General features: G+C 40.1%; 4 protein-coding genes across 12 annotated transcripts; 3 read left to right on the forward strand and 1 right to left on the reverse strand.

The window, feature by feature from the left end:
• Positions 1 to 12475: 12475 nt before the first annotated feature.
• On the forward strand, positions 12476 to 20848 carry rpl6 (ribosomal protein L6). Of its 2 annotated transcripts, none has more exons than XM_069932779.1 (7): positions 12476 to 12498; positions 13700 to 13894; positions 15249 to 15347; positions 15803 to 15946; positions 16143 to 16191; positions 17318 to 17502; positions 20652 to 20848. In XM_069932779.1, the coding sequence occupies exons 2-7, from the start codon at positions 13700 to 13702 to the stop codon at positions 20802 to 20804; spliced, it is 825 nt and encodes a 274-aa protein (XP_069788880.1). In that variant the 5' UTR covers positions 12476 to 12498; the 3' UTR covers positions 20805 to 20848. The 2 variants fall into 2 exon arrangements, with proteins under 2 accessions (XP_069788880.1, XP_069788879.1); XM_069932778.1 differs by having other exon boundaries at positions 12494 to 12559.
• Positions 20849 to 49582: 28734 nt separating this feature from the next.
• LOC138761128 (transmembrane protein 248-like) lies at positions 49583 to 74709 on the forward strand. 3 transcript variants are annotated; one of them, XM_069932780.1, is made up of 8 exons: positions 49583 to 49691; positions 60825 to 61000; positions 63224 to 63527; positions 64831 to 64978; positions 71274 to 71439; positions 71985 to 72122; positions 73442 to 73531; positions 74080 to 74709. In XM_069932780.1, the coding sequence occupies exons 2-8, from the start codon at positions 60842 to 60844 to the stop codon at positions 74098 to 74100; spliced, it is 1026 nt and encodes a 341-aa protein (XP_069788881.1). In that variant the 5' UTR covers positions 49583 to 49691; positions 60825 to 60841; the 3' UTR covers positions 74101 to 74709. The 3 variants fall into 3 exon arrangements, with proteins under 3 accessions (XP_069788881.1, XP_069788883.1, XP_069788882.1); XM_069932781.1 differs by lacking the exon at positions 49583 to 49691 and adding an exon at positions 53492 to 53656; XM_069932782.1 differs by lacking the exon at positions 73442 to 73531.
• Positions 74710 to 89255: 14546 nt separating this feature from the next.
• morc2 (MORC family CW-type zinc finger 2) lies at positions 89256 to 178079 on the forward strand. 4 transcript variants are annotated; one of them, XR_011356132.1, is made up of 27 exons: positions 89256 to 89599; positions 117757 to 117810; positions 125751 to 125785; positions 126472 to 126540; positions 131193 to 131283; positions 133690 to 133798; positions 134648 to 134807; positions 138361 to 138472; positions 139377 to 139502; positions 140257 to 140336; positions 141929 to 142011; positions 145929 to 146014; positions 148279 to 148419; positions 149794 to 149948; positions 151582 to 151710; positions 154252 to 154357; positions 154751 to 154862; positions 156839 to 156913; positions 158448 to 158819; positions 159892 to 160035; positions 161048 to 161102; positions 161402 to 161543; positions 162575 to 162769; positions 163382 to 163475; positions 164882 to 165070; positions 170882 to 171016; positions 177966 to 178079. XR_011356132.1 is itself a non-coding variant. In XM_069932783.1 (26 exons), exons 1-26 carry the CDS (start codon positions 89532 to 89534, stop codon positions 170948 to 170950), a joined length of 3051 nt encoding a protein of 1016 aa, XP_069788884.1. In that variant the 5' UTR covers positions 89256 to 89531; the 3' UTR covers positions 170951 to 171134. The 4 variants fall into 4 exon arrangements, 3 of the variants coding, with proteins under 3 accessions (XP_069788884.1, XP_069788885.1, XP_069788886.1); XM_069932783.1 differs by lacking the exon at positions 177966 to 178079 and having other exon boundaries at positions 170882 to 171134; XM_069932784.1 differs by lacking the exons at positions 89256 to 89599; positions 117757 to 117810; positions 177966 to 178079 and adding an exon at positions 125024 to 125115 and having other exon boundaries at positions 170882 to 171134.
• Positions 172379 to 214090, reverse strand: LOC138761130 (rab5 GDP/GTP exchange factor-like). Of its 3 annotated transcripts, none has more exons than XM_069932786.1 (10): positions 213394 to 214090; positions 211567 to 211734; positions 192854 to 193008; positions 190887 to 191038; positions 189948 to 190017; positions 188649 to 188784; positions 187132 to 187223; positions 180255 to 180511; positions 177713 to 178040; positions 172379 to 175368 (listed from the first exon to the last, which is right to left on the reverse strand). In XM_069932786.1, exons 2-9 carry the CDS (start codon positions 211731 to 211733, stop codon positions 177714 to 177716), a joined length of 1356 nt encoding a protein of 451 aa, XP_069788887.1. In that variant the 5' UTR covers position 211734; positions 213394 to 214090; the 3' UTR covers positions 172379 to 175368; position 177713. The 3 variants fall into 3 exon arrangements, with proteins under 3 accessions (XP_069788887.1, XP_069788888.1, XP_069788889.1); XM_069932787.1 differs by having other exon boundaries at positions 177701 to 178040; XM_069932788.1 differs by lacking the exon at positions 213394 to 214090 and adding an exon at positions 212798 to 212904 and having other exon boundaries at positions 172379 to 178040.
• Between the last annotated feature and the right edge of the window lie 28163 nt (positions 214091 to 242253).

The following is a 242253-nucleotide window of genomic DNA, read 5'->3' on the forward strand; positions in this document are numbered from 1 at the left end:
TATTTGAAAAATTTAAAGGTACTGTTGGTGAGATAGAGTATTCACTGTCTGTGTGTACTGATTACATATTTTCAATGCAAAATAGAATTAAAATTCTTACCACCAACACGATAAAATTGGAAAATAGATGTGAAGTCTTGGAATCAAGGTTTTGGCACAATAACTTCAGGATCATGGGAGTTCCCGAAGGACCCAATAATGTGAATACTGATGCATTTTCAGCTTTATTGAAAAAGGCGTTTGGCCTTGATAAAGAGCCACTATTGGACTGGGTACACCACACACTACAGCCAATACCAAGGCCAAAGTGGCCAGGTTCCACTACTACATTGACTGTGTGGATGGCTACACTGTGCTAGAGAATGGCATGAAGGTCAAATTGAAAGGGATGTCTATTTCACCATTCCCTGATCTTACTGTGAAAATGGTCCAAGGCCAGGTGGTGTTCAACGACATCAAACGGAAAGTGCAAATCATGTAGGAGATTTGATGCAGCTTACTGTACCCAACCCAACTACAGATCACCTGTGGCAGCAAGGTGAAGAATTTCCACTCAACAGACATGAAGACATTGAAAAACAACTGATTAATGTGGGAGTGCATTGGGTCGCAGTTACTTGCAATGCATTTTAATCTTGTAGCTATTAAACTTAAGGCTGTTGAAGTGAAATTTCAAGATTTATATAGTATTACCACATCACTGTTAAATTTATATTTGGATTCGTAGGACAGAATGACGCAGAGTTGGCGTAAGTGCCTCACAATGTGCCTGTGAATCTAATTCAAAGTTTGCAGGAGGGATAGTTATGTTTATTTTCTGTTTAGCTCAGTCTCCAAATCCATAGCATTTAGGTGTGAGGATGTTTAGACCACATAGATGTTATGTATTGTTCCAATCACTTTGCTTTAATATGGGGACAAGCGTATTAAGTATGTGGATGTGTCTGCAGTTTTGTTTGTGTATGTTGAGAGGGCGGGGGAGGTTGGGCGGGACCACCTTGGCGCTCAAACTCAGTTATGGTGTTACAGATCACATTGTTTAACAATGAATTCTGGCACTCCTGGTGGGGTGACACTTGTCAGATTTCTTAGGACTTCCCATTCCTCTAACATTCCAATTATAAAAAGATCAAAGGTTTTCTCTCATCTGAAGCATGCATTTAAAATCTGATATAGTATTCTTACAGGAGATTCATCTTTGCATTAAAGAGCACTTAAGGCTATGATGTCCATGGGTACATCAGGTTTTCCATTCTAATTTAAATTCTAAATCAAGGGATCCCTATTTTAATAAATAAAAATATCCAATTTGTACCATCTAATGTGATAGCAGATAGAAATGGTAGATATATTATAGAGGCAGGTAAGCTTTTGCAAAAACAGGTGCCACTGGTTAATGTTTATGCACCCAACTTCAATGACGTCACATTTGTTAATACACTATTAAGTAATCTTTCCTTTTTAAATACCCACACATTAATTTTTGGAGGGGATTTAAATGTGTTTTGGTCTCATTCCTGAACTGATCAAATCCCTATAGTACTTCCCACTCAACCATGGTTAGGTTGTTTTCTGATTTTATGTTACAGAATGGTTTGATTGTCTCAACTAAAAAAAAATTCTTTTTACAAAGTTCATAATTCATAGCCTAGGATTGATTATTTCTTTTTGGATGGCTCTCTTAATCCATGTGTCATCTTTTCATATTATTCCAGTATTATGATTTCTGATCAAGCATCAGTATTACTAGATCTTCAACTATCCAATCACTCTATTAATCCACTGTGCTGGAGATTTAATTCTCTCTAGCAGACAAAAAATTTTGTGAATTTATATCAGACTCTATCATTCTCCCAGCTTTGAGAATCACTTAAATGTTATTTGAGGGGTCAGAGAAATGGATCAGTGCTATTCAGTTTGTTCATCTCCAGAATTATACAAGCAACATCTTGACTTATGAGTGGAGTTTGATCTTGTATCAACCACATGGGCAATGTGTTTATTATTGCAAACTCATGGTTCATATTAGAAACACGGTGACAAGGAGAGTTGCCTATTGGCCCTCCAGTTAAAGTGACAGGTTGCATCAGGCTGACACCCCAAATTAGAGACTCCTTTAATAACATGACATCAGACCCCAAGGAAATTAATGCTACTTTTAAATCTGATTATGTTTCTGACAACACCAAAAATAAGCCAGTTTCTTAACAATCTCACAACACTGGTCATTGACTCAAACTTAGCTAAGGAATTGGTCCCACCACTCATGCAAAAAGAGATTATGTTATCGATTAAAGCAGTGCAATCTCATTGCTCAGAGCTGTAGGCTCTGCTGGATTTCCAATGGAGTTATTATAATCAGTGTTTAATGAAGCACTGGAGCAAGGTGTTTTACCAACTACTTTACCAAGCATCAATAATTTTCCTCCTGAAGAAAGATAAGGATCCCACGTCATGCTTAATGTGTTAGTCAAGTTTATACATAGCATCTAGACTAGTTACCAAAGATCATATCTGAAGTGCAGAACAGTTTCATTAAACAGTGTCACTTGTCATTTAACATTTGTACACTTCTCAACATTATTTAGTCTAAACACCTAATAAAGTCTCCGGAAGTTGTAATTTCGCTAGATGCTGAAAAAGCCTTTGATTGGGTAGATTGGAAGTATCTTTTTGCAGTGTTAAATATATTTGGATTTGGTAGCAAGTTATCTCCTGGATTCACCTGTACACCACACCACAAGCATTGGTACACACTAATGTGTATACAGTACCTGACAAGGGTGGCCCCTATCTCATTTTATTTTTGCTACTGTAATGAAAACATTATCAATTATGTTACAGTCTTCCCCTACCTCTAAAGGGATTGTCTGAAATGGACTTGAAAAGAAAGTTTCATTGTACGTTTCATTTGTGTGTATTGTTTGTGTGAACCAATGCTTGTGGTGTGGTGTATAGAAGGTGAATCCAGGAGATAACTTGACTCCCTCCCTTCTATCCATTCTGGAGGAGTTTGGTTCTTTTTCAGGTTATAAATTGAATCTTCAAAAGAGTGAATGTTACCCCATCAACAGACCAGCTCTGCAACTTAGCCAATCAGTCCTGCCTTTTCAGTTTATCAGGTTTCAAGCAATGGTGCCAAGGTGGTCAGGAAGTTTGGGAGGGGGGGGGGAGTGTCAGGCTGTGGGTATGGGTGAATAGTCATGTATATGTGTTGATTTTTCTGCAAAAAAACAGGGGGAGTGGAAACTATGTACATCTATATAAGGTGAATAAAGTTTGATTTGCAAAAAAAACCTTTGGGAAAAAAATGGGGAGTACATGATTTCAAGATGATGGCTTGACAAAGTTGTGAAAAAGTTATAAGTACGAGTTGGTTACTTTATAATTTAGTTGATTTAACAAGATTGCTTAATCACTGGGTAAGACCTACTAATCTTTTTTCCCTGTTGTGACCATCGCAAAGTTGTTGCAAATCAGTATACTTTTTTTGTAAGATTAAAATATAATTAATTAGGTGTTGGATATTTTCAATGTATTTATGTCTCTGTTTGTTGATTGACTTGAAGGCATTAATGGCCTGCTGATTTGCTTTCCACGGTCACCTCTGATAGCCACACAAAGGAACAAAGAATAAAAGTTCAATTACTGTAAAATATCTTCAGATGTAAATAATTTTACATCTTAGTATATTTTTACTTAAAGGAATATATTGGAGCTACTTGGGAAATAGGAATCAATGCTCATATTTATAGGTGACAAAATATCATATGGACATAGACAAGTCAGGTTTATTTTCATCTGATTATACAAGTACAGTCCAATGAAACAGCATTCTCCGGTCCTCGGTGCAAAACACAACCAGACATAACACACATGCAGATAAATAATACATATGCAGGACAAGTATTATATCTATAAAAATAAATAAATAAATGTTGTTTGATGACAATGAGAGTCTCCGATGGTTAGTGTGAGCAGTTCCTTTGGTCAGTTCAGCATTCTCACTGCCCATGGGAAGAAGCTGTTCCTCCGTCTGATACTCCTGTATCTCTTCCCCATCGGGAGCAGCTGAAAGATGCTGTGTGCAGGATGAAAGGGGTCTTCAATGATCTTGTGTGCCCTCTTCAGACAACGATCCTGATAGATCATATTGATGGGGGAGAGGGATCCTCTGTACCACTCTAATGGTCTTGTAGATTGACCTCCGAAGAGATAAATCTAAATCGGAATTTATTGTCGTGAACATGTCATGAAATTCATTGTTTTGCAGCAGCATCGCAGGTGCAGATATTGTTTAAAATGACGTTAAATAAATTAGTGCACAAGAAGAGAAAGTGAGGTAGTGTCTGCAGTTCATTGTCCATTCAGAAATCTATTGACAGAGAGGAAGAAGCTTTTTATACCATTGGGGTTGGTCTTCAGGTACCTGTATTTCCTTCCCAATGGCAGCAGTGAAGAGGGCATGGCCTGGATTGTGAGGGGCCTTGAGGATAAAGACTGCTTTCTTAAGACACCACCTCTTGCAGATGTCCTCGATGGAATGAAGACTGATGTCCATGATGGTGCTGGTCAAGTTCACAACTCTCTTAAGTGTTTTCCTGTCCTGTGCATTGGCACCTCCATACCAGAGTGATGCGACTAGTCAGAATGCTCTCCACGGTTCCAAACTTTCTCAAGTCGCTGGTGAACTTTATTCATGATTGCATCAACATGGAGGCCCCAAGATAGATCTTCAGAGATGATGACACCAGGAATTTGAAGTTCTTAACCCTTTCCACTGCAGACCCCCTCGATGAGGACTGGTTTGTGTTCTCCTGATTTCCTCCTGAAGTCCACAATCAGTTCCTTAGTTTTGCTAATAATGAGAGCAAGGTTACTTTTTTGACACTAGCTGATTGGGGAGTCACATGATGGAGTAGTGGCTGGACGGAGAACTCCAGCCCTCTCCAGAAAAGTCGGGAAAAACAAGAGAAAATACAAAGGCACAGAAATAAAAGTTAAAGAAAAGTGAGTATAAAGGTGGAAAGAAGATGGAGACAAAAGAAGAAAAATCAAAATCAACAGTAAGAAGAGAGGAAGAGAAGACAACGGAGGAAAAAGGTGAAGGCCTTACCTGTCCGAAGAGGCCCGCTGTGGAGAGAGGAGCCCGCTTCCTCAGGACGGTAGAAAAAGAACTACAACAATGGCTCGCAGAGCCGAGTAAAAGTGCGCAACCGCGCATGCACGACTCCTCGCGCATGCGCGATGCGCATGAAAAAAAACACACCGACGGGAGGGGGGACCAGCTGGGGAGTCGATCTCCACAGCCGGCAACGACAGCTGCAGAACACCTGCAGCAAGAAGAGACCACAGAAGAAAATAGAAACAAGAAAGAAGAGAAGGAAAGGGCAACAAAGAAACAACAGATGGCCAACCCAGAGGAAGAAAAAGAGGAAGAATACAGTGAAATAGATGAAGGGAAAGGCAAGGTAAAGGATATACTTTCTCTTGTTAGAAGATACATGGAGTCATTTAAAGAGTGGCAAACACAGGAATTCAATGATTTAAGAAGAATAAACAACACAGAAGAGAAAGTGAATAAAATAGATATGACCTTAACAGAAATGGGGAAAAAAATGGACAAGATGGAAGAACGGGCAGTAGCAGCAGAAATGGAGGTAGAAGACTTAAAAAAGAAATTGGAGGAATCTAATAAAAAAACTAAAGAGACACAAGAACTACTAGCTCAAAAAATAGATACAATGGAAAATTATAACAGAAGAAATAACATAAAGATAGTGGGCCTTAAGGAAGATGAAGAAGGCAAGAATATGAGGGAGTTTATGAAAGAGTGGATCCCCTAGACCCTAGGATGTCCAGAACTACAGCAAGAAATGGAAATAGAAAGGGCACATAGAGCATTGGCCTCTAAACCACAACCACAACAAAAACCAAGATCTATTGTAGTAAAATTCCTAAGATATACTACAAGAGAAAAGGTACTGGAGAAGACAATGGAAAAAGTAAGAGAGGGCAACAAACCACTGGAGTATAAAGGGCAAAAAATCTTCATTTATCCAGATATAAGTTTTGAACTCCTAAAGAAGAGAAAAGAGTTCAATACAGCAAAGGCGATTTTATACTGAAGCATCCTGCGGTATTGAAAATATTTATTCCAGGACAACAAAACAGACTATTCTCGGATCCAGAAGAAGCACGAAAATTTGCAGAACAATTACAAAAATAGACTGAGGGATGAAGATGGGTAATGAGAGTAAAAATGATCACGATTGATATGTATGTGGGTAAAGACAAAAATAGACTGAGGGATGAAGACGGGTAATGAGGGTAAAAATGACCACGATTGATATGTATGCGGGTAAAGAGGTATAAGAGTGAATAGAGACAATGTGCATACGTGAATGTATCTGTAATTAGAGGAAAACATAGATAGTATAGACAAGAATTAATAAGGGAAGGTAATGGAATAGAGAGAATAAGGAGGGAATTAAAAGAGTGACCTTTGTGACATATGAAAAGTGAAATCTTTTCTGGGGGGGGCTGGGTGGGGGAAAATAGCGGTCACTGCAAAATCAGTTGACGCTTGCGAGTGGATTCGCAAATCCAAATGGAGAGGGGAGATGTGGTTGTCCGACAAGGGATAAAGGACAACTCAGGAGGGGAAGGGGAGATTGGGGATAAAGAAGATAGAAATAGGAGAATAAGGAAAATGTTGGATGTTGTAGGAATGTTGTCTTGTAAAGAGTTGAAAATAAGAAAACAGAAATGGAAAAGGAGGAAAGGTAATGATGGAAAAACGGAAAGAGAAGATAAACAAAATATAAAATGGCTACGCTGAACTATATGACTTTAAATATTAATGGAATACATAACCAAATTAAAAGGAAGAAACTACTAAATTTACTGAAAAAGGAAAAAATAGATATAGCATTTGTCCAAGAAACACACTTAACTGAATTGGAGCACAAGAAATTAAAGAGAGATTGGGTAGGACATGTGACACTAGCTGATTTATCTTATTCCTATACACTTCCTCATTGCCATCTGTGATTCAGCTGAGAACTGGTGTCTTTGGCAAATTTGTAGATGGCATTTGAATTGTGCCTAGCCACATAGTCATGGGTGTAGAGCGAATAGAACAGTGGGCTAAGCACGCATCCTTGAGGTGTGCCAGGTTTTGGAGCTTGTTGACCATTACTAAGGGTTGATGGTGTTCAAAGCTGAGCTGTCATCAATGAAGAGTAGCCTGATGTATATGTTACTCTTGTCTCGGTGATCCAGAGCTGAGTGGAGAGCCAGTGAGACTGGAGCAATTGTGGCGGTAGGTGAATTGAAACCCCTTTTCAGCTTGATGTCCAGAAGGGTCAAAGAGGTCACCTGGACAGAGGAGGCAGCGGTGGCTTTTGAACAAGCCAAGAATGCACTAGCAAACACCACTCTCTTGGTCCATCCCCAGGTTGATGTCCCCACTGCTATCACTGTGGATGCTTCCAACACAGCAGTTGGTGGTGTGCTCAAGCAGCTAATCGAAGGCCTGTGGAAGCCATTCACTTTCTTCAGCCAGTACCAACAACGCCTGGAACTTAAGTACAGCACTTTTGACAGGAAGCTGCTGGCTCTGTACCTTGCCATCCAGCACTTCAGGTATTTCCTGGAAGGGAGAGAGTTCACAGACCACAGGCCCCTCACTTTCATGTTTTCCAAAGTGTTGGACCTGTGGTCAGCCCACCAAAAACACCACCTGTCGTACATCTCAAGAGTTTAACATCATAATCAAGCATATCTCCAGGAAGAACAACATGGTGGCTGGCGTGCTGTCACACACCTCCATCCAATCAGTGCACTCTCTGTCTCTGGGAGTGGATTATGCAACGTTAGCTGAGGTGCAATGATTGGACAACGAGATGCTGGCATACCAAACCGTAATCTCAGGACTCTGCCTCAAAGACATATCCATTGGACTCAAAGGCAACAAGCTCCTTTGTGATGTGTTCACCGGGCAACCTCAGCCCATTGTCTCGACTGCTTGGAGGCACCGAGTCTTCAACGCCTTACACAATTTAATCCACCTTTCCATCCAGACAAGCATCCACATGATTGCAGATAGGTTCATGTGGTATAGCCTAGTCAAGCAGGTTGGGCACTGGGCCAGGATGTGCACCCACTGTCAAACCACCCAAAATCCAGAAGCGCGTGAAGGCCCCACTGCAACCCTTCCAGCCAACACTTGGGAAGTTTGAACATGTGCACGTGGACATCATCAGCTCACTGTTTCGAGAGGAGCAAGATATCTGTTCACCAAAGTGGAGAGGTTCATGAGATGGTCGGAAGCTGTTCCAATTGCTGACATGGTCACAGAGCCCTGATTACCACCTAGGGGGCCGGTTTGGACTCCCAGCCCACGTCACTTCAGACAGATGTGCGCAGTTCACCTTGACTTTGTGGTCTGCCCTGGCACAACTTCTCTGAACCCAGCTCCACCAAATGACTGCTTACCACCCGCAGTCCAATTGCCTGGTGGTTGAAGTCAGATTTGATGGCATGCCTCAGAGGGCTAGACTGGGTGGACGAATTCCTGCTGCATCATCGGCCAAATTGGTTTACTGTGCCCTGCTCACAATTCCTGGTGAGTTTGTGCCAGCACCCTGTGGCCAGGAGGACACACCTACAACAGTCCTAACTAAACTCTGGGAGTGGCTTGGAACACCTGCCCCAGTCCCGATGTCAACCTCATTGACTGATCAAGACAGAGTAGAATGGGGAGCATGCAGGACTATGCTTCTGTTATTCTCTACCAAACACTGTTTTTGTTCATTATGAAAAGTTCGGGTTATAAACAATTCTCAGGAACAGAACCCTGTTGAAAACTGGGGAATTCCTGTACAGTATTACTGGCATACAGGACAACTAAAACAAGATGGTGGGGGGGGGGGGGGGGGGGAATCTGCCATCGTTCTTACCATTTAGTTTGAACTGGACTTCAGAGGCATCTGTTAGACTCTGGGTGCTTCTAGTCAAAGAGATGGAAGTGAATGGTAAGAACTGAAGTCATTCAGAAGAAGGATGTGCTTAAAGCTTCCTTGAGAAACTGATCACTGGATAATGAACATTCAAAGTGTAGAAGAAACATTCAAAATTTGAAAACCATATACACAAACCTGGTGTAAAAGGTAGAAAGAATGGACCATCTCACATATTACCCACCCACTGCCCTGTCATCTAACTGCCTCATCTTTAGGAATATGTTCCCCTTGCTGGCCAACTCGAAACCCACAAAACTGGATCGAATTAAAACTCAAAGCTGGAGAAATTCAGCTGGTCAAACAGTGTACTTTAAATAGCAAAGATAAAGATACATAATTAATATTTTAGGCTTGAGGTCTTCATCAAGGTATGAAGCCCGAAACGTTGGTTGTCCTGCTGAGTTTCTTCAGCATTGTGCTTTAATTCGACCACGATGTCTGCAGAGTTTCATGTTTTATTTCTGGAAGCAAGTAATGTCCAGTTCAGAAGAACTTCCTCCGAAATGCCTTAGACAGATGAACAGGTAAGGCACAGAAGAAGATAAACAAGAAAGTCTGCAAAAACTGTGATTGTCATGCGACACATAGGAGTACTGGAGAAACTTGTATACCTGGGCAGCACGGTTGGCACCAGTGATAGGGACGTGGGTTCGAATCCCACACTGTTTTTAAGGAGTTTGTACATTCTCCCCGTGGATGCATGGGTTTCTTCCGGAGACTCTGGTTTCCTCCCACCATTCAAAATGTACCAGGGGTATGTTTAGGTTAATTGGGTGTAAATTGAGGGGCATGGACTTGTGGGCCAAATGACCTGTTACCATGCTGTATGTCTAAATTTGTTTCCTATGGACGCTGCATGACCTGCTGAGTTTCTCTAGCACATTTGTATGTTACAGTGTACAGAGAAATACTGGTTACTTGCAGACAGATTGGATGAGTGCAGATTCATTGGCATCAAGTTCAGTGTAAACATGGTAGCCTGAATTTCGTGACTCCAGGGTGGCAAACGTCATCGTGGAGGGACTGGAGACTGGCGCACATCCCCTGGAATAGGGCATCTGGGGGAAGAGGGTCATTGAGCTTGCTGAGCCAGTATAGGATGTCATAGTTGTAGATGGAGAACTCAATTCTCCACTTCAGGATTTTGTCATTTTTGATCATACCCTGCAATTTGGTATTGAACATGAATGCAACAGCTCGTTGGTCTGGTCACAGGGTAAATCTCTTACCACCCAGGTAATGACACCAATGGCGTAACGCCTCAATGATGGCCTGCACCTCCTCCACAGAGGAGAGCTGTGTCTCAGGTTCATAAATGGTATGGGAAAAAAAGGCTATTGGCCTGCCTGCCTGGTTTAGAGTGGTGGCCAGTGCGAAGTCAGAGGCTTCGCTTTCCACCTGAAATGGGATGGATTCATCCACGGCATGCATCGTGGCTTTGGCGATGTCTCCCTTTATCCGGGTGAAGGATGCCTGGGCTTCTGCTGATAAGGGGAAGGTTGTGGCTCTTACCAGCGGGTAGGCTTTATTGGCATAGTTTGGCACCCATTGGGCATTGTAGGAAAAGAACCCCAGGCACCTTTTTAGCACCTTGAGGTTGTGCGGGATCGGAAGCTCCATAAAGGGACACATGAGGTTGGGGTCGGTGAAAATGACACCATGTGCCATGATACAAGTGCCAAACACACATTTGTTCTTGTGGAGGATCAGATTGAAGGATTGAGCAATGTGGAGGAATTTGGAAAGGTTCACATGCTCCTGCTGGTCGTAGCCACAGATGGTAACATTATCTAGATAGGGGAACATGGCCATCAGTTTGTGCTTGTCCACGATCCGATCCATTTCCCTCTGAAATACGGAGACACTCTTGGTGACTCCAAAGGGTATCTGAAGGAAGTGGTACAGCCTGTCATCCACTTTGAACGCGGTATACTGGCAGTCCCCTGGGCGAAGTGGAAGTTGGTGGAGAACACCCTGTACTGGGCGATCTTGTTGACCATGTCACCGATCCAGGAAGGGGTTATTTGTCCAGCTGATTGATCGTTTGGCTGGAAGTGATTTCATCGCTGTGGGAGGAAATGAAATCTGGGTCGATTTCATTACCCCCCAGGGGTACATGCGGTGCTGCTCGGTAGGGAAGGCTTCGACTGACACACTCGTCGTGTCCTCTCTTCCCGCATCCCGAGCAGGTGGCTTCTTTCACCGGGCAGCGTCGCCGAGGGTGCTTCTGTTACCCGCAGAAGTAGCACTTCGGGTGCTCAGCTGTGGAAGCAGCAGTGGGGTCGGGGGTCTTCCTGGATGTAGGTGGTCTGTGACGCTGTGTCCCAAAATGGCTACACCCGTGGCCTGCACGTGGAGGGCCCTTTGATGGCAGCCAAGGATTCTGGGCTGAATCTAAAGTCAGAGTGAACTGGAGGGCTCTCTGCAATGGCAGCCTGTCTTCCTCTAGCAGTCGCTGGCAGATGTAATCAGATCTCACTCCAGCCACACAGGAGTCCTGGATCAGCTCTTCCACGTACTGCTCCGCCGATACCAGGGCAGGGATATTCCCCTGCATTCTCGCCCCAGATCGTGCAGGACCCCAAATATATCATCCGGAGTCTCACCGGATTGCTGTTTTCTCGAGGCCAGGAGGTGGCATGAGTAGACTTTGTTTACTTGTGGTATGTCGAGGTGGCGGAGGTCTGGAGTAAATCGTGCAGCCCCTGATCGCCAGGTTTGCACGGCGGCTGACCCTTGCCTGCATTTACTTGAGTTTCTTCTTGTCAGAATCCATGAGGTCCTCAGAAGCCTCCAGAAAGTCTGTGAAGCTCTCAATCCACTGCTCGTACAGGCATCTGGGTCGAGTTCTAGTCTGTCGAGTTGCAGCAGTTGGCAGTGTGGAAATTTAAAGCGTAATAAATTGATAGGCTCCAGCAATTACTCCAAAGCCGCAGTGAGGAACGATAGACTTTATTATACTTTAGACTCGTAGCTGGCCCGATTCCAAGTGCTTGACTGAGGACAGGGAGAGGGAGGTCGACCTTTATTCCAGGGTCACCAGGGAGTAAATCACCGGCCAGCCATCCATCGGCAGTTACATATTCGTGTCACCACAATGTCTAAATTTGCTTCCAATGGACGCTGCATGACCTACTGAATTTCTCCAGCACATTTGTATGTTGCAGTGTCCAGAGGGATACCGGTTACTTGCAGTCAGATGGAATGAGTGCAGGTTCATTGGCATCAAGAACAGCGCAAACACGATGGCCTGAAGGATCTGTTACTTCATCGTTCCAACATGTTAATAACAAACTTGAAAACTAAACTGTTCTACAGTAATAGTTCCAGATCCAAATTAACTACGGTAAACAAGACCCAACAGGGATTTGACTACAACTCCCAGAATGCTTTGCCGTTTCTTCCGGATTGTCGTGTGCCCACGGACGTTCGACAGTGGCCCGGATGTTAGGCCTTTCCTTTTTGATTCAAGGTAAGAATGGAGGGGATCGTGAAGAAGAAGGTCGATGAATATCGGGCGCCATCCGGTCTGGGTATCTTCATTAACAACAAATAACGCACGAAAAGCACAACCTGGGGAGTGATCTGTCAAGACCGGCCGATATTTCTTGTTGAGGCGGATTTTAAATTGCTGTTCGTGAGGCTTTTGCTTGGAGGCAGCCGGCGGGACCGGGACGGAAAGCCGAGTAATGCTGGTTCAGGGCTTGGCATTGAGCTGGAAAATGCCGAGGGGCAGTTGAAATGAGCTCGTTCGTCCATAGAGGGTAGGAAGGGGCTTGGCCGAGAGTAGGAGCCTGGCATCTCGGGGCACGGGCTGAAACTGACTGAGCTTGGGCCTGGCTTTCGTGTTGATTCTCCCTGAGAACAGCAGATACCAGCTTTCCTGCTCAACTCCACGTTTCTGGTCCTTTATATAGTTTTTCAACAGCTGTAAATTCAGTTTATTCAAATAAATTCCATTTAATAGGATTTTATTACTTGGTGGTGGTGACTTTTGTATAGTTCCAGTTTCTTCGGTGAATAATAATTATTGACCTTATAATTTTTACATTGGTGGATTACCCATTTAGTGAATAAGCACATCTCGCTGCTTGTTTAAATCATCATGTTCTCCAGACGTGCAACTTGAATGTTATTTGGTGTTCTATAAGGAGTAAAATAGTTTGGCTAACAATTTGTTTGGTGATCTGTTTCTTGGGACTTTTGAAGTGAGCAAAGAGTCCATCCAGTACGTTAGCAGTCTATTGTTTCAGATAATATTTTAAATCTGGTTGTCTGGCAAGCAGCAACTAGATGTTCAGTTGTACTTGTGGATTGTAATGTCCTTAATGTTGGATGTTCAGGGGCTTTTGTCATTTTGGTCTTCAGACAATTTTAATGAATTTGGGCTGGAACTTGCGTTTTGGAATTTAATTTCCATCATCACCCTGGTTCTGGAGATGCAAAAAAAACCTGCAGATTTTGGGATATGAGGCAAAAAAAAAACATTCAGATTAAGGGCCAACAATTCCATTTATCACCCTCATCCTCTGATGTTGATCAACCTGCTGAGTTGTTTCAACAGATTTTTTTTTGTGCCACCTTAATTTACTGCTAGGGTGTTAGCCCACATTCATTTCATGTCATTATGTGCACTTGCCTACATATTAATAAGCCTGATATCTTTTTGGTAGATGGCAGGGGAAACGAAGGAACCTGCGCCGGTGGAGAAAAAGGAACCCGTGGCAGGAGAAAAAAACCAGAAGAAGCCACGGCACCATTGTAGCCGCAACCCTGTACTGGTCCGGGGCATTGGCAAATATTCCCGCTCTGCCATGTATGCAAGAAGAGCCATGTATAAACGCAAATATACAGCTCCTGAAACCAAGGTGAGTAGAAAGAACATTGGTATGCTTCCTTTGCACCTCAATAATTGGATCAGCTGGGAAAGTGGGCCAAGGAGAGGCAAATGGAACTTGGAACCCTCTCTTCAACAAACTCAGTTAAAGTCTCTTACTTTCCACATTATTTATTACTGATTTTTTTCTTTATTCCAGTCAGTTTGTTACATTTCTCCATTTTATATACGTATCTTTTTTGCTCTACTGATAAGTAGAAATTCTGCCTAGCCTGCAAGGAAAAAATTCTCAGGGTTGTATGTGTATTGGCAATAAATCTGAACATTGAAGCACGAAGTTTTGGGGAACAGGTAGAAATAACACAGTAACTGGCATGGCCCTGGAGTGACCAAGGGACCAAGTACAGTGATGACAGAGATTGGCAGGGTGGCTAAGGTCTTTGACAAGCATCCTTTTGTCAAGATGATATTGGAGTTGGGATGTCACCTTACAACTGTACAAGCTGTTGGTGAGACTATGTTTAGAGTATTATTTGCAGTTCTAGTTTCCTAGCTGCAGGAAGGAAGACATTACACCAGAAGAGTGAAGGCAAGATTCACAGATATAACTGGGATTGGAGGACTAGGGTAGCACTGTTAGTGTAGTGATTAGTGCAATGCTATTACAGCACCAGCAATCAGGCCTGGGATTTGAATCCCGCACTGTCAGTAAGGATTTTGTACATTCTCCCCGTGTCTGCGTGGGTTTTCCTCGGGAGCTCCTGTTTCCTCCCACCATTCGAAACGTACCGGGGTTGTAGGTTAATTGGGTGTAAATTGGGCAGCATGGGCTTGTGGGTTGAAAGGGCCTGTTACCATGCTGTATGTTTAAATTTAAAATTTACAGATTAGCTGTCCCTGAAGAATAGAATGCTGAGTGGTGACTTTGTAGTGGTATGTAAAACAATAAGGGGCATTGATAAGGTGAATGTTTGTGATTTTGTTTTGCAGGGTAGGGGAATCTAAAATTAAAAGGCATAGATTAAGGTGCAAGATTTAAAAGGGAAGTGAAAGGCACCCCCCCCCCCCCTCCACCCCACCCCACAAAAAAGGTGATGAATAAGCTGCCAGAAAAAACGGGAAAGGCTGGTACAATTAGATTGCTTAAAAGATATTTCAACAGGTACATGGTTGGTAAAGGGTCACAGGAATTTGGGCCAAGTGCAAGCAACCTGGTCTAGGCTAGTTCAGCAGTTTGGCCAGTGTAGACCAATTGGGCCAAAGGTCCCGCATCCACGCTGCATAACTGACCAAGTTGTGGAATCTAATTTTTGCATACAGGTATGTGTACCTTTAAAAGTTTTTTGTGATTTTAAAATTAAAGGCTTGTTGTGTTCCTTTTTCAGATTGAGAAAAAGCTGAAGGAAAAGAAGTCCTTTACCATTACCAAGCCTGTTGGGGGAGACAAGAATGGTGGTACACGTGTTGTCAAAGTTCGCAAAATGGTAATGGAAGATCTTCTGTTTTGAGAATTCTAAAAATATTTTTGGACATTGGAGCAGGAGGGCTATCACATTGTTCATTTTATTTCAAGCCATGTGAAATTGAGATATTTATGATGCTGAGAATTTTTGCAAGGCCAAAGTGGTTTTCTTTTCTCTAAGGGAGTATTGTAATTATCCAGTGTTAAAATTGCTCAATTTCTTAAGAGTTATTCTTTAAAATGGTGGTTATGCTTCTTCCTCAGCATTGCAATAATTGGATGTTTATCAGTTGAATGGGTCTCTCAATTTTATTAATCCCCCTAAACCCATTTATGGCAATGGTTGTAAGCATTTCACTGTCCTTTTTGGCTAGCTATCAGGGCAGATAAAATTGGAGTTGGGTGCTATGAAGAGTTTTTGTGAGACAAAATCTGTCCAGTCACTTACAAATTCTCTGTTTGTCTTGTATTTTCCAGCCACGGTATTACCCCACTGAAGATGTTCCCCGTAAAAGGCTTAGCCATGGTAAAAAGCCATTCAGCCAACATAAAAGACGTCTGCGAAAATCCATCACCCCAGGAACAGTCCTTATCCTGCTGACTGGTCGGCACAGGTGTAAGGTAGAGGCTGTGAATATTACCATTCAACAAAAGTAGTTATGGTCTTGCTGGACTCTGAAGCACTAGAGTAGAAACTAGCTGGAAAACACTGCATTTTGTAGACAAATTAATATTTTTAACTATTTGGCATCAGTGGGGGGGATTTTTAAATTTAGTTTCTGGGCAGTGATTTTAAGAGATTTTTTTTACTTTGCAGCGTGTGGTTTTCTTGAGGCAGCTCAGTAGTGGTCTGCTGTTGGTCTCTGGTGAGTACAATTCCTTCTTTAGCATTTTCACTTGAGTTTTATTTTTGTTGGATTATTGAATGAAGGTAATACATTCATCTAACTGCAAATTTAACTTTTGTGTCCATAGCAAAGCATAAATTTAGGAAGGATTTCTTGAGTATCAGTTTTGTCCTTAAAGTCATTGTAACGTGTAAATATTTCAGTGAATTGTATTTTGCACCATTTTTCTATACTGCTTTACACATGAAGTGATGCAAAAATACCAAATTACTCAACAAAATTTGCACTATTTATAACTTCTAGTTTCTCATTTGCCGTGCTGATTCTTTAAAATTCCATACAAAGTAGGCTGACATTTTCTTCAATGAAAAATTGTAAACACTGTATTTTGTTCCCTAGCCATCAGCTGCATTCCTTTTCTTGGCCCTCAGTGATTTTATGACCATATTTTCAAGCCAACTTCAATGTCTGTGCCTTAGTCACTGAAATGCTCATCTTAATTGCTTATTCACCTGGCTGACCTCCTTTTCCTCCAAACAATGCACTGCCACCCATCGTGCCCATGTTAGTTAGTTTACATTGGATCACAGCAAATGCATGCTATCTTGTCTTTTTTATAATGCATCCTTCTTGAGGTTATGCTCCTCTGCATCTATAACAACTTTAATCAACTGCCTTCAGATAACTGTTTTTGAATTCTAGCCTCTGTGCCACAGATTTATTTGCCGGCCATACATTTCGTTAAGCTTCCAGCCCCTAGAATTCCCTCTCTAAACGTCCTCTGACCATCTTCCTTTAAGATCCAGATTTTGGGCATCTCTCTTCTGAGGCAGGTCAAATTTTGTTTGATAATGTTTCTATAAGAAACCTTGAGTCATTTACTGTATTGTAGACATTGCAAGAATATGCCAGTTAGTGCCACTTTTTTTAGCTGGTATTATGTGGGCCACTTCTTTTGGTGCACAGAACTTGTGGGGAAATGAGGAACCTGATTAGATACCCATTTATTGAAAGAACATTTTGGGACAACATTTAGGCACATTGAAACATTTTTGAAAAATTTTAATTCTTTAGTTGTGCTAATATTAAACAGCATTTAATGTCTTCATGTTTACTTGTTTCTGATTCCAAATGTTTGTGTTAGGCCCTCTGGTTGTAAACCGTGTTCCACTGCGAAGGGTTCACCAGAAATTTGTAATTGCAACATCTACAAAGATCGATGTGTCCACTGTGAAAATTCCCAAGCACCTGACTGATTCCTACTTCAAGAAGAAGAGGTTCCGCAGACCCAAACACCAAGAAGGGGAGATCTTTGATACAGAGAAAGAGGTAACAATTACACCATATTCTGGTACTTCTGCTCGCTAGCTCAAACTGCCATCATAACACATGATGGCAGTTCCTCAAGTTTGCTCAATGCCTTCTGCTTCCTGCATGACAAATCTGTTAGAGAAAATAGGTTGGTTTTGCAACTGCCCTGTTGATGGTGCCCCAGTTTTCCTCCTTGCCTGTTTAGTTGGATATGATTAAATAACCAGTAACTCTGTTGAGTGCAGTTTGTGGCTTGCCCTCCATTTCTTCAATTTGGAACATATCCCAAATCCTGTGAATGTAATGTTGCTCCTATGAGCTTAGGGTACAGTCTTGTTGTATTCTATCATATTGCATTCATTACTGGACTATAATTTCCAATAACTATTAGAGTTGAGGACCAAAGGCTGGGGAATGGGTGGACATGGACATTACATTGATCTGCTGTTTGGGGTTTCACCTGCAGTTATGTAGCACTTTTTTAGAATTTACATAACTACATTATCAGTGATGCCTTGTGTTAAAGGTATGAGCTTTAACCTTGCTCCAGAAACAGGCACAAATATTAGGCTAATATTTCAGTGCAGTACCTAGGTCCTAGGAAGTGCTGCCTTGCACCATTACTTAAATATATGGTGACTCATCCAGGTGTCCTGGTGTTAATATTATTTAACCTCATGTGCTATTCAAAGGCTGGCAAAATATTGCCATGCTCTGGTGCCATTTTGCAGAATAAAAGTTCCGTCAGAGATCACACTGTCTCCTCTAATTGTAGTTGCCCCAAATGCTGAGCTGAAGGCCCTGTTTCCAGCTGTCTGCTCTCCATCGTTGCACCTAGATCCTTGGTTCTAAATGCCATATTTCAGAACTTCTTAATTGGCTGTAGCATGTTAGACTTTATAGTGCTTTTTCTAAAGTGGGGACAAGTGTTTAGGTGGGGTACAGACTTTGCTTATTGTCATTCTGTACTTTAGAATCATCCTAGACTTTAGTTAAAATTATTTTTGTAATTAATAGGTCATCTCCCTTTTGTGTTGCAAGCTACACTCTGTGTCAAAAGTTGACTACAACGATGATTTGACACAATTTCTGCTTGCAATAGCAACTACTGTCTTAACCCATTCAGTGGTCTATTTTCCATGAGACTCACTGTAGTATTATAGACAGACAAAGATTAATCTCGGGATGTAAGAAAGATAAATCTGAAACATTTTGCAAAATGAGGATTTCACTTTGTTATAATTCTGGACAAATGGTGATTGAGAGGAATCCCGCTGAACGTGAGCAGCCTTGAATAATACAAAATTGGAGCAGAGTTTAATGTATTTTTTGCAGATGTACATTATATAATTTCCTTGATATCATGTTGTCTCTAGGAGGAAGTTATTTAGTCATGTTCCAGAGTCATTAGCACAAAATTGAACTGGCACTCCAGAAGAATGCTATTTGAACTGTAAAAGCTTTACTTTGTGTGATTTCATATATCCCATCACTATTTGATTTTTATTTATTTCTATTTCTCAGCTGTTTTAAATCGATACCACTTTTTAATGGATTGCCTGTTCAGTGCAGACATTAACTACTCTTTTCCCACATTATGACACTAATCAGAGTTCATTAAGTATTTAAATAACATTCCAGGATGTTCTTTGGGACCACACAAAGTCCATTAGCACATTTTGGTGAACTTTTAAGTTGAGGTTTTTTTTTGCTGATGAGGAATTTCAGAATGGTAATTGGTATACGGTAAAATTCCCACTCTCTGGCACTCAGACACTCAGAAATTTGAAATAACTGCCTAAAAATAAAACCAAGGAAATAACTAAATGGATAGTTTTTAAAAATAAATAAGAATAAAATTTTGAATTAAAGTTTAAATAAAAGTTTTAAATTATAAAAGTAAATGTTCTCAGAGCCAACACACACCTCTTGGTGAAGATGGGAAGAAAGCAGCAGAGCACCCTGATCGTGTCCTGTCTGCACCAGCTGCTTTAATAAAATTTCAATAATGTTGTGTTCGAATGAAATGGCAACGCCCAGGATGAATTGCTGGCTGGTGCCACTTGCTGCCAGATGCGGCTCTCCCAAAATGTCTCCCTATCCCTACCTAATAAGAGTCTTTATTAGTAAGGCTTTATTTGTAAACTTGGAGGAGGGGGTTAATTATGATGACGGCATGGTTAGTGTAGTGACTAGCGTTTCAGCGCCAGCCACCAAGGTTCGAATTTTAAGGAAATTAAAATGTGCCGAGGACCTGACTGGGGCACTTGTGTGGAGGTGAACCAGGTTGTTAGCACGAGAGGAGGGGTTTAATTATGACAGTGAAACAGTTAGCTCAGTGATGTTATAATGTCAGTGACTTGGGTTCAAATTTAAATTTTGAATTAGCTGATTAAAGTAAACTTTACATAATTAAAGACTATAATACTAAGTTTTTTTCAAATTACATTTTGCACTGTCTTGTCTTTTAAATGGTATATTCTTAATGCGGGTGCATTAGTTAGGCATTGGAAGAGTGAGTCTCAGTCAACTGGAAAAGTCGCATATCGGACATACACAATCCCCATAGGTGCTAGATAATGGGGATTTTACTGTATTTAAATTTTTCCAGGATCTGAGCATTAAAAATTGCTTAACAATCTGCATTATGATGTTATGGGAAACAGGTTTCCGTTTATCTCACTGCCACCTTTTTAAAAATAAAAATTTCAAGGCTCTGTTTAGTATGTAGGATGCAGAAATGTGTCTGATTACCCTTAAAATCATTACTACTGCTTAATTGTTGTTGGATAGAATGTTTTGGAAACTTAAAAAATCTAATTGCTGATTATTTTGACATTCTTACAATATGAGCTTCATAGTGAACATTTTCAAGCATCTTGCTAAGAGAAATAATTTGTTGTGGTTGTTAAATGCACAGATCTGCAGATTACACTTGATTCTGTGCTTTTTGTCGTATGAAAGTAGTTTCATCTCGATTCTGATTGGAAACGGCCTGATGTACTTTTAGGGTGTTTAAAATCAGTAACTAACATTAAATTTATCATCACGTATTTAACATGTGAAATGACTGGGCTTTGTTCTTGTTCAGAGTTTGATTATATTATATATTTACTGTACCCTGACTATTTTTGCCCTGCCTCATCTTTGTCCTCTTTTCTTCACAGAAATATCAGGTATCAGAACAGCGGAAAAAAGACCAAAAGGCTGTGGATTCCCAACTCATGGCCATTATTAAAAAGGTCCCACAGCTCCGGTGTTACCTCCGCTCCATGTTCTGTTTGTCTAAGGGGGTTTACCCACATAAATTAGTCTTCTAAGTAAGCTATAAAAGTTGGCCTTTATTAAAACATGTTTCAATTAACATCTGTTTTGTTTCGGATTATGTTATTCAGACATTTCAGATTTTTATTTAGACTTTTATGTTCAGTTTCACTTTATTCTTTTTGGAAGTACTAAGGGCATAATTTACTTTTCTACAGTGCATTTTCATTATAACCTTGTTAGAACTTGCCAACATACAGTTGGGAGCAAGAATAGGTTACATGATCCTTCATTGAACATTTCAAGTTTATTGTCATCTGACCATACATATACAACCTGAGTTCCAAATATCTGCAATGCTTAGGAGTAAAAATGTTGACGAGATGGTCTTGAATAGGTGATCTGGATCCAAATTCGGCCACAGTAAGAAACATCATTATGAGATTGCAGAGCTTACAGATATCCTACAGTTTTGTATTTTAATTGCCTCTTCCAAGCTCTCAATAAGCCTAACTTTTTTTTTCTATTGTGAAGAAAATTTATTTTTAAATACATTACAAAGGTATCTGGCACCTATGGGGATTGCAAGACGCCGGATAAATGTGTATCCGGTTGCTTGAGTCTTACTTTTACAACGCCTAACTAATACACCTGCATTAAGAATAAACAGTTTTAAAGACAAAAATACTGTACTTACACTGAACAAACTTCATAAACCTTAAGACATTTTACTTTATTTTCATTCACAATCTTTGAAAATATTTAACCATTGCTGCATCAGTAAGTTCCTCCCCCTCCATGAAGCTGCCCGAAAGACATTATGGATAATTAACTCCTCTCCCCCAAGATTACAGACTAATCCTCTGACCGGGGCAACCCTTACTAAGCAGGGATAAGGAGACACTTTAAGAGACTCACCCCAACAGTGAGCGGTATCATCAACCAGCTCTTCATCCTGGGCGACGCCATTTTATTCAAACACAACTTTATTCAAACAGCTGCCACAGCCAAGGCTCTCTGCTGGCTGAATATTTGCTCCCATCTTCACCAAAGGTTTATGTGTTACTTCTTTTTTTTCATGTCAGACTCTAAATTTTTTATTTTTCACACCATAAAACACGTTAGCCATGATATACACTTTTTCATTTTCACACATATACAGTGACTTTTTCTCCCCCCCCCCCCCCCTCCTCCCAAGCCACCCCCCCACCCCCCCCTCTCATCCATTTTAGGTATACAATCTAGGTTGCATTAAGCCAGTCAGACAATGTTGTCATTCAACAAAAATACACCAGTAATTCTACTGAGTCCATTCTTTTCTTTTCTTCTCCTTCCATCAACTTAGGTAATGTTTGTTCCCGGTAGGTTTTCGCTTCAATAAGCCTAACCTGACGAACCTTTTCCTGTTCCAGATAAACAAACTGTTTCCAATGAATTAACATTCTTCCCTAAATGAAGCCATCGATTATTATGCTACACTTTGGTCTCTCAGTCAGCAATGTCTTGTGTACTGAGGTATATTCTCCCTAGTTGGTGCATCTGCTAACCTTTTCTGAATTGGGTACGTGGATATTGTGCTGATCTATATAAACCTACTTAATATCAATGTAATTGTTCTCAACCTCCCAACCCATAGCCCTCTTTCTCTCCACCTCCACCCCCAAAAATGCATTACAGGCACCCATAACTTTTTAAAAATAAAGTACTTATAATATCATCCCTAATCTACCCCATATATACCCCTTATTTGCCCTCTGGTATTTTTCCTGGGGAAAAAATGTTACTGTCCAGCTAACTATACCTTGTGGTCATGTATACTTAAAAGTCGCTTCTTTTTTGATATATAATCACAGATCCTTCTGCATCTCAGGGCTCTGCAATCTCACAATATGTTTTTTCAGCCAAAATGGGAAAATGACATTCTTCCATATACTCTGCTTGCCTGGTCTCTGCTATTTCACTTAATTGTGTCCTTCACAATTTGCTTTCCTGTCAAGTTTTGTATTGGGGGGGGGTGGGGTGGTGATGGAGAAGGGACTGATCCAGTGAAACCAGCCCTCCAGAAGAAGTGGGGAAAAAAGTGATAGAAAAACAAAGTTTTGATTCACAAAATTTAAAAAAAAGTTAAACAGTGGAGGAAAAACTTGAGGACAGCGCCAAAGAAGGAAAGACTCAACAACAAGCAAAGAAGTTGTTGGAAAACAGAGGAAATCCTTACTAGAGTTCAGGATCTGGGAACTCATCTGAAGAAGGCAGCCCAAACTATGAGGCCAGTAGGTGAACAGCTCAGAGATGACGTTGCGCAGGGTGGACTCCAGAGGTGGCTGGGGGAGCCAGGGAGAGAAGTGCCAATACGCATGCGTGACTCCTCGCACTTTCGCAGAACACATTTCAGACAAGGCACCAGTTAGTGTGGAAGTCAGCAGCAGATTTGCAAACACAATGGAAAGAAATATTAGAGGAAACACTCATCAGCAAGTGAAGATATGGATCAAGAGAAGGAAGCTGTGGAAGAAATGAGATACCGAAGAAAATGAAAGGTTAAAGCCAAAATCCAATGGTAGATAAAGAAGTATTTTGATTATCAGATGAGAATATTGATGTTAAGAGTTTAAAGCTATTAAAAACTACAGGAAACGAATGTAAAAATTCAATGAATAGAAAATGTAATGATAAATGAAAAAGCAATGTGAAGACGTAGAAGAAAGTAGCAGGCATGGAAATAAAAAAAATAAAAAATGGAAGCTAGAGATAAAAAATATTATGAAGTCCCAGGACTTATTGGCCAAGAAAATTGACATTCTAGAGAATTTTAGCAAATAATATAAAAATAGTGGGTCTGAAAGGAGGTGAGGAAGATACAGATATAAAAGGATTTTTAAAACAATGGATCCTGCAAATGTTAGGAACAGAAGAACTTCAAGAAGAAATTGAAAGCCCACAGGTCTTTGGCACCGAAACTGCAATTGCAGCAAAAACCGTGCTCCATATTGGAAAAGTTACTTTGATATGCAACAAAAAAAATATTAGACCTGGCTGTTAGAAAAATAAAGGAAGTCAAGGGACCATTGGAATACAAGGAAAAATTTTTTTTTTAATTCTATCCAGATATAAGCTTCAAACTTTTAAAGAAGTGCAAGGAGTTTAATTCATCAAAAGCTTTATTCTGGAGAAATGACTACAACTTTGTCTTGTGTCCTCCAGCAGTTTTGAAGATATTTATTCCAGGCGGACAAAATAGGCTGTTTTCTGACCCAGGAAAAGCTCATTAATTTGCCGAACAATTGCCAAATAGCCAGCAAGAAGAATAAAAAATATAACAAAAAGAAAAAGTATTGTTTTTATGTATACACATACATATAATATATATGTATATATACATATTTGAGTTTTGTGTGCCCGATGGAGATGTGGGGGGGCTGGTAGTCATGGTGGGGAGCTGGCTGATGGAGGACCTCAGTTTTCTTCAGGCTGACTTCCAGGCCAAACATTTTGGCAGTTTCCGCAAAGCAGGACGTCAAGCGCTGAAGAGCTGGCTCTGAATGGGCAACTAAAGCGGCATCGTCTGCAAAGAGTAGTTCACGGACAAGTTTCTCTTGTGTCTTGGTGTGAGCTTGCAGGCGCCTCAGATTGAAGAGACTGCCATCCGTGCGGTACCGGATGTAAACAGCGTCTTCATTGTTGGGGTCTTTCATGGCTTGGTTCAGCATCATGCTGAAGAAGATTGAAAAGAGGGTTGGTGCGAGAACACAGCCTTGCTTCACGCCATTGTTAATGGAGAAGGGTTCAGAGAGCTCATTGCATCGGGCACACAAAACTCAAAACGGTCAACCAGTTTACCTATCTCGGCTGCACCATTTCATCAGATGCAAGGATCGACAATGAGATAGACAACAGACTCGCCAAGGCAAATAGCGCCTTTGGAAGACTACACAAAAGAGTCTGGAAAAACAACCAACTGAAAAACCTCACAAAGATAAGCGTATACAGAGCCGTTGTCATACCCACACTCCTGTTCGGCTCCGAATCATGGGTCCTCTACCGGCACCACCTACGGCTCCTAGAACGCTTCCACCAGCATTGTCTCCGCTCCATCCTCAACATCCATTGGAGCGCTTACACCCCTAACGTCGAAGTACTCGAGATGGCAGAGGTCGACAGCATCGAGTCCACGCTGCTGAAGATCCAGCTGCGCTGGATGGGTCACGTCTCCAGAATGGAGGACCATCGCCTTCCCAAGATCGTGTTATATGGCGAGCTCTCCACTGGCCACCGTGACAGAGGTGCACCAAAGAAAAGGTACAAGGACTGCCTAAAGAAATCTCTTGGTGCCTGCCACATTGACCACCGCCAGTGGGCTGATAACGCCTCAAACCGTGCATCTTGGCGCCTCACAGTTTGGCGGGCAGCAACCTCCTTTGAAGAAGACCGCAGAGCCCACCTCACTGACAAAAGGCAAAGGAGGAAAAACCCAACACCCAACCCCAACCAACCAATTTTCCCTTGCAACCGCTGCAATCGTGTCTGCCTGTCCCGCATCGGACTTGTCAGCCACAAACGAGCCTGCAGCTGACGTGGACTTTTTACCCCCTCCATAAATCTTCGTCCGCGAAGCCAACCCAAAGAAAGATATATACATATTTATATGTGTGTGTAGGTGCATATAAATGTGTGTGAGTGGGTATAAATATGTGTGTTGGAAATTTAATAACTTGAATATATGAAAGCCTTGTGTAATTGTGAGTTTAAAAAAATATATATATAGTAAATTGTGGATGGGGAGGGACGGTCTGCTGCAAAATCGGTTGACAATTGTATATACAACAGGAAATTAAATCAAAAAGTAACTTCTGAAATCAATTAGCAAATTAAGCAGTGGTCACGTGATGGAGTAGTGGCTGGTTAGGGAAAACCAGCCCTCAACAGAGAAAGTTGGAAAAAAAGCAGAAAAACAAAGCTGAGAAGTAAAACATTTTTAAAAAGTTGGAAAATAAGCAATATAAGAAGAACCTGAAGATGGCTTCAAAGAAAGAAAAGACAATGACAAGAAGAGTTGAAGAAATACAAGTAAAAAAAAGAGGAAGGCCTTACCGGAGTCCTTGAACAGGGAGCTCTCCTGAAGAGGATGGCTCAAGCTGCGAAACCAGTAAGTGGGCAGCTCGGGGGTGTCTGGAACGCTGGCTGGCGGAGCCAGAAAAAGAAATGCCAGCGCACGTGTGGTACGTATACCAAATAGGGCGCCCGAGGGAACTCTGACAGAGTATATAGATATGTTTTTGGGAGATAAATTCCGAAAGATTTGTTAGAGTAGGTTACATACACATTTGAAATACTGGATCTCTTCTAATGCTAGACATATCGGGGCCTCACATGTTTTGCAAGAGCTTTGAAGAGTGCTTTAGAGACTTCACTAATGGATTGTTGTTTACAAAAGGCAACAGATAAAAGATCTTGCTGGAGCAGCTGATTGTCTGGAAGAGAACGTCTTGTTCTAAGAGGGTCATGCGGTTTTGCAAGCAGAGGGAGTCAAGCAGGCTTTCTTTCAGAGAGACACACACAGACATCACTTGCAGCTGGGACTGGAACAGGATAAGCTGACAAGCTTGTGGAGAGCCCTATTTTGAAAGATAGTCTGATCAAAACCCTTGTGGTTCATGCAAGAGGAGATGACTGGCTGTTTAATGTTTCACTTGGAATAAGAAACAAAAAGGAATTCTGTTGTGACCTGACAGAAAGAGGTTATCATCTGGAGAATCCTGAAGGAGCAAGTTTGTCAGCAAGACACTGGAGTGACTGATGGAAGTACATCAGTTGTGGATGTCTTGGACCAACAAATCTCTCTCTGAAAATCGACAAGAACCTTCCTGAGTGGAAACCATTTACCTTTCAAGCACCAAAGCCTGGTGAACTTTATAAATGTTAAATTCTGTGCACAGTATAAGAATTGGCTGCAAACAGTGAACTTGGAGGAATGAGAAGTGAGATTGGACTGTGAACCATGGAAATTTTCTGAACTTACATACACATGTGCTTAGAATTAGAAGGGGGTTAAGTTAGGTTAAGTAAGTTAGTGATAAGCTAAAGTTTTTTAAAACTTTATTTAGAATTTTAAAATACATAAAGAATAATACTTAAGGGGCGTGTCAAGATGGCGTAGAAGAAAGATGTGTGTTCCACCTTTCCCCAGCTAGATTATTAAATACCTGACTTTAAAAAGGTTAAAAATAATATTTGTAGTTCTTTGAATAACAGTGATTCATCATGGCTACTAATGTGAAGAAATCTAAAACTCTACTTCAGAAGAAATTACCATATAAAAGTATAGACGATCTGAGGCCTACCTGCACAACTGAATCCACGGAGTCGTTGTTGGGAGTCTCCAAACCCCAGAGGATTCCTGCCCGCTCAAGTTTGATTTTGGCGTTGATCCTGCAGTTGCAAGATGGCACAGACACTTCGGTGAGTTCGGCCGTAGCCAACCCGCGTGCACGTGAAGCTGTGCACATGGACTGCCCAACCGACAAAGGGGCTCATGAGCCCGCGATATTGCTGGGTGTCCCGGGGACGCACAGTGTAACGTTGGAAGACGCCCCTGCGCGTCCGGCAGTTCTGCTAGGCATGCGCAGAGCATCCCAGGTCCGGGTCCTTTTGGAAAAAGTGGGCTGTCGGGTGTCCAGACCCGCACCCGCACAGTCAGAGGACCTATGGTGACTGAAGGTTAAGAGGAACTTACCTTACTGGGATTTGCCCAGGAGGAAGAGCCTGTACTTATAGAAGGTAGACCTCAAAAAGTGGTTATGGAATCTGGATTGGACTCAGTGTTTACTGTTTTGGAAGGGATTGCTTTTCAAATGGATAATATGTCAAAACAAATGTCAACTCAAATAACCCAAGGATTTATGAATATGAAAATAAAAATGAATATTTTGTGTGAAGAAATGTCAATTATGAAACAAGAAATGACTAGGTAAGAGTGATATTAACAGATGTATACAATCTGTTGATATTGTACAAGGTAATTTTTTTAAAATTGAAACCGCTTTTTCTGAATGTCAAAATCAAGTGGATGGAACACAATAAAGAAAAAATGGAAAAAGTGGAAGGTTCTTTTGTAGCTTGGGGGATTTAAAGAAGGGATTTATTTATTTTTTATTTATTTTTTTTTTTAATTTTTTTATTTTTCACACCATAAATCACATTAGCCATGATATACACTTTCTTTTTCACACATATACAGTGACCTTTTTCTCCTCCCTCCTCCCAAGCCACCCCCCCCCCACCCCCCCCCTCATCCATTTTAGGTATACAATCTAGGTTGCATTAAACCAGTCAGACAATGTTGTCATTCAACAAAAATACACCAGAAATTCTACTGAGTCCATTCTTTTCTTTCCTTCTCCTTCCATCAACTTAGGTAATGTTTGTCCCCGGTAGGTTTTCGCTATTGTATTTAATGTAAGGCTCCCATACTTGTTCGAATATTTCAATATTATTTCTTAAACTATATGTTATTTTTTCTAATGGAATACATTTATTAATTTCCATATACCATTGTTGTATTTTCAAATTATCTTCCAATTTCCAGGTTGACATAATACATTTTTTTGCTACGGCTAGGGCTATCTTAACAAATCTTTTTTGTGCATCCTCCAAATCAATTCCAAATTCTTTGTTTTTTATGTTACTTAGGAGAAAGATCTCTGGATTCTTTGGTATATTGTTTTCTGTTATTTTATTTAATATCTGATTGAGATAATCCCAAAATTTTTCTACTCTCTCACATGTCCAGATTGCATGAATTGTTGTTCCCATTTCTTTTTTACATCGAAAACATCTATCAGATACTGTTGGGTCCCATTTATTTAACTTTTGCGGTGTAATGTATAGTCTGTGTAACCAATTATATTGTATCATACGTAGCCTCGTATTTATTGTATTTCTCATCGTTCCAGAACATAATTTCTCCCATGTTTCCTTTTTTATCTTTATATTTAAATCTTGTTCCCATTTTTGTTTAGTTTTACCATTTGTTTCCTCATTCTCCTTTTCTTGCAGTTTAATATACATATTTGTTATAAATCTTTTGATTAACATTGTATCTGTAATCACATATTCAAGGTTACTTCCCTCTGGTAAACTCAAATTGCTTCCTAATTTATCTTTCAAGTAGGATCTCAGTTGGTAATATGCCAGCGCTGTATCTCCAGTTATATTGTACTTATCTCTCATTTGTTCAAAGGATAAGAATCTACTTGCTGAAAAACAATTTTCTATTCTTTTAATCCCTTTTTTTTCCCATTCTCTAAAGGAAATGTTATCTATTGTAAAAGGGAGTAGCTTATTTTGCGTCAATATTAGTTTTGGTAATTGATAATTTGTTTTATTTCTTTCTACATGAATCTTCTTCCAAATATTGAGGAGATGATGTAATACTGGAGAAGTTCTATGTTGTACCAATTTTTCGTCCCATTTATATAATATGTGTTCAGATATCTTTACCCCTATTTTATCTAATTCTAATCTCGTCCAGTCTGGTTTTTCCCTTGTTTGATAAAAATCTGATAGGTATCTTAATTGTGCGGCTCTATAATAATTTTTGAAGTTTGGCAATTGTAAGCCTCCTTGTTTATACCATTCTGTTAATTTATCTAGTGCTATCCTCGGTTTCCCCCCTCTCCATAAAAATTTCCTTATTATTTTCTTTAACTCTTTGAAGACTTTTTCTGTCAGTTGTATTGGCAATGCCTGAAATAAGTATAATATCCTTGGAAAAATGTTCATTTTAATACAGTTTATCCTTCCTATCAGTGTTAGTGGTAGATCTTTCCAATGCTCTAAATCGTCCTGTAATTTTTTCATTAGTGGATTGTAATTGAGTTTATATAATTGGCCTAGATTTTTGTTTATTTGTACACCTAGGTATCTTATTGCCTGCATTTGCCATCTGAATGGAGATTCCTTCTTAAATTTTGAGAAATCCGCATTATTCATAGGCATTGCTTCACTTTTATTTACGTTTATCTTGTAACCCGACACTTCTCCATATTCCTTCAAGTTCTTATATAATTCTTTTATTGATAGTTCTGGTTCTGTTAAGTACACTATAACATCATCCGCAAATAGACTGATTTTATATTCCCTGTCTTTTATTTTTATTCCTTTTATATTATTATCTATTCTTATCAATTCTGCTAGTGGTTCTATAGCTAGCGCAAACAATAAAGGTGATAGTGGGCATCCCTGCCGCGTTGACCTGCTTAAGTTAAATTGCTTTGATACATGTCCATTTACTGTCACTTTCGCTAACGGTCCCTTATATAATGCTTTAATCCAATTAATATACTTCTCCGGTAAACTGAATTTTTGCAATACTTTGAACAAATAATTCCATTCTACTCTGTCGAAGGCCTTCTCTGCGTCTAAAGCAACTGCTACTGTAGGTGCTTTATTTCCTTCTACTGCATGAATTAAGTTAATAAATTTACAAATATTGTCTGTTGTGCGTCTTTTTTTGATAAATCCAGTTTGGTCTAAATTTACCATTTTCGGTACCTGTTCTGCTAATCTGTTTGCTAATAGTTTAGCTATTATCTTATAATCTGTGTTTAGCAAAGATATTGGTCTATATGACGCTGGTGAGAGTGGATCTTTCCCTTGTTTTCTTTCTTTGGCTTGGCTTCGCGGACGAAGATTTATGGAGGGGGTAAAAAGTCCACGTCAGCTGCAGGCTCGTTTGTGGCTGACAAGTCCGATGCGGGACAGGCAGACACGATTGCAGCGGTTGCAATGGAAAATTGGTTGGTTGGGGTTGGGTGTTGGGTTTTTCCTCCTTTGCCTTTTGTCAGTGAGGTGGGCTCTGCGGTCTTCTTCAAAGGAGGCTGCTGCCCGCCAAACTGTGAGGCGCCAAGATGCACGGTTTGAGGCGTTATCAGCCCACTGGCGGTGGTCAATGTGGCAGGCACCAAGAGATTTCTTTAGGCAGTCCTTGTACCTTTTCTTTGGTGCACCTCTGTCACGGTGGCCAGTGGAGAGCTCGCCATATAATACGATCTTGGGAAGGCGATGGTCTTCCATTCTGGAGACGTGACCCATCCAGCGCAGCTGGATCTTCAGCAGCGTGGACTCGATGCTGTCGACCTCTGCCATCTCGAGTACCTCGACGTTAGGGGTGTGAGCGCTCCAATGGATGTTGAGGATGGAGCGGAGACAACGCTGGTGGAAGCGTTCTAGGAGCCGTAGGTGGTGCCGGTAGAGGACCCATGATTCGTAGCCGAACAGGAGTGTGGGTATGACAACGGCTCTGTATACGCTTATCTTTGTGAGGTTTTTCAGTTGGTTGTTTTTCCAGACTCTTTTGTGTAGTCTTCCAAAGGCGCTATTTGCCTTGGCGAGTCTGTTGTCTATCTCATTGTCGATCCTTGCATCTGATGAAATGGTGCAGCCGAGATAGGTAAACTGGTTGACCGTTTTGAGTTTTGTGTGCCCGATGGAGATGTGGGGGGGCTGGTAGTCATGGTGGGGAGCTGGCTGATGGAGGACCTCAGTTTTCTTCAGGCTGACTTCCAGGCCAAACATTTTGGCAGTTTCCGCAAAGCAGGACGTCAAGCGCTGAAGAGCTGGCTCTGAATTGCCCATTCAGTTGTTCCCTTGTTTTAGTATTACTGTAATTATTGCTGTTTTACATGAATCTGGTAAGTTTTGTGTCTCATCAATCTGGTTGATTACATCCAGGAGGGGCAGTATTAATAAGTCTTTAAATGTAGAATTCTATTGGAAATCCATCCTCTCCTGGTGTCTTATTATTTGGTAATTTTTTTATTATCTCTACTGTTCCAAATGGTTCTGTTAATTTATTTTGTTCCTCTATTTGTAGTTTTGGTAGTTCAATTTTAGTCAAAAATTCATCTATTTTCCCTTCTTTCCCTTCGTTTTCAGTTCGGTATAATTGTTCATAGAATTCTCTAAAGTTTTCCTTAATTTCTTTTGGATTATATGTAATTTGTTTGTCTTTTTTCCTTGATGCCAATACCATTTTCTTAGCTTGCTCTGTCTTAAGCTGCCATGCTAGGATTTTGTGCGTTTTTTCACCTAGTTCATAATATTTCTGTTTTGTCTTCATTATATTCTTCTCTACCTTATATGTTTGTAATGTTTCATATTTTATTTTTTTATCCGCCAATTCTCTTCTTTTAGTTGTATCTTCCTTCATTGCTAATTTTTTTTCTATGTTTACTATTTCCCTTTCCAACTTCTCTGTTTCCTGATTGTAGTCCTTCTTCATCTTGGTTACATAACTTATTATTTGCCCTCTAATGAATGCTTTCATTGCGTCCCATAGTATAAACTTATCTTCCACTGATTCCGTATTTACTTCAAAATACATTTTTAATTGTTTTTCAATAAATTCTGTAAAATCCTGTCTTTTAAGTAGCATGGGGTTTAATCTCCATCTATACATTCTTGGAGGGATGTCCTCTAGTTTTACTGTCAATATTAAGGGTGAATGGTCCGATAGCATTCTCGCTTTATATTCTGTTTTTCTTACTCTATCCTGCATACTAGCTGATAACAAAAATAGGTCTATTCTTGAGTATGTTTTATGTCTAGCCGAGTAGTATGAGTATTCCTTTTCTTTTGGGTTTTGTTTCCTCCATATATCCAAAAGTTTCATTTCTTGCATTGATTTAATTATAAATTTGGTTACTTTGTTCTTCCTGTTAATTTTTTTCCCCGTTTTATCCATATTTGGATCCAAATTCAGGTTGAAATCCCCTCCTATTAGTATGTTCCCTTGCGTATTAGCTACCTTCAAAAATATATCTTGCATAAACTTTTGATCTTCTTCGTTAGGTGAATATACATTAAGTAGATTCCAAAACTCCGAATATATCTGACATTTTATCATAACATATCTCCCTGCTGGATCTATTATTTCCTCTTCTATTTTAAATGGCACATTTTTACTAATTAATATCGCCACTCCTCTTGCTTTTGAATTATACGATGCTGCTGTTACATGTCCTACCCAATCTCTCTTTAATTTCTTGTGCTCCAATTCAGTTAAGTGTGTTTCTTGGACAAATGCTATATCAATTTTTTCCTTTTTCAGTAAATTTAGTAGTTTCTTCCTTTTAATTTGGTTATGTATTCCATTAATATTTAAAGTCATATAGTTCAGCGTAGCCATTTTATATTTTGTTTATCTTCTCTTTCCGTTTTTCCATCATTACCTTTCCTCCTTTTCCATTTCTGTTTTCTTATTTTCAACTCTTTATAAGACAACATTCCTACAACATCCAACATTTTCCTTATTCTCCTATTTCTATCTTCTTTATCCCCAATCTCCCCTTCCCCTCCTGAGTTGTCCTTTATCCCTTGTCGGACAACCACATCTCCCCTCTCCATTTGGGCTTGCGAATCCACTCGCAAGCGTCAACTGATTTTGCAGTGACTGCTATTTCCCCCCACCCAGCCCCCTCCCAAAAAAGATTTCACTTTTCATGTCACAAAGGTCACTCTTTTAATTCCCTCCTTATTCTCTCTATTCCATTACCTTCCCTTATTAATTCTTGTCTATACTATCTATATTTTCCTCTAAGTACAGATACATTCACGTATGCACATTGTCTCTATTCACTCTTATACCACTTTACCCGCATACATATCAATCGTGATCATTTTTACTCTCATTACCCGTCTTCATCCCTCAGTCTATTTTTGTCTTTACCCACATACATATCAATCGTGATCATTTTTACTCTCATTACCCGTCTTCATCCCTCAGTCTATTTTTGTAATTGTTCTGCAAATTTTCGTGCTTCTTCTGGATCCGAGAATAGTCTGTTTTGTTGTCCTGGAATAAATATTTTCAATACCGCTGGATGCTTTAGTATAAATTTATACCCTTTCTTCCATAAAATCGCCTTTGCTGTATTGAACTCTTTTCTCTTCTTTAGGAGTTCAAAACTTATATCTGGATAAATGAAGATTTTTTGCCCTTTATACTCCAGTGGTTTGTTGCCCTCTCTTACTTTTTCCATTGTCTTCTCCAGTACCTTTTCTCTTGTAGTATATCTTAGGAATTTTACTAAAATAGATCTTGGTTTTTGTTGTGGTTGTGGTTTAGAGGCCAATGCTCTATGTGCCCTTTCTATTTCCATTTCTTGCTGTAGTTCTGGACATCCTAGGGTCTTAGGGATCCAATCTTTTATAAACTCCCTCATATTCTTGCCTTCTTCATCTTCCTTAAGGCCCACTATCTTTATGTTATTTCTTCTGTTATAATTTTCCATTATATCTATTTTTTGAGCTAGTAGTTCTTGTGTCTCTTTAGTTTTTTTATTAGATTCCTCCAATTTCTTTTTTAAGTCTTCTACCTCCATTTCTGCTGCTACTGCCCGCTCTTCCATCTTGTCCATTTTCTTTCCCATTTCTGTTAAGGTTATATCTATTTTATTCACTTTCTCTTCTGTGTTGTTTATTCTTCTTCTTAAATCATTAAATTCCTGTGTTTGCCATTCTTTAAATGACTCCATGTATCCTCTAACAAGAGAAAGTATATCCTTTACCTTGTTTTTCCCTTCTTCTATTTCACTGTACTCTTCCTCTTCTTCCTCTGGGTTGGCCATCTGTTGTTTCTTTGTTGCCCTTTTCTTCTCTTCTTTCTTGTTTTCGTTGTCTTCTGTGGTCTCTTCTTGCTGCAGGTGTTCTGCAGCTGTCGTTGCCGGCTGTGGAGATCGACTCCCCAGCTGGTCCCCCCTCCCGTCGGTGTGTTTTTTTTCATGCGCGGTTGCGCACTTTTACTCGGCTCTGCGAGCCATTTTTGTAGTCCTATTTCTACCGACCCGAGGAAGCGGGCTTCTCTCTCCACAGCGGGCCTCTTCGGACAGGTAAGGCCTTCTCCTTCTTCCTCCGTTGTCTTCTCTTCCTCTCTTCTTACCGTTGATTTTGATTTTTCTTTTTTTGTCACCATCTTCTTTCCACCTTTATACTCACTTTTCTTTAACTTTTATTTCTGTGCCTTTGTATTTTCTCTTGTTTTTCCCGACTTTTCTGGAGAGGGCTGGAGTTCACCGTCCGGCCACTACTCCATCACGTGACTCCTCCCCTAGAAGGGATTTATTGAAGAAGATTGTTTCTTTGGAAAATCAAAGCCGGAGAAATAATGTGAAAATAGTTGGTCTTCCAGAGGACTTTGAAGGTTCTGACCCAATAAAATTTTTTAAACATTGGATCCCAGAGGTATTGGATAAAGAGATTTTTCCTGAAGGTTTGGAAGTGGATCGGGCCCATAGAGCGTTGAGGAAAAAACCACTTCCTGGACAAACACCAAGGGCGTTCTTGATTCGTTGTTTGAAGTATCAAGATAGAGAAATTGTTTTACAAATGGCGGTACAGAAAGCATGGCAGAGTCAATCCCCGCCGAAGATTCAAAACAGAGTGTTTTTTATGCCGATTTGAGTCAAGAGGTTATTAGAAAACGACAGGAATTTAATTTGGCTAAAGATGTCTTATGGTGAAAAGGCTATAAGTTTGCTTTTCGTTATCTTGCAATTTTGAAGGTTTTTTTTATGGAAACTTTCAATCTCAATTTTTTGAGAACAATCACAATGCCTTGGTTTTTGCTAATTCATTGCCAGAATTGCGAAGAAATGGGCGGTCTTCACCATTGTCTCCTAAGAGGAGAGGAAATGGAAATGGGAATGGGTTTGGAAAGAATGGAAAGGAAGAAGAGCTGACACGAAGTCTTCTTGACATTGAAAATCCAGAACAATCATTGGGTTTGGAATCATTGGGTTGAATATATTTACTATATTTGATTGTTTTTAATTACATAATGAATATGCATCTGGCTGGTGGGGTGGATGATTCTGAAAGCTTTGACTGTCATTTACCACTAGTGGGTTTTCCACACCCAGATTTTTAGGGTGTTACTACCTTTTGGGTGGTTTTTATTTTTGGGGTTTTTTTTAATTTTTAATTTTTTTTTGTTTATTGAGGGGTGGATTTTGTGTTTTTTTTGGTGTTTTTGAAGAATTATAAAGGGGAGCATTATTTTATAAAATGTAAATATCTTCTTTTCTTTGGCTTGGCTTCGCGGACGAAGATTTATGGAGGAGGTAAAAAGTCCACGTCAGCTGCAGGCTCGTTTGTGGCTGACAAGTCCGATGCGGGACAGGCAGACACGATTGCAGCGGTTGCAGGGGAAAATTGGTTGGTTGGGGTTGGGTGTTGGGTTTTTCCTCCTTTGCCTTTTGTCAGTGAGGTGGGCTCTGCGGTCTTCTTCAAAGGAGGTTGCTGCCCGCCAAACTGTGAGGCGCCAAGATGCACGGTTTGAGGCGTTATCAGCCCACTGGCGGTGGTTAATGTGGCAGGCACCAAGAGATTTTTTTAGGCAGTCCTTGTACCTTTTCTTTGGTGCACCTCTCTCACGGTGGCCAGTGGAGAGCTCGCCATATAACACGATCTTGGGAAGGCGATGGTCCTCCATTCTGGAGACGTGACCCATGAAGCTCAGCTGGATCTTCAGCAGCGTGGACTCGATGCTGTCGACCTCTGCCATCTCGAGTACTTCGACGTTAGGGATGTAAGCGCTCCAATGGATGTTGAGGATGGAGCGGAGACAACGCTGGTGGAAGCGTTCTAGGAGCCGTAGGTGGTGCCGGTAGAGGACCCATGATTCGGAGCCGAACAGGAGTGTGGGTATGACAACGGCTCTGTATACGCTTATCTTTGTGAGGTTTTTCAGTTGGTTGTTTTTCCAGACTCTTTTGTGTAGTCTTCCAAAGGCGCTATTTGCCTTGGCGAGTCTGTTGTCTATCTCATTGTCGATCCTTGCATCTGATGAAATGGTGCAGCCGAGATAGGTAAACTGGTTGACCGTTTTGAGTTTTGTGTGCCCGATGGAGATGTGGGGGGGCTGGTAATCATGGTGGGGAGCTGGCTGATGGAGGACCTCAGTTTTCTTCAGGCTGACTTCCAGGCCAAACATTTTGGCAGTTTCCGCAAAGCAGGACGTCAAGCGCTGAAGAGCTGGCTCTGAATGGGCAACTAAAGCGGCATCGTCTGCAAAGAGTAGTTCACGGACAAGTTTCTCTTGTGTCTTGGTGTGAGCTTGCAGGCGCCTCAGATTGAAGAGACTGCCATCCGTGCGGTACCGGATGTAAACAGCGTCTTCATTGTTGGGGTCTTTCATGGCTTGGTTCAGCATCATGCTGAAGAAAATTGAAAAGAGGGTTGGTGCGAGAACACAGCCTTGCTTCACGCCATTGTTAACGGAGAAGGGTTCAGAGAGCTCATTGCTGTATCTGACCCGACCTTGTTGGTTTTCGTGCAGTTGGATAATCATGTTGAGGAACTTTGGGGGACATCCGATGCGCTCTAGTATTTGCCAAAGCCCTTTCCTGCTCACGGTGTCGAAGGCTTTGGTGAGGTCAACAAAGGTGATGTAGAGTCCTTTGTTTTTTTCTCTGCACTTTTCTTGGAGCTGTCTGAGGGCAAAGACCATGTCAGTAGTTCCTCTGTTTGCGCGAAAGCCGCACTGTGATTCTGGGAGAATATTCTCGGTGACACTAGGTATTATTCTATTTAGTAGAATCCTAGCGAAGATTTTGCCTGCAATGGAGAGCAATGTGATTCCCCTGTAGTTTGAGCAGTCTGATTTCTCGCCTTTGTTTTTGTACAGGGTGATGATGGTGGCATCACGAAGATCCTGAGGCAGTTTACCTTGGTCCCAACAAAGCTTGAAAAACTCATGCAGTTTGGCATGCAGAGTTTTGCCGCCAGCCTTCCAGACTTCTGGGGGGATTCCATCCATACCTGCTGCTTTGCCACTTTTCAGTTGTTCGATTGCCTTATATGTCTCATCCAGGGTGGGAACCTCATCCAGCTCTAGCCTTAGGGGCTGTTGAGGGAGCTGGAGCAGGGCGGAATCTTGGACTGAGCAGTTGGCACTGAAAAGAGATTGGAAGTGTTCTGACCATCGGTTGAGGATGGAGATCTTGTCGCTGAGGATGACTTTGCCGTCTGAGCTGCGCAGCGGGCTTTGGACTTGGGGTGAGGGGCCGTACACAGCCTTTAGAGCCTCGTAGAAACCCCTGAAGTCGCCAATGTCTGCGCTGAGCTGGGTTCGTTTGGCGAGGCTAGTCCACCACTCATTTTGGATCTCCCGGAGTTTGCGCTGAAGATGGCTGCATGCGCGACGGAAGGCTTGTTTCTTCTCTGGACAGGACGGCTTTGTAAGGTGAGCCTGGTGGGCAGCTCGCTTCTTTGCCAGCAGCTCCTGGATTTCCTGGCTGTTTTCGTCAAACCAGTCCTTGTTTTTCCTGGAGGAGAAGCCCAGTACCTCTTCAGTGGATTGCAGTATGGTAGTCTTCAACTGATCCCAGAGGGTTTCAGGGGACGGGTCCGTGAGGCGGGTTGCATCGTCGAGCTTTGCTTTGAGGTTTGCCTGGAAGTTTCCTCTCGCTTCGTCTGACTGCAGGTTTCCAACATTGAACCTCTTTCTGGGGCTTTATTGTTCCTGGGCTTTGGCTTGAAGTGAAGGTTGAGCTTGCAGCGAACCAGCCGGTGGTCAGTGTGGCATTCCGCGCTAGGCATGACCCTGGTGTGGAGCACATCTCGTTTGTCACTTTCTCGCACCAGGATGTAGTCCAGGAGGTGCCAGTGTTTGGATCGGGGATGCATCCAGGTGGTCTTAAGGCTGTCCCTCTGCTGAAAAAGGGTGTTTGTAATGACAAGCCGCTGTTCTGCGCAGAGCTCCAACAGGAGGCGCCCATTGTCGTTGCACTTGCCGACTCCATGCTTGCCCAGGATTCCTGGCCAGGTTTCTGAGTCTTTGCCGACACGAGCGTTGAAGTCGCCCAGGATGACAACCTTGTCGGCTGTAGGGGTGCGTTGGATGAGGTTGCGCAGGTCGGTGTAGAACTTGTCCTTTTCTGCTGGTTCCGCCTGGAGGGTTGGAGCATAGACACTGATGAGGGTGATGTGACGCTTGTTTTGAAGGGGGAGTCGCATGGACATGATTCGGTCCGAGAGGCCTGTCGGAAGGTTTTCGAGTTTGGAGGCAATGAAGCTCTTGACCATGAATCCTACACCAGATAGGCGTCGTTCATCCGAAGGCTTGCCAGACCAGTAGAGTGTGTAGCCCGCGCCGCGTTCTTGGAGGCTGCCTACATCTGCCAGGCGGACTTCACTGAGAGCGGCTATGTCGATGTCAAGTCTGAGGAGTTCATGTGCAATGAGGGCAGACCGACGTTCAGGTCGGTGGCTGTTAGCCTTGTCTAGCATGGTTCTGATGTTCCAGCATGCTAGCTTGAGTTTGTGAGCATCTTTTGAGGGGGAGGACGTGGAGGGGGAGGACGTGGAGGGGGAGGACGTGGAGGGGGAGGACGTGGAGGGGGAGGACGTGGAGGGGGAGGACGTGGAGGGGGAGGACGTGGAGGGGGAGGACGTGGAGGGGGAGGACGTGGAGGGGGAGGACGTGGAGGGGGAGGACGTGGAGGGGGAGGACGTGGAGGGGGAGGACGTGGAGGGGGAGGACGTGGACCTGTCCTCGGGCCTGCGCAAAGGAGCTTTTAGGTGGAGTGCAGTGCGCGCAGTACTGGCCCCACCCTTTACACCCATGGTTCGTGTGCCGTGGCCAAGCAAGCTGGGACGTGGCAGCGAGGTCCTTGGGTCGTAGGTTTTATATCGGAGTGGCCTTTTCCTATGCAGGTTTCTTACCCGGGCTGGAGGTGCCTGCCTCCCCTCCTAGGTCAGTCCATACTGCCCGGACCGGGGCCGAGGCCGCCGCAGCTCACCCTGTGCCCGGACCGGGGCCGCCGCCTCCCACTCCCTGCCCGGATGTAAATATATTAGTAAAAATGTCTACTTTGAATTTTGCATCTTTTAATGTTCAGGGATTAAATAATCCAATTAAGCGATAGAGGGTAGTGGCTTACTTTAAAAAAATGAAAATTGATATTGCTTTTTTTACAAGAAACACATTTGACCGAAAAGGAACATCTGAAATTGAAAAGAGATTGGGTTGGTCATGTGTTTTTTTTTTCTTCTTTTAATTCTAAGGCAAGAGGGGTGGCGATTTTGATACATAAAAAAATTATCATTTGAATTGGAATCTTCAGAGGGAAATGTCGGTAGAATTTTACAGGTAAATTGTAAAATCTTTGCTGAATCCTGGACTTTGCTTAATCTTTATGCACCTCATGTCGATGATGAGCAGTTTATTTCAGAAGCTTTTTTATTGTTAACTCAAGCTAATGAAAATATTTTAGTTGGGGAGATTTTAATTGTGTTTTGGACCCTTTATTGGATAGAAACCCAAAGAGTATAAGGAAATCAAAGACAGCAATACAAATCAAAGCGTTGATGAAGGATTTAAATCTGGTAGATATTTGGAGAAAGGTTAATCCTACAGAGAAAGATTTTTCTTTTTATTCATCATGACATGATTCATTTTCTAGGATTGATTTTTTTTTGGTATCAGCACACCTACAGGGTAAAGTATTGCAAGTTGAATATAAAAGTAGAGTTCTATCTGTGAAAGTTCAGAAGTGGTACGTTTATCGTATAGATGGAGGTTTAATGCAATGTTATTAAAAAACCCCAGAGTTTGTTACTTTTGTTAAAGACTATATCTCTTTATTTTTGATTGAGAATATTAATTCTGTGGATAGTCATTTTGTAGTATGGGATGCGTTTAAAGCTTATTTGAGCGGATGGTTATTAGTTATTCTACAAAAGTTAAGAAACAATTTATGGCAGAAAGTTTAATGTTGGAAAATCAGATTGCTGAGCTAGAGAAAGACTTTCAGAAGGATGTGACTGAAGATTAAAAAAAGCCACATTAGCGTTATAATACTTTACAAACTTATCAGTTTGAGTGTTTAATTAATTGAACTAAACAACATTATTATGAGTTGGGTGAAAGAGCTCCTAAGGTACTTGCTTGGCAATTGAAAGCTGAAGAGGGATCTCGGACTATTAACACCATTAAAAAGAATTCAATAATTACCTTTAAGCCTCAGGAAATTAATGACCAGTTTTATTCATTTTATCAAAAATTATATACTTCTGAGGAGAAGTGGGATAATGGTTCTATTGAATCTTATTTATCTAAATTTAAGTTACCGGTATTAGATGAGAAAAATGTCCAGGAATTGGAATCTATGTTTACTGATTTTGAAATTAAGGAAGCTATACAGGAAATGCCAAATGAAAAGTCCCCAGGGGATGATGGATTTCCTGTGGAATTTTATAAATTTTTTTATGATGATTTATCTAGTGTATTTGGAGATGTGTTAAAACAAGTTACTGAAGAACAGAAGTTGCCGAATCTTGTTCAAGTGCTTTTATAACTGTTCTTCCAAAAAAAAGATAGTGATCCATTAAAAGTGTCTTCATATAGACCTATTTCTCTATTAAATGTAGGTTATATAATTATAGCCAAGGTACTAGCTAATAGACTTGCTACGTACTTACCTAAGTTGATACATACTGATCAAACAGGTTTTATTAAGAATAGAAATGCATCTGATAATATTCTTCAATTAATTACTTTGGTCAATGCATTCCAGAAGCAGCCTAACCATCCTAGATGCAGAAAAGGCTTTTGATAGGGTTGAATTTGATTTTTTTTATTTCAGGTGTTAGAAAAGTTTAAATTCTGCCCTTTTTATTGGTTGGGTTAAAGCTTTATATATGAACCCGATTGCTAGGGTGGTAACAAATGATCAGATTTCTTTATCATTTAGGTTGACTCGTTCAACTCAGCAGGGCTGCCCATTATCACCTGCCTTATTTGCATTGGCTATTGAACCATTAGCTCAGACTATTAGGCAAACTATTGAAATTAGAGGGATGAAGGCAATGAATGAAGAATATAAGATGAATTTATTTGCAGATGATGTATTGATATATTTGATGGATCCGGAACAGTTGTTGAAGCAGTTACAAGAGTATTTGTCGAAATTTGGAGAATTGTCAGGATATAAAGTTAATTGGGATAAAAGTAAAATTTTACCAATTGGGATAGGAGATTATTCAGAATTTAAAATTATTACAAAATTAAAGTTTTTTGAGAGTTGGACTTTAATGAATGTTTATGCACCAAATGAAGATGATGAAGCTTTTATTTCAGAGGCATTTTTAAATTTGAATCAGTCAAATGGGAATGTATTGGTAGGAGAGGACTTTAATTGTTGTTTGGATCCACTGTTGGACAAATCTCCAAAAATTGTCAGAAGGTCTAAAATGGCAAAAAGATTGCTTGAAATTATGAAGGATTTGAATTTAGTGGAAATTTGAAGGAAATTAAATCCAACAGAAAAAGATTATTCCTTTTATTCAACTCGACATAATTCTTTTTCTAGAATAGATCTATTTTTGATTTCTGCACATTTACAAGGTAGATTTAACTTTGCAGAATATGAAAGTAGATTATTGTCAGATCATTCATTATTGTTAATTAGATGTTAAGGTACTGAACTAGTTGAGACAGCTTATCAATGGAGGTTTAATGAAATGTTATTGAAGAGACCATATTTTGTTAAATATATGAGAGATGAAATTAATTTTTATTTACAAATGAATCAAAATTCAGTTCAAAGTAAGTTTGTTTTGTGGGATGCTTTAAAAGCATATTTGAGAGGATTAATTATTAGTTATACAACAAAGATTTAAAAAAACAGTATCAATCAGAAAGTTCAAATTTGGAGAAAGAAATTGAAGGTTTGGAGAAAAAGTTACAGAAAAATGTACAGAGGATGATAAGATACAATTATCTAAATTGAAATTACGTTATAATAATTTACAAACATATAAGTATGAGAAAATGATACTGAGGTCAAAGCAACATTACTATGAATTGGGAGAAAGAGCACATAAGATTTTGGCATGGCAACTTAAAACTGGGCAAGTATCAAGGACAATTAATGCTATTAGGAAAAAATGGAGAAATTACTTATAAATGAAAAGATATTAATGATGATTTTTTAAAACGTTATGAAAATATATATACATCAGAAGGCAGTCAAGATATTGATCAAATTGATTTATTCTTAGATAATTTAAATTTACAAATGTTGAATGAAGTAGAAATAAATAATTTAGATATTTCATTAACTGAATTAGAATTGAAGGTAGCTTTACAATCGATGCCTAATGAGAAATCTCCTGGAGAAGATGGTTTTATGGTGTTCTATAAAGAGTTTCTTTTCTTTCTTTCTTTGGCTTGGCTTCGCGGACGAAGATTTATGGAGGGGGTAAAAAGTCCACGTCAGCTGCAGACTCGTTTGTGGCTGACAAGTCCGATGCGGGACAGGCAGACACGATTGCAACGGTTGCAGGGGAAAATTGGTTGGTTGGGGATGGGTGTTGGGTTTTTCCTCCTTTGCCTTTTGTCAGTGAGGTAGGCTCTGCGGTCTTCTTCAAAGGAGGTTGCTGCCCGCCAAACTGTGAGGCGCCAAGATGCACGGTTTGAGGCGATATCAGCCCACTGGCGGTGGTCAATGTGGCAGGCACCAAGAGATTTCTTTAGGCAGTCCTTGTACCTTTTCTTTGGTGCACCTCTGTCACGGTGGCCAGTGGAGAGCTCGCCATATAACACGATCTTGGGAAGGCGATGGTCCTCCATTCTGGAGACGTGACCCATCCAGAGCAGCTGGATCTTCAGCAGCGTGGACTCGATGCTGTCGACCTCTGTCATCTCGAGTACTTGTCCGTGAACTACTCTTTGCAGACGATGCCGCTTTAGTTGCCCATTCAGAGCCAGCTCTTCAGCGCTTGACGTCCTGCTTTGCGGAAACTGCCAAAATGTTTGGCCTGGAAGTCAGCCTGAAGAAAACTGAGGTCCTCCATCAGCCAGCTCCCCACCATGATTACCAGCCCCCCCACATCTCCATCGGGCACACAAAACTCAAAACGGTCAACCAGTTTACCTATCTCGGCTGCACCATTTCATCAGATGCAAGGATCGACAATGAGATAGACAACAGACTCGCCAAGGCAAATAGCGCCTTTGGAAGACTACACAAAAGAGTCTGGAAAAACAACCAACTGAAAAACCTCACAAAGATAAGCGTATACAGAGCCGTTGTCATACCCACACTCCTGTTCGGCTCCGAATCATGGGTCCTCTACCGGCACCACCTACGGCTCCTAGAACGCTTCCACCAGCGTTGTCTCCGCTCTATCCTCAACATCCATTGGAGCGCTTACATAAAGAGTTTAATGATTTATTATTTCCATTATATAATGTTTTGAAACAAGCAACTGAAACAGGTGTATTTCCAGAATCTTTCTTAAGAGCATTGATTACAGTTATACCAAAAAAAATAGAGACCCTTTAAAAGTATCATCATATAGACCAATATCATTATTAAATATTGATTATAAATTAGTGGCGAAAGTTTTGGCTAATAGGTTAGCAAATTATTTACCAAAACTGGATCATATTGATCAGGTAGGTTTTGTTGAAGGTAGGTATTCTGCAGACAATATAGTTAAGTTGATTTCATTAATTAATGTGGCAAAACAACAAAATAATCAACCAATGGTTGTATCTTTAGATGGTGTGATAGTACAGATCTATCACCAATGTACAGAGTGTATATAGTTACTGTATCTAGACTGTGCTTACAGCGATTGGCTGAGAGCTAAGCCACGCCTATTGTCTGGGCCTTAAAGGGTTGTGACCCTAGCCAGGTTGGATCATTCCGGACTGGTCGGCCACCTGTGAAGAGCTCCTGTCTTTTGCTAATAAAAGCCTCGGTTTGGATCAACAAGTCTTTGGTTCTTTCGACGAGTTTGACAGATGGTGAGAAGGTGTTGAATGGAAATTTTAATTTAGAGTATTGGAAAAATTTAATTTTGGCCCACTTTTTAGAGGTTGTGTTAAGGCTTTCTATGTGGGATCGACAGCAAGGGTGTTAATGAATGGTCAGATTTCAAAATCCTTTAATTTATCTTGTTCTACAAGTTAAGGTTGCCCTCTTTAATCTGCTTTATTTGCTTTAGTGATTGAACCTTTAGCTCAGGTGGTTTGACAAGATTTAGGTATTAGGGGGAATTAGAGTGATGGAAAATGAATGTAAAATTAATCTTTTTGCAGATGATGTTTTGATATACTTAACTAATCCAAAGGTTTCATTAAAGTCATTACAGGATTTATTGAATAAATATGGTAAATTATTGGGATATAAGGTTAATTGGGAAAAGAGTGAGATTTTACCAATAGTGGAGGAAGATTATAAAGATTGTAGACAAATTACTAAATTAAGATGGTCAAATAAAATTAATATTTAGGAGCAGTTGTAAATAAAAATTATCATGATTTGTTTAATTTAAATTATGTACCTTTATTAAATAAGATTAAAATTGATCTAGACAAATGGAAAGATTTACCATTGATGTTAATTGGAAGAGTGAATTGTATAAAGATGAATATTTATCCTGGCGTACAGTATTTTTTTCAATCTATTCCATGTAAGGTACCAAAAAGGTTTTTAAGGAAATAAATAAGGCAATTAGGTTATTTTTATGGAAGGGTAAATTATCAATAGTTTATTTACAAAAATTGACTTGGAGTTGACTTGAATTCAGCAGCATGCAATTACCTTGTTTTTATAATTATTATGAAGTGGCACAATTGAAATGTATTAATAGATTATTTGATACTGAACAATCTCCTAGGTGGGCAAAGATAGAGATGGATAAGATTTTGGAAGCCAATATTAAGCATTTTATTTATAAATAGAATCCTTTATTGTTACAAGAATTCGAATTGCCTATTTTACGACATATAATGAATATTTGGTATAATCGTAATTTAATTATAGGGTTTAAAGAAATTATTTCGATAAGATCACCAATATATCAGAATAAATTAATTATTTTTTCATTGAGTAGTCCTTATTTAAAAGATTGAAAAAATAAAGGAATAATTAATGTTATAGATTGTTTTGAAGCAGGAAAGTTTTGTTCATTTAATAGATTACAAGAGAAATATGGTATTGCGTCAAATTCTCTGTTTGCTTATTATCAACTTCAAGATTTTTTCAAGAAAAGTTATGGTAAGGAAATAAATTTGCCAGGTCAAACGAAATTATTGATTGAAGATAAAAGTGAAAAAGGTTTTATTTCTGATATGTATAGATTGTTGTAGGAAAAAGTTGAAAAACTAGATATGTATAAAATTAAAGAGAAATGGGAAAAAGATTTAAATATTGTTTTGGCAGGGACGAATGGTCACATGTGTGTTGATACTGTTACAAAATTAATTAATGTGAGATATAATATGGTTAATTATAAATTACTGCAGCAATTATATTTAACTCCTGAGAAATTGAAAAGATATGGATTTAATATAACAGATTTATGTTTTAGATGTAGAGAGCAGAACGGTACTTTTGTACATTCAGTTTGTTTGTGTAAGAAAATTAAATATTTTTGTGAGGAAATTATAAAATTTTTGAGATATGTTTAAAATGGATATTCAATTAGATCCAAAGTTATGTTTATTGGGTTATGATATGGTCCCACTTGTTGATTTAAGAATGCCTAATCCATATTTAGCTTTTTTAAAGTTAGCATTAGCCGTAGCAAGAAAATGCATAGCTGTTACATGGAAGAATTATGTACAATTAAATTTGCGGTGATGGCATAATGAATTGCAGTCTTGTTTGTATTTAGAAAAATTAACATACAATGTGAAAAATAATAATTTTTTTTATTGATATGTGGGGATTATATTTGAAATACATGACTATAGAAATTAAATAACTAATAAATTTGGCACAACAATCAGGGAATATTGGTTTTTGTTGTAAGTTTTTTGGGGGAGGGGGGGATTGGGGTTTTTTTTTAAAGGGTCTTTTTATGTTATGGGGGAGGGGGAGGGTTTAAATTTTAATTTAATTTGTGTGTAATTTGAAAAGTTAAATAAATTTTTTTAAAAACAAATGCTATTTCTGTAACAGACAAATTTATATTATGGGATACAAATGAAGGCCTTTATTAGGGACCTTACACAACCTTGAAAAGGTTTTAACCAGACTACAACAGGCTAGTATACGATTACGAAAGGGCAAATGTGTCTTCGTGCGCCCCTCAGTAACATATCTTAGGTTACAATCGACAACGAGGGGGTGCGAATGAATCCAGCAGGAACAGAAGCCATTCGCAAGGCCTCATACCCAACCAACAAATCAGAATTACAGTCCTTCCTAGGTCTTGTTAATCACTACTGAAAACATATCCCTAATATGTCCACACGAAGCAACCCGCTGAACCAATTACTCAAGAAAGATCAAACATGATATTGGAACACAAACTAAAATCAGTCGATCAACTAAAGGAAATACTAATGACAACAAATAAGGTGCTGATCCACTTTGCCCCTAGTAAAGAAGTTACACTAGCCTTGGATGCTTCACCAGTGGGGCTAGGAGTGGTACTATCCCAAATCACAGAAAAAGGTGAGCAACCAGTAGTGTATGCTTCGTGAACATTAACCACAAGCGAATGCAATTACGCCCAACTAGAAAAAAGATTGTTTTAAAAAAACTCCTCCAATATCTTTATAGAGAAAAAAATTCACCCTGATCACAGACAAGCCTCTTAGTTTAATCCTGGGGCCACACAAAGGTATACCAGTATTAGCTGTGGCCAGAATTCAAAGATGGGCTGGACCATGTTACTAGCGGCGTATAACTATGATATAAAACATAAAACAGGAACACTCAACAGCCATGTAGATGCCTTATCACGCATCCCACTACCTGAGATAAAACAACGAGAAGAAATTATGAAATGGACAGCAGAGGCAGCATCCATCAACCAAGAACAACTTCAACAACTGCCAATTACAGCCCAGATGATCACAAAAGAAACCCAAAAAGGCAACTTTAAGCAAGATCCTATACTTCACCTTTAATGGGTGGCCTGAATCTGAAGTCATTCCAGAAGATCTAAAACCTTACCATACATCTGGCATGAACTATCAGTTGAAGAAGGATGTTTACTTTGGGGTACCCATACAATTATTCCAGCCAAATGGCAAACTACCATGTTATCAGAACTACACAACTATCTGGGAATTGTCTGAATGAAAGCACTGGCCCGGATGCATGTCTGGTGGCCCTCCATAGAAAGAGACATTGAAACAATGGTAAGAGAATGCAAAGTATGTCAGTCAATGCAGCCAAAAATGCCGCAATCTGAAGCTAACCCATGGAAATGGCCATCCAAACCCTGGCATCGGATTCATGTAGACTTCGCTGGACCATTCATGGGTGAGACTTTCCTAATAGCTGTGGACGCACACTCCAAATGGTTAGTAGTTTCACAGCTGAAAAATACCAAAGCAGATCCTACGATTGACTGTCTACGAGCTATCTTTACCACTTATGAATTGCCTTGTGAATTAGTTAAGGACAATGGGTCTCAATTTACATGAGAACATTTTTTTTTAATTTATGTGCGACAACATAATTTGTCCACACCCTATCACCCAAGTACTAATAGGGAGCCAGATCATTTTGTACAAACATTCAAAAAAGGAATGAAAACCATGAAACTTCCAAATGCCTCCTGGACACACAAAATCACAGATTTCTTAATGGGATACAGAAACACTCCACATTCTACCACAAAACGCACCCCAGCAGAACTAATGTTTGCCTTCAACCTGCAGACCACAGTTCATCCAGATCTGGGTCTCTAATTGCAAAAAACAGCATGGCCACAGACCTCACCTTGAACATTGGAAGTGTGCGAGAGAGTGTTCTGGTACAAGATTATAGACAATATAAAGACCCATGGGTGGTAGGAGTAATCTTACAAAAATTGAGCCCCTGCTCATACTCTGTTCTAGTGGGGGACCAAATGTGGAAGCGACACATTGACCAATTACGAGCAGTGACTGACGCTAAGGTCCATGAACTGGAGGAGGTGGAATCAGACCTGCCCTGACCATTCCCACCCCTCAGACCAAGTGAAGTGGGGGGCAGAGATGGTCGCGGAGCGAGCAGTCCAGTAACTGAGACACACAGCTAGGAGGGCAGCAAAGACAGGCATTCGCCGCTGAAGGTCAGCAAAGGCGGGCAGTTGCTGCGTACCTGACTATCGACAGGTCCCAAAGACCGGCACAGCAAACCATGCCAAGGCGGTCCAAAAGAGAAAGACCACCTGAACGCTTTAAGGACTATGTGCCCTGGTTATTATTAAATACTTTCCCTTTTATAATTATAATTACTCATGGTATTCTACTTCTCACTTGTAGTCCTGGGCCCAATGTAATCTTATTAGTTTGAAGGGGCCCAGTCCGCATTTACTACACGGGGAAGAGTGTTAGGTACAAGCCCACTCTCTTCTGAACATCATAATGCCCATGTTATGATGCCACCCTTCCACACACACACACACATATATATATATATAAAACCCTGTGTGTCAATAGCCAGGTTAGTCTAATAGAAGTCAAGGATGAGAAAGCATCACGTCTCAGAGTCTTAATTGTGTGAGTGCATACACAACAGAAATATTTAGTAATCCGCCAGTTCTCTGGCAATATAATGCTAGATCTGAATATATTCTCGAAAATTGCATAAAATACAGTCACTAAAGTCTGAACAAGAACTAAATAGAAGACGTAAGTCTTGAGTTTAATAATTGACATACTGGGGCAACTGAAGAGATCTTGTAATCTCACTGAAATGATTCGGACCTGATATTACAAAAGGAAAACACTCCGTTTCTAAGGGAAAACAGTAAATGCTGCAACATCTGGGATCGAGCTCAAGACAGCGTTAACATCGCTGTCCCTGCCGAAGCTACTGCCATTGCGTAACAATCCGACATGACCATGTGGATCTCCATACGCAATATCCGGTGACGCGACTTTTGGCGGCGACTTCCGTCGAGGGTCAGGCGGGATAGTGTTTGAGGTGAGTGACATGGCGGGTGGGATGGACAACATTGAAAGTGGGGAGTTGAAAGCCTGTGCCAAACGGAGGATGGCTTCGGCCGGTGGAAATGGCTGAGCCCGAGATGTGCTCTGCGCATATGGCGTGGGTTGGAGGTTTCAGATCGGAAACGTCCACCACGATTCTCCATGGGTGTTGTCTGACTTATTCACTGTTTACTCATTCTCTTTTATTTCATTTGATGTTTTTAAAGACGGGACGAATTTGTTCCTGTAATTTCGAGTAAAAAGTTCAACATTGGAATGACTGATTGTCCCCACCCCCTGCTTTGGCCAGCATGCTGATCCCACGAGTGGCTGTCTCTGTTGACCAGTACAGTACAACTCTTCAAACGTCTTCCTGCTGTTTGGCTCAGACTCTGGTACTCTGATAGCTGGATTTTTATTTCTTATAACGTTTTGTAAGATGGAGGAACATCCGTCTTGTGAGAAACAGAAGTACCTTCACAGAATTTGCTCGAGACAAAAATTGAGAACAAAGAACATTTATTATTCAACAATGCAAAGTTGGGTGCTTCCCCTTACCCTGGGAATACACACAGATACTGGGGCTGACCCAACTTTTATACATTTCATTTCAGTACAGAGATACCTTCCCCCCAACATTCTTCTGCCTCCTGGATTGGTTTAGCATTAGGTAATTCTGCCCACGTGGATTCTAACTTCTTATCAGTTTATGTGTCTTCCTGCAAACTTGTTAGCCAGAGAAGTATCATGTCTTTGTTCTTCATTCATTAATTAATCTCTAAGACTTGCTAAAGCTATCTACTTGTTGTCCTGTTTTGAAGATCCTTAGTTTATTACACTTTTACAACCCTTCCTCTCATTCCAGCATCCCTTCACCCTGATTTAACCCATAATGCTTCATCTCTAATGAGCACTTGCTTGACTCCTCACATTCCAGTATCCCTTCACCTTAAGTTAACCCATAATACTTTATTCTTAATTGGCACTTGCTTCCAGTATCTCTGGACTCCTAACATTCCAGTATCCCTCACAGTCTCCTCTTTCATCCAGTGCCATTGCTCAAATACAGCTGCAGCAATTTCTAATAATGGTTTCTCCTTTTGCTCAAGCTCCGTGAAAGATTCTTCTCAACAATCTTTGATGTTTTCTCAAGTATGCTGTATACCCAGCTAAATCTCTACACTTAAGTTGAGCCCAGAACCATCTTCGGAGAGAAACACAAAAGGCTGCAGATGTTGTGATTGTAAAATGCTGGAGGAACTCAGCTGGTCTATTCGGCATTTATAGGAGACAAAGATATATTGCTGACGTTTCTGGCCTGTGCCCTTCAAGGAAAAACTAGAAAAGGCAGAAACAGGATGTACCACAAAGTCTCTGAATTTAAACAATGGGGGAGGGAATCCAGACCAACAAAAGGTGTTAATTGGATGTGATATGGGTCTAGGTAGAATTTATCATGTCTGCAAAAGGAGACAGGGAATGGAGAGATGATGGGGGAAGGAAGGGGGGAGGTGGGAAGGGGTTTTAGCAAAAGCCAGAGAAGTCTCTATTAATGCCATCTGGTTGGAGGGTGCCCAGTCAGAAGATGAGGTGTTGGTCTCAAGTCTGGCAATACATGAGACCATGGACAGACATGTCAGCAAGGGGATGGGATGGAGAATTGAAATGGGTGGCCACTGGCAGATCCACACTGACATGTCTGTTCATGGCCTCATGTACTGTCCCACCATGACTACCTGTAAATTGGAGGAGCAACACTTAATTTTCCATCTGGGCACTCTCTAACTAGATGGAATTAAGATTGACTTCTTTGGGGGTTTCTGTTAACCTACTCCCCATTCTCCATCCCTTTCTTTCTTTCCTCCCGTTCTCCATTCCCTTCTCCATTCACAGAGCCATCCCTCCATCCCTATTTGCTGGTGAGCCCTCTTTCCCTTAGCCACCTATCACCTCCTGCCTTTGGGGATGAACTCCTCCCCCTGTGCCCCCTCCACCATTTTTTTGGCTGAATGCCCATATTTTTCATAGCTTGATGAAGTGATCAAGCCTGAAACGTTGGTTATGTATGTTTAACTTTACTATATAAAGTCTGCTGTTTGACCTGCTGAGTTCCTCCAGCAGTGTGTTTTTACTTCAAATACTGTTCCTGCTTTTTCCATGTCCTCATTTTCTTTGTTTCACAATGCATCCATACCCTGCCAAGTTATGAATTAATGTGAAGCACCATACTGAGACTAATCTTCCTGAAACACAAGAGGATATGTGACTTGTAGTCTCATTCCAATTGAGAACAGTAAATGCAAAATAGGCTAGAAATCTGAGATACTTTAGTTCCTCTTCTGGTCATTAATGCCCCTTGTGCATGTGTGAATAGCTAAAGATAATTAGGTAGTGCAGTGGCTATTACAGTAGATGCTACTAAATAAAGGCAAACACACACAAAGGTGGTCAACTCAAGACTGGTTTATTGCAGATATACACAGACCTTTTATTCCCTGCCTGTTAATGAGCTCATTAGTGAACAGCTGCTGGTCCACATGACCAGCAGGTTAAAGCTATGAGCCATTAGTGCTCCCTGCCTTGTGATATGTCAGGTAAGTCTGATGGTTGGCAATATTGCGCTGTGTGCCCACTACAGTAGAGTTTTGTTTTGGTGAGAGTCAAAGTTGATTCTAAATCCTGCTTGCATCACTGGTTAAAAGTCTACCAATTATTATTATTATTGTGTAATTTAAATATCTTAAGTGACAATTACCCTGTGGTTTATGTTGTGGTTTCCCATCAGTCCAGGTGGAACAGAGTTTTTAACAACACAGCACTTGATTTCAGATTTTTGTAAGCCTTGCTTGAAGTGTGACCTAGAGATTGGTTTACAGTTGATATTAGATGTGTTTACTGATTTTGTGCATTTATATTTGCATATGTTTTGTTTCAAGGACTGTACTTTGGTTATATTTATGATATGAGACCAGTTTTTTTTAACAAGTATTATTAATGAATTACCTGTACTAGTAAACATCTGCAGATCATTAGAACAAAAGTAGCCAGAAGAGAGCAGATAATTTACTCACGTGTCTGTGCAGATCTTACCTTCATTAGAACCTAGTTCTTGGGTGTTCTTCATTCTGGTTTGCTACCCAGTTAAGTAAACATTGTAATGATAATGATAATGAAATATGACTGCTGCTGAAGCTTCCATAGAAGTTCTCTTGGAGAGGTTTCAGTTTAAAGTTTTTGTCAGAAAATACCTAGTACAGTGAGAGGTTGTTCTGCAAACAGACCAACAGGTTGTCCCTGGTATTACATACAGCTGTTTATAGAGAACAATTTAAAGAGTATAGGATTGCAGTGAAAAGGAAGGTCAATGCAAAGAGCCATGAGAGTTCTGTTGTGGGGTTCATTCAGAATCCTGATAGCTGCAGGGAAGAAACTGTCTTTAAGCCCAGTTTTGTGTTTTCTCTCCAATGGTAGGAGGGAAATGAGAGAGTGTCTGGGGTATGATGGGTCTTTCAGTATGTTGCTGCCATGTAGATGAAGTTCATGGAAGGGAGAGAAGTTTTTGTTATGTTCTGAGCTAAGTTCACTATCATCTGTAGTTTCTTTTGATCTTGTGCAGTGCAGCTCTATCATGCTTTTGATGGTGCATCTCTGTAGGTTATTGAGGAACCTGCTGAACTGCCTAAGTCTTCCAAGAAAGTAGAGGAGTGGGTGTTTTTTCTTTATCATGACATAAATGTGCTTGTTCCAGGTCAGCTTATTGGAAATAATCATTCTTATGAATGTTTAGCCATCTACTCTTTCAACATCAGCGGATAGGGATGTGGACACTGCACCCTCTCCTGAAGTTGAGGAACATCTTCATCTTATGGATGTTAAGAGGCTGTTATCTTCACACCATGCCACTGCACTTCCAATCTCCTTCCTTTATTTGATACCCCACCCTCCACAGTGATGTCAGAGGTAAATTTGGAGTTGGAATGATATTTAGTTGTATAGTTGTGGGTGTAGAAGGAGTAATATAGGAGACTGAGTACATACCTTTGAGAAGCACTACTGTTAAGTGTGATTGCAGAGGCAATGTTCCCAATCTTCATATTATCTGGAAATTATCTGAATAATTCTACAATACTCAATCTCTTAGACAGGAGATCGAAGACTGATGGGCGAACAGGCCTAACACTGGGTGAATTAATCTTTTTACTTTGTGTATGGTATGAGTAATCCACCCTCTGCTCCCTGTGGAATAAATGTGTTCAATATTTGTACTTCGCAATTTTAAACATGCAGATATTTGATATTCCATTTCAAAAAGCCACATTTTGTTCAGATGCAAAACCATAATTGAAGTCGAGGCAATCATTATTTATATTTGCATTGTAGAATAGTAACCTTAAGGTGCAGGCCAGTTTAGTACTTGTGGTTCAGAGTGGGGACTCTTGTATAACACCACAATAATTACAGCTAGCATCGTTGGATGTACAGTATGTATTGATTGCCTCTTGGAAAAGGTCTTTCATTACCTTTAGGCATAATTTGTTCTAGCCTTTGGTACTTGAAATTACAGTGATATTTTAAATTAACATGCCTTTCAACATGAAAAAATAAACTGAAGCTGATGCTGTTTGACCTGCTGCATTTTCAACTAGTTTATTTTTTTGCTGCATTTTCAACTAGTTTATTTTTTTGCTGCATTTTCAACTAGTTTATTTTTTTGCTGCATTTTCAACTAGTTTATTTTTTTGCTGCATTTTCAACTAGTTTATTTTTTTGCTGCATTTTCAACTAGTTTATTTTTTTGCTGCATTTTCAACTAGTTTATTTTTTTGCTGCATTTTCAACTAGTTTATTTTTTTGCTGCATTTTCAACTAGTTTATTTTTTTGCTGCATTTTCAACTAGTTTATTTTTTTGCTGCATTTTCAAGTAAATGCAGTCTCTTGTGGTGCCTCTCAACATGGTGATTTTATTTTTTTTCAGAATACTTGTCCTAGCAATGACATCTATAACTTTATATTTTCCTTGGTTGAAGTAGTTATTGTGACATAGTTTAAAATAAAATGTGACAAAACCTGGAAATACCTAGATCAGGATATTGCATCTTTATACATTATAATGTTAACATGAGTGTTTCTCGTCAATAGAACTGGCTCCCATATCATTACATCCACTTGTGAGCCACTCTGGGTGAAGGTGGTGAGAGGACAACCACCATGAGTCCTACCAGTTTACTGTATCAGTAGAGATGACCTTTGCACAATGATTATAGAGTCAAAATCATGCCTTTTCAGTGCATTCATGTCCCTTCACTGCCCCTCCACCCCATAGTGTTGTTCGTTTATCTGCTGTCTGCAATGACAGGAAATTATCTGGATAATTCTACAATACCCAATGAGGAGGATGGAATGGATGATCTTGTCCTTCAAAAAGCATAGCTTCCCCTCTACTTCCATGAACTCTGCCATTACCCACATCTGTTTCCCTCATATCTGCTCTAGCCCACTTTGTCCCAAGTTGCAACAAGGATTCCCCATGTCCTCACCTACTATGCCACCAGCCTCCACATCCTACATATTATCCTCTGCAATTTCACCACCTACAACATGATCCCATTGCCAGACACATCTTCCCTCTCTCTGCTTTCTGCAGGGACCACTCATTCCAGGCTTCCCTCGTCCTCTCATCCTTTCCCACTAATCACCTCTACGGTATCTACTCTAAGACTGCAAGAAATTCTACACGAGCCCACATGTCCTTCCTCACCACCATTTGGGACCCCAAACAATCCCTCTAAGTGAAACAACACTTCATTTATGAACCTGCAGGGGTAATGTTCTGCATCTGGGGCTCCCGTTGTAGCCTCTTCTACGTCGGAGAGATTGGACACAGACCAGGAGATTGTTTCGTTGAGCACCTTTGCTCCATCCACTACAGTAGTGGGACTTTCAGTGGATAACCCTTTTAATTCCACACCACACTTGTGCATGTCTCTCCTTGGCCTCAAGCACTGCCAAACTGAGGCTGCTCACAAATTGGAGGAACAATACCTTATCTGTCTGGACACTCTCCAACCAGATGGCATTAACATTGACTTCTCCAGTTTCTATTAAACCCATCCCATCTTTCATTTTTCCCTTCTCTTTCAGTCTCCTTTTCTCCAGCTCCCCACCCCCATCTTAGCTTATTTCTCTTCTACCCTTCCACCCATTATCCACCTTTAACCTCTTAGCTGTCAGCCTGTATTCCTCTCTCCTCTCCTCCCCTCCTGCTCACCTTTTTATTCAGGTGCCTGCTACTTTTCCCCCCATACTTGACGAAGGGTTCAGGCTCGAAATGTTGGTTACACTTTATTTCTGTAGATGCTGTGTGACCTGGTGTAGAATTCCCTAAAGGTTAACTGGTAGGTTGAGTCCATAGTAAGAAAGACAAATGTGATATTAGCAGCTGTTTTGACTGCACCAAAAAATAAAAGCAACGATGTAATGCTGAGGCTTTATAAGGTGTTGGTCAGACTACATTTGAAGTACAGGAATACCCTGTTTTACAAAACTAGAGCATTCCTACAGAACCTTTCATAACCTGAAATGGCGTAAAGTAAAGAAGTGATTACCATTAATTTCTATGGGAAAATTTTTTGAGCGATTCCAGACCCAAAAAAATAACCAACCAAATAATCCATAAAACCTAAAATAACACTTGTATTTCTTAAAAGTAAGAATGATATAAGTACACAGCCTATAAAGTGTAGTGGTGGTGGGAGGTGCAGGAGACTGGGATGTAGGAGAGAGAGGAAGAGCTGCTCGGGGTGCGCACACAGCCTCGGGATAAAAGCGCAGCCTCTATACTGGCTCATTGCTGTCGTAAAAGCGAAAATCTTTTTGTAAAAGCAAACACAGGTTTCTTCATAAAAGTGAATTTGTGTAAAGCAAGTGTTCGTAAAGTGGGGTATACCTGTACTGTATTAGTTTTGAGCACTTTAGGAAGGATGTGCTGGCATTAGAAAGGATCTGGAGGAGGTTTATGAGAGTGATTCGAGGATGAGCGGGTTAATGCTTTGGGAGTATTTGATGACTCTGTGTCTGTACTTTACTGGCATTTAGAAGGTTGAGGGGATCTCGCTGAGACATTCCAATATTGAAAGGGCTTGAGAGAGTGGGTGTGGAGAAGAGGTTTCCAGTAATGGGAGAGTGTACAACCAGCCAGTACACACCTCAGATTAAAAGGTCATCTCGATAGAAGAGTGATGAACAGAAATTCCTTCAAACAGTAGATGATGAATCTGCAGAATTCATTGCCACGGATGATTGTGGAAGCTGTCATTGGGTGGGTTTAAAGTGGATGTTGATAGGTTCTTGATGAGTAAGGGCATCAAAGGTTATGAGGAGAAGGCAGGAAAATTGGATTGAAAGAAAGAATACATCAGCCATGATTTGAATGGCAGAAAAGACTCACTGGGATGAATGGCCTCATTCTGCTCCTATCATTAATGCTTATACAGCTAAGCTAGATTCCATCTAGCCACAAGCTTTTCAATGGAGTTAATAGGCAGTGTTTGAGAATGGTTTGGTTGAATTGCATTTATTCCACTCAAACAACTCTTCCTGCAAAGGTCAATTTATCAGTTCTGTTTAGGAATGTATGAAGCAGTAGAGTATTTGTATGTCCTATTTTAACCAAATAAACCCATGAACTATTCTGTGTTTTCCACTTTTTCTGCTCAGCATTGAGAGCTATATTGTCGTGAATGTTACTATTCCATGAAAACACATTAACTCCCTCTTTAATATTTAAAGAAATTGAAAACTACTGGAGAAGCTCAGCAAGTCACAGTGCGTTCTTTATCTAGCAAGGATAAAGATATATCATCAACATTTTGGGACTGAGCTCTTCATTAAGGAATGAGCAAAAAGCAGGCAGATGTCTGGAAAAAAATAGTGGAGGGAAGGCCAAGGGAGGAGCACAAGCCCACAGGCAAGGGGTCTAATGTGGAGATGGGTGGAATTATAGAAAAGGAAAAAAAGTTGAAGTGATAGGAGGAAGGGGAATAGCTCTCTGAATAGAGAGGGAAGAGGATGGGGAGTGGGAGATAGGGGTGGGGCCTAATAGAAACCAGAGAAGTTGACATTAATCTCATCTGGTTGGAGAGTGTCCAGAGAGAATATTAAGTATTGTTCCTCCAATTTGCAAGTGGTCTCAGTTTCGCAGAACATGAGGCCTTGGACAAACATGTTGGTGTGGGAGTGGGGTGTGGAATTGAAATTCTGTTCTCTTTCCACCACCATTGTTTGGTGCAGGGATAACAATATTGGTGCTAATTTATTCAATATTTTTATTAGTTTTCAATAGTGATAAGTAAGTCGTTCAACAGAGTTAGTACGTAGAAAGGAATATGCAGGTGTAATATATACAAACAAAATACTTTAACAAGTAGACTAAAAGAAAGACAAAAAAGTATAGTATGGACTTGAATTAAAATGGCTAATTGAAAAAGACAAAAAAAGATATTACTATTCTACTAAATCTACCCCCTTCTCTTCCTAAGTTGTTGGTAGTTGCATATAATTTATTACTATATAGAAAGGACTAAAATCACAAAACAGTATCTGAATAATCTTAAATTATGAAAGTAGTTGGTACAAGGACCCATTAATTTATATAAAAAAAAAATCATTGGTAGAGCATCTGATTATTTCTAAAGTTAAACATGCCATCATATTGGATAGCCATTGAGTATGAGTAGGAGGGACAGCATCTTTTAATTTCATCAGTATTGAACGTCAAACAATAAAGGAAGGAAAGGAGATTACATTGGATTGAGAGACTGTTAAATTCAAATCAGTTATTTTAATCCTGTGACAGAGTATATAGATATGTTTTTGGGAGATAAATTGGGAAAGGTTTGTTAGAGTAGGTTACATGCGAACACTAAAACAGATCTTATTTAAAATACTGGAGCTCTGCCATGCTAGACATAATGGGGCCTTAGAGTTTTTGCAAGAGCTTTGAAGAATGCTGAAGAGACTTCACTAATGGATTGTTGTTTACCAAAGGCAACAGATGAAAGATGTTGCTGGAGCCGCACGCAGATTGTCTGGAAGAGAACTTCTTGTTCTAGGAGGTTCATGTGGTTTTGCAAGTAGAGAAAATCAAGCAGGCTTCGGCCCACGGCCCACGGCCCACGGCCCACGGCCCACGGCCCACGGCCCACGGCCCACGGCCCACGGCCCACGGCCCACGGCCCACGGCGAAGACGGCCTGGTCAAAACCCTTGTGGTTCATGCAAGAGGAGGGGACTGGCTGTCTAATGTTTCACTTGGAATAAGGGAAACAAAAAGGAACTCTGTAGTGACCTGAAAGGAAGAGGTTATCATCTGGAGAACCCTGAAGGGGCAAGTTTTGTCAGCAAGACAGAGGTGACTGATGGAAGTACATCAGTTGTGCATGTCCTGGACCAACAAATCTCTCTCTGAAAATCAACAAGAACCTTCCTGAGTGGTAACCATTTACCTTTCAAGCACCAAAGCCTGGTGAACTTTATAAATGTTAAATTCTGTGCACAGTATAAAAATTGCCTGCAGCCAATGAACTTGGAGGAATGAGAAGTGAGATTGGACTGTGAACCAAAGAACTCTTCTGAACTTACACACACATTACCTACACGTGTCTTTAGAATTAGAAGGGGGTTAAGTAAGTCAATAGAGATAAATTAAAGTTTGATTCTGTTTTCATGTTTAAAGATAATTAAAAGCAAGTTTTGTTTAAGAAACCATTTGTCGTGGTGAATATTTATTGCTGCTGGGTTTTGGGTTCCTCTGGGCTCGTAACAATCCAAATAGGAAAATTAAGGGATTTGGTCTCAAATTAACATTAAGGACCAAAAAAGGGAAAGAGAAGTACAAGACCAGAACATGTGTAACAGAGTACCTTCTTCAGTCCTGCATCTGTTACATTGTGAAGAAATATTGGAGTAAAATTTAGCCAATTGAACTTTAGAAAAGTAGGCTGCATGTACTACCTTAAATTGTAGAAATGAGTAACGGGCACAAAAAGAAGAAGAATTTACTAATTTTAAAATAGAAACCCATGTAATATCCGAATATGAAAGCTAAAGATCTTGCTCCCATAACCTTTTAGTCTTATCTGGGGAATTGTGCCTAGACTTTAATAATAAATCATATATAGCTGATATCAGCCTTTTTGATTGTTTAAATTTATAAATCATTCCTATAGTATTAACATAAATGTCCTGAGGAAGTCTCAACAATAAAGAATTTAAAAAACTCCTAATTTGTAGGTATCTAAAGAAGTGGTGCTTGGGTAGTTTGAATTTAAAGATTGTTGTTCAAATAAAGCTAAATTATTATCAATAAATAAATCTTGAAAAGTCTGGATACCCATCTTAAACCATTCTCTAAAAGCTGAATCTTGCATAGAAGGTGAGGAAAAGAAAATAATATAGGGCTAGCTAGTAAAAATCTATAAAATCCAAAAGATTTTCTAAATTGAAACCAGATTTTTAAAATGTGTTTAACAAAATTATCGGTTAACTTAGAAACTGAAAAAGAAATGCTAATTAATTTTGATATCCTCATGTCAGAAGAAACAAATCATGAAGTCAAGTTAATTCATTCCTATTGTTTTTAAATTCAATTCCATGGTCATCTTTTTGACATTGAAGGAACAACTGATTCTATAAAATAGTCAAATACTTTGATTGAAGCATAGATTATGGGCACTTTGCTGTTTCTTGAATGGACATATTTGGAATGTGAAATGGGAGTGAAGGGAGAAAGCCATTGAATTATTAGTGCTGTTAAACAGATTACACAGGAAGCATGTTCAGAATTGCCACTTCTTTTTGCCTGGTGACTTTTCTGTCTCTCCTGAACTAGCTGAGAAGAAAACCTCAGCCGAGAGTTGAGATGAATCAGTGGATTCATTTCACATTCTCCCAGCAACAGAGGGTTGTCTCAGAAAAAGGTCATTCAATGAGGAAGAAAATACTGGGAAATTGGGTTTGGAAGACCATTTACTAACCAGGCAAGAAGACTTGTCAAATCTTCTCATTAAACACCTTCAGTTTTGTAGAGGCATCACCAACAATTACTAACCTCTTCTATTTTTTAATCTAGATTGATCCGCTGTTGTCATGACAATTCAACACGTGTGGGAGAATGTGAAGCATTTTGTTATCCACCGGGCACCACTGGTTGTGTTTATTTTGTGCATCAGCTCTCTGGGCATCACTTTCTTCAGCCTAGGCATCTATATTCAGTCACATGAAATCACAAATCCTGATGTGCCTCAGGTAAGCTGGCAAAATGCTTTGAGGAAATGAATCAATAAGGAGAGCACCAATTCTGTCGCATGGCAGTCAGAATCACATGCCTAATTTTGTACCTCCACATGTAAATGTTAGGGCAAAAATATGTAATAATGAAACCAATTCCCCCTTGTATTTGTGCAGCTGCGTGTGGATATTTTGGGAACTATATACCATAATTAAAATAACTGATTTTTGTTACTTACTATCTACCCCCTGAATGTTTTTATCATAAATTACTTGTTGATTTCCTCATCAGTTCCCCTGTTGAAGCACTAAAACATTTTTTTTTAAATGTCAAATCTGTGGTGAATTACCGCATTTCAGTTGTGTATTGCTGCAGTTGGACTTACCATCTGACTTAGCATAACGAGTGAAATCATGCATTACAGACTTGAATAATCTGACATTTCAAAATCCGTAGATAATACAGCACAGAAACAGACCCTTCTAGTCTAGGTCGAACTATTAATCTGCCTAGTCCTACTGACCTGCTCCCAGGCCATAGCCCTCCATACCCCTCCCATCCATGTCCCTGTCCAAGTTCTTCGCAAAAGTTAAAATTGAGCCTGTGTTCACCACTCCAGCTGGCAGCTTTTTCCACACACCTGCTACTCAGTGTGAAGAAGTTCTCCCTAATGTTCCCCTAAACCTTTTCCACTTCATCCTTGACCCATGTCCTCTGGTTTGTATCTCATCTACCCTCAATGGAAAAAGCCTCCCTACATTTACTGTGTCCATCCCCCTCATAATTTTAAATGCCTCTATCATATCTCTCCTCATGTTCCAGGGAATAAATCAGAATCAGAATTCAGTGTTTTGAGGTAGCATCACAATGGAAACATTCATATTATAAACCATCTTACAACAATAATATAAAAAATGTAAACAATAGTCACGAAACTAAGGCAGTGTCTGGTTCATGGATTATTCAGGAATCTGATGGCAGCGGGCAAGTAGCTGTTCTTGTGCCACTGAGTTCTTGTCTTTAGGCTCCTGTACCTTTTTCCTGATGGTAGCAGAATGAAGAGGGCATGGCCTGGGTGGTGGAGGTCTTTGAGGATAGAGGCTGCTTTTTTAAGACACTGCCTATGTAGATGTCCTCCATGGAGTCGCAGACCAAGTTAACAATCTGGAGTTTTTTCTTGCCCTGGATTTGGCACCTCCATACCAGACAGTGATGCAACCAGCCAGAATGCTCTGCAAATGTAGATGTTCTTTTGAGAGTCTTTGGTGACATACCAAATCTCCTCAAACATAAAGCCCTAACCTGTTTAACCTTTTGCCGTTATTCAATTCCTGAAGTCTGGGAAACAATCTTTCAAGTGAAATGTCAAATGGAGACCTATCTGCTCTTTCAAGGGGATGTAAAAGGTGTTCTGGCATATTTGAAAAAAGTTGTCTTGACTAATATTTTTTAGCCCAGCCACTACCCACAAAACCAGATATTATTCCTGTTAAGGGAGTTTGTAGCGAACGTACAGTTTGTGTGCTGCTAGGCATGAGCAAATAAATGTAATGGTTTGGATTGCATTTAATTTGCATTTATGTTTTACATTTTTAATGTATCCTAGAGTACTTTTCAAAGTGCCCTCCATAATTTGACAATTCTAATAATAAGGCAATGAAGGGAAGCCACTTGGATGAAGTGCAAGTGAATTAATAATGCAGCAGGGTTGTTCAAAAACAGCCACGACCTTTTGACAAAGACTAGAAGTTTTGCTATTCAAGAGCACCCTTTTGCCCCTAAGAAATTTCAACGGCAGCATGTATTGTTTCAAAGTAGTTGAAGTCCAATCCTATTACACATACATCATGTGTGAATTATGAAGGTGAGAGTTGGCAATCTGTTCATTTGTGGGTTTCACACCCAATACATAAATATTCATGGCTTGATGAAAACTGGGAATCTTAATTTGTACCTCCAAACTGATTGTCACACCTCAACTGGCTGTGTCAACTCTGATGAAACCTAGAGTCATAGATAGCAATGGGAGGAAACCAAACAGAATTTTTGGTCATAACATCATTGCTGCCTTTTGGCATACCTACATCTCATTATTAGGTAAAAAGTTTTGGCTTCTGCAATGAGAAAGAAACAACAGTTGACTCAATTCTCAGAATTGATTTGCAGATATAATATCAAATTACACTGGGAGTCGTCCATATTTTGTAGATTGCTGAAATATGTTTGTCTCTTTGATTTAGGTCTGGAATACAGTCCTGCAATCTCTCAGTAAACTGAAATTCTGTCCAACTAAAAATGAAAGCTCAGAAGCTTTACCTGCCCTTGTTGGGCATGGTTCTATAAGGAGGCGACCAGACCCAGATCCATTAGCGCATATTACAACACGGCAGCCTTTGACCACCATTGTTTCTACACCAGGTGTACCAGACACTTTCTCTCTACTCGTACCAATGGCATTTGACATAAAGGATCCAGTAAAAAGACTTTATAACAAAGTAACTTATCTCCATGCTGATGTCACTGGACATCTGCTGGGGTTAGGAGGTAAGCATATGTATGCAGCAATGATTCCTTCAGAGCTAACAATTAAAGATACTTGTTTCTGAAAGTATCATCTATCATTTTATGCTTCTGTTCCATTTTAAAAGATTAAAAATTGGCAGTAGAAAATGCAAAAACACATTATTTATTAAACTTCCTTTTTTTTGATAATCTCATAAGAGCACTGTTCATTGTCCATTTAGTATAGATTATGTTGCTGTTATAAGATTTTGATTTTTAATGTTTAAAGGTGTGAGAATAGATATTTAGTAGGATTTAAGTTGCTTCTGTTGGAACCAAGGGATTAAGTAATCATAGAAAATATTCATTATGTATTCATTAATCCAGTACTATGTAACAATTTACTATTTACTTCAATTATACTGTTTAAGGGAAATAGGAATGCAATTAAGTAACAGCCACAGAATGTAACAAAGTTGGTTGATTATAGTACGTGTAGAATTTGCTGCCTCCAAATACAAAAGAGAAAATGTATGAACCAATTTAGTAGGAATGCTAAGTCATGAGGAGGTGTTGAGTAGAACAGAAGACTATGGCCAGACGAGAACAAAGAAATAATTAGAAATATATGGGGTATGAATTGATTTCTGATCAAGACAACAGGATGTTCTGGCCATGAGGATTAAAAGATGGGAGGTCTACACCCTAGATAACTGCAGAGCAGGAAATTGCTTGAGGTAAATCTTGTGCAAGAAATCTAGCAAAGAAAGCCAACTTTTGTTCAGTGTAATAATGTTGATCTATATAAACAGAAGAGACTGGACAGTAGGAGTCAGTCTTGGGGAATACCTCACTGAGCAGGTGACCTATGAACTAACGACTGAACCTGAGCTCTGTTAAACTTTATTCTTGTGCTGTGTAATAAACTGATTGTTGAACCGAATACCTTCTCCTATCACTTCATTCAGTGAGCACACTGGACTTTGACGACACATAGACTAAATTGAGGGTAGGGTAAAGCCAGAGTCCGACACTTCCTTCTGCTCTTATTGGCCTATCAAGCATCAAAGTTACCTTTAAAACTGACCAATTTGGGGGTTGATTTCAAAATAAGTGCATGGTGCAGGTTGTGGGCTTATCTTTGAGGCTACAATACAATGTGGGAAAGGGTAATGTGACAGTGTGTCTAATTTTAGTGCCAATGTTCTGTTTGGTCCTCGCACTTCACTTGCACATTTTTTAAAAAGTTGAGATTTTGATTGTTTACAACCAGGAAATTTATCTAGAGATTCGCTATTCTTTTACCAATGGTATTATTTTAAACAATTGCTGTGTCTTGTTTCAGATTCTAAAGCAAAGGAGTTGATTAATATCATGCTGACTTCACCATGGTTACCTGAACATGATCTTTCACAAGAAAATTCCACAGATGCCAGGAGATATCTTAGCTGTATCACAATGACTGCAGCTGCACATGTCCTGCCCCAGGCAAGGTGTGTGAAAAATGTTTGTTTGCTTTAAATTCAAAGTTCAGATTTATTGTCAGAGTACATGCATGACATCATATACAATCCTGAGACCTTTTATTTTGTGGGCCAGGCAGAGTTTATACTTATCATTAGTGCAAAATAACTGCACCATATTCTTTGGTTTGGCTTCGTGGACGAAGATTTATGGAGGGGTAATGTCCACGTCAGCTGCAGGCTCGTTTGTGGCTGACAAGTCCGATGCGGGACAGGCAGACACGGTTGCAGCGGTTGCAAGGGAAAATTGGTTGGTTAGGGTTGGGTGTTGGGTTTTTCCTCCTTTGTCTTTTGACAGTGAGGTGGGCTTTGCAGTCTTCTTCAAAGGAGGTTGCTGCCCACTGAACTGTGAGGCGCCAAGATGCACGGTTTGAGGCGATATCAGCCCACTGGCGGTGGTCATATAATTCATTCATATAATGTGCACACACATATAACACGGAAAATCATTAATTGTGTGTTTTTAAAAAAATTTGTATAACAAGCACATGCTTATACCGCGCAGATATAGTATTCTTAATTCCGACTGACAAAAGCAATTTGCGTTTAAAGGACATAAGAAATATCTGCCACAGTTAATCTTCTGCAATTAACACATATTCAATTCCCCAGCAGTGTCAATTACCCATTATATAGATGTATGCCATATCAATGCATTAACAAGCTTTGGAGAGAAATCAAATTAAATAGATCGAAGACAGACTTCAGAGTTGACCAGGATTTTAATTTGTAATGTTGTTTCAAATCAGAGGTACTTGATCTGTTAATCTCCTTCCTCAGGGACGGGTCTGAGCAATTAACATGGATAAGGTGCAGTTCCCTAACCAGAATGACCTGTTGATAGGAATACCATGACATTCAGTACAAAGAGATATTCCCAAGATCAAAATTTTCCACACCTGCTATAAATTGTGCATGTTCATTGCCGCTATTGCATTCTCATGTTCGCTATAAATTGCCAACATGTCTTTCCCACGACCACTATAAATTGTGCACATTCTTTTAATGCCACTATTACATTCCCACGCTCACTATATCTTCCACACTCGCTATAACTTTCCGGCACGTCTTTGCTGCTATAAATTGTGTGTGTTCTTTCAATGCCACTTATTATATTCCTCTACCTGCTCATAAATTGCCAGTTCAACTTTCCCAATTGTTTTTTCCCCAAGTATTAATTGTGTGTGTTCTTTCAACATGTAAAAAATATTCTCGTATAGCACATGTGTATATAATGCGTGGTTTGTAAAATACGCATATAACATGTACATTATGTGTTTAAAAAAAAATGTACTTGAGAAAAGATATTGATACAAAAGAGAAAAATACAAAAAAGTAAAAACAAACTGCAATACAGAAAATAAACATTTAATAATAAATAATGGGCAAAGTAAGAGTCCTTAACTGAGTCTCTGATTAAGTTTGTTGTATAGCAGTCTAATTGTAGAGAGATAGCAACTGTTCCTGTAGCTGGTGGTGAGAGTTTTGCAGCATCTATAGCTCTTTCCTGATGGCAGCAGGCAGAATAGAGAATGTCCTAGATGGTGTGCATCCAATAGCAGTGTTCCATGTAGATTTCCTCAATGGTGGGGAGAGTTTTGGCTGTGATGAACTGGGCTGTGTCCTCTATCTTTTGAAGGGTTTTCTGCTCAGAGGTATTGGTGGCCCTATACCAGGTTGTGATGCAGCCAGTCAGCAGATTTTTCACTACAGATCTGTAGAAGTTTTCCAAATTTTTTGATGTTGTTCAAAACTCCTGAAAAAGTTGAAGCGCTGATGTGCTTTCTTTACAATGACATTTGTGTGTTAGATACAAGAAAGATCCTCCGAGATAGTGACTGTCAGGAATTTAAATTTGCTCATCCTTTCCACCTCTGCTCCCCGAATGATTACTGGGTCGTATACCTCTGGTTTTCCCCTCCTAAAATTCACAATCGATTCCTTGGTTTTGGTGACCTTGAGTGTGAGGTTGTTGTTAGTACACCATTCAGCCAATTTTTCAATCTTCCTCCTGTATGCTGACTCACTACCGTGATATTGTGGTGTCATTGTTGTACTGAGCTACACAGCCATAAGGCCATTTCACATCAGGCCTCCACCTGGAAGCCGGCCACAAGAGCAGATCAAAAACTTAAAATGTATCCTTCAGACAGTAGCCCTCCTGCATCCCATTCATATTGAGAGATGCCTTGCAGCGCCCTCTGGAGGCGATGGATGAAGGGCAACAGGTGCTATAGTGACACCCGTCATAAATATGTGGCAGAGGAATGGCCGTCTTCCCTGCCCATATTCCCCCATGCTGCTGGAACCGCTCTGTGGTTCCCAGAATAGTTCTAGCTGCCTAGGGGATTATGGGTAGGGAAGACGGCCATTGATCTGCCATGTTGTGAGCTGCAGCGAGTGACTCCAAAGGTCAAAGCAGACCAGTGTGGCTGTCTCAGCCTGCCCTGGGGGACACCCCCACCCTCGCCGCCCCGGGGGACCCCCCCCCCCCCCCCCGCCGCCCCGGGGGCGGTATGAGTGGGGAGATGGGTCGCGAGCTGATAGTGTCATCAGCCGGCCCCTAACCAACCACTTGCAGTTGTACATTCAGGTCAGGCGGTTTTCCTGAGAAGAGTTAAATTGGTCCCTCAGGGCCGGCCACGGCACATTCAGAAAGATGAGTCTTTAGCCATTAGGGCAAAGAACCTCCACCTTCACAGACTGGTGTTTTTCCTGCTTGAAAGTGCCTATTCGTGTAAAGCAAGTGGAGCAGGGATTGAGAACACAGCTTTGTGATGGAGATTGTGGAGAAGATATTCTTACCAATACTCACTGATTATGGTGTGGAGGTCAGGAAATTCAGGAGCCAAATAAAGTGTGGCATTGAGGGCCATTTTGTAGAGTTTGCTGGTCAGTTTTGAATGGTGAACAGTAGTTGTTAAAGAGCATCCTGATGTCTGCGTCTTTGCTGTTCGGATGTTCCAGGGCTTTGTCTAAGAGCCAGTGAGATGGCATCTGCCATAGATATTTTGCTTTGGTAGGCCAAATGAAAGGTTGTGGGCTTAGCCAAAAGCAATTGGAGGATTCCTTTTCTTTGATGATGTTGTCTCCTGAAGTTAGTCCAAGTTGAGAATACCACCATTGAGTGATAGCTGATGTCCAGAGTCATCTTTAACTGCCCATATTTTTTATAAACTTTATTTATTCGTTCAAAATACAGATAATAAGTAACATATCTGTTGTCTATCTCGTTGTCGATCCTTGCATCCGATGAAATGGTGCAGTCAAGATAGGTAAACTGGTTGACCGTTTTGAGTTTTGTGTGCCCGATGGAGATGTGGGGGGGGCTGGTAGTCATGGTGGAGACCTGGCTGATGGAGGACCTCAGTTTTCTTCATGCTGACTTCCAGGCCAAACATTTTGGCAGTTTCCGCAAAACAGGACGTCAAGGGCTGAAGATCTGGCTCTGAATGGGCAACTAAAGCGGCATGGTCTGCAAAGAGTAGTTCACGGACAAGTTGCTCTTGTGTCTTGGTGTGAGCTTGCAGGCGCCTCAGATTGAAGAGACTGCCATCCGTGCGGTACCGGATGTAAACAGCGTCTTCACTGTTGAGGTCTTTCATGGCTTGTTTCAGCATCATGCTGAAGAAGATTGAAAAGAGGGTTGGTGCGAGAACGCAGCCTTGCTTCACGCCATTGTTAATGGAGAAGGGTTCAGAGAGCTCATTGCTGTATCTGACCTGTCCTTGTTGGTTTTCGTGCAGTTGGATAACCACGTTGAGGAACTTTGGGGGGCATCTGAGGCGCTCTAGTATTTGCCAAAGCCCTTTCCTACTCACGGTGTCGAAGGCTTTGTATATATATATGACCAAACTGCATGAAAAAAAGTTCCAACAGCGTTACCACATCTAAAACACAAATCTGATTCATGAAAACCATTTTTTTTTTAGCTTTTCAGTTGTTAAGTAAAATTGATGTAAAAAATTATAATTAATCATTGCATAACGAGCATTTATCAGTCTAGTTACACTATCATAACAAATATTTGACCAATCATCCTTGGAAAAAATAAAACCAATTTCTGCTTCCCATTTACCTTTACATTTATTCAACCCTTTTTATCCATACCATCCTGTAATATTTGATACATAACTGAAATATTACCCTTCTCTGGTACCTTCTTAAGAAAAGTCTCAAATTTAGGCATTTCAGGTAAAATCCTATCTCTACCAAACACATGCTTTACCAAGGATCGAATTTGATAATAAAGAAACAAAGAATTCTTATCCATACCATAACTGTCCCTCATCTGATCAAAAGATAAAAAATTACCTTCTTTAAAACAATCTCCCAAATTTTCCACACCTTTAAATTTCCAATATAATAAACTTGGATTATGTTTTGAGAAAGAAATAAGTTGATTATTATACAACAGAGTCAAAGCCGACAATTCACCACTAGAACCTATCATTTTCGTTTTCTTTGTCCATAGCTTCATTAAATGTTTTAGTATAGGCACATTATGTTGCTGTAACAAATTTACATTCCATCTAAACAAAAATTGGTGTATTTCAAATTCAAAAATATTTGCCATCTCAATTTTGGCCCAACTCAGGGGCCGTTCCAAATCCATCAATGAACTAATAAATTTAAGTTGGGCTGCTTCATAATAATTTCGAAAATGTGGTAAACGTAGACCCCCTAGGTCATATTTCCAAGTTAATTAATTCAAGGCTACTCTTGAAAATTTACTGCTTCATTAAAACTCCCTAACCATTTTATTCAAATCTCGAAAAAAAAAATATTATCAAGTAAATACGGAATAGATTGAAATAAATATTGTCTACATGGAAAAATATTAATCTTAATTGTATTTATTCTACCCAATAAATTAATAGGCAGATCTTTCCATTTAATCAAATCAGTTTTAATTTTTTTTATTAACGGAACATAATTTAATTTATATAAAGATTGATAATTAACATCCAACTCCCCATATTTTGTGTTTAATCTGTGGCATAATTAGGTTTCAGGACCATTAGTCTGAGTTCTGGACCATAAATTCAGACAGACAAATTCAAATCCTATTGTGGGAGTTTTAAATTAAGATAATTAAATATATCTGTAAGTTTAAATGCTAGTCATTATTAATAAATACTGATAGTTGTAAATAAAAATTATATTGATTGCTAATGTCCTTCTAGTAAAGGAAATCAAGCATTCTTGCTTGCTCCAGCCTATACAAGACTTCAGATTACCAATGAAGTTGACTCTTAACTCTTTCCTCAGTCCTGGGAGAATTAAGGACAGACAGAGAATGTTAGCAACATCTATACCTTGTGAGCAAATAAGTAAATGTGTTTTTTTTCCTGACATCTCACATTGTAACTGGATGTGCAACATTACTGCAGTATCAGATTTGCTGAATGGCACAATCTCTTAATTTTTCATAAGATATTTATCCTCCATCATCTTAGATCATGGCATTGACTTGTACCTGTTACGATCCGTGCGTAACGAGCACCAATAGACAAGGAACCTGGCAGTGTTTAATTTTAAACCACTAATTTTATTTCTTACTCTTAAGCTAGAGGGTGAGGGAGTCTAGGCCTTTGAAATTTGATGGCTACAATTAATGTTGAACTGATGGGAAGACTGGAGTTGTGGCCTGCTACAGACTCACAATTCTTCTTGCATTGCCTTTGAAGAAATGTCCATCTAAACAAGCCCCTGGTTCTTTTGTAGGCAAGACTTGAACTGGGTGGCCTCCACAAAACTTCCAAGATCCTGGCACTGGTCTCTCCAAGTAACTTCACTGCTACTCATACTTGAAATGAAGTGATCTCTCCAAGTGACCTCTATTGTTAGTCACAATCAAAATGAAGCACTTTGCTTCCCAAAAGACCCTCCTGGCACAGGTACATCCATGGAAAAGGCCCAGTCATTCACAGAGCATGTTTTCCTCGAAAAGCTGTTTTCTCTTTAGCAGTCCGATTCTCCCTTTGCAAAATTACAGTGTCTTTGCAAATGTATCGAATTTTGGAACAGACTGTGACCAACCTTCCCTCAGTTCTTCCAATGTATCGAATTATCACTAGGCTGTGACTTATGCTTGTGTTAAATGTTAACTGACCATTCAGTCCCTCCTGTCTATACTATTCCTTACAGTAATAATCTAATTTTACTAAAATGGCAGCTCATAATACACATCTTTTTCTGTCAGCAACAAGCAGTGCATTATGATTATTAGTGACAATAACTACATTTTCCTTTTTTCCCCCAGATATTTGCCTTCCTGTAACTTGGAGAATCTCACTGATTCATCTTTGTACCTCACCACATTGGCAGAGAATTCAGGGAAGGCATTCTCACAAGGTCACAGTCAAAATGTTCAGTGCTACATAGCACAGTTCAAGTCTGAACCCAAGTTTACCATTCTGCTGTCAAAGGTGAGATTTGAATAAAAACACCTTACTTTTAGTATTCATTAAAGAAAACTACCACTGTTACAAATATTTAATTTACTGTGTGGAACTCCAATTTTATTTTGAAAGTAATACATGTAGAATTTTCTTATCCTTACAGTATCAAAAGAGCAAAATACAAAGCTGAAATGTACTTTTTAACCAGCAAGGAAATGAAAATTAAGAATACAAGAGTTTTGTGGTACTTTTATTCAAGGTTCCTTTATTGAATTGAGCATAACTACACAAAATTTGTTTTCCTTTGTTTGCCCATAAAGGCTCAAAAAGAGGCATGACTGCATGACTAGTCCAGCATCCATACATGCACTTTAGGAGTTCAGGTTTTGTACTGTGGCTGATTGGATCCTTCCATCCAAGCAAAAGACATTGAATTAAACTGTCTCATTCCACTAAAGATAAATACCTAATCTACAGTCTTCTTGTATATGTATAATATAAGAGTAAACTTTAAATGTTTCATCAGATTCAGCCATATTGTCATTTTCCATTTGATTATTTATCACTTGCAGGAGGACCGTATTCTTTGCAGTCAGCATTTACTGAACTCCAGTTATATTCTAATTCCACTGGCTTTTGTTATCTTCTGTGTATCTGTGGTAGCTGAGATGCGAAAGCAGCTGAGGCACAAAGCAATAAACCTACATAAGGTAACTAGACTCATTCAAGATAAGTTGACTCTTGTTAATAAGATGCCAATAGTTCTGTAACTTCTTCCTTATAGGAAATATTTACTATCAGTGCCATAGTTTGGGGAAATAGAATTGAAGAATGATGATGAGTGATTCACTAGGGGAGAAAAATAACTTAAATACACAATAAGTCCAGAAAACTAGAAAATGACCACTTGAACACTTTTTTTTACAAAAGTGAGATTGTGGAATGACAGGTAGATGATTTGTAAGGAAAAAAAAAAGAACTTGAGTACACCTCAATAAATCTGGGAAATGATGAAAAGTTGAATGATCCCATTATTCAAACTGGCCTAATGGAATATGTCATATAACAGGTAGGAACATGAATCAGGATAACATAGACTGTCAGCTGGGTGCTGATTTTTAACCAGCTGCATTTCATGGCTCCACAGTGTTTTATATAATTTTCCTTAACCTAAAAGCATGTTAGCTAGTTTGAACATAATGGTTCAATCACTTCCTCCAAGCTTGTCATTACAGAGAACACATATAGGATCTGTTGAAGTGTGAAGCTCCTGTGGTCAAATATCTTTCTGCCAGTTTTTGTCTAAGGAAAGATCTCCAAATAATATTGCTAAAGTTGTTGATGTGGGTTGCTTCCTGCAAGATTTGTTTTATGATTTTACATATAGTCCATAATATGGTATGTAACTATATTTACATGGTATATAGTTTATAGACAGCAACCTGGATCAATAGAGAAAGGCATGATGGTCACCATAGATGGGGTGGCCAAAGGATCTCTTTCTATCCTGTAAGAACAGTAACTATTAATATGTTTTAAGGTTTTATGGATTTTGTTTTGATCCTAATGATTTTACACTATATTGTGATTATTTTAAAATTCTAAAATGCATGTGTCTTTGTATCAAAAATACTGCATTGTAGACACAGACAAGACATCAACACCTAAAAGACATAAGTAGTTCCACAGAACAGATCCTTGTGTTGCTCCTTCATGTGGCTGAAAGTTGCATCTTTGTTTTCCCCTACTGAGGCCACTTATGGTGGGAGTTATGCTATGATTACCTGGGGAATCCTTTGCAAGTAAAGGAAATCAACCACTGTTCTTCCTTCCAGTTGCAATCCTGAGAATCCTGATAAATGTGCTCATTGCATGTATCATTCTTTTTGAAAGACCCTGGGAGTTCCTGAGGGTAATTTATCTGGGTAGAACATGCTTAAAAGTTTATCATGTGGCACACAGTGTACTATGTGTCTTAATTTTACCAATATCTCTATTATATGTAAAGTGCTCTAGATCTCTTTTCTAGGTCTTTGATGTGTATAACATACATAGCAAGAGAGAATGCTGGGCACGTGGATCACAAAAGTTCATGGCTCAGTTTGACATTCTTTTGCAGGTATGTGCCTTAACATTGCAGCAAGTCTTCACTGGAATGTTAATGCCCTCTTCAGTGTTAAATGGGAGGGAACCTAGCTTGCTTGGTCTGTTGCTAGGATCTGGGTTATTCACCAGTCCATCATCTTCCAGGCAGGTTCTCCCAAGTGCTCGAGTTTTCAGAGTCCCCAATTGCCTCTGCGACTGATTCCAGCCCAGTTTACTTTCTTTCCACCTCCCATAACTCTGGCTGTGAAAATTCTGCTTCCCATCAACCAGCACACTACTCTTCTTCTTTGGCTTGGCTTCGCGGACGAAGATTTATGGAGGGGGTAAATGTCCGCGTCAGCTGCAGGCTCGTTTGTGGCTGATAAATCCGATGCGGGACATGCAGACACGGTTGCAGGGGAAAGTTGGGTGTTGGGTTTTTCCTCCTTTGCCTTTTGTCAGTGAGGTGGGTAACACACATATATAAGCATAGTGTATTTTGTTTCATGCTTTTTTTTTTAGAAATGAGGATAAAATTGTCTTAACATCCCTGAGTATTTCTGATGTTTCTTTACATTCTAGGTCCAAACTCTGGAATTTTAATATTATTACCAAAGAAATACATGGAATCTATTAGGAGATGAAAGAATTTTTCAGCTGATATCTTTTGTGAGTTCCTTCGAAGGAAAATATATAATGAGCAAATTATCACACTGAATTTTTGCTGTTCTTTGAAAACAATTTTTAGAACAAACAGTTTTTCCTAGGGACCAATGATTGTTTCTTGTAACATGATTATGTCTAACAGTGGTTGGAATTTTTGAATTATGTTTGGTCTGCCAACCACTCAACACTACTGCCTCCCACATACAGCTAGTGGTAAGATTTAACAAAGGTTTTCATAAAACTTCAATGTAATAACTTAATATACTTCAAAAGCATTCAGCAGTTTTCTGTTGAATACTGTATTTTTAAAAAAAAAAGTACTGTCATTGAGGTGATGGTTTCACTGTTTGCTATTTTGTGAACTTGGTCTGTTGGTGGCATTGTAAGAACATTGCTGTCCAGAATACTCATGGAATGAGTTTGAAATCTAAGGGACATACCAGATAATTATCTGCAATGTATCTATTTTACGTGACTTCCAAATTTTCATGAGCATCAGCCTTGGGCAAAGCTACCCTGATGGGTGAATAAATGTAATCAAATAAATTGTCTTGTGTCAGATGTTTTGTGTTAATACTGGAAAGGATATATTCAATATACAAATACTCTACAATCTATTTGTTAATAGCTGTTCCATAGGCATGTGTATTTTTACAAGTGAATTGTTAACAAGGAATTGCTTTTGTTGATCTTGCCTCGTATTTTAGGATATTTGGTGCTCAATCACTTCTAGACCACATTATTTTGAATTGTGGTCCCATGTCATTCAGTATTTTATTAACTTAATGTTGTTGCAAGAAGCCAATGAGACATATGACCCCTGAAACTTAATTGTACATGTCAGTTAACATCTTAGTGCAAAAGATCCATTTTGGCTCTATTCCACTTAAGAAGGTCCTTTAAGTTCAATCTGGATAAGTGTGAGGTGATGCATTTTGGAAGGGCAAACCAGAAGGCTGAATACAGGGTTAATGGTTGATTTCTTATGAGAGTGGATGAACAGAAGGACTTTGGTGTTCAAAATCCATGCATTCCTCAAGGTTGCCACACAGGTAGATAGGATCGTTAAGAAAGCCTGTGGGATGCTGGGATTTATTAATAGGGGGATTGAGTTCAGGAGTAGAGAGGTCATGTTGCAACTCAATAAATCTCTGGTAAGATCACACTTAGAGTATTGTGTTTAGTTCTGGTCACCTCATTATATGAGGGATGTGGAAGCTATGGAGAGGATGCAGAGGAGATTTACCTGGATGTTGCCTGGATTGGATAACAAATTTTATAAGGCAAATTTAGTAGAACTAGGATTTTTCTTTTTGGTGTGTAGAAGGATGAGGGGGACTTGATCGAGGTCTACAAGATTGAGAGGCATCGATAGGATGGACAGCCAGCCTGTTTTGCAGAGCAGGAATAGCCAACACCAGAGGAAATATGTACAAAGTTAAGGGAGAGAAGTTTAGGGGAGACATCAGGGGTAAGTTTTTAAAATGCAGAGAGATGTGGGTGCCTGGAATGTCTTGCCAGGGATGGTGGTGAAGGGTGAAACATTAGGGGCATTTAAGAGACTCTTAAACAGGCACTCTTAGATAGGCGAAGTCCTCCTCAGCGACAAGATCTCCATCCTCAATCGATGGTCAGAACACTTTCAATCTCTTTTCAGTGCCAACCACTCAGTCCAAGAATCCGCCCTGTTCCAGCTCCCTCAACAGCCCTTGAGCCTAGAGCTGGATGAGGTCCTTACCCGGGAAGAGACAGATAAGGCAATTGAACAACTGAAAAGTGGCAAAGCAGCAGGTATGGATGGAATTCCCCCCCCGAGGTCTGGAAAGCTGGCGGCAAAACTCTGCATACCAACCTGCATGAGTTTTTCATGCTCTGCTGGGACCAAGGAAAGCTGCCTCAGGACCTTCGTGATGCCATCATCATCACCCTGTACAAAAACAAAGGCGAGAAATCAAACTACAGGGGAATCATGCTGCTCTCCATTGCAAGCAAAATCTTCACTAGGATTCTCCTTAATAGACTAATACCTTCTTCTTCTTCTTTTCTTCTTTGGCTTGGCTTCGCGGACGAAGATTTATGGAGGGGGTAAAAAGTCCACGTCAGCTGCAGGCTCGTTTGTGGCTGACAAGTCCAATGCGGGACAGGCAGACACGATTGCAGCGGTTGCAGGGGAAAATTGGTTGGTTGGGGTTGGGTGTTGGTTTTTTCCTCCTTTGCCTTTTGTCAGTGAGGTGGGCTCTGCGGTCTTCTTCAAAGGAGGTTGCTGCCCGCCAAACTGTGAGGCGCCAAGATGCACGGTTTGAGGCGTTATCAGCCCACTGGCGGTGGTCAATGTGGCAGGCACCAAGAGATTTCTTTAGGCAATCCTTGTACCTTTTCTTTGGTGCACCTCTGTCACGGTGGCCAGTGGAGAGCTCGCCATATAACACGATCTTGGGAAGGCGATGGTCTTCAGCGCTTGACGTCCTGCTTTGCGGAAACTGCCAAAATGTTTGGCCTGGAAGTCAGCCTGAAGAAAACTGAGGTCCTCCATCAGCCAGCTCCCCACCATGATTACCAGCCCCCCCACATCTCCATCGGGCACACAAAACTCAAAACGGTCAACCAGTTTACCTATCTCGGCTGCACCATTTCATCAGATGCAAGGATCGACAATGAGATAGACAACAGACTCGCCAAGGCAAATAGCGCCTTTGGAAGACTACACAAAAGAGTCTGGAAAAACAACCAACTGAAAAACCTCACAAAGATAAGCGTATACAGAGCCGTTGTCATACCCACACTCCTGTTCGGCTCCGAATCATGGGTCCTCTACCGGCACCACCTACGACTCCTAGAACGCTTCCACCAGCGTTGTCTCCGCTCCATCCTCAACATCCATTGGAGCGCTTACATCCTTAACGTCGAAGTACTGGAGATGGCAGAGGTCGACAGCATCGAGTCCACGCTGCTGAAGATCCAGCTGCGCTGGATGGGTCACGTCTCCAGACTAATACCTAGTGTCGCCAAAAATGTCCTCCCAGAATCACAGTGTGGCTTTCGCGCAAACAGAGGAACTACTGACATGGTCTTTGCCCTCACAGCTCCAAGAAAAGTGCAGAGAACCAAACAAAGGACTCTACATCACCTTTGTTGACCTCAGCAAAGCCTTCGACACCGTGAGCAGGAAAGGGCTTTGGCAAATACTAGAGTGCCTCGGATACCCCCCCCAAGTTCCTCAACATGGTTATCCAACTGCACGAAAACCAACAGGGTCGGGTCAGAAACAGCAATGAGCTCTCTGAACCCTTCTCCATTGACAACGGCGTGAAGCAAAGCTGCGTCCTCGCACCAACCCTCTTTACTATCTTCTTCAGCATGATGCTGAAACAAGCCATGAAAGACCTCAACAATGAAGACGCTGTTTACATCCGGTACCGCACGGATGGCAGTCTCTTCAATCTGAGGCGCCTGCAAGCTCACACCAAGACACAAGAGCAACTTGTCCGTGAACTACTCTTTGCAGACGATGCTGCTTTAGTTGCCCATTCAGAGCCAGCTCTTCAGCGTTTGACGTCCTGTTTTGCAGAAACTGCCAAAATGTTTGGCCTGGAAGTCAGCCTGAAGAAAACTGAGGTCCTTCATCAGCCAGCTCCCCACCATGACTACCAGCCCCCCCACATCTCCATCGGACACACAGAACTCAAAAAGGTCAACCAGTTTACCTATCTCGGCTGCACCATTTCATCTGATGCAAGGATAGACAACAGACTCACCTAGGCAAATAGCGCCTTTGGAAGACTACACAAGAGTCTGCAAAAACAACCACCTGAAGAAACACACCAAGATCAGCGTGTACAGAGCCGTTGTCATACCCACAGTCCTGTTCGGCTCCGAATCATGAGTCCTCTACTGGCATCACCTACGGCTCCGAGAGCACTTCCATCAGCGCTGTCTCCGCTCTATCCTCAACATTCATTGGAGTGACTTCATCACCAACATCGAAGTACTCGAGCTGGCAGAGTCTGCAAGCATAGAATCTACGCTGATGAAAACCCAACTGCGCTGGGTGGGTCACATCTCCAGAATGGAGGACCATCACCTTCCCAAGATTGTGTTATATGGCGAGCTCTCCACTGGCCACCGAGACAGAGGTGCACCAAAGAAGAGGTACAAGGACTGTTTAAAGAAATCTCTTGGTGCCTGCTACATTGACCACCGCCAGAGGGCTGATATCGCCTCAAACCATGCATCTTGGCGCCTTACAGTTCAGTGGGCAGCAACCTCCTTTGAAGAAGACTGCAGAGCCCACCTCACTGACAAAAGACAAAGGAGGAAAAACCCAACACCCAACCCCAACCAACCAATTTTCCCTTGCAACCACTGCAACCATGCCTGCCTGTCCTGCATCGGACTTGTCAGTCACCAATGAGCCTGCAGCAGACGTGGACATACCCCTCCATAAATCTTCGTCTGCGAAGCCAAGCCAGAGAAAAAGAGACAGGCACATGGATGAAAGAAAAATAGAGGCTTATGGGGTATGGTGGGTTTAGTACTTTTTAAAAAAAAAAGGTATATGGGTCAGCACAACAGCAAGGGCCGAAAGGCCTGTACTGTGCTGTAGTGTTCTATGTAAGGTGGGAAATTTGCCAGCCTGACCTAGACTAGTCAATGTGGTTGATTTCAGTTGCTTCCTCAAATTTATATCAAAATGCTGCAAAGGATTATTTGATTCAAATGTGACAAAGATAAATTGACCCTTAAACTTCCAGAGATGTAGCAAAATGGGGATATGAATTTGTTAGGCACAGCCTCACATGATTTTAATTAAAAGTATATTTTTCAGAGACTATCCAAACAGCAGAGATAGTCACATAGTGGTACTCAAAGTGAACTCTTAAGTCTCATTGTATCAAGTCAGGAAGACATCCATTTTAACCTGGACGATCTATTTTAAATTTCACTTTCTTTGCCATTTCGACAATTTGTTTCAAGTCATTACCAATGCCAGCATTTATTGCCTATTCTTAATCACTGAGGCAGGTGAGCTGGCTTATTGAACCATCATGCTGCAACAAATGGCTAATAATTTGGCAAGTATCAATTATGCCATTAAAAATGCCAGATAATGAGCATTTCTAACAGGGGAGAGTCTAACCATTGACCTTTACCATTATCACATTCCTACCATCACCATCCTGGTGATCACCAGGAATTCAACTGGACCATGGCTACATGAGTACATTAGAGGCAGGACTTGCTGTGGTAAGTGGCTCACCTATTGATACCTGAAAGGCCTTCTGTCATCCACCAGACAGGAATTTGGAATGGAATATGCACTGCCTGTCTTCATGAGTGTTGCTCCAGTAGCTATCAAGAAGTTCAATACTATCCTGATCAAAGCTTGATTGGTATCTCATCATATTAATGATTCATTCTCTTTGATTACATTCTATAGGTGCAGTGTGCACTCGATATAAAAGGCTTTACAGTTACTCACACCAGCTAGACAGAAAGTACATCCCAATTCATTGATTTTGAACAATGAGCAATAAGCAATAGAGTGCCAATATTTACACATTTTACTCCAGGCCTCACACTATCTTGATTTGGAAACAGATACCTGGTTCCTCATTATCAATGAGTCTGAATTCTTGCCGCCCCCCCACCTCCCCAATAGGACTGAAATAAAAGGTTTCCAATCCTGATAAGACGTGGCATAGCCTGGAAAATAATCCTCTTTCCATCTTTTTGGGTATGATGATTCTGAATCCACCCAAAAGAACAAGATTGTTATTAATTACATCTTGTTGCGAGCTGTACCAACTTTTCAGAGAACATCCTCAAGTCTTCATCTTTGTTGGTCTCTGATTTTATTCAACTTTGTTGGTGCTACATTTATCTTCACATCCTAAGTTTTTCCTGTGGGCCACATTGAGGTGGTGCACCTGCTAGTACCATTCTTATTCATAGTTTGTGTTTCAGAATAAAATCACAAAGCTGAATTCTCAAAAGCACCCTTTGCATCCTTAATCAACATGGCCTTATCTTGTTGATTTATTTTAAATTCAGCATTTGCACTAATCAGGCAACATGGAATTTTTTTTTCCTTTAGTCAAACACTACCATTATGTTTTCCAATGCATTTACTTTAATTTCCAGATTCAGGTCTGTGGCTCAGGTGTTTAATCCAGACTCCATGCAATATACTCTGTTGAGTGATACTCCCTGTATTCAATTCTCAGTATCCTTTGCTGGTTCATCACAATTGAGAATGATTTTATTCTACTCCAGGTTTGTTAGTCTTGAAGTGGCTAATGTTGAGCCATAGATACCTCCACATATGGGTCAGCTGCTGGTAAATGAGGCTGACAAGCAAGTGTTTTGCTCCTTCTGCTGCTTGCCCAGGACTTCTGAGCATTCCCAATACATAGACTTAAAGTTCTCAATACCATTCTCCTTTTCAACTTTGAACAGTCATAGGACTGAGCTTTCCAGGAAATAAAAAAGTTTTGCATCAACAAGAAATGTGGTTACAAAAGAGATCCTAACTCCATCTAATAATAACTGCATAGCATTTGAGATTTTTGTCCTCCACCCAAATCATTAGAACAGGAAGGCTAGAATTCAATTTAACACATCAAATTATTGCATTTTAGATCAAGGCTGCATCAAAGAATGTTTTACCTGAAAGCTTCTGTTTCACAACAGATGCATTGCCCGTGGAGTGCTTCCTGCTTTTATTTTGGATTTCCAATTTTTTCATTTTTAAGTGTTCATCTTGCGTTAAGGCACTGCTTAATGCTAAAGCAAACGTAGCAGATGTTGGAATCTGCAAATGTTATACATGTATTACAAGTTTGAATAAATAAATATTTTGGAACCATTTTATTATATTGCACCTGCATTAGAAAACAGTACATTCTACACCCTGGGAATTTCTGACCCATGACTGATCAAAGTTGAAAAGGATGGTACCTGTATTCTTCAATTTTAATTCCTCTTTAGTGTATACATAGAACAATGCAGAACAGTACATGCCCTTTGGCCCTCGATGTTGTGCCAGCCTACATTTTACTATTTTAGAAAAAGTACTAAAACCTCCCTACCCCATAACCCTCTATTTTTCTTTCATCCATGCGTCTTAAGTCTTTTAAATGCCCCCAATATTTCAGCCTCCACCACCATCCCCAGCAAGGCATTCCAGACACCCACAACTCGGTTTTTTAAAAAAAACAAAAAAAACTTGTGTCTGATGTCTCTCCTAAACTTCTCTCCCATAACTTTGTGCATATGACCTTTAGAGTTTGCTGATTGTGACCTGGGAAACAGGTGCTGGCTGACCACCCTATCGATGCCTCTCATAATCTTGTAGACCTCTATTGAATCTCTCATTCTTCTACACTCCAAAGAGAAAAGTCCCATCTCTGCTAACCTTGCCTCATAAGACTTGTTTTGCAATCCAAGCAACATTCTGGTAAATCTCCTTCACACCCTTTCCATAGCTTCTACATTCATCCTATAATGATGTGACCAGAACTGAACACAATCCTCCAAGTGTGGTCTCACCAGAGATTTGTAGAGTTGCAACATGACCTCCCTACTTCTGAATTCATTCCCTCTATTAATAAATACCAGCATCCCATAGGCCTTCTTAACTACCCTCTCAACCTGTGTGGCAACCTTGAGGGATGCATGGATTTGAAACCCAAGGACCTTCTGTTCATCCATGCTCTTAAGTAACCGACCATTAACCCTGTACTCAGCCTTCCTGTTTATCTTTCCAAAATGCATCACCTCACACTTACTGGATTGAAATCCATCTGCCACTTTTCCACCCAACTCTGCATCCTGTCTATATCCTCTTGTAATTTTCGACAACCTTTAGCTCCATCCACAACTCCTCCAACCTTCATGTCATCCACAAACGTACTGACCCTTTCTTCTGCCTCTTCATCCAGGTCATTTATAAAAATCACAAAGATCAGGGATCCCAGGACAGATATTTGCAGTACTCCACTAGTCACCGATCTCCAGGAAGAATACTTTCCTTCCACTACTACTCTGCTTTTGTCCTACAAGCCAATTTTTTTTATCCACACAGCCAAGCTTCCTCTGATCCCATGCCTCACGACTTTCTGGATAAGTCTCTCATGGGGAACCTTGTCAAATACTTTGCTAAAATCCATGGAGACCACATCTACTACCCTACCCTCCAATTTCTTTTGTTACCTCCTCAAAAAATTCAATTGGGTTCATGAGGCATAACCTTCCCCTCACAAAGCTATGCTGACTATCCTTGAGTAGACTGTACTTCTCCAAATGCTCATAGATACTATCCTTAAGAATTCTCTCCATAAGTTTGCATACCACTGGTATAAGACTCACCATAATTCCCAGGATTCTCCCTATTATGTTTTTTAAACAAGGTGACTACATTTGCCCTTCTCCAATCCTCTGGCACCTCCCCTGTGGCCAAAGAGGATTCGAAGATCATAGCTAGTGCCCCAGTTATCTCTTCTCTCACTCCCACAGTAGCCTGGGTATATCGTGTCTGGCCCCGAGGAGTTATCAATCTTGATATTTTTAAGAGATCCAACTCTACCACATCCTTAATGTTCATATTGTTCAGCACACAGGCTTGTTCATTTTCAACCTCACTGTGATCAAGGTCCTTTTCTCTTGTGAATACTGATGCAAAATATTCATTTAGGACCTCCCCAACCTCTTACTTCAGGCACACATTGCATCCTTTATCTTTTAGTCGCCCCACCTTCATTCTCGTCATCCTTCTTCACATACACATTGAACGCCTTGGGGTTCTCCTTAATACTACATGCCAAGGCCTTTTCATGCCCCCCTTCAAGCTCTCCTAAGTTATTTCTTAAGCTCCTTCCTGGCTACCATATACTTCTCATGAGCCTGTCTGTTTCCTGCTTCCTATATCTAATGTATGTTTTCTTCCTCTTCTTGACTAGTTGCCTGACCTGTTTCGTCAGCCACAGATCCATTTTGCTACCATCTTTGTCTCAGTGAGACAAACCTATCTTGCTTAAGTGGCCCCTAAACTTCCTCCACATTACTTCTGTACTTTCACCCTTAAACCTTTGTTTCCAATTTATTCCTGCTAGTTCCTGCCTTACCTCTTCATAATTAGCTCTTCCCCAGTTAAGCACTTTCCCATTTTGACTGTTTTTATCCTTTTCCATAGTTATATTGGCGGTAAGGGAATTGTGGTCACTCTCACCAAAATGCTCCCCCACCAAGAGGTCAGCCACCTGACCAAGTTCATTCCTCAGTCTGGCCTCTCCTCTAGTCAGCTGGTCCACGTACTGTGTCAGGACTGGACAAATTCAGCCCCCATCTACCCCTCATGTGGTCAATAGATGCCAGTCAATACTAGGGAAGTTGGAATAATCCATAACTGCTGTAGAGCACGTCGAAAGAACCAAAGACTTGTTGATCCAAACCAAGGCTTTTATTAGCAAAAGACAGGAGCTCTTCACAGGTGGCTGACCAGTCCAGAATGATCCGACCTGGCTAGGGACACAACCCTTTAAGGCCCAGACAGTAGGCGTGGCTAAGCTCTCAGCCAATCGCTGTAAGCACAATCATTACACTCTAGATACTGTAACTATATACATTGGTGATAGGTCTGTACCATCACAACTGCAACCCTGTATTTCCTGCCCCATTCCAAAATCATGCCTGATGTACCAGAAGTCACGTGGTAAGAGAGAGAGAGATAAGAGCACAAGCAGGAGAACAAAGGAAACTGGAAAATAAAGACTCTGAGAAGTTTACATGATAAAACTTCTGTTCGATGTTTTATTAACTTCACATTTCGGGCCACAAATGTGACATTGGTGACGAGGATGGGATAAGCTTGAAGAAAATTAAAGACTAAAGAAGATTACAGAGGATTACAGACAACTTCAAGGTGATAAGAGTTTTCTCTTTGACTCAGTACTTTTGGGGCTGGAATATTTCCTCATGGCTGGGGCAGAGGGTGACTTTCTAACACATAGTGGAATTGCTCATTTTGACCCAACGGATGATGCAAGCACTGTAAGTGTGAAGTGGAAGGCATGGCTGGAAGAATTTGAATCCTACGCAGACAGTCGTGGCCTATTTCTAGATACCGGTACAGTTGAACAAAAAGCGCAGAAAAGGGCGTTACTTCTTTTCACCGCGGGATCCACAGTTCGGGAAACATTTAAGACACTTTTGAATACTGGAAGAAAGGATGAGTACCGGAAAGCGGTAGATGCATTAAATGCACACTATGTAGTGACACCGAATGCTACATTTCAACGCCATTTGTTTCAGAGAACGAGACAAGAAGATGGCCAGATAATTGCTCAGTACGTGACGAGACTACGCCAGCTAGCTGTTGGATGCAATTACGTGCCAGCTGATTTGGACAACCAATTATTGGATCAAGTCGTACAGCACTGTAGATCAGATAAACTTAGAAGACGTCTACTGGAAAGAGGGAGTGAGTTGGAACTCACTGATGCTTTAGCCATTGCTGCTGCATTAGAGGCTGTTGAAGGGCAATTTCATACCATGACCCTGAAAGACAACTCAAGCCAGCAAATTAAGAGGCTCTCACATCGCCATAACCAGCCAAGATATACGTCGACACAGGACGTGGAGTGTTATCGATGTGGAAACGGAGGTCACTTTGGAAAAGACCCATATTGCCCGGCCAAAGGCAAAGTTTGCAGAAAGTGCGGAGGTAAGGACCACTTTGCAAAGAAGTGCAAAAGCAAGTCCAATGCAGACCAGAAGAGGAAGAGTACAACTTCCAAAGGCAAAGCCTGGGGGAAAGGAAAGTATCCTGGAAAGAAAGATACCATTCGCCAGATAGACGGTGACGATGATGATACCCAGGAGGAACAGAGTTGTTACCAATTTACGTTGAATGATGTACATCATGAGAAGGTTCCAGTGATCATTGGTGGAGTGACAGTGCAGGTTATTGTAGACTCAGGCAGTGACAGTAATGTGATTGATCGACATTTATGGGAGAAGTTGAAAAGGAAAAAGATCATCTGTACCTCAAAAAAGTGTTCCAAGAAACTGTATCCATACACAGCAACCAAGCCATTGCAGACCATTGGATGTTTTACTGCAACTGTTGAAGCTGGAGATAAGTACACCGAAGCAGAGTTTATGGTCATAGAAGAGAGGGGAGAACCATTGCTGAGTAGAAGCACAGCGCAAGACCTGGCAATACTTCATATTGGAGCTTGTGTCAATTCAATTCAGTCTTACGAGGATATGAAGCAAGAATTCCCCGCAGTCTTCCAAGGAGTAGGAAAGCTGAAAGGTCGACAATTGAAGCTAGCGGTAGATGAAACGGTCAAACCCAAGGCACAACCAATGCGCTGAACTCCGTTTGAACTTCGTGGGAAAGTCGAAGCCAAAATTAAAGAATTGATCGAACAAGACATTATTGAACCGATGGAACATTCGGCACAATGGGTCAATCCCGTAGTGATTGTGCCCAAACCAAAGGGTGACATAAGACTATGTGTTGACATGAGAATGGCCAATGAAGCTATAATTAGAGAACGACACCCTATACCAACAGTGGAGGAAATACTTCAAGAACTAATTACCAGCAAGGTATTCTCAAAAATTGATCTGAAATGGGGCTATCATCAATTAGAGCTGGATCCAGGTTCCCGAGATGTGACAACATTTGTGACTCACTGTGGATTGTATCATTACAAGAGACTATCATTTGGAATTAATGCAGCTTCGGAGATCTACCAGTATGAAATCCATCGAGTGATTCAAGGCATTCCTGAAGTTGCCAACATTCCTGACGACATCATAGTCCATGCACCAATGAAGGAAGAGCATGACAAACGGTTGAGGCGTGTACTATCTAGACTACAGGAGGCAGGCCTTACCGTGAATGGAAACAAGTGCCAGTTCGGTGTGTCAGAAATGGACTTCATGGGACACAGACTTACACAGGAAGGACTAAACCCTGCAGAGGCCAAGGTGAAAGCTATTGCAGATGCACGTGCACCTCAGAACGCAACAGAGGTGAGGAGTTTCCTGGGACTGGTCAATTTTTGTGCAAAGTTCATTCCTAATTTCGCTACAGTGGCAGAACCACTAAGGAAACTAACCAGGAAAGGTGTACCATTTCATTTTGGATCTGAGCATAAGAAAGCGTTCACAGCGCTGAAGCAAAGCCTGACAGATGCAAAAACTCTTGGATATTACAATCCGGCGGCATCAACCAAAGTCATAGCGGATGCCAGCCCGGTTGGTTTAGGAGCCGTGTTGGTCCAGATGCATGATGGAGGACCAAGAATCATTGCCTATGCCAGCAGATCGTTATCAGATGTGGAAAGAAGATACTCTCAGACAGAGAAAGAAGCACTCGGACTTGTATGGGCCTGTGAGAGGTTCCATGCATATTTATACGGCATTGAATTTGAACTCATCACAGATCATAAGCCATTAGAAGTGATCTATGCACCTAGATCCAAACCATGTGCCAGAATAGAGAGATGGGTACTCAGACTACAACCCTACAAATATAAAGTGATCCACGTTGCAGGGAAAACAAACATTGCAGATCCGCTGTCCAGATTGGTGAAGGATGGTGGTCCACAATCCAAGTCAGAATTGGGAATAGAAACAGAGAGCTTTGTACGCTTCGTAGCTATTCAGTCGACACCGAAAGCTGTGACTACGAAGGAAGTCGAGAGAGAATCCGAACGTGATCCAGAACTCATGGAAGTAAGAGAATGCATACAGAGTGGACAATGGGACAAGTTTACTCACAAGGCTTACGTTCCCATTAGAGACGAACTTTGTTGCATCGGACAGTGTGTATTAAGAGGTTGCAGATTGGTGATACCGCAAAGATTGAGACCGAAGATCGTATCCTTAGCGCATGAAGGACACCTAAGTATTGTTGGTACCAAGCAAAACCTCAGGACCAAGGTATGGTGGCCAGGTTGTGATAAAGACGCAGAGAAATTTGTTAAAACTTGTCACGGATGTCAAATCACAAGTAGGAGTAATCCGCCAGAACCGATCCGGAGTACGCAACTCCCGACGGGACCATGGATCGACGTAGCTGTTGATTTTCTTGGACCCTTACCAACGGTGTTAGGTCTGCTTTGTTCATGAATGAGTGAGTGAAACACCAGACTGAGTCGAAATCAAGGTTCTTTGTTCTTTATTGCCGGATTGTAACACTTGCAACTAACAGTGTTAGTTGGAGAAGGCGCATTCTGCCGTTATCAGCAAGTGGTGTTTTTTATATACCTTAGGATACGTACTTAGTAAATTATCATACCATGACATTGTCCAATGAATAAACTGTTGCTATCCTTCTCTGCTAGTTTCCTGCACATCAATTTGTCATCCCCACTCTTATCTTGAGAGTACAAGGTCACAACTGCATCTTGTTACGGCCCAGCACTGGGTGACTCCTTCTACATTCCCAGCTCATGATGTTTTTACCTAACAACGGGTGAATCAATTATGGTAGTGATAGATTACTACAGTAGATACTATGAGTACGTGGTGTTGAAGTCCACAACCACTGAAATAATACAAGCATTAACAGAGATATTCGCAAGATATGGATTACCTGTTACATTATACTCTGACAATGGTCCACAATTCATTTCAGAGACATTTACGGAATACATGAGGACCACAGGTATCCACCATCATAAAGTAACTCCGAAATGGCTGCAAGCCAGCGGAGAAGTAGAGAGACAAAATCAGTCCATTGAAAAACGATTGAGGATTGCACACGCAGAAGGACAAAATTGGCGAGAAGCATTGCTATCTTATGTGGCTGTCTATCGAGCAACGCCTCATGCAACCACTGGAAAAAGTCCTGCAGAAGCATTTTTTGGGAGAAAAATCCGCACAAAAATGCCAGAAATAAAGGAAATCCGAGACGACCAGGAGATGAGGGACCACGATGCTGAAAAGAAAGGTGCAGCAAAGCTGTACACAGATTCGAAATGTGGAGCCAAGTACTCAGACATCATGCCAGGAGATAATGTTCTAGTGAGGCATGAAACTGGTGGTAAGCTAGACACACCTTATTACCATTAACCCTATACTGTCGTATCCAGAAGTGGCAGTATGGTGACAGTCAAGTCTCCGACTGGAGTCCTATATAAGAGAAATGTCTCAGGTGTAAAAAGGTACCAGTCCAGAGATACATCGAGCGAAGAGGTTGAAAGGCCAATACGAGATGCTGAAACTGAGAGACCTGATGATGTTCCAGAGGCAGTTACCAGCACTCCTGAAGAAGTGACTAGAGCGCCAGAAACACCGGAAGCCGTGGTGAGCAGTATTTCCGACGCCGAGAGTGAACAACCGAGAAGCGACGACAATATCGCAGGCAGGCCGAAACGAAACCGGAAAGTGCCCAAACGATACGAAGACTTTGTGCCATAGTTTTAATAAGAACTTTAATCTTATATCATAAAGTGCATGTGAGTGCTGTAGGAAGTAAATTTTATGTAGTTGAGTTATAGTATTACCATTAGTTACGATGTTTGTAGGTTTCCGAGGGCTATTGGTAAGTGAAGGTAAAGTTTATTTCTGATGAAAGGAGGGATGTCATGATAATGAATATGTATGAGATGTACCGGAAGTCACGTGGTATGAGAGGGAGAAAAGAACACAAGCAGGAGAACAAAGGAAACCGGAGAATAAAAAGACACTAAGAAGTTTACATGATAAAACTTGTGTTTAATGTTTTATTAACTTCACATTTCGGGCCACAAATGTGACAAACACTGCATTTTCTGCTGTTATTTTACTTCTTCGAGGGCTGCACTGAAACCTGGATATCGTGGGAAGTTGGGGCCTGAAACGAGTTCTGCTGATGTTGTGAGAGACGATCTGTGAACTGAACTGACGCCAGATCATTGTGGGACGAACATGGTCCTCTTTTTTAAAAAAACAAATCACATCCCCCCCCCCCACCCCCAGAATGAGCTAATCGCCTTTTCTTCCCCCATAGGATTGGGGCAGTCCCGGCCAAGGACTGTGCGCACGCGCAGCTTTGGAGCGGGGGGGGGGGGGAGAGCTGACCTGCTGCGCCTGCGCAGCGGGCCGGTGGTGCAGTTACTTTTGAAAGCGTGTGGGTGCTACGGTGGCGGGAGTAAGGGTGGTTGGGCCTGCATGAGAACCGACCGAGTGATGGGACGGATTTTACAAAGGCGTAATTGTTGAGCCCCCGCGTCTCCACGTGGCTGGGAGCTGCGCGCACGTCGAGCGGGAGCGGGCCGGATTTGGCAGGCTGGGAGAGAACCTGAGCCTGGGAGAGGCGGTCAGAAGGCCAAGCGCTGCGCTAGCGACAAGGCTTGGCCAGGCAACGCGCCATGGCTGCTACCAACTACGGCTGCCTCAACCGTGCCCAACTGACCTTCGAATACCTGCACACCAACTCGTGAGTAGCAGTGAAGGGCCAGGGAGCGACGCGTCTCCGCGCCAGCCTTCAAATCCTCCTTTAGAAAATATAATTGGTATTTAGATTTTAGGACACTCGGGGTGTCATGAAATTCGGTGGATTTGCGGGAGCATTAGCGTCCAAACATTCATATTATCACCATCTTTCAACGTGGTGTTAAAGAAAGGCAGTGTCTCTGGTTCATTGATTATTCAGGAATCTGATGGCGGTGGGGAGGAAGCTTTCCTTGTGCTCGTCTTTGCGCTTCTGTACCTTTTTCCCAATGGTTGTGGGGGGGTGGGGGGGGGTGTGAACATGGCCTGGGTGACTGGCAAGAGACACCGCCTCTTGTCGATGGCCTCGGTGGAGTGAAGTCTGGTGCCTGTGATGTTGCAGGCAGAGTTAACAATCCTCTGGAGTTGATTCTCGTCCTGAGAGTTGTCCATACCAGATGTCACCAGCCAGAATGCTCTCCACACTACACGTTGAAGTTTGAGAGTCTGATGTACCGAATCATCTCAGACTCCTCAGGAAGTAGAGCTGCTGGCAGCCTAATTAGTGATTGCATCAAGGTGGAGGTGCCAGGACAGATCCTTGGAGATGTTGACACCCAGGAATTTGAAGTTTTTTTTTTGTAATTCTTTATTTATCGCACTATGAACCATATCAACCAATATATTTACAGATGCATCTCTCTAAATATTCACAGTGACATTTTCTTTTTTTTCCTCCCTACCCCCTTCCCACCCTCCTTCATAAACAGTAAATATTGGACATATAAAATACAATAAAACAATATCTTTATACAAAAGGAATACAAACAAAAAGACATATCATTACTTATTCACATTAAATCTGATCATGTTTATCTTCTTATCATTTTAGGTGCTGGAGGTCCTAGGCCTGCTCTTTCTACCATGTTCCATATCTGGTTCCAAGGTTTCCCCAATCATTATAACTTTGTCTTTTAAATTATATGTGATTTCACCCCCCCCCCCCCCCCCAACGGGATACACTTAAACTTGGTTATATATTCCATTAATGTTTATAGTCATTTAGTCCAACGTGGCTATCTTATATCTTTATTTTCACTTCTTTTCTGCCTCTTCACCACCTCCATTCCTTTTTTCCATTACTGTTTTTTAAGTTTTCCTTTTTAATCTCAATATATGACAACGCATTTAAGACATGGAATACCCCAACAATCCCCACAGGCAATAACCCTTTAATCCCAAATGAATCTCCCCTCCTTGGATTGCCGCCTGTCCCTTGACGGCAACCACAACTCCCCTTTCCATTTGGTTTGCGAACTTACTCGCAAGTGTCAACCGATTTCACAGTGACCCTTATTCTCCCCCCCCCCAGAGAACACTATTTCCTCTACTTGTAACAAAGCTCTCTCACTTTTTTCCTTCTTCCACTTCTCTTATCCATCTTTAAATCTTTATATATACATTATCTTTACTTTATATTTTTACATATTTTTGTGTATTTTCTTGCCAGTCATCCTTCTTGTCAATCTTCCTCCTCCTCTCTTCTCCTGTCCTGCAAATGTTCAGCAAATTCTTGGGCTTTCTTTGGGTCTGAGAACAGTCTATTCCGTTCCCCAGGAATGAATACTTTGAGTACCACTGGATGTCTTAATATAAAGTTTTACCCTTTCTTCCATAAGATTGTTTTCGCTGTGTTGAATTCCTTCCTCTTCTTTAAAAGTTCAAAGCTTGTGTCCGAGTAAAAAAAAAAATATTTTTCGTCCCTTGTATTCCAACGGCTTATTGTCTTCTCTAACCTTCTTTCTTGCCTGCTCCAGTATGTTTTTTCTTGTCATATATCAGAAATTTTACCACTATGGATCTTGGTTTTTGATGTGGTGGCGGTTTCGGTACTAGTACTCTATGCACCCTTTCGATTTCTATTTCTTCATGTGAGTCTGTTATTCCCAGCACCTTCGGGATCCATCCTTTTATAAATTCCTTAATATCTGACCCTTCTTTGCCTTCTTTCAGGCCCACTATTTTTATGTTGTTAACGCCTACTGTAGTTTTCCAATACGTCAATTTTTGTGACAATAAATCTTGTGTCTCCTTAAAAAAAATTTCGCTCTCTTCCAACTTCCCTTTTAAATCATTTATCTCCATTTCACCAGCAGCTTCTCGTTCCTCCACATTTTCTACTCTTTTCCCTATTTCAGTCATGACCAACTCTAAGCTTTGCATTCTGTCTTCAGCTCTTTTCGTTTTTCTTTTGATTGAACTAAATTCTAATGATAGCCATTCTTTTAATGATCTCATTTGTTCTTTAAAATAGGCTTTATCTAAACTTTGTCCTTCTATTTTACCTTCTTCTTTCCTTTGAAATTCCTGGTCTTCTTCCTCCTCTTCTGTGTCTGTATCTATGTCTGTGTGATCTTCATCTTTTCTCTGTATCTTTGTATCTTCATCCTTCTCTGGTGAGCTGCTTCTGTATCCTTCCTGGGCCCCCTGCTGCGGGCCGACCCGCTGCTGGGCCCCCTGCTGCGGGCCGCCCCGTTGCCGCTCATCCTCTTCCTGCTCTTCGTTCTCTTTCTCATTTTTCTTCTTCTTTACTTACCCCAGCCGAACGCCCCGATACTGGGCGTCTCTCAGCTGGCCGCTCCTCAGCTGAGTCCTCCTCCCATTGGCGTTGACCTTTTTTACTTGCACACTGCACAGTTGTGCACCTCTTCTTGGCTCTGAGAGCCATTTTTGAAGTCCGCCAGTCGTGAGGACAACACTCCTCTGGGGACTCACCAACACCGGAGATTGGCTGCTCCTCTCCACGGTGGCTCTCTGCTCCGACTTGCCAGGAAGGACTTCTTTCTTCTCCAGTGATTTTCCTTCTTCCCTTTTCTCTGTTATTCTTACTTTTTCTCTTTTGGGTGCCATCTTCTGTCTCTTTGTAACTTTATCTTTCTCATCCTTTATTTTATGTTTATTGAGCTCTGTTTTCTCACACTTTTTTCTTTTCTCTGAAGAGGGCTGTTTCCACCCGACCAGCCACTACTCCATCACGTGACTCCTTGGAATTTGAAGTTCTTGACCCTCTCCATTACTGACCCCTTGATGAAATCATGTTCCCCTGGAGTCCACAATCAACTCCTTGGTTTTACTGATGTTGAGTGCAAGGTTGTTATCGTACACCATTCCACGAGCTGATCTATCTCCCTCCTGTACGTTTCCCCATTGCCGTTTGTGATTCTGCTGACAACTGTGGTGTCGTCGACAAACTTGTAGATAGCATTGGGATTGTGCCTGGCCACACAGTTGTGGATGTGTAATGAGTAGAGCAGTGGTCTAAGCTCACATCCTTGAGGTGCACCTGTGTTGATAATTGGTGAGGAGGAGACATTGTTTCCAATTTGTACTGACTGTGGTCTTCGGATGAGAAAGTCAAGGATCCATTTTCAGAGGGGGGAGGGGTATAGAGGCCTAAAGTTTGTAGTTCTTGTCCAGCACCAAGGGAATAATGGTATTGAAGACTGAGCTGTAGTTGATGAAGAGCAGTTCTATGTATAAATTGCTGTTCATTCTTCATACATTCTGTATCCATGTTCTTCAATTGTACTTACTTTTGGAGTGCAGATTAGTTTACTGCTGAACGTTCTGTAGAATTCATTCTCAAAGGATTGGTGGTTTATTAGAGCCTTTAAAATAAACTTGCGCATATCCTAAGGTATAGGTTAATAACCTGATAAGTTTTTCTTAAAGACCAAAATTTTGTCCTTTAACATAGTTTTTGTGGTGAGGTCAAATAAAGTTGAAGCACTGATTTTCTTGTGTTGAATAATCATTGTTAATGAGGTAATATTTTATTAAAATAAGTGAATAACATAACAATATTGAATTGCTTGTGAGATCCCTTTCACATGAGTGATGTGAAAGCAGTTGTTCCATATTATGTTAATTCTATTCTGTAATTTTGCTCTTATTTGTTGTCAGCCCTTTACTTTGTTAGTTTAATTTTGGCTATCTTGCTTTGTTGTAAAACAGAAAATATTGGAACCGGTTAATAGATTAGAAACTATGAAAAGAAAAACAATTAACATTACAGTCTAAGGACCCTCATCTTTATAACTTTTGACATATGGTTCCCAGCATCTCCAGTTTTCCGTTACACTCCTTTCACAGAAAATCTAGTGCAGATATGGCAAGTGTGTCTAAGGACTTTATAGCCATAAGAAGTGGTATGTGTGTTCTGTATTTGGGTCGTGATTTGAATCCTAACTTTCTTACTGGAAGAAAAAGTGATAAGTTGCAACATTGCACCAAGTCACTTAGTATGGGAGCAGAATGATTACAATACTGGACTAATGTGATGGTTACGATTCAGATTAAATATGATTCTGAGGAAACGTGCTCCAATTGGTGCTCTTGCCTTTCTTTCACAGTCCAATTAAATAGATCAGGGAGGCGGTGGTGGGAAAAATCAGTGACCATGGAACTACTGTACTAAATTATTGTTTAAAACCCTCCTGCATTCACTGACAGCTTTTAGAGAAGGAAATATGCCATACTTGAATCTGTTTACTTAGTGTAGTGAGATTGCAGAGAATGGGAATATAATGAAAAAGAAGATCAATGAGTACCAAGCAAAGGACAGCATGAGAACATGGTTATGTAGTTCATTCAGGAGCCTCTGCGTGGAAATAACTATTTATTTGCATACTTTTAAGATTTAATTGCTTGCTTTTACACTTTTACACACTTATATTCAGGCTGCTTTTTTAAAATTTTTAAATTTTTTTATATTTTTCACGCTATGAACCATATTGACCAAAATACACATAAACATTTCCCTCTTGAATATACACGATGTCATTTTCCCCCCTCCCCTCCCTCCTTCCCACCCCCCTCCCTCCTTCCCACTACACATTCAACATATACAATACAATAAACCCATTAAACAATGTCATCACACAATGAAAATAAACAAGAAAATTGTGTCATCTACTTTTACACACTGGGTCAGTTCATTTCGTCGTCTTCTCATTCTGTCATTTTAGGGGGTGGTGGTCCGCAGTAGGACTTCTCTGTTGTGTTCCATGTACGGTTCCCAAATTTGTTCGAATACTATGATGTTATTTCTTAAATTATATGTTATTTTTTCCAATGGAATACATTTATTCATTTCTATGTACCATTGCTGGATTCTCCGGCTCTCTTCTGATTTCCAGGTTGACATTATACAATTTTTTGCTACAGTTAAGGCTATCATAATAAATCTCCTTTGTGCTTCATCCAAATCGAGGCCAAGTTCTTTACTTCTTATATTACTTAGAAGAAAGATCTCTGGATTTTTTGGTATGTTGCTTTTTGTGATTTTATTTAATACCTGATTTAGATCTTCCCAAAACTTTTCCACTTTCTCACATGCCCAAATTGCATGTACTGTTGTTCCCGTTTCCTTCTTACAGCGAAAACATCTTTTTGATACTGTTGTGTCCCATTTATTTAACTTTTGGGGTGTGGTGTATAGCCTCTGTAACCAATTATATTGTATCATGCGTAACCTCGTGTTTATTGTGGTAACCTCAGCCTGCTTCCCAATTTGTCCTTCAAGTAGGTTTTCAGTTGGTGGTATGCAAACATTGTACTGTGAGTTATGCCATATTTGTACTTCATTTGTTCAAAAGATAATAATTTATTTCCCGAAAAACAATTTTCTATTCTTTTGATCCCTTTTCTCTCCCATTCTCTAAAGGAAAGGTTATCTATTGTGAAAGGGATTAGTTGATTTTGAGTCAATATTAATTTTGGTAGTTGATAATTTGTTTTTTTCCTTTCTACGTGAATCTTCTTCCAAATGTTGAGCAGATGGTGCAGTACTGGTGAATTCCTATGTTGCACCAGCTTTTCATCCCACTTGTATAGAATATGTTCAGGTACCTTCTCCCCTATTTTAGCTAGCTCTAATCTGGTCCAATCCGGTTTTTCCCTTGTTTGATAAAAATCTGATAGGTATCTTAATTGTGCTGCTCTATAATAATTCTTAAAGTTTGGTAGCTGTAAGCCCCCTTGTTTGTTCCATTCTGTTAGTTTATCTAGCGCTATCCTCGGTTTCCCCCCTTTCCATAAGAATTTCCTTATTATTTTCTTTAGCTCATTGAAGAATTTCTCTGTTAAGGGAATTGGTAACGATTGAAATAGGTAATGTATCCTTGGGAAGATATTCATTTTAATGCAATTTACCCTTCCTATCAGTGTTAGTGGTAAATCTTTCCAATGTTCTAAGTCATCTTGTAATTTCTTAATTAATGGCTGATAATTTAATTTGTATAGATGGCCTAGATTATTATCTAATTGAATACCTAGGTATTGGATTGCTTGTGTTTGCCATTTAAATGGTGATTCTTTCTTAAACTCTGTGAAGTCTGCATTATTCATTGGCATCACTTCACTTTTATTTGCGATGATCTTGTACCCCGATACTTCTCCATATTCCTTCAATTTCTTATGTAATTTTTTATTGATAATTCTGGTTCTGTTAAGTATACTATGATGTCATCTGCAAATAGACTGATTTTATATTCCTTCTCTTTTATTTTTATCCCTCTTATTTTATTTTCTGTTCTTATCAGTTCTTTGGCTGCCTTTTAATGACAATGAGTTTATTGTCATTTACAATGTACACATGTACCAGAATTCTTGCTTCAGCTAAGCAGATACTTTGTTTAAAAGAAACTACAATAGTATGCATTAATATTTTTTAAAAAAGATAGATCCGATTCGCAAATACCAAAATGCATGAAATTGGTGTTATAATCGCGCAGGCAGGTCTTTTTGTGGAGTCATTTATGATTAGTGTAGTGTAGTAAGGGGATGTTCAAGAGCCTGATTGCCATTGGAAATTAACTGTTCTTGAACTTGGAAGCTGGTCTTCAGGCTCTGTACCTTCTGCCTGAATGTTGCAGCAAGCAGAGGTTGTGTTCAGGGAAATGAAGCTCCTTTATTATGTTGGTTTCCTTGAGGCAGTCCCTCACATATCTTCAATAGGTGGGAGTTTGGAGCCTGTGATGGACTTGCCTATCTTTCCTATCTTCTGCATTCATTAGGCACTTGAATTTTCATAATATACTGCGATGTAACCAATCAGTATGCTTTCAACAGAGTATTTGAAAACATGCCAAATACCCTCAAGACATCTAAGAAAGTAATTGCTCTAAAAGAGATCTTGAAATATATGGATTCCCAGGACATTAAAGTTATGAACCTCCATTACCACTATGCAGACAGGTGTGTGGTCCCATGACCTCCCTTTCCTAAATCAACAGTAAGCTCCTTTGTCTTAGTGATGTTGAGAAGAAGATTGTTGTTCTGGCACTACCTGACCAGATTCTTGATCTCCATTCTATATTCCGACATTAATTTCCAGTTATTTCACTAAAATGTTAGTGTCATAAGTGAATTTATCAATTGTGACTGTGCAGTCATGAGTGTGCAGGGGTGGAGCAAGGGACTGAGTATGCAGCCTTTGGGTGACCTGTTGATGGTCAGTGAGGAGGAGGTGATGTTGCCATTCTGCTGATTTGTGTCTGTGAATAAGGAAGGAAAGGATCCAATTGCAGAAGGATGAACAGAGTCCTAGATCCCCGAGTATGATCACACTTTGCTGATATGATGGTGTTGAATGTGGAGCTGTAGTCATTGAACAATAGCCTGACGTAGATGTACTTGTGAACCAGAACATAATGGAGGGCCACATGATGGTTTCTGCCATTGACCTGTTGTGGTGATGGGTGTATTGATTCCAGGTCCTTCCTGAGGCAGGAGTTGATCTGCTCCATAGCCAGCCTCTCGAAATTCACCACGGTAGATGTAGGAGTCAAGGGTTGACATTCGTTGCTCTTCTTGGGCCCTGGAATAATGAATGACCTTTTGAAGCAAATGGGACTTTTGACTATTGTCTCAAGAGTTGAAAATGTCTGCAAAATCTCTGGATGATTCTTACAGGTTTTAATGATGGGGTTATTAATATGCCATTTGGCTGGCCCTTTTTGAGGATTCATTCGCAGACTCGGAGCACTGAGTCATTGGAGGATGTGAGGGGTGGCAAACGTGCAGTATTGCTTTCCTTTTGAAGCAAGCACAGAAGACATTGAGCTCCTCTAGTAGATATGTATTCTAGTTAACAATACAACCTTGTTTCGTCTTATAGTATGTGATGGCATGCAAGCCCTGCCAAAGCTGTCGAGCACCTTTCTGGAACTCTAGCTTGGTCTGGAATTTGTACTGGTAATGTCCTGCTGAGTTTATACCTGGTCTTTCTGTATATTTCTGAATCTCCTGATCTAAATACAACCGATCTGGTCTTTGCAGTTTCTGGATCTCTTGATTCATCTATGGCTTCTGGTTAGGATACTTCTGGAAAGTCTTTCCAAGGCAGTGGAAGATGTGGATAGAGTTCTGAGCTGCATTCACTACTTTGTGTAGTTTCATCTAATCTTGAGCAGAGTAACTCCTAGACCATGCTGTGTGCATCCAAAAAGGAGGCTTTTAATGGTGCATCAAGAACAATAGAATACTACATCAGGAAGGAGTTAAGTATTTTACTGCTCGCCTCTACCCGATGTACTCCTTTGTTCATTCAAAACTTTGCTTTCCCTGTCTTAACTCATTGCATATCTGATGAGATTTTAAGGAGTTTGTAGAAGAACAGTCCTATTAGAAGAAAATCTAATTTTTGCAAGTCTCAGCCAAATCTGTCTGTGGCCTTTAAACAGTTCCCACCCCCTCCCACAGCCAATAACTATCTGGTGTTTCTTCCAGTAACAGTTACTTGATTTCTGTCATTCATTTCTAAGGTATGGTGTGTTGCTAAATTATCCATGAGGCGAGAATGCTTTTAAGCTACTTTGATTCTAAGGTGGAATTCCCTTTCTAGAGCTAATATCCTTTTTAAAATCCATTTGTTTGATTATTTTTGTCAATTATTCTGATCCTTTGTTTTTTTTAATAAAAATGTCTGATGAGTTGCACCCACAAGTAAATAATGAAGCTTCTAACAGGAATATATATTGATTTAGTTTGTGACAGATATAGCAAGACGTTTCTCTGGATTTTTAGGATCTGGTTCCATCAGTTAATACATTTGCTGTGCATAGTCTCTTCTTTGTGTAGATATAAAAAATAGTAATCCAAAATATAGTATTTGTTATTGTATTAACTATGTTACTTTGTACTTGTATTACTTTATTTTGTATTTTTTCTGTACGTGAATTACTTACTTTCTTCATATGTTAAAATTAATAAATAAAGTTTCGAAAAAAAAATATAGTATTTGTCTTAAAATATGAGTTATATTATTGAGGTCCAAAATGAGTTTTAAAAACTTTGATATTTTGGTCAACTTAAAAGATCATATTTGCTGGAAGCTGTGTTGAAGTGAGAAGATTAAGAGGACCAGTAGGTTAAAATTATTCTTTTTGAATGGTTGCAGGTATAATTAAAAATTGGTGCCAGACATCCTAAGCTCCCGGTAGTTATTGTTTTATGCAGTACACAAAATTGATAGAGAAACTTGCAGGTCATTCAGCATCTGTAGAAAAAGAAAGCTGTCGATCTTTCGGGTCTAAATTATCTTTGCTGAAAATCGGGTAGACACCCACTTAAAGAAAGTTTAGGGTGGGTGGGAAGGGGATAGGTGAATACAAGTGGGAGGGGGAAGAAGAGAAAGTACAGGTTCTCCTAAAAGTAAGATGGAGTTACATTCAGGCAAATTCATCGTAAGTCGAAAAAATCATGTCGTAAAAGAATATTTTATAATTACATTTTGAAAACCTTTATTCCACACTGATAAAACCCATTAAGGTACACAGCTGAAAATGCAGAAGGCATGAAGAATGTTTGAAGCCTTGAATTAAAATTAATTGTTGGATGGTGATTCGTGTACCGCATAGAGCAAGTGTGGGTTCAGGTTGGATTTCAAAATTGAAAGTACAGATTTGAACCATTGTAACTTTGAAAAATAGGTAGAATCAGTGTAAGTAGGGGACCACCTATAGCTAGGAGGTGATGGGGCAGAGGGCTTTTTTTTCCCCCAGGTTCCGGTAAAGATCCCAAGGAATGGCAACGCTGCTATAATGGCAGCACTGCTGAAGGTGTGGATCCTGCAGTGTTCTTCTGCAGGGTCTTGCTGCTCAGTCGTCATGCCAACAGACCTGTACAAGCTTTAAACAGTCAAAGGGGCCGACAAGTGTTTTGTCTAACATGTAGGAACCACAGAGGTGTACACCCAAGATGGCGGTGCCCTTGCTTTGCAGTAGACCATGGGGGGGGGGGGGGGGGAAGGGGTCAGATTTCATGGTACCAGTGCAGGGCACCAGAAGTGGGATAGCCCCCCCACCTCCCGCAGCTGAGAAGGAGAAGCTTGTGAGACCACCTAACTGAAAGTGACCATGGCAACGGACCAGCAAGGAGCTCAGCGGCAGAACAATATGCACAGGCTGCAAGCTGCTTGAGACTGGCTCATAGGAACTAGAATCAGAATTTTTTTTGTCATGAACATGGCTCAAAATTTGTTGCTTTGCGGTAGCGTATTAAGCATTACAGGTGCAAAATTGCAATAAATTACAGTTTTGTAAATGCAGTATTTAAAATAAATAGTGCAAAAAAAAAGAAAAAAGTGAGGTAATATTTATAGATTCATTGTCCCTTCAGAAATCTGCTGGCAGAGGAGAAGCTGTTTTTGTAATGTTGGGTGAGCATCTTCAGGCTCCTGTACTTCCCTCCCAATGGTAGCAGCGTGAAAAGGGCATGGCCTGGTTGGCGGCAAGAGTCCCTGATGATAGAAGGTGCATTCTTGAGACACCACCACCTCTTAAAGATGACCTTTATGGAGTGAAGACTAATGCCCATGATGGTGCTGGCTGTGTTTACAACCCTCTACAACCTTTTCCTGCCCTGCGCATTCGCACCTCCACTTCAAACAATGATGCAATGTCAGTATGCTCACCACAGAACCCCTGTAGAAATTTGCAATGTTCTTTCGTAATATACAAAATCTCCTCAAACTCCTAATGTAATGTGAACCTTTTTAATGATTGCATCAATATGACAGTTCAGAGATGTTGACGCAGGAATTTGAAGCAGGAACCAGGATTCGAGGGGGTACAAATGTCAAGAAGGATGCTGAAAGCTTCCTGATTGTATCACATTCTTGGATCTGAGAGCTCGGGCTTTCCAATGAATCGAACAGGATGCTATGCAAACCCATAAATCCAATGACAGTCAGCTGATCTAAAGAGACTCTTACTTCTCTTTCTGTTATTGTTGGGGGTGCTAGATGCTAGTGGTGCATCTTTCTGTGCCATTAAGACTGACAAATTTGATATATTTTCTGTATTAGTGCATGACAATAAAGGAATTTTGAAATATCCAAAGACAATGGGTTGTTTAATAAGCCTCTGTTTACATCAATCTTGATTATTTCCCCTTTTATTTTTCTACCTGGGAAGAATTGTTCCTTGTCAAGCTTTTTCCACAGTGGAATACAACAAGGTACAGAATATACCAAATTGACCATAGCAGGGGTTTATGTTCCCTGTGTATACATGTGGAAATGTCCATGTAACAGTCTGGCCATGCAATAGTTGTCTTTGAATTCCCTTCACCTTAAATATATCTGATGAAATAGCCACCACCGTCCTTGGACAGAATTCCAGAGATTCAATTAATTGGTTGGCCCATTATTTTGTAAGTGTGCCCATGACTATCGGGTATGTTTAATTAAATCAACCCCTCATTCTTCTAGGTTCCAAGGAATATAGACTCAAATTGCCTCTCTTATTTTGATAGGATAACACTTTCATTCGAGGAATTATCATTTTTGGGTAAGGGAAGAAAGAGATGTTCTGGTATTTGTGACTTCCTGTGGGTTGTCGATAGCCCATTTTACATCGCCAACCCTCCTAGGAAGCGGGTAAACTTACTGGGCATGCTGCACCCAGGGAGCCTTTCCCACTGTACCATGATTTACCTGGTTTTTTAGGAACCCAGCATTTTAAGGGGTGGGGGATGGGGGGTGGGTCTTGCCTCCAATGGTGATGTCACAAGTGACATATTGCATACTCGCAGGGCAGTGAAATCCTATCGGGAATAAAGCACATACTACATGCTCAATGTATAAAAGACGGTGGGGAAAAATGCGTACAGTTTAATAAGACATACATGCTCAATGTATAAAAGACCATGGGAAAATCTACCGCAGTGGGCTTCAGACTTTTCAAACTTAGGACAAACCCACAGACCAACTTGTCATTATTCCATAAACAATAGAGTAGAAGAACAATTTATATAGCATCACATTGTATTAGGTATTAAAAGTAATCTTGTGATGATTTAAAACACAGGTACACGCTAACAGTTCCACTGGCCGCGCTCTGACAGCCACACCGACTGCACAGTTACATTTCACAGCACGGCCAGCTGCGCTCTGACAGACACAAGCATGCAGCCTCTAACAGTATCTGGTAATTCGAGTAGAGCATTCATACAGCCAAGTTAGCTGGGCTCTGACATTTGCCAGCATTAGAACCTGGTTAATTTTTACTTGCCCTGCTCAGTTAGAACCTATCACACTGCCAGATTACCTGCTCCAGACCCACTAATTTGGCTGGTTCAACCCACATGTACTTGACAGTGTGTCTCGTGACCCTCCAGTTTACAAAAGTAGAACCAACAAACTGGTCATCCATATATGCAACAATGCACATTCCCCAACCTTGGAAACCATGGCTGAGGCAAAAGAGGATTTTCTTTTTTGTTCAGAAACCCTGATTCCCCAAGGCAGTTGAAAGGATGTGAATGGCAAGCAAGGAATAAGGAAGTACACTCCCATGGAGCTGTCTTCCTGAAATCACCTTGACGTAAACAGCACCATTAGAGAGATTTTGTACATGCCCTCATCCTGATCCTGATCAGATGGTACTTGTTAAATTGTCATTGTCTCAATGCAAATATGTTTATATATATGCACACACACAACATAGCACAGATCAGACAGACCTTTTGGCTCATGATGTTTTGCCAAAGTGTATAAATCTACTCCACAACAATCTTCCACGGTGTATCCAGACTTTGTGTTTTACTCCACAACAATCTAACCTTTCCCTACAACACACTCAAAACCCTCTATTTTTTTTTATTCCATGTGCCTATCCAGGAGGCGTTTCAAAGCCCAGAATGTGCCAGTCTCTACCACTACCCTGGCACCTTCTGCTCTGTTTTTTTTAAAAACTGACTTCTGACATCTTCCCTATACTTCCCCCCCACTTGCTTTAAACAGGTGTCCTCTGATGCTTGTCATTATTGCCCTGGGAAAAGGGTACTGCCCGTCTACCCTAGCTATGCCTCATTTAGTCCTCTAAGTCTCCTATCTAGCTTCACCTTCTAACACAAGCCCTCCAGCCCTGGCAGCATCTTTAGGCACTTTCAGGTGGCCAATTGCCCCGCATGTAAAGCCGCATGTTTAGGCAATATGCAGCTGTTTTGAGGCCACCTGAATGTGCAGGAGGCGCTCTTGAGGTGAGCTATGTAACCCGCCTCCAAGAGGGATAATCAGCTCAGCTCAGTAGCTCCCCCAGCCACCTGAATGCAGCTGGCTGAAAGTGGATGTTAAAGGGTCAGGCTGCTGATCACAGCTGACAATGGGGAGGAACCGGAGTGTGCTCAGAGCCACATCCTGTGCAGCTGTATCCTTCAGGTGGCCAGCGTTGCGCTTTAAACGCTGCCACCTGAACGGCAGTTTAAAGGGCCGCTTCTGCTTCTTCAGGCGCATTCTTAGCGTAGAACGCACCTGAAAAAGCCTTTTGTGAAACTTTTCTGTACCACTCTAGCTTAAATTGCAAGTTTCCTATAAATGAATATAATGGCACTGATTTAACACAAACAAATAAAGAAAACACACACTCATAAAGTCATCACTTTTATTATTCATTAGACGCAACATTTCATTCTTCAACTCCCCAAATACCACCCAGCTAAACTCTTCTGATCTTCTCATTGGCTCACTGCCATACGGGTGATCCTGACACTCCTCTCATTCTCCTCCTTCCGACGAAGTTAAGTACGTGACCACGGCATGAACTCCACATAATATTCTAGGTGTGGTCTCACCATAGACTTGTACAACTGTAGCATGATGTCCCACTTCTTGTACTCATTTCCCTGTCTGATGAAGGCAAGTGTGCTGTATGACTTCTTTACCACCTTAACTAAAGTCTACCCATACTAACTTGATTCTTACCATTAAAGGCAATGCACATCTTTTATCTTTTTAAAAAATTTTTGTTTTTCACACGATGAACCATAGTAACCAAAATACAAACATTTCCCTCTTGAATATACACAGTGTCATTTTCTCCCCTTTTTCCGCCTCCCTTCCCACCCTCCTCCAAACCCATTAAATGTTCAACATATACAATACAATAAACCCATTAAACAATCTCATCACACAATGAAAATAAACAAAAAAATTGTGTCATCTACTTTTACACACTGAGTCAGTTCATTTCGTCGTCTTCTCATTCTGTCATTTTAGGGGGTGGAGGTCCGTGGTAGGCCCTCTCTGTTGTGTTCCATGTACGGTTCCCAAATTTGTTCGAATACTGTGACATTATTTTTAAAATTATATGTTATTTTTTCCAATGGAATACATTTATTCATTTCTATGTACCATTGCTGTACTCTCAGGCTCTGTTATCTTCTTGAAGTCTGGTAAGCTGAAGACATGGTTCCCTGAAGCAGGACTACAAAAGGGGATAATATGAATATTCATCCCTTTATATTTTTTCTCTCGTGTTATATTTTAATTTATGCTTTTTTTGTATATCTTGTGTAGCTGAAGCAAACAAAAATTTTATTGCATTTGTACATTCTACTTTTATGCATGACAAAATACTTCCATCACTAAAATAAAGACAAGCTGAATGAAAGACTAAATGAATGTGAATATTGCATCTTTTACCAACTGATTCCTCACTGCTTTTGTTGTATGTCTAACTTATACTTTGTATGAGATAGCTGTAGGTCTGCTTGCAAAATAATCTTTGCACTGCATTTTAGTTCATGTGGCAATAAACTTGAATTTGAACAATGCCTGCACTGGCTCTTTCATTCTGGATACGATGATCAAAGTTCAGTAATAGTTGTTACAGTATTGAAACAGGCTTTTCTTTCCATTGCACCTGCTGACCTATACTGACCGATCCTACTTGCCTGCATTAGTTCTGTCACCATCCACTTGGAGATTTCCTGCACTTATTTTTATGAAGACATTGTAACTTATCCTTTTTTTTATTGTAGGTGCTTTAATTTTCAAAGTTATTGCATTTATTTAAACCAGTAGTTTTATGTTGAATGATATTTTGAGATAGGTTAACTTTTGAGGGGAAATGTTTGTTCATAAATATGACTTGCAAGGTTCTATTATTCCTGCAGAATAGATTCATTATTTTATTTATACACTAACCTTTGTGTTACTGGAAAAATTGTAGTCAGTGCAATGCAGATCACAGGGCCTTTGGGATATGGGAATCTGATTTTATTGAAGCAGAACAATTTAATGGTGAAACTATACAGTAGACTGGTTTTGATTAGCAATCCCAGCGGTTTGTGAACATTTAACATCAGTATTGCCACGGGCCTTTCAGTGTAAAAAGGACAGAAACAAATGTGTAGCAGCAGAGCATATGGCATCTTGCAACAAAAAATATCCTGAAGGGATCAGACGTTGAAATATTGCAGACACCGCTGTCTGGTTAAGTGCTGAGGGGACTAGTGATATCACTAGGATTTAGGATATTAATAATCTATATTTAAACATGTTTCTATTATGTTCACTTCTATTCTAGAAGTAAACATAGGTGTAACGTTAAACAATTTGTAACTGGTCTTAGCATGGGTGAGACTAATTTGAGGGAATACAAAAATTTCACAACACATCCTTAGATTTTCACATGATCTTTAAAGTGGAATGAAACCCACCTTAACATTTATGCTAATTATAACAAAGACTATTTGTCTGATGCATCCAGTATTAAGATGATGGGTTAATTAATGGCACAAATAAAATAAAAAGGTACAATCTCATAAACATCACAGAGACCTAGTTGCAGCGACGAAGACTTGTCTTTTGCAGGGGAGAAGCAAAATGGAATAGTAGACCTATTGATAAAGAATGGCTTTGAAGAAGTGGATGAAAAAAGATTATAGCTGAGGAAATCAAAAAGTAGAATTCGTTTGGTTGAGTAAGGAAAGGACCACAGTGTGGGTATTAGCCCCCAAACAATGGCAGTAATATAACGCACAGTATAAATTGGGAAATTAGAGGTACACATAACAAGGTTGACACAAAAGACAATCTACTCAGACTGGAAACTCGTATTTGTTGAGTATTTCAGAGATGATTTCCAAGATCAGAATATTGAGGAGCCAAAGAGGGAACTGGCTATTGCTCACAATTCAATCACATCATGGCTGATATGGCTGTCGACTGAAGCTCCACCTACCTGACTCCCCCCCCTTCCCCCAATCCTTATTTCCCTAACTATGCAAAATTCTGTTTATCCTCTTATTTAATGAGATAGCCTTCAGAGTTTCCTTGGGCAGAGAATTCCACAGATTTCCTCTGCGTGGGAGAGGGGGCGGGAGTAGTTTCTCTTTCTCTCCAAACTTAATCTACTCCCCCTCATCCTGAGGCTGCTTCTCGACTCACCTACCTGTGGAAACAATTCTGCCTCCATCTGATCTATCTATAAGACCATAGAACACTCTGGTGCAGTTAGCACCAGCAATTGGAACCAGAGTTTGAATCCCGCACGATATAAGGAGTTTGTATAATCTTTCCCTGGAGATTCTGGTTTTCTTCCACCCTTCAAAACGTAGGTGTTGGGGTGGAGGTTAGTTGGGTGGTGGGCTGAAAGGGCCTGTTACTGTGCTGCATGTCTAAATATTTAAAAATATTAAAAATTACACCACAGAGTTTCTGTAAACGGTTATGGTTATAGAAGCAGGACCTTCATCTGTGCTGAACTATTTTTATGCTGAGCCCCTACTGACCTGCACCCAGTCTATTGCTCTCCATTCCCCTCTCATCTATGTACTTGTTCAAATGACTCTTAAATGTTAAAATTGAGCCCACATTCACCATTTCAGCTGGCATACTCCCATCACTCTCTGAAGAAGTTCCCCTAATGTTCCCCCTAAACTTTTCCCCTTTCACCCTTAACCCATACCCTCTGGTTTGTATATCAGCTGCCCTCAGTGGAAAAAGCCTGTCTACATTTATTCTGTCTGTACTCCTCAATTTTAAATACCTCTATCAAATCTCCCCTAATTCTTCTACACTCCTCCAGGGAATAAAGTCCTAACCTGTTTAACCTTTCCCTGTAACTCAGTTCCTGAAGACCAGTCAAAATATGAGTAAATCTTCTCTGCACTCTTTCAATCTTACTGATATCTTTCCTGTAGTTAGTAACCAAAACTGCACACAGTACTCCAAATTTGACCTCATCTGTTGTAACCGTGGCCAGAAATGTTAAATGAGGAACCGAACTCCCACTCTTGGTTACCCAAAGTAATGAAACGACAGACACAGGGGTTTCCCGAAACACCGTGCTCTTTACTTAGATTCTCAAGACATAGACCTATTTACACAAAATGGTGTAATCTATTTATAGTATTTACACAAGCTTGTGACTTCAAGACACAAGGCAATCTCGTGAGGCCTTTAGTTAACACCCACTCCTGGTGACTGTGGGTCACTCTGATTAGAACTCCCTACCATCATCAATGTCTTATACAACTTTACCATAACATCCCAACTCCCATATTCAATATTTTGATTTATAAAGACGAATATGCCAAAACCGCTCTTTACAACCCTATCTACCCGTGACTCCACTTTCAGGGAATTATGTATGTGTGTTCTCCGATCCCTTTGTTCTAACCCACCTACCATTTACTGTGCATGTCCATTCTTGGTTTGTCCTTCCAAAATGCAACACCTCCCATTTGTCTGCATTGAATTCTATTTGCTGTTTTTCATCTCATTTTCCAGCTGGTCCATATCCCTCTGCAAGCTTTGGAATCCAGTGCCTCCAATTTTAGTCTCATCCACAAACTTGCTGATCCAGTTTATCACATTATTATCCAGATCATTGATATAGGTGACAAACAGCAATGGTCCCTGCACTGATCCCAGAGGGACACTGCTAGTCACAGGCCTCTAGTCTGAGAAGCAGTCATCCACCACCATTGTCTGGCTTCTCCGGTGTAGCCAGTGTTGAATGTAGTTTACTACCTCATCATGATTATTAAGCTTTTTCATCTTCCTGACTAACCTCTCATATGGAATCTTGTCAAAGGCCTTACTACAGTCCATGTAGACAACATCCACGCCTTTCCCATCAACTTTCCTGGTAACCTTAAACAACTCTTAACAGATAGGTTAAACATGATCTGCCATGCTCAAAGCCATGTTGACTATCCCTAATCAGTCCCTGGCTATCTAAATACTTGTATATCTGATCTCTTAGAACATCTTCCAATAATTTATGTACTGATGTCAGGCTCACCAGCCTATACTTTCCAGAGTTACTTTTGGAGACTTTTTTAAACAATGGAACAATATAAACTACCCTTCAATCCTCCAGCATTACACATGTGGCTAAGGACACTTTAAATATGTCTGCCAGAGCCCCTGCAATTTCTACGCTAGCCTCCCTCAAGGTCTGAGGGAATATCATGTCAGGCCCTAGGGATTTTTCCACCCTTATTTGCTTTAATACAGCAAGCACCTCCTCCTCTTTAATCTGTATTGATTCCATGACCTCACTACTTGTTTTTCTTACTTTGAATCTGCCAGTTTCCTGAATAAATAGCGATGCAAAAAAATTTTAAGACCCCCCCCCACCCCGCCAATCTCTGGCTCCATACAAAGCTGACCAATCTGAATCTGATCTTCAAGGGGACCAATTTTGTCCAATACTATCCTTTTGCTCTGTAGAAACTCTTAGGATTTTCCTTGTCTGCCAAAGCAACCTCATGTCTTTTAACCTTTCTGATTTTTTTCTTGCATTTTTAATTCTCCTTGAGTACTTTATTTGCTCCATGTTTCCCATACCTGCTCTACACCTCTCCCTTCTTCTGAACCAAATCCCCAATATCCCTTTGCCTGTTAACTTTTTTTGAATATTTTGTGTATAATTTTCAAACTCATAGCCAACATTCCATAATAATAAAAAAATAAATTTTCCAATTATATACAATCTTCACTGTCGAGTCCAATTTTTCCCCCAGTCACCCCCTCTTATACCAATTAATATAACCAGAGACAAAATTAAATAGACAAATACCCTGAAAAGAGAGACAACAATAAATGAGTCCTCATCCCCTATTCCTGTAGTATTTTACAGTGTCCCTTTACCTTCCATATATATTAGGGACACAGGGACCAAAATATAAAACAAAAGTATTACATATAAAAGAAACTCAACGAAAAGACAGAAATAGTAGGATTTGTCAGGACCCCAACGCCAACCCCCAGGTCTTTAAATTTTTGTGACTCAACCTAATTAAGATGGATGGATTCCTCCCACCCGCCTCCCCCAACCCTAGGAGGGGGATAGACAGGAACAGACAGAGCAACGAAGCACAAGGAACCACGCTATATCTTTGCACCCATGTAACACAGGTACTATTGCCAAATTTTAAGGAAGGTGTTGTATTTCCTCCTCAAGTTGTTGGTTATTTTCTCCGGGGAACACAGCTCTGCATTTCCACATTCCAGCGCGCAATGCCTAGATGGGAGTCAGACTTCCAAGTCACCACTATGCACTTCCTGGCCACCACCAAAGCAATCAACACAAATTGGATTTGAAATTTGGACAGCTTCATCTTGAGTCTTATGTCCATGATGTTTCCCAAGAGGAACAACTCTGGGTCCTGTGGAAATTCTTTACCTATGATTTTTTTTTCTAGGACTTGGCTTGCTCTACTCAAAAGGACCTCGCCTTGGAGCAAGACTAGGTTGAGTGCACAAAGGATCCCTTCATGCAGCACCTAAACCATTGATATGAAACTTCTGGCTTAGCCTTGTTCAATTTCTGCAGACTATAGTACAACTGGGGTCGAAAATTATACTGCACCAGCCTGTATCGAGTGTTAATAATTGTGATTGTGCTGTCACGACACAGGTCTGACCAGCACCTTTCATCAATCGTTACACTCACCTTTGCCTAGATTTATGAAGACCAGGCTTCGACCTTTCCATTTGGAGTTAGAAATTCATTGTCACAATAAGCCCTTTTGAATCAGGGCTTCTATTCCACTGCACTATGGTAGGGCCATAGCTGGACCTAATTTGTCCCTTAAAAAAGGCCTTAGCTGAAGACAGCAAAAGAATATCATGTTTGACAAATCATATTTATTTTTAAGCTGTTCAAATGACATAAGCTGCCCTGCTCGTAACAGTCCTCAATACACCTGATCTCTTTCTGGTACCAGGTGTCCAGGATCTTGTTATCTATTGTCCGTAGTAATAAGCCATTCTGAGTCAGGGGTGTTTTTGAAGACAGCCACACTTTATGTCCAATGCATTGATTAATCGTGTTCCATTCATAAAGAGTAAGTTTTAATAAGGGGGTGTCTTTGACACCAGATAACAATTTAGAGTCCCACTTATAAATAAAGTCTTCTGCCATCTTCTCACCTATCTTGTGCAGACCAATTTGTGCCGAGGATGGTGTACCTTTTCCCTCAAAGAATGAGGCGACATATCTCAACTGCAGTAGTATTTCTTAAAGTCTGGTACTATCAGTCTGACCAGACTGTAATCCCAGGTTAATTTTTGCATGGAGACCCTGGCCACTTCCTGTTCCAAATGAACCTATTTACCTGTGAATTAATATTCTGCAAGAATCTCCAGTGCAATGCTATGGGCAAAGTCTATAAGATGTACTGAAGCCTTGGCAACACATTCATCTTGATACAAATGACCCTGCCCACCAACGTCCTCAATTTTTTTGAGCAAGGGGGTATAATTTAGTTTATATAAATTGTGTAGATTATTATCTACCCTGACTCCCAGGTTCTTGGTCTCCTTTTGTGGCCATTTCAATTGACTGTTTTCTTTAAATTGACTATAGTCCCCTTTTGTAAGTGGCATAATTTTGCTCTTGTCCCAATTAATCTTGTACCCAGAGACTTCCCCATGTTTCTCCAGGGTAGAGTAAAGCTTGGTCAATGAACTTGCTGTTTTTGTCAAATATATCAGCACATCCTCCACAAATAGGTTGATTTTGTGTTATTCCCGGCCCCCTCTGAACCCCTTGATGTCTAGATCCCGTTGTATGGCTTCAGCCAGTGGTTCTATAGCCAAAATGAATAGAGCTGGAGACAATGGACACCCCTGTCTACTAGATCTCGATAATGGGAAGGCTGGAGATGTTTGCCCATTAGTCACAACTTTAGCCGTGGGCATGTGATACAGTGCCCAAATCCAATTTATAAAAGTTGGCCCTAACCCCAATTTCTCCAATACCTTAAGCAGAAAGTCCCACTCTAGCCTATCAAACACCTCCACATCCAGGGCCACGGCTACACTTGGGTCATCCCTTAACTGTGCCGGATGTCTACTTATGTTTTCCACACGCTTTCTCTTGTACAAAGCCTGCTTGGTCGACATTTGTTAGCTTTGGCAAATGCTTCGCCAATCTATTTGCCAGAGCCTTCGCAAGTATCTTACAGTCCATATTCAGCACTGAAATAGGCCTATAAGAGGACCGTTTCAGAGGTCCCTATCTTTTTTTAAGAATCACCATAATTGTCATTGAAAAGGATTCTGGGAGGTAGGTTTCAACTGCCTGATCCACCACCTCCATAAAGATGGGCATCAGGGGATCTTTAATGCCTGTTAACTTTGCCTTTGATCTTGACAGGAACATATATTTTACTACGGACAAATTACTACGAAATTTGTCCGCATTACTAAGGACAAATTTCACCTATGAAGTTCTTCCACTTTTAACTCGCACTTTCTTGCCAGAAAACAACTCCATGCATTCTCAATCCTTTCTCATTTCCTCAAAATTGGCCTTTCTCCAGTTTAGAATTTCATAAATTTAAGTTTCTGTAAGATGCTCTCTTATTTTTCTGAATTTCTGTGAGTATAGTTCATGGCGACTCCATCTCTCTTCATCAACCAACCCCCTCATCTCTTCTGCACCACTTCCTAATCCAGTATTTTTTTCTCAAGTTAAGAACGCCAGCACTGCATACCGTACTCCAGGTACAGCCTCACAAATACTCTATGCAGTTGCAGAAAAACCACCCTGCTATTAAATTCAGTTCTTCAGGCAATGAAGGCCAACATTCTATTGCCTTCTTAATTACCTGTTGGACCTTTTGAGATTTGTGTACGGGACTTCCAAATGCATCTACACAACAGCGTGCTACTATCTTTCACTATTTAAGTAACAATCTGATTTTCTGTTTTTCCTTCCAAAGTGGATGACCTTGCATTTACCAACATTGTACTCCATCTGCCATTCCCTTGTCCACTCACTTAACCTATCTGCAGGCACGATGCATCCTTTTGCACAATTTTCACATTGGAATGGTTTGGGGCTTGGATTATATAATCATATCTCTCTTTCATTTTTTTTCTTTTTTCAATATATTCTTGAATTAATAATGTACAAGGTAAAAAAAATTGTTAATGAGTTTGCTCACTGTGTTACAGCTGTATCAGTGTTATCCATCAATTTTTTTTTGTATGTATTATAAAAACAATAAAAAATATTGAAAGGGAGGAATTTCTTCAACCAGAAGATGGTAGATCTGGAATTTGTTGCCACAAGTGGTTGTGGTGGCCAGGTCATTGGGTGAATTTAAGACAGATTAATAGGTTCTTGATTAGCCAGGGCATAGATTCTCAAGGTGGGGCGTAAGAATATTTTAGTGGGGCTTAAGAATATTTTAGTGGAGCGTAGGGATGTTTTGGGAAATTATTAAAAGTTGGTTTGAAAAAATAAACTTGTTATGTTGGTGTGAAAGATGTGACTTGGCAATGCTGTCAGTACAACTCAATTGTGGTAACTTCCAAGTAAAATCACATTGTTCTTTTTATTTTCATAATGTGTTTTTCCTCTTCTAATGTTTCTCTGTTGTTTCTCCATTGTTTCTCTTATTTTAACCGTTGTTATCCTTGGTTAATATTATAATTATATTTTTCTGAACGGTCCAAATTATTTCAGTGGCAACGAGGATTCCAAATGATCTTAACAATCATGTCTCCATTTAGTTCAGTAGTGAGTGAAACTTGTATCTGTATGTATCTTTGTGCACTAGCGTATTGATGGAGGTGGAGGGGGGGGGGTCTGCCTGAGGGGGACGCCAAAATCGGGGGGAAAAAACAGGGACCCCAGAAAATAAAGCATGAGGCTAGTGCAGTTATGATGCACTCTCTGCGAGAAAAAAATGTCAGAAACCATGCTCGTTTTTTTTTCCATTTTTTTAAGGGTCAGTATTCTTCCTTTGATTTGATCATTACTTTTATTACATTTTTCAATTCTAAAACATAATAAAATGTTGATTAATCTGTTTCAGGGAGCTCGCGCTGTTGTATATTCAAAATGAACAGACTAAGCTAGAAAAAGGTTCATCAATATTTAGTGGAGTTCTTGAAGTTTGGGTTTGTACCTGCTGTACACGATGAACGTGCGCCTTTTTGCCTATTAGGCCCACAAATGAATCAATGAAAGCAGGCTGTCTTGAAGCTCATTTGAGGGTAAAACATCCTAACCAGGTCAATTTGAAATTGGAATATTTTAAATCACTGAAAGAGAAGATTGAAAATCACTTTATTATTTGCTGTGCAAACTACAGCCCTGAATTGTACCCTTGAAGCTTGCTATGACATATCTCTGCTGATAGCAAAACATGGGAAGAATCATATGATTGGGGAGGGACTGATTAAACCCGCAATATAATTGTTTTTCAAAATAGTTCTGCAAAAGGATGACAAAGATGTCCGAGCAATGCTATTGAGTAATAATACAGTCTGGAACAAAATAGATGACATGGGTCAAGATGTTGAAAAACAGCTTATTGAGAAGTTGAAATCACGAAAGTTCTCAGTACAACTGGATGCATCTGCCGTACGGGACAGTGAGGTTCAGTAATTGGCATACGTGAGATATATTGATCAGGAAGAGTTTCAAGAAGAGAAATTTTGTGAATTATTAGAAACAACTACTACAGATATCTACAGCAAACTCAAAAATTATGTGGATGAAAATGAAAAACCAAAAGGAAACATTGTATCTTGTGCTGCAGATGATGCACCTGCTATGATGGGTTAAAAAAAAAATAGGATGTTTAAAATTAATGGATGAAAATCCAAACATGTTGGTTGTGCATTGTGTTATCCACTGAGAAAACTTAGTTGCCAAGAAAGTTTCCCCTGTTCTACACGAGATACTGCATTCTGTGATCAAGTCTATCAATCCCATCAAAGCTAATGCCAAATGTGAACGTCAGTTTAAGCAATTTTGAATCAATGAAAATGCAGATTATGTGAGATTATTGCTTCACACTGAAATAAGGTGGTTGTCAAAGGGAAACTGCTTCAAAAGGTTTATTGAACTGTTTGATCTCCTCAGCGAGTTTTTGAAGGACAAACCTGAAATACAAGCTTTGCCATCTGTTGTTAGCAAGAGCTGTGTGAGTTACTTGACGGACATTTTCGAGAAACGAAATAAATTGAGCAAGCAACTCCAAGAAGCAAATATGACTCTTCTTGTTGCAAAAATAAAGATATTTGGATTCATAACACTTCTAGAATTATGCCAAAGGAATATTTCTGCAAAAAATTTCAGTCAATTCATTGGTTTTTGAAAATGTTATTTTTCCCATTTGCATCAAATACATATTTCTTTATCTTGGAGAATACATTATAATAAAAAACAATGCAAAATAATACATAATTTAAATTTTTTCCCCATCCCTCCCCCTTTCCCCAAAAGAAAAACAAAAGAGAGAAAGAGAAAAACACCTGAATAATTTTACATCAATTAGAATTAATATGTTAGAAAATATAAATATTATCTTGAACATATTAATTGGGAGGAGTGGGTGTAGTGAATGATATGGATGGACTTTTATCAACAAAATCCATATATGATTTCCAAATCCTATAAAATTTTTCTAGTTGATTGCTTAAATTATAAGTAGATTTTTTCAAATGGTATACAGTTTTGTATTTCCACATGCCATCTATCCAACCCTACAATATTGTCCGACTTCCACATTACTACCATACACTTCTTAGCCTCCGCTATTGCTACACTCAGAAACTTTCATTGATACTAGTCTAGCTTCAATTTAGTATCTGTTTCATATTATTTACCTAGCAAAAATATTCTAGGATATTTTGGTATTCGTATCTTCATAATTCGTCCCAATAATACATACAAATCTCAAAACTTTCCAACTTTTTCACACAGCCAAACTGCATGCAGTAAAATTCCTATTTCCTTATTACATCTGAAACACCTGGCAGAGCAATTTGAAGAAAATTATATTGTACCATTTGATATCTGACATTAATTGTATTAGTTACACTATCTGAAACATCCTTGACCATACCTCATCTTGAATTTGTATATTTAAATCCTTTTCCCACTTTTGTTTTGACTTATATAAATCCTTTGTTTGCATTGTCTTGTAATTTTATATATATATATATATATATTAGAAATAAATTTCTTTATAAATGTATCAGTAATTAAATATTCAAATTGGGTGTGTTCTGGAAGTTTAAAATTCTCACCTAGCTTTTTTTAAATATGATTTGAGCTGAAAATATGAAAAAATAGTATTATTTGGTATATTTCTCTTTCATTTGTTCAAAGGTTTTAAAAAAAGGAACCTAAAAAATGATCTTTTATCCTCTTTATCCCATGATAATGCCAACTATCAAAAATAGGATTATTTAATGTAAAAGGAATAAGTGGGTTCTTCTTTAATATCATTTTGGCTATTTAATAATTTTTTATTCCTCTTTCCATATGGATTTTGTTCCATAACTTAAGCAACTGGTTTAGAGTTGATACATCATTTCTTTCTTTCAAAAGTTCATGCCATTTGTATAAAATTACCTCTGGATCTATTTCTCCTATTTTACTCATCTCAATCTGTACCCATGCTATCTTTTCTCCAGTTTGATAACAGGAGGACAAAAATCTTAATTGCACAGCATTAAAATTTAAAATTCGGCAATCTTAGTCAAGCCAGTTTTTCCAATATCTCGCCAAATAAATTTTCTTATATTTTTATTTTCTTGAAAAAACTTTGTTGGTACAGGAATTGGTAATGATTGAAATAAATATTGTATACTCGGAAAAATACAGAATTTATCCTTTCTATTAAAGTTATTGGTAAATCCATCTTTTTAAATCCTCACTAATTTTTTTTCAATAATGGCAAATAATTCAATTTAAATAAATTATTTAAATTCCTGTCAATATTAATTCATAGATATTTAATTACTTCATTTTGCCATAGTCAATTCATTGGTTGAATAAGTGTGAGGTAACTGTAATGGAGGGTTTAGACCATGCTTTTGCTTATGCAAGGCTGAGTATCAGTAACCTACTTTGAGAATAATGTATGAATCATGAATCAGCAGACATAATCTAATTTCCACCATGGGGCCCAGAGATGCATAATCTAATTTCCACCATGGGGCCCAGAGATGCAGTTATCCGATTAATCTTCCTGGTTGATGGGTTTGTTGGTCGTAGACTGTCAGGCGAGACCTTGAAGATAAGTAAACCATTGTATTCAAAGTGATAAGCTAGAAAGTTGTGGTATTTGATAAAAGCCTAGGTGTGCTTGGTTATCTTTTAGATAGAATAGGTGCGTGGGTAAGCAGTTTTTGGGTAATATAAGCCATGGTTCCGCTGCTGAAGTTTCAGACTCTCCGAGGGGTGGAAACGTCTTTCAGCAAGAAGAAGAACTTCTAGAGTCCAACCAACGTCCCGGTCGGGGGAGGTGGAGAAGCTGCTACCGTCGCCCCGGCAACCTACTACAAGTGTGCAGTCGTTGCCTCGTTTCGGCAGTTGGGACCAGTCCAGGCGTTGATAAGTATAATTGGGAAGGGCTTGCATATTGTAGTTTGAAATCGGCTTAAGATTTTGTAATAAAGATTTTATAAACTGAAGTGCTTTCGGCGTGCGTCTCTGTTCTATTTCGGTAGCTCAAACACTGTGACCAATCTAAAACGAACAAAGTGAGAGGTTCAAGTTTACCAGAAAAGTAACTAATGCTGCTACAAATGTCAATGTTGACCATTTGAAAAGGTTGGTTACCGACCTCAATGATAGATCTTGTGATTTAAAAGTAATGGTTAACTCTTGGTTAACTCAGCCAATGCTGGTGGACTAAGTTCCAGTGCAATACCAAGAGGAGTTATCTGAGTTGCAGCATGATGGATCTGTGAAAACTCTGTTCAAATTGAAAGGAACCACGATGTGGCTGACTAATGAGATTGAAAAGAAATACCCAAACTCAACTACTTTAGCAAGGGAACTATTGATACATTTTCCATCATCTTACATAATAGAATGTGGCTTCAGTGCTGTTAGTGATTTGCTACAAACTAAGAGAAACTGACTGTAAATTACAAAATGTGGAGATTTAAGGTTGAAACCATCAAAATCTGCAGCCAGTGTCAGGGGCACCGAAGTGATGACAATTGTTGAAAGTGTGTTTGAGATGGTTGACATGTCGAAGTAATAGTTGAATATGAAATATGTGTTCCAGTGTATTCTCGATCTTAATTGCATTGAAATATACTTGAAGTAAATTATTTAATTAAAACTTCTTTTGAATATATATAACTTTTGTCTGCTAATGGTGCGACATACTTTTTAAAAAAAAATTAAAGTGGGGGCCAGGGCAAAAAAGGTTGAGAACCACTGAGCCAGGGCATCAAAGGGGAGAAGGGCTGGGACTGAGTGGGAAAATGGCAGGGAAAACTTTATGGGCTGAATTGCCTATTTCTGCTCTGGTCTTATGGCTTATGTTGGCAGAAACTGATTGCAAATATTAGTTCTCCATTATTTTAATTTTGCATTTCAGAACGACTCATGAGTTTCTTTTTGGTGCTTTGGCTGAGCTGGTGGACAATGCCAGGTAAGATAAGAATCTTTATAGCTTCTCTGTTTTTTTGCATTTCATGTTTGTTTGTAAGCAATCACAGCTGCTTCTTTTCACTCTAAACATATTCAGCTGAAGAATTTCCATGAATGTTCCTTTTTTACCCATTTTCAGATATTGAGTTCTTTCAATTTGCCCTATTGGTAAATAGTATTGATGCTCCAGCATTGTGCATTGGAGATGCCTGACTCTGGATGAAACCATTTACCATCTATCCACTGTTGCAATTAAATGTACATTAAAGGTTTCTATGGTCCTGGAAGTCAGCCTGAAGAAAACTGAGGTCCTCCATCAGCCAGCTCCCCACCATGATTACCAGCCCCCCCACATCTCCATCGGGCACACAAAACTCAAAACGGTCAACCAGTTTACCTATCTCGGCTGCACCATTTCATCAGATGCAAGGATCGACAATGAGATAGACAACAGACTCGCCAAGGCAAATAGCGCCTTTGGAAGACTACACAAAAGAGTCTGGAAAAACAACCAACTGAAAAACCTCACAAAGATAAGCGTATACAGAGCCGTTGTCATACCCACACTCCTGTTCGGCTCCGAATCATGGGTCCTCTACCGGCACCACCTACGGCTCCTAGAACGCTTCCACCAGCGTTGTCTCCGCTCCATCCTCAACATCCATTGGAGCGCTTACATCCCTAACGTCGAAGTACTCGAGATGGCAGAGGTCGACAGCATCGAGTCCACGCTGCTGAAGATCCAGCTGCGCTGGATGGGTCACGTCTCCAGAATGGAGGACCATCGCCTTCCCAAGATCCTGTTATATGGCGAGCTCTCCACTGGCCACCGTTTCAGAGGTGCGCCAAAGAAAAGGTACAAGGACTGCCTAAAGAAATCTCTTGGTGCCTGCCACATTGACCACTGCCAGTGGGCTGATATCGCCTCAAACCGTGCATCTTGGCGCCTCACAGTTTGGCGGGCAGCAACCTCCTTTGAAGAAGACCGCAGAGCCCACCTCACTGACAAAAGGCAAAGGAGGAAAAACCCAACACCCATCCCCAACCAACCAATTTTCCCCTGCAACCGCTGCAATCGTGTCTGCCTGTCCCGCATCGGACTTGTCAGCCACAAACGAGTCTGCAGCTGACGTGGACTTTTTACCCCCTCCATAAATCTTCGTCCGCGAAGCCAAGCCAAAGAGAAAGGTTTCTATGGTCCTTTTTCAAGATAAAGAAGGAGCTTAACAATCCTGACTCTTCAATTGATCTCTACTTGTGGAACTTTGAAAGATTTGAATGGCTACTGTGCTAACTACAAACCACTCACTGCACTAAATTGTTATAGGCTGTATTTCTCAAAATTCCAATGTGATAAGATTTATTAAAGCATGCAGCATGTTGAGTTTGAATTGCTGTTGAGTCAGGATGCAAGAGATTCTAGCAGTTTCACACACCATCCCATTTTGACTATTTCAAGAAGTGTACCAAAATTAGAATCTACAGACATTACAGATTTGAAAAGAGCATGTTTTGTTCATCCCTCAGGTAATTCACTACATCCACTTAACTTTCCTGGCAGAGAGATCAATGGGAAATCTGTTCATAATTGTGTGTAACAAAATAACTTGATATCTTCTTCAGCAGCAGTAGTGATTGAGAATGTGACATTGTAATTCTTCTTTGCCATATTACTGCCAGTTATTGTTAAGGTATTTCCGAGTTTAAGTAGAGCTAGGGGTGGGCATAGGGGAAGGAGGTGGACTCACAACTCTCCCAGGGGATTAAATTATAAAGCCCAAATTAAAAATATATTTTAAATTTAAAATATATTTAAATCTTCTGGAACTTATCTGGAAGCTGTTGGATATGGCAGCTAGTGGAAGGAAAGCAACAAGAGATAAAAAAAATTGTAAGTAAAAATACTAAGAAAAATCAAAGAAGAGCAGCCTACCTTACAGTCGGAGCCTGTGTCTCAAGATCCGAAGTCTCTGCGATCAACTCGAGTGATGATGGTCTATTTTCAACCAAAGCCAACGCCACCTCCCGTGGATACCAGGGGAAATGGCGCCAAATTGATCCAGATCTTCCCTGAAGAATATACTAATTTTATGCACATGCGCAAAGGTTTACCTTTACGCATGCCCGAAGAGGAAGAATATGCTTTGGAATGGCTGCTCTGTAGCGCCGTTCCCAGTAGTGCTGGTGGAGTGAAGGAACTGCAGACAGATATACCTGGTGTGCTAAAGCTGTCAGGAGTACCTGCAGTTTTGGCAGTTGGTGATCATGAGAAGAAGAGAGATCATGAAGAAGATGATCAAGAAGTTGGAGAGGAAAACGGGAGCTTCAGGTCTAGGGAAAAAAATACTAAAATGGAAGATCTTTACTTACTAACAATGGGTCAATATCAAGTTATAAGGGCTGATATTAAAGATGTTAGATCTGACATGAAGGAGATTAAAAGTGAAATGTTGAAATATGCTTTAAAAGTGAATGAAATTAAAGCTACAGTCCAAATAGTTGATTTGGATCTGCAGAGAGTTAAAAATAATATGGGCATCTATATGGATAGAATTGAAAGGGTCGAAAATTCAGATATACTCTGGGAGAAACAGAGGAAAGAAATAATGGATAAGATGGATATTTTGGAATATCAGAGTAGATGGACTAATGTTATGATTGTTGGTCTTAAAGAAGATTTTGAAGGAAGTGGCGATCCTGTGGAATTTTTTCAAAAATGAATTCCTGGAAACTTGGGGGAAGAAAATTTTTCAAATGGAATTAAATTTGAAAAGGCTCAGAGCTTTATCGAGGAAGTCACTGACAAATCTATCACCTAGAGCTATATTAATTAAATGTCTGTGCTATCAAGATAAAGATAAAAATTTAAGAATGGTGGTCTAGAAAGCTAGACAGAACAATTTAATCCAGTGAAGGCGATTCTTTGGAAGAAAGGCTATAAGTTTATTTTTAGAAATCCAGTTACGTTGAAGGTGTTTTTGGTGAATGAACAACCCAGGTTCCTTGTGGATGAAGAAGAAGCACAAAGATTTGCAAAGTCACTTTTAAGGAAGAGCAACAAGAATTGTTGAGTTTAAATTTTCAACGAGAAGTTCAAAGAGAAATGCTGCGGATTCAAATTACACCAAAGAAGGCTGTGCCAAAGTAGATTGTAAGCTGTCAAAAAGAGTTACAGTTGGAGGTAGAAACTCAGACAGAAACATCTTTAATTGATGATGAACAGGTTATTGTGGATGTGGAAATGGTGGGTGATTTATTATTTCCTAATGTGTAATTAATTAATTCTTCCCTTTGGGAGGGGGTTGGATGATCTTCCTTGCTTGCCCGAACCATTATGTGCCATATCGTGGCAGGAGCCATGATTCATATGGTGGAGGGAAATAGTGCTGTTATATTTTTATTCAGCACTTATGGTAGTGGGGGGATTAATATTTTCTTTGTCATATCTCTTGTATTATTAATGATTTTTTTCCTTTTTAATTCTTTTTCTATTTTTTCTTAAGGGATAGAGATGTACACAAAACCCAGTTAGAGTTGATAAAGAGTCCTGGGAGAATTGGAAGAGACTGGGATAATGGATGATAAAAATATATATTTTTTTAGTTTTAAAGTTAATGGGATAAACAGTAAAGTTAAAAGGAAAAGAATATTATATGGAAAAAGATGAAGGTTGATACTGGATTTTTATGAGAAAGTCATTTGACAGAAAAAGAACATTCTAAATTAAAAAGGGATTGGGTGGGCCAAATTATACCTTCAACTTTTAATTCTAAAGCAAGAGGAGTAACTATATTAATAAAGAATACCAGTTAAAATTTTTGATACTATAATGAATCCTTTGGGGAGATATGCTTTGATTAATTACCAGATTTACTCTGATGTCTGGACACCTATGAGTATTTATGCACCAAATGTAAATAGTGAAGATTTTATGAAAAATATTTTTATACTGTTGCAGAAACGCAGGAAAAGGTTTTAATAGAAGGTGATTTTAATTGCTGTCTTCATCCATTATTGGATAAATAAACTAAAGCTGCAAAGACTATATTAAGTTTTATGAAGCAATTAAATTTAGTTGATATTTGGTTAAAGTTGAATTGTGGAGAAAGAGATTATTTTTAAAATTCTCATAGCCATGACTTATTTGAGAAAAGATTTTTTTCGTTATTGGCACAGTTACAAGAAATAATTAGTAAAGTTGAGTATAAAGCAAGAATATTTTCTGATTATTTGCCACTTTTATAGGCATGTTCAACCGTGGAGGAAAAAAATTACCATATAGATAGAGATATAATACTGCATTATTTAAAAAAAGTAGATTGTTGTGATTTTTTTTTAAATAAGAAAATAAATTCAGTTATTTTTTTAAGTGAATTTTAATCCAATAGATAATAAATGTATTATTTGGGATGCATTAAAAGCATATATAAGAGGTCAAACAATAAGGTACTTGGCTAAAATTAAAAAGGAATATATAAATGAGACAAATCTATTAGAACAAAACATAGGTAAATGAAAAAAAGGTTTGCAAAATAATCTTGAAGAAAAAAAGCAATTAATAAAAAAACTTTAATATAATACTATTCAGACATAAAACAGAAAAATTAATTTAAAGAACCAAAGAGATATTATGACTTAGGAGAAAGATCTCATAAAATTTTAGCCCGGCAATTGAAAGCAGAACAGACATCTTGAGTGATTAATGCAGTTAAAAAAATCTTCAGGGACTATTACATATAAACCGTAAGAAGTAAATGCTTTATTTAAAGAATTTTATTCTGAATTATATAATTCAGAATTGGTACATGATGAATATAAGATTGTTAAGTTTTTATCTCAAATTACTTTATCTCATTTGAATGATAGGGAACAGAAAGAATTGAATGTAGTATTTATGGCAAGGGAAATTTGTGAAGTAATGAGTTCATTGCAAAATAATAAATCACCAGGTGAAGATGGATTTCCTGTAGGATTTTATAAGAAATGAACGTACATTCTCTGCTGGAATCCTTTTTAATTGCAGTTATTACAGTAATTCCAAAAAAAGATAGAGACCCAATGAAACCAATATCTTATAGACCAATTTCATTATTAAATGTTGATTATAAACTATTATCTAAAATATTAGCAAGTAGATTGGCAAAGTGTTTACCAAAATTAATACATATGGATCAAACTGGATTTGTTAAGGGTTGGAAATCTGCAGATAATGTAGTGAGGCTTATTAGTTTGATATATTTGGTCAAAAAAAGAGGAGACCTGAGTGTGGCAGTGACTTTGAATGCTGAAAAGGCATTTGATAGATTAGAATGGGATTTCCACTTTTAAGTTCTAGAGAAATGTAGATTGGGTTCAATATTTATAGATTGGCTTAAAATGTTTTGCAAAAAACCTATTGCAAAACTAGTGACTAATGGACAGATTTCAAAATTGTTTTGAATTAGCTAGTTCAAGTCGACAAGGTTGCCCACTGTCACCAGCTTTGTTTGTTTTAGCAATAAAATCGTTATATGAATTAACAAAACAGGATTCAAAGATTGTGGGTATTAAGGTGAAACAAGAAGAATATAAAATAAATTTATTTGCAGATGATGTTTTGATTTATTTAACAGATCCTTTAAATTCTTCAGAACAACAAAATTAAAGAATATGGAGACATATCGGGTTATAAAATTAATTGGGATAAAAATGAAATTATGTCTTTAGTTAATGGGAATTACGAGAAATGTAAGGAAATAATTGAATCTAGGTGGCCAGATCTTGGAATAAAATATTTAGATATTCGTGTGCATTCAGTCAACAAAATTATTTAAATTAAATTGTTTATCTTCATTAAAGAAAATTAGAGGATTTGGAAAGTTGGAATATGTTACCTATTACCTTGATGTGTAAAGTAAATTGTGTTAAGCTGCATATTTTTCCTTGAATATAATATTTATTTCAATTGATTTCAATTTCAATTCCCCAAAAAATTTTAAGGAATTAAATGTTTGTGTTAGAAAATCTTTATGGAAAGGGAAAATGGCTAGGGCTTCTTTGGAGAAATTGAAGTAAAATTCCCACAGGATCCAATGTTATTTTTACTGGGAGATATTAGAGGGAGCAAACCTGAATTAAAACTGAATATACATCAAGTAAAATTTATTCATATTGCTCTGGCAATAGCTAGAAAATGTATTGCTATAATTTTGAAGTCTGTTATTGATTTGGGAATGGATAGATGGCATCCAGAAGTTCAGAGTTGTAGTCCACTTGAGAAAATTACTTATAATTTAAGATAATTAATACCTCAGTTATTGAAAAATTTAAAAAATGAATGATTGAAATCCAAATGAAACACAAATCTGGTTCTATTTATCAGAATCAAACTAAATGTTCATTCAGGTCCAAGATTTGATATATGGCTGGATCATTACAAGATTAATAGTTGGAGAGTTAAATTCAGACCTGCATTCTTAGGATGCTGACTAGAATTCTCATCGGTCTGTAGTATATTGGGCTTTAGTGTGATACTGCACATATTTGGGAAGCCTATTTGCACTCCTTTTCTAGCCTAATGTATTTATATAAAAATAAAGAGTAAAAAGAAATATAAAAGGAGAAAAACCTCCTATTAATTCCCCACCCCTTTCCCCCAATCCCCTAGAGGGTCAAGAAAACCACAACAGGAGTACTTCACTTCTGACATCTTTATATAAATTTTTTTTTAAAAATATAGAAATCTATCAGAGAAAGGGAGTGTTTGAGATTCATTTAAATTTTAATACCAACAGTTTGTAAATATGGGCTCCATATTTTGCAAAACGTATGATATTTATCTCTTAAATTATAAATACCACAAGTATTTGGATTGTTTGAAATATTGTAATATGTTTGCTTAGTTCCTTCAGATTGTTTTTTTTTGCTCCAGATTTTTAGCACTGGCAATCTCTTGTTACTGATGGATATTTTACTAGCATAGATCATGCCTTTGTTCAAGAGCAAATATAGTAACAGCTGTGTGTGAGACATATACAGGGATTAAATGTAATAGTTTGCACATAAAATTGTTATACTTGAAAATTGGGTTGAGAAGATTTTCGGACTCATCGCAGGTGAATTTTTGCACACTGAATTCAATCTATAATTGAAATAAATGATGTTTTCCCTTTTACAATCTTCCAGTTAGGTAAGGCAGCAACTGACATTGGCCTTTTGTTTCAGAGGCTGCATTCAAGACTGGTGGAAAAGTTTTAATTTGTGCCATAAGTAAGCTGTTTTTAAACTGTGGCTAACTGAAGTTACCACTGGATACAAATGATGAAAAGTAAATAATTTCTGATGCCCTACTCATTTAATTCACAAGTAAATCAATAATTAATTGAACACTAGCAGAAGTTGTAGTGATATTGAAATCATTAATGCCATCATATGAAAAAAAACTCAATGTTAAAAGACATTTTATTTCTGATTTCCATTCAAACCTGATGCTAAAAATTACAGTTTTAAGACTGGAAAATAGAAGCAAAGATCACTTTGCCATTCAAAAGGAGAAAGGGCATGTTGATCTTCCGTGACAATTTTAATCAATCGTCAGATATTGATGGACATTCTGATTTCGAGCATTAGTTTTGTTATTGCATGTTGGAAGAAGTGGACTAGTTGTGCATTGCTTCAACATGTTCTTATACTTTTGTAGATGGGTACATATTAGACAAAGGAGTCAGAAGTTAAGGTAGCCTTGATCTCTGATGCTTTATTTATTGTAAATTAAGTGTGCTTGTGTCTTTCTTGACTGAAAAAAAGCTTTATTTTTTCAATTATTTTCTAGTGCCTACACTAATGATGGAATAATGGGTGGGGGGGGGAGAGAATTCAAAACATTTTAACCTTTTGTGTTTGGACCAGAATGCCTTCAATTTTTCACCTCACAAATTTTAATCTGTGCATTAAATTTTGCAGAGATGCAGCTGCTACGAGAGTGGATATCTATACAGGTAAGTGGAGGTTTCATCACTTCATTCTAATTAACTGCATGCTTTTAAAAAAATCCAAATTAACTAAAGAATGATTCACCACAACATGTTGGTGGAAGTTCTCTCCATCTGTCCCTGAAGTAGACTCACAGATTTTTATTAAACTGGTTCAAACTTGACAGGTGAGATGACAGTCAGAATTATACCAATTCAGCATGAGAAGCAAGGATATGATGTTCCAGAAGTATTCATGGCTAGGTCAGACAATTTAACTTTGTATAAATAAATGTGATCTGTGTCATACAAAACACTGCAGTGTTCCTGCGCTACCAGGTCCTTTGAATACCTCATTCTTTTATCAAAGGCAACTTTTTACAGGAATCATAAATTAGAACAATTGTGTCTTTGGTTTCTAGAAGCTGAAGGTTTCTCTTGTATTAACTGCTCAAACTTTTTAAAAGTTCATATTTGTTTCCAGACTACATGCTTGATATTACTAACAATGCAAGATTTTCTGTTATTGCACTAAATTGACAATACCACTTAGAGATGGTGCCTGCTATGGAATAATGTGTAAAGGGAGATTTATTTGGCTCTCTCCATGCTACATCTGATTGGTTCATAGTGATCCTAAACACAATTGATTAATATATTTATATGTGTTTTATCTTTGGTTCTGCTGACTAAAGTTCCTTGCTTGTTTCTAGTGAGGAATGTGGATTTGCGTGGAGGATTCATGTTATGTTTTCTGGACGATGGAACTGGGATGGATTGCTGTAAGTAGGCATGGTATTTCAAGATAGGCACAGATACATGGGGGCATGTTATGGATTAATGAATTGACTTACAATGTAACTAGCTGCAAATTATAACATTGGAGGAATACTGGCATAATGTCCATTGTCAAGAAGTAGACAATTTTCTTGGGCGTGTTCTTGATCTCTGTTGCAGTTAAGATGAAGGAAACTGAGATGTGGAAAAAAAAAGACCAAGCTGCCAAACATGATTTTATTTTTGAAGAAATACCATGATGTGAAAATGGACGATTTTAATGTCCATTAAATCAGTTAGTGAATCATTAACCACATGATGTTATTAGCACTGAGATTTTTTTTTGTTGCTGCCAATTTTATTTCCATTTATTAGTTAGTACTCTAGCCAACAAGGTCGGGTCAGATACAGCAATGAGCTCTCTGAACCCTTCTCCATTAAGAATGGCATGAAGCAAGGCTGCGTTCTCGCACCAACCCTCTTTTCAATTTTCTTCAGCATGATGCTGAAACAAGCCATGAAAGACCTCAACAATGAAGACGCTATTTACATCCGGTACCGCACGGATGGCAGTCTCTTCAATCTGAGGCGCCTGCAAGCTCACACCAAGACACAAGAGCAAATTGTCCGTGAACTACTCTTTGCAGACGATGCCACTTCAGTTGCCCATTCAGAGCCAACTCTTCAGCGCTTGACGTCCTGTTTTGCGGAAACTGCCAAGATGTTTGGCCTGGAAGTCAGCCTGAAGAAAACTGAGGTCCTCCATCAGCCAGCTCCCCACCATGATTACCAGCCCCCCCCCACATCTCCATCGGGCACACAAAATTCAAAACGGTCAACCAGTTTACCTATCTCGGCTGCACCATTTCATCGGATGCAAGGATCGACAACGAGATAGACAACAGACTCGCCGAGACAAATAGCGCCTTTGGAAGACTACACAAAAGAGTCTGGAAAAACAACCAACTGAAAAACCTCACAAAGATTAGCGTATTCAGAGCCGTTGTCGTACCCACACTCCTGTTCGGCTCTGAATCATGGGTCCTCTACCGGCATCACCTACGGCTCCTAGAACGCTTCCACCAGCGTTGTCTCCGCTCCATCCTCAACATTCATTGGAGCGACTACATCACCAACATCGAAGTACTCGAGATGGCAGAGGCCAACAGCATCGAATCCATGCTGCTGAAGATCAAATTCGCTGGGTAGGCCACGTCTCCAGAATGGAGGACCATCGCCTTCCCAAGATCGTGTTATATGGCGAGCTCTCCACTGGCCACCGAGACAGAGGTGCACCAAAGAAAATGTACAAGGGCTGCCTAAAGAAATCTCTTGGTGCCTGCCACATTGACCACCGCCAGTGGGCTGATATCGCCTCAAACTGTGCATCTTGGCGCCTCACAGTTCGGCAGGCAGCAACCTCCTTGGAAGAAGACCGCAGAGCCCACCTCACTGACAAAAGACAAAGGAGGAAAAACCCAACACCCAACCCCAACCAACCAATTTTCCCTTGCAACCGTGTCTGCCTGTCCTGCATCGGACTTGTCAGCCACAAACGAGCCTGCAGCTGACGTGGACATTACCCCTCCATAAATCTTCGTCCACGAAGCCAACCCAAAGAAGAAAGCAACTGAATGGTTGTCGACTAAATAATTTTTATAATAGTTAATAAGTTTGCAATTTACCATAATTTTCTCACACCAATAAAACCAAAAATTAAGTTTGACAGGGTTGCGTTTGGACCTTTTTATGGTTCTGTGCTCTGTCTTGTCTCATTCCATTCCAGAGAAGTAATGTAAAAATACTTTAGTTGATGCTCCAGGGTACTACCATCCGAAAAGCTGTCTTTTCACCAAGGAATTAAATAAAGACCTCAAATGGTGTTTGGTGGATGTAAAACAATCCAAGGCTCTACTTTAAGCAATATAGGATTCATTCCTCATGTTTTGGCCAATACAAAAAAGTAACCTAATCAATTTGGCATTGACAATTATGTTTGACAAGTATGTTGATTGTACATAATGATTTCACACAAAGTGCACGCTTTATTTTAATACAGACAGTGAATTATTTTTAAGCATTGTCACCAACAATTGGCAAAATTGATTATTGTTGTTGTGACTTCAGCCATTACATTCCATAGGCAGAAGTTCATCAAATATCTTTTTTGAGCTTCTAACACACAAAATGAGATTTGCATTTATTTGGTGCTTTTTAATGAAACTTGATGCTTTGTAAAGTGCTTTATTAGCTAATAAAGTATTTTTAAGGCACATTTATTACTTTTTATAGGAAATGTTCCAGGTAATATGTGCATGGCAAGCTCCCAAAAAAGCAATGAAATCTCTGGAGTACCTGCCCACTTTTACCCCTTAAAGTGACTGATTAAGGGGTAAAAGTGGGCAGGTTTCCAGGGATTACTGTCTTTTCAAAGTATTGACGCAGGTTTATACATTTTATTTAGGAAGGCAGGTGTTTAAAAATCATAATCAATAGGTAAAGCTAGTAAACAGCTACAAAAGAGTGAAACACAAAGGTCTGTGGCCATGATGAAGGTCTCAGGCCCAAAACATTGGTTATTTATCTTTACCTCCTATGAACGTGGCAAGACCTACTGAGTCTATCCACCATTTTGGTGTTTTTTTTAAAACAACTACAGCATGCTACTTTCTCTAATCAAGAATATATCACAATTCATGCTTAAATGTAAAACCTGAAGATTGCTAAAATGCGCTCACTGGAGAGTAAAAATAAAAGCATCCTCAGAAGCTGCTTATAAAATGAGCTCATCAATGAATAATGAACAAGGTTTTGAGGGACCTTTTTATGTTGTGAAATTTGATTTAATGACTGTACTTTTAGCTTTAGTTTGCTGAATTTTCTAGCTATACTAGAGCAAAATTTAAATTGTCCTCTTGGTCAAAGTTCTCTCCAACCCAGAAGATTTTTGACATTGCATTGTGATTGCTATCTCTTACCATTAGGGCACTTGGGTGTGCCCCATTGATTGTATAATGTGTTATTGTGTAAATTACGGAAAATGACAGGAAAATATATACACATGCATTCTGCTCTGTGAGACTGTATTGGAGTGACTTGGATCTAATTTTTAAAAAAAGCATGTTAATGTACTTCTATCTGTGACATAATTATCTTATATTTTATATTGTATATAGATATGTTTTTGAAGGAGATAGATTGTGGGTGTAGTGTAGGTCACAAACAAACACAAACACTTCACAAAACAAACCTCATTTAAAATGCCAGAGCTCTGCTCAAGCCAGAGTGTCCAGGGTGTGAGTGCCTTTGCAAAAACTATGAAGAATGCCTATAGATATAGATTTTATGGATAATTTTCCATCCACCTCTTCAATCTTATCCACTCCTCTTAATTAGTAATTTTTAATAACAATTAATGATTGTCTATGCTAATATTATTGTATATTAAATGGGTGGTGTTTCTTTCCTTTTCTTACTTTTGGGTAGGGGGAGGGATGGGGAGAAAATTTATAAAAGTACTTTTTTTGTATCATTGGCCGTGGATATTTGATTAATGTTTTATTCAATTTTTTTTCCTGTAATGATATAAACAATTAAATATATTTTTTAAAAAATGCCTCTCAAGACTTCACAAGTAGGTGTTAACTGGACATGCTGTGGAGTAATGGATTATTGTTTTGAAAACAACAGATGATCGGACTCAGAAGTTTGGGTCCAGTGCCCCAATCTGTCTTGATGCAGTTTGCTGTTCTAAGAAGGTCATGTGGTTTTGCAAGCAGAGAGAGAGGAGACTAAACAGGCTTTCTCTGTGAGAGAGAGAGAGAGAGAGAGAAAAGTGGTTTCTGCAGTCATAGCAAGCTGGCAGCTTGTTGAATCCCCATTTTGAAGACGGGTTGTAAGTTCTGAGTTCAACCTGTTGTGGTCCATACAAGAGGAAATGGCTGGCTAGAGTGTTTCACCTGAAATAAGGGAAACAAGAGGAACTCTGTGGTGACCTTCAGAAGAAGAGGTTATCATTTGGAAAACCCTGATGGGGCAAGTTTCTTCGGCAAGATACTGAAGTGGCTGATTGGAAGGAATCAGTTTGTGTGTGTTCAATGAGCAACAAATCTCTCTCTGAAACCAACAAGAACCTCCCTGAGTGGTAACCAATTACCTTTTAGCACTGGAGCTTGGTAAAAATTCATAAATGTTAAATTCTTTGCACAGTATAAGAATTGCCTGATACCGATGAACTTGGAGGAGTGAGAAGTGAGATTGTGTGAATCAAAGAACTTTCCTGAACTTATACACATTACATACATGTGCACTTAGAATTAGAAGAGGGTTAAGTTAATAGTAATAAGTTAAAGTTTGATCCTGTTTTTATATTTAAAGAAAATTAAAAATAACTTATTTTTAAGAAACTATTGTCTTGGTGAATTTCTATTGCTGCTGGGTTTTGGGGTTCTCTGGGCCCATAACATATCCTACTCCTGCATGATGCCTTTGCAATTTGTTGCCTTCATGACAGTTTTCAATCGAATAGTATTGGTAAAGAAAAGCTGAGTAAAAGCAGATACATTTATTATATAGCATGAAGAGGCTTTTATGCCATGTACTGCTTATTTTTATTTTTACACAGGACTTTAAGTTAACTCAACTTCCTCCCCAACAGATGAGGCTGCCAGTGTGATCCAGTTTGGAAAATCTGCCAAAAGAACACCAGAATCCACACAGATTGGGCAATATGGAAATGGACTTAAATCGTATGTTTTTCCATTTTTAATCAGATTTGTCTTGCTTTTAAATATACTTTGTTTTCCTAACAAGACATCAGCAGAATCTTCTAGTGGCAGTATATGAAAACTGCTAATTGCCATAGAAGTTATCTTACAGGATTTATTTTTGTCTTTAAATAATTTTAGAAGTATTTATAAAATGGGAAAGTTAAACATTTTAGAACCAGATGTCCCAAAAAAAAACTTTTAAAATTCTTGTTCGTGTTATTTAGGTATTTGATCTACAAGCTTTGAAAAGTTCTGCAGTTGTGTACCTTGTATTTATTTGCAAGACTGCAATAAAGTGCATTGTGCAAAAAAATTCCAAGTCGAAATTCTGCCATTAATAGTTATAATTTTGGTTTATGTAGTGACTTTAATGTAGACAATATTCAAAGCTCTTTCAGGGAATGTAGTCAAGTAGATGAATGGAAGTCTTCTACACTATAAAAGCAGTAACTAGTCATTCAGTTACAGATTGGGAATAGTGATTGCAAGTTTGGTTTAAATGGGATTTTGAGGGTCTGGGTGAGAAAAGTTAGAGGAATCATTCTGAAGAACAAGATCAGAGTAATTACAGTGGTCCAACAAGAAGTGAATGGTATGTATAACCTTGTGAACTTGGAGGTGGTTGCAGGGAAAAAAATGAGATAAAACCAGGATTTGAAGATGAAAGAGTTGCCATGGATGCACTAAAGATAAGTTTTTTAAAAAGTTACATTTAAAGTCTTCTTTAAATGAGAATACACTCTGACAAAATTACAGTACATCTCTGATGATCCGAAATGGTTGGGACTGGGCCTATGTTGGATAAAAGGTTTCTTCAGATAACTTTTTTTTTAAAAGACAGCCCAGTAGCAACAGCATATCACTTGGGTCAATGTCTAAACAACAACAAACAACAAGGAAAGGCTTTTTAAGCATTAAAATAATGTTTAATTCTCACCAAAAATGTGCTGGCTGCCACCGATCACCGAGACCTCCCAACCACCACTGCCGATCCCCTGACATGTTGTTACTGCTGCCACTCAATCCCTGGAGAGGCTTCCCAAACTGGTGGAGTCAGTGGGTACCTGTCTCCCCAGTTACCGGAGCTCCCGACGCCGGACTCCTGACTCCAAATCCTTCCCTAGACCTACCGTACACGCACACCAAAGAGTCTGGTGTGCATGTTTGGTAATAGGTCGAGGGGAGGGTTGAGAGTTGGCATCCAGGCTGTGAGGAGGGAAGGGAGGGGAGGGAACACCACTGAGCCTGAGGTCCTGGTCCTGCCTGGGAGGCCACTCTCCGCTCGCAGCTGGGAGACAGTGGCACATAGTTTGAGAGGGAGAGTTGGAGAGAAAAGTCAATAGGAGAAGGTAAAGAAGAAATGGAAAGAGAGGGGAGGGAGTTACCTGAAACAAGGACAGTGATCATTCTAATTTCACGTTGGGTGAATTTTTTTTTCAACCTGTGAGGTCAGTTTGGCTCTGGAAAAATTTCGGATAAATGAGGATTTCTGATTTGTTTTGGATATCCTTATTTATTCAAATTAAAAAAAAAATCTTGGATAAATGAGGATATTGGAGAATCCGATTTTGGTTAATCAGAGTTGTACTGTACATGGAAATTTCTTGTATGTCATCAGACTTCTCAGTTTAACATCATTATGAGAGTACCTTTAACTCTCTAACCACATCTGTTTCTTAGGCTACTTGCGTTAGCATTATAACTGTGGTCATGTGATTATGTTCTTGTATTTAATGAATACAATGGTACAGATGGCTTGTGATATGCCCAAGCAGAATTTCTCATAGGTGCCAGATTAAAAGTCGGTGAGGAAATTGGTCTAGTGTTCTTGAAAGTATGAATAATAATGAAACCCTGGCAATAATAATGATCTCCAATATTACAGACTAGTAATTTTGGAGACCATGATAAATAAGCCTTTTAAAGTACAATATTGCAATAAATAAAATAAGGGTCAGGGAGTGTGGATAAGGGGATTTGTTTTGTATAACTTGCATTTGTGCCAACAGAGTAAGTTAAGGTATGTTTCTTTGGGATATGTGACTATGTCCACGCTAATCTAGAAAAATGACTCGGATAAGGTACAAGAAAAGTCAGAATATAGATTGCAAAGCAATTAAAAGTCAAGCCATTGGAAGCCCATTATTAGCATTTGCCCCAGACTTGGGAGTAGATAAACCACAGACTAGTCATTATGTGAATAGTTGACATGATGCAGGTATACATATAGCCAGTGATTTCAGTCGTAATTAATTTTAACATGTACTATCCAGCAATAACTTCGATCAGTGTAATTTAATTATACAGTTTGAAATTGTTTGGCATTCTAGAGGGTAACATTGAACTTCTGTATCAGGTCATTTTTTTTTCATCCTCTTTATTCAGTGGCTCAATGCGAATAGGCAGAGATTTCATTTTATTCACAAAGAAAGAAGATACTATGACCTGTGTTTTCCTTTCACGAACATTTCATGAAGAGGAAGGAATTGATGAGGTTAGTTTTTATTTTCATTTGATATTATTATACTTATTTTACAGTAGACTTTGTTCGCACTTTCCTCTCTTACCTTATCCAAATGAGAATTTAATCCAGATGAGACAACAAGTGAATGCTTTACATATATATGTTGCCTTCTGTGGCAGGTGATCAGGTATTAGAGCCCTTTTTATCTGTCTCAAGTTTAGGGAGCGACTGTTGACCAAAGTGAGATTAAATAACTGCATAAACTAGAAATTGTCCAAGGAAGTTCAAGACAATTCCATACCATCTTAATCAACAAAACAAGGAATTCTTCATATTTTCTGAGTACTTGCTCACATTTTTCTAAGCTCCAGTGAGCCTGGGACTATACACATTTGGAAGGATGAGGGGGAATCTTATAGAGACATAAAATTATGAAAGAATAGAGAAGATAGAAGCATGGAACATGTTTCTGCTAGTAGGTGAGACTAGAACTAGGGGCCATAGCCTCAAGATTCAGGGGAATAGATTTAGAAAGAGATAAGGAGGAACTGATTTTCTCAAAGACTAGAGATTCTCAGGAATTCTCAGCCCAAAGAGGCTGTTGAGGCTGCCTCATTGAAAGTATTTAAGATGCAGATATATATATTTTGAAGAATAGGAAAATTGAGAGTTCTGGGCAACAGGTGGGTAAGTGAAGCTGAGTTTTCAGTCTGATCAGCCATGATCTTATTGAATGCGGAGAAGCCTCGATGGGCCAAATGGGCGACTCTTTCTCTTGTATTTTAATGCACTGAAATGAGTGGTGGTGGCCTGAATACTTTGACTGTGATTCTTTCATTTTAATTGTGTGTGTGTGTCTTTTTGGTACTGGTGAAATAGGTGATAGTGCCACTTCCAACATGGAATTCCAAAACCAGGGAGCCCATGACTGACAATGCTGAGAAATTTGCCATTGAAACGGAACTTATCTACAAATATTCGCCATTCAAGTCAGAGTCAGAGCTCATGAAGCAGTTTGATAAAATCAAAGAAAGTAATGGTAAAGACTTTTTCCATCCAATATTTACAATTACAGAGCTACTTTAACATAATGCAGTAAAATTCTCATTATCCGGCATTCAATCAATTGGAAACTCAAAAAACTGGCAAAAGTAATAGAGGAAATAAATAGATATATGGGTTCTTTTTAAATAAATAAACTTTTAAATAAAAATGTAAAATTGTAATAGTAAATATTCTCTGAAGCAACACACAACCCCTTAGGAGCAAACGTTCAGCCAGCGGAGTGCCCCAGTCTTGCCCTGCCTACAGCAGCTGTTTGAATAAAGTTTTGTTTGAATAAAATGTATGATAGATGAAGATCCAGCCCATACTGCAGGGGTGACTCCCAAAGTGTCTTCCTATCCTTCCCTGGTAAGAATCTTTATCTTTATTAGTATATTAGTAAGGCTAATATAAAATTGAGGTGGGGGGGGGGGGCGGGGAGATTAATGACAATGGCATGGTTAGTGTAGTGGTTAGTGCAAAACTATTATAGCACTCGTGAATGGGGTTCAAACTTAAAGAAAGGTATGCCGAGAGCCTGACTGAGACACTGGCGTGGAGGTGAGTTGGATTTCACCAAGGGTCTGGCCGGACATCGGTATGGAGGTGAGTCGGATTGCGCTGAGGACCTGACTGGGACACTAGTGTGGAGGTGAGTCAGGTTATGCGTAGGGCCTGATTGGGATACTTGTGTGGAGGTTGAGTCGGGTTATGCGTAGAAGTGAGTTGGGCTGTGCTGAGAGTCTGACTGAGACACCAGGATGAAGAGCCAGTCAATGCTGCTTGCTGCTGGGAAGACTCTCCCAAAGTGTCTCCTTATCCCTGCCCAGTAAGAGTCTATATCTTTATTAGTATTAAGTGTATTAGTAATGCTAGCTCAAAACTGTTACAGCGCCAGCGACCGGGGTTTGGATTTAAATTTAAATTTTGTAAGTTACAGGAATTACTTGATTAAAGTGACTTTGCATAATTAAAGACAACAATACTGATTTTATTTTCAAATGACTTTATATTTTGTACTGTGTTATGATTTTAAACAGGTATTCTTAATGCAGTTGTATTAGTTGGGCATTGGATGCATGAGCCTCAGTCACTGGAAAATTCGCATTTCCAGCATCCGCAATCTCCGTAGGTGCCGGATAATGGGGATTTTACTGTAAATCCTAAATACTTCCAGCAAGAAAAGGGGTCAAAGTTAGAGAAGGTGACCGTTGAGATATTGGGACAGAATGAGCGTTCAAAGGCTTAGAAACTGCTGGGTTGGAAAATGGGAACGATTCCCAGTTGACAGGAGGTGAAAGGCACAAATTAGAGTGTTGATTTTTGCACAGTCGGCAATTGGAAGCATTAGAATGATCAAATACTAGAGTTAACAAATCTATGGATGCTTAAACTTTAGACTGAAGTATGTCAAATTCTGGATCTTGAAATGGGCACAACTAACGTTTGGCAGCTCACTTCACGATTTGATAATGACGGAGAGAGTGGGCATGAAAAGATATAGAATAGGTGGCGAGCATGCAATTTTTTATGACAATGGTGGAAAACCATGGCTTTGTCATTCCAACTTTTTACTGGAAAAAGTTCTTACTTAAAGAATGTTAACAAAGTAGCTTGGCAGCATAAATGTAGAAATTGACCTCTGAATGTGGGTGATGTCATTAAGACATAGAAATAAGTGAAGTGAAATACAGATTGTTTATGAGGATCAAATATAAATCATCTTGGAGATAATTGTAAATAATTTCCAAATTTAATGAATCACTCTGAAATACTGAAGAATAAATAATTTATCATATTTTCCCCATATTCCAATAATGCTAGTAGTGTCTGCTTTAAAAGGAATAAAATTTGCCAATAAAAGTTTTGCTAGAGTTGCATAGGGTGAGAAGATATCCAGGCATTACTGCTGCTGAACCTCTGTGAACCAATATCAGTGTAACTTGCAAGTTTGCATGCCAGCATATTCCTCACTCTGCCAATGGCGTCATGCTAGGACAATGTTATAAATGATTGTTGAGGGATGCCCAGTCATCTTCTGCTGCTTCATCAGTTGTTATTTCCAATATAAGGGCAGATATGGAGATACTTGTTGATGATTGCACAGTGTTTGGTTCCATTAAGAGAAGAGTGGAAATGACTGAGTGAATGAAGCAGCCCATGCCAGCGTTCAGCAAGACATAGACAGCATTCAGGCATAGACTGTTAAATGGAAAGTAACCGCTGAACCAGGTGCCAGACAGAAAATGACTACCTTCAAAATCACCCTTGTTGTCCATTGAAATGATCATCATTGTTTTCCCATCATCAACATCCCATGGGTCACTTTTGAGAAGAATTTCAACTGATGCATTCCATACGCAACAAGGCTCCAAGAAAAGGAAAAGCCCAGGTATGCTCTAGCATTTAACCTCCCTAATGACACCCTAAAGACCTCCATTGTGTGTGTGGCCACAAGTCAGGCGTGCACTTAACTGGATCAGCAACACTTGACCCTGTCCAGGACAAAGACAACCTAACTAATTGGTACCCCATAATTTAAGATCATAAGTGGTAAGTCATTGACCCCTTGAGTCTTCTCTGCCATTCAACAAGATCATTGCTGGTTATTCCAAACTCCATTTCCATATCTTTTCCCTATATAACCTTAATTCCTTTAAAATCTAGAAATCCATTGATTTATGTTTTGAATGAAATTAATGATTGAAAAACCCATCCACCACCCTAAATATTCAATCCCTCCACTACCATTGCGTTATGTTGAACTATGTACCATCAGCAAAATGTACCGCATATCTTTACCTCGACTGCTCTTGCAGTACCTTCCGTACCTGCAGCCTCTACCACAAAGAAGGCTTTTGTTCCACGGTAATGCTGTTATCTGAATATTCCCTTCCTAATTGAGCACTACTCTAACATATTGCTCTCTGTTCACTATCACAATATATAATCCTCTTCCTTTCCAATAATACCTTCACATAAAGTTTGCAGTGGTTCAAGAAAATAGTGCTCGAACAGCAAACAATGAGAAGCTGGAGGGACTCGGTGGATCAGGCAGCATCCGTGGGTAAAAATAGTCTGCTTTATGTCAGGACACTTTATTGTCCCTGGTGTAGGGTGGCAAGTGAATCTCTCGTTGATAGGTAAGAAAAAATAGGCTACAGAGCAATACATGAGGTACAAGTTGATTTGTGTGACACCTGGCATAAAATTGATGGGTTGAATGGCCTTTGACATGAAAAGAATATGAAATGTGCTTAAGCCGTAGGATCAGCAGTGATTCTATTGAGTGGCAGATCAGTCTTAAATGGTTATTTGCTTTGCTCAAGATTTCAAACACGTGAGAAAATAGCTGAATAAGGGCTTGGTGAAACAAATGTCAGTGCAGACCAGTATTAGCAACTGACCTGTTTTACTGTAGAATCGTTGAAGTTATAATTGTTCTTCAATGTTTAATTTTTGTGATGAAAGACTGTTACAATAAAAAATGATTCTGAAATATATTTATTAAATTAGAAACTATTTTGTATTGTTTTAATTCTTTGCAGGGACTTTAGTGATAGTATATAACCTTAAACTGATGGATAATGGTGAACCAGAATTGGATGCTACCTCTGATCCAACTGACATTCTGATGGCGGGACCACAACTTGAGGGAGTGTAAGTAATTAGTAAGGGGCTATGTGTTTATTTGGGAAATAAAAGACTATTTGCAGTGAATATATTGTAATAACTTTGAAACAACTTGATTTCTATTTTTCAGTGATGAAGGATTCTAGGAAATGGCTTGCAATGTTAAATAATAGGGTGTAGGATAGATATAAATAAATACTGTGAGGTGCAGAATATGGAGTCTGAATGATGATAAATCTAAACCATTGGTTGAAATTCACAATTAGCAAGACTGGTTCATCTTTGTTATTGGTGATGAAGTACGAAAATGAAAATTTATTTTGCATTTCTAAGGAGAGTTTTAATTCTGTGGAGGTCTTTTTCTGTGGTAAACAAGTAGACTACCAAAATACTAATAGTTTCTGACTGTCACAATATTTATTAACTGTGAGGGGGATCCTTTGTGCATTTAATATATTTGTAGTCAAAATAGAGAATACAAGACACGGTATCTGACAATTTTAAGACTTGTTTCCCAAGAATGTGATTGGTTTTCTCCTTACCATTGCATCTCCCTCTTTAGTTTGACTTGAAAAATGGAGAAGGAATGCTGATCTTATCAACAGATGATGTAACCGTCGCTACAAATAACAGTTAGAGAGGACTTGCCCTTTGCCCCCCTTCTTTTCTTCTTCATAGTTCTCTTTTTTCCAAGCAGCCCCTTTCATCTAGGACACATGAGACAATCACTGAGGTGTGATTACTGTAGTGTACCAACTTAGCACGATGCATCTAAAGATGCACTAAAAAAGTTCTCTTCTGGTAAATTGGGTCACCTAATGTATAAAGTGAAGTAAAAATTCAAGAGTTGAGATATCAAGTCGCTAAAGGTTATTGTATGATTGACATAGACTTGGAATTTAGCTTTCTAGTGGTCCTATCTATTTTCCAGAAAACCAGAGCGGCGCTCGTTCAGAGCGTACACAGCAGTCTTGTACATCGACCCTCGAATGCGAATTTTTATTCAGGGTCACAAGGTCCGGACAAAACGACTGTCTTGCTGCCTGTTTAAACCAAGGTAAAACGATGGACCTCTACCGTTAGAGAAAAAAAAAGGGATTTGTATGATGTTTTCCACAAATTCAAGATGTCACCAAGTACTCTACAGTAAATAAGTAAATCATAGTCAAGGTTATAATGTGGAAAACTTGGCAGATATTTTTATTCACAGTGAGATCCCAGAGCAGGAGTCTGATAATGATTAGGTTGGTTAAGGCATTGAGGGCAATGATGGACATTCTTCTGCTCTTGTATATCAGAGGGAGAGAGCGAGGTGGGGGGAGGGAGAGAGATACTTATTTTGGTTAACATCTCATCTGAAAGATGGATCTCTGATTGTAAGCACTATCTTGGCTGTGCACAGAAGACTGTGAACCTTGGCTTTAATGTTCATGCCCCTGAAGTGAGAATTGAACTTGTAGCTTTGATTTTTATTACTTTGATACAACAGCAATTACATGAGTGCAAGGAATCAGCAAGACATGATTCAAATGAATGGTAGCCTATTCTAGTTCTAAAGTTCCTGCGGGTTACTGCATACTTCTGGGTGGAGGCAAATTAGAACAAATGAAAAATGGAAAGCAGGTGGGAGAGTTGAAAATTCTGTCTCTTTTGAAAGGTAAATAGTAGTGAAGTTTTAATATCAAGATGACATTCATTAACATAACTCAGATTTGCATATGAAAATACAAATGAGATTTTGATCTTTCTGTAGACAATTTTAAAGTCATATGTTTTGCCTGTGCTTTAACTAGCTTCTCTCCTCTTCCCAGAATGTATAAGTATACATCATATCGATTTAAGACCCGTGCTGAACAAGAGGTAAAGAAAGCTGAACACCTGATGAAAATAGGTATGCTTAACCAGGAGAAGGACATCTGTAAAATGTGATTCTGCAAATACAGCCATTTAATGCTGTTTACTTGAAGTTCTATGGCATAGCTCCCTTAATTTAGTCAACATATCCCAGAGGATCTGATTTTGTAAGATGAACTGGGATGTAGATTATTTTACTGTATCTGAATTTGGTGCACATGTCAACGTTGGGGTTTAACTCTTCTGTCTCGATGTACTTGTAGTATTCAGTGATGGTATAATGTCTGTTGAGGTGAGGTATTATAGTTAATGAAAAAGGGTGCATTCATGTAGGTTTGATAATGACATGAAGCAAATAGTTATCTCTTTTTCAATCTTTTTTATTGGTTTTTATAATAAATACAGTACAATGAAGAAAAGGGAATGAAACTGAAAATACAGTATCACATATGTAGGTTTATCAAGATAAAACTTCAAACAGTATGAACTCTGTCTCCCCTCCATTGCACTGAATGAAGACAGAAAAGACATTTAAAAAAAACATATATATAAATAAACTCCGCCTATCCTACTCTATTAAAAAAGAAAACTAACCAAAAAAAATTAGAACTTGCAAGACCCTTATCGGAAAATTTATAAACTCGTGAATACGTCTTCAAAATAATCCAATTCAAAGTGGTGCATCATGTTCACATGTCCAAAGATAAGCTGGCTTGTATCTTTTCTAATATTAACCTTACTTGTGACAGATGCATATCTAATATTGGCACATTTTGATCTTGTCCATCCGTAGAAATCTATTGGAAAGAAATGTTTAATATCTTTTCACCTGTATTTCAGGTGGAGCTGCAGCCCAGTCCAGTAACTTCTTTTTGGGGGTTTTCCTGTACCTGCACAATGGGTTGTGGCCTTCTCTACATTGTTGGATAGAAGAGCCATTTATTCAAATGGAAAGACTCTAGTGTTTCAGTGGTTCTCTCATATTATGTCCTGTTTAAATTTAGAAAAAAAATTAAATATCATGTATTTGATTCATCGGTGAAACTTGAAGATACATGGCGACCTTTTATGTCTTATTTTCATTTGATGTAAATGTTTATAATGTGATTAGATGAACTCACTCTTCCAGATGAGATATAGTCTTACCTTTTTTTGATTCACGGTATGAATCAAAAACTACAAAATGTATGTAACCCTCAGGATAAGCTGCTCAGATGTTTTGTTAGATCCTTTCTCATTTACCAGCTCTTCTTTTCAGCTTCCTATTTTATTATTCATGTACAAATCCAGACAGCAAGTGTTCTTAGACTATTAGTGGCATCCAATCCTCAAAACATGCACGTATGTACATCTAAAAGATAACTATGGATGGGTGGGACCCTATTTGAAATACCAGGCCCTCAGCTCGTGGTTATAACTTGATTCCATTTCATGCAATTCTATCAAAGCAAACACTGAGATATTTGAAATCCAAATATGCATTTTTAAGGCTCCACTGCATCAGAGAGTGAAAAACACATTCATGTTTGTAACCATATCTCAACTATATAGACTGGAGATAAAAGAGAATCTGTTTGCACTTGTTGGTATAAAACTACCAATTTTCTTGTATCCTTTTACTCTTTCAAGCTGAGGAGAAGTCACGGGAAGCAGAGAGCAAAGCACGGGCCTTGGTTTTGAAGTTGGGTGGAGACTTGAGCAGAGAATCAAGGGTAAATTCATTCATCTTGTTTATTGCGTACTTCAAACATTTTCATGTTGTTGGCCTTCTGCATTCATTTGCCTGAATGTTCAATGTGAGAAAAGATGGTAGTGGGTTTGTTAATTGTAGCAATTTTTTTTGGAGATGTTGTCTCCTGTGTACAAAGGAAGACCTGACATGGTAAGATGCACTCTGGAAAAGCAAACCATTACAGATTCCAGAAATCAGGAAAAAGAAACGATGCTGACGTTCAACTATGACTTTCTGCGGACTGTAATGAACCCTACTACCTTTCCTTTTTAAATACTAACTTTCTGATCTCACTGTCTTCTCAGTGAGCTGCGTCATGCTGTCTTGAATGCAGGTACCTTAAAGGGCCAAGCCACCACCAAAGGCGCAAAATTTGAGGCGTGAGGGCCGAAATCCAAAAGAGACTAAAGCACAAGGGACTGAGACTTACCCTACCGTCTATACCCCTGGCAAATGTCCAATCATTAGAAAATAAAATTGATGGCATGCAAGCAAGGCTGCTTTATCAGAGACAGGTGGGACAGTCTCAGTTGTTTGCTGCACTGAGACTTGGCTAACAGAACACACTGAATGCCGTGACCTGACTAGAGGGTTTAATCATTCACAGACTGGATGGGAACTTGAATTCTGGCTAAGAGAGAGGGGGTGGTGTGTGCTTTTTAGTTAATACTGGCTGGCGCACGGATGAAGGGATTGTGTCATCCTCCTGCCCATTGCCTTAGAGCAAATCTTGATGAAATGTAGACCCTTCTATGCAGAGTTTTCATCAGTGATTCTCACAGAGTTTATATCCCTCCCAACGCCGATTACAAATAGGTACTTACAGAGCTGCTTGATGTGGTCAATAAACAGAGCCCACCCTGACACACCACAAATCATAGTTGGTGACTTTAACCAGGCCTGTCTCAAGAAAACCCTGCCCAGTTACCACCAGCACTTAACCTGCTGTGCCAGAGGTCCCAGCACACTTGATCACTGCTACACCAAGCTAAGGCCTACAGTTCTTTTCCAAGATTGTATGTTGGCAAGTCAGATCACCTGGCTGTGCTCCTTCTGCCTTCATATAAACAGCCTAAAAATAGAGGAGCTCCAGAGATCAAGATAGTCAAAAGGTGGTCATGAGAAGTGAAAAATGGTTCGAGGACAGGCTCGAGTCAGTGGATTGGTCTGTGTTGAAGAACTCAGCTGAGGATCTGAATGATTATACCAGGGTCGTTACAAATTTTTATCAAAACAGTTGTGGACAAATGTGTCCAACCAAATTGTTCAGTGTTTTCCCTAACCAGAAGCCCTAGATAAGCAATGAAATCTGGAACCTGCTGAAAGCCACATCACAGGCATTTAAGTCTGGAGATCCACAACAATGGATTAGGAGCAGATATGACCTACAGAAACCCATCTCCCAGGTGAAGTGAAGATTCCAGGAGAGAATGGAAACAATGAAGGATACCCAATTGTGGCAGGGCTGAAATGGCATAACCAACTAACCAAAACCAAATCTGGCCTTCTACGCCCGATTTGACCACCAGAACAAGGAAGAACCTGCACACCCTAATATTCCCCGATGATCCTCTACTGTCAGATGATGTGTGGGCTGCATGCATATTATTTATTATTGAATATTTATTTTCTTTATTGCATAGTCAGATTCCGATTTATTGTCAGTACATACATGGCATCATGAGATTCTTTTTCCTGCGGGCAAGGTAGACTTATCACTTATTGGTAGTACAAAAAGACTGTACATTGCTTATACAGTATATGTAAACAAATAAAGAACTTTAAATAGATAACAAATGTAAACAAACTGCAATACAGAGAGAATATAAAAACAATAAAGTGCACACATTGGGTCCTTAAATAAATTCCTGGTTGAGTTTGTCGTTGAGGAGTCTGATGATGGTGGGGTAGCAGCTGTTCCTGAACCTGGTGGTATGGGTCTTATGGGACCTGTACCTCTTGAAGTCTACAATCTGCTCCTTGTTTTTGGTGGCATTGAGTGCAACATTGTTGTGGTGTACTATTTGGCCAAGTTTTCAATCTCCCTCCTGTATGCTGACTCATCGGTCCTTTTTTATACAACCCAGCACTGTGGTATCATCAGTGAATTTATAGATGGGGTCGTTGCTGTACTGAGCCACACAGTCATAGGTGAAAAGCTAATAGAGCAGGGAGCTGAGAACGCAGCCCTGTGGTGCTCCAGTAATGATGGAGATTATGGAGGAGATATTCTTTCCAATCCTCACTGATTGTAATCTGGAGGTGAGGAAATCCATGATCCAAATACACAGTTGGGTGTTGAGTCCCAGGTCTTTTTTTAATTGCAGTCAATTTGTTTACATTTATCGCTTGTTAACATACCTTTTCTTGAGCACAGTTGTTTGCACTGCCAGTAAGTAGAAACTCTGCCTGGCTTGCAGGAGAAAGAATTTCAGGGTCGTTCGTATGTGATGTCATATATGTTGACAATAAATCTGAATTTTGAATTTTGAAACCTGAAATAAAGGACTATTAACAGCAGTTAATGTAGTGGTTAGTGCAATGTTGTTTTTGTGTTAGCGATCAGGACCTGGCTTTGAATCCCACACTCCCTGTAAGGAATTTGAACATCCTCCCATGTCTGCATGGATTTCCTCCGGGAGCTCCGGTTTCCTCCCACCCTTCAAAAACTTGGGTGTAATTGGGGCAGTACTCTTTGTTTGAATTTAAGAAATATTCAGCAAATAGAACAGTATCTATGGAGAAAACAAAATAATTTTAAAAACCAGGTCATTGGCTTTGAAGGCCTGAATGTCTAGTTATCTAAAGTTGTTAAATCCTAAAGATTGTAATATGCCAGAACATAAGATGTGAATCTGTTACTCACTTATATGTTGGGCTTCATTAGAGGCCAAGGAAAGGGAGTGGGGTAGAGAGTTGTTATAACAGGCGAATGAAGCCCCAGGCCACTCTTGCAGGCCAATGCAAGGCATTTTGCATTTGGCTATTCCATTGTGGGGAAGATTCCATTGTGAGCACCAAACAGTACACAAAATTGGAAGAGGTGAACTTGAATTGCTGCTTCCCTGAGCTGTGTTGTGAGATGGGTAGAGGTAATGATGGAGATTAAAGAGCAAACTTGAATTTTAGGGGGAGCACTCCTTCCAGAATACTGAATGGGGGGGGGGGGGGGAGTGTTAGGGAAAGTGTATGAATGTGGAAATTAATGGGTTGTAATGTGAGGTCCACAGAAACCATAACCTTGCTCAGTGGGAGGTGGGGTCTGAGGGCAGAACTGTCGAAAGGGAGCTCTTGCTAACTGTGGTGAGGGGAAAACCAGGGTTAAAGAAAGTATTGACTTCTCAGAAGCACCAAGCATGGAATATCAGAATTCTGACTGAGCCAAGAAAGACTACGAGAATAAAATCAAGTCTTTAACAGAAAGCAGGTTGGAAGGAATTGTAATCAAGATGGCTCAGCTTTCAGTGGCTTTTAAAAGATATTGCTCACTTGTCTGTTCTCTGAGATGAAGGCAGAGAAGAAAGGTTCATGTCACAGGTTGATCACATAAAAGCAGGTACAAGGTGGAAGTTGGCAGAAATGTGTTGAAGCTTTAGAATCCACCTTAAGGTAAAGTTAAAAAGGAAGAAATGCTATATACTTTTGAAAGTTTGTTTAAAATTTACCAGGGACTAATATTCAATCCAAAACAATCTTACTAATGAAAATTTGAAAGGCTTGATAGTACAGTGTGAGATAGTTGTGTCCAGTGAGAAGATTCTGCAAGTGGAATAATTAACCCCTTTAGTTTTTTTTTCTTTGCAAAGTAGACTACAGAAGTTGCAGGAATTTGTATCTATTTTCCTCCTTAAACCATAAATTCAAATTTACTAATCCCAGAGTGCTTCTCTTTTATAGGTTCATCTGCGACAGGTGCAGGATGCTGCATTCAATCTAAATAGAGAAGCCGATGTGAAGAAACATATATATGAAGCCAAACTCCGGTAAGTTTTGGACCTAATTTTAAATATGGATAAAGTCTCCACCATGATCATCAACCCTGAAAGTGAATTTCACAGTAGCAGATGTCAGTGTAAAGAACTGGTCTTGTTTAGTTTTAAATATTGCAGTAATGCTCTTTGTTCTAGATCACTCAGCTTTGAGAGGTAGCTTTCCATAATTTATCTTGTCTCACTTTTTCATAACTTAAAAACACATTATTTTAAAAAACATATCTAGTCCATGCATTGCCTCACGTGCAGCAGTAAATCAACAGTGTGTCTCCTCAAGGCAAAAGCGAAAAAAACAATCCCCACCCCAAATCCAGGAATCAATCTTGTGAACTTTCATCACACTTCCTGTGATGAAAGTATCTTCATCCTTTGGTAAGAAGACTAGACCTAGGTACAATATTGCAGGTGATCTCTCACCAGGACCTTGCACAATTGTTGTAAGACTTCTCTCACTCTGTACTCAGATACTCTTGTGGCAAAGGCCAAAATACTTTTTGCCTCTCTGATTACTTTCTATAATTGCACTTTAACTTCCAGTGGTTCTTGAAGAAGGGGACATAAATGACTTTGGAACCAAATATCTTTCAGTTTCTCGCATTTAAAAAGTAATTGCCTTTTTATTTTTTTTTCTACTGGGGTGGTTCTCCTTTTCAAAATTGTTTCATCTGTCATGTCCTTGATCATTTTCTAACCTCCGTTTTCCTGACCGACCCCACTCAACAAGCCATGTATCGTTATGCAGATCATTGCCAATCAGTGATATATATTGAACACAGCAACAATCCTTGTGTAATTCCATTCGTCACAATATCCCAAATGAAAATGACCCACTTAATCCTATTTCATTTCCAGTAGATTATCAGGAAAAAGATCCCTGCCTCCTATTTATTCTCACTTTTAGTCTTGAGCTTTTCTTTCCATCCATGCTCGTCCTGTACTTGAAAATAAAGTGTAATTGAGACCAGTTAACTTGACACAGACATCAAGTTACAATTGAACACTAATTATGACTAAAGTTGTGAAATTTTGGGGAGAGTTTTCCCAATTTGATTTTAAATGGAATTTAATATTATGTACAGTTCAAAAGTGGGTGCAATAAAAATGCTGAAAGCATTCATTTTGTGTAGGTTGGAAAAAAATTGAGAATATTTTGTAGATGATAAGAGAAAAATAAAGACTGGTACACTGAAATCTGGATACACGTAGATAGAATTAAAATTAAACATGGACTTCTCTTTCTTTCTTTTCCAATCTTTTTATTATTATTATAATTTATATACACATACAGTTCAAAGAGATATGAAAAATACATAGTAAATAACGAATTAATACAGAGATATTAAACAATAATATTGCAGAATAAAAAATATCATAAAATTTTTTTTTAGATCAGTTTAGAGTATGAACTATCTCTAAAAAAAATGATATAATTAATAAAAATATATAAAAAAGAGAGAAAAAAAAACCCCAAAAAGGAAGAAAAAACAAATCTGAATTAAAAACGTTAAAAAAAACCTACCGATATAGCTAAACCACGCCGATCACTCCAATCTCATCTAACAGCCCAATTATCATACATAATCATAAAAAGAAAACAGCCAGATCAACTCACCACAAATGAAAATATTGAATAAATGGTTGCCAGGTTAACTCAGGACTTCTCCAGTTTCTGCTACCTCACTCCCTGTTTTCTCTCTCTCTTTCCCCTTCATTCTGCCTCTTTCCTCCAGCTCTCCAACCCCTTCTCTTTCTCCATTCATTCCCCCTCCCCCTGTTTGCTGGTGTTCCTGCCTCCCTTATCTATTTCCTCCTGCCTGTGGGACTGTGCTCCACCCCTGCCCCACACACATTTTGTTTGGGCACCTGGTTAAAATTTTTTCATACCTTGATAAAGATCTCAAGCCTGAAATGTTGGTTATGTATCTTTATCTTTGCAATATAAAGTACACTGTTTGACCTGCTGAGTTTCTCCAACATAAACAAATGTGGATAACTCCAAGGTTGAAGCGCAATTTCCTGTCTAGGTGATGATCTGGTTAAAGGCAAAATAGTATCTTCCTTCATTATCCCTTTTAATTCCGATTTTATCTCTTGTGAAACCGAGGTGGAACGAAGTAGGTATAGGAAATGAAGTGGTAAATTAAAGCAGAGGAAATACGATGCCTTGAGATGGTTTTAAAAATCCAATTAATTGCTTAAAAAGAACATCATCATGTCATTGTGCCTGTCATTGTGTTAATTTCTAAATTTTGTAGAGCTTTGAAGGAGCCAAAGGAAATGTGTTTTATTTTTGGTGTAAATATTGAGCACCGCGACCAGGATGGAATGTTTATTTATAACTGCAGCCGTCTTATAAAGATGTATGAGAAAGTGGGGCCACAGCTGGAAGGAGGAGTGTGAGTACCCTAAAAATTGTCTGCATGCAGCTTAAATGTTTTGACGTAAGTTTTTCTCACTCCCTAAATTTTTAACTTCTTGTGTCTGTCAGTTTAATAAATTGCTAAAATGTGAATTGTTTTCTGTTGAAAATGTCTTGTGTCCACTCTGTGCAGACACATTCCATTTTCTTGTATCCTGTAAATTCATGTGACATGTTGTCACCTTATCAAATAAACTAAAGAATATGTTAAACTATGGATGGTTTTTCTTTACTGCACTGAAAATCTTGAATATGTTTGAGCAGAGGAATTGGAGGATCTTTCAAAGAACAGAGGCTGAAGAGACTACTGCTGAGAGGGGAGGGGGGAAAGTAATATATTGGGTAAAGTTGGAGGTCTGGAGCTTATTCATCACCATCTCTCTAGATCAGATGTTGTCTAAGATACAGTTCAGAACTGAGATTGCATCGTTTTTTAAAAAATATTTTATTTATTATAAAACAAAATAATAACCACAATTACAAGATTAAAATATTAACAATATTTCTACCCTATCAAAAGCATCCAACAATAAGACCAAAGGTAAATGGATTCTTCCCAAGAAACATTTATCAAACGAATCAATTTAACCACATATTCCACTGAATATCTCCCTTTAATAAAACCAGTTTGATCGATATGAATCAAATTTGGTAAAATCTGTTTATCAAAATCTTATAATCAACATTCAATAATGAAATTGGTCTATAAGATCCTGGGTTTAACGGATCTTTACATTTTTTAAGTATCACTGTAATAATTGCTTGAGAAAACGATTCGGGAACCAATTGCATATCCGATACCTGTTGAAGAACTTCCTCAAATACCGGAAAAATAAAACTGAAATTTTTTATAAAATTCTACTGTAAACCCATCCTCCCGTTGAGATTTGCCATTCGGCATAGAATTCAAAGCCAATCTAATTTCTCTCAAACCAATTGGTCTTTCCAACTGATCCCTAGTGCAGTCATTCAATCTTGGCAACTGCAGTCCACTTAAAAACTCCTCTATTTTACTCTCATCCTGTCTTATATCAGAGGTATACAATTTCCTATAAAATTCCTTGAACTGTTCATTAATATCTTGCAATCTATAAGATACCCCTGAATTCTTCCTCACTGCCTTTATTTTTCTTGATATTTGTCTGACATTGCATAGTTGATTCTCTTTGGGATGGGAAACCCAAAGGACAGCTGAGCTAAGCCTGTCTGGAACAGGTGTTCATGGTGCAGGTCAGAAGGTCACTAGGAGAGTTGGCTTTAGAATTGACTAAAGTATGTAAAGTATGCTTCACAAAATAGGTGAAGTTTTATATGTGCAAAAACAGTTAACAATAATTTTGCTTATAATCAGTGCCTGTGGTGGAGTGATGGGTGTGGTAGATGTCCCATATCTGGTTCTGGAGCCTACCCACAACAAACAGGACTTTGCAGATGCCAAGGAGTACAGACATCTCCTGAGGGCCATGGGAGACCACTTGGTGCAGTACTGGAAAGATATTGGCATAGGTAAGGAAGGATTTTCAGGTCTGCCCAATTTGATTAACTAAAGCCTTTCGACTCATGCAAGCTTTAGTGTGTGTTTTTTCTTGGATATTTTTGTTTGAAAATGGTTAAAGAGCTGGATTGATGCCATTTTAATTAAAGTCATTCACAATGAACCCCTAGCTCAACACTCAACCAACTTCCTTATTTGTTATGGAATTGGTATTGGCTCATTAAATAAAAGAGAATGAAACAATCCATGACCTGAATCTGGGTTGAACGTTTTTAAGTATATTAACCAGACAGAGTCATAGAATTATTGCTGCACAGTACCAGCCATTTGGCTATCAACTCCTTTAACACACTGTTTAAAGCCTGTATAGGGTTCAACTGGGCAGTAGACTCAAATGGAGGAGCGCTCTAACTCCCCGCTCTCTGTACCAGCGCCATTGCTGCTATTCCAGCAACTCCAGCAGCGCGACCATTTTTTTTGGCAGCCTCCTCTGCTTAAATGAGGATAATCCAGATATTCCAGTCAATCCAGGTATCTTAAATCCTTTGAGGATATTAAAATGCAGTGCCCACCATTGGACGTACCATAGGTGTGGCCACAAATGTGTTGTTAATCAAATTACTGTTAGTTAATTTGTTTTTGGATGTACAGTATAACCAGCACCATGATGCAATTTAAGATTCCTTTCTCCGTCAATTTACTTTCTCCTTTGGATGGTGTTTTGTTTGCTGTGAAGTGAAATGCAAGCGAAAGGCTTGGGTTTGAGTTAGGAGGTGGAATTGCATTCTCATTAGGTGGGTTACCACAATAGCATCCAGGTGTTTTTGAAACTGATTTTCAGCAAGGATTTTTTTTTTGTTTTCGTGCACTTCATGTTTCTCTTCTGGGGTTAGAGAAGATGCTTTGAGTGTATCTGGGCAGCTTGTTCATTCTTTAGGCCAGGGGTGGCCAACCTTTTAATGTTCAATTAAGACATACAGTATTGTAACGGCCATTTCAACCCATGAGTCCGTGCCACCCGATGAACTTACACCCCCGGTAAGTACTTGTGGGCCAAAATGGCCTGTTACCATGCAGTATGTCTACGTTAAAAATTAAAAGTTTGGCCACCCCTGGTCCAGCCCAGTCAAACCACTTCTTGCATATTGTTCAATCCATCCCTTCATGCAAAGTTACTTTCTCAGCAAATAGGATTAGAACTAGATAGATCACTATGTTACAAAGACTGATAGAATATTAATAAACATGGCATTCTAATTAAGGAGAACATAGTCCACCTGATCTGGGGCATAAGAAGTTTGTTAATCTCTTGTACCAGTTTGGTCTATGCACCATTTTCTATGCCACGTGCTATTTTAGATAAAAAATGTTTAAATAACTTTCTTGCCTGTTTGCATCATTTAAATCTTTATGCCTTTTGCTTTGATTCAATTCTAACAAGGGTATCCAGATAGTCTATTTCTTATTTTGAATCTGCTATTTTCAACCTGATTCTAGGTGGGCCCATATGACCAAGTAGCTACTTTAATTGCTTCCATCAACTCCTGGAAATTGTTCTTGTTGTAAAAATCACAGATATCCAGCAGATTTTGTTTTCATAGTGCATGGTTAATTGCTGTACAAAATAATTCTCCCGGCCTACAGCACAGAAAGGGATAGTGAAATTTTGGGATGAATTTGGCTATCTGTCAGCCAACTGGAATCAGCCACCTTCTGATGAAACTTTGTACAAGAGGCGGCGTGCTATGGAGATTCCAACCACCATTCAGTGCGGTAAGTCTCAGCCATAATGCTTTTTGTGCAAAAAGTTGATAAGTTCCACCAACAAGTACAGAGGGGATTAGCTCAAACTACTTCTTTACTGCTCACCAAAATTTAAACAATAATTGGTGAAATTGTGGCTCTTGTTTCTGATTAAGTCATGCATGGCATTCTTACACAGATTTGTATCCTTGTTTTTGTTCTTCCATATCCTACTTTGTTTCCCAGCTTTCTTTCTTTTTTTTCTTTATCTGGTTTCAATCACCATTCAGAATCAGAATTTATTGTCATGAACAAATCATTAAATTCTGTGTTTTCTGGCAGCGTCACAGTGCAAACATTCATATTGTGACCATCTTACAACATTAAAAGATAAAATTAATAGTGCACAAAAAGTATTTGGATCATTGATTATTTAGGAATTTGATGGCAGGGCAGAAGTCCTTGTTCCGTTGAGTGCTCGTCTTTAGGCCCCTGTACCTTTTCCCTTATGGTAGCAGAGTGTAGAGGGCATGGCCTGGGTGGTGAGGGTCTTTGAGGATAGAGGCTGCTTTTTTAAGATACCGCCTCATGTGGTTGTCCTCGATGGAGTGAAGTCTGGTGCCTGTGATGTCACAGGCCGAGTTAACAACCCTCGTTTTTCTTGTCCTGAGAGTTGGTGCCTCCATACCAGGCAGTGATGCAACCAGCCGGAATGCTCTCCACGGTACACCTGTAGAAGTTTACGAGAGTCTTCGGTGACCTATCAAATCTCCTCAGACGCCTCACAAAGTATAGCTGCTGTGTGAGACTAGATAGTGATTGCTTTGCCTGCTAACCTTGTGTTTCCAGTAGGTTTTCTGGTAAAATCAGCTGATTTTTTTTATACCTGTTCACCACCCCTACATTAAGACATGCAGCGTGGTAACATGCCCTTTTAGCCCACAAGCCTGTGCCACCCAATTACAGTCAATTAACCTACAACCCCCCCCCCCCCCACGTTTTGAAGGGTGGGAGGAAACCGGAGGAAATTCACGCAGACACTGGGGGAAACTTACAAACAGCGCTGATTCTACTCAGTCACTGGTACTGAGACAGCATTGCGTTAGCTGCAAAAATTGAAATTAAATGTGATGAAAAGTACCTTAAAGTTTCAGAAGTTAAAAACATTAATATAAAATAAATAAGCTGCTTATTAACAATCAAGACCAATGACCTTATTGAAATGAATGGGATCACACCTGTGTAAAGCAGAGGTGTAAATGCATTCACCGCTTCTGATCAGTATGTCTGCTCTGCCACTGGAGTTGATCTGTAGAGAGGGAGGTCAGATGCTTACTGTTCAGCACCTTTTCCACCTCTGCATTTCATCATGCAAGTATGAAATACGGAATAAAGCATTGGAATGAGCAATAGATGGCCTGCAGAACATAATGGAGCAACTAACCACAAGTATGATTAGCCCAGCCATTCTCAACAGGGGCACATTTAAGTTTTCTTTTCACCTCTTGCATCATAATTTTTAAAAATGTTTTTTATGTAATCGGTAGAAGTCGGAAGAAACCAAAACTTGACTGCTTCTCAAGAAAGGGGTCCCATAAACGTTGAGCAGAGTCCTTTTGGTGGTGGGGGGGGTAAGCATAGCTAAAATAAAAGGTTGAGAATGGCTGATGGAGCCCATTAAATCAGTTCTCTTCCCTTATTGGTATGTGATGTACCTACCATGCCACTTACCCAGAGCCATGCCACCTATCCAGAGCCATGCCACGATAGGACAGACGTATTTGTGATCTGTGCGTTATTTGTTTTTTTCAACACTGAATAATGTGTAAAGATTGCAACAATCTTTCCATTTTGAAAAAAGTAGTTAATATTAAGGCGGGCAGGCAGAGGAATTTTGCCTTGCTCTGTTGTGGGAATGTGGAATGATTAAGGTGATTTAGGATTTCCATTTAAGAAGAACCCAGGTACAAGTGAGAAAAAGGAATGGAAAGAAATAATGATGGGATAACGTGAAATAGGGCAGATAAAGACTTGAACAAACACTGCCATTGTCCTGTTTGGCCATATGATTTTATGATATAACATTCTTTGAAAACTATCTTAAGTTTACCATTCTCTTACTTTTTTTACATTTGGAACACATTTTTGCTGTCTATTAAACTTTGGGTCACTGGTCTTTGTTCTACATTAAAGAGTAATTTGTCTACCTTTTCATTTCTCAATTTCTACTTTCTTTGTCTCTGGTATTTCTGATACCAGTGAATCAAGATGTAAACAATGATATCACATATTGGTCAGTAATAGCTTCCAGTTAGTGTTGCTTACTTCCTAAGATTTCAAATGTAAGTTTAATGGTTGAGATAGTTGAACTGCTGTCACCCTGACAAGTCAGTGACCTGCTTTGATGGAGAGTAGCCTGAGAAAAATTATTATGGAAAAGAACAAAGGGATTGATTGAAAGACTGCCAAACTGAGGAAAAGCAAATTGGTAAACTGAATACTTGACGCTAAACAACTCTTTCTAAAATGGGACATTTGCTGTCGGCTATCAATTTTGGATCTGCTTTCTAGATTGGTGTTTAAAATGGCGAACTCTTCCCTACCTAGTGGATGATGTTGGTAAGGAATATCCAGACAGTTGGACGTGTTCCATCAGCCCTGACCATATCCAGAATCGGTACGTACAGTAAATGCAAAACACACAACTCAGGTAAAAGAATGCATTGTGTCTGATCCTGCTATGCCTGACATTATTAGGGTAGTGTTGGAAATCTCTCTTTTACATCTAACCTGGCTGGATGATGCAACTGTCCTAAGGTCTGTGGAAGATATAGCTCTCTTCAGAGAGTAAAGAAGACTGCAATGAGGTAATTGTTAACTTTCCAGCACTGCATACCTTTCGTAGAAGAGTATGTGATCTAAATATACTGCTTTAGGGAAGTGATTCTTTGCTGGCATTTCAAGGCCAAAATGCATTTGAAAGGGTATTGAACGTGCGTGAAGTACGATTTAATTTTCAGTGTTGCATTAGAGCACAGCTCTTGTCTGCCAATGTATACTTTTTTTCCAGATGTGATGCTCCAGAGCAGAAGCAAAATGTGCTAATAGGCACCTTGCGCAAAGATGTGAAGTCACACGAGGAGAAAATACGGATGCAGCAAAAGAAACTAGAAGCATTGAAGGTAAGTGAGAAGCCTGTAAATGGACTATTGAACATCTTTAATGTTGAAGTATGTGAGCCCAACCCTTAATTAACCCTGATCATTCTTCATCATGTATTTATCTTATTTCAGCATCTTTCATTTGCCTTCTTGTACAGGCAGATGCTCATCAGTATCTCCCAAATAACAGTCAAATGTGAGGCAATAAGTTGCATTGCCAGAATCTTCACCTGTCTAGCTATTCTATCACTTATGCTCTTGTATATTCCAGCAGGATTCTGGCCTCTTGAAGGGATACTATATATTGAATGTTTCCTCTTCCTGCTGACAATAGAAGTCTTTGTGCAAGACCTTAAAAGACAGCATGAGAAAGCACTTAATTTTGGCATTAGTTAATACAGTTATTCATTTAAACAGCACTGAGTGGTTATGTGGGGGTGAAAATGATTTCATTGGTATGGCAATAATCTTTTAGGTTCTTTGAGCAGTATAATAACTTTAGTTTGCACCTGGCTCTGCTGTACCAGGTATGCAGGAGTCAGAAGGTGAGAGTCAAATTCCATTCCAGAAAAGGTAGCAGGAAGTTCTAGGCCAGTGGTTCCCTGTGGGCACAGTGGAAAGATCCAGAGGGTGGTGAGGAAAAAGGCAGCAGTCTGAACTTTCACCCTTTTACAAAGTTTAATGAAGAAGTCAGTGCTGTAATTCTCTGGCGGCGCAGCCTCCGGAAGGGCTATTAGGATGGTCATAGTGAGCAAAAGAAATGGCGCAAGGCGTTCTCGCAAGAGCTGGTTTCAGTGGCCACCATGTTCTAATGGCATCACTACCCCCTCCCCTTTCAGCGCTGCCACCATCACTCCCCCCTCCACCCCAGCCTGGGAGCAAACGGGGTGGCAGGCCAAAAAAAATTAAGGAACCACTGATCTAGGCTAATGCAGTATTGAGATGCCAAATTTCTGGTGAAATATTAAATATCATTTCTGCTGCTGTTTGGAGAGAAGTTCTGGACTTATCCCATTACAGATATGTTGCTCTCTGTAGCATCTCGAAATCAGACCATTGTCACAGATGCCCATGGTTAATACTGCCATTTTATTTGATGAAAAGCTGTTGGAGAAGCTGAAGTCTTAATAGATGGTACAACAATGAGGCCATTTCAGCCATTGGCTGGCTGATGTGAAGACTACAGAGAAATTACTACTTTGAATTTTAAAATATATATATAAAATCAAGGAAAATAAATTTAAAATAAAAATGAATAAAATAATAGGCAAAAAAACACAAATTTAAAATTGTACAAGTAAATGTTCTCTGAAGCAATACATAAACCTTTGAAGATGGGAGCAAATATTCAGCCCGCGAGTGCCTTGGTGGGGCTTTGCTTGTAGCAGCTGTTTGAATAAAGTTGTGTGAAACAGCAGTGGCGCTGCCCAGGATGAAGAGCTGGTTGATGCCATTCAGCGTTGGGGTAACTTAAAGCCGGCATGGTTGGCATTAGCGGTTAGCACAATGCTTTTACAATGCCAGCGATTGGGACTGGGGTTTGAAACCTGCATTGTCTGTAAGGAGTTTATACATTTTCCCTGTGTCTGCATGAGGTTTCCCCAGGGATGTAGGTATCCTCCCTCCGTTTGAAACATACCGGGGGTGTAGGTTGATTGGGTGGCACAGACTCATGGGCTGAAATGGCCTATTACCGTGTTGTATGTCTAAATTTATATACATCCCACAAATTTGTCTCCATTCCAAAAACATAATTTGCTATTGTATTTGTGATACTATTTTGATTTGTCCTTTTGGAATTCAAATCCCTTTTTACTTTGTGTCCAAACACACAACCTTTTTGAATTGTTTGTGCAATGTTGTTGACTTTTCCGGCTGTGACTGCTCCCTTCTGTGTTATCTCAACAATAGCCATCGTAACCCAGGTCTTTTAAAATGTATTTAAAATTGTCTTGACACTTTGAGAAATTTTATTTTTTATTTTTAACTGTTTCCAGAGAAGCATGCCAATTTGTTCCCAGGCTGATGTAAAGAAACTTCCACTGGAGGTTAGCCGCAACCCATCTTTGGAGGTGAGTAGTGTAAAGGTAGGTTGGCAGTTACTGTGCAGTCGAGAGAATAGGTAAGTTGGGATTGTGCATTGATAACGTTAACTGTAATATCATGAACATGAGATAGTTAGATGTGAACTCTCCAAGACATTTCCTCTTTGTTAGACTTGTGTTAAGAAAGTCATTTTTATGCTTTAGCACATGGACTCTATTTACTTAAAAGTTCTCATTGTTACTCACTTTACAGGATGGGAAAAGGAGTTAGTAGTTGTATTTGGGAATTATTATAGAGAAACCAATGAGTGATTAAGGATTGGTCAAAATTTGCCTTGCTAATAGGAGAGCTGGGATTTGGGAGATGATAGCTGCTCTGAATTTACTTCCTGTCAATGGTTTGAGATGTTGTCACATTTGTAGCTTTGGTGAAAATGATGATTCCATAGTAGTGTTGGATAGGAAAATTCAGAGCTATGGCTGGGTGAATGACCTGGATATGATTGCATTTGCATGCTATTTCTGTATTTATTCTGGTGAGCAATGGAGGTTGTTAAAGTTTAGTCTGGTGATAATGTATATTATGTAATGCATTGGTGACAGAGGGACTACATTTGAACCAAGTGATCAAGCAGAAAAATCTAGTCTGATTCTATAGGGAGGTGCATTATTGAGATAGGATCTTTCATAGGACTATCCTGAAGAAGGAAAGGACTGTTAACTTGGCGAATATGCATCCTCTCATTCAACATTAAGCTATTATCGCACCTAAAGTAGGTCTTTCACAAATTTGGTAGTCTCTCCTATTGGCAATGGTCTCATGGGCTTCAGGTACATCAATTTAAAGCAAACTCAACTTAAAACATGTGGAATAGTCAGTAAGTTGCAGAATACCCATCTGTTAAAGCCATGGTAATCTAGTTAGTTCTGTATGTTCATTCAATGTCCAATGATAAAACGGTGGTAACAATTGAGTTTTAAAATGATCAGGGTTAATAGTGAAAAATACCAGAAGGCAAGATATTAAGGAAGGTAGAGAAAGTTTTCTTTTCTTAAAAAAAAGAAAAGGGAAATGTGTCTATGTCAGTTGCTTTAGTTGATGTTCTTGAAGGGGCCAGAGTATGGTTAGAAATGTTCTAATAGCCATCAAATGGCGAGGAGTATATTGGAGAAAATTTGTAGAGAATCAGATAAGTGTTATAGTGAAAACTGAGGATCGAAGCCAATCCAATATGGACAGGTAATGATGTAAATGAGAAAGAAAATGAAAGCAAAATGCTGGCGTGGACCAGACGGGTCCTACTTTGGATATCCACTAAGAATTAGTATAACAAGTTAGTGAGTGGATTGAGGTTTGCCAAAATATCTTGAGGTTGAGAGAAGTTTTCATTCTATCTTTTCATATTTTGAGAGAAATTCGCATAATGTTTTTGGGTATGCAAAACTTTATTAGTTTTCAGCTTATCTTCATCTGGCTCTGAGGCTAGAAGAGAGAATATTTTGAGGTCATTAGAACTATGGATTTGTGTTTTGTTAAGGATTTGCTTTAACTTCCATGTAGGATCGAGCTTCTGCAAATAGCCAACGTCCACGATCACCACCACTAGCTGATATCATCAAAAATGCCCCAAGCCACCCACCTCCAACAAAGCCCCAAACTTTACTGCGAAAGGGGTCTGCATTGAGATCTGCAAGCAAGGCTGTGGTCACTCATACCAATGTTGCCATTAAAAAACCAGTAACCAACACGGGAAGGTCCCAGCAACGGCTGACAGCCTCTGCAAAGCAAACCACTGTATCTTCCAGGATCGCAATACAGCCATCTACCTCTGTAAGAAATGCTGCTTCTCCTGCCTCTATAAACATGAAGAACCAACAGGTGAAAGGAACAAAGACGGCGCACAAAAAAGAGTCACTGAGTAGGACGGTGCAGGTATTTTAAATAGTTTTATGTAAAATAGATCTTTAATTAAAAGCAAGAGTAGCTGCCTCAGTCGTATATAATTGTTATCACCATAGGCCTAATTTGCATGCTTCACAATTTGCACAATTCAGAGTGTTTATGTTGCACAAATAGAGATGTTCTATTAATAAACAGATGATTCCCCCGGTCTCTGTTGTGGCAAAACATGCACACTGACATTTTAAATATTTGATTTGTTTTTGTTTCAAATGTACCTAGAATTGAGGTGGCATTGCCTGCTTGTGTGGAATTGCTTATGAATCCCATATTTCGCTGTGAATCTAGGTTGTTCATATTCAGCTTTGAAATGTGAATAAGATGTTCCGAACTAACTAACATAAAAGCACTTAAATTAAAATGTATTATTTGCAGTTGACAGTAGTTCTTGATTTGATGATTTTATATTATTGCTATCAAGCAGAGAGGCAAGGTGTTTCCTTCAACAAGGGATGGTAATACCTTGAGATGAGACCCTTGAGTTAATTTTGGCCACCCCCCCAGTTCTTCAACAGATGCTTCCAGTCATATTTTCTGTTTGTGCATTGGTCAATAAGATTTGCAAAAGAAGAAGAAGAAACCAGGGAATTTTACAGTCTGATAAATTTGTTCATAGCTTCTTAGAAACTCTTCACCAATTGGAAAATAAAGCACTCTCCTTAACTAGATCATTTGCTGTTGTCAGGAGATATTTTCATTACTTCTATAAAGTAGCATAGTGGCTGAGCTAGTCAAGTTGTTGCCTCAGAACTAAAACAACCTCTACTCTGTCTTTGTGAGCTTACAAGTTCTACTTTGACTCCAATTGGTTTTCTCCAGATGCACTGGTTTCCTCCAATATCCCAAAGTTGTGCAGTTTGTATGTTAATCGGTCACTGTAAATTACCTCTGGTGTGTCAGAACCTGGGAAAGATTTGATATAAATGTGGGAAGAACAAAAAGGGATGAGCACAGGTTTATCATAAATGGATGATTGATGGTTGATGCAGGCTCAGTGACTTGAGGCGTGATTCCAGAAAACTGACAAAATAAAGTGCTTTTCCAGTCTGCAGGGACAAGGAAAAGGAACACGATCATAGAAAGTAGTGAAGAGGAAGATGAGGAAGATGAGGAAGAAAAGAAGACAAAGACAATTCCAAAATTCTCTGAATCAAAGCGCCTGAAAAAAGACACAACTGATGTGGTGGAGGTAAAACCAGAATTACAAATTTCTGTACAATTCTCATTGGTCTCTTTTTATTTTTTTCCCCACAGTATACCTCTTAGTCTCTCCCTTTGCTGTTTGTAATTCAATATCACTTGAAGTTAGGTAATTTGTTGCCCATCCCTTATAATACTGCCTTTTTTGTGCTTTATATAAATATAGTTGTGTGTGTGTAAAATATAGAATATACAGTAAATATATAAAACCTTTCCTAAAGATACTGACTTTCATGCTCAATGTCAATGTGGTGAATCCGTTTACGTTTCAGCAGAAATGCCAAATAATTTTCTCTAAGAATACTTATCCACTCCCTTATGGGCCAGCTATTACCTGAAAGTTTGGAACCTGGCATCTTCCTGCTTATTTAATCTTCTGCTCAATAGCCATTAGCAGAACTATTTTGGAGGTCAAATCTTGAACTGGGCCATTTGATGGGATGTTTGCATTGGGCAGGAGAACTCTCCACTTTCTCTCCTTTTCTGATCCCTACTTGCATATTTTCCCACAATGGTTGTATTTTTACCCTCCCTCGCTTTTATGTTGACCTTAACATTTTGGAAATTAACAAGGCAATTGTGTGTAGTTGTCAGATGTGTGCAACTTTCAGAAGGAAATAGTGAACTGGGGAAGATATTTTATCCAAACAATTCCTCTCCTTCCCCAAATTAAGAAATTTGTTTTTCTTTCATTCATTTTCTATTTGACTTGGACATGAAGATATTTATCAAAGCTTCTCTATCATGTTCCTTTAGTGCCCTCATAATTAGCATCCCTCCCCTCCTCAATTTCTTGTAGAATCAATGTAGATGCAGAATCATGCTCCTGTTTACATCACATGTAACCAATTATCTTGCTTTATTTATTTCAGAATTATGAAAAATATATGGTTTGCATTTCCTCAACAAGTACCTTGTGACATTTGGTTGGCCTGGACAAGTTGGGACAAAGAGCCTGTTTTCATGCTCTACATTTCTAACTGTCTTGTGTTTTGTTGCAGATTTCAGATAGTGGAGGAGAGGTGGAGGAAGAGGAGCAAGTCAGCACCCTGAAAGGTGAGAATGTAGGTTTACATTTTCTGTACAAGAACATTGCTTAGTGTGTTGCAATGACCTCAAATACTCTGCTGGCAGTAAGTGCTGACTCCCATTGATTCATGAAAATCTCAGTGGATCAAAATGACTTTTCAATGTGCTGTTACTTTTTATGATTCACAATGAGTAATTTAACAACCTGGGCATCATGGAGTTTTAAAAAGTTGTTTACTCCAGGCTATTGCGTGCAGTATTTTTTCACCAATGTATTGGGTAATCTGCATCCTGTTACATAAATGTTTTATCTTTTCTGTGTCCAGACCGAGGACTTTTGGTAGAAGTGAAGGTGAATAAGGAATGGCATACAGGACGAGTCACTGCTGTTGCAGCTAGTAAACAGTCAGTGCGGTGGAAGGTCAAGTTTGACTATGTTCCAACTGCAACTACTCCAAGAGACCGATGGTGAGAAAATCATGGTTGCTTTTAAACTCTCCACTCCCTGCACTACTATGTTAAACATCTCTGTGTTCATGCTGATGTGCATCTGTTTATTAAATCTGACAAGTGAAATTTGCATAGTTCTCCATTTTAATCCATTTCCTTCCATCTATACTTCACCAAAGTCTGTACTAAATGCAAAACTTTTCATTGATTTTATATAAGTAAATTTTAAAATTAAACAGAGTCCATCCGTTTAAAGGGACATTGGCCATACGAATAAAAAAATTTTGTGAAGGTATATAAAGTATTGAGCTGTGTTGATTATCTGCTCTTGAAGTAATCTACAAAGGTTTTCCATGAATATATTAGGTAATCCACATTTTGTTATTTGGTATATTAATAGCTTGAACTTGGACCTGGAACATTAGCTCACTTTCTCTTTGCACAAATGCTACCTAAACCTGCTGACTATTTCCAGCATTTTGTTTTCATTTCTGGCATCTGCAGCTTTTTGACTTTCTTTACATGTAAACAGCATAATTTCATAATTTTCAAAATGATAGCAAGGAAAAGAATTGGAGATCTAATTTACTTTCAGGATGGCAGAGAAATATCAGGTCTATGGGATTGACTGGATCAGAGATGGCACAGGCAACCAATACTATGTTAGTCACAGCATGACATCTCTCCAAGAACCACCTTCTGTCCCATGAGTGTACTTATGAGCTCAAAGCATAATAAATAATGAAATGCCACTTAAAGGAGCAAATTTCTTATTTTATTATTTTAGAGCTATTCCAACTTTCAAATTTTGAAATTGACACTTTTATAATAAGTTGGCATATGGTTGCAGGCAAGCATCTTGTGCTTTTGTTTCCTCTTCCCTACCCTCTCTAACTCCTCCCTATTATACAGCTCAGGGGCTGCCTGCCGAGTGTTTCCAGCATTTTCTGTTTTTATTTCAAATTTCCAGTATCTAGCGTTTTTAATTTCAAACTGGTCATGAGAAGTGATCAGAAGTTGATTTCGCTGAGAATGTGTTTTCTCTGCAGGGTTGAGAAGGGATGTACAGATGTGAGGCTGATGAAGCCACCGTCTCCTGAATACCAGGCACCTGACACACTGGGTGGAGAGGAAGACATATCTGTGGAAACGGGTTCCACTTCAGACAGTACCAGGATGGAGCCAGACACGACACAACCAACAACCAGCAAAGAGACTGTGGAAGCACTTGTCCTCAGCTTCAGGTGAAGGGATAAATGGCTTTGTCCCATTGGACTGTTGACTCAATGCTCAAGGAAATTGTGCAAATACTGTAGAACCACAAGAAATAACATCTTTCTGATAAACTGTTCAGTGGTGGTCCTATTTTTCCTCTTAGGAATAGGAAGATATTTGCTTTTCAATATTCATGCATCATAGGCAGTTGTTTATTTTGGGATACATTAGGTGTTATGAACTCTTCAGATTCAATTCTAGATTGTCAGTAACAGCAGCAAATTAAGACAGGAAATATTTGATCCTCACTTGAGCTTTTCCACTATGGCTCACAGGGTAACTTATTTTTTTCAAATTTATTTCCCTCGATTCACCACTGCATCATCTTGGGGATTAAACCACCATGGTCCTGTAGGCCAATAATGCATTTATCGGCAGTTTCTGATAGCATTTCCAATAATTACCTACACGTTATATGTTTGGAGCTGATTTGTTTCCCGTTTGAAAAAAGAAATTCACCCAAGCGACTGTCATTGTTGAGATTTTATTCCCATGAGTGGTTTGTCCAATCTGTCCTCATTCTATTTATCATATTTAATACATAGATATTACAATAATTTTTCCTTGTTCCTTGTATTCAGAAATACTTTGCGGTATTTTCTGCCACCAAATTACAGGATAACAAAGGAGGAGCTAAGTTCAATGACGCCGGAAGAACTTGCTTCATTCCCTCTGGTAATTTAGCTCAACGTCCTTACTTTGTTATAGCTATGTTTTTTGTATATCCTGGGAGTTGGTAGATACAAAAAATGCTGCTTCCATGCCTCCTTGGCTGGGCTCTGCATGCACCAGATCAGCCATTCTCAAAGTTTAAGTTGGGGGGGGGGGGGGGGGGGGCAGGGGTCACAGACGGAATAACTTTTTTTTTCTATTGTTGGTAGAAATACCAAAGACACCAATTAATACTGGTTCAATGGGGAAGGTGGCCCATAAACTTTGAGCATTGACCTAAAGGGACCATAGCTAAAAAATAAAGTTGAGAATGGCTGCACTAGATTTTCTTTAACTCCTCCTGAAATGGGACTCTTGAATTCATAGAGACATACAACATGAAATCAGGCCATTGAGCTCACCACATCCACACCAACCAGTGGGCACACATCTCCCAGCACTTTGCCCATATCCTAAGCCTCAGTGATTTAAGTACTTATCTGGAACTGCTTAAATGCTGAGAGCATCCAAATTTAGCCACTTCACAGTGCATTCCAGGTACTTACCACTCTGAGTTAAGTTCCCCCTTATCCAAGTTCAATGTCCTCTTATTTTGTCTATTTCCGATACTGGGAAATTCTGCAATCTACCCTATCTGTACCCCTCTTAACCTCCGCTGCTCCAGGAAAAATGGCCACAACTTCTCTAGTCTCTCCTCAAAACTGTTCTCTCCCAGATAGCATCCTGAGGAATCTCTACTACATCCTTCCTGTACCTTGGTAACCAAAACAGCACAAAGTGCTCAGCTGATGTCTGATCAAGTTGTATCATCACCTCTTTGCTTTTGTATTCAATATCTTGTCCAATGAAAGCCATCATCCCATATCCCTTCCCAACCACATTTTCTCTTCGCACTGTCAGCTTTAGGAATCTCTGGAGTTGTACTCCAAGTCTTTGTGTTCATCAATAGTCCCTAAGACCCTACCATTTATAATATATTCTAAACTCATAAATGTTCCCAAAATGCTTCATCTCACATTGGACTCCATCTGCCATTTCTCAACCTATTTCACCAACACATTGCTATTACTCAATCTAAGACTATCCTCCACATGAATCACGACTCCCGCCAAACTTTGTTTCATTTGTGAACTTACTGATCGCGTATCCTACACACACATTTATGTTAATGTAAAATAAAAACCAATAAATTAAAAATTAAGTACTGGCAGCGAGTAAGAGTTACAGTCTACAAAGTATATGACAATAACTCATTATCATTATAATCTAAATCATTTGTGTATCTTGCTAGCAGCAATCCTTATTACCCATCTATAGGGAAAATGTTCGATAGGTAAAGTGCTAGATTTATTAAAGTTACTTTCCTAAATTGTTAATTGAAAAATATTTCATTTTGTCTGCAAAAACAGAAAGATTACTTTGAGCAGTATGAAGAAGGTTTGAAGAACCTCTGCACTGCCTACCAGACCCGTGCTGAAGAGCGTGTCCGAACAACAGAGAAAAAGTTGCAACAGAATGATGCAGAGCTGACAGATGCACAGGAAAAACTCTGCAAACTGAGGAATAACATAGTGGAGTTACTGCGGAAAGTTCAAGAGGTAACTCTGCTTACTGAATAGCACACTACAGCACAGAAACCGTCCATCTCGCCCTTCTCGTTTGTGCCACACCTTTCATTTAGTTCTACTGGTCTGCACCCAGTCACTAGCCCTCCATACCCCTCCCAGTTTCTTCTCAAATGTTATAATTGATCCTGCATTCACCACTTCAGCTGGAAGCTTATTTCACACCACTGTCTGTGTGAAGAAGTTCCCTGTAAATCTTCTCCCTTCACTCTTTAACTCATGTCCTCTGGTTTGTATCACATCAACCCTCAGTGGAAAAAGCCTATCTACATTTACTCTCTCTCTATCTCCTTCATCACATCTCCCTTCATTCTTCTACACTCCAAGGAATAATGTCCAAACCTATTGAACCTTTCCCTGTAACTCATTTCCTGAAGTCCTGGCAACATCCTAGTAAATCATCTCTGCACTCCTTCTATCTTATTGATATCTTTCCTGTAGTTAGGTGACCAAAACTCTAAATTTGGCCTCACCAATGTCTTATACAACTTAAACATAACATCCCAACTCCTGTATTCAATATTTTGATTTATGAAGGCCAATATGCCAAAAGCTCTCTTTACTCTATCCACTTGTGATTCCTCAGTGCTCTACCATTTATGTCCTTTCTTGGTTTGCTCTTCCAAAATGCAACACCTCACCTTGTCTGCATAAAATTCCATCTGCCATTTATTAGCCCATTTTTCCAGCTGGTCCAGATCCCTCTGCAAGATTTGAAAACCTTTGCTGTTCACAACGCCTCCATTCTTAGTGCCTTCTGCAAACTTTCTGATCCAATTTACCACATTTATCATCCAGAACATTGATATAGGTGACAAACAACAATTGTCCCAGCACTGATCCTTGAGGCACACCACTAATCCTTGAGGCACACCACTAATCACAGGCCTCCAGTCTGAGAAGCAATCATCCACCAACTCTCTGGCTTCTCCTGTCCAGCCATTGTTGAATCCAGTTCACTAATTCACCATGAATACCTAATTAACCTCCCATGCAGGACCTTGTCAAAGACCTTACTAAAGTCCACATAGACAATATCCACAGCCTTTCCTTTGTCAGCTTTTCTGGTAACCTTCTCAAAAAAATCTATGATAGGTTAAACACAACCTATCACATACAAAGCCATGTGAACTATCCATAATCATTCCACGGCTATCCATATAATTGTATATCCGATCTCTTGGAACACCTTCCAAGAGATTACCTACAACTGACGTCAGGCTCACTGGCCTATCATTTCCAGGGTTACTTTTGGAGCTTTTTTAAAAACAATTGAATAAGGTGAGCTACCCTACAATCCTCTGGCACCACACCCGTGGCTAAGGACATTTTAAATATTTCTGCCAGAGCCCCTGCAATTTCTATACTAGCCTCCCTCAACGTCCGAAGGAATATCTCGTCAGTCCTTGATGATTTATCCACCCTTATTTGCTTTAAAACAGCAATCACTTTCTCCTCTTTAATCTGTATAGGTTCCATGACCACACTGATGGTTTTCCTTACTTCCCATGACTCTGTGTCTGTTTCCTGAGTGAATACTGATTTTAAAAAAACATTCAAGACCTCTCCCATCTCTTTTGGCTCCATACAAAGCCGACTACTCTGATCTTCAAGGGGACCAATTTTGTACCTTACTATCCTTTTGCTCTTTAGGATTTACCTTCACATTGACTGCCACAGCAACCTCATGTCTTCTTTTAGCCCTCCTGATCTATTTCTTGCATTTTTTTATACTCCTCAAGTACCTCATTTGCTCCATGTTGCCTACACCTGTCTTCTTCTGAACCAGATCCCCAATATATCCTCGAAAACCAAGGTTTCCTCTGCCTTCTAACCTTGCCTTTGATCCTGACAGTAACATACAAACTTTGTACTCTCAAAATTTCACCTTTGAAGGTCCTCTACTTACCTCACACATCTTTGCTCAAAAATAACATCGTAATCCACACATTCTAGATCCTTTCTCATTTCCTCAAAATTGGCCTTTCTCCAATTTAGAATCTCAACCCAAGGCCCAGATCTATCCTTCTCCATAATTAATTTGAAACTAATGGCATTATGATCACTGGACCCAAAATGTTCCCCTACACATACTTCTTTCTCCTGCCCTGTTTCACTAACTAGTAGAAGACCCAGTATTGCATTCTCTCGAGTTGGCACCTCTACATATTGATTTAGAAAACTTTGCTGAATCCAAGCCATCCAGCTCTTTTATAGAATGGGAGTCCCAGTCAATATGTACAAAATTAAAATCTCATGCTATCACAACCTTATGTTTGCTATCGCTACAGATTTGCTCCTCCAATTCACGCTGACTATTGGATGGTCTATAATACAAGCCCATGGGTGTGGTCATTCCTTTCCCATTCCTCACCTTCTCCCATTATAGCCTCAGTAGACGAGCCCTCTGGTCTGTCCTGCCCTGAGCACAGTTGTGATATTTTCCCTAACAAGCAACGCCACTCCTCCCCCTTTCAACCACATCTCAAGCAACAGAATCCCAGAACGCTAAGATACCAGTCCTGCCACCAAGTTTCACTAATGGCCACAATGTCATAATTCCACATGCCAATCCATGCTCTAAGCTCATCTGCCTTTCCTACAATACTCCTTGCATTGAAATAGATGGACCTGAGAACATTTCCACCACATTTAACCCATTGACTTCGAACAGTGCATGCAATTTTAACATCATCTTTTCCCACCTCCACTCCTCTATCTACTCTGGTTCCCCTCCCCCTGCAAATCTAGTTTAAACCCACTGGAGCAACATAAGCAAACCTTCCCACAAGGATTAGTCCCCTTCCAGTGCAGATGTAAACTCTCATCGGAATAGGTCCCTCCTTCCCTGGAAGTTAGCCCAATCATCCAGAAACCTGAAGCCCTCCCTCCTACACCATGTCTTTAGCCACGTGTTAAACTGCATTATCCTCCTATTTTTAACCTCACTAGCATGTGGCATGGGTAGTAATCCTGAGATCACCGCCCTGGAGGTCCAAATTCTTCAACCTAGCGCTTAACTCCATGAACTCTCCTTGCAGGACTTCCTCACCCTTCCTACCCATGTCATTGGTCCCTTCATGGACCATGACATCTGGCTGCACAGCCCCTCTCCTGAGAATACCATGAACTCTATCTGAGATATCTCAGACCCTGGCACCAGGGAGGCAACATACCATCCAGGATATGATCTCTTCCACAGAACCTCATATCTGTTCCCCTAACTATGGAATTCCCTATCACTACATCTCACTTCCCTTCCCTTCTTAGCTACAGAACCAGACTCCTTACCAGAGACCTGATAGGTCAACTCCCCCAACATTATCCAAAACAGTATATTTGTTATTGAGGGGGAATGGCCACAGGGTTGCCTTGCACTGCCTACCTGTTCCCTTTCCCTCTCCTGTCACCCATTTACCCTCTTTCTGCCTCCTAGGTGTGATAGTATCCCTGTGACTCCTGTCTATCACCCTCTTATCCAACTGCAATTCCTTAACTCGGATTGTCAGGATGAAGTCATCGGGGATAATACTGACTTCCCCAACGACCCACATTATGCAAGAGGAGCATTCCCCTGCTATGGCTGCCATTCCCACTGTCTATGACTGGATGAACAAAGTATGATATCTAAAAAGAATTGCCCATACCTGTGCCTACCTGCTGAATCCTTTTTGTTCCTCGAATGGGGTGGCCCTTTCTGACTTCAACTCTGATTATTTCTTGCTCTTGCTTGTTCTCACCGTCCTCCTTTGTTTTCAACCGTTGAACTCAATTGCCCAATGTTTGGGGTTGTGAAAAAGGTTTTTGGAAAAAAAAAAATTCACTAAGAACTTCTTTTAAATTAAAATTAAATTGAAATTCCAAACCCCTATTGAATGAAACGTGGAACACAGTCGCTCACACAATTAAACTTTTTTTTTAAAGTATAATTGAGATCTAATGTAGTCTAATGCAGAAGTTGAAGGCTGAAATGAAAGGGGAAAGATTCATAGTAAGTCGAGCTGCTGGATAAAGTGATATGGAAATGCTTGTTGCTGACTCGAGGTAGAGAATCAGCAGGTTGCATTTAAGGTATAACCTTTAGACAAATTGCCTAACATTTTACAGCAACACAGAAAATGTTTGGGATGGCAAATCTTTTAGACCAAAAGAAAAAGGATTTCAGAATGATTTTAAAACGAATGCGATTAATGACTAGGTTAGGAGAGAAAATGCGAGGAACACTTCTGCATCTAGGGCTCCCGCTTCGTTGAGTACCTCTGTTCTGTCTGCTGCAATAGGATTTCAATTCACATTCCCATGCTGACATGTCTGTCCATGGTCTCATGCAATGCCAGACCATCTGCCAGGAATAACATCTCATATTTCATTTGGGCACTCTCAAACCATTAGCACCCCCACCTACCCCCCCGCCCCACCACTCTTTCCCCTATCCATTTGTATCCTTTCCTCCCCTTCCCTGTCCTCCTATCTATGTCCAATTATGACCTTCTGCCTGTGTTCCTCCCTCCTGCCTTTTTTAGGCACTTGCCTGCTTTTTCTCACACCTTGAAGAAGAGCTCAGGCCTGAAATGGTGATACATCATTACCTCCAATGAGTGCCTCCAGCATTGTGTGTTATTGTAAATTGATAGTTTAGATTCCAAACCAGCTCGCCAATAGACTAGTTGTGGAAAGGCATTGTTCTGGCAGGATGCCTTTGACTAGTGGTGTTCCAAAGAGCTTGATGCTAGGATCTTGGTTTATATAATATATAAACAATTTGAATGAAAATATAGATGATACAAAGATTGGTGGAGTTGTGGTCAATATAGAGGGCTATCAAAGAATACAGCAGGAACTGGAGTAGTTTCTGGTGTAGGCAGATGGAGTTTAATCCAAATGTGAGGTATTTGGGGAGTTAAATGTAAGGAGAAAACAACTTTGATGTCAAGGGATCCAAATCTGTATCTCCCTGAAAGTTTCACATGAGGTGGTAAAGAAGGCTTATGAAATGGTTGCCTTCATTGGGTGGGGCATTGTGTACAAGAGCAAGGAAGTCATGTTTCAGCTACATAAAACTGATTAGGCTGCAGGAGGATGTGGAGGCTTTGGAAAGACTACCAAGGAGATTCACCGGTAGGAGCTATAAAGAGCAGATGGACAAACTTGAGTTCTTTTCAGTGGCACATTGGAGGCAAAGTGGAGATTTGATAATGTCTCATAGAGGATGTGTTTTCAATGGTGAGGGGCAGTTTTAAAGATTGGTGTAGAAAATGTGTGTGTTTTTTTTCTATACTGTGATAGGTGCCTGGAATGGGACCAGATATTATAAGGCTACTAGAAAACCATATGAATATGCAAGAAAGAGGAATACATGTCATGTGCAAGCAGCAGTTCTAATGTGGTACCATGTTTAGAACAGACCTGGGCTGTAGGGCCTTTCCTTTGCTGCACTGTTCACATTTTAAATGATGTCCATTGTAATCTTGCAGCCTTTATGTCCCTGCTTATTGTCTAACCCCTCTCTTTGCTCCCTTTGACAATATTCCCCCTCCACACTATCCTTTGCAGGATCTCAACCCAAAACATTCCGAGTTCCTCACAGATGTAAACCATATATGGGTAAAGTCAATAACTGCATTGAAAGTACAAACATTTGGAAGCCAAGTTTATTGGTCACCACTAAATGTTAAATACCTTGAAGAGATCAAGCCTGAAACATTGGTTATGTGTCTTTGACATGCTGAGTTTCCTCCAGCAGTGTGTTTTTAAACTAAACGTTACGATTGTTTGGTTTAACAGGATATTGAAATCAGCACGGATGATGAGCTTGATGCCTATATTGAGGAACTAATTACAAAAGTGGACTGAAGTACCCCTCCCCTCACATACACCTGTTAAAGTGTATTGAAAAGGTCGCTGCAATGTGGACTAAATGTAAGCAGCGTTTTAGAAAAATGTTACTTCATTTTGAGGTTTTAGCTTTAAAGTTTTACACCTTGTTCAATTGGCCTGTAATTTTGTATTATATTTATTAAAAATAGACTGTACCATGGTTTTAAGTATGTGTGTGTATATATATATATATCTACCATTATATAGGTACTTTTTCACATTCTAGATTATGAACACTCATCCGAAATTACACCCTTTCTCTGCGTGAAAAAACACACAAATGCTGGAGAAACTCAGCAGGTCACAGTGCCTTTATGAAGCAAAGGTAAAGATACCTCACCTTTTTGGGCTTGAGCCCTTCATCAAGGTGTGGGTGAGCATGAGAGATGTCTGAACTAAAGGGGGAGGAGACTAGGCTAAGTAGAAAGAGAAAGGAAGTAGGAACTGGAATAACTAGTTAAGGGGGGTGGGGTGGAAGAAGGTGGGGATTCCTTTCTCTGCCTAGCCTAGACTTCTCCCCCCCCTCTTGTTCGGACATCTCTCCTGTTCCCCCACACCTTGATGAAGGGCTCAAGTCTGAAACATCGGTGATGTATCTTTACTTTTGCTACATATAGGCACTGTTTGACCTGCTGAGTTTCTCCAGCATTTGTTGTTTTTTCACTTAACCACAGTGTCCACAGAATCCTGTGTTTTACCCCTTTCTTTGGGTGTTCTGTTGTGGCAATACAGCAGCAGGGTTACTAACCTTTTCATGTGCATGCATTTGTATGAAGTTGAACAGGAAAGTTTCCTGACATTCATATACCTTATGAATGTGGCTGATGTAACTAATGTGTTTGCAAGATCAAGACTTGCTCATTGTTTAGGATTTTTATCTTTTGCATTTAGCAAGAGTTTCTGAGGACAAGGAGATGAATTATTTCTCTGCTTGGGAACAATCGAAAACAGTTGACATATTACAAAAGTAGTTTAGGTCTTTTCTTTTCCCCCCATCCCAAACAGCATTTCCAGGCTTGACTAGATGCTGTCTATTAAGATTATGAACCTACATCCTTCTGTTTTATAACACCAGTCAGGGAAATTTAAATTCAGCTCTTTAAGATCTAATCCAGGAAATATAAGCATTATCAATCTTTAGATTGTATAAGTATATATCAGCAAGTATTAATGTTTTTACATTTAAAGGTTTATAATCTCCAACACATGAAATGATCTTATCCTGATTTGTTTGTATCCCCAAATCATTTCAAGCCAGTAAAGGAACTTGCATCTGTTACCTTTAAGAGGGTGGCATTTACTTCATTCATATCTTGGTCCCAGGTTGCTGAAAAGCCTGAACACAATGAAGCTAAAGTCTGCAGAAGACTCAGATTCAAGCCCCCAAAACTAATAATGCACAAGTAGATTACCACATGTGTTTAATAAGATTATCCATATAGCATTCATTGAAATTAAATAATGTTTGAAAAGAAATTACAAATAAATTTATATTTTAAAAAAGAATGTTCACAGCTCACCAGTGAAAGATATTTCATTGAATACATTTTTTTTGATCATAGTGGGATTAATCTGACCATCTCTTATTGAAGGTAGGTCGAAACAATCCAACACAAAACATGAGAATATTCCATTTCCAGGAACTGAAAATGTTAAAACTTTTTTTAGCGTAAATAAGCAGTGCTCCTGCTGGAGTTTGTTTTGGGGATGAATGCCTTGCTGGAGCTTCAAAGATGAATTGATTCTAACAGTACTTTTGACATTCTTAATTATAACGTGTTATCACCAAGGCCGTGCCAACTGGTTCTCTTTTTTTTAAAACCACAAAATTAATCGTCATTGCTGTAAGGCAAGAATCTAATCTTAAAAGCCTAAACCTGCATAAATACCTTTTTGATTAGTATCCCATTTCTAATTCTGATCACAGGTTGGGGGAATAAGCAAAGTCTAAAACCTAGACTCTTAAGCTAGTGATTCTCAATTTTTTTTCCTCTCACATACCACCTTAAGCAATCCCTTACTATCCACAGAACACCTGTGGCATAGGTGATTATGTGAGTGAAAAAAGGTTAAGAACCACTGCTATAGGGCATCTTGCCTGTTGAGCCTGCTCTGCCATTCAATAAGGTCGTGGCCAATCGAACTCTGGACTTGCTTCCTTGCCAGAACATAACAGATTCAATACTCTGGGACAAGCAGTTCCTCGTCATCTACATCCTAATCTAAATTCCCAAATCTTGAGACTATATCCCTAGTTTTTGTCTCACCTACCAGTGGTAATAACTATCGTGCCTCCATCTTATCTATTCCTTTCATAATTCTGTTTATACAAAAGATCCCTTCTCATTATTTTGAATTCCAGCGAGTATAGTCCCAGGTTATTCAATCTCTTAGTCTAACTCTCTCATCTCTGGAATCAACCTCTTGTACACCACCTTAAAACCCAATGCATCTTTTCAGACACCTCACCAGCAGCTATACTTTGTGAGGTGTCTGAGGAGATTCGGTATGTCACCAAAGATCTCATAAACTTCTACAGGTGCATCACTACCTGGTATGGAGGCACCAACTCTTAAGAACAAGAATAAACTCCAGAGGGTTGTTAACTCAGCCTGTGACGTCACAGGCATCAAGGTCATCTACATGAGGCAGTGTCTTAAAAAAAAGCAGCCTCTCTCCTCAAAGATCCCCACCACCCAGGCCATGCCCTCTTCACTCTGTAACCATCGGGAAAAAGATACAGGAGCTTTAAGACAAGCACTCAACGGCACGAGGACAGCTTCTTCCCCACTGCCATCAGATTCCTGAATAAGCAGTGAACTAAAGATATTGCCTTACTTTTCATGCATTTTTAAAAAATATAGCAATGTTGTAAGATGGTTATATGTTTACACTATGATGTTGCGCAAAACACAGAATTTCATGACAGTAAGTTCCGATTCTAATCTTTTCTCACAGTGAGACCATCACTGCAAACAGCCTCACTAGTACCTGGTAGTTACAGCAGAACCTCCCGGCTCTTGCATTCAATCCCTTCAACAATGAAGGCTTTTCGCCTTTCATGCACAAACATTCCCAAGTCCCTCACTATTTAAATAATAATCAGACCAATCTTACTAGGATGACCTTGCATTTACCAACATTATATTTCATCTGTTAGACCCTTTCCCACTCAATCTCTTGTAGACAATGCACAATTTACTTTTTCATTCAAATTAGCATCATCATCAAACTTTGATACATTTAATCATTACAATACTCAGACCACTCTTACACATCATTAATGTAGATCATGAACAGTTCTGGGCCTAACACAGATCCCTGCGCCACTCCGCTCATTACAGATTCCCACCTCTTCCTTCTATTGATAAACCAATCCTTTGTCCATGCTAATACATTATGCACCCTCATCCACAAATCTTTTATGTAGCATTTAATTGAACACTTTTTGGAAATCCAAGTACACAACATCCATCCTTTTCCCCTCTCTCCACTGTACTCATTATATCCTCAAGGAATGCAAGTGAATTTGTCAAACACTACCCTCCTTTCCTGAATCCATGGTGCACCTGCCAACTGGAACCATTTCTATCTATCTGTTCTGCTAGTTCTTCCTCAAATGATTGCTTCAGGCATTATCCTGACTACAGATGTTAAGCTAATTGGCCTATAATTACCTTCCTTTCCCTTCAATCCATTTTAAAAAAAAAAGTGGTTTGATATTTGTTGACTTCCAAGCTGCTGGAACCTGCTCAAAGCATTGCAGTAAATGATCACAAATCCCTCTACTAAAGCCTGCCATTTCGTTCAGTAGCCTGGGATGCATTCTATCAACATATCTAGCTTTAGGCCAACTAGTTTGCCCAAGAGTACTTCTAGAGGTAGCAATTGTATTAAGGTCCCATTGAATCAGATTGCACAATGCCAAGTTGGGGCCTGCAACCAGGAGCAAAACTGCACAGAGAAACAGACAAAGGTTCAGGTTAATTACCTCACCAGAACTGAAATGTGAGAAATCAATTTTAACACTGAGAAAGAGGTATTAGAGGGAAGATGGATGTCTTAGACAGGGTGAAGACTAAACATTGGAGGAAACAAAATACTTTAAATTCCAAAAGAACTAAGACAAAAGGAAACGTCATTACCCAATATTGTTGACTTCAGTCGTCCAGAGAGCTGCAATGGACCTAAGATGAAGTACTTTTCCTTTTGTTCTCTCATTGGCCTGATATGCCGAGAGGGATGGAGAATTTAAGTGACTGGCATCTAGAAATTCAGTCACTCCTGCAGACCAACTAGAGCTGATCTGCAATGTGGACATCAAACCTGCATTTGGCTTCTCCACTGTCGAGACCATGTTTTGAACAGATTTCATTGGCACTGGTATTGTACTTCTACAGAAAAAAAAAGTTTTTAGTCAATTATAGACCTCAGAGGGAGATAAGAAATGAGCAACACAACATAGCCTTGTTAGTGACATGTGTTCCATAATGAACTTTGGGAGGGAACAAAAATTGACAGATAGTAGCAATATCATGGACAAAAGGCTTAAATTACTTGATGAAATCATTTTTCCAGTAGTACATCATTATCTACAGAGATTTGGGAAGCAAACGGGATCTTTGTTGTATCCTTGCTTTCCCAACTATATTTTATCTGTTTCTGGCAATAATCACTCCAACTAACTTTGAAAGTATGAAATATTGAAGGAAGTAATGTGCAGTTGAAGAGGACAGAGTTTTCACAGAAGCCCTTACCATTTCAGCACAGAATAAATTTTAATCTCCGACAAAGCCCTGCCCTTGCTCTTGATGGTTCTTTGGTTAGACCCTGTCAAATCACCATGTAACTGGGTCATGCTGGCAGAGCAGTTCCAGTGGCGTGAGGGATTATGGGTAAGGAAGATGGCCATTGCTCCCGCATTGAACCGTTGCTGCGAACTGGAGAGGTGTTTTGAAGCAGCAACACATCGCAATTCCCCCCAATCGCGGCTCCATTCCACTCCACCACGGAAGCAGGCACCTGAGTAACTGGGTCAGCAATTTCCCTTTTCAGATCACCAGAGCAAGACGCCCAGGTAATTTTTACTGGATTCCCGGACCATCTCTGAGGTAGGCCAGCGATCCAATTGGGTTCTGACTGGGTTGACCCAGTCAAATCGCCATGTAACTGGGTCGCTAACTGTGCAAGTTGCCCAGTTAACCCCATTTTACATGGCAGTTTGAAAGGGCCTAGAGTCTCACATTTAATCATTAAACTTCCACATTTCATTTTTGCCTTTTATTTTCTTCCTATAAAAATCACTAATTCTCTGCACAGTAAATTTATTTAAATTTTACCCCTGTTTAGGTATAATCATCTTCTGTACTCAAATTTTTAATCATTCTAGTGTCAAGGATCAAGCCATACTGCTGGCAAGGTCCATCTTTCTAAATGGATTTGTCTTCCGAGGAGAGAATTAAATTGACTGGTCTTGTGCAAGTTTAGAAGAATGAACCAATTGAATGTGCTATGAAAAATGTGGCTTCACAGGGTGGATGCAAAAATGGAATTTAAAACTGAGGGGGGGGGGGGGAAACAGGAAAAGACATTCCCAGAGCAAGGACTGAGACAGGAGGCTTTTCATTCTGAATAGCAAATCTTAGAATTCCCTGTCCAAGGGCTGTGGCAGCTCAACTGCCCACTACAATCAAGATGAGTCGATAGCAAGGGATATGGGATTAATAGCTGAGAGAAGAACAGAGGTGCAGTAAAGTAGTAAAGAGAGTAGTACATTGGGGGTCTCTGCGGCTGAGGGACCAGTGCATGCAGTGGGCTGCTGGCAACTCGAGGTGAGGAACACGCAGACTGCTGAAGACTGGCTCGAGGGGTACCAGGCATTAGACTGGAATGAGAGGAGCCAAGGGCACTGAAAGGTTCCTGACTGTTCGGACGAGGAACTCAGGTTGCCAATGGTTTGGACAGCAAGAGCACTGGAGATGAATCTACAGGCACTTGGGGAGGGGAAAAAGACACTCTTTTGCTCCTCTCTGTGTCTAAATGTGAATGTAAAAGGCGATTAGGCAATTCCTGCTAGTGGTGAATCTGTCCACCTTGCAGCAGGCATAAAGAAATTTCATGTAATATGCACACTATGATAATAAATTGAATCTTGAAAGAATAGCTGTGTCTTCACAGAATGATGGAATGGAACTGAATGGCCTATTCCAATTTCCATCTTAAATTAGAAATCTTTCTTTATGCAGCTGTCCAAGATTCAGAATTCAAATATGACGTGAGCTTCAATTAAAATGCTCACCAGAAGCAAACTGAAGACATCGTTGATCAGGACACTAAAACAGTTTAACCTGTTATCTCCCCTTTCCAACTATATCAGTATCATAAAACCCATCTCCCCAAAAAGCTTTCTCCCCTTCTGGGCTATCTGGATATGGATCACGTTTCTGCTTTACAAAAGTAAGAGACCAGAGGTCCTCCAACTCTGCAGTGCTACCATGTTATCATCTCTAAGTACTGTAGGTATACAGCTGGAACATTTATTTCCCTTGGGCCTCTTAAATTTCAATTCCTAACCCACCGAAGTTAGACATAATGAAACATTTTGCCCATTTTTTATTGGCATTTCAGCCTATAAAATTCTTTCTTTTTGTGCCATCTAATGACAATTATTGTACAAAGTTTGATTCTCAAAAAATAATTGAACAGTCACAGTTACACAGATTGTACCTTCCAAAGTACCTCATTCTGTATTTAAAGTGCTTTGGAGTGGAAACTTTTCAATGGTCTCCTCCACCTTCTCCTCAACCGAACGTTTCCATTGTAGAACCTCTTGTTCCAATTTCTTTGCCTCACTAATAATACGGTCCTGCCTCTCCCATACTTGAGAAAAGAGCAGCTGGAGATTCTTGTGCATCTGCTGGATTCCAGGGTCTGCAGCGTGGAGGGGGGGGGAGCTCTGAATCTTACTAACTGGTAGTTTGTCACCTTGCAGATATTGTTCAAATTCTTCATGGGAGAGATTGAGAGAGGGACCATTCAACTTCTCGATAAAGGTGACTGCACAGCACTGGAATGCAAAGAATACAATCGCAAAATAAGAAAATAAAATTCCTTTGATTCTTCTGCTCAATATCATAAAACTTGCAGTTTTCTCAGATTTATTGTTAGAGTACATACATGACATCTCATACAACCCTGAGATTTCTTTCTCCTGCAGGCACAGCAGAATGATTGGTAGTGCAAAGATAACAAATGTAAACAAACTGCAATACAGAGAGAACAAAAGTAAATCAATAAAGTGGACAAGCAAGTCCTTAAATGAATCTCTGATTGACTTTGTCGTTGAAGAGGGGTAGCAGCTGTTCCTGAACCTGGTGGTGTGAGTCTTGTTGCTCCTATACCTCTTTCTTGATGGCAGCAGTGAGAGAAAAGAGCGTGGGCTGGGTGGTGTTGTTCCTTGATGATTGCTGCTGCCCTCCGACAGCAGTGTTCCCTGTAGATGTACTCAATAGTGGAGAGGGTTTTGCCTGTAATGTCCGCACTATTTTTGGAGGGTTTTACACTCGGGGTATTGGTGTTCCCATACCAGACTGTGATGCAGCCAGTCAGCACACCTCAGTAGAAATTTGCCAGGATTTCTGGTGTCATACCAAACCTCCACAAACTCCAGTTTAAAAAAACAAGTTGGAGAAGTGTCAAGAAATTGATCCCTTTCCCTGTGTAATACATTTACCAAATCGAAGTTTACATAATAGAAAAAGTGAGCAATTGGTTCTTGCTGGAGAAGTCCAAAACTATCACCACGCGGTTACTCATTCATGTGTCTATTTGTCAGATATTTGTCCCCTGACTATGCAATAACTACTGGCTTACAACTGTTACTAGCATATGCCACTGAATTAACAGTGACAACTGGACAGTACAGTGAGGCTACAAGTAGTGTTCCTGCTTCATTGCTCTGGTGACAGGTTCAATTCTAACCTTTGACACTGTCCGTGTAGAGTTTGCACTGTCCAGTGTTCATTTTTCCTTGACCATTTCGATTTCCTCCCACACCCCCAAAACCAATTGGCCAGTAATTGGCCGCCATAAAATACCCCTAGTGTTTTTTTTTAAATATAATGGGGAGGGTGTGGAAGAATAGCTTTTGAGGATACAATCAGGTTGGTGGGATTAATTGCTGAGAGTGGCATGACAGGCTGAACTGTCTCCTTCCCCATTATAAGAAAACAAATCTTTGAGCCGAGCATCATTTCTTGTGTGGGTGACAGTAGAAGCTAAGGGCAACTGTAGCTCAGATTCTCAGACTGATCTTAGACCAAGTTACAAGCACAAGGAAAGCATTAAAAACATCTTCCATAGAGTGTTTTGGTGAACAACAAGATGTAGTTCTGCAATAGCAAGACCCAGAGTCAAAAGAACAGCTCAGGGTTTGTAGGACATCATTTGTAGTGTGATCCCATCAGACAGTCAGATCTGCTTAAGGTCTGGTCAGGAGACTACAAATTAGCAGCTTTTAGAAACTGGGAACTTATTTCAAATTCTCTCAGCAATGTCAGCACCCAATCTCAAACACAACTCCTTGTCGAAGTACTTAGCTAAGAATTCCGGTTTTTTTCCCCATTTTAACAATACAGCACAGTAGAAGGCCCTTCGGCCCATTACACCCAATTGATCTAAAATATCGGATGCACACAGAGGCATTGAAGGGCATTCACACAAATAGATGAGTTTCTTTTTTTTTGCCAAAATTTTGTAAAATGCCAATTACTGCAGAGCCATTGAGATACAACAAGCCAGTGGACAACAGCCCCAAACATTTGGAGAAGTTATGGAGCCTACAGGTATTGGAGAATTATACCATCCACTGTGCAGGAATAGCAATGCTCTCAGATCTCAACTGCAGAGAGATCACTTTAAATGGTAGTTAGTTGAAGGCAATGGTCTGAAACAGTTTCTCCAGGTGGGAGTAGGAGAGATGGAATCATTGATGTGTGTTAAATGGTCATTTATCTGGGTGGAATGTTCACCAATGGCTAATGAGAGCAGTGCTCTGCTCCAGACACAATGATCCCAGTAACAGAGTGAAAGCTGTTTGAAAAGGATTAAAAAAACTTTAAATAATTTACACCCAAAAAACAAATTCAATAAATTACTCAGTGACAAAAAATAACCGCTGTTAACAAGTCATCAATGCTCCCATGTTTTCAACTGGGCTTACTCCACTCACTCTGCTCAATGCATCAGAATATTAGTCAAATGAGCAGAAGCTGCCACTTACCAGATTGGTAAAGTAGTAACCTGCCTCGCCTGTCAGCAGTCGCTTGGGGTGGCAAAAGCGGATAATATACTGGATGTTGGAATGCAGCCGGGGAGGGTTCACCTTCAGCACCACATGAATCAAGCTGGAGAGAAAGTCATCTGCAGCCGCTGGCCTGTCATTGGAGGTCTGGATTGCAGAAAAAATGTGCCGGCTGCATTTTGAGATACAGGCCAGCTTATCCAGTGGAGCTCGCTTTGAATCCATCTTAACGATTGCTAATGTTTTAAGAAAGAAAATATATATATTTTTTTAAAGTTCAGATTTATTGTTGAAGTATAAGTACTCACCAACTTACGACGAAAGGATCGGTCATATCTCGAAATGGACTCAAGTCGGAATTTTCCCCACGCATGTGGAATGCCAAAGTCTTAAAGCAAACTTTTTAAATCAAATGTTGTATTTGACAAATTATAACAAGGATACAGGGCATGTAAGAGCCAAAATGTGCATACCTACCTTGTTAGACGGCGTCCCGGGGTCAATGACCAACAAGGTAAGTACACACATTTTGGCTCTTACATGCCCCATATCCCTGTTACAGCTTGTGAAATACAACATAAACATTATTATATTTTTTCCTATATACATTTTTTTTTAAAATTAGGTCGCAAGTGCAGATGGATGCAAGTCACATAGGTTGCAAGTTGGAAAGTACCTGTACATACATGACAACACATACAACCCTGAGATGATTCTTCCTGCGAGCTAGGCAGAATTTCTACTTACTGGTTGTGCAAAAAAAGTACTCAAGAGAGAAATGTAAACAAAGAAAAATATAAATAAAATGATTGTGGAGTACAGAAAATAAATATTCAATAATAAATGTGCATTATCAAATAAATATCTGAACTCATCAACAGTGGGCTGAAGGGCCTATACTGTGCTGCAATGTTCTATGCCCGAATGCAATTGGACCTAGTCTGTAGCTCATTTCAGGACACCTGGTTTTCTATATAGAAACCAAATGTACACCTCAATTATATTCCAATCTGTCACTTGGACTTAGGTGGCAGATACCTGTCATTTCAAAACTCTCTATGGCATCACTGAGTGAACCACAAGTTAGGAGTGGGTTTAGGATTCACAGTAGACAATATTTTTTAAAAAGTCTAATTAAACAGCATCCTACACAAGCGGTCTAAATTCTATGTAAAAGTTCCTATAATCGGCAGCACAGAGAACTCATGATTTAAAACATGACAGCAAAGTCCCCCAATAAGAGGAAGACTTCTCCAGTAAAATGTAGAATGGAGGATGCATACAAACATGTATGGTGGGAAATTCAATCCCAGTCATACAGAAGTGGTAGGCTTCAGGAGTGACTAACTAGAGAAATGCCCAATCATGTGTATTCCGGTTGCAAATAGTGATTTGTAACCACGTCTGCAATTTCAAAAAGCAGAATGTCTCCTAGCATGGAGGCACGTTTGGTGTAGCAGTTAGTGCAATGCCTTTACAGCGCCAGTTTCAAATCCCATACTGTGAGGAGTTTGTACGTTATCCGTGTGTCTGCATGGGTTTTCCCCAGGAGCTCCAGTTTCCTCCCACCATTCGAAACGTACCAGGGGCTGTAGGTTAATTGGGTGTACAGTAATTGGGCAGCACAGACTCGTGGGCCGAAATAGCCTGTAACCGTGCTAGATGTCTAAATTTTTTTTAAATTAAATTTAACATTCCACCGTCCTTTATTCCTTGCCAGAAGGCTTGCACACCATTATTTGGATCACTGGGTCTACCTGGAGCAGATCAGATAGTCCAAAATTGCAGCCATAGGGATGCATTGCAATGCAACGGGTACACAGAGTCAAATGCAACAAATAAAGGGTTACAAGTTTTGTATTTAAATGCACACAGCACAAGAAATAAAGTGTATGACCTTGTAGTACAGCTACAAATTGGCAGGTATGATGTGGCCTTCCTGGAGTCATGGCTAAAGGATGGATGTCGTTGGGAGCTAAATGTCCAAGAATACAAAGGGTTTCTAAAGGATAGGTCATGGGCAACAACATAATAAATCATTAGAAATAAGTTATATGGGATTTGAAGATATAGAATCATGGTGGGTTGAGTTAAGAAATGGCAAGGGTAAAAATACACTATTAGCTATTATATACAGATCTCCAAAAAGTAGCCATGATGTGGACAAAAATTTGCTGCAGCAGATAGAAAAGGCAGGTCAGAAGTGCATTATTATTGTAGTCAAGGGAGTTTTTAACATGCAAGTAGATTAGGAAAACCAGGTTGAGCCTAGATCTCAAGAGAGTTTGTAGAAAGCCTTCAAGATGACTTTTTAAGAGCAGCGTTGATGACCCCACTAGAGGTTCTGGTGTACTGGATAGGAGCATTAGAAAATGACCCTGGAGAATTAATAATGGGAGACAAGAAAATGGCAGAAGAGCTAAATGAGTATTTTAGATCAGACTTCATTGTGGAAGACTTTAGCAGTGCCAGATGTCAAAGGGTATCAAGGAAGGGAAGTGAGTGCTGTTACTATTTCAAGGGAGAAGAAACCCAGAAAGTTGCATGATCTAAGGGTGGACCAGATGCACCCTTGGGCTCTGAAAGAAGTAGCGGTAGCAATTGAGGTAATGATCTTTCAGGAATCAATGGACTTTCAGGAATCAATGGAATCTGGTATGGTCCCAGAGAACTGGGGGAGAAAAAATTACAAAAGTCAACACACTATTCAAGAAGGGAGGGAGGCAGCAGAAAGGAAATAATGGACTAGTTAGCCTGACAACACCGGTTGAAAAGATGTTGGAGTCAATTGTCAAGGATGAAGTTACAGAGTACTTGGAGGCACATGACAAGATAGGCCAAAGCCAGGATAGTTTCCTAAAGGGGAAATCTTGCTTGACAAATCTATTGGAATTCTTTGAAGAAATGACAAGCAGGCTGGTTAAAGGAGATGCAGTGGATGCTGTAAATTTCGATTTTCAGGCCTTTGACAAGGTGCCACACATGAGGTGACTTAAGAGCCCATGGTATTACAGGAAATATACTAATGTTGGTAGAGCATTGGATGATTGGCAGGAAGCAAAGAGTTGGAATACAGGGTTCATATTCTGGTTGGCTGCCATTTGCTAGTGGTGGTCCACAGGGGTCTGTGTTGGAGGCACTTCTTTTTATGCTGTACATTAATGATTCGGATTATGTATGAATGGCTCAGTGGCCATGTTTGCAGATGTAGATGGAGGAGCAAGTAGTATTAAGGAAATTAGGTAGACTGGGACTTTATTCATTGGAGTGTAGAAGGTTGAGAGGGTATTTAAAATTATGAAGGGAATAAATAGAGTAGATGTGAATAGCCTCTTTCCCCTGAGGGTAGGGGAAATTGGAACAAGGAGTCATAAGTGTTAAGGGGCAAAACTTTAGGAGTAATATAAAAGGATGCTCCTTCACTCAGAGAGTGGTGGCTGAGTGGAATGATCTTCCGGAAGAGGTAGTTGCGGCAGGGACAATTTTATCATTTAAGATGAGGTTAGATGAGTACATGGATGTGAGGGGGTTGGAGGGTTATGGGCAAGGGACTGGGTAGTGGAACTAGTGGAGTTTCACGTAAATTGGTGCAGACTAGAAGGGCTGATATGGCCTGTTTCCGTACTGTAAAATGTTATATGGTTATAGGGATGGTGCAGAAAAACTTGGGATGGACTAGGAGAATGGACATATGTAATGGAGGATTTAGACCATGCTTTTGCTTATACAAGTTTAAGTATCAGTAACCTACTTTGAGAATAATGTATGAAGCAGACATAATCTAAATTCCACCATGGGGCCCAGAGATGCAGTTGTCTTTTGTTGGTCGCAGACTGTCAGGAGACCTTGAAGATAAGTAAATAATTTATTCAGGGTTATGGGCTATAAGTAAACAATTTTTGAGTAATATAAGCCATGGTCCCGCTGCTGAAGTTTCAGACTCTCTGAGGGGTGGAAACGTCTTTCAACAAGAGGAAGAACTAGAGTTCAACCAATGTCCTGGTCAGGGGAGGTGGAGAAGCTGCTACCGGCGCCCCAACAACCTACTACAAGTGTGCGGTCGTTGCCTCACTTCGGCAGTTGGGACCAGTCCAGGCGTTGATAAGTATAATTGGGAAGGACTTGTATATTGTACTTTGAAATCAGCTTTAGATTTAGTAATAAAGATTTGTATAAACTGAAGTGCTCTCGGCGTGTGTCTCTGTTTTCTTTCGGTAGCTCGAACACTGACCAACCTAAAATGAACAAAGTGAGACGTACAAGTTTACCAGAACAATTGGCGCTGCAAGCAGGGTTGGTCTCAAGATGTTTTGCCGAAAGAAAGAGGTGAGCCCTGAGCAGTTCTTGATTCCAGGATGGACTTCCAAAGACGATGGGTTTGGCATGTTGGCCAATACCCTGTCTTTGTTGGGACCACCCATTAGTTGGGATGAGAGGTTAGATCCATCAACTGCGCCTCTGGGAGAGTGGGTTGCCACTCTCCTTCGAGAAAGTAAATTTCCTGATAAAAAGGGGACACTGACGGACGGTTTTTGGCTGCTGGCCACAGCCTTACGCCACGCTGTTCAGCGTGAAGCAGAATTAGTTCAGCGAGAAGTAGAATCCCAGCACAAGAGAGAGCAACTAGAGGAGGAGATAGAAGCTGTTCCATGATGAGCGAAATTGTTCGCACCAATCAGGACTGAGTCGAAGAATGGGATAAGCACGTCCAAACGATCTGCCTTAATATTAAACTTTGGCAGCAGCTCTGTGCAGATAAGGAAAAGCAAGGGGTAGAACCCGATGCACATCGTATTCATGCCATGATAAGGAATGGTGATGATCCTGATGTAATTGATGATTGGGACAGGAATATCTGGTATGATGTAATGGTAGAGATTGAAGGGATAGATGCCCCGGCCTCCCAAGCGGACCTAGGGGAAGGTACCCGAACCCCTGCTTATGTTCTATGGCCCCCCCTTCTATGGGATGGCCCAGGCCATCCCTATAACCCATCATCAGTAGATTGGGATTTACATTTGCAGAACAATTGGGGCACCCCAGAGGAGGGTATAGCAGTAATTCGTCAACAGACCCTGGCCTCTGCCTTGTATGCAGGGCGTTTGAGGCTGTGGGTACGTTGGAGGGAGCCCTGACGAAGAGATGTTCACGGCCAGAATGCATACCCGATTGGTTCGTTCCGCCCAACCCACTGTACGGGGACTGGTTCTGTCCGTAACTAGTCCGCTAATTGGGCACCCTGTGTCTGTGTCTGAAGGGTTGATATGGCCTGTTTCCGTACTGTAAAATGTTATATGGTTATAGGAATGGTGCAGAAAAACTTGGGATGGACTAGGAGAATGGACATAGAAGTGGCAAATGAAATAATGTCAGAAAGTGTAGAGTCATGCACTTTGGTAGAAAAACAAACATGGGCAGACTATTTTTTAAAATGGAGAGAAAATTTTAAATACCCAGACACAAAGGAAACTGGGAGTCCTTGTGCAGGATAACCTGAAAGTAAATGTGCACTCAGTGCTGAAGAAGTCAAATGAAATGCTGGCATTTATGTCAAGAGGAATAGAATACAAGAGCAAGGATGTGATGTTGAGGATTTACAAGGTCCTGGTGAGACCTCACTTGGAGTATTGTGAATAGTTTTGGCATCCTCATTAAAAGGAAAAGGCTGTGCTGACATTAGAGAGGGTTTAGAGGAGGCTCACAAAGATGACTCCACGAATGAAAGGGATGTAATGTGAGGAGCACTTGACAGCTCTTGGCCTGTACTCATTGAAATTTTGGAGAATGAGGGGATCTCATGGAAATATTTCAAATGTTCGATGTAGAAAGGTTGTTTCTCATGTTGGGAGAGTCTAGGACAAGAGGGCACAACTTCTGGATTGAAGGGCATCCGCTTAGAACAGAGATGGAGGAATTTCTTCAGGCAGATGTGGAAAATCTGTGGAATTTGTTGACACAGGCAGTTGCTGTGTGTACAAATGGCAGAGATTGATCAGTTCTTGATTAACCAGAGCATCAAAGGCTATGGGGAGAAGGCTGGGCAGTGGTGCTGAATGGGAAAGTGTTTCAGCTCGTGATTAAATAGTGGGGCAGACTTGATGGGGCGATTAGCCTATCACTACTACCCCTCCATAAATCTTCGTCCACGAAGCCAAGCCAAAGGAGGACTCCAATGTCTCATGGTCTCATTATCAATTCCCGACCCACACAAGCCAAGCCACACTAAAACAATCTAAAACGCTGAACTGTGCAGAGCTAAACATGAACAAGAACCAGTCCTCACAAATACCTCCTAATTTATTGTTAGCTACAAGCAGCAGTTAATCAAAAGGTAGCTGTATGAACAAAACTCTCCATCAACATAAAAGCTTTGCAAACAAAACCACTCCCATAAAAAGTCATATTTAAACCAACAGCTGCAAAAGCTCAGACCATAAACAACTTGACATCTTTGGTATTCAAGAAACTGTGCTCCTATCCCTCAAGAATAACAAAAACAGTGTGATGTCACTTCTATTATCCAATCCCCACAGAACTGAGGTGTTGTTGCTTAGAAGTCTACATCTTATTGGAAAGTAGCATGCAATAGATGACGACAGTTAATTAAGAAAGATGAAATTAATATCATAACGATGGTTTTGTGCATTATTCAGCCCAAATATCCTTCCTCTACAACACCAAAAATTGAGCAGTGTATAGAACCCAACACCCACCATTTAGGCAAAACTGAAGGATGGCAACATTGGAAACCCTATGTGTTAGAGACATCACCGAGCATTTCACAGCTACCTGGGTTCCCTGCCACAATGTGCAACATAGTCATGTGAAAGAGCCTTACCCTATCCTAGGCACTGACCTGTGATAGAGGACACAAGTTGCTCAGTGACCTCTGGCTTGCTCTCATCAAGGGGAACTCGAAGCATTTCAGGCGTCACCCAGTGAAGAGCCCTGCAAGCACAAAGAAAGTGTTGATTTCAACTTCCACTGGAGATAGGCTATGGTCAGAATTCCATCAGTTGGTTTTGGGCTTAAAGCATTGCATTAATCACAGTCAGTCCATTTCTACAATGTACACAGATCATTCATTTAATCACTACTCCTTACCCTCGAACTCAGGGGATGTCCAATATCCCTCATACCAACACCAATCTCAACATGGACCCATCTACTGACACTTCCATGGAGGGTGGGCAGGAGGTGCTGAGCTCCAAAGAAGGTGCTGGGAAAGTCCAAAGCCTACTTGGGAAGTTGAGGGACAAAGACTGGAGGAGAATCAAAGGTTGGTGAGGCAGTCAAATGCAAAACCAATGTTTTTTTAAAAAAAAAAATTTGAAGAGCATTGGGAGAAATGTGGAAGACCAGACCAAATACAGAGAGTAACAGAGACCAGACAGTGAGATTTTTTATCAATAATCACATCTGCAGTGCACAATGGGCATAGGAGAATGGGAAACGGTCAGAGCTGGGAGTCAAAGCAGAGCCAACAGAAAGATATCACAGGAGTGAAGGTAGAGACTGAAGTTATCAGGGAAGTGATAAAGATCTCAGCCAAACTTCTATGGGATGAGGAAGTTACGAATGGTCAGATGGAGAAATGACACCTTAAACATAGAATAAAGGACTAAGTAATAAAAGCTAGATCTGAACTTCATCCAGTTCCTGAGAGATACTTGTGTTGGTGACTGGAGCAGTCACTCCTTTCATAGGCAAAATGTCAACTTACTCACAAGTGACAACATCATGGGTAAATGTTTTGGACAGTCATTTATAGAAAAGGTAGCATCAGTCAACCTGTCAGTGGGACTCAGGTAAAGAGTGATCTCATTAAAAACATGACCAAGATGCCTGAAAGTGCAACATTTCAACACAATAGGGGTACACAGGCAGCCGAGAAAGTGTGCACATCAAAAGATGTACCCAAAGGCTTAGACACAACACCTTTCCACTAAAGCAGAATCGAATGTTAAAGAAAGCAGACCTAAACAATGAACCAACTCCAGAGAAGGTCACTTTCATTTTAAATACACAAAAGTGCTGGAGTAGCTCAGCAGGTCCTGCAGTGTCCATAGGAGCCCACGCTATATAACCAACATTTTGGGCCCGAGCTCTTCATCAAGGAATTTCTTTTAACACTTTGTAAATGTATTCCCTACTATACCTACAGGTTCTGGGCAAAAAAGTGACACCTTCATATTGCCAAAGCCTCCAATGGAAAGATCCTGTCTAAACCTGGGATGGAGCTCCTAATGTTCAATATTCTAGATCAAGGGACTGTGGTTAGTGTTCAATTTTGTTGAATTATTACATGGAATGCATCAAAAGATTGCAGGACCTTCCTATCTAAAACCAAAGTATTTTTAAAGCAAAACTCACCGTATACGCTGCTGTAATGCTAAATCCTTGTGTTCATCCTCAGAGCTATCAGGGCAGAACACCGTTTTATATAGCTGGGTCATGATAAATTTCTCAATGTTATCCATCATCCTATCCTTTTGCTCAGATGACAAACCTGCATCAAAAGGAAACCGAGGGGTCATGGTCAAGAGCTTCACAGTTCCAATAAAGACAGGAACATCCCAATTCCCCCACTCCTAGTAATACAGGGACCAAGAACCTCTACAATTCAATGGCTCCAGCGAGTACTGACTCGCCACAATGGATCAAATGACCTAAACTTAAGGAGAGATTCTTCTGCCTGTCAAAATGATGTCACCAGTTGAACCGTCCCTTCCTATTCATGTCTTTTTCTGCTACTCTCTGGACTCCCTACATTAACTCCTGACTTGCAAACACAACTTCTGCACCAGAAGAGTACCTGCCATTCAAGACTAATATTCAGCAGCTCAGAGCAGATCACTGTGCTGACATGAGTTAGCTGTGCTGACACTTTGCCAACTGGCAAGATGAGGTGGTCAGCATCTCATTGCTTCCCAGTTCCTTAAACTGCCACAGGGCAGCGCTTTCAGCATCAATGCACAATGTGTTAACCCGAGAGCTAATCCTCAGCCACCAATTCCTCAAAAATATTATCCCACCATTACAGAAACAAGATAAACTGTTGGGATCCAGACTTACCAAATGGAGTTGCAACAGGAATATGTTACTTCACTGTGATCAATAATTACTGTTATAATTCAAAATTGAGCACAATTCTGGTTGAGAGGAAAATAAAACAAACCAGCAGGAAGTGGAAGTTGACAGCCACCTGCCCTTCCCTTCTCCCGCCACTGTCAGAGTACTCGAGTGTATCAGGTATAATATCCACTCATTTAAGTGTCATGGGGGTTCCATTCAAAGTCTCAATGAAATCCAAACATTCACTGCTGGGAAAGCCTTTGGTCTGAGAGTGCACATACCCAAAAAAGAGCTTGTTATAGCTCTCCAGGAGAGGACTATACTAGTGACAACTAAGTAGATGAGAGTAGGATAAAGATATGATCAATGCTCTCTGCACACAGCCTGTATCCTACATGCCTGCATCTCCTTGCCAACTGTTGAAAGCTACACATTCCTGTGATTTGGCCCAGTCAAAAAGAGAAGGCAGTAACCCTATTGGTGCAGAGGGATTTCCTTTCATCTAAAATTTCATCTACTTTCCTCCTCTCAAATATAAAAATTAGAAATGGCTTCTTGCCGTTCACTGATCTCTTTGTGTAAAACTTGTGCACTCACCATTGAAGTGTACAGCAATGTTCTGGTAAAAGTCATGTGCTAGCTCAGACTGTGCCTGGACAGTCAAATCCTGGAAGACAAAATATTATCAACTGTGTGGGAAAGAAAATTCCAGGCCCCACATTTCAACTCATCCCATAAGCCATCTCACAACATCAAAATTCCTTAAATCCCCAGAGCCAGCACCTCGGCCATAATTTAGGGCGAAACCAGTTTTGAGCTACATTTTCCCAGATATGTCAAGTGGTCAGTCCATCTTTTGCCTCCTTCTTCAGTTCCCAACTTCACAGAAGCCAATTTTCAGCCAATTATGCTTGTTCCAGGTGAGAAAGAAACAGAGTGTACCAGGGAGAATAAAGACAACATTCCCAGCTGTAGAGCCAGCTGTCTTCAGCTGTTTTACCAATGATCTTGTAGCAGTTGTGCTCCACATGGTTCTAGTATTACAACAGCTCCTACCCCAATAACATGGAAAATTGTCCTGCTTTTAAGTGGTCATTTGGAAATGAATTCAACCTATAGCCCATTCTCAAACATAACCATAACCATATAACCATTTACGGAGTGGAAACAGGCCATGTTGGCCTTTCGAGTCCGCACCGGGTCACTGATTTTGTGCGCCCTCTTCAGGCATTGGTCCTGGTAGATCTTCATTCAATAACGATGGACGAATTCAATACAGGTGGAATCAGTTCTAAGAGATGACTGGAGCGTTGACAGTGTAATCCAGTGCCACCTGCTCAGTCATGGTTCTACCAAGCATGGCACTTCTCTAGCACATCAACTTAAACTGTGAACACCGAGGAATAAATGTGTTCATTCCACACAAGCAGCGCAAGCTCTTCAGCACCACAGTATGTGCAGCATGGAGAAGGTGACTGAGAAGTGAGAAAGCAGAAGATTAAACACGAGCCAGGGATTGACAAAGTTCTTCATTACCTGCTGTGTCTGAAGATGCTCAATAAATTGAATGCAGCGTTTCTGGACAATCTGAATAGAGGGCTTCCGCAATGATTTTAGAAAATCTGTGAAATCGCCAGAATGCACTGGTGTGGACGCTGGAAGGCTGATGACTGGGAATTGCTGGATCTCTAGGATAAACAGCAGGGACAGAGGTTAGAGATTGAGATCTAATAGAAACACATTCATCAAAGCCCTTTCATATCTAGAAGAGTAACAGGCAACGTGAGAATTCAGCAGTCTGTCCCAACCATAGGCTTGCATGAAAACATCAGATTCAGCTTTCAGATTTAATGTCCAAGTACATACATGACGTCACATTCAACCTTGAGATTCTTTTTTCTGTGGGTGGAGGAGAATTACCACTTATTGGTAGTGCATGTAAATAAATAAAGAACTGCAAACAGATAACAAATGTAAATAAACTGTGCAATATAGAAATAATTTTTTTTTTAAATCAATAAAATGCACAAGAGTCCTTAAATGAGTCCCTGATTGAGTTTATTGTTGAGAAGTCTGATGGTGGAGGGGTAGCAGCTGTTCCTGAACCTGGTGGTGCCAGCTTTGTTTGGCAAACAACTTCAGGATACAATACTGGAACAGCCACAAATTCTTACAAATAATTATTGGTTAAGGAATTTTTTTTTAAGGAAAGCAAAAAAATGCTGGCAGTAGTCAGCAAATTAGGTTACATCTATGGGCGGAAACAGCTTTTAAGTGACACCTAGACCTCTTTCCTGATGGTAGCAGTGAGAACAGAGAGTGTGCTGGGTCTGGGCGGTGTGAATGCTTAATGATTTCTGCTGCCCTCCAATGGCAGCGTTTCCTGCAGTGGGGAGGGTTTTGCCTGTGACATCCTGGGCTGTGTCCATTACCTTTTGGAGGGCTTTACACTCAGGGGTATTGGTGTCCCCATACCAGACCATGATGCAGCCACCAGACATCTTTTAAAATTTTTGGGTTGCTGGTGTCATACTAAGCTTCCACAAACTCCTGAGGAAGTAGAGGTGCTGACATGCTTTCTTCACAATCCTATAAGTGTGTTGGGTCCAGGAAAGATCCTCTGAGATAGTGATTCCCAATAACTATCTCAGAGGATAAGCATACATATCATACAGCATGAAAACAGTCCAATGGGCAAAACATGCACACTGACCAGTGGGCCCCTTCTTAAACTAGGTCCATAGCCTTCGATGCCCAGATAATTCCTGTCTTCTTTCAGGTATTTCTGACAGTGACCCAGCCCAATCACTCTCAGGAAGTGCATTCCAAGTACTTTCCACTGAAGAAGATGCCCCCACATGTCCCCTCTAAAATTCTTCCCTCTTATCCAAATCCAGTATGGATAAAGGTTTCCTGCAGTCTGATCTATCTATATTCCTCAATTTTATGTCTCAATCGTGACTCCCTCTTAACCTCCTCCACTCTCGGTGGAGCAGAACTAGCTTCTCCAGTTTCCCTGATAACTGAACTACTCCATCCCAGGCACATCCTGGTGAACCTACCCTATCACATCCTTTCTATGCCTAATGGCTTAATTCCCCCTTTGATGCAGGAGTCTGCTGAGGCTCAACTGATAGAGAGGAGTCAGAAGCTAATGGGGGTCAGGTCTTACTCTAAAAACCTGATCAAGAAAAACAGACTCACAGCACAGAGGGATGTGTGCACTGCTGGATACTATGGCACTAATACAAACAATCTGTGGTGTTAAAGGTTCACTTGATTGTGAGAGCTGGCTGTGCTCAAATTGGATATTTCCAACACAACCATGGCAAGTATTTAATTGGCTGAACTTTATGACATCCTGAAAGTGCTGTGAAAGACAAATCCAAATCTTTCATTTAAGGCATTCCTTAAAACCCTCCACATTAAACTTTGCTCACATCATCAGGTGTAGGGATAGAACATTTTATCCGAACGCACTGCGGCTTGCTTTGGGACCATACCTTGACTGGTTGTCGTTTTGTAGCCAAATAGTTTCTTTACTGTGCTCACTCGACGGCCCTTCTCACTGCTCCTCCTCTTCTCAAACCTAGAAAAGTTGAACAGCAAGCTGGTGGCCCCTGCAACCAGGGAGCTTGTGGGCCCTTCATTGTTCATCCTATGAAGAAACTGTAAGTTACACATCCTTGGAGAAGTGAACAATAGAGCCTCCAGAATGACTCAGGTTAAAATACTGAAGTAAACACCATGAAAAAAATAAGGCAAGAAAAAATAATTTTTTTACTCAGTGATTTCTTCCTAACTGCAAGCTAGAAATTACACACATTGGAAAAAAAGTCCCAAATTCAGATTCTTGGACCCACTTCAGCAAACTCAAAGCTAACAGAAGACGAGTTGTATTTCACACTTCCTGCCAATGCGTTGCTAATCCGAGATCTCCTTTCTTTTCATGAAAGTGATACAAACAGGCAAAAGTATCTCAGTAAATGTAATTTTTAATAAAAAAATTGTGCTGTACCCAATTTGAAATCCCTGAATGATATCACTATTAGATCCAACCAACTCACACCAGCAATGGGAGGGGATGACAAATAGATAACTGTGGAACAGGTGAAAACCCATGTGGGGACATACCCATGGAAATTCTTTCTCCTTCAAGATAGCTACATACACGTAGGAAACAGGATATGTGATTTAAATCTCATGACGGCTAGTACTCTGTCAGTCCTCTTGTGACAAGTTAGTCACTGCCTCAGCTTCATGTTTAATTGATACTTTTTACATTGGCAATGCAATTTGCCTCCAAAAATCAAAGCAAACTTTCTGCACTTACAAATATTTCAGTGCTATTCAATTCAATTACAAGACGTGGGGGAATTCAAGTGATGTTGTAGAGTCAGGATATACAATTCCAACTCTCCCGGAAATTAGTAAAAAGTGCTAATTAGGTAAAGTGTAGTTAACCAAACTTATTAAAAACTGCTTCAGAATCCTTTTACAATGTTTTAGCCGTCACGAACACAGACAGGACAACGACAAGTTAAAGAAAAAAGGCCTACCATTTCCATGGATCCAGGGGGTGAGTTGACAGCTCATCCAAAGGCAAGTCGTGGCCCTATAGGGGTCGTTCGACACTCCACAGCGCCATCACAACCGTCTCTCCAGGGTGATGGCATTGTGGAAGAAGTCGAACTGCTCATGCACGGGGAAATGTGCATGCACAGACCGGAAGAGCTCAAAGATGTCACTGGAGCCAGCAGTGTTTCTGCTGGCTCTGATATATACAGGAACAAGAGATTTCTGTGTCTGATTCACAGGCCAGTGATAAAGAAGAAGACAAGACAGATGAAAGTTTGTTTTTTTTTTAAAACAGATAAGGGCAAGGGTAAGAAACTTAAAATGCTACAAGAGGAAGAATGTACAAATGCCTAATTACTTAAAGAACTGATGGAAATAAAAACAAATACAAAAAATTCAGATAAGCGAATGAAGTAGTATTTTGTTACTGTATAGAAATTGCAAAGAAAATTAGACCATGCGGATGAAAGAGTCAAAACTGTGAAGGCCAATATGGTAGATGTACAGGATAGAATGGTGAAAGTGAAGACTGATATGGATGCAAGGGCCACTGAAAAGAAGCAACTTGGGAGAAAGTTGATCTACTAGAGAATTTTAGTAGGAGAAACATTATTAAAATCATTGGTCTTAAAGAAGGTGAGGAGGGTGATCACACGATAAGTTTTTTTTTCCAGGGATGAATTCCAGAGGTCCTGGACCAGATAAATAAAAATTATTGAAATTGAAAGGGCACGTAGAGACTTGAGATCGCAACCTCCTCCAGATCAGAAAACAAGATCTATACTTATAAAATGTCTCCAACATTAAGATAAAGAGAAAATATTGGCTCTAGCAGCACAAGGTGCTAAAGATGGCCAAGGTCCATTGGAATTTCATGGAATGAAGATATCTTTCTGTCCTGATACAAGTTTGGAGTTGTTGAAGAGAAGGAAAACATTTAACATGGTGAAACATGCCCCATGGCTAAAGGGTTATCAGTTTATTCTGTGCCATCCAGTTACTTTGAATATTTTCCTGCGAGGAGAGTACAAGTTTTTTTTAAAAACAGGTCATGTATGTACGGAAGAATTTATTGAAACGCTACCAGTTCGGCAGCAAGAGGAAGTTTGAAAATGTTTTAATATTTAGCGTACTTTACTTTTTACTTTTTGCATAGACGAGATTGATCATGGTAAACATCTGGCAGGGCTGGGGAATTGGAGGTTTTACAGAGTGACCGCTATCAACTTGTGTGTATTTGTGGCATGTGCTACAACCCATAAAGTGGAAGGGGTGGGGGGGGGGGGGAAGGAAGATAATGTTGTATATTATTTAAACAACATTAAATGGGTTATTTATTTATTTTATTTTGGAATATTTTTACTGTTATAAAGTTAAATCATTTATCTATGATTTATCTTTCTTTTTCTATCTGGATTTCCTAGGAGGATGATCCTTAACACATATGCAATACATATTTGGATGACCAAGGAGGTACAGGGAGAGAGGTGAAGGGGCAAGGTCATTGGATTTGAACAAAAGTTAACATTAATGAGTAATTTATTGAGCTTTCTTAGATTTAATGTTAATGGGCTGAATGGACATGTGAAGAGGAATATAATATTGACACATTAAAAAATGAATATAGCATTTTTTTTAAAACAAGAGACTCATTTAACTGAAATAGAACATCAGAAATTAAAAAGAGACTGGGTGGGATATGTTTAAATAAAAGTTATAATACAAAATGTAGTGACTGATCCTGTAGGAAGATATGTTATAGTACATGGTCAAGTTTTTTTTCAGAATTCTGGACTTTTTTGAATGTATATGCACCAGCTCTGAATGATTAAAAATTTATACAAGAAACATTTCTCAATTTGGCAGGACCACATCAGAGTATTTTAATAGCTTGGGATTTAAATTTTTGTCTATATCCAGTTTTAGATAGATCAACTAGAACAGTAACAAGAGCAAAGGCAGCAAAAACCACCTTAACATTAATTAAAGATTTGAATTAAATAGATATTTAGAGAAGAATTCATCCAAGAGAGAGATTACTCTTTTTATTTAAATAGGCATGATTCTTATTCAAAGATAGATCTATTTTTAATGTCAGCACATCTTCAAGCTAGAGTCAATCAAGTTGACTATAAAGCAAGAATTTTATCTGATCATTCACCTTTATTAATGACATTTACAATGTTAAAGATCAATCCATTTATAGATGGAGATTTAATTCAATGTTATTAAAAAGACCAGATTTTTGTAGAAGGCAAATTTAGATTTTCTTTCAGACTAATCTAATTCGATTAATGATGAATTTATTTTATGGGATGCAATGAAAGCATATTTAAGGGGACAAATGATAAATAATTCTTTTAAAATTTAGAAGGACTATATGAAAGAATTGGATCAACTGGAAAAAAGTGATAACAAGTTTAGGAAAGGACTTACAAAGATGGGTTTCCGAGGAAAAATGTAAGCGGCTTATAAATAAGAAACCTCAGTATTAAAAAAATACAAACAGGGAAAGCATTAATGAAAACTAAGCAGAGATACTATGAGTTAGGTGAAAGGGCTCACAAGATTCTTGCTTGGCAATTGAAAACAGAACAAGTTTCAAGATCTATTAATGCAATTAAAACAGTCAAATGCGATTACTTAATGAAACTCAAATAATTTTACACTCAGTTATATAAATCTGAGTCAGAGAGAGATGATAATAAAATGGAAGATTTTTGTCACAAACAAAGTAACTAATAACTTTGCAAGAGCAAAGGGAGTTGGATGCCCCTTTCGCATCAATGGAGGTGGATGAAACATTGAGCTCATTACAAAGTAATAAATCTCCAGAAGATGGTTTCTCACCTGAATTTTATAAAGAATTTAAAGACTTAATACCTCCTTTTATGGAGGTATTAAGATAGGTAATGGTAACACATACATTCCTGAAAACATTCTCTACTGTGATGATAACAGTAATACCAAAAAAAGACAGAGACCCTTTAAAACCATCGTTTATAGACTAATTTCCTTGTTAAATGTAGGCTACAAGATCATTGCAAAAATCTTAGCTAATAGATTGATGATGTTTTTACCAAAAATTGATAAATGTGGATCAGACAGTATTTGTGAAAGAGAGAAAATCTGCAGATAATTAACTAGTATAATACATTTAGCACAAAAGAGGGGAGTGGCAGTGGCTTTGGATGCAGAAAAAGCATTTGATAGATTAGAATGGGATTTTTGTTTAATTTGTTTGAGAGATTTGGGATGGGACTAGTATTTATAAATTGGGTGAAAGCAGTGGTTCCCAAACTTTTTCAGGCTGCCACCCCATTGGTCTCCAGGCCACATCCCAAGTACTCCCCCATACAACAGTGCGGGGGGCTTAGTGGCGGCACTGAGCGGGGGATTGGTGGTGGCGCTTGAGCAGGGGAGGTAGTGATGCCAATACAACATGGAGGCCACCAAGATCAGCTCTCGCAAGAACGCCTTGGTGCCATTTATTTTGTTCACTACTGCCACCCCGAGTCTGGACAGAAAATTACTGCAGTGGCTTCTTCATTAAGCCTTTCAGCAAACTGAAGGTTCAGAACGCCCCCTTTTCCATCACAGCCCCCTTTGATCTTTCCACAGCAAACAGTGGGAGGTGACACCCACTTTGGGAATCACTAGATTAAAGCTTTATATAATAATTCTAAGGCTAATGGGCAGGTTCTGACATTGTTTCTGTTAACCAGATCTAGTAGGCAAGGATGCCCGTTATCACCTGCTTCATTTATCTTAGCGATTGAACCCCTTGAAGAATTGATTCCATCTGATCCAGATATTAAAGGGTTTAAGGTTAATCAAGAATAATATAAAATTAATTTATTTGCTGATGATGTTTTGATTTACTTGATGGAACCAATAGATTCGCTACACAAATTATATTTAAGATTGGAGGAGTATGGCAAGGTTTGTAGATGAAATCTCATGTGAATAGAGTAGTAAAGAAAGCTTTTGGTATGCTGTCCTTTATAAATCAAAGCATAAAGAGTTGGGAAGTGATGTTGAGACTATTCAAGGCATTGGTGAGGCCAAATTTAGAATACTGTGTACAGTTCTGGTCCCCAAATTATAGGAAGGCCATCAATAAGGTAGAGAGAGTGCAGAGAAGATTTACTAAAATGTTCCCTGGATTTCAGAATCTAGATTTCAAAGAAAGATTGAGCAGATTAGGTCTTTATTCCTTGAAGCATAGAAGGTTGGGGGGGGGGGGGGGAGGATTTGATAGATGTTTTTAAAATTATGAGGGGGATAGATAGTGTAGATGTGAATAGACTCTTTCCCTTGAGGGTAGGTGAGATTCAAACAAATGGTCCTGAGTTAAGAGTTGGGGCAAAAGTTTAGAAGTTACATGAGAGGAAACTTCTTCACTCAGACAATGGTGGCTGAGTGGAGGATGATGCCAATAACATTATTAGGTATGATTAATTTTGTCAAAACAAATACATTTCCTAGGGTACAATATAATTGTAATTGTTATATGGTTTATATAGTTTTAGGTTATAATGTGAATTGGGATTAAAGTGAAATTATGCCCCTCACTATAGGGGATTACATCAAGTGTCAACAAGTTACCCAATTTAAATGGTCGATGAATGGGATAAAATATTTAGGTATACGGGTAAATAATAAGCTAGAGAATGTATTGTGACAGATTATAGATATGTTTTTGGGAGATAAATTGAGGCAAGTTTTTTTTTTAAGTGTAAGTCACATACAAACACTTCAAAACAGATCTCATTTTAAATTCTGGAGCTCTGCTCAAGCTAGACAGGATGGCTCCAAGAGCCTTTGCAAAAGGTTAGGAGAGTGACCAAGAGACTTCACTAATGGATTGTTGTTTTGAAAAGCAACAGATGATGAAAGAACTCGGAGAAGTAGGTTCAGAGCCGAAGGCTGTCTGGGAGTGCTGTTTGCTGTTCTAAGAGAATCATGTGGTTTTTGCAAGCAGAGAGGGAGTCAAACAGGCTTTTCTCTTAGAGAAAGAGAGAGAGAGATCAGTTTTACAGTCAGCAGCAGCTGGGACTGGAACAGGACAACCTAATAAGCTTGTGGAAAAACCTCATTTTGAAGATGAATTGTGAGTATTTAGTTCAGCCTGGTCAAACCCCTCGTTTTTCATACAAGAGGAGAGGACTGGCTGCCCAATGTTTCACTTAAAATAAGAGAAACAAAAAGGAACTCTGTGGTGACCTGAAAGAAAAAGGTTATCATTGGGAAAACGCTGATGGGGCAAGTTTGTTCAGAAAGACACTGACGTGGCTGATTAAAAGGGATCAGTCTGTGTCCAGGAACAACAAATCTCTCTCTGAAAACTGACAAGAACTTTCCTGAGTGGCAACCATTTACCTTTCAAGTACCAAAGCCTTGTGAACTTTATAAATGTTAATTTCTGTGCACAATACAAGAATTGCCTGCAATCAATTGGAATGAAAAGTGAGATTGGACTGTGAATCAAAGAACTTTTCTGAACTTACACACACATTACATACACGTGCTTAGAATTAGAAGGGGGTTAAGTTAGGTTAGTTAAGTCAATAGTAACAAGTTAAATTTGATCCTGTTTTCATGCTTAAAGATAATTAAAAACAACTTTTGTTCAAGTAATCATTTATCTTGTTGAATATCTATTACTGCTGGATTTTGGTGTCCTCTGGGCTCATAACAGTATATAAATTGAATTATGTACCTTAAGAAAATTGGTGAGGATTTGAATAAATGAAGGATGTTGCCAATAACATTATTAGATAGGATTAATTTTGTCAAAATGAATACATTGCCTAGGGTACAATATTTATTTCAAACATTACCAATAATGATACCACAAATGTTTTAAAGAATTAAATAAATATTAGAAATTTTCTTTGGAAGGTTAAGATGTCGAGAGTTTCTTTAGACAAATTGACATGGAAATTTGAGTTAGGAAGTTTGCAATGACTAAACATTAAAAATTATTATAAGGCTGTTCAATTGAGATTTTTGATCTTTTTTTTGATGAGGAAGTAAAACCAACATGGATTAAAATAGAAATTGATAAAATAGGAGAGAGGAAGTTGGAAGATTTTATATATAAATGGGAATCAAAATTATTATCTAGGGAGAGGGAAGTACCCTTGATGAAAAATTTGATTAATATTTTGAGTAAAGTAAATGATGAAATTGGAACAAGGACTGCTGTCTGATCTAAAATGTCTCTGATACAAAATCAACTTATTCAATTTTCAATGGATAATCAATTTTTAAATATTTGGTCACGTAAAAGAATTAGAAATATAGAAGATTGTTTTGAAGGAAGAAATTTAATGTCATTTTAACAATTAAAAAATAAGTTTAGGATACAAATTAATAACCTTTTTTGTTATTATCAAGTACGGGTTTATTTAAGAGATAAACTGGGTCCAACAATGCTATTATCGAAATGTGGTGACATAGAATTGTTAATATATAGTAGATTCATAGCTGAATTAAATTTCTTGATGCAGAAGGGGACTTTTAAACAGGGGATGCATCAGTCTAGATAACATTGGGAGACAGATTTAAATACTAACATCGATTAAATAAATTGGTCAGATTTGTGCTGAGATAGTATGAGATACACTATAAATGTTAGATATAGGTTAGTTCAATATAATTTGTTTTACATCAATTATACCTTAGTTAAATAAGTTGGTCAGATTTATCTGATCAGTGTTTTCGATGTGGTCAGGAGGTAGGCACATTTTTATATTCTACTTAGTCTTGCCTCAAAGTGAAAGACCTTTTTGGTCAAACTTGGCAATTCATTTAGGACAGTTTATGGGAATTAAATTTCCACAAAACCCCATGTTATTTTTATTAGGTAATACTGAAGGGATAAGACTGAAATTGAAATTATATAAATATCAAAATAAGTTTTAAAGATTGCCTTAGCAGAAGCAAGAAAATGTATAGTAGTAACATGGAAATTGGACTTCCACCTAGGTACAGAGTGTTGGAACGCAGAGAACCATAGCTGCGTTTCTTTGGAGAAGATCACTTATAATCTGAGAAATAAGTATGATGTATTTTTGAAAATTTGGCACCCATATTTACAAATTGAGAGAATTAATTTATAGACCTTTTCCTTAAGCCTCAAACCACTAAATTCCTTGGATGTATTTAAAGATAAATGACTAATGCCGTGAGGTGAGGGGGACCCTCCAGCAACCAGGTTTTATTCTCATTTTCTTACCTCTCTTTCTATGTCTTTTTTTGCTTTCATTTAATTTCTTTCCATTTCTTGCAGTTTGTTTGGAGGGGGGAGGAGGTTGGGGTTTATATAATCATGTAATGGATTTGATATTAACATTTGATCATTACACTTTATATTTGGTTGTGATTACATGTATGGAAAACTTTTAAATAAAATTTTCAAAAAGAAAAGAAATTACAAAAGGGGATCACATTGCAAATATTTCTTCAATATCCAACTCAGTATGGTGTAAATCCCAGTATTTTAGTTTGTGCTCTATGTAAACCAGAAAATCCACTTTAGTGGGTGAAATGGGTTTCACAACAAATAAGTTTTGGCAATACAGATCAAGTGAGAAAAATTAACAGAGTCAGAGTGGGTGACTAGAAGCTTGGATGGATTAAAGAGGGGCTTTAAGGAGAGCAAAATAGAGAGGAAGTAAAACATATCACTGGAACACCAGGGACAGAGGCATTAAAAAAAAAGAGCAAACCTCCCAGGAAATGCACTTCTTCCACCACCACAAGACAAATCCACTACAGTTATTGCCCAGGGTGCTCCCACAGCACTTGCCTAACCTGCAAGTTTTACCATCACGAATGATAAAGACAGCAAGCTCCTAGGAATACTACCTCTTGCAAGTACCCTTCCAACTCCTGCACTGTTTGTTCATCAATGAGTTTATTTCCTAGAACTCCTCTAAACCACCTTGTGGGAAAACCTTTGATAGTGAGCTGACAGCTGTTCAACAGTCACAGTTGGCATAGTAGTTATCACAACACCTTTACAGCGCCAGCGATCGGAACTGGGGTTCGAATCCCATGCAGTCTGCAAGGAGTTTGAACGTTCTCCCCATGCCTGCATGGGTTTTCCCCAGGGGGTCCAGATTCTTCCCACCATTCAAAACGTATTAGGGGTGTAGGTTAATTGGGTGTAAACTGGGCAGCACAGACTCGTGGGCTAAAATGGCCTGTTACCGTGTTGTACCCAAATTTAAATTTTAAAAAGACAGCTCACCTTCTCATAGGCAATGAAGGGTTGGGCAGTAAATACTGGTCTTCCAAATGACACCTACAACCCCTTATGAAAGAGGTCAAGTGTGCTCTTTACTAACAAGCAGTTCCACCACGGTGAACCTCAAATCACAAACTAAAACTTAGAATAGTTAGGAAAAAAACAAAACCAGAAAATTGACAGCTGGTGAAGGGGAAAAACTCGGGATTTCCCAAAGTTGACATTGTTGACTTTTCGTCACAAAATGAAACATTTTACAAATTTCCCTCAAAAGATATCTAAATGAGCTGCTACTGAAGCCTAAAATTTTTTTTAAGGTGTCCAAAATAAACAAAAAATATTTGGAGTAAAATACACTTGCAAGAAAATGCACACAAAGTATAGTCACTTGCCAGGTAACTGTGTGATTCAGTGCAATATTTAATTACGCATGCTCCTTGAAGATCCACTAACACTGACCACTTCACGAGGCCCCTACTTCACTTGCTTAACATCCAAAACATTTTATAATGAAGTTTTACATTACCTTAAACTTTGGATGTATAAACACTTTCGACTGGACGATACTGTCAAACAGTAGGTAGATAAATAACTGGAGCAATGTTTAGCCTCGTGTCAACAAAGCTTCTTTAACTTGGCAAAACTTTTGATGCAAATGACAATAAGCCACACAATAAAAGGGCAGATGACCAAAGCTGAAGAGCTAACTTCAAGGAGCTTTTTAAAAAGAGGAACAACAGCGGGACTTAAAGAATCCGGAGCTTAGCGCCTTGGATGCTACTTATGCAGAGAGAGCAATTAAAATGGGAAGTGAGCAGAGACCAGAAACAAAGATGAACAGCTAGAAGGCAAGGACAGATAAAAGCCCACATAAACATGGATGATAAAGTAAAAAAAAAAATCCCTTAATCCAATTGCAGGAGTTAAAGGCAAATCGATCTGTGCAAGTCCAGCTTAGAAGCAAGGTTTAAGGAAGGATAGTTCCCAGATGGAGTCAGTGGATCAGGAGCATGGTTTATGATAGGAAGCCAAGATTTCAAAGATCTGAATTACAGGTAAGATGTACGGAAGGTGTATGGACCCTTGGTTTTCAAGAGATATTGGGATCGTTAAGAAGAAGAACGGGACACACAAAATCAGTGAACCGGTGCGGACTCGAAAGGCCAACATGGCCTGTTTCCGCTCCGTAAATGGTTATATGATGGCTTAAGCCTTCTCAATCCTTAGTGTTTTTTTGTAATTCTTTATTTATCGCACTATGAACCATATCAACCAAAATATTTACAGATGCATCTCTTTAAATATACACAGTGACATTTTCTCTTTTTCCCCCATCCCTCCCTCTCCCCCTTCCCACCCCCTCCATAAACAGTAAATATTGAATCTATAAAATACAATAAAACAACATCTTTATACAAAAGGAAAACAAACAAAAAAGACCTGCCATCTACTTGTACACATTAAATCTGATCGTGTTTATCTCATCATTTTAGTTGGTGGAGGTCCGAGGCTGGCTCTTTCTGTTATGTTCCATGTATGGTTCCCAGATTTTTTCAAACAATGTAACTTTGTCTTTTAAACTATAAGTGATTTTTTTTCCATTGGAATACACTTATTCATTTCCATGTACCATTGCTGTGCTCAGACTCTCATCCATTTTCCAAGTTGACATTATACATTTTTTGCTACTGCTAAAGCTATCATAATGAATCTTTTTTGTGCTTTATCCAATTTGAGACCTAATTCTTTACTTCTTATGTTATTTAAAAGAAAAATTTCTGGATTTTTGGGTATGTTGTTTTTTTTGTGATTTTATTTAATATCTGGTTTAGTTCTTCTCAAAATGTATTCACTTATGAACATGCCCAAATTGCATGTATTGTTCCCATTTCATTTTTACATCGAAAACACCTATCCGATCCCATTCTTTTAATTTTTAAGGAGTGATATATACCCTGTGTAACCAATTACATTGTAACATACGTAAACTTGCACTTATTATATTCTTCATAGTTCCAGAACATAACTTTTCCCATGTTTTGTTCTTTATATTTAAGTCCTTTTCCCACTTTTGTTTGGGTTTCTACTTTATTTCATCATTTTCCTTGCCTTGTAGCTTAATGTACATATTTGTTATAAATCTTTTAATTATCATTGTGTCTGTAATCACATATTCAAAGCTGCTTCCTTCTGGTAATCTCAATCTGTTTCCCAGTTTGTCCTTTAAATAAGCTTTCAGTTGATGGTATGCCAACACTGTACTGTGAGTTATTCCATACTTGTCCTTCAACTGTTCATAAATTTTTTTCCCAAAAAACAATTTTCTATTCTCTTGATTCCTTTTCTCTCCCATTCTCTAAAGGAAAGGTTGTCTATTGTAAAAGGGATTAGTGGATTTTGCGTCAATAGCATTTTTGGTATTTGGTCATTTAATTTTTTTCTTTTCTACATGCATCTTCTTCCATATATTAAGTAAATGATTTAATACTAGTGAACTGTTATATTGCACCAGCTTTTCATCCCATTTATAAAGTATATGTTCCAGTACCTTCTCTCCTATTTTATCTAGTTCTTAGTCCAATCTAGCTTTTCTCTCGTCTGGTAAAAATCTGATAAGTACCTTAATTGTGCAGCTCTGTAATAATTTCTGAAGTTTGGTAACTGCAAACCACCTTGACTATACCTCTCTGTTAATTTATCTAGCACTACCCTCAATTTCCCCCCTTTCCACAGGAACTTCCTTATTATTCTCCTTAGTTCAGCAAAAAAATTCTCCATTAAGAGAATTGGCAGCATTTGAAATAAGTATTGTATCCATGGGAACACGTTCATTTTAATGCAGTTCACCCTCCCTATCAATGTTAGCGGTAATTCCTTCCAATGTTTTAAGTCTTTCTGTAATTTCCTTATTAATGGCTGATAATTTAACTTGTACAAGTGGTTTAAGTTATTGTCTCTCCTGATACCTAGGTATCGGATTGCTTGTGTTTGCCATTTAAATGGAGATTTTAAAATTTTTTTTAAGTTCTGTATAATCCGCATTACTCATTGGCATCACTTCGCTTTTATTTGTGTTGACCTTCTACCCCGATATTTCTTATGCAATTCTTTTATTGATTACTCTGGTTCTGTTAGGTATACTATGATGTCGTCTGCAAATAAGATGATTTTATTCTCTTTCTCCTTTATTTTTAATCCCATTTATTTTATTTTCCTTTTTTATCAGCTCTGCCAATGGTTCTATTGTTAAGGGGAACAATGAGGGGGAGAATGGACATCCCTGTCTAGTTGATCTGCTTAGCTTGAACTGGTTCGATACATTTCCTTTGCCAACGGTCCATTATATAATGCTCTAAACCAGTTAATATATTTTTCTGGCAGATTGAATTTCTGTAACACTTTAAATAAGTAGTTCCATTCTTCCCTGTCAAACGCTTTTTCTGTGTCTAAAGCAACTGCCATTGTTGGTTTTTTTATTCCCATGTGCTGCGTGAATTAAATTAATAAGTTTACAGACATTATCTGTTCGCCTTTTCTTAATAAATCCAGTTTGATCTTGTTTTACTATTTTTGGTACACAGCCGCTAATAATTTTGCTATTATCTTATAATCTGAATTAAGTAAGGATATTGGTCTAAATGATGCTGGTGTTAATGGATCCTTCCTCATCTTGGGTATTACTGTAATTATTACTGTCTTGCATGATTCTGGTAAGTTTTGTGTTTCTTCTACCTGATTCATTACTTCCAGGAGAGGAGGAATTAATAACTCTTTAAATGTTTTATAAAATTCTATTGGAAAACCATTCCCTCCTGGTGTTTTATTATTCGGCAGCTTTTTTAATATATTCTGTATTTCCTCTATTTCAAATGGTTTTTATCAGTTTGCCTTGATCCTCTATTTGCAATTTTGGCAGTTCAGTTTTAGCTAAAATCTCTTCAATTTTATAATTTTTCCCCTCATTCTCTGTTTGGTATAATTGTTCATAAAATTCCTTAAAGTTTTCATTTATCTCTGTTGGGTTATATGTGATTTGTTTGTCCTTTTTCCTTGACGCCAGTACAGTTCTTTTAGCTTGCTCTGTTTTAAGTTGCCAGGCCAATATTTTATGTGCTTTTTCTCCCAATTTGAAATATTTTTGCTTTGTTTTCATTATGTTCTTCTCCACCTTGTACGTTTGTAATAACTCACATTTTATTTTTTTGTCTGCCAATTCTCTTTTTCTTTATATCATCCCTTTTCACTAGTTCCTTTTCTGTACTTGCTATCTCCCTTTCCAGCTGCTCTATTTCCCGATTGTATTCCTTTTTCATCTTAGTTACATAACTTATTATCTGCCCTCTAATGAAGGCTTTCATTGCATCCCATAGCATAAATTTATCTTTAACAGATTCTGTGTTTATTTCAAAATATATTTTAATTTGGTGTTCAATAAACTCTCTAATTTCCTGCCTTTTAAGTAGCATGGGGTTTAACCTCTGTCTATATGTTCTTGGTGGGATGTCCTCCAGTTCTATTGCTGATAGCAGGGGTGAATGATCTGAAAGTAGTCTAGCTTTATACTCAGTTTTCCTGACTCTCCCTTGAATATGGGCCGACAACAAAAACATATCAATCCTTGAGTATGTTTTATACCTACTCGAGTAATATGAATATGAATATTCCTTCTCTCTTGGGTGCTGTCTCCTCCATAAGTTTCATTTCCTGCATTGATTTAACCATAAATTTGGTTACTTTATTCTTTTTGCTTGTATTTTTTCCGGTTTTATCCAACACTGTATCCAAATTAAGGTTAAAATCCCCTCCTATCAATATATTTCCTTGCTTATCTGCAATCTTCAAAAAAATATCTTGCATAAACTTTTGATCCTCATCATTAGGTGCATATATATTGAGAAAATTCCAAAATTCTGAGTATATCTGACATTTCATCATTACATACCTCCACGCTGGATCTGTTATTTCCTCCTCTATCTTGATTGGTACATTTTTGTTAACTAATATGGCTATACCTCTAGCTTTTGAGTTATATGATGTTGCCGCTATGTATCCTACCCAATCTCTCTTCAATTTGTTATGTTCCACTTCGGTTAGATGTGTTTCCTGCACAAATGGTATATCTATTTTTTCCTTTTTCAGTAAATTTAGTAGCCTCTTCCTTTTAATTTGGTTATGTAGTCCATTAATGTTTATGGTCATATAGTTCAACGTGGCCATCTTATATCTTTATTTTCACTTCTTTTCTGCCTCCGCCACCTCCATGCCCTTTTTTCCATTACTGTTCTTTAAATTTTCCTTTTTAATCTCAATATATGACAATGCACTTAAGACATGAAATACCCCAACAATCCCCACAAGCAATAACCCTTTAACCCCAAATGAACCCCCCCCCCTTGGGTTGCCCCTTGATGGGCAACCACAACTCTCCCTTCCATTCGGTTTGCAAGTGTCAACCGATTTCGCAGTGACTGTTATCCTCCCCCCCCAGAGAACACTATTTTCGTATACATATAACAAAGCTCTCTCTCTCTTTTTCCCCCTTCTTCCCCTTCTCTTTTCCATCTTTAAATCTTTATATATACACATTATCTTTACTTTATATTTTTACATATTTTTGTATATTTTCTTGCCGGTCATCTTTCTTGTCACTCTTCCTCCTCTCTTCTCCTGTCCTACAAATGTTCAGCAAATTCTTGGGCTTTCTTCGGGTCCAAGAACAGTCTATTCAGTTCCCCAGGAATAAATATTTTGAGTACTGCTGGGTGTCTTAATATAAAGTTGTAGCCTTTCTTCCATAAGATTGTTTTTGCCACGTTGAATTACTTCCTCTTCTTTAAAAGTTCAAAGCTTATGTCCGGGTAAAAAAATATTTTTTTTGTCCCTTATATTCCAACAGCTTATTGTCTTCTCTAACTTTCTTTCTTGCCTGCTCCAGTATGTTCTCTCTTGTCGTATATCTTCAAAGTTTTACCAATATGGATCTCGGTTTTTGATGTGGTGGTGGTTTCGGTACTAGTGCTTGATGCATCCTTTCAATTTCTATTTCTTCATGTAAATCTGTCAGTTCCAGCAACTTTGGGATCCATCCTTTTATAAATTCCTTCACATCTGACCCTTCTTTGCCTTCTTTCAGGCCCACTATTTTTATGTTGTTTTGCCCACTGTAGTTTTCCAATACGTCAATATTTTTGTGTCTCCTTAACTTTTTTTTTTTTTTTTTCGCTCTCTTCCAACTTCCCTCTTAAATCATTTACATCCATTTCTACAGCAGTTTCTCATTCCTCCACATTTTCTACTCTTTTCCCTATTTCATTCATGACCAACTCTAAGCTTTGCATTCTGTCTTCAGCTCTTTTCATTTTTCTTTTGAATAAACTAAATTCTAATGATAGCCATTCATTTAATGACCTCATTTGTTCTTCAAAAAAGACTATCTAAATTTTGTCCTTCTATTTTACCTTCTTTCCTTTGAAGTTCTTGGTCTTCTTCCTCCTCTTCTTCTGTGTCTGTATCTATGTCTATGTCTTCTTCTCTTTGTATCTGTGTATCTTCAACCTTTTCTGATGAACTGTTTCTGTATTCTTGCTGGGTTTCCCGCTGCGGGTTCGACCCGCTGCTGAGCCTCCTGCTGCAGGTCATCCCCTTGCCGGTCGCCCTGTTGCTGTTCACCCTCTTCCACTCCTTCATTCTCTTTCTCACCACTCTTCTTCTTTCCTTCGTACTTCCCCCAGCCAAATGCTCTGATGCTGGGCGTCTCTCAGCTGGCCGCTCCGCACCTGACCGCTCCTCAGCTGAGTCCTCCTCCAGCTGGCATTAACCTTTTCTTTTACTTGTGCAGTTGCGCTAGCGGGATTTCTCGCACATGTGCAGTTGCGCACCTTAGCTTGCCTTTGGGATCCATTTTTGAAGTGTGACGGTTGGGAGGACACCGCTCCTCCAGGGACTCACCAACGTCGGAGATCAGCCACTCCTCTCCATGGTGGCTCCCTGCTCTGATGTGCAGGCAAGGCCTTCTTTCTTCGCCGGTGATTTTCCTTCGCCGGTGATTTTCCTTTGCCGGTGATTTTCCTTCTTCCCTTTTCTCTGTTATTCTTACTTTCTCTCTTTTGGGTGCCATCTTCTGTCTCTTCTCTGTAACTTTATCTTTCTCTTCCTGTATTTTATGTTTAATGAGCTCTGTTTTTTCAAACTTTTTTTTCCTTTTCTCTGGAGAGGGCTGGTTCTACTCAATTAGCCACTACTCCATCACGTGACTCCTCCAGCCTTCTCAATCCTTAGTTGAAGGTAACTTCTGCTTACCCAGTCTTAGATGTCAGACAATAGTTTGACAGAGAGAGTCAGTGGAGGTCCAAGAGAGGCGAGAACCCCTGTGGAGTTGGGTGGTCCCAACATCTGCATGAAAACTAATGATCCAAGGCACACCATTTAAATGTTAAATTGGAGGAAAAACACAAGGTAGATTTACATTGATGGTGTACTGATAGACCAAGAGGCACATTGTTGATTTTAGGATGAGGAGGCAGAAGATCCATACATCCGTTCCCATTGATTGGAGTGAGGTAGATAGTGTTAGGACTTTCAAGTTCCTGAGAAGACTTCTCCCGGGGCAAGCACATCGAGGCAACAGTAAAAAGGAATACCAATAGCTCTGCTTTCTAAGGTATCTGAGGAAATACCCTAACATCTACGAGTGTACTGTGAAAAGTACACTGGCTACATTACAGCCCAATTTGGAAATTTGAATGCCCAGAAACACAGAGACTCCAGAAAGTAACAAACATACCTGATCCATCACAGGCCCCAACTTCCCATCTATTGATTACATCTATGAGAGGCGATGCCGTCAGCATCATAAAGGACCTCATTATCCTGGTCACAACTGCTTCTCACTACTACATTCAGACAGAAAGTAAAGAAGCCTGAAGACCAGCACCTCTTATTTCGAGAGCTGTTTCCAACAGCCATGAGGTTTTTGAACTTCCCCTTGTTACACTAATTATGGACTGTTCAGACACCACATAAGGATTATCTGCACTACTGCAAAGTCAATATTTTTGGACCAGGACAAGAGTGAATTTTTTTTTGCATTTATAATCTTTTCTAATAAGTTAAATTAAGCATACTGTTGTAGTTTTTTTTAAAAAAAGGTTGTTTTGTAGGTTTTGCTAAATATTCATTCAGCTGCAGCAAGTGTAAAAGTTTTAGTGCATATGTATATTGTATAAAGTATATGACAATAGAATCATTATATAGAATTATACCTTTTGATCTTCCAGAAGTAACAGCTAAAATTGAGCCATGAGACAGTCTCCATTGACAGCCATCAGTTGGCTCAAGGGTTCCGGTCGTTCTACATGGGCAGCATGGCAGGCACAATGCTATTACAGCACCAGATACACTGGTTTAAATCTGACACTGTCTGTAAGGAGTTTGCATGTTCTCCCCAGGTGGCCCATTTCCTTCCACCTTCCAAAACATATGGGGCCGGCAGGTTAATTGGTGGCCAAGGCTTCAGAACGACTAGCCCTGCAGCCCGTGCCGGCCGTCCATCCGCTGCAGCCCACATCGGCCATTCCAACCACTAATGCTCACGCCCGCCGCCCCACAGTGTGGGGACTGATATCAGGCTGTTGGGAGAGAGTGGGGCAGCGGGATGAGTGTGGGGACGTCCCTGCGCTGACAGCCCACACTGGCTGCCCCTGCCCTGATGCCCCGCGCCAGGGAGGGGGGGAAGGGGCAGCTGGGAGAGGAGCTTGCTTTCAGGTGGCTACATTCATATGGCTGGGGAGGCAACTGTGCTGCGGTGATTATCCCTCTCGGAGGAGGCTTACAAAGTTCACCTCGCAGGCACCTCCTGTGCATTCACATGGCCTCCCGACAGCTGCATATTGCCAAAATATGTGGCTTTACAAGCGGAGCAATTGGCCACCTGAAAGTCCCTACTGTTGTCCAGGCTTAATTCTACCACTGGACCATGACAAAGTTATTCTGAGACCAGTAACAATGGGTGTATTCTGCAATGCTTAGCAAAGAGGCTGGACTTGTGTTACTTTTCCAAAAAATAACCCCAAAAGCTTCCAACTCAATGGAACGCAGAGTCAGGTGATCAGCAATGAATTTTGAATCCACTGAAGGCCATTTTCAGGGTGGGGTGCAGAGCTCACTGGCAGTTTAGTCCTCGTACCTCTAGGTTTATTTGCAATGCAGATTTAAAGACACCCTTCTGCCTGCTGTACAGCAATGAGGTCTGGTAAAATCCCAGTCCACATGGTAAACACAAGTGCACAGAACAATACACATTAAATAAAACCCCAAAACTTGCACTATTCAAGACAGTGCAAACTGATTACAAATAGCATCTTCTCCTGGAATCAAACCTACCCTTTATCCAGCTGTTCATTCTGTTTCTGCTGTTTACGATTCCATTCCCTCCAGCATTTCGAGCAGTAGCCCTGCCAGGCTGGGTTGCCATAGTAACCACAGCCATCTTTACACAGTAGCTCAGTCTGATCAACATGGATTCCTTGGGCCCCGAATTTTACACTCATCCTGAGAGAGGAATACAAGTGGAAGTCATTCTACAAATTGACTGCACAGGTGGAAGGAATTCACAACATCACACTAATACAGCCAGTCTATAACCATGTATTTACTGCAAGCCCAATTTCTTTGAAAGTAATGAAAATTTCTTTCTCACTCACCCTCAGATAATGAATTTCAAATCCTCATTCAAAATAAAAACATTTCTCCAGTCCCACCTCCAATCACCACAAATCTCTTAACACAGTAAAAGAAAATAAATCCTTCCCATTCAGCCTGCTTAGGCCTCATAACTTTATGCACATCAACTAAATTCCCCCAACCATCTTTTTAGTTCCAAAATAAAACCATCACTAGTCACTCATGACAGGCTCTCTCTCAAAAAAAATGCCTACACCCATTCTGGCGCTACCACATTCTTCCCATATGAATACTCTGGCCTAGCATTTTAATCACATCTTTCCTGCACTTGCAATGGAAAAGCTCCGGCAATAAACTCCAAGACATTTCAAAACCGGCAGGGCAAAAAGCTGTTGGGTTACAGTTTAAAAAAAAAGGAACAGGAATGGGACGTTTGGCCTTTCAAGTCAGTTCCACTAGTTACTAAAATTATGGCTGATTATCTACCTCATTGCTGTTTGCCAACAATATCTCCATATCCCTTAAACCCTCTGATATCGATAAATCTATTTTGACACAGACTCCACGGAGAATGCCCCTCCACAGCCCTAGAGCAGTGAACACTAAAATCCCGAGGAAAGAAATTTCTCATTTCTGATGCAAATATTCATCTCCTGGTTTTGAGAATGTGACCCCTACCTTACATTCAAGATCATTTGGCCAGCAGAAACATCGGCCCTGTATCTATCCTTTTGGGTAGGACCCCCTTTCCCAATTTAATGGAATTCAGTCCAGAACCAAAGTTGTTGTGGGACCTGATGCTCAGATGATTGTTGGGGCATTACTACCAATAGGTAGCATTTAAACAGAATTTCAAATGGCCTTTTTTGAACCCAGCAAATGTAATTTCAAGTTTATTTCCCAGAATAGGATACCTTTTCAAATAACAAACCTCAAGGGACTTCGTTGCCCTGTTGCTTCATCTGCGGGGAAACGGGCAGGATGAAGGTTCCAGCCCAAGAAAGTTGAGCAGCCAACTAGCCCCAGGAATGGGTCGAATCAGTCTTGTGATGCCAACCCCGGGATGGTCCCCGCCGTTCCAACCTCGATGAGCAACCCAGCGTTGAGGACGGGTCCCCTCCGCCCCCGCCCGGCCCGGGTCCCCTCCGCCCCCGCCCGGCCCGGGTCCCCTCCGCCCCCGCCCGGCCCGGGTCCCCTCCGCCCCCGCCCGGCCCGGGTCCCCCGCCCCCGCCCGGCCCGGGTCCCCTCCGCCCCCGCCCGGCCCGGGTCCCCTCCGCCCCCGCCCGGCCCGGGTCCCCTCCGCCCCCGCCCGGCCCGGGTCCCCTCCGCCCCCGCCCGGCCCGGGTCCCCTCCGCCCCCGCCCGGCCCGGGTCCCCTCCGCCCCCGCCCGGCCCGGGTCCCCTCCGCCCCCGCCCGGCCCGGGTCCCCTCCGCCCCCGCCCGGCCCGGGTCCCCTCCGCCCCCGCCCGGCCCGGGTCCCCTCGACTCTCCACCGCGTTCTCCCTGCTGGCAGTCAGCCCCACCGTACCTTGTGACCGGCCCGGCTACCTGCTCTCAGGGGTCCCACCTGGAGCCGCGGTCCGTCCTCCCGAGCCTCGCCAACACGGTGCAGGCTTCAAAACAAAACTTCGAGACACCGAGTTCTTCCGACTTCGAGCCGGAAACCTGTTGAAAGATGGTCCTTGAAGCTGCAGCAGAGAGTCCCAGTCCCAGACTCGCTCAAACAGGAAATTGCCCAATGCACATTAATCAGTAACAGTGTCTGTCAGAAATAAAACTTCTCACACATGAGTCTCTTTAAAACTGATGACACGACAAGCTTTATTTACAAGTCTGCAGAGTTGGACTCAACTGGCTTCTCACCAGTTAAGCCCCGATACATACAGTGCATTGATTTTTATACCCTTATTGTTTGCCCTTCCCCTTCTTATTAATACTGTTTTAATTGGTTAGTATTACAAAAGCATTCTAAGTATAACTGCATTTTTAATTATCACGTTCGTTACGTACGCTGCGAACTCTACATACACTAAATTCTGTTTCTCACCCTTCTTATCAATCTTTTCTCTCCTGCATGTCTCTCACTATGACCATGAAAAGATATGTTTTAAAAAAAACATATCCAGCTGAACCTTTTGTCCTTGGCTGCTAGTAAGCTCCCTGTCCGTTCTGGCTTCCCTTTTTATGATTAATCATCACATTTTAACTTAAGCCATTTTAACCTAAATTCTCTATATATAACAGTGTCGGCGCTCAGGGGAGCAGTGAGGCCACTCCTGGAACACACCTCAGGACTTTCTGCTTGATTCGAGACCGGTCTCATGTTGGATACTGTTTACTCTAACATAAACATAACGTAACAATTACAGCACGGAAACAGGCCATTAGGCCCTTCTAGTCCGCACCGAACCAAACACCCCTCTCTAGTCCCACCTCCCTCCATCTTCTTCTCATCCATATACCTGCCCAACCTTTTCTTAAATAATACAATTGACTCCGCCGCCACTATTTCTCCCGGAAGATCATTCCACACGGCTACCACTCTCTAAGTAAAGAAGTTCCCCCTCATGTTACCTCTAAACCTCTGCCCCTTAATTCTTAACTCATGTCCTCTTGTTTTAATCTTTCCTCCTCTTAACGGAAATAGTCTATCAACATCCATTCTGTCTATCCCTTTCATAATCTTAAATACTTCTATCAAATCCCCTCTCAACCTTCTACGCTCCAAAGAATAAAGACCCAATCTGTCCAATCTCTCCCCATACTCCAGATGCTTAAACCCAGGCAACATTCTGGTAAACCTTCTCTGCACTCTCTCCACTCTGTTTATATCCTTCCCATAATTAGGCGACCAGAACTGCACACAGAACTCCAAATTAGGACGCACCAACGTCTTATACAAGTGCCTGTCCCCAACATTTCGTAAAAAATCTAAAGAGCAGATTTTTAACAAGTGTTTTAATATGCAGAAATCGTCTGATGTGACCCAAAGGGAGAGGGTCTCTCCCTGAATAGGACCCCCACCCACCATGACAGCCTCCCAGTTAGAGGGCAACTGTGGAACAAGATTTAAGGGGGCGGGGGTGGGGGGGGAATCACACAAGAAAAGGTGTCTAACAAACAACGAGATTCTGGAAGAACTCGGGGGATCAGGCAGCACCCACGGGTAGAAATGGTCAGTCAACATTCTGGGTCAGGACCCTCTTGAGAGAGTTTAAAGGAGCTCAGTCATTCAGAGACAGCAGGGTCGTGCTACAGTCTGCCGACTGTTAGCTGAGGACTCCAACGTAATTTATATGAACCTTCCTATTATAATAACCAGTTTCCCAAAAAGTCAACTTTTCCATCACGGGATCTTTACTTGCCTTTAATAAATTAGATTTTTTTAAAAACCAAAAAATACTTTATTCACAATAAATTATTTACAAACAAGAAAACCGTTCAAGTCTTTTTACACTCAAGACGTCAGGCTTATCGATACATTCTCATAAATGTACATTGTTACATTTGTCCTCACAATACCCCATTACCACCACTGTGGCACCTTGTCATTCACCCCACCCTCCCCTCCGTCTCAGCCTGGATCACAGAATTTACTTTGCTGCCATGTAAACTATCAAGAATGCAAGTAACACGTGACTACAGATCAGCAGTCTCCCTCAGACTTACTGAAAGCAAAAACAACTAAAGGTCACTTATTCAATCTTCTGTCTAAATTACTATTCTAGGCAATGAGATAGCATATTTCAATGTTCCCCTTCACCTCCCCACACATTTCTCAGCTTTGCCAAAAGCTCCAGCATTAATATGAATTCAAAAAGATTCCCTCTCCCTCACAACAAATTAATGAGCAGATTCAAACCAGCTGCAGCGAGAGGGTAATCGGGGGAAAGGGTTCTCTGAATTTAAAGAGACAGACACCAAGCCACAGCAAAACAAAATCCAAGTTACTTGCTATTATAGAAAAAAATAGAATTGTATTTATTTGCCATATTTCTTGCCTTTTTCAGGATGTCTCCAAGCAAGAATTCACTGTCACCAGACAGTTCTACAACAGTGATTAGACTTCCACTCTCCCAATCATGAGAAAGGAAACACAGGCATCCTTCTAATAACTACTGCTGGCAAAGTGCTGATGGCTGATCTAATGAAGCGCTGATGGCTGAGCCCCCACGTCGTCATTTCCCTTCAGAAAAATGTATTGGGAGACATTTACAGGCAGTATAGTCTATCGTGGCACGGATGTTGCACCGAAGGCAGCGAGATGGCGCTAGAGGTCGAACATATAATGTTTCCATATTGGAAACATAGAGGCCACTTTGCACATCAAGACGATCCTGGTTCTCAAAGCAATCTAAACAATGCCCTTTGCTCACTTTTTCCCTGTAACCCATACTTTCCCACATATCATCAATATCCCCATTTGATTCTCCTCTCACCTACTTATACCAGGGGAAATTCCCTGTAGCCCGTTGACCTACTGGGACATGGAAGGAAACTGGAGCATCTGGTCACAGAAAGTACTCAACATCAGGATCAAATTTAGGATGCTGGAACTGAGGTAAACTTCCTAACTCCTTAGAATCTCCCTGCACATCCCTGTTTCTTTATCTATGTTGTTGGTATTATTATGGACCACAACCTCTGGACTTTTCTTCCAGAATTTCCTGCTTCCTCTCGATCCTATTGCCAGGAATGGGGTGGGTGGTGGGGGGGGGGGGAAGGATTATAGGTTGCAGGACTTGGCCTGTTAGAAACTTCAATTGTGATATAATTATTTAAATTTATGCAAAGCTCATTCATAAAAAGATTTAATGATATATACTCAACCTTCTGCTGAGGTCTCTTAATCACTCTTTGTCACTAGTGCCTAGTGCTTTAGAACAATTGGTAAAAGGTGAATTAGCTCTCTGTGTGACATCATAACTACAACTAATGAATTCTGCACTGCGATTCGACACTGTAATAAAAGCAGAATGGAACTTGAGGGGAGAATTCTACAATAACCCAATGATCTTAGTTACAAAGAGTATGAGAGAGAGAACGAAGGAAACAGAACATTACAGCTCAGTACAGGCTCTTTGGCCTTCAATATTGTGCCGACCTATATATTCCTAACAAAAAAAGTATTAAACCCTTCCTACCCCATAGCCCTCTATTTTTCTTTCATCCATGTGCCTGTCCAGGAGTCTCTTAAATGCCCCTTATGTTTCAGCCTCCATCACCACCCCAGGCAAGGCATTCCAGGTACCCACATTCTTTGTGTAAAAAAACACCCCTGATGTAAGAAACTTACCCCTTAAACCTTCTCCATTCACTTGGTAGAAATGTCCCCTGGTGTTTGCTCTTCCTGCCCTGGGAGAAAAGTGCTGGCTGCCCACCTTGTCTATGCCTCTCAGAATCTTATCTCCTCTGCACCCTCTCCATAGCTTCCACATCATACCTATAATGAGGTGACCAAAAGTGAACACAGTACTCTAAGTGTGATCTCATCAGAGATTTGTAGAGTTTCAACATAATCTTTTGACTCAAACTCAGTCCCCCATTAACAAAGCTCAACATCCCATAGGCTTTCTTAACTATCCTATCAATCTGCACGGCAACCTTGAGAGATGTATAGATTTGGACCCCAGGATCTCTCTGTTCTTCCACATTGTTAAATATCTGACCATGAACCCTGTATTTGACCTTACAAAATGCATCATTTCACACGTATCCAGATTGAACTCTTTCTGCCCCCACTTTTCTGTCTAACTCTGCATTCTGTCTATATCCTTTTGTGACCTACAACAACCTTCAGCATCATCCACAACTCCTCAAAGCTTCATAGCATCCACAAATTTACTGAACTATCCTCCACCTCTTCATCTAGGTCATTTATAAAAATCACAAAGAGCAAGGGTTCAGGAACAGATCGCTGTGGAACTCCACTAGTCACTGACCTCCAGGCCAGAATATTTTCTATTCACTACTACTCTCTGATTTCTATATGCAAGCCAATTTTTAATCCATACAGCCCAAGTTCAGTAGATTCCATGGCTCATCACTCATGGGGGACCTTTTCAAATGCCTTTCCAAAATCCATGTAGACCATATCTACTGTCCTACCTTCATCAATTTCTTTTGTTACCTCCTCAAAAAGCTCAATTAAGCTCATGAGGCATGACCTTCCCTTCACAAACCCATGCTGACTATCCTTGAGTAGACTGTACTTCTCCAAATGCTCATAGATTCTGTCCTTAAGAATCCTCTCCAATAGTTTTCCCACCATTGACATAAAATTCACTGGTCTATAACTTGCAGGATTCTCCCTATTACCTTTTTTAACAAGGGGACCATATCTGCCATTCTCCAATCCTCCAGCACCTCCCTGGCCAAGGAGGATTCAAAGATCATAGCCATTGCTCCAGCTATCTCTTCACTTCCTTCCCACAGCAAGCTGGGGTATAGGGTGTCTGGCCCCAGGGACCTATCAATCTTCTTATTTTTAAGAAGGTCCAATTCTTCCTCTTCCTTAATCTCAACATTGACCAGCACATAAGCCTGTTCTATTCTGACCTCACCCTGATCAAGGTCCTTTTCTCTTGTGAATAATGAAGCAAAGTATTCATTTAGAATCTCCCCAACCTCCAGGCATGTTGCCTCCTTTATCCTTAAGCAAACCCACTTTCATTTTCATCATCCTCTGTTCTTCACATACACATAGAATGCCTTGGGGTTCTCCTTAATCCTACTGCCAAGGCCTTCTCATGCCCCCTTCAAGCTCTCCTAAATCCTTTCATTTTTTTGTGATAATTTATTTATCATTTTAATATATTTAACAATCAACAATCATACCAAATGTAAAACATCAAGAAAGCCCCTCAACATTGAGGGTCCCTCCACCCCCTCCCCTCGATATGTCCTATTAAACAGAGAAAGAACAAAGAAAAAACAGATCATCCCATTGTCAGTGTGTGCAGTAAAACATATGGAGACACATTATTACCACATTGTTAAAATCTTTACAGAAGTCTGCTGGCTAGCCAGTTGCGATTGTAACTCCATATTGGTGCTGGTGAGGTACCTATATGCTCTAAATAAGGCTGCCAGATTTTTAGAGAAGTGTTATATTCCTTCCTGAGATTGTATGTGACCTATTTAAGTGGGATGCAACTATTCATCTCTGAAGACCACCTATATATGAGTAGATTGAATCAGACTTCCATGTTACTGCTATGAACTTCCTGGCCACACATAAAGCAATTTTGGTGAATTTAATTTGAGAATTAGTTCGTGATCTACTAACCATGGTAAAGTTCCCCAGAAGAAAGCTCTATGTCTACTGGGAAGGTGACTACCATGATCTTGATTAGGGTATTACAGAGGTCATACCAGAAGGACCTCATGTTCATGCAAAGTCAGGTAGAATGTAAAAATGAACCAACCTCTATACCACACCTAAAACACATCTCTGATAATTCAGGTTTATATTCCTAAATCCTTTCCTAAGTTCCTTCCTGGCTACCATATAATTCTCATGAGCCCTTCCTGCTTCCTGCTTTCTAAATCTATTGTATGCTTCCTTCTTAAATAGCTGCCTCACCTTCTTTGTCAACCACTGTTCCCTTTTCCTGCCATCCTTTCCCTGTCCCAGTAGGACAAACATATCCTGAACTCAGCACAAGTGACCCCGAAACTTCCTCTACATTAGTTCTGTGCTTTCTCCCGTAAACATCTGTTTCCAATTGAGTCTCGCTAGTTCCTGTCTCATCTCATGTAATTAACCTTTCCTCAATTAAACACTTTCATATTTTGTCTCCTTTTACCCTTGTCTATAGCTATGCTAAAGCTCAGGGAGTTGTGGTCACTGTCACCGAAATACTCCCCCACCAAGAGGTCCTCCTCCTGGCCAGGTTCATTACCCAGTACTAGATCCAGTGTGGCCTCTCCTCCTGTCAGCTGGTCCACAAACTGTGTGAGGAATCCTTTTTGGACCCACCTACCAAATTCAGCCCCATCTATCCCTCTTGCAGTCAGGAAGTGCCAGTCAATATTATGGGAGTTGAATTCTCCCATAACAACAACCCTGTAATTTCTGTGATATTCCAAAATCATCCTGCTTATCTGTTCCTTGGTGTCCCAAGGGCAACTTGGGGACCCATACACTACTCTCTTCCTATTTTTTAAAAAATGCTTTAAAAAAAATGTTCATTAAAAATTTAACAATTATAACATTTCAATAAAAATATACATAAACTATATGTATATGTATATAAAAAATATATAAAATTTTATATAAAACAAAAAAAATCACACATACAAAAAACCCTAACTCTAGCCACTTCTGTTCCCCCCCCCCCCCCCCCCACTTTATTAAATACCTTTTCGTACACCTTCAGAGCTCACAGTTTAAATTAACCTCACGATTCAGGGAGAGATCACTTTTTAAATTTAGCAACATTATTAGAATTGGGTACCAACATGTTCAAATATGGTCGCCATATTTTATCATACTTGTTCCTTAAATTGTATGTTATCCATTGGAGCGCTTACATCCCTAACGTCGAAGTACTCGAGATGGCAGAGGTCGACAGCATCGAGTCCACGCTGCTGAAGATCCAGCTGCGCTGGATGGGTCACGTCTCCAGAATGGAGGACCATCGCCTTCCCAAGATCGTGTTATATGGCGAGCTCTCCACTGGCCACCGTGACAGAGGTGCACCAAAGAAAAGGTACAAGGACTGCCTAAAGAAATCTCTTGGTGCCTGCCACATTGACCACCGCCAGTGGGCTGATAACGCCTCAAACCGTGCATTTTGGCGCCTCACAGTTTGGTGGGCAGCAACCTCCTTTGAAGAAGACCGCAGAGCCCACCTCACTGACAAAAGGCAAAGGAGGAAAAACCCAACACCCAACCCCAACCAACCAATTTTCCCCTGCAACCGCTGCAATCGTGTCTGCCTGTCCCGCATCGGACTTGTCAGCCACAAACGAGCCTGCAGCTGACGTGGACTTTTTACCCCCTCCATAAATCTTCGTCCGCGAAGCCAAGCCAAAGAAGAAGAAGAAGATGTTATTTTTTCCATTGGTATACAACTATCCATCTCTGCTCTCCAACTCGCCAAGATAACTGGAGAGTCCGATTTCCACGTGATTGTAATGCACTCTTTGGCCACTGCTAGTGTAATTTTAACAAATGAAATTTGAAACTCTGTAATTACAGATTATTACTTATGTCTATAAAATTGCCTAACAAATAAAGTTCTGGATCACCTGGGAAGGTCACCCTTGTAATTATTGTTAATAATTCTGAAATTTCTTGCCAAAAAGATCTAACCTTCACACATGACCAAGTTGAATGAAAGAATGTTCCTTCCTCTATTTCACAACTAAAACACAGTTCTGGCATTTCTGGCTTAGATCTGTGCAACTTCTGTGGAGTGAGATACAGCTGATGTAAAAAAATTATATTGAACCAACTCATATTTTGCATTAATAGTTAAAGTTACACTAACCACACACCATTCAGACCAGGATTGTTCTGGTATTGCAACACCTAAGTCGGACTCCCACCTTTCTCTTGATCTCTGCAGATCAGGTTTAGCACTTTCTAACTGAATAGCAAATTACATTCTGGTAATAAATTTGGGCATGTTACCCATCCAAAGCATTCATCCCATTTCACTAACTCCCAAAGGAGTTAATGCCTGTCCCCATCGTTCCCTTAAGAAAGCTCTCAGTTGAAGAAAACATAAAAAAGTTCCATTAGGTACACCATAGGTCTGTCTCATTTTTTCAAATGACATTAAAACACCATCTTTATAACTGTCCGCTATACACTGTATACCCTTTTGTAACCATATGTTTGAAATTCTGTTACCTATATTCGTAGGATATGGAGCTCTTAGCGAAATGCACACTTTTTTTTCTGACACATTAATTAATTTCTTGCCATATTTTTACCATATGTACCAAGCTAAGATCACTTGTCTTCCTTTTTATTGATTTAATGCTCCATTTATAAATAAAGTCTTTAGCTTTTGGTTCATTCATGGAATGTAGCCCCATATAAACTCAGCTTAGTGAATTCCTTTCAAAAGAAATGCTAAAACTCTTGCTTGTGCAGCCAGATAATATTTTTTAAAGTCTGAAATTCTCAGCCCTCCTAATTTATAATCCCAGGTTAGTTTTTTCAACGCAATTCTTGGCACTTTGTTATTCCATAAGAACTGTCTTACTTGATTGTTTAACAATTTGAAAAAATTCTTCGGTAAAGCTCTAGGTCATAATCAGAACAAGTATTGAAGTCTCGGCATCACTTTCATCTCTACCCAACTCTCTCTTCCTACTAGTGTTATCGGTAAATCCTTCCATTTTTGTAAGTCTTGTTCTATTTTACTAATCAGAGGAACATAATTAAGCTGAAACAAATTTTGTAAATTGTTCTTTGTTACTACTTGCAAATATTTAACCCATCTGTTTTCCATTTAAACCTGCTGCCTCTTTTATATCTTTCATGGTCTTGGTTTGTTAAGGGCATTATTTCACTTTTGTCTATATTAACCTTATAACCAGAAACTCTACCATATTTTCTGAGAGTCTCCTGTAACTTTTCTAAGGACCCTTCTGGATCTGACAAATATAATAATACATCATCCCAAAATAAACTAATTTTATGCTCATCTTGTCCGATCACCAAGTCCTTATTTTCAGGATCTCTTCTAATAACTTCAGCGAGATGTTCAATTGCTATAATAAACAATGCTGGAGACAGAGGACATCATTGCCTACTCGACCTACTCAAAGGGAACACTGTCGACATTTGACTATTCATAATTATCTTTGCCTACGGACTGTGATATACTGCCTTAATCTGATTAATAAATCCCCTTCCTACACCAAATTTCTCCAATGTTTCAAACAAAAACAGCAATTCTAATCAGTCGAATGTCTTTTCTGCATCCAGAGAAATTTATACTTGGATTATACCCCGATTTTGCCATGTGTATTATTTTAAACAGTCTAGCTAGATTATTCGGTAAATGTCTACCCTTTACAAATCCCACCTGGTCCGGATGTATTAACTTTGGTAGATATTTCCCCAATCTATTGACTAACTTTTTGCTACAATTTTATAGTCAGCATTAAGAGAAATTGGCCTATATGACGGCATTTTTGATGGATCTCTATTCTTTTTGGGTAATACCATAATTATCGCCATTGAAAAAGATTCCGGAAGTGTCTGTGTCTCCACTGCTTGATCCAATTCATCAATCAGTAATGGCATTAACATATCTTTAAATTCTTTATAGAACTCAGGTGGAAACCCATACTCTCCCGGAGACTTGTAAACTTGCCAGTGAGGGATGGGAAGGCCCATGGATATTAAGGCTAGTAGTACTGCCTTCCAGACCATGCAGTTCTCCTGCTCCACCTGGCCATTCCTTTTGGAGTTATAGCTGGTGGTCCGGCTAGAGGCAATGCCCTTGGACAAGAAATATTGCTGCAGCTCGTCGTTCATGAAGGACAAACCCCTATCGATGTAGCAGGGGTATCTAAAAATAGTGAACAGGTTGTTCATAGCCTTTATGATGGTAGCTACAGACACGTCCAGGCATGGGATGGCAAAGGGGAACCGTGAGTACTCATTGATGATGTTGATGAAGTATACGTTGCAGTTCATGGAGGGCAGGGGTCCTTTGAAGTCCATACTCAGACATTCAAAGGTGTGACTGATCGGGATGGTAGAAGCACGGTTTGCACTCCGCACAGACCCAGCAATTTTTGATCAGCGTCCTGATGTCCTCAGTGGAGTTGGGAGATTATGGGCCTTGGTGAAGTGAAAAAAACGGGTGATCCCAAGGTGGCAGAGTCTGTCGTGCAGTGCCTGCAACTGGTCCATCTGTGCACTGGCGCAAATGCCCCGAGACAGGGTGTCCAAGAGCACATTGAGCTTTCCGAGCCAGTACAGAATGTCATAATTGTAGGTGGAGAGCTCAATTCTCCACCTCAGGATTTTGTTGTTTTTGATTTTACCCCACTGCTGATTGTTGAACATGAAGGTGACTGCCCATTGGTCAGTCAGCAGGGTAAAATGGTTACCAGTGAGGTAATGTCTCCACTTCAAAAATAGCCTGGGTCTCTTTCTTGATGGAAGAGTGCCGGAACTCAGGGCCCTGGAGGGTGCACAATAAAACTCTACAGGCCTGATGGCCTGGTTAAGTGTGGCCATCAAGGCAAAGTTTGATGCATCACTCTCCACCTGGAACGGGATGGATTCATCCATTTTGTGCATCGTGGCCTTTGCAATGTCGGCTTTGATATAGTAGAATGCCTCGCGGGCTTCTGCCGACGGGGAAAATGATGGCCTTGATGAGGGGTCGGGCCTTCTCTGTGTAGCTGGGGACCCATTGAGCGTAATAAGAGAAAAACCCGAGGCACCTTTTCAGGGCCTTGAGGTATTTGGGAAGTAGAAGTTCTAACAGGGAGTGAATGCGGTCAGGTTCGGGGCTGATGACTCCATTCTCCACAACACAGCCTAGTATAGCCAGGTTATGTGTGCTGAAAACACACTTCCCTGTGTTGTACGTCAGATTGAGGCGTTTTGCGGCGTGGATGAATTTTTGGATGTTCCATTCATGGTTCTGCTGATCATGGTCGCAGATAGTAACATTGTCGAAGTATGGGAAAGTGGCCCGCAGTCTGTGTTCGCCATCATCCGATTCATCTCCCTTTAAAAGATAGACATCCCATTCATAACCTCAAAAAGGTCTCTCAGGAAATGGTACAGTCGGCCATCTGCCTCGAAGGCAGTGTTCTGGTGGTCTTTGAGTGGATGGGGAGCTGGTGATAAACGGACTTAAGATCTTTGGTCAAGAACACCCTGTATTGTGTGATTCAGTTCACCATGTCAGCTATGCTGGGCAGGGGGTAGGCATCCAGCTGGGTGAACTTATTGATGGTCTGGGAGTAATCGGTGACCATCTGGTATTTCTTCCCACTCTTCATCACCATTACCTGGGCTCTCCATGGGCTCATACTCTGCTCTATCACCCCTCAGCAAGGAGGCATCTTACCTCTGACTTAAAAATGCCCTGTCCCTGGCACTATATCTTCGACTTTTAGGTGCTATGGGGTTACAGTTGGAGGTGAGATTGGTGAACGGGGTGGGGGAGGGGGATCCGGAGCGTGGAGAGGCACATGTCGGCTATAGAGATTGGGTTTGAGGCTGCTGGTTGGCCCTGTGGGTTTGGGGCTGCTGGTTGGCTATGTGGTGAGAGAGGGGTGGGCAGTCCATAAAATGTTTGTTACAGACCATGAGAGGAGGGTGGAGTCCATTGTACTCCATGGTGACGCTCTTTAAGTTGCCCTGAAAGTCTAATCCCAGTAGCATGGGTGCACAGAACTGTGGCAGTACTAGGAACATAAAGTTACGGTAGACTGTGCCTTGGACAGTCAGTTTCACAGTACAACTGTCACGAACTTTAGCAGAGTGAGATTGGGATGCTAGAGAGACACTATGTTTAGCAGGCTTCACCCCAAGGGAGTAGTGCTGTACAGTGTTTGGGTGAATGAAGCTCTCAGTGCTCCCACTGTCAAATAGGCAAGTGGTGGGGCAGCTGTTTACCTGGTCATCCATCATGGCCCTGGAGAGTTGATGCGGTCTGTGTTGATTCAGGATTATCAATGCCAGCGTCAACTCATCTTCCGAGGAGTTCCATTGGCTGCTGGCAGTCCAGTAAGATGGCAATCGAGATGGCGGCCCCCATGGTGCAAACGCAGCCCCATCATCGTTCACTGGAAGAGAAGAGGGAGGAGATGGAAATGACATCATCGCAGTTGGTGATCTCCGTGGTGAATGTGCGCGGGCGCCCAAGGTCCTAAGAAGTGATGGCGGAAGTGACTGCATCAAAGATGGCAGCCCCACTCGCATGTGATGCTGCTGGCCTTGGGGGCTTGCTTAGACTTACAGACCTTCGCAAAGTGTCCCTTCTTCTGCAGTTGGAGCAGATGGCCTCCTTGGCAGGGCAGCATTTCCTCAGATGCTTGCCCTGCCCACAGAAGTAGCACATCGGGTGGTTACTAACGGCAGTGGAGGTCATCTCAGGTGCCTGCATGTCTGGCTTCAGCCAAGCTTTTGTATTTTAAATGAGATGTGATGTGTAAGTATCTGTTTGTGAAGTGACCTACCCTAAATCCACCACAATCTATCTCTTTTAAAGACATATTTATATAAAATATAATATAAAAAATAACCCATAAAAACAGACTTCATTCACTGTACCTTGTACTGGTCTTTCAGGGTGTTCATGGCATCTCTGTAGGTCTGGCAGTCCTGGATCATCTGGTAGATTCAATGCCCGATGTACGGAAATAGCAGGTGGATTTTGTCTTCATCACCCTGGATCGCAGCTGCAGAGGCCATGAGGAACTTTTCAAAGCAGCAGCGACAGACTACGAGTTTGTCAGCTGCTTTGAGTTCTCTCCGGTTGATTTTGAGGCGGTCCAACTTCAAGTATTTGTCCATGTTCCGAGGGAAACATAATCTCGCTAATAAAATTGATGCACGATCAATTATGCAAAGACTGAAGTTATTGGAAACTGAAGGCTTTTATTAGCAAGAGATGGACCGCATCCCTTGTGTTGCTGGCTCACACCGACCCAGACTCAAACTGGGACCAGAGTTGTGGCATGACAGCCTTTATGGGGAGAAAGGGGACCAGTCACGAGCCAGCCAGTGAGAGCACGGTCATGTACAATAGTGGTTTCACCACAGTTGTTCCAGACTCCAGAACTAGCACTCACCTGTGTGGCTCCCAGTTCAGCAATGTATCTCTAAAATACAAATGAAAACTGTGCATTTAAGAATCAAATCAGAGGTAAGATCATTATTAATTCTGCAGTGAGGTGGAAGCTTCTGTGCATAAACTGGATGCTGTGTTTCCTGCATAACAACAGGGAACAAAATGGATGTGATCTTCACTGATTAAGAACAGCTGGAGAGAAATGCAAGGTACAGCAACAAGTGCTATACATACACAGCCTTTCTTTAACATTTAAGCCTTTGACATGGGGGGGGGGGCCGTGCCATGTGATGATGTAGGGTTGGACTGGTAATCCCTGCTCTTGAAAAAGTTGAGAAAAAGTGATAAAAAAAGACTATAAAAGTTACAGACACTATAAGGAAGAAGACATTAACAATGCTAGCAAAGAAAGATAAAGGTCTTACTGCAATAAAGAACAAGAAAAGGAAGAGAGGCCTACCTTGAGAAAGGATCCTGGAGCTGTCCGCAAGGTAATATCCAATGGAGAGAGGCCAGAAGCTGGGGAAACCTTGGACACTGTTGCACAAGGTCTCCCCCGACAATGGCCGCCGACATCAGGTGAAGAGATTACTCCTCGCGCATGCGCAGAGCACGAAAAAAACTGATATTTTAAAAAAGATACAAGTCACCCACAGCTCCAGCGATGATGAAGAGGACTTGGAAAAGCAAAGGTAAGATCAAGAATGACCTACAATCAAGAAAAAAGCAGAGAAAGGTACAGAAGCTTCTTCATCTTCTGGAGAAATGAAGCAGTTTTTGGGTTCTTTTCGACTATCTATGGAAGTATTAACTGATGAAGTGCGGAAGAATGGTGACAAGATAGAATGATTAATGCCACAAGTTGACACAAAATTTGAAAGAGTGGATGGGAAAATTAAAGGGAATGAACTTGAAATTCAAAATATTAAAGGTCAAATGAAGAAAGTACAAGCAGAGGCAGCTGCCAAGAACGATCAGTTAATGCAAAAAGTAGATATTTTGGAAAATTTTAGTTGATGGAATAATATCAAGAAGGGGATGAAGATCAAGATTTGAAAAAGTTTTTGCAACAATGCATACTGGAATCTTTGGGTAAGGCTGAATTTCAAGGTGATTTGGAAGTTGAGCAAGCCCAAAGGGCATTGAAACCTAAACCTCAGCCTGACCAAAGGTCCCATTAAGTACTTGTCAGATTTCTTCGATATGAAGTAAGAGAGAAGATATTGGAGCTGGCAGCGAAACAAGCTAAAGAAAATCACCATTGATTTATAATGGAAATAAGATTTTCTTTTATCTAGACATAAGTTTTGATTTGTTTAAAAAAGAGAAAAGAGTTTAATCCGGTTAAAGATGTGTTATGGAAAAAAGGCTATGCCTTTGTTTTGAGATACCCAGGTGTATTGAAAGTATTTGTCCTGTGAGGGAGGAATAGATTTTTTACAGAGCCTAATGAAGCAAAGGTATATGCCGATTCATTGCCTGCTAAAGACCAATAGGCAGTGTTGATACTTGAGTTAATTACATAACTGAAAGAATTTTACTGTAACTGAAATTACATTGTGTTTTGAGAGAGTTTAAAGGGGGAGGAAGGTTTAACCAAAGAGGTAGGAAATTTTTTTACATGCAATTTGGCAATGTGAAAAAGTAGAAAATTTTTGGGAAGATATAAGTATTTTATTGGGACAAGTTATGAAGATGCAAATTCTGAAAGATCCAAAAATATTTTTTGTTAGGGGATATTTATGATTTGAAGTTAGATATTTATCAGAAGTTTGTAAGTGTAGCAATAGCAATAGCAAAGAAATGTATAGCCGTAACATGAAAACTAGATAATAACGTGGGTTTGAATAGATGGCAAGTAGAATTACAAAATTGTATCTTCTTTGGCTTGGCTTCGCGGACGAAGATTTATGGAGGGGTAATGTCCACGTCAGCTGCAGGCTCATTTGTGGCTGACAAGTCCGATGCGGGACAGGCAGACGCGGTTGCAGCGGTTGCAAGGGAAAATTAGTGGGTTGGGGTTGGGTGTTGGGTTTTTCCTCCTTTGTCTTTTGTCAGTGAGGTGGGCCTTGTGGTCTTCTTCAAAGGAGGTTGCTGCCCGCCGAACTGTGAGGCGCCAAGATACACGGTTTGAGGCGATATCAGCCCACTGGCGGTGGTCAATGTGGCAGGCACCAAGAGATTTCTTTAGGCAGTCCTTGTACCTCTTCTTTGGTGCACCTCTGTCATGGTGGCCAGGGGAGAGCTCGCCATATAACACGATCTTGGGAAGGCGATGGTCCTCCATTCTGGAGACGTGACCTACCCAGCGCGGTTGGATCTTCAGCAGCGTGGATTCGATGCTGTCGGCCTCTGCCATCTCGAGTACTTTGATGTTAGGGATGAAGTTGCTCCAATGAATGTTGAGGATGGAGTGGAGACAACGCTGGTGGAAGCGTTCTAGGAGCCGTAGTATTGTATACCATTAGAGAAAATAACATATAATTTATGGAATCAACCAGAAAAATATAATAAGATTTGGAAACCTTGTATGGATTTTATTGGTAAGAGTTCATCTGTGGGGTCCGCTGCTCCCACCCTAACTCACCTTAATTAATTTAAGGCAAAGGTATTTGAAATTCAATTAATCAATGAAAGATATATGATCAATTCAAGCAGGCTTTTTCTTTTTCTTTTTTTTCTTACTTTTTTGGGGAGGGAGAAAATATAAAATTATGTATTCTTCTTACAACTTTTTAAAATTCTGTATGATTACAGATAAATACTGTATTTGTTATTGATGCAAATGAAAAATAACATTTTCAGAAAAAAAAGCCTTTGACACCCTTAATTACAAGGGATTGTTGTGCACTGTTCTCTAATCTGGATCCTTGCAAAAGTCTGTCTCTATTTTACATTTGATCTATGATGCCATGGTCCTATCCAACAAGGCAATGGCAGAGCCAATCACAGTGGAGACTGCTAGCAGAAAAGGCCCAAACATTTTCTTTTCAATCTTCTTCATTGCAGTGCTGCGCCTTTAGAGTGGAACTAATCTTCAGAATGAATGGGAAAGCAGTGGAGACTGCTAGCAGAAAAGGCCCAAACATTTTCTTTTCAATCTTCTTCATTGCAGTGCTGCGCCTTTAGAGTGGAACTAATCTTCAGAATGAATGGGAAATCATGCAATCTTTGATACCTACACTCTAAACCAAGATCATTCTGAGCTGCAGGATGTAGGCAATGCTTGATTTAATTGGGTGCAGAGCTTTAGATCCAAGACATGGATCAGTTGAAGCCCATAGCAGTCTCCACTGTGCCATATAGCCCCTCAAAAAATGTGAAACACTTTCCATATTTCAGGAACCACCACTTGTCAAAGACAAAAGATTTCTTCAATGTATCAGCACAGCCTTTATTTGATTGAGAAAAATTATGTTTGAAGATCAAGAGAATTAGATTCAGTAATCAAATTTGGAGAGGTGGATCAAACTTGCCGTAGATTCACCTGAAACCTAGAGAACATGCATAAAGGACTGCTCACTTTGTGAAATGTCAAAAAAAAAGCTGAGCTGCTGTATCAAATCTGCTCATAATTCCAGGGTCATCTCTCTTTCTACTGTAAGCAGTCTTGTTAAACCTTATTCCTCAGCTCCTCCTGTTACTTCCAGTAGTACAAGGAGCCCATGGACTTCTTTGTCATTCTGATAACAATCATCAGTCAGCTACCGTTGCCACCTCGTTGCCTCACTCACCCTCACTTCTCAGCTCATCCATCCAAACTTAAAATGTTCCTTCCAGCTCTGATCCCAGACTCGCATCTTTTTCTACTTTCATCTCCCTTTCATCCTTCCCAACAGGGTTGTCCTCTAGCCCATCTTTCTGTTCCCTCAACTCTGTTCCCAAATAATTATTCCCGTCTTTCCTTCCTACTCACCAGGTGAACTGATTTTGTTAATGGTTCCATCTCTATCAATCCACTCCTCTAAAGGACTCAACATTTCACTCTTTCCTTCTGCCATCTATTCTTCCATCTCCAGTTTTTCTTTTCTCTCTTATATTCTGGGCTACGGAAGAAGCCTCCTTTCAGTTTCATGCTCTTCTTACCAAGTGTTTCTAGTTTTATTCCTCCCTGTTCCAGTTCCAAAACCTTTTCTTCCCACAGGCTCAAGAATGGTATGCTCCAAAAAAGCAACACAGGATTTTGATGCGTGGTTAATTCTAAGTGAATGCAAGATGTGATTTTCATTTTTCTGCTTACTAAACTAATCTATTTTTTTAAAGCACAGCAGGACACCTCTAAAATGAATGCACTTCCTGAACTTTGTGGGAACTTTAAATTGTGTCTAAGGCAATTTCATAGGTGCAGGAATTGTCATCAGCTGAGCTCTATGTTTTGGAGCTTGAGCAATATCTGATATCACTATGGTCCATCTGTGGATAGCATGTGATCAGCCTGCAGGGAGCACAGGGAGCAGGCAACTCTAAACTAATCCAAAAGAGTCTGGACCAGCCTGCCTCAATCTACCTTCATTCAAGAAGTCATCCAAAGATGCTACCAGCATCTTATCTCACCAATGATCTATATTGGTACCTATCCAAGCAACAACTCAGTTTAAAAATTTTCACCCTTGTTTGCAAAGGCCATTCCTGATTTCTGTAATCTCCCCCAGCCATTCAGCCTTCACCTTAAATAACAACTCTTTTTGTGGTTTGTTGTCAAATTAGAAGGTGGTGATGGTGCTATAAATGGAATATAACTGCAATAAACAAGTGTACAAATGAATATAACACAAGAATGTGATGACCTTGCACTGTGTGTGTGTGTGTGTGTGTGTGTGTGTGTTTGTCTGTGTCTATGTGTCTGTGTTTGTGTCTATGTGTCTGTGTGTGTGTGTCTCTCTCTCTGTATGTTTCTATGTGTCTGTGTGTGTGTCTGCCTGTATCTATGTGTGTGTCTGTCTGTTTGTGTGTGTTTGTCTGTGTCTAGGTGTGTGTGTGTGTGTGTGTGTGTGTCTGTCTGTCTGTCTGTCTGTCTGTGTGTGTATGTCTGTGTCTATGTGTCTGTGTGTGTGTGTGTGTTTGTCTATGTCTGTGTGTCTGTCTGTCTGTGTCTAGGTGTCTGTGTGTGTGTGTCTGTCTGTTTCTATGTGTGTGTGTCTGTTTGTGTGTGTTTGTCTGTGTCTAGGTGTCTGCATGTGTGTGTGTCTGTCTGTTTCTATGTGTGTCTGTGTGTGTGTGTCTGTGTCTATGTGTGTGTGTCTGTTTGTTTCTATGTGTCTATGCGTGTGTGTGTGTCTGTGTCCATGTATATGTGTGTCTGTTTGTTTCTATATGTCTGTGTGTGTGTGTCTGTCTGTTTCTATGTGTGTCTGTGTGTGTGTGTGTGTGTCTGTGTCTATGTGTCTGTGTGTATGTCTGTCTATGTGTGTGTGTGTGTGTGTGTCTGTTTGTTTATATGTGTCTGTGTGTGTCTGTCTGTTTCTATGTGTGTGTGTGTGTGTCTTTGTCTATGTGTGTGTGTGTCTGTGTCTATTTGTGTGTGTGTGTGTGTGTGTGTGTGTGTCTGTTTGTTTCTATGTGTCTGTGTCTATTTGTCTGTCTGTGTGTCTGTTTATATGTGTGTGTGTGTGTTTGTCTGTGTCTATGTGTCTGTGTGTGTGTGTGTGTGTGCCTAAGAAGTGTTTCCAACTCTAACAGCACTTTTATAAATGGGTTATTGTTGAACTGAGAAATTGAAACTGGGCAGTAGATGGCGCTCTAAGACTGAGGAGTCACAAGCTGAATTTTGCCCTGTATCCAATTTGTTTGTTCATCAACCTCATAATTTTAATGTATTCTTAAGCTTCAAAAAATATGCTATGGTAAATGTCTGAACAACTCATGGTACTCTAAGGAACACTCCAGGGCTGCAGACTAAAAGCAGCAGAAAAGGCGGAAAATGATCCTGAGCATTCAAGAGTGCAGGGTCCAAGAAACAAGAGGAAGGAGAAGGGAAAAAGAAAGGAAAATTAAACCACAGCTTAACCACGCATGAAGCAAAAACAGCCATTCCTGCCCACTCCTCCATTCAATAAGAACATGGTCAATCTTATACCTCAGCATCACCTTCCTGAACTAATCCCATATCCTTGATTCTTTTAATATCCATAGATTACTCAATCTCTGCTTTAAATGTAGTCAGTGACTGAATTCATAGAGTGAAGAAATGTCTTATTACCTCCGTCCTGATTGGCAGGTCAATTATTTTGAAAATATGTCTCTGGATTCTATCCACCCAAGCCAAGGCAATATTGTCTTCCCTGCCAAGCTACGGGTGGTGTGAACCTGAGTTCAAATGCCATGCTTTACTGTCAAACCAGCATTGGTTGGTATTTCTGGTCACATTCAGTGTCTATCCTCCAGCCAACTTTTGATTATTCTTGCTAAAAACCAGGGAGGTATTTAAGGAATTATTTATTCCACATGGTGTAGAAAGAAAAGAGCTGGGAAAATAAAACCTAAACGGAGACTTAATTTGCATGGAGAGACTGAACAAAGATAAGCATGACTTCACCCTTGCTCATACATGGCAACTGTAAGTATTATAACCTGGCTGCTTTTCAAATCACATGTTTGAGTTGAAATGTTTTTTTTCTCCCCTGACTGGGACATATATTGGTCCAAAGTTAGATCAGATTAAGCTGTGTGTGGTGCTGGCAGATCAAAGCAGTTCATTTGGAAAGAAATAGATGTGCAGTTGGATCTGGTAATCTAGCATAATCAATCAGAGAGGCAGAAAGAATTCTGTTTGATTTGGTGATGTAACTTTATGTTCTCTCTGCTGAAGCCACATAAGTAAAAGCTGTCCATCTGTACGCTGGTGCACGTCCCCCTGGAGAGCGCGTCATTGAGCTTACCAAGCCGGTACAGGATGTCATAGTTAAAGGTGGAGAGTTCGATTCTCCATCTGGCGATTTTGTCGTTTTTTATCTTATCTCGCAGGGTGTTGCTGAACATGAAGGAGACCGCGCGTTGATCAGTCAACAGTGTAAAGCGCCTCCCAGCAAGATAATGTCTCCAACAACGCACCGCTTCAACTATGGCCTGGGCCTCCTTCTCGACCGAGGAGTGTCTACTCTCTGGACCCTGGAGGGTTCTGGAGGAGAAGGCTACAGGCCGACCGTCCTGGTTCAAGGTGGCTGCCAGGGCAAAGTCAGATGCATCGCTCTCGACTTGAAATGGGACAGACTCATTGATCGCGTGCAGCGTTGCAGCGGCGATGTCGGATTTGATTTGATTGAAAGCCGCTCTGGCTTCGGTCGAGAGGGGAAAGGAGGTGGTCTTGATAAGAGGACGCGCCTTGTCGGCGTAGTGTGGAACCCATTGGGTGTAATTAAGAGAAAAAGCCCTGGCAGCGTTTGAGCGCTTTCTGGAAATGGTGGGGGGGGGGGGGGAAGTAAGTCCATTAGGGGACGCATGCGGTCAGGATCTGGCATCACTACCCCGTTCTCCACCACGCAACCTAGAATAGCAAGTCGTGTGGTCCGGAAGACACACTTGTCAAAATTGTAGGTCAGGCTCAGCTGACCGGCAGTTTGAAGAAATTTGTCTAGGTTGGCATCATGGTCCTACGTGTCATGGCCGCAGATGGTGACATTGTCCAGATATGGGAAGGTAGCGGTTAGCCCATTCTGGTCCACCATCTGGTCCATTTCCCGCTGGAAGACCGCGACACCATTCGTGACCCCGAATGGTACCCTGAGAAATTGATACAGCCGCCCATTCACTTCGAAGGCCGTGAATGGTCGGTCCTCACAGCGGATCGGGAGCTGGTGGTAGGCCGAACGTAGGTCAATGGTGGAGAATATGCGGTATTGGGCGATCTGGTTCACCACATCCATGATGCTCTATCCGCTCCCTCCTATATACCGCAACAAATGCCACCCCCCACGAAAGGATGTTCTCTTAGACTCTCAAGGACACCATAGACAGCAATGCTGTTAGATGCTGGTTATCCTCCTCCACCTCAATGAGCCTTAGGAAGTTTTCAAAGTTCAACAGCCAGAACTTAAAGGCTTTGAAGGCTGTAGCTGACTGTGGGTCGATGTCAAGTTTTTCTGGCCGAGTCAGACGCTCCGTCCCTTTTTAAAAAAAATTATTTTTGCTAATAAAATTGTAGAACTCCTCGAAAGAACCAAAGACTTGTTGATCCAAACCAAGGCTTTTATTAGCAAAAGACAGGAGCTCTTCACAGGTGGCTGACCAGTCCGGAATGATCCGACCTGGCTAAGGACACAACCCTTTAAGGCCCAGACAGTAGGCGTGGCTAAGCTCTCAGCCAATCGCTGTAAGCACAGTCATTACATGCTCTAGATACTGTAACTATATACATTGGTGATAGGTCTGTACTATCACAGTATCAATCCCTGTACCTCCAAATATTTGTAAATTCCATCCCTCAGAACACTTTCCATCAACTTACCCACCACAGACGTCAGACTCACGGGCCTATAATTCCTAGGTTTACATTTGGACCCTTTCTTAAACAGCGGAACCACATGCGCCACCCTCCAATCCTTTGGCATTACCCCCGTAACCAATGACATCCTAAATATCTCTGTTAATGGCCCCACTATCTGTTCACAAGCCTCCCTGAGTGTTCTTGGGAATATTTTGTCCGGTCCCGGAGATTTATCCACCTTTATCTTTTTCAACACAGCCATCACTACTTCCTCGGTTATCCTTATATGCTTCATGACCTCCCCACTATTTTTCTTTACTTCAACTGGTTCAATAATTTTTTCCCTAGTGAATAACGAGGCAAAGAAATCATTCAAAATTTCCCCCATTTCCTCTGACTTCTCACTCAGCCTACCTTCGCTATCTACAAGGGGTCCAATTTTATCCCTCACTAATCTTTTACTTTTAATGTACCTATAGAAACCCTTTGGATTTATTTTTACTCTGTCTGCCAAAGCCTCTTCATGCCTTTTTTTGGCCTTTCTAATTTCTTTCTTACGATTCCTTCTACACTCCTTGTAGTCCTCCTTCAAACTCTCAGCTCCCTGCTCTTTATACCTCTTGGTCACCTCCCTTTTTCTCCTAACCAAATTTCCAATATTCCTCAAAAACCAAGCCTTCCTATGACTTCCAGCCTTTCCTTTGATCCTCACTGGGATGTATCTACTTTGTACCCTCAAAATTTCTTTTTTGAATATCCTCCATTTTTCATTTACATCCTTACCTGAAAATATCCTGTTATGTTCGGGCTTTTTCACTACATGAAAGGGCCTACAGATATAGTGGATGGAGCAATTGATGACTGTTGCACAATAACTGATGAAAAGCTCTTGGTATTTGCCTCATTGGCAATCTCCTTCCATTGCCAACAATACAGGACTACTCTTGGTGATATCATTTTCTACAAGTATTCTGAAAGCAAGGTTTCTAAAGCAGTGCTCCTACTCACATTACAGGACTGCCTTGATGCCTCCAAGACATTCAGTGAGTACCTTAAGAGGTCTAGGCATGACCAATCAGCTGCTGTTAGTTCAGCTGGCACACAGCACTCTTGAAATTGGCCCCTGTCAATACAGAAAGCAACTTGATTGGCACCGTCTATATTCAGGACCTAATGCACTATTTTATACTTCAGTTTCTTGTGCTAATAGCACCAGGACAAACTATTTTATCTCCTCATTTTAAATTGCACTTGAAGGAATGGTTCCTAGCACATGTGAATTTCTGCTCTCAACATTTCAGAAATATTATAAAATCATTTTTCTGATTGGGCCTGATTGAAAGGCTCTTTTTGAAGCAGTCAGTTCCAGTTTCTTCCAAAAATTTAGAGATCCCAGAGATATTAACCATTCTGCCTGCTGTAATAATGCACAAATTCTCAGTGACACACTGAATAAGTGAAGACCACAGGCCATTATTCTGGCTGGAAAAATAATGGTGATTTTGTCAGATAGTTAACAAGTCGTTTGGAGGACTGATATTTGCTGCAACATCTTTCGTTCATAGTAATAAATCAGAGGCTTGATTATGCAGATAAAGTATCTATCCTGCAAGTTTTCTCAGATACGTTTTAAATCAATGATGCACTCTTTGTAATATAGGTATAATTGAATACGGTGCTTAATTAAAAGACTGATTTGCAATTAAAATTTCAACATAGGATTGCTCCCAAGGGTGTAGCGTAGTTAAAAGCTCACACTCGACTGGAGGGAGAACTAACGCTTTTATTAGCTTACAACACAGGTAGGGTTCACGAAAAGGCTTCAGAGGGTTTCAGGGTTTAGGCAGGAAACCAGGGTTATATATGGGCCTCTGGGGAAGGAGCCGAGAGGCGGGACCAATCGTCAGTACGAGACACTTCTAGTGTCTCCCAGTTCACTACACAAGGTGAGTTCATCAGCTGTCTCTAAGCTGCAAGATGTGGTTTCAAGTTTTAGTCCAGAGGCTTGGATACAAAGCTTTAGTTTGCACTCCTGTGAACTGCAATGTCTTAATCAGTGTCTTTCACATGAAAACCTAAAGCAGAATCCTGTCAATTCTTGCATGTGGATGGAAAAGATACCACATCACTGTATTGAACAAGAGCAGTAGATATATTTCTGGTATGCAAGCCAATATTAGTCCTTCACTCTGCCTGATTGGAAGAGATAATCTGGTTATTATCAAAGAGCTGTTTGTCAAAGCTTGCTTTGTGTAAATTCACTGCAGAGTTTCCTGTATTAACAGTGACCACACTTTAAAAAGACTTAATTGTTAAGTACTTTGTGATGTGATGAAAACCCTTATTTACCTGGTTTCCTTCGAACAGATTTTTCTCCTGTTAAATCTTTCCCAAATCCTGATTCAACCTCTTTCCACTTTGGAAAGTATTCCAATCCTTTCCTTATGAGGTGAATGTTAGATATTTTAAAATAATGGTTGGGATTATTGGCAAGCTTGATAACATGTTGCATTATGGTCTTAGCATTTCACTACCCCTCCCCCTTTTCACCATTCACACTCTACACTCTCTTTAATAGATCTGAGCCCATTTACTTCTAAAGAGAATGTTGATTCTTTCAGAAGCAACTTCTGACAGGAGTGTGTTCAAACCCTTTGAAAGAAGCCACATTGAACAAGTCAACATTGTGTGCAACTCCCTTCTGAAGCCAAAATAAACGAACGAAGCAAGGCCGAAAAATGTGTCTCCAAGGATACGCGGACCTCAGGAAATCCCTGACAGCTGGCTTGCTTTGGAATAAAAGTCTTTATCTTTGAGCGGTGAGACTGGGTGATTTTTTTTTCAAATCTCGCTCCATTCTGTTTGGATACCAGTCCCTTCCTGAGGAAGGCAAGGAAGGTGGCTGCAAGCCGAGTTCTCGGCACAGAGAAACCCCAATGCACACAGGTCCCCTTTATTAGGAGAAATCAACAAACGCAAGTCAGAAAGGGTGGCTCAGGAGAAGAGGAAGCCACTTGTCAACACAGACCAGATATGCCTGATTTTTATTTTGTAGAAAGTCAGCAGATTTCTAAACAAACTTTGCTGAACTTTTGTCTGTGATTATTCTCACTTCAATTAGCCTGAGGTAGAATGTGAAGGGCCTGCTGAAGGCGTGTGATCATGAATGGAGCTAAAAACAGTCTCTGTTTGTATTAAATTAAGTGCTTGGTAGCCAAATTCTTCGACATCTGTCTCTAGAAAGGAAGTGGCCTCAATTTATGTGGTTCTTTGCCCATTTTATGAAAGGAATGATGATTATTCAGGACTCTGCAGGGAAAGCCCCACACTATTCCTGAAACAAATTATTTAAAATTATTTTTTAATCTTTCTCTCTTTATCTGCCCTGTTGGTTTGAGGATGACCTGCTTCCATTCTCTGCTTTCACCTCCCCAAAACCCCTCCTCCTGCTGGACACAGTAAGAAGAGAGTTCCCCTGATCTTAACCTTTCACCTTTCTGATGCCTTCCTTTTCTTTACTTATACCTTGAAGAAGAGGCCAGGCCCAAAACGTTGGTAATATATCTCTAACTCCTATTGGCGCTGCGAGATCGCCGTGTTCCTCCAGCATTTCTGTGTGTTTGTTTTTACTAAAAACACAACCTCTACAGACTTTCATGTTTCACTCCATTCCCTTGAAGAGATTCCACTGTGAAATCTCTTCCAGGGATGCCTACCCTGAAGAAGTTCTCCTCCTCTCTTCAAAAAGCATGCCATGAGTCTCTCTCACTACTCCCCATCTGCACTCCCAGCTGCTCTCAAGCTCTACAACCATGTTTTCATGAAGACTCGCTTCCACAGCCATGTTACCTTCCTTGCTACTTGCCTCTGCCGCTATCTGGTACCGCGTGGCTTCCAGCTCTGGATCCACGCCTCCCAGTATGATCCTCACTAGGATCTCAGGTACCTGGGCTGTATTGACTCTTGCTCCTGCCGCACCTTACAGACTACCCTCAGCTTGATGCGCAGATACCAGAGGACCCTCGGTCTCTTGCTACCACACTCAACACAATCTGCCACGCACCTCTCCTCTGCCAGATCCACGCATTCAGCCACCGGTTTTATGCACACCTGGTGTCCATCAAGAATATGAAGCTCACCTCCATGGAGATGCTGTCTCTGTGATCTCACACACTCATCGCCATCATGGCCCTGGCAACTTTCAGGACCGAGCCTCAGTCGCAAATCTCCCACCTTTGCCTCGGAGAGCTTCAGGACAGATCCTCTGACGTGAACTCTCAATCTGAGCCCAATAGCCCACAGAATCAAGCTTTGGAGTGGTTCTCCACGTTGGCCCCTGCAACCTACAGGAAGAGCCTCCATTGCAAACTCCCACCCTGGCCTCAGGGACCCACGCTCCCTCTCTGCCTTTTGACTTCCTCAACCCTGTCCTCCTTCCCTTGGACCCTTCCTACCCTCCAATTTCCTCCACCCATTGACACTCCCCTGCTTGGTTTTCACCATCCCCTCCAACATTCCCCTCTCATGGACAGAATTCTCTGTCCTCAGTAGAGACCTCAACTTTATCCCCTTCACCTACACCTTAACGAGTTCCGAACGTCATGATGCTGAACTCTTCTTCTGTCGGCTCCATCTCTATGCCCTCTACCACAACAAGTATTCTCCACCCCCTCTACGGACCCCTTTTCCTGCTTTAAACCTTCTTCCTCCTCCTGGACACTTCATTCCAATCTTCTGCCTGCTCTGGACCTTTATATTTCCAACTCCCCCAAACCCCTCCTCCTGCTGGACACAGTAAGAAGAGAGTTCCCCTGATCTTTACCTTTCACCTTTCTGATGCCTTCCTTTTCTTTACTTATATCTTGAAGAAGAGGCCAGGCCCAAAACGTTGGTAATATATCTCTAACTCCTATTGGCGCTGCGAGATCGCCGTGTTCCTCCAGCATTTCTGTGTGTTTGTTTTTACTAAAAACACAACCTCTACAGAGATCACAAACATATCGACTTCACTCATTCCAATCCCACCTCCTCGGAACACCTGGTCCTCCACTCTCTCCACACTTATCCCAACCTCACCATCAAACTGCAGTCAAGGGTGGTGCTGTTGTGGTCTGGCACACTGACCTCTATCTGGCCAAAGCCAGTGAACAACTCTCTAACATCTCCTCTTACTTACCCATCCAACAGGACCCCACCAAAACTACTTTCCCATCTCCCATCCTATTCATTTTAAAGCACCTAAACCACAGTATCTGCATCAGCCAATCCTGCCTTTCCTCTAGCCAAATCTCTGTAATGGCCACAACACAGTAGTTCTATGTTCTGATCCATGCTCTGTTCATCTACTTTATTCCTAATACTAACATTGAAATATACATGTTTCAAACCCTCTAACTGGCTAGATTTATGCCCTGCCTGTCCTTCCTCACAACTCAGAACACATAGCATCACATTCTGCTCTATTCTCTGCACTCACATTCTGGTTCCCACCCACCCCCACCCCCTTGCCAAACTAGTTTAAACCCTCCCCAACAGCTCAAGCAAACATGCCCGCCAGGATATTGATCCCTTTCCAGTTCAGATGCAGCCTGTCCTTTTTGTACAGGTCAGACCTTCCCCAGAAGAGATCCCAATGATCCACAAATCTGAACCCCTGTCCCTTGCACCAACTCTTCAGCCATGCATTCATCTGCCACAATTTCCTATACCTACCCTCTCTGGCATGTGACACAGACGGCAATCCCAAGATTACCACCCTTAAGGTCCTGCTGTCCCAGATTTCTCACATCCTGCATTTGGAGCATTCCACTGTCCTAGCTGCTGTCTCCATGAAACATTTTTTTATTTAAATGCAAGGGTCTTACCTGGCCTTACCTTACTGGAAACAAGCTCATCCTCTGCACGTTGAAACCTCGCGAACCAAAGTCCTACTCCTACCCTGAGCCATTCACACACTGGCTGCTCCTCTTGAGCTTAAATGCACTTACCAAAAGTTGGTTCCTGACACTTACAGTCCTTCCAAGTCCCTCACTCCTCCTCTTACAACGACAGTGCCAAAACTCAATGCCTTACTAAATGATTCTTCACTTTCAGCAATTATAAGTTGGAGATTCCCAGTAATCAATGGGTGTATTACTTTTTTTCAAGGAGAAACCCCTTTAATCTTTTCCTCTACCCACCTAGTAGTCTCTTCCCATGACAGAGATCTGAATAAAATGTGTGTTTTCTGAGCCTTGTGTTGGGCATGATCAGGCCACTGGAGCCAGTTATGTGGAATGAGGACCTCAATATTGAGGACATGGCTTAGGAACATACACTTCAGTACTCTACTTCACATGTCATACAAACATATTTTTCATATATATTTCTATTTTTCTTATTTCCTTTTTATTCTCCGCCCTTGTTACATTTACCACACCTGGCTCATTGAAGAATATGGAAAAGAAACATGAAACCACTAAGAAGTATTCTTAAAAACTCAGTGCCAATCAAATGAAAGTTGATACTGTTTTCTATTTCTTTCCACAGATGCTGCCTGACATGCTAAACATCTCCAGAACTTTTATTTTTTTTCACGAATCCCTTTTTCCTTTTCAAATGTGCCATTTGGATCATCCCCCAGTTTATGGACCATGGCTGACCCCGGCCTGGTACATCAATCATTGGAAACTAATTTATTGTTGAACCAAAGGCTGCTTTTTTTGCAGATATGAAAAATAAAATGTTTCTTTCTGCTTAAGATACCTGTACTATGTACTTATGGGATAAAATGAGGCAGGCACAGGCAAGAAGAGAAGATGAGTGATGTGACCAGGTTCATGTAAAGTATTGATCCATTGGTATAGTTCTATGTTGTGCCTTTTTATGTAATTCCGTGAATGGCTGTTAAGGAGTCAAAAATGAACAAATAATAATGAAATGAATTCTGAGATTTTACTGCACTTTCCCCACCAATTATGTTACTTCCAGTCTAGATGTTCTTTTAAACCGGAAAGAGTAAATTGCCTAACTTTAATTTAAAAAAAATCTTTTAGCAGAAGGTAAGATAAAATATGTATGGAATTCACTCTTCCTAAAAGGCTGCAGATGATAACTTTTTCAAGACAGGTCAATACATTTGCAAGAATTAGGAATCAGAAGCAAAATAAATATCTGCCATTCAGACCAGCCACAATCTAAT

The sequence above is a fragment of the Narcine bancroftii genome, chromosome 4 (genome assembly GCF_036971445.1).
Source record: "Narcine bancroftii isolate sNarBan1 chromosome 4, sNarBan1.hap1, whole genome shotgun sequence".
In the NCBI taxonomy this organism is placed as follows: domain Eukaryota; kingdom Metazoa; phylum Chordata; class Chondrichthyes; order Torpediniformes; family Narcinidae; genus Narcine; species Narcine bancroftii.

Bases quoted from the DNA above. Each gene is read 5' to 3' on its own strand.
- rpl6 (XM_069932778.1), top strand. From the start codon at position 12,533: ATGAATATCGGGCGCCATCCGGTCTGG. The intron at 15,348-15,802 runs GTAATGGAAGAT...TGTATTTTCCAG, and splicing joins TTGTCAAAGTTCGCAAAATG to CCACGGTATTACCCCACTGA. The intron at 17,503-20,651 runs GTAACAATTACA...TTTTCTTCACAG, and splicing joins TCTTTGATACAGAGAAAGAG to AAATATCAGGTATCAGAACA.
- LOC138761128 (XM_069932780.1), top strand. From the start codon at position 60,842: ATGACAATTCAACACGTGTGGGAGAATGTGAAGCATTTTGTTATCCAC. The intron at 61,001-63,223 runs GTAAGCTGGCAA...TCTTTGATTTAG, and splicing joins CAAATCCTGATGTGCCTCAG to GTCTGGAATACAGTCCTGCA. The intron at 72,123-73,441 runs GTAACTAGACTC...TCTCTTTTCTAG, and splicing joins AAGCAATAAACCTACATAAG to GTCTTTGATGTGTATAACAT.
- morc2 (XM_069932783.1), top strand. From the start codon at position 89,532: ATGGCTGCTACCAACTACGGCTGCCTCAACCGTGCCCAACTGACCTTC. The intron at 161,544-162,574 runs GTGAGAAAATCA...TTTTCTCTGCAG, and splicing joins ACTACTCCAAGAGACCGATG to GGTTGAGAAGGGATGTACAG. The intron at 165,071-170,881 runs GTAACTCTGCTT...TTGGTTTAACAG, and splicing joins TACTGCGGAAAGTTCAAGAG to GATATTGAAATCAGCACGGA.
- LOC138761130 (XM_069932786.1), bottom strand. From the start codon at position 211,733: ATGAGTGTAAAATTCGGGGCCCAAGGAATCCATGTTGATCAGACTGAG. The intron at 191,039-192,853 runs GTATGGTCCCAA...TGTTTATCCTAG, and splicing joins CAAAACGACAACCAGTCAAG to AGATCCAGCAATTCCCAGTC. The intron at 180,512-187,131 runs GTCAGTGCCTAG...TTAAAACATTAG, and splicing joins ACTTGTGTCCTCTATCACAG to CAATCGTTAAGATGGATTCA.